The 280,671-nt window shown below is 38.7% G+C and overlaps 4 protein-coding genes across 7 annotated transcripts; 1 reads left to right on the top strand and 3 right to left on the bottom strand.

Annotated features, from left to right (window-relative positions):
• The first annotated feature begins 70,296 nt into the window (after positions 1-70,296).
• Positions 70,297-120,984, top strand: mul1 (mitochondrial E3 ubiquitin protein ligase 1). 4 transcript variants are annotated; one of them, XM_057828767.1, is made up of 6 exons: positions 70,297-70,366; positions 106,566-106,609; positions 111,669-111,786; positions 111,866-111,953; positions 118,673-118,793; positions 118,862-120,984. In XM_057828767.1, exons 2-6 carry the CDS (start codon positions 106,566-106,568, stop codon positions 119,589-119,591), a joined length of 1,101 nt encoding a protein of 366 aa, XP_057684750.1. In that variant the 5' UTR covers positions 70,297-70,366; the 3' UTR covers positions 119,592-120,984. The 4 variants fall into 4 exon arrangements, with proteins under 4 accessions (XP_057684750.1, XP_057684764.1, XP_057684741.1 ...); XM_057828781.1 differs by lacking the exons at positions 70,297-70,366; positions 106,566-106,609 and adding an exon at positions 107,865-108,003 and having other exon boundaries at positions 118,862-120,983; XM_057828758.1 differs by lacking the exons at positions 70,297-70,366; positions 106,566-106,609 and adding an exon at positions 107,904-108,071 and having other exon boundaries at positions 118,862-120,971.
• Positions 82,585-84,704, bottom strand: fam43b (family with sequence similarity 43 member B). The gene has a single exon (XM_057828788.1). It carries the CDS (start codon positions 84,512-84,514, stop codon positions 83,537-83,539), a length of 978 nt encoding a protein of 325 aa, XP_057684771.1. The 5' UTR covers positions 84,515-84,704; the 3' UTR covers positions 82,585-83,536.
• Positions 120,985-121,507: 523 nt separating the features above from the next.
• LOC130911089 (uncharacterized) lies at positions 121,508-130,293 on the bottom strand. The gene is made up of 5 exons (XM_057828803.1): positions 129,945-130,293; positions 126,139-126,333; positions 125,892-126,039; positions 125,708-125,824; positions 121,508-125,597 (listed from the first exon to the last, which is right to left on the bottom strand). The coding sequence occupies exons 1-5, from the start codon at positions 129,979-129,981 to the stop codon at positions 125,402-125,404; spliced, it is 693 nt and encodes a 230-aa protein (XP_057684786.1). The 5' UTR covers positions 129,982-130,293; the 3' UTR covers positions 121,508-125,401.
• An 8,826-nt stretch (positions 130,294-139,119) lies between these two features.
• Positions 139,120-279,235, bottom strand: fgd (faciogenital dysplasia). Its single transcript, XM_057828697.1, has 19 exons — positions 278,891-279,235; positions 198,851-199,009; positions 189,677-189,872; positions 188,954-189,569; positions 178,214-178,303; positions 172,123-172,259; positions 169,758-169,914; positions 167,652-167,790; positions 165,701-165,759; positions 164,964-165,110; positions 164,791-164,883; positions 164,629-164,708; positions 160,782-160,812; positions 156,092-156,196; positions 155,651-155,704; positions 155,454-155,555; positions 155,246-155,371; positions 148,488-148,628; positions 139,120-146,411 (listed from the first exon to the last, which is right to left on the bottom strand). The coding sequence occupies exons 1-19, from the start codon at positions 278,910-278,912 to the stop codon at positions 146,178-146,180; spliced, it is 2,688 nt and encodes an 895-aa protein (XP_057684680.1). The 5' UTR covers positions 278,913-279,235; the 3' UTR covers positions 139,120-146,177.
• Positions 279,236-280,671: the final 1,436 nt, after the last annotated feature.

Below are 280,671 nucleotides of genomic sequence, written 5' to 3'. Positions count from 1 at the left end.
TAATAATAAGAAGAATAATTAATAATTATTCCTGTAAATAATGTAACGAATCGGATTCTAATATGGCGGACACTTTTTACTGTCCCTGAACGCACCGCGAAGCTGACGTCTCAGTGAGATAGGTCGGTGCGGTAGAGATAATACTTTCGTTTTCTTGAGAGCAGTCAACTGCTTAAGACAATGGGCGTTTTGTGTTGGATAAGTTCTTAAATAAATGATAAAAACGTGACGAAGCTGGCGATTTCCTTGGCAATGTTACCACAATAATAATTGTCACCTTAACTTATAAATAGTGGCGAACGGTGGTCGGAAGAGGACCATGGAGCTGTATTGTTGAGCCAGTTCAGGGACGCGCACACCAAGCTCATATTTTTCTATAACTTGCATCTTCATTTCAAAGGTAAGCATCACTTTTTTCCTTGTTTCTCCAACTGTATCAACTTTTTTTGAAAACTGTGTTGATTTCTCACACAAGAAAATCCACCGTGCGTTCGTTTGCAGTGCTGTCATGTCGTCGTATTTCGAGCAACTCGTCGGATGTAGAAACAAATGGCGGCTCAAATTTTACGTCGGATGTCGAAAAGTTCGTGTGTCGAAGTGATCGTATGTAGAGGTACCACTGTAAACACATATAAATGCTGTATTTTTGTTTGGATTTGTCATTCCTGAAGGGAAAATAAATAAATAAAATATATAAATAAACTCGCACAGCAAACATAAGGCACATAAGAACCCAGAGTCCAATGTATCGCCTAAAAGGGTCCGGGCGGAACTCACTCACAACACGCTCCTCTAAGTGAATTAAGTACATAGCAACACCACAATATTTTTAAAATTTATTTTAACGTAACATTATATTTATGTTCCAATTTGCTAATATGTTTTGGAAAATTTTAAAAAGTTTTTGTTTTTTTAACCCAGATATCTCAAAGTAACACATTTTAGAGCTGTAATTGCAATACCGTGATACCGTGAAACCATGATATTTTTTAGTTTTCATACCTTCAGAATATGATACCAACACATGCCTAACTGTGACAGTGACTTTATTCTTCACAACAAAGGGCCATAGAAATGTGCTTCATGTCTAACCACAAGGTCGCTTTTACTTGAATTTTCAGCTGTTTTACAAGCATTCTATTTGTTACTGCAGTCCCTGTAATCTGTAACAAGATGTGTTATTTTTTTATTTCTATTTGACTCAAACAGCATACACTTGCAAATGGATATTAGAATGTTATTTGCTCGCAGCAAGGATGAAAAAGCAAGGAAGAATGAAAGAGGTAAGCTAGGTAACCCACCCAGGAAACATAAACCACTTTTAGGTCACAGCCTACCAGTTGAGAAACACTGATTAATTGCATAAGAGTTACACTGATATATCACCATTTCTGTCAAGACAAAGTAGAGCAGCAGTTTAGGAAGAGGTGGCGAGAGAGAAGTTGATGAGCATGAGCATGAGCAGAGGTGAATTGACTATAAACAACGGATGTCCCGATTTTGATTTTGAATACTAATGGCAAAAAAAAAAAAAAAAACTCACTTTTTTACAAAAACTCGATTATTTATAGTTTAAAGCTCAATTTCTGACTTTTTTATCATACATAAGTGTGAAGAATTTTTTTGCCCGCTTGCCAGTGCCTTCGCTGTGCCCCAGTATTGTTTTAGGTCTAGTGACGCAGCTGCCATAATTCATGACACCAATGGTGGGTAATTACAGTAAAAATAAATAAATAAATAAATAAATAACGGATGACTTATTTGGCCACTAGGAGGCATTTGATCAACAGAGCACACATAATGAAAAAAGCAGCTGACGAAAAGCCTGCTGGCAACTCCTCCTGCTTGTTTTCACCAAAAGCCAAAAGTATCATTCATGGGCCAAAATGTCACATATCTCAACATTAAAATTGAATTAATCAGCCATAGTAATGATTAAATTAAAGAAAAATGAGAAGAAGAGACAAAGGGCAAAGTTGGGATATTTTATGTGGTGGCACTCTGAGGGATGAAGGATGCTGGGAGGAGAACGTGACTAGGTTATTATTGTATCCTCCTATACCAAAGAGCCATTTTACTTGCCAGACAAGCTTTTTTTTCTTTTCCATTTATGCTCCTCGCTTCCTTTCTTTCCCTGTCGGCCCTGAGGAGATGCATTCATTTAGTTAGTGACTCCTCATCTTAATTTGTCAACATAGCTTCAGCCAAGAGGCCTTTTCCCTTGTATCTAGGACAGCAGGTCCGCATGCTTGGGCAGGACAGATACGTCTTGCTCACCATGGCTATATTTTCTATTTTATAGGATAAAATGCATACCTGTCAACCCGAGGCCATTGCCAATCTAACAAATAGTGACGTATGCCCTTACAAATTGGTGACTAATCTTACAACGTTGTACAAAGCGTGCAATATGAAACAAAAATAAAACTATTTTTAAAATAATATGAATTTATTGGTAATATGGTAACACGTAACCTGGTGCAATCAAAGAACAATCAATATCTTCAGCTACATCATGATTACTAAAATTTAACAGTGACTTTTGTTATAATTGTATGTAACACTTTTGGCAATATCTATCGTCTTGATGGCTGCACTTTATGGCACTTCAAATTGCAATTCAGTTTGACTTGAAGGTAGTTCGTTAGTGTGTCCAGTTATAAATTAAAAAGGTCAATTGATAAAATTAACTTACCGATACAATCTTTGAGTCAGGGAACATTTCTTTTGCTAATTCTGAGAAGTGATCAGCAATAGTTGCAGGCAAATTGTGTTCGGCAACAAATTGGCCGAATAAAATCTCTGCTTTCGTCACTTTTCTTTCTGCAGACTTCCTCTTTATGACCAGTGTTGTTCATCTTACTTTTTAAAAATTAATTAATTACACTTACAAATTACTTCTCCCAAAAATTAATTTAGTTAGTAACTCAGTTACCTGAATGTAAGAGTAATTAGTTACTTGGCAAGGTAGCTTGTGTTACCTTTTTTTTTTTTTTGTCATTTAAAAAAAAAAAACCCAAAAACATGGTAACCTTAGCTATATTTGGAAGTCATTTAATGTTGTGAATCAACTGTTAAAGTTGTTAAAATTGCTCCCGTTTTTGCATTAGTTCCCTTCTGTCTACTTTCGACATGTAATAATAATAATAATACATTTGATTTATAACGCACTTTACATTTGAAAAACAAATCTCAAAGTGCACATTACCATGTAATAAAATAAAAAGACTAAGAATAAAAGAGTAAAAGCAAAAATAGACAGAAATATAGATCAAATCAGATGGAAATCAGATAAAATAAGATGGATAAAATTAGCCAGGGTAAACTTTTTTTAAAAGGTAGGTTTTCAGTCCTTTTTTAAAGGCATCCACTGTCTGCGGGGTTCTGAGGTGGCTTGGGAGGGCGCTCCATAGACGTGGAGCAGCAGCTGCAAAGGCCCCGTCGCCCATAGTCTTGAGCCGAGTCCTGGGCGGGAGTAGACGGTGCAGTTGGCTTGACCGGGTTCTGGCTGAAGTATTTGGTGTGAGGAGTTCGGTGAGGTAGGTGGGGGCTACACCGTGTAGACAGAGATGGGTGTGAAGGAGGATTTTGAATTCAATACGGTGGTGAACAGGGAGCCAGTGTAGTGTGTGAAGGATGGGGGTGATGTGCTCGTGTTTACGCACCCTCATCAGGACCCTGGCAGCGCTGTTTTGGATGTACTGGCGCCTTTGTAGGCTCTTGCCAGGGATCCCGATGAGGTGTGCATTACGGTAGTCGAACCTCGAGGAGATAAAGGCATGGACAAGTCTCTCTGCTGCAGGACGGGAGAGAGATGGCTGGAGTTTGGCAATATTGTGGAGGTGAAAGAAGGAGGTTTTGCAAATGTAATTTATATGATTGTTAAAGCTAAGATGGGGGTCAAACCTGACTTCCAAATTAGTAACAGAAGAGGAGAAGGAAAATTTGTGGCTGAAAAAGGAAACTGAGGAAATGGGGGCGGAACAGAGCTGGTGAGGAGTACCAATGTGAATAGCTTCTGTTTTGGAACTGTTCAGCTGCAGGAAGTTTTCACTCATCCAAGCCTTTATCTCCTCCAGGCAGGAGTCAAGTTGAGAAATAGAGGAGGTGGAGGACGGAGTGACCTTGAAATATAGTTGTGTGTCGTCAGCATAACAATGGAATTGTATTCCATGCCTGCTGACGACACGGCCGAGGGGTGAAGAGGGCTGGACCGAGCACAGAGGTGAAATTTTTAAAACTGTTGCATCATTTAAAGATAGATTCAAGTCAAGATTTTGCCGATTTAGGAGTATTTTAGATAAAAACTTACCTAGGTGCGCTAGGAAGGTTCACTACAACAGAGCCTTTCTGAGAAGTCTACTGCTTTAAAATGGCAGCTGTTTACTAACGCCGCCGAGTCTGTCATTTCGCATGTAGTTCTATACGCATGTGATATCTAGGCGTAGATTGTAGGCTGTCAGCTACAGTCAGAAAATATTGGAACCACCTAGCCTAGCATCGCGTTTGTTACAGCGTCACAACAAACACTCTTCTCTCTCCGTGTCTCTGACTTTTCTCGCGTCATTCAACCAACGTAGTAGCGCATAGTAACACACATTGTCTTGTTGCCGAAACGGTGACAAAATCCGAACGGAGGAAAAAAAAAAACATAATGCACGAAAAACGTACTGATTTTGAACGTACGGCGTACACATTTGATAATCAGCGCTCACTTGTACAAATTACGCCGAAACCATACAATTTGACAGGTATGAAAATGAGAGGAGTACATATATATACTGTATACCAAGGAATACCATGTTATCTGCTCACTTACTGACATCATGCTATTAGTTTCATTTAGGAAAATATCATTTGATGATTGCAATGTGAAAAGCAAACATTTTTACATAAGAAAGCTCAAAGTGAATACAGTGATCCTTCGTTTTTCGCGGTTAATGGGGACCAGAACCCGCCGCGATAAGTGAAGTAGCGAGAAGTAGCACCCCCTCCCTTAATTTTTGTGTGTTTGTGTGTTTCTGTTCAGTGTACTTATTCAGATTTAGCATTGGAAGACACATATAAGACATGTTTAATGAAAAAAAAATAAAGAAATAAAAGAAACCTTAAATATAGATATATATTTTAACTAGGGCTGTCAAACAATTAAAATTTTTAATCGAGTTAATTACAGCTTAAAAATTAATTAATCATAATTAATCGCAATTAATCGTAATTCAAACCATCTATAAAATATGCCATATTTTTCTGTAAATTATTGTTGGAATGGAAAGATAAGACACAAGATGGATATATACATTCAACATACGGTACATATGGACTGTTAATGCGATCCATGGATAGAAAGACTTGTAATTCTTAAAAGAAAAATGTTAGTACAAGTTATAGAAATTTTATATTAAAACCGCTGTTAATGTTTTCGTTTTAATAAAATTTGTAAAATTTTCAATCAAAAAATAAACTAGTAGCCGCCATTGTTGATGCCAATAATTACTTACACAATGCTCATGGGTGCTGAAGCCTATAAAATCAGTAGCACTCAAGCGCCAGCAGAGGGTGGTAAAACTCCATAAAACACAATTAACAAGTGAGCGTTTCACTGTACCGTCATTTCAATCTGTCTGAGAAGGGCATCTGCGTTAAATGCGTCAAATACTTTAACGTGATTAATTTTAAAAATTAATTAACGCCCGTTAATTAATTATAATTTTGACAGCTCTAATTTTAATAAATGTTTTTTAAGCACTTCGAATGTAATACTGTAATTATGATAAGTTTTAAACATGTTCCTGTTCCAACGACTTATTTTTAAACAAGAATAAGTTGGTAAAATAGAAAAAAATCCACTGAAGCTGCTTACTTACACACAATGAGTTGCCACAGCAAATGTTTAACAAGTTAAACGATGATTGACGCATGCAGCGCTATGAAGTTTGGGCTTTCCGGCATCTGTGGCAAGATCAAACCCTAACGTCTGTCAATCATCGTTAACTTTAACAAGCAACTCCAGTGCACTGCCTGACCAAGAAAAGGAGTAGGGGGGAGAGTGAGACTACGGGGCAGTTTACATAGTCAGTCTGCGACACGAAGATGCAATGACTGTGTTACAGAGTGGCCTCGCGTTCGTATGGTGTCGGTGAAGATGGAAGGCAAAGACGCAAACCTTGGAATCCTGCCTCCAAAGTGGAAGAATTCTATTGGGGGGGCTTGAGGGGAGCTTGCTCCGCATGCATATCAAAAGCTCCCGCGGCGCGGGACCGCGTCGATAACGTCAGCACTCGTACACATCACATTGGGCGTGCGCCGCGGTGCTACTAAATACTAAAAACAGCAAATATGGCGGTACGTCGGCTTTAATTTACTGTTTTCATAATATTTTTTATTTAAATATGTTGAATGTTTCAATTTTTGTGCCTTTTTGAACAAAAGAGAATGCCATTGCTTGGCGTGGGCGGGAATGTTGTCTTCCGGGCTGAGGAGGTCAAAGTGCTTCATTCGCTATTGCCTTGTAAATCTGCACTGCCCCCTAGGGCCTGGCATGAATACTACATCGTTTTCATGCGGAATTGCGACATTGTTCGAATGGAGATGGAACCATGTAAATGCAAACATTAAATTTTTCGTCGTCTTGGAGAGTCACCATGTAAACGGCCCCTATGTGATCGGATCGGGACAGCTCATCTTTATTTATGAATTTATTTTTTAATCGAAAAAAAATTCTGTGATGGACAGAGGGCGCGAAGTTTGAATCGCGGAGTAGCGAGGGATCACTGAGTTTCTATTAGGTATTTAAGAACTTTCAAAATTGTCTTGTTTATTCTCCTAATATTCTGGAATATAACACTCTATTTGAGTGTTATCATTAATGTTTTGGATATTTTTTGTCCAAGTACACCATGTATTTTTTTTTATTTTAATTATTCTTTGCTCTCCAGATATTAGCCTAATGGAGCGGAACCACCCTGATTTTTAATCCGACAAGTCCTTGCGGGCTCGTTTGACAACCTTTAAAGCCCTATGAATTTCAGATATTCCTTTGGAGGTTGGTGACATCAAACAATTTAATACTTCACCATCAGAACTGGCATTTTGAAATGGTAAAAGGACTGGCTGGAGAACATACTTGCTTGGCAGAACACAGCATAAACCCCACAGTCGTGCTTCTTTGTAGTGTTGACAGCCCTCTTGGATGAAAGTGGTAAACAATTGCAATGGAACAACTGGCACTAGTGTGATGAAACCTTAAAGAGGAAGGCAGTTAGAAATGGTTTCAGGCAGAAGAAGGCAAATGGTGAATAATGAGATTGTAGGAAAGCCGACAATAATTGCAAATAACAGCAGGTCACTTTCTATGACAGAGAACAGAGAAGGACAAAGAGATACTTACTCATTATTATTGAACATTATGTTCGTAAATTATCAAACGTTAGATGAAACCACCTTTAGTTCTCTGTTTTGACATGCAACAGAGAGGAATGTCAAAATATATTTAGAAAAAAATGCTTCATCCCGTTTTCGTCCTTTCTCTCACTCAGTAGATTTATCAAGTTTCCCCTGAGAGAATTGACAGAAAGTAGAACACTTTAATCATGTTTCCCTCCGTAGGGCCGCCATCAAAGGGAGCCATTGCTTTGTTCTGTGGACACGCTATTGCTGATATGCCCCTGGCAGCCCACTTTTGTAAGGCGGATGGATTTTGTCTCAACAAGTCAAAGAGTAAAAACGTTCACCTCTACATTATTTTACTCCCTGTATTACTGCTACTGTTCGTCTGGCATAGGAGGAGGCTAGTATCAACAAGATCAAATCTTCACAACATAGTTTTATACTTTAGCTAGAACTTGTAAACAATAGCAGGAATAACCACCTGATCTTAGCATTGAAGAGAATAGTATCTTTTCTCGTATTTACTGTTTGACTGTTTGTATTACTCTAACACACTTAATATAATCAGTCAGGCAAGGGCGTAGGTTTGCATAGGGACGGTAGGGACATAACACGAGCAACTTTTCAGGATGCTCCAATTGTCCCCACCAACTTTTAAACAACCTTATATGCATGATATAATGAGTTCAGTTGTATAGGTCATTTAGATTGTCTCCCCATATGTTGTAAGGATATAATTGACCCTACCATTATTAAAGCAGAAATGTGAAGTAATTTCTTCACATGCCAAATAGGGTCACAATTAAAGTAATTAAACATTGTCCAACATATAAAGCATGAAAAAATGATATACCGTATTGGCCCGAATATAAGACGACCCCGATTATAAGACGACCCCCTCTTTTTCAAGACTCAAGTTTGAAAAAAGACTTTTTGAACACCAAATTAATTTTTATACAGAAAATAATTACAATACATCTGAAACAAATGATTATAACAATATATTTGAGAGAAAAGGCATTTAATTTCGCATTCAAAACTTAATATCTGAACATTTAAACATTTAACATTTAAATATGTAAACTAAAGTGCAATCAAATTCATAAATGAATGGCTTCTGGTTTTTGAAATAGTCGCGTCGCGTTCAGCATTCGATTCATTGATGACTGGCGCCATCCAGCGTCGTGAATGGGTATATGTCTAGGCCGCAGTTTTTTATTTTATTTTATTTTTTTTTAGGCCGCAGTTATAAGACGTCCCCCAGGTTTTCATTCTTACTTTAATGCAAAAAACACCGTCTTATATTCGGGCCAATACGGTATATGTTGTATATTTGACAAAATAATCGCGTTTCCGAAGTTCGAGCCTGAAAGGGGACAAACCCGGAAGTGATACGTCACACCGGGAACAGCGATGGCAGCTCCATACATACGGCCGCCATACAAAGCCCTTCAAACAATGATTCAAACAGCAATATAAGCGATAAATCGAGCACAAGGGAGGAGATCCAAGTTTTTGAAGAGTTGGAGGAAGAAGAGGAAGTTGGAATTTTATGTTGGACCAAACATGTATTAGCCAGACGCTAATCAGGATGCAAACAATGTGACTAGACTACCTGACATAGAATGGATACAAGACCCATCGAGATTACAAGATTGGTAAGATATAGGCTGTTATTATTTTCATGATTTGAAGATGCAGGCATTTGCACATAATTTAATGTTTTTGTCTATCTGATGACATTGTTAAAAAAAATAATAATCAGACTTCATGTTCATTTTGGCAGATCCGGCAGCTCTCGTGCATATAAAATAATAATATAAAAACGTTGGGGGAAAAGAAGGAGATGAGTCGTTAATGGCTTTCTCCACTTTATTGTGGCAACAATAAGAAAACAAAATAATAGAGGACTGCCGCCACATTCGACCGCGAAGTTTTGCTTCTCGCCGATCTCCTCGCCTCCTACTACTCCAGCGTCTCTTAAACGGATCGTGCATAGTGTCTTGTTATGAGCTTTTTGTTTACAAATGTATCGAACACACGACGTGCTGACAACTTTGTTTCTTTATTAACACATGGAGCTAACAGTATAACACGGCTCGGGGCTCTCGGGAGGAAGTGGCATCTAATGGCGTGAGGAAATGTAGTTTTTTCACACAAGCGAACAGATTACAAAGCACCACTTCAGTGTTGTCCCGAGACTACATTTCCCATGCTTCACTGCGTGACCTGCGTGCTCGCTGATTCGCTGCCAGACACGCTTGTTGGGGTCATCTGTCAGCGGCTCTCATACAGTAAAACACAAACTAGAAGGCTATCAAGCGATCACCGTGAAAGAAACGCCGAACCGTACAAATGCAATGCAATGCTTAAAGCATGAAGGTGGAAATACATAATACAAATACAAATAAATGTGCACAAACTCACCGGCGGTGTGTGTCTCTTATGGCAACGTGACCGTGAATTACCGCGACACCGACCCGCTTATATGCACATCCACACCCCTTTCCCGATTGACAGCGGATTAACCCTTTTGGACAAGATCGTAGATGACGCACAATTTAAACACGCTTAACCTAGCGAACGCAACAATAACTATGATCGGGGATTGCCACGAGTTAACGTTCGGCTAACGTCGCTAGCGTATACTGTTCATTCCACAACAGTTGGCAGCTCTGCTTTGACAAAGTCATCAGTCATCTATCCAAAAATCACACTTACTTTTTGGCAAATCCTTGATCATAAGCACACCGGTTAAGAAAGCAGGCATCTTCGAAGTGTTTGCAGCAGAGAACACTACTCGATGATGGCGTGAAATTCATTCGCTTTGTGCGAACGAAAGATGTCCATTTACGTGCCCTGCTATCCTTAGGCCACTCATACAACTTTTCGTTTGAGTGAGAACAAAACATCGCCACACACCGCCGTGGCATCTTACCGAGAAGCAATGCAACAAACATTACTGTTCTATGGCGGACTTCCCTCGCACTACCCTGTGTGACGTAATTTCCGAAGATTTCCGAAGATTACCGAAGAAAAGCATTTTCGTTGTCAAGGGCATTGCTATTGGGTTAAACAAATAATCTGGAAGGGTTGCGTTTAAAAAAAATAACGAAAATATGCTTATAACTGTTTAGCCATTGATATTATTCAAAAACATTGTTGGCCAACCTTACTTCACATTTCCGCTTTAAGTGAATTATTGTCATCATGTTCAAATTTATATTTAAACTTGCTGAATGTGCCCCCCCCCAAACACAAGTTTGACTGGCTAATGACTTGACCCACCCCTGCACGCTCACACTCACACAGCCCCGACAGAAATGCATGTCAACAACATGACACCTCCTTCGAAGAGGAGGGATATCCGAAGTTTTTTTAGACCAGCAGCAGTCTCTGTAAGGAATTTAAAAAGACACCAATGTTGTGGAATAATTTTGCTACTGAAAGTCCGAGATGCATTAGAGTTAGCATAACATGAAACTGTGTGAACTTGCTAACCTGCGAGTAGGAAACTGCTTAGAAGTGTCCTTCTATTTATGTTTTCTACTTTTTACGTTAATTAAACTGTGAGAAATGTAGTGAACTCTGCTGGAAACTATAGAACTAGAAAACGTGAGCAAGAAACTGTTTAGAGAGAGAGGGGTGCTGCATCACCTCGTATGTTGCTCACACAACATACACAAAACAGTCATAGTTAACTGTGTACATTAAAAAAATGAATAAATAAATTAGGAATGGGGGGGGGGGGGGGGGTGCCGCGAGCTACCCACACTCACGTTGCGATCGCCTGGTCGATCGTGATAATGAGCAACTCTGATTTAGCATATCAATTAATTAGGTTCATATTCGTGAGAAATGTAGCCCTTCTGAACAAAAGGTAAACATGCAGGTTATGCTGTAAAATCGTCCCTACCAATGTTGAGACCAAACCTACGCCCTTGCAATCAGGGAATAGTATCTTTGAATAAATGTCTTTTTATCTTAACATTCCATAGAAAAGTATGTTTTTATTAAAACAGTCACACATCGTATTTTCCAACTATCAGTATTCTAGAAATAGTTCAATCAAAGGCCAAAATATTTGGAAGCAGAAAGAAAAAGACCAATCAGAGGCTGGTATGTTTAGTTAAATATTGGTTGATGCAAGAATTGTTGAAAATATTTAAAGCATCGGCTGGCTAATTTTAGCTCATAATGACACAGAATTAGGTACAAAAGCAAAAGAGAATATCCATATACTGGCATCTGTTAATTGGGGATTCTTCATGTGAATATTTATAAAATGTTAGAAAAATGAATGATTATTTTGCTACTATTTTAGATTATTTCCGACATCTTGGTGGATTACCGTAAAAAAAAAAAAAAAAGCAATGTCTTAACACTGCGGCTTTAATTCCAACAAACCTGTGCCCTGTGCTCAACTCCAGTTAGTTTCAAACACATTCTGACCGGTTGTAAGAGTAGCCTCACATACCTGGAAGCACAACCCTCAAGAGTCTGGCAGCTGTGCCTGAGAGCAAGAGGAATGCCATCAACTATTTGCCTACAAAAGCAGCCACTTCCATCACAGCACCAATTTTTGTCCGAGAAGGACAGAAAAAGCCCAATCACCGCCCCTGTCAAACCAGAAGCCAAACAGGCCCGGGATTGGAAGATGCTATTCGACATTGGCCAACAATTAATCTTTCAACCTGAGATTGCAGCAACCACCTTAAAGCCAGATTTAGGGCTTTGGTCCCCTTCACTGAAGACTGTCTACATCAGGGGTGGGCAAACCGGTCCTCGAGGGCCGCAGTGGGTCCTGGTCTTTGTTCCAACTGATCCAGCACAGAGCTTTTAAACAATGAGGTTTCAATGGAAACAAGAAGAACTTGACTGCAATCAACTGATTGCACTTATAACATACCAGATTGGTGAAAGATTTCCCCTTGATGGGTTGCAGCAAAAACCCACACCCACAGCGGTCCTATGTAGAATAGTTTGCCCACCCCTGGTCTACATCAAAGAGCTTACAGTCCCATGGGAGAATTCACTTGAGAAGGCCTTTGAGCCCAAGAAACTCTCCAGCAGGGCCGAGAACGAAAAGGGGTATTTGGTATGTGGCAAAATGTATTTTGCCATGTGGCATCTTTTAAGCTATGTGGCAAAATGTATTTTGGCTTTTTTTTTTTTTTTTTGCCATGTGGCATTTTTTGGTATGTGGAAAAATGCATTTCGGCATATGGTATTTTTTGCCATGTGGCATTTTTTGCCGTGTGGCATTTTTTTTTTTGGTATGTGGCAAAATGTATTTTGGCATTTGACATTTTTTTTGCCATGTGGCATTTTTTAGTATGTGGAAAAATGCATTTTGGCATGTGGTATTTATTTTTTTGCCATGTGGCAAAATGTATTTTGGCATGTGGCATTTTTTTTGCCATGTGGCATTTTTTTCGGCATGTGGAAAAATGCATTTTGACATTTGTTTTTTTTTTTTTTTTTTTTTTTTTTTTTTTGCCATGTGGCAAAATGCATTTTGGCATGTAACGTTTTTGTTTGTTTTGTTTTTTTTGCCACGTGGCATTTTTTGGTATGTGGAAAAATGCATTTTGAAATGTGGTATTTTTTATTTATTTATTTATTTTGCCATGTGGCATTTTTTTGGTATTTGGACATATTTTTTTGGTATGTGGCAAAATTGATTTTGCCATTTGGCGTTTTGGCAAAATGGATATTGCCACATGCAAAAAATAAAATGGATTTAATCAATGTTGCCACATGCCAAAAACAAAATGCCACATGCTAAAAAAAATGCCACATGCCAAAATCCATTTTTCCACATATCAAAAAACTTCCACAGGGTAAAATCAATTCTGCCACATACCAAAAAAAAAATGCCACATGCCCCAAAAAATGCCACATGCCAAAATCCATTTTGCCACATACCAAAAAAATGCCACATGGCAAAAGAAATGCCACATGCCAAAATTTATTTTGCCACATGGCAAAAAATGCCACATGGCAAAATCAATTTAGCCACATACCAAATACCACTTTTCGTTTTCGCTGTCTCTCCAAGAAACTGCATTACACAGAACTGGCAACAGATGCTCGGCAGCGAGGATGGAGTGCTAAGGTCTGCCCTGTCGAGGTGGGATGCAGAGGCTTGGTGGTCCTTGGTGTCCATGGACAGGCTCTGCAACAGACAGTTAGGTCACTCTCGAAGCAGCTGAAAAAAGCAGCCAGTGGATATGTTTGAAGCGGAAGGAGCCATACTGGGCTCACAGGTCATCAACATGACCTCTCCCCCCCATAATTGCAAACCCAGGTCAGAGCACTCCAAGAGGAGGGAGGACAAGCTATGTCGTCAGCACTCGGCTTGATTGAGGGTAGAGGACATCCCTGCCTTGCATAGTACCTTGGACTGAAGCATTTAAGCAACCTCTAATTGGGCATGGGACACAAGCGCAGGCGTGATCAACCTGTCACTAAGGCCAAAACATCCTATGACTCATTGGAACACTACTGATGATGTGTCCCAAATTTACATCTTCTCTATCACACCTTCCAAGCCACTCTCGACATCAAGGCTAACCTAATGTAAATGCCATCTATTGGCACAATGGACAGAATAACACCACGTCTTGTGTTAATGATTCTTCTCAAGACAAACTTTGAATCAATAAAGTGATTTTTTCTGAGGAAAAGGCCATATCAAAAACTTCCACCTAGTAAAACATTTTTGCTATTTACCTCGGAATTTCTGCACAACTCTGACTCATTTTGCTATGCCAGGTCATATACTTCAATTTACATGATGTGTTCATTCATTTGCATTCCATCAGCACTTTGCCAAGCTGCTCTTTCCAATGACTTTATTATGCACACTGTGTTTTATGTTATTGTTACCATGCTCAGTATATGCCATCAAAGTGGCCTATAAATCTTGGGACACTAAAATGCTCCATGTTGATGAAATGCAGCAATAAAATGTCGACATTCATGTTTCTTCACAATGTAATAGAAAAATGTACTATAGAGTATCACTACTCAAATTATTCAGTGCTGCCTGTATGCACTTAGTTGAGTGGCTTGGCATTGTAGTATTAAAAAAAACGCCTATTAATTAATTAATTAATTACCAAATGCTAATATTAAGATTGAATAAATTTACAGTTAAATTCACTCATTCAAAAGATCATGCATTGTTTATTCGAAGTCTAACATTGCCAAAGCGACTATTTATGTGTTTATTACTCTCACTCGCTCTTTCACCATCATAACATTAAGTGGTGAATGAAGTACTAACTTTTTTTTTCAAAGTATAGATAAAGGGGCAAAAAAAAATACTTATGTAAAAGTACAAGTGTGTATCTAAAAAGAAATTTTAGGACTATGAGTTGCACCGTTTACAAATGGTGACTACATGAAGGAGACATTTATCAACATATCAGAAGACTTTGCAGACTTCAAAAACAAAACCGAGATAATAAAGAAAATCAAAGACATGCCCAGTTAAGGGGCACGTTATGCACGTTCCATTTTGTTTTTTTTTTTTAAACATCAAAATCAAAATGACATCAAAAATCGGATTTCTTTTTCGCATTTCTTTAATTCCATAAAAGCAATGAAACAATTCATTAATATTGTAATGAAGTTAAACTTGAGGTGGCATCATACAAGAGAGTAGTCATGTGGTGCATTGGATGCACTGCAGGGAAAATAAACATTGAAACATGAAGGCTCATAATGTATTTTTAGCCAACTTAGTCATTTTGATAGTAGGCTAATATATTTAATATAGATACATACGACATTTGTTTCCTTATTATTATTATTTGGCTTATTTAGAGCTTTTGATTTTTTGAGGCTCCAGACATATTTGTTTTGGTCCAATATGGCTCTTTCAACATTTTGGGTTGCCGACCCCTGGACTATCGAGTACATACCCCCGCCTCCTGCACAAGAGTGTGCAGCACTTATCTGAAGGTGAGATTCTCTCACCGTTGGTTTTTATTGGTCAACATCTTGTTCACCTGTCTAATCTTTCTTGTACTTGTGTTGCTGCCTCTAGTGCTCAGTTACGGTATAGTTGCACAGGGCTTATCGATTGCTCCGGAGGCATGAAAACTTAACTATCAATTCACAGTGAAAAAGTAAAAACAAAACAAAAGTAGCGTGTAACGCCGGTGACAATTTGGAAAGTAGTAGAGTAAAAAGTACAGATATGTGCTGTACAATGTCATGAAGTAAAAAGTACTACTTCATATTTGTACTCGACTACAGATCAAGGGCGTAGGTTTGGTCCCACATTGGTAGGGACAATATTACCATAGTGCACATAATGCAAACAATGATCCAAATAAGGGACGACTAGCTTGACTTGATTGTTCCTTGTGGAGGCTGACCTGACCGCAGTATTTTTGACGGTTAGCAAGTTTAATGTTATGCTAACTCTGATGCAGGTCGAACTTTCAGTAGCAAAATTAGTGGTGTTTCCCCCGCCTCCACAACATTGATGTCTTATTACATGACGTACAGTGGCTGCTGCTGGCTGAAAAAGAAACTTCTAATATCCCTCCTCTCCGAAGGGGGCGGAGGAGGCGGCATTTAGTCGACATGAATCCGTCGGGGTTGTGTGAGTATGTCTGTGTGTATGTCTTTGTGGCGGGACGGGAGGCTTCAAGTCATCAGCAAACCAAATGTTCGCTTGAGGGGGAAAAATGGATTGGCAAATTCTGCAAGTGAAAAGGGATAACTAAGTCTTGACATAATGAAAATAATTCACTTTATAATGGTTGGGTCTATTCTACCCTTACAACATATGGTAAGACGATCTAAATTACCTACCATAATTTTTGGACTATAAGCTGCTACTTTCTTCCCCTCATTTTGAATCCTGCGGCTTATAGTCCAGTGCGGCTTATTTGTTGATTTATTTGGGTTAATAGGTAACACTGTATTTGACAGCGGCGTCACAAGACTGCCATGAGATCGTCATAATTATGACAAGACATTATCATGGGAATTAATAAATGCATATGACAGATGTCATTAAGTGTCATCCGGCAAATTATGTCACCAACTCCATTCATGTCTAGGTCAGATCTTTTACAACCATTCAAAAGGGAGATAATTTGCTAGATGGCACAAATGACATCTGACATAAGCATTATTTAACGCTCATGGCAGTGTCATGTTATAATTATGATGGTCTTATTACAGTCTGATTGTGCCACCTTCAAATAAAGTGTTAATAAATTCCATAACTAGCAATTAATGAAACAACTAGAACAGTAACTGAAGAATAATTAGCACAGAACATGAATTTTGATTTGTTATTTACATCTGTAGCGGTGCAGTGCATGCTAGGAGGCATGTTGTATGACAACAGTGGTGACAGCAGCCGTTAGCAGATGTTGAATGTCTCCCCCAAGAGAGCAATGAAGACCAAATGAACCACCATGAAGCTTTGAATCAATAAGCTCCAAAGCTTATTGCTTCAAACAGTCAACCTCTGCTACCAGCTGCTGTCACCACTGTTATCGTCCAACTAACTGATGCAAGTCGGACTTTCAGTAGCAAAATTAGCGGCGTGTTCCCCACCTCCACAACACTGATGTTTTTTTACATTAGTTACAATTGTGGCTGCTTATGCTGGCCTAAAAAACACAAATATCTTTCCTCTGCGGAGGAGACGGCATGTCGTGCACATGTAATTCTGCCGGGGCTGTGTGAGTGTGCGTGTGTGTGTGTTTGGGGGGGGGGGGGGGGGGGGCGCTGTTCATCAGCCAATCAAACGTGCGTTTGAGGGGGAAAAAATGGACCGGCACATACAGCAAGTGAAAAGGGGTAAATGTAAGTCTGAACATAATGAAAATAATTCACTTAATAATGGTAGGGTCAATTATATCCTTACAACATATGGGAATGAATGAATGAATGGAATTTATCGTCATCATCATCGGTATCATTGACAATCATTGACAATTACAAAATGTGATATGATTGGAGCGAAGGAACCGAAGAAGAAGACTAAGGCGCACGGGATGAAGCATATGCTTATCAGTTTCCCGTCCCCAATACAACTAAAGACGCACATTCAGGCATGGAACATACATCAAAACTGTACAATAACACAGTCAACAATCTGGGTTTAGTATCTCGATTAATTTCAGGGCGTGGAAGGTTATGGCTTTGTCATGTCCCTGACATTTTTGCATCTGTTTGCTGTGGAACATTTTGTTGTGGCTATGTGTGTGGCAAAAGTGATCATGTGTTATCACAGCTGGTGTGAGTAGCGCACACAAAGGTCACTGTAACAGTTTCATCAGACATGAATGTATGAGAAAATCAAACAACATGCTGTACATATTTTATCCCAAGATTAATGTCTCCACAACGAAAACATGCTTATTATTCGTTTTATACAGTATCTTTTCCATATACTCAGTAAACTAGACATTTGAATCAGGAGCTCGGTAGACACCGCAGATAATTATGTTTTTACAATTGGGGATTAGGAGCTCAATTGTAATACATTCCAGGAGATTGTCAATCATAATTGCAACACCCCCTCCCCCCTTAGATGCCCGATTCATTTGTGTCATGTTATATCCGTGCAAATTAAAGTCAGAGCCTTTGTTATCTTTAGTAGATAATCCTTAATGTGTTCAAGATTCTTGTAGAGACTCCTGCCGTTGATAAGTTTCCGCTTACCGTCCACGAGTAATTATACTGGTTGGCTGTGTAGTATTTACAGTTATCCAGCTATTGTAGTCAGCTGGTCAAGACTCGTAATAGCTTTAATCTTCATATTTGCGTCTTGACAAGGATCCTGCAATCCGAGACCCAGGTGTTGGCTATTTTCCCAGCTTTCTTGAGTTGACGTGCTTTTCTTGTAATTTCGGCATTTCGGCGAGTCAAGTTGTCATTCAAAAAAATCTTCAACCCTTTCAGGTGGCGGCGTTGGTTAAGCAGGGCAGTCTTGGTCTTGTGGTCTGCCAGCTTCATGAGCACCGTCGCCGGTCCTCTCCCCCCAGATGGGAGCAGAAGGCAGAGATGGATGTCCAGCGGTTCCATGTTTATTCCATACTCTTTCAGCTTAGCAATTGACAGTTGCGCCGCTGTGTCCCCTGGGCCAGGCGTCAGTTGTAATCCAAATATGATGAGCTCATTTGCGCATCGGCACTGGTCGAGATCGTCAGCCAAAATTTCCAGCCTCTTGATGCGAACATCTCTCTCCTCGACTGCTTGCTTGAGTTTCTCGTTTTCAGCGCGAATTAACTGGAGCTCTCTGACGATTTCTTGATTCTGGTTTTGAATAAAGCCAGTCAAGGAGACCTTCAACACAAGACAATCTAAATGATAATTGAACTCATTATTTAATGCAAATAATTTTCATAACAGTTGGTGGGGACAATTTCAGCATCCTGAACAGTTGGTAGTGTTATGTCCCTACCGTCCCTATGCAAACCTACGCCCTTGGTGCAGATACACAAAAATAGTACTTAAGTACATTCCACTTTTGATAATATTGTGTATAAAACAGACAAAGTACTGTATGTTACCCTGGGTTTACAGCCTCCAAGGGACATGCTATATCATACTTTGGAGAAGAACATGCCGACACACTGAATAATGCAGCACAGTTAAGTGTTCAGACAGGTCGTGAAATGTTTTATCATACGAAGACTGATTAAACAAGCAGTAACACTTAAAGGAGGAGGGCAAAAGGTTTTGTTGATAAAGTACAGATAATTGTTCTGACATCTGTAAAACAAGTTGAGTCAGAGAGGACAGCACTGAATAATAAGTCATAAAAAGCTATGAATAATAATCAAACTGGCACTCAGAGTATATACAGCACTTAATTCCAAACCCGGATACTTGACACGTGAGACAGCGGTCACACAAAAAAGACCTAGTTACATTAGCGTTTTCTCTTTGAAGCTTCACCAGTGAGACGGATTCACATTTGTGATCTTGTCTATGTTGAAGGGAGAAATACATTGCTCACCCGCAGAGTCGCATTTGAGCTGCGGATTACAAAAACACATGAAAAAAAGAGCCAAATTTTTCCTTGCCCAAAGGGAGTGAATCATACAAATTGAATGTAGGAATATGAAGGAGGTTTTGTGTTAAACTTGAGAGTCTCTATTGCTCATCAAATGGATGACCCTTTCTGCTACGTAGGTATAAAAGCAATATCTTTCAAGAAGGAAACATAATTGAACATAACAGACTCATTTCTACTGCCATGACCCGAGGGTATAAGATGCACTTTTGGCTGGAGAAGTTGGACACATTATAGCTTATCCTGAATGCAGAACTGCAGCCATCTGTTTTCTCTCCTCGCAGTGATTAGTTTTGAGAAGGGGTAGAGTTCGCAATCAATAAAGAACCAAAGCAAGTGATTGGATTAAAAAAAAAAAGTACACAGATCTCAGCTCAAGAGATTCACTTTAATGCTTTGCCAATTACAACCTGAGATACAAAGGTGTGATGTCAAGTCCCCAGGCCTTAACTTAATAGGGGTTCGAGAAGACTAAAGACCTCTCTGCTCAACAGCATCTTAATAAACTGTTTGTGACATCTTACTTGAGGAGAAAAAAAGCTCTTTCAAAAATGTAAAAAGCCTTTTCACTTTCAACTTTCACAGTGTGGAACCCTCCCTTTATTATTTGTGAGATCCATATTTTTATTGAACGGTGTGCTGAGATCCATTTTCACGTTTGATAACATATACATATTGATCTGTGTGGTTGCAACTTAGCATGTAAATCACGCCTCTGTCCTTTTCTCTCCGCTTGCTTCAACCTGAAATGTGACAGCTGTCGCCTAACATGAGCTGCATGAAAATTAAGTGCCTTTAGGCAATATCATCAGAAAACAGCATTCATTTTCAATGTTACGCTGACGACACACATTGTATTTATCAATTAAACCTGATCAGATCAGGGAAGTGGATAAACTAAGTACCTGCGTCCGAGATGTACAGTAAATACCTCGATGAGGACGACTTAACCCTGAAAAGAAAGAAGTCCTTATAATAGGCCCTAAAAGTGTGGGAGACTCTCTAACTGCCCAAATAGTCACTCTGGACAATGTGAGTGTAGCCTCCAGCACCACAGTTAAAAACCTAGTAGTTCTATTTGACCCAGACCTATCATTTAAAGCTCATATTAAACAAACCTGCAGAACAGCATTTTTTCACCTGCGCAACATAGCCAAAATTAGAAATTTTATGTTTAAAAACGATGCAGAAAAATTATTTCACACGTTCGTTACATCTAGATTGGATTACTGTAACTCCTTACTCGCAGCTTGTCCTAAAAGTTCCCTAAAATGTCTTCAGCTAGTCCAGAACGCAGCAGCAAGACTTTTAACAGGAACTAATAGAAGAGAGCACATCACCCCTGTGCTCCAAGCCCTTCACTGGCTTCCAGTCGAGTTTAGAATTAAATTTAAAATCCTCCTTCTTACATTTAAGACCATTAATGGTATGGGGCCATCTTATCTCACAGATGCTCTGGTTCCATACTGCCCCAACAAAACACTTCGTTCTCAGAATGCAGGTCTACTGGCAGTTCACAGGGTTTCTAAAAGTACAGTAGGAGCTAGCCTTTAGTTACCAAGCTCCTATCTTATGGACTTCCAGCTAATAATAAAGAGACCGACACAGTCTGTACATTTAAGATTAGACACAAATTTTTCCTATTTGACTAAGCTTATGGTCAGGCTAGTTGAAAACAGACTGGACTCACAGTTCAGTCTAAGCTGCCCTAGCAGCTATAATGCTGGGCTACTTTTTCAGCCGCAGGCGCCTGACTATCCTGACCCCTGGCTGGATGGACGTCCTCGTTGCCCCCCCGTCTCATCTGGCTAGATGGACCCCCTCATGTTCCCTCACCCGCATTGCATCTCTACAAACTGGAACTCCTTCTGCTGATACCCATCATCAGTACTGGTGCATCTATAGCCTGTCCGTCCTGGGAGTGGATCTCTCCTGACTGTGGTTCTCCCCAATGAACTCATCTCATTCATCTACTGTATCTGACTGTGTATCAAATTGACTCTTTAAAGCCCTCTAAGACAACCTTGTTGTGATATAGGGCAATACAAATAAAATTTAATTGAATTGAATTAAGTGAAAGTTTGCTGTACAGTGGTATGAAAAAGTATCTGAACCTTTCGGAATTTCTCACATTTCTGCATAAAATCACCATCAAATGTGATCTGATCTTTGTCAAAATCACACAAATGAAGAAACTGTCTGCTTTGACTAAAACCACACAAACATTCATAGGTTTTCATATTTTAATGAGGATTGTATGCAAATAATGACAGAAGCGGGAAAAATAAGTAAGTGAACCCTCTGCCAAAGGAGACTTAAAGAGCAATTGAAACCAATTTTTACCAAACATTTTAAGTCATGTGTGTGCCCAATCACTGATGAGTGGTTTAAAGCTGCACCGCTCACTATAAAACACACACTTGGTAAGAAATGTCTTGATGAAAATATGCATCATGACTTGGTCAAAAGAGTTGTCTGAAGACCTGCGATCAAGGATCATTTATTTGTATAAAGCTAGGAAGGGATACAAAACCATCTCTAAATGTCTGGATGTTCATCAATCGACAGTCAGAGAAGTTGTCTACAAATGGAGAGAGTTTGGCACTGTTGCTTCTCTCCCTAGGAGTGGTCATCCACCAAAGATGATACCAAGAGTTCAGCCCAGAATACTCAGAGAGGTAAAAAGCTAAAGACTTACAGAAATCACTGGCACAGTCCAATATCTATGCGCACACATGAACTATATGTAAAACTATGGCCAAGAATGGTGTTCATGGGAGGACTCCACGGAGGAAGCCACTGCTGTCTAAAAAAAACATTGTTGCCCATTTAATGTTTGCAAAAAGGCACTTGGAAAAAGGAAAAATGGAACAGCTCACCAACATCAACACTTCATCCCCACCGTGAAGCACGGTGGTGGGAGCATCATGATTTGGGGCTGTTTAGCTTTCTCAGGGCCTGGACAACTTGCAATCATTAATGGAAGAATGAATTCAAAAGTTCCTCAGGATGTTTTGCAGGAATACCTGAAGCCGTCTTTCAGGCAGCTGAAGCTAAAAAGAGGAAGTGATGTTGCAACAAGACAATGATCCAATACACAGAAGTAAATCAAATTCAGAAAGGTTTCGGAAGAACAAAGTACACATTCTGGAGTGGCCAAGCCAAAGTCCAGACTTGAACCCCAATGAGATGCTGTGGCATGACCTAAAGACAGCGATTCATGTCAGACATCCCAGAAATCTGACTGAACTACAACAGAATGGGCCAAGATTATTCCTGATTGATGTGCTAGACTGATCTGCAGCCACAGGAAGCATCTGGTTGAAGTTATTGCTGCCATTTATTTTGACCAAGCCATGGTGCACATCAGACAATGCTTTTCATCAAAATATTTCTTACCAAGTGTGTGATTTATATTGGGCAGGGCAGCTTAAAACCACTCATCAGTGATTTGGCACACACCTGACTTAAAGGTTTTGGTAAAAATTGGTTTGGAAGAGCGTTCACTTACTTCTTCCACCAATCCCCCCCCCCCCCCCCCCCCCCCCCGTCTGTCATTATTTGAATACTATCCTCATTAAAATATGAAAACGTAAAGAATGTTTGGGTGTTTTTTTGTTGTTGAAGCAGACACTGTTTTTTCATCTGTGTGATTTTGACAAAGATCAGATCACATTTGATGGTGATTTTTTGCAGAAATGTGAGAAATTCAAAAAGGTTCAGATACTTTTTGATACCACTCTATGTTGATGTTTTCGTACTCACAGTTTGGGGTTTTATGCTCCATTTATAGAATACTTCACATTAAAAAAAAAAACCAGTAATCAATCATTCGGTTGTGTGTGATATTCAAATGCTTTTTATGCAGGTCATCATATTTACATAGATCTTTTGAATTATTTACAGCACTGATAAGTTTGACTTCATGTTCACTATATAACATGTCCTTAATAATGTTTGATGATTCTATAATCATGTGACTTTCTGGCCCTATGCACATTCACTGCCAAGATTGTATTATATTATTTATTAGCATCTTGGCTTCTCTACAAAAGTACTCAGCCTTGAGGCTTCCCAAGACAAACACATGTCCTTGTTACTGCGGCTTCAAAAATTCTGCTTCAAATATGTCACTCATAAATTTGCAGTTTGTTTATGCATGTATGTGTTTGTGTGATATTTCAGTCATACAAGTTTGATGCAAGTGAATTTTAGCAAAAGTTAAAAATGAATACGGAGATGTAAAATCAACTCTTACAACTGAAATCATGTCCAAAAACTGCAAGTAAAAGGACACATACATACTCCTAGTAACCAATTAATGCAAAATGATGATGCGGAAGCATGTAGGTTAATTAAGCACTGTAGCAGCAGTCCAAACTGCTTCTGGCTTTACAACAGGGCTAATTACTTCATTAGTGGAGGCCACTGGTTAGGACAAACAAAAATACACAACATGTAAACATGTATGCACTTAATAACTGTTTTCATAATAATATATTCTATACATAAAGATAGGTGTGTGTGTATTATAAAATAAGCCATACTAAGGGCAATTCCAAACCAATTGATAATAGTTTTATGTTTTGCTCTTCCCGTAATGTCCAACAGTGGCCTCTATTTGACATTGAACAGTTGGTCTTAAGAGAATGAAAAGAGAGGCTGCTAATTAATTTCATTTTCTGCTATTGCATCATAAAACAGCTCTTAAATCTTCCCGAAGCTGCTTACAAATCACTTTGTCACAGACAATTTTGTCATCTCTACAATAGTGATGGCTAGACATTGCTATTACCTATTAAAGCTTTACTGTGAAAAAGTTACTAAAGTTACCCACTAAAGTTATACAACATAAAATATACAATATAAATGAATACTACATCACATTTGTAAAATATAAACACATAATGAAATAAATAATAGCCCATTTAAATAAAATAAATTGAAATGAGCTAAAACACCTGTAATTACCGTAAATAATAAGAATAATACACAGATCCTGCTTACACAATTAAATTTATTAATTTCTGTGTAGCGCTTTAACTTGAGAAAATCCACCAATAAAGCTTTTGAAAACCGTTCATAAGAAAAGAAAAAAAAAAAAATCATTGAGGCATTTCATTTGTAAAATACATGTTAAAATCTTTGTCTTCTCATCTTCAAATCTTTTCAGACAATTTATCTCTCAGGGTGCAGACAATTTTAAAAAATGTGTGGCATTTGCCAAGACCCACAGCCTGTCAAAAGGATGGACGCTGGAAAAGTGGTAAAAGGTGGATTTTTCAGATGAATCTTCCATTGAATTACACCCAGGGGTGAGAGTGGGCCAGAACGGTCAGGAACGCAGTTCCAGTATAAGATTCAGGGCCAGAACGCAGTTCCGGTATAAGATTCAGGGCCGGAATGCTGTTCCGGTACACAGTGCTTTGATTCCGAAAATATCACAGCAACTGTCAAAACGCTATGTAAAAAAAAATGCTAGGCTGCCACGCATGCATTTCAGCTCCAAGAAGAAAACAATCTACCGACATCAGATTTACATACACAAGTGTTAACAACAAGCATAAAAAAGTGCTTGTGTAGCGTAATCATTTCCACCAATATTTATCATTGATTTAATTCCACGGACGGCATGGAGGTTTCCCCAGCTGCTGCAGTTACCCGAGTCTGACGATGATAAGTCACGTCAATGTGCGAATGCGCGCAGCAAAGCAAAATGCCTGGACACATTTATTCGTTCAAATTGGCTGACATTCTGTCATGTGATCAGCAGAGATGGTTAGCTCTGATTGGTTCAAACGTGCATGTTTTCTGGTACAGCAATAACAACAACAACAAAAAAGCTTGTTGAATTGATGCGACAAAAAAAGGGCAATGCAACATAAAATGGATCAAATCTGTAAGAGCAACAAAATAGTTGAGGAGGCTTATTTATCATATTTAGTTTTATTTGCTCTGATGGGGAGGTTCAAAACATCTTAGCTGTCAATGTGCACTTTGGACTTATATTTGTTCATTTCTGTTAGACTACTTATTATTTCCTTATGATTTAAAAAAAAAAAAAAAAAGACAATCTTTGCGCGATCTTCAAAATATATTCCATTTCAGTCTGCTCAATAAGTCATTTGTAATTATTTTTCTGAATATATGTTACTTTTATCTTTATTATTTAAAAAAAAAAGTAAATGTTTACATTAATTTCAATTTGAATATATATCCTATGTTCTTAAGTAGTTAAAATTTAGATTTGGCATTTAATATGTGAGGAAATGAGGGAAAATAAAAATTAGGAAATGGAGGTTGGGGTTATTGCTGTTGTTAACCTTTATTTTGCAAATCATTGAAAAAATAAAATTTTGAATGAAAATCGGTTTTTGTATGTGTTATATAAATAATTGTGCTAAAACTGTTTTCTTTGCATTTCAGTAGCTTAAGAGGTTTGACCCCCCCCCCCCCCCCAAAAAAAAAATAAGAGAAAAAAAAAAACAGATTAATAAAATTTCTGGCTCTGTGGCCATTCACGTCGGGGAGTTCCAGCAAGAAATTCTAGCCACTTTCACCCCTGATTACACGACAGTCGCCGCAAATATTGCAGGAGACCTACTGGAGCCCGAAAGGATCCGAGATTCACTCAGAAAACAGTGAAGTTTGGTGGTTATATCATTACCAAAATCATGGTCTGGGGTTACATCCAGTATGGGGGTGTGCGAGAGATTTGCAGGGTGGAAGGCAACATAAATAGTCTGAAATATCAACAAATCTTAGCTGCCTCTTACATTCCTAACCATAAAAAGGGACAAATTCTGCAGCAGGATGGTGCTCCATTGCATACTTCAATCTCTACCTCAAAGTTCCTCAAGGCAAAGAAGATCAAGATCCTCCAGGACTGGCCAGCCCAGTCAACAGACATGAACAGGATAAAAGAGGAAGCATGGAAGACGAAACCCAAGAATGTTGATGAATTCTGGAAGACATGCAAGACTGCTTTCTTTGATGTTCCTGATGACTTCATCAATAAATTGTATGAATCCTTGCCGAACCGCATGGATGCAGTCCTTCAAGCCCATCGAAATCAGCACCACTACTTAATTCCCTTATGTTATGTAACATATTTTTCTATTTGAAGTCCATTTTTTGTTCAATTTTCACACTACTTTCTGTAGGCGACAAAATTTTTGTCTTGCCAAAATTTGACCTTCATGTCTTCATTAAATGATAAATCTTTTTTCAGTGAAACAAATATATTTTTGTACATTCAACATCATTTGGGAGGGTCTTAGCTTTCACATGAGCCATTTCTGAAACCAATTGAATAATTAAAAGTCAGGTTATTAGCAATTGTTTCTACAAAATGTAGTAGCGACAAGACTTTTGTCAGGGACTGTAGTTGCGACTGTCTCTGAAAGGGCTAATTACTTTCTTCCCTAACAATGAAGATGCTATCCATCCTTGACAAAAATGACCTTCCACTTCTTTCATAGCTACTCCAATAATTATTTTTTGCCAGTCATTAGGTTCTTTGGTAAGCTTAACTTACTTTAAAAAATGCGACATAGATGTAACTTGTACTGTATAATATGCTCATGGACAATATAATTGACACAAAGACTTTACTGCCAGCTGCCCTGATAACATCATTAAGTGGAAAAGCGTGGTTATCCACAGGGAGCGTCCATGAATTCAAAACATCCTTTCATCATATCAGTGGTAGCAGTGAGGTCGCCATGTTTATTTACTTGGCCATGTTTCTTCATACGTACGTCCTGTTTTCCTGAGAGTTACAGACAAGAAGCCTCAAATATCCAAGACCAAATCCCAGTGAGCGACCACTGACAATAAAACTCATCCAAGCCGCAAGCAGCCACTTCCTTCTGTGTCCCATCCTTTTAATTTGAAAGAACTGTCTGATGAGCCGAGGTTGCAGTAGCTCTTTTTAATTGCTTCTTGCACTGGTTTACAGAGGTAGTTGCAATATTGCTGCTTCAGCCTCTGAAGTCCCCGGTGGATGTTCACAAAAGCCTTCGTACTCTCTTAATCTGCTTTAGAGTAGAAATGTGCTGAAACAGACCGAGAATGTATTGAGTGTAAAAGAAATAAAAAGCTTATGTTCATGGAAAAGCCTGTCTTTAATAAAATAGACTGCGGTTCCCTTTGATAACTCATGACACCAATTTTCTTTTCTAGTTTGTGACTCCGTGTCTAAAGAGGAGACTTTTTTTTTTTTTTCTGTATCAAAACAGACCATCTCTGCAATCTTTTCCCTTCATGTGACAGCCGAACATATGCAACGTGACAGTTTGAAGAGACTTGAAAAATAACGAGTGTGGTGTTGTGGTATTTCTTTACAAGCTGTCTTATTTTTCCTCTTCTTGACGGTAAAGCCATGTTCCCATACTGGGCTTTAAACATCTGCTAAACTCAGAAAAATTTGACTATTTTTATAAAATTGCACTTGTTTTTGCACGGCAAATACACAAGTAGGATCATAAAAAGGTACTTCAAGCCCAAATAGGCCACTAGTCAGGCTGTTAATCGACCGCTTGTCCAGTTTCACTGGGTGGACGTCTTATTAAAACGCAGCAACTGGAAAATGAGGAATCATGAGCGAGGGAGCCCAAGTGAGACATTAGCGTGCAAGGTGTGGAAGAGAAATGGCTTGCAATTTTCTTCTTCCACCTACATCAACACATCCACAAGACTGAAGCTTACCGACTCACGTGGAATGGATTACTTCAGTCAGTGACTCAGACTAACTCTAATCCTTCAAATCAATGTTTTTGCCACCACTTAATGTATCATGTTCAATTTGCTTTTTCTTTGGCTTTTTCCCTTAATATTCAAAATGTACCTTAACTAATGTTGTTAACCAAAATTTTTTTTTTTTTTTAATTTAATTTTTTTTTCACCTAAGAACTTGAACCCTTTTTTGGGTTATTGGGCAAGTGACCATTTTTGGTGATTTAAAATAAATAAATACTAGCTAATTATACTACTAATTATTATTATACAAATTATTTTTCATAATTATTAATACATTTATAAATTCATTCAATGTTAAAGAAAATTCAAAAAAAAAATACTGAAAATAAAATGAATAAAAACAAATAATAATACATACTGGTTACCGCCTGTAGATGTAAAAAGTTGATTTTGTCTTTTTAAAGTTCCTTTATTCTCTGTGTTGTGCTGGAATTTGACCTTTTAGCCAGATTAGCGGAATAACGCCAGGCAAACCGCCGGAACCACGCTAGCGCAACTCCAACGACCCAGGCTGGCCCAAGACCAGCAACCCGGCAAAAAGGCCAAACTCCGCGTCTTCTCCGTAGTTTTAACCCCTTGTACTGACTCCAATTTAAAAGCTGAAAGAAGGCTTCGAAACACAAGTTTACAATTTATTCCAAGTTGACAGCAATCATACAGCAAGGCAAAAACAACAGACAGACTCAGACAAAGACGAGTGAGCAAGATGACCACGATTAGATAAACATTTAGTCTTTTAAAGGCTCTGGTGAGGCGTAATGTGGTCCAGAAGGGTGTGTTTGGGGAATGTTCAGTGTTATTGTCTGTTGTGGATTGGGCAGGAGAGTTTAGGCGTTGCTGTTGTCAGGGCAACGAGAGTTGAGGATTTTGCCAGCCTCAGCTGTGAGTGCTGATGGTCAACTTCTAAGTCGCAGGTTTCTCCGTTATCAAATGTTCCTTGTGGGAGGAGAAGATGTAATTTCATTGTTTTGGACTGTCCATTGTTGATTACCGGAAAAGCTGATGGTGGGATTTGGTTTACTCAGGTAATGAGTAACATTGTGAGTATCTGCTTACATTGTTTGATTGTTTTAAACAATAGTATTTATTCTCTCAGCACAAAGTTATATATATGCACTGTTATTTTTATATTGTACTATAACCTACAACATAACCACATTAAGCCACAAAAAAAAACCCAAAAAAAAGCGACGAGAGAAAAAAAAAAATCAAGACTACAGAAGCATCATTCGTCCAAATAGCATGAGTGCCCTCTAGTGGAGAAAATTGTTCCTATTTTGAACTTCATAGTTCCTGTTGTGGAATTAAAAGGATCATATCTCCGGTTTTCTTTGGTCAATCGGAGCCAAATAAAAACTGAGAGAGAGGTTAAAATCCGTGCTTTCGAGTCATGTTGAGGGAAGCACTCTATTTCAAACACTTTTTTTTAACCCTTTAATGCCAGCAATATGAAGCAATTATCAGAGAATCCCAAAATTTGAAAAATAAAGTCCCAATGAAACCTTTTTCTCAAATTTGTAAAAAGAAAAGTCAAAATTAATATGTGTAATAAGCGCTCAGATATCAATAACCCTTGCTAAATCCTGTTTGTTTTTCTTATGGAACCTGCAGATGCATGTGTTGACTTGCATCCATTTTTTTTCTCAAAAAGAAATGTCAAAATTCTGAATTAGTCTAAAAATCATGAAATTTTAGGTGTATCAAATGTGATACATTTGGCAATATAGTTAACGGCAAGCTTAAGTCTGATTGGTATTATAGAAAAAAAAAAGTAAAATCTTATACAGTGTATCAAAAAAAGTGAGTACACCCTCCCCTCGCATTTCTGCAGATATTTAAGTACATCTTTTCATGGGACAACACTGACAAAATGACACTTTGACACAATGAAAAGTAGTCTGTGTGCAGCTTATGTAATAGAGTTAATTTATTTTCCCCTAAAAATAACTCAAAATATAACCATTAATATCTAAACCCCTGACAACAAAAGTGAGTACACCCCTTAGAAACTACGTACATCCCTAAATGTCCAAATTGAGTACTGCTTGTCATTTTCCCTCCAAAGTGTCATGTGACTCATTACAGGAGTGCTGTCAGCATTGCTGCAGAGATTGAAGAGGTGGGGGGTCAGCCTGTTAGTGCTCAGACCATACGCCGTACACTAAATCAAATTGGTGGGCATGGCTGTCACCCCAGGAGGAAGCCTCTTCTCAAGACGATACACAAGAACGCTCGCAAACAGTTTGCTGAAGACATGTAAACAAAGCACATGGATTACTGGAACCATGTCCTATAGTCTGATGAGACGAAGATTAATTTGTTTGGTTCCGATGGTCTCAAGCATGTGTGGCGGCGACCAGGTGAGGAATACAAAGATAAGTATGTCATGCCTACAGTCAAGCATGGTGGTGCAAATGACCCCCCACCTCTTCAATCTCTGCAGCAATGCTGACAGCACTCCTGTAATGAGTCACATGACATTTTGGAGGGAAAATGACAAGCAGTACTCAATTTGGACATTTAGGGATGTAGTTTCTAAGGGGTGTACTCACTTTTGTTTTCAGGGGTTTAGATATTAATGGCTATATTTTTTAGTTATTTTGAGAGGAAAATAAATTAACTCTATTATATAAGCTGCACACAGACTACTTTTCATTATGTCAAAGTGTCATTTTGTCAGTGTTTTCCCATGAAAAGGCATACTTAAATATCTGCAGAAATGCGAGGGCAGGGTGTACTCACTTTTTTGATACACTGCATGTAGAATAAACAAGAAAAATGTAATTATTAGTGTAGCCCAAAGTACTGTAGCTATGCAAGAGTAGTGTTTCTTCTTCACAAATCTACAAGTAAAAGTAAAAAGTACATCTTAGTAAAACTACTCTTAGATGTACATTTTTGTCAAATAGTTACTCAAGTAAATGTAACGGAACAAATGTAACGCGTTACTACCCACCTCTGGTGCCCTGTAAGGGTTATATAAATAAATGAATAAATCATAATTCGTGCATCAAAGGGTTGAGCTAAGAAAAAACGATTGAGGAGGAATTCCAAAATCCAAATTATATAAATGAATATCAGTGTGAGTTTTAACAATGAAGCTCATGTGCAGAGAAGAGACATTTTGAGTGCATTGCCACATTAACAAATAGTCAAATCATAAACTGTAATTGGTCCTGTAGATACCTATTTTCAGCTCATGTGCACATAATGAAATTTTTGGTCTCTGATCCATACTTACTATGGCTCACACTTGTGTAAATGTAAACCTGGATGGGGACCTCAGTTGACTAATTATAGTAAACTACAGTATGTGCATTCAAATAATCGAGAAAAATGAATTCATTATTTTGTGGAATCTGATATTTCTATAGAGTTGCTCTGAGGATATAATCCCAAATGCAACTCTTTTCCTGGCCTACTTTCTTTTTATGTAACTTTGTGGCAATTTACTCACTCTTCTCCATCTGTCCGTGCCTCTTTTCTGTAATGTTGATGCATCTGTATGCTCATTCAGCCATGTGGGGAAACCGCACAGTATTCCTCAATGTTTTCTGATCTCATATGATTCATCATGATTGTGTCTTTTGAAGCAGTCATTTATTGTATGTATCCTGCTAAGAATTTGACGTGGAATATTAATGAAGAATAAAAATCATGTGGATGTACCTCAGGGGGCAGGATTAAATTAGCTCATGTCATTCTGTCTATTTATAATGAGGCGTTTGCGTGATCCACTTGGACACAATAGAAAATTTGTTTACTCTTGAAATAAAAGCTCAGTCTATGTTGGAATTTGAACATACGGTAAAATTGATTTATGTGTCTATTAAAAAGAAATTTCAGTGAAGCAATCTACTGGATTATCTCCTGGGAGTGATTTTTTTTAATTTGCTCTGAGAAAACTGAACCATATTGTTGGGTCTAAAACACCTTCTTCAATTTAGCTGTTGACCCAGAGCGAGGTGACAAAGGCAGGACACAAGGAGGCAGGAGTCAGAGAGTGGACTTTTACCAACTGCAGTTTGGGGAGAGGTCTGAGATCGGGCAACGTGACTAAGAGCGTCTCATCGAAGTCTCTCTCTCTCTTTATTGAGGGCTTGTTGCTGGGCAGAATATACTGTAGTTACAACATTGTTGTCCAACGTGGCAGTTTCAATCGGGCAAGTTCCTTATTCTAGTCATTGATTAAATTAACAGTCACACTCATTGATTAAATTAACAGTCACACTCTTGAGCGAGCAAGATAACTTTGTTTTGAACACACATTTGCACTCGAAGTAGCTTGGTGGAAAAGTACTGAGACGTTGTGTGATGATATATGTGTGTGTATCTATTTATCAGCAGAATGTGAGCAATTGCCGGTAATAAAAATGTAAGCACATGATTATGGGCTAAAACTGTATTCTTCATAATAGCTTGGGAGAGCGCGTATAATAGCTGTGGGAGAGCAAACTTGTATAACCCGCAGAGTATAATGGTCATACAATCAAGCATACTGTATCTTACACAAATTTAAGGACAATTCATAATTTTTTAGAAATACTTTGGCTGGGCCTGAGACTTTTAGGTGGAACTCAAAATACAATATTTATTATTTATGTTTTATACATATACAGTGATCCCTCGTTTTTCGGGGTAAATGGGGACCAGAACCCACCACTATAAGTAAAATATTGCAAAGTAGCACTAACCAGAAAAAAAATTGTTGTTGTTGTTGTTGTTTTTGTGTGTGTACAATGTATTTGTTCAGATTTAGCATTGGAAAGAGATACATATATGACATGTTTTTAACCCCCCCCCCCCCATACAATATAAATATAACAATTTGAATGAATGAATGAATGAATGAATAAAAAAAACAAAACTTTATGTATATCTATATTTTATTAAAGGGTGTTTAAGCAGTTTAAATGTAATAATTAGAAGTTTTAAGCATGTTACTGTCGCACCGAATTATTTTTAAACAAGAATAAAGTATAAAAATGCTTGTCTTTATTAAAAGCTTTATTGAGTGACTCCACTCAAATCCGCTGAAGCTGCTCTATTACACACAACGAGTTGCCACAGCAACTGTTTAACAATTTAAACAATGATTGACGCATGCGGTGCTTTGATGCTTAGGCATCCAGGGATCTGTGGAAGATCAAGATCAAGATCAAACAAAAGACTTCTATCAATCATCGTTAACTTTAATGAGCAACTCCAGTGCATTACCTGAACGACAAAGAGCAGGGAGAGGGACGGAGTGAAGGGAGGGAGAGTGAGACTATGTGATCGGCTCGGGACAGCTCTTCTGTATTTTTTGGGTTTTTTTTTAATTGAAAAAAAAATCCGCGATGGACTGAGGGCGCAGAGTTTGAAGTGCGAAGGAGCCAGGGCTCACTGTACATGTTATATACATTAATAGAAATAGTTTTTATTTTTTGTCAGAATTTCCTGACACAAAATAATTCATATGTATAGGATTCGACAGCTAAACTAAAAAATATAACCAGAATAAATGGGCTTCTGACTCAACAAGATATGGAAAAACTTTTAGCATTTAGTTGTTATGCTCCTCACCTCTGGAACAAGTTACCTGAACGTCTGAAGTATGCTAAAACTGTTAGCTCCTTTAAATCAGGGCTAAAAACGCTTTTGTTTAGCACTGCATATCCATAACTGTCTATATATCTCAATCTACTTGCTTTCTATTTCTCTTGTGCTTATCTCCATTGCTGATTTCAATTATTATTTAGTAGTTTTAATTTAATTTATTTATTTTTATTCTATTTGTTATTAAATGCGATTTTTATGTATAACTTTATTTCCTATTTTGATTGTCCTGGTTTTTACGTTGTATTGATTTAAGTGTGATTTTTATGATCTTCATGTGATGCAAAGCACTTTGAATTGCCTTGTGTTGAATTGTGCTATATAAATAATTTTGCCTTGCCTTGCCTTACCTTGCCTAAACATTTTAAGAACATGACTGTATACAGTATAACCATCAAGACACTTTGAAGTTTATTCATCTCATGCAAACACAAACATTACACTGCTGGCCAAAAGTATTGGAACCCCTGCAATTCTGTCAGATAATGCTCAATTTCTGCCAGAAAATGATTGCAATTACAAATGCTTTGGTAATAATATCTTCATTTATTTCGCTTGCAATGAAAAAACACAAAAGAGAATTTAAAAAAAAAAAAAAAAAAAAATCATTATCATTTTTCACAAAACTCCAAAAATGGGCCGGACCAAAGTATTGGCACCTTCAGCCTAATACTTGGTAGCACAACCTGTAGATGAAATTACTGCTAACAACACCTTCCTGTATCCATCAATGAGTTTCTTACAATGCTCTGCTGGAATTTTAGACCATTCTTTTTTGGCCAACTGCTCCAGGTCTCTGAGATTTGAAGGGTGCCGTCTCCATTTTGTCCGCCATTTTTAGATATCTCCACAGGTGTTCTATGGGATTCAGGTCTGGACTCATTGCAGGCCACTTTAGAAGTCTCCGGTGCTTTCTCTCAAACCATTTTCTAGTGCTTTTTAAAGTGTGTTTTGGGTCATTGTTCTGCTGGAAGACCCATGACCTCTGAGAGATACCCAGCTTTTGTCACACTGGGCCCTACATTATGCTGCAAGATTTGTTGGTAGTCTTCAGACTTCATTATGCCATGCACACGGTCAAGCAGTCCAGGCCGAGGCAGCAGAGCAACCCCAAAACATCAGGGAACCTCCGCCATATTTGACTGTGGGGACCGTGTTCCTTTCTTTGAGGGCCTCGTTTTTTCCCCCTGTAAACTCTATGTTGATGCCTTTTCCCAAAAAACTCTACTTTTGTCTCATCTGACCAGAAAACATCCTTCGAAACATTTCTGGCTTTCCAGCAACTCCAGTCTTGCTTTTTTATGTCTCTGGGTCAGAAGTGAGGTCTTCCTGGGCATCCTACCATTTCAATCAGACACTGATGGATAGTGCGGGTTGACACTGTTGTACCCTCGGACTTCAGGACAGTTTGAACTTGTTTGGATTTTAGTTGAGGTTCTTTATCCATCATCCGCACATCTGTTGAAATCACTCATCAATTTTTCTTTTCCGTCCACATCAAGGGTGTTTACCCACAGTGCCATGGCCTTTACACTTATTGATGACACTACGCACAGTAGACACAGGAACATTCTTTGGAAATGGACTTGTAGCCTTGAGATTGCCCATGTTTGCTCACAATTTTCCTTCTCATGTCCTCAGACAGTTCTTTGGTCTTCTTTCTTTTCTCCATGCTCAATGCGGTACACGCAAGGACACAGGACAGAGGTTGATTCAACTTTAATCCATTTTTAATGGCTGCAAGTTGGATTTAGTGATCGCCACCACCTGTTATGTGCTTTTAATTACACAAATTAGAAAAGCATCACATGATATTTAGAGTAATGCCAATACTTTTGTCCGGCCCATTTTGTGAATTTTTTGTAAAATTTAGGGTTGTTCCGATCATGTTGTTTTTTGCTCCCGATCCGATCCCGATCGTTTTAGTTTGAGTATCTGCCGCTCCCGATATTTCCCGATCCGATTGCTTTTTTTTGCTCCCGATTCAATTCCAATCATTCCCGATAATTTTTCCCTATCATTTACATTTTGGCAATGCATTAAGAAAAAAAATGAATAAAACTCGAATATATACATTCAACATACAGTACATAAGTACTGTATTTGTTTATTATGACAATAAATCCTCAAGATGGCATTTACATTATTAACATTCTTTCTGTGAGAGGGATCCACGGATAGAAAGACTTGTGACTTTGTATATTGTGACTAAATATTGCCATCTAGTGTATTTGTTGAGCTTTCAGTAAATGATACTGAAGGCCATGCCCAAATGCATGATGGGAAGTGGAACCATGACTGTGCGTAGTGCTACCAAATGATATATCTTCTCTGCATTGGGAAATAACATATGGTGTTAAAAAAAGATCAATTGCTACCTTGCTTCCCCACATTGCTTCCCATGATATTTCTAATCGTAGGGAGAGGGATTGTAAGGCTTTAGCCAATTTAAAAAAGGCTCCAAAGGGTGCCAAAATTCTCTCTACTCATTTTACGCTGCCTTTTATCTCTCTATATAGGTAAAACGGCGCCATTACAGATTGAGCGCGACAATGCGTGAGTGGGTCGTGCAGCGCATGCATTAATTGTGTTAAATATTTGAACATGATACATTTTTTAAAAAATTAATTACCGCCGTTATCGGGATAAATTTGATAACCGTATCTTAAGCCTAAACTTAAGACTCTGGATAAGTGTAACATATTATGTCTGTAACGTTGAATACAATTAGAAAAGGATTTAATTAAAAAAAATATATATTAAAAAAAGGCATGACCAATATTTTTTTGCCGATTCCGATACTTTGAAAATGACGTGATCGGACCCGATCGATTGGCATCTCTAGTAAAATTATAATGATTTATTGTTTTTCCAATTCTCTTTTGTGTTTTTTCATTGGAAACTAAATCAAAGATATTACTACTAGGGCTGTCAAAATTATCGCATTAACAGGCGGTAATTAATTTTTTAAATTAATCACGTTAAACTATTTGACGCAATTAACGCACATGGCCCGCTCAAACAGACTAAAATGACAGTACAGTGTAATGTCCGCTTGTTACTTGTTTTTTGGTGTTTGGCAACCTCTGCTGGCATTTGGGTCCAACTGATTTTATGGGTTAGTACCATGAGTGAGCATGGTGTAATTATTGACATCAACAATGGGGAACTACTAGTTTATTTTTTGATTGAAAATTTTACAAATTTTAATAAAACGAAAACATTAAGAGGGGTTTTAATATAAAATTTCTATAACTTGTACTAACATTTATCTTTTAAGAACTACAGGTCTTTCTATCCATGGATCGCTTTAAGAGAATGTTAATAATTTTAATGCCATCTTGTTGATTTATCGTTATAATAAACAAATACAGTACTTATGTACCGTATGTTGAATGTATATATCCGTCTTGTGTCTTATCTTTCCATTCCAACAATAATTTACAGAAAAATATGGCATACGGTATTTTATAGATGGTTTGAATTGCGATTAATTACGATTAATTAATTTTTAAGCTGCGACTGACTCGATTAAAAATTTTAATCATTTGACAGCCCTAATTACTACCAAAGCATTTGTAATTGTCCGCAACCCTCGTCAGGAAAAGCGGCATGGAAAATGGATGAATGAATGAAAAGCATTTGTAATTACAATCATTTTCTGGGAGAAATTGAGCATTATCTGACAGAATTGCAGGGGTGCCAATACTTTTGGCCAGCAGTGTATACTGTATGTATTTTAATTTAGAGTGAGTTTGTAGTTCACTTCAGTATTTCAGCAGTAATCTAAAGAAACTGCATTGAGACAGAACAAATCAAAGGGCTCGTCAGCATGTGCGTGGGCACAACCGATGCTGATTTTTGTTTTAGAGTTGTGTCATCCACTCATCTCATGCGGAACACACTGGTGGGTGGCTATTTCTGGACGTCAATGAGAGCTTCATGATGAACTGTGTCAAGTGTGGGAGGAAATGTTTTAACATTCGAGGTGGTTTGTACCATTTTTGCATTAGTCTCGTCTGATTTATCTAATAGCTTCAATAGAAATTTTCCAATGTTGTTTCAGAGGAGCCTGTACAGCATACAGTCTGTGTGGTGATGTTTTATTACAATACGGAAGAAGTAAGAAAATGCCTGAGATCCCCTTTTATTTTAAGATAAAATTTGACACCATCATGAAGAAGTAAAAAATCAAATGACCACATACAGTACATATCAAGAAAAAAAAATAGCATTAAATATGTTTTCACTATCTTCACAATTAAGAACTGGAAGTTAACTTTGTGCTTTCATCAAGCCAAAAAGATTTAAGCAAATTTGTAAAATCAGCTGCCAACAATCATTTCACTTTGGCATCCTCATGTTTCATTGCATTGCCAAAACCAACCCACAGAGAAGGCATCCTTGGATTTAATTACCAGGCGCTATGTGCATCTGAAAACACAATATTTTTATAGGTTCTAAAGAAATTTTAAAAAACCAAAAAGAAATTCTATCATTTGAGTCAACCGTGTAAATACAATGGCACCCCGACATATGACTGCATTTAGATATGATCCTTTCGACAGCCGACGTAAAATTTGACTCGTCATTTGTCTCGACATATGACAACATGCTCCAAATATGACGATTTATGACCGTGTCGCAATTTCATTGTTTTCCCGCAAGATGGCAGCACAGCGGATTTTCTTGTGAGAGAAATCAACATGGGTCCCAAGAAGGTTAGTGTAGGTGGTGAAAAAAGGAAAAAGGTGACAGTTACCATTGAAATTAAGAAGGAAATGATAAAAAAATCTAAGCGTGGTGTCCGCTTCAGTGAATTGGCTCGACAATACGGCCGGAATATTTCTACGGTCTCGACGGTCTTCCTCCTCAACCTCTGCCCGCAATCTCCTCCGATCTTCGTTCGCCAGTCTCTATGGATGTAACATATTTACAGTGTATCACAAAAGTGACTACGCCCCCTCGCATTTCTGCAGATATTTAAGTATATCTTCTCATGGGACAACACTGACAAAATGATACTTTGACACAATGAAAAGTAGTCTTTGTGCAGGTTATATAAAAGAGTTAATTTATTTTCCCCTCAAAATAACTCAAAATATAGCCATTAAATATCTAAAACCCCTGGCAACAAAAGTGAATACACCCCTATGAAAAACGTACATCCCTAAATGTACAAAATGAGTACCGCTTGTCATCTTCCCTCCAAAATGTCATGTGACTCGTTACAGGAGTGCTGTCAGCATTGCTGCAGAGAATGAAGAGGTGGGGGGTCAGCCTGTTAGTGCTCAGACCATACGCCGCACTCTACATCAAATTGGTGTGCATGGCTGTCACCCCAGGAGGAAGCCTCTTCTGAAGACAGTACACAAGAAAGCCTGCAAACAGTTTGCTGAAGACATGTCAACAAAGCACATGGATTACTGGAACCATGTCCTATGGACTGATGAGAGCGGAAAACATGTCAACAAAGCACATGGATTACTGGAACAATGTCCTATGGACTTATGAGACGGGTGGGCTTTCTTGTGTACCGTCTACAGAAGAGGCTTCCTCCTGGGGTGACAGCCATGCACACCAATTTGATGTAGAGTGCGGCGTATGGTCTGAGCACTAACAGGCTAACCCCCCATCTCTTCAACCTCTGGAGCAATGCTGATAGCACTCCTGTAATGAGTCACGTGACATTTTGGAGGGAAAATGACAAGCGGTACTCAATTTGGACATTCAGGGATGGACGTAGTTTCTACGGCAGTGGTATCTAAACTATTCCACATAGGGCCGCAGTCGGTGTAGGATTTCACTCCAACAAAACAAGATCACACCTTTTCAACAATCTGGTGTTTTATAAGTGTAATCAGTTGATTGCAGTCAGGTGCTACTTGTTTTAGTACAAACCACATTGGTTAAAAGGTCTGTGCTTGATCGGTATCAACAAAAATCAGGACCCACATCGGCCCTCGAGGACTGGTTTGGAGACCCCTATTTTAAGGGGTGTACTCACTTTTGTTGCCTTGGGTTTAGATATAATGGCTATTTTTTGAATTATTTTGAATGGAAAATAAATTAACTCTATTATATAACATGCTCACAGACTACTTTTCATTGTGTCAAAGTGTCATCTTATCATTGTTATCCCATGAAAAGATATACTTAAATATCTGCAGACATGCGAGCGGTGTACTCACTTTTGTGATACACTCTATGTCACATTGCTGTTGCATATTTGTGCGCTCCCTGTTGTTGTGGTTTCACGGTAAAAAGAAACCGAAGTGATGAGTTGTGTGCACATGTGATGAGAAGCACATTGTCAAATTTGCACTAAATAAAAAAAAAAAAAAAAGTTGCTATTTCGGGCAAAAATGTATATGATATGTTAAATATTGCTATTGATCCTGAAATATAGGTGATTATCTCTGCATGTGGTTATTTTTGTGCATCTAGTGTAAAATCTGAGACTTTTATAGCTGTTTTAAGTTTTGTTATATTAATATAAAAAATCATTAATCGGGATTTTATTAGTATAAAATTTAGAATTTTTTTAATGCCGCATCTCATGGAGACTTATATATGCCTAAGCCTGTTTTGGTTTTAGGTCGGTAGCAGCTTTGGTTTTGAAAATATTTTGAATTTTAAGTTTGTTTTTTTAAGAAATAGGCCCCCAATGTCCCGGCAATATATTATGAAGTCTACGGCTGAAAATAATTCTTCATACCGCTTTAATATGTTTGTATGTGAAAGTAAGAATCCAATAATGAGATATAGCTGTTTTATGGAATGTAGAGATGTTTATTTCACTCTCTACAGATTGAAACCTTCACTACTTTTCTTCCCTGCTGATTAATGATTACATGGTAATGATGATACACATTCTCTGTAGCAGTTTTCACATTAAGTATTCATTGGTATGCAGAATTAAGTTCAGCTGGTGAAGACTTGAAGAGAGAAAGTGCTTTTAAATGTTGTAAACCTCAAGAAGTGAGCAGGATGAGATATTCCTGCAGCCTCTCAGAATCATTAACACTTTTCGCTCATGCCAAAATGAGAGTAAAATTGTGTTTTTCTGTGCACAGGCACAGAATTCAGAGTTGGTTCTTTCAAGACACTGTCAGTTTAAAGATGCATTACTTTCAAATAGAGCCAGATCGCTCCCCTGTTCTGGGGGTTTGGGAAAACTTGTCCCTCCAAGGCTCAGTGTAGCCGGGGGTCCAACACATTGTTTAAAGCTTCATGAGATTAGTTTAGCGTCGACTGCTGCCACGCTCTGATACGACTGCCGCAGAAATCACGGCAGGCCTACTGAATGGATGTTGGCTGTGCCTCTCTGGGGGAACCTTTGGCCAGGAACGGCAGGCTCTACCAGCTGAGCACTGTAGAATACCTTGTCAACAACCACTGAAACAACCTGGAGCTGCAAAGGGGGTTACAGCCAGTAATAACCTCCCCCCCAGCATTCCCTCCACCCCCAGGCAATTTCATTACCACTCAGCTTGTGTGGTCAGGTAGACTGTAAATCATTCGGGTGTAATTTATTCTACAGCAGAGTCTCCAAGAGTATCATCACTTACACTCATAGGTGTGAGTGTAATGATTGACATTTTCTTTTTCAGTTTTAAGTATGCAATTACTATCATTTAAAATTTGAAATCTTCAAAAATAATAATGAACTTTTTGAGTCTTATTTAAAAATGAAAAAAAGTGAAAAAAAAATCATTGATAACAATAATTAGGCCATTTGCTGTCACTGACAAAGATGGAAGTCCAGTGCTCTCAATGGCAGAAAATCAATAATATTTTTAGGATTAAAAAAAAAAATTCAGATAAACAATGTCTACTTTAGGGATGTCCCGATCACATCCTCTTGCACACATGTCCGAGTCACCTGATTTTGAGAATTTGACGATACCCAATTCCATACATAGTTTGTGTTTTAAGAAGGTGGGGGTGGGGGTTTGTCACATCCAAATGTAAATTACTTCCATTTTGCAGAAATCAAAGCCCCTTTAAGACTTATATCCCGGTAAATTCCCATGTAAGATGACGCAGGATTTAATCGTCCTAGCTGTCTTTAACCCTTTAACACCGAACGTGTCGGCAGCGACGCGTTAACGCATATCGTCTTTGAAGCTTCGTCACGCTGTAATTACGTCACCCACGTGCCGCTGGTTGGTCTCATTTGAAAGTGCGGAAGTTGATGTCCACACCAGTATTTATTTGAAGTCAATCGGCCAAGTAAAACGGGAGATAATGTCATTTGAGTTTTATAGTTTTATTGCACTCATAAAAATACATTAAAACGCTGCATGGACCATGTATCTATCTCCATATTTCCATCATTTCTTGTCCTTTTTCAAAACCGAAAGCAGCACAAAAGACTACATATCCCAAGAGCCATTGTGACGTCAAGAAGGACGAACCAAATGTGAACATTTTTAATACATTTCTGAGCGAGGCGCCAACTAAGGAAAGGGAGGCATGCGACGCAAGCAACGGCCGGTTGGATTGAGCGAGCGCATTTGAAACGTGCAGAATGAATCTAAAACTAAATTTAGCACAAGCTAATGCATTATTTCATTAACTCAAGGAACAAGATGAGCCGTATTTGTCGTTGTTTTCTTCGGATGAGTCGGCGTCTCGGCGAGTAGAAGTGACAGCAGCAGGCAAAAGGCGGAAGAGTAGGCTGTGTGACGTTATGTGTGACGCAGCTCCGTGACCTGTTCAAGAAGAAGCTTTATTGAGTGTGCAAAAAAAAAAAAAAACTTCATTGGCCTGCCTGAAAATTTTCAATTGAACTGAACTACTCAATATTTTTGAAAATACTTTTTTTCAATGTTATATATTTTTTTTCTTCACTAAAATCTTTTCAATTTTTATATAGATGTGTGTTCCAGAAGCTTGATTGCATGTGTATATATTTTTGATAATTTGATGGGTACAATACCTAACTTCACAAAGAGATATCCTCCAAACCCTTTTTGTGTTAGATGATTTTTTTTTTTTCTCACCATTTCGCACTGTATATAACCTGTTTTGACCATAGTATGTGTAAAGGCCAAAAACACCTATGACCATACCTGCTGTTTGTGTTGAATTGTCAAACATAAAACTATTCAATCTTATTTTTTTTCTATTGAATATTTATCCTAACAAGTTGAATAAATATTATCAAGCTTCAAAACGGTTGGTCGAGCATGTTTTGTTGTCAATGGGGCATCAACATTACAAATTTTGAAAAAAGATTTTGGGATTTTTTTTGTCTTTTTGGGTCCAAAATGTGGATTATAAACGGTCAGTGAAGAAAACAACAGTTTGGACATGAAGTTCAAGGTGTCAAGAAAAAAGGGACCCAACTTGGCAATTGTGAACATTTTTTTTCCTTTGAAATATAAAGGCAACATCAAATGCATGCAAATTCGGCCAAAATAGGCTTAGGTGTTAAAGGGTTAAAAAGGCTGTAGTCAGACCCCTTCTAAAAAACTGCATCTCGACCCCTCTGTGCTGTCCAATTTTAGACCTGTCTCCCACTTGACTTTCATTTCCAAAGTTTTAGAAAAAGTTGTTTTCATTCAATTGAAAAAAATCTTAGAGACAAGTTCCACCCTTGCCAAATTTCAATCAGACTTCAGGTCCAGACAGCACTGAGTCAGCACTGTTAAAAGTGCACAATGACATTGCCCTTTCTGTGGATAATGGAAACCCAGCTATCATTGTTTTACTAGACCTCACAGCAGCATTCGATACAGTCGACCATACAGTCCTTGTATCTCGTTTAGAACACTTATAAGTATCCGTGGTAACGCTCTACAATGGTTTAAATTGTACTTGGAACATAGGACCTTCTCGGTAATGACTGGGGAATTTTCCTTCTCACAAGCTTCTCTGTCTTGCTGGGTACCGCAGGGGTCTATTTTAGGACTTGTTCTGTCTGAACTTCATCTCCTACCTTTAGGATCAATTATGAAGAAAAAAAACATACTATCTCTTTTTATTTTTTTGCTGATGACTTACAGCCAGGGCCGTTCCTGACCAATTTGGTACCCTAGGCAGCATATTTGTTGCCCCCCCCCCCCCCCCCCCACACACACACACACTTATTTTCATACATATATTTAAACACTCACACTGAAAAAACACATTATCTCTTTGGTATTGGCCCGAATATAAGACGGTGTTTTTTGCATTGAAATAAGACTGAAAAAGGGGGTCGTCTTATATTTGCGGTCAAGACATTATACCCATTCACAACGCTAGATGGCGCCAGATATCATTGAAGCGATGTTCTGTCATGACCAATCTCAGCTACTCTTTTTAGTTTAACCAGTTTGCATTATTTTATTGCAATGTTTTTCCTTATTCAGATTTGTTTCAAGACTACAGTTACAGTTAGACTTCACTTTGATGGTTAATGCAGTTATTACAATTTTGTTGTTTTATCACAATAGATTGGTTTATTTCCATTTCAAAAACCAGAAGCCATTCATTTACGAATGTGATTGCACTTTAGTTTACATATTAAGATATTAAGATTTGAATGAGGCAAAATAACATGTTTTTTCTCTCAAATATATTGTTATAATCATTTGTTTCAGATGTACTGTAATTATTTTATGTATAAAAATTAATTTGGTGTTCAAAAAAGTCTTTTTTCAAACTTGAGTCTTGACAAACAGGGGGTTGTCTTATAATAGGGCCGTCTTATATTCGGGCCAATACAATATTTGCTGTTTTGACTTTTATCGCGATGCGCTGTTTTTGTTTACTTTTGTTTCTCAATGTCATTGTATAGCACTTTCCTGCCTGCCTTTTATTTATCATGAACCATGTTTGTCTTTGTTGTAAAGCACTTTGAGGACCTTTCGGGTTTTTGTAAAGGGCTATAGAAATAAATTTGCTTGCTTGATTGCTTGCTTGCTTGATTGATTGATTGATTAATTGATCGATCAATCGTGTCATGGCTTTCAAACATGGGGAGATATCCCGGGAATAATGCGGGTTCCTGTTCCTGGTTGCCAACTCGGAACGCTTTGTGCGGGGAGGGCAGCTGGAACTGTCTTATAACCTGGACATTACGTCATTTTTTGTTCGGCATCAGCAACAAAATAAACCACACATTTCCAAAGATGGACGGTTGACTCTCTTCCTCGGCTTCATGATCCAGTAGCACTTCAATTTCGTTAAGTTTTCAGTTTAATTTTGCTATTTCCAGCTTGCCATGTTGATAATTGCGATGTTTGTTTACTGCTTTTCATCTTACTGCGAAGAAAGAGGAAATGACAATCACCCCGCCATGAAATTTAGTTCATCAGTCATTGTGCTGTGACCCAGGGATTTAACACCTGCTTTCACACATTCTGCTTCCCGGGAAAGTCCTGGACATTATATTAAGACGCGACTCGGTAAATGTCAGCATCATCTCCGTGTCGGTCGACCCAGGAAATTGCTTTCACACATAAAGGCTACACTTTTAAATCCCAGGATTTAAACGGTGTTCAGGTGTGGGCTGAAAGGGGCATAACCCTCTTGCATGATCTTACCATTAGCTTCCGGCAATGCTAACAAAACACACTCCTAGCTATTTCTGCTTCAGCTGTTCCCACTGTGTTGCAATATTATAATTCTTGTTTTCTTTTGGCAATATTCTTGCATATCTAGATTGTTTTGCTGCTTTGTAGCCCATAAAGACTAAAAACAAAACAACTTATTTCAAAGTATTCTCATCCTCTGAAAATGATTGAGCTCGATTTTGGATCTTGGACATCCCTGGTCATGGTCGTACAGGCATGATGGTTGATATCCCAGTATTATTTGGGTCATGGTCGTACAAGCATGATGGTTGATATCCCAGTATTATCTGGCTGAGCAATGCGGCATTGCAGCATACATTGGTGGAACTGTAATGTGATCATTTTGTAGTTTTATTCTGTTGCTGGGATATTTTTCCCATATTCCACACTTTTTCCATGAGAGCCAAAGAGTTATGTTATCACAGTTTTAAAACTCCTTCACTAAAATAAAAGTTATTCTGAGTCCCTAGATTCCCTCTTGCCATGAATTATTAGTGGAGTGTCAGGGATTTGGTCTCCTGATGATTTCATGGACAGATGCTTTAGTTGGATGAGGTTCATATGCAGCCTCATTTCCTTGGACTGCATGCTCACATGCTAATATCTATTGCAGTTTTACCTTATCCACAGTGGACTAATTTGTGAGTTTATAAAGCATTCCTATCAGGTCATTTGCAGAGGATGCATCCCGCTGAGATAGTCCCTGTATTTTACTAAAAAGCAGAACACAGATCTTAGTTTGCTGTGTGCACTGCAGCGTTCATATTTGGACTCTAAATGTCTTGTTAGCGGCAAATGTGCCTGTTCCTTCCCAGTGAGAATGACAATCATTGGAATTGAGCAATATTTCAGCAACTGAATCTGACTTATTCAAGGATTTTCACACATTTGATGTTTGCGCATTTAAAGTGGCTGTGACACAAAAAAAGCATGTTTATTTCATATTACACGTGGTACTTTATGCTCCTGAATGAAATGGACCGCTTGGATGTTTGTGGAAGCGATCGATATGTTAATTCTATTTTTTAATCCTGCGCTACAAAAATTAGAGACCTGCGGCCATGGTCTTGGATTGAAGAATAAGGCGAATGTGACGTCAGCGGACTCATCATTTTCACAATACAGCCATTACTATCGTTTACAGAAGGACTGCAGATTCAGCTGATTTTGCGGATTAATTTGTTGATTTTTTGCGTCACCCCAGCCCAATGTCCTGCAGGCTTTTGTTGCTACAGCAGGGAGAGTGGTGTGAGGCTTTTTCCAAAGGCTCTTGTTCACCGCGAATAATAGGTAAACAAGTCCTAAAATCAAGAGACCATTGAACGGATGACGATGTGAGTAAGCTACCTGTTTTATGCTATGTCAAATTCTGGGATAATGGAAAGCATTTTAATAAGGAGGTGGCTGCATTTTGTGGGGACAATGTTCCCTGTCCACCAAGAAGGCCATTCGGCCGACGACCGGCGGCTTGTCGCCGGCCGAAAAAGGCGTGCCCGTCTATAGAGCACTATTCTCGGCTTGGGCCCGGGGAGCCCCCCGTTCTCTTCTCCGGTTCTCGATTGTGTTGAGACTTCCACCCCCCTCGGTCCTCTTCGCGTGCCCGCCTATAGAGCCCTATCCTCTGCTTGGGCCCGGGGAGCCCCCGGGAGTCCCCGGGAGTCCACTGAGAACGCGTTATTTTAATTCCCCTCTGCGTCCCCTGCGACGAGCACTGCCTGCCTGCCGGGGCCGCAGCAGAAAGACGAGCCGAAACTTGCTCGCCACCGTGAGCTGGCCGATCGGTGAAGACACTCACCCCCCCCTCCATGTGTGACATGAGTCTTCTTTCTAAGCAGCTTCCTACTCTAGTTTTACAGGTTAGAAAATTCAGTTTCATGTTATGCTGACTTGAATCAGGTCAGACTTTCTGTAGCAAAATCTGTGATGTGTTCCCCACCCACACAACATTGACGTATTCTTACATTACTTACAGTGGCTACTGCTGCTGCTGCTGGCCGAAAAAAAGACTTAATATCGCTCCTCTACGAAGGGGACAGAAGAGGCGCCATGTTATCAACATTTTGTGTAAGTCATCAGCCAATCAAACATGAGGGGAAAAATGGACTGGCATATTAAGCAAGTGCAAGGAGGTAAATGTCTGTGAAAGTTTGAACATAATGAAAATAATTCACTTAATAATGGTAGAGTCTGTCAATTCTATCTTTATAACATATGAGAAGACAATCTAAATTACCTACTGTAATTTTAGGACTATAAGGCGCTCCTGAGTATATGCCTCCGCCCACCAAATTTCACACAAAAAAGGCATTTGTTCATAGATAAGCCGCAGCTATTCTCACTGTATTATAGGACATTTTCACCAACAGATATTAAGCAGTAACACTTTGTTTGACAGCGACATCATAAGACTGTCATGATACTAAATGAACCACCATAAAGCTAATTGGTTTAAAGTTTCATTGCTTCAAGAAGCTTCATTTGGCCATCACAGCTCCCTTGAGGGAGGCAGTCAACCTCTGCTGCCATCTGCTGTCAACAGTTGTCATCAAATATGCCTCCTAGCATGCATTGCAGTGCTACAAATGTAAATAACAATCCAAATTCATGTTTTGTGCTAATTATTTCTTCAATTACTGTTCCAGTTGTTTCATTAATTGCTAGTTATGGTATTTGGTAACATTTATTTGACAGTGGCGCCATAAGACTATCATAATTATGACATGACACTGCCATGAGCATTAATGAATGCTTATGATAAATGTCATTTCGTGTCATCCGGCAAATTATCTACATTTTGAATAGATGTAAAAGATCCGAGTTGGATATAAATGGAGTTAGTGACATGATTTGCCGGATGACACTCATATGCATTCATTAATGCTCATCATATTGTCATAGTTGTGATGGTCTTATGGCAGTCTTATGACGCCTCTGTCTAATAAAGTGTTACATATTCACCCAATAAATAAACAAATAAGCCGCAGGATTAGAAATGAGGGAAATAAGTAGCGGATTATAGTCCGAAAATTACGGTATATAACTGAAGTCATTATATAATGGCAATAAGGTTGCTTAAAAGTTGGTGCAGACAATTTGAGCATCCTAAAAAGTCTGTCCTTATGCAAACATACAGTATGCCCTTGATGTACATAGACCCCTATCTTATCTTGCCCCATTGCAAAAGGGTGCATTTTAGAACATTTCAACTTTACAGGTGAGAATATAGAGTTGTTAGGAGATTTTTGGGCTGCAGTTGGCTCTTTGCCAAAAGCTGACAACTCCAAAAAGCAGCGAGCTTCATTTAAGCAAGTTCCTTAAAAATGCAATATATTACATCACATAGAGGTGATGCCAGGCAGAGGGCTTGATACAACTACTTGTACCTTCATGTATATTAACTATGTTTCTCTTCTCTGCTATCTCTGCTCATCACTAATTTACAAACAACCTCAGATGAACAGGACACGCCAGTATGTGTTTTGTCAGTTACGACTCTGCCTCACAGCGCCAAAAACTGTTGACAAGAGCTGGAGGGGAAAAGAAAAACACACTTTAATGAAAATTGCCATACTGAAGAAGGATCTCTACAGAGTGTATGAGAAAGAAGAATAAAAAACAAACAGCCCGGTGCACATGCTGTGCTTGATTTCCTCCAAGAGTCTTTATCATGTGCCTCTAGGAGAGAAAAATATGTGTCACTGGCTCCAGCTGTTGCCGTGATTAACGGTGTGTCAAACTGTTTTTAACTCAAGTTGTTTTGTAAAATAAACTGATTTAAGAGCAATATGAAGCATTGCATAGAGTGCAACTAAAGGGAAAGTGGCAGATCTCCAGGGAAGGGCGGAGCTTAATTTGAGATAGAACAGTGCCTAATTCCTATAACAGTGTTTTTTGTTGTGTATCAAAGTTTTAATCGACAGTGATGTTTTTTCAGTAAACGGAACGAATGCTTTAGGAACAGATGAGCACGAGCGCCTGAAAACAAAATCTCCTGGTACTTAATCTCAGTATGTGATCATTTAAAAACGACACTCAACAGCCAACACTGTAATGTGGCAATATGTGTATATAATGAAATTTGATGTGGGAGCATTATGTCTACATCCAGACTTGAAACCTTTTTTTGAGATGATGCCAAATGGTTCAGCGTCATTTAATGCACACATTAATGTACCATTAAGCCAGTATTTACAGTGACTGTACATTATGTACTTTAAACACTCCTGTTGAAAATGCCAACTTGCAGTGAAATAGAAGTATAAGATAGATCAATTACGAAAATCAAAATGTCTCCATTTTGACATATCTGTACAATTTACAAAAAAAAAAAAAACTTAAGTGAAAAGAAAGATAATGTGGTTGCACAAGTGTGCATACACTTGTTTTACATGGAGTGTGACCTTTTTATTTTTATTTAAATATATAATAATTCTCTTTGCCTGCTATTTCTCTTAAGGCAGAGAACATCACTTAAAGACTCAAATAAGCCACAAATGTTCTCTTTTACTAAAATATGTTGTTAGAAACACATAAAATATTGCCATTGATTTAAAAATTTTATTATATTTAGTACGTTTTGACCAACAGAGGGCGCCATGTTTTATGGAGGCTCGAAATGATGACATAGATTGTCACTGTCACTCGACAAATACTACCGTGTTACTGCAATTCCTTCTACGCGGCAAGACACCCAACACATACAGTGGGGCAAATAAGTATTTGGTCAACCACCAATTGTGCAAGTTCTATTTGAAAAGATTAGTGACGCATATAATTGTCAACATGGGTAAACCTCAACCATGAGAGACAGAATGTGGGAAAAAAAAAAAAAACAGAAAATCACATTGTTTGATTTTTAAAGAATTGATTTCCAAATTAGAGTGGAAAATAAGTATTTGGTCACCACAAACAAGCAAGATTCCTGGCTGTCAAAGAGGTCTAACTTCTAACGAGGTCTAACGAGGCTCCACTCGTTACCTGTATTAATGGCACCTGTTTTAACTCATTATCGTTACAAAAGACACCTGTCCACAACTTCAGTCAGTCACACTCCAAACTCCACTATGGCCAAGACCAAAGAGCTGTCGAAGGACAGCAGAGACAAAATTGTAGACCTGCACCAGGCTGGGAAGACTGACTCTGCAATAGGTAAAACGCTTGGTGTAAAGAAATCAACTGTGGGAGCAATTATTAGAAAATGGAAGACATACAAGACCACTGATAATCTCCCTCGATCTGGGGCTCAATGCAAGATCTCACCCCGTTGGCGTCAAAATGATAACAAGAACGGTGAGCAAAGATCCCAGAACCACATGGGGGGACCTAGTGAATGACCTGCAGAGAGCTGGGACCACAGTAACAAAGGCTACTATCAGTAACACAATGCGCCGCGAGGGACTCAAATCCTGCACTGCCAGACGTGTCCCCCTGCTGAAAAAAGTACACGTCCAGGTCCGTCTGTGGTTCGCTAGAGAGCATTTGGATGATCCAGAAGACGACTATGAGAATGCGTTATGGTCAGATGAAACCAAAATAGAACTTTTTGGTAGAAACACAGGTTCTCGTGTTTGGACAAGAAAGAATACTGAATTGCATCCGAAGAACACCATACCCACTGTGAAGCATGGGGGTGGAAACATCATGCTTTGGGGCTGTTTTTCTGCAAAGGGACCAGGACGACTGATCTGTGTAAAGGAAAGACTGAATGGGGCCATGTATCGAGAGATTTTGAGTGACGTGGCTGGGTCTTTCAGCATGACAATGATCCCAAACACACAGCCAGGGCAACAAAGGAATGGCTTCGTAAGAAGCATTTCAAGGTCCTGGAGTGGCCTAGCCAGTCTCCAGATCTCAAACCAATAGAAAATCTGTCGAGTTGAAAATTCCTGTTCCCCAACGACAGCCCCAAAACATCACTGCTCTAGAGGAGATCTACATGGAGGAGTGGGACAAAATACCAGCAACAGTGTGTGAAAAGCTTGTGAAGAGTTACAGAAAATGTTTGGCCTCCGTTATTGCCAACAAAGGGTACAAAACAAAATATTGAGATGAACTTTTGGTGTTGACCAAATACTTATTTTTCACCATGATTTGCAAATAAATTCTTTAAAAATCAAAAAATGTGATTTTCAGTTGTTTTTTTTCCACATTCTGTCTCTCATGGTTGAGGTTGACCCATGTTGACAGTTACAGGCCTCTCTATTATTTTCAAGTGGGAGAACTTCCACAATTAGTGGTTGACTAAATACTTATTTGCCCCACTGTACGCTCATCTGTTAAAAGTGGCGAGTACTTACTATTTGTGTTTTTATTGAGTCTTTTATTATCTTTTCATTGCCTCAAAATACTTTTTGCATGTGTTTGCCTCTCATACTTTTGAGCATAGTGTTTTCTTGTGGTAGCTTTAAAGCTGATTGTTGATCTGTGGTAGCTTTAAAGCTGATTGTTGATCTGTTGACCACATTGGTCACGTAGCATATTTAAACCACCCTTATTTGATATGACTACGTTTAAGTATTTTCTTAAGGCATCTTTAGTATGTTGTGTCTGTACACATCTAAACAAAACAAGTTGAAAGGGCATGGTAGTACTTTGGGTGTCAAATTTGCCTACGTTTCACCAGTGTAGCACATTTTGGTAGAACGCCGTTTTTTTCCCTACTTTCGTCTCGTCTCATCCAGTCTTTCCTGTTCACTTTGCCTTTGCTGCTTGTTTTGTGAAATATTGACAGTCATGTTCATTAACTCATTTGCTCCCAAAAACGTATAAATACGTTCTATTTTTAATTTTTTTAATGTCCCAAAGACGTATTATTATGTATTTTACGTTTTTTTTTTTTGGTTTTTTTTGTTCTCTGGGTCGTGATTCAATTCAGCTCCAAAGCGCAAAGCTGAAAATCCATTTTAAAGCAATAAAACTGATCACTGGAGGGCAGTAGCGCATTTGGTAAGACCCTCAACCCGATTCAACGGCAACGAACGGCCAAGCCGCACGGCAGGGCGCCGGCGGAAGACGACTGAATGGATGCCAGGGGGCGGACGACCAAGCAGAACGACCGGGACCACTAGTGCAGCGGACGATGTCTTTGAGTCCATGCTGCTCGTGAGCAGATCCCGCAGAGACAAAGTTTAACCGGCTGTTGCGGCCAGAACAGCGTCATCTTTCAATTAGTTATGTGTATATAAATTGTTACTTTGCTATCAAAAGCTCTATTTGTCTTGTTGTTTATCTTATTTTGTAAAAGGAAAACATTATTCAGATGTTTGGGATGTAACTAAAACAAAAAATAGCTGTGTATAAGTCAAAGATATGTTTGAAATGTATGGTTTCACAAAAAGCTCAATTTCTGTTTTTTCATCAGAAATTGGAAAATTGCTCAAACTATTTTCTAATGCTGATTTCTGAAGAATGGAAAAAGATATGAACTAAAAAAAATTCTGCTGAAAGAAGAGAGTCTAATCTTTCTTTTGGTGGGTTCCATGTTTATATAGCAATAGAACAGAATTTTCTGTGGGCCTTGCAAAATCCAGTCAAAATCCAGTAAAACGGTCGGGAGCGAAGGGCCTTGCTCCAGTGAAAATGGCTGGGAGTGAATGAGTTAATGTTCCTCTCGGGTTCAAATTGAAAGGGTTAAACTGATGACATGTTTACGTCTCTAGTCGTACTCTGGAATCATGGCAGCGTAACCATGTGACGTCACCACCCTGCGACGTTAACAACAATGGCGACCTACTCGTTAAACTAATTTTACAAATTGTATAAAAACGAAAACATCAATAGAGGTTTTCGTATCAAATTATTTTAACTCATAACATTTATCTTTTAAAAACCTCAAGTCTTTCTCTCTGTGGATCCCTTTAAGTCTTCATACCAGTAGGCATTAAAATGCGTAAGCCCAGCATGCAACTTGCTGCCGCCATCTGCTTCCTCACTCCAACATGCCTAACAAGGGGCGCCACAAACTGCCAGCATATCTTGAGGGGAAGTAAATCAGACACATGCATTCAATACATAGAGAGGATGAAAAATAAATAAATGACAGCAAGCGCGAACTGGCGTGACAAACACGGACAAAGAAATGACACAATTCCTCTGTTGTACACATTCATTCATTATTCTACGAGGTCACCTGTACTCATTTGAACAATATTGAATTCAATCTAGCTCAAAATTTGATACGTACTTTGCAAATGTCACATTCACAAAATACATCCAAATATTGACTGTTTGAAGGAATAACTAATTGAAGCTGTCCATTGTATTGACATGACCCACTTCAGTGCACCACTTGCAGTGCATTCAATGAAATATGGAAGCATTTTCTTGCACGTGACCTCGTCGATTAAAGTAATTTTCAGACTATAAGCCACTACTTTTTTCCTTCATTTTGAATCCTGCCGCTTATAGCCCAGTGCGGCTTATTTGTTGTTTTATTTGGGTTAATAGGTAACACTTTATTTGACAGCAGCGTCATAAGACCGTCATAATTGTAACATGACACTATCACGTGCATTACCGAATGCTTATGACAGATGTCATTAAGTGTTATCCGGCAAATTATGTCACTAATTCTATTTATGTCCAGGTCGGATCTTTTACATCCATTCAAAAATGAGATAATTTGCCGGATGACACAAAATGACATTTGTCATAAGCATTCATTCATGCTCATGGCAGTGTCATGTCATAATTATGATAGCCTTATGGCGCCACTGTCAAATAAAGTGTTACCCAAAACCATAACTACCAATTAATGAAACAACTGGAAGAAGTGTGGAAGAAATAATTAGCACAAAACATGAATTTTGAATGTTATTTACATCTGTAGCGCTCCAATGCATGCTAGGAGGCATGTTGGACAACAACAGTGTTGACAGCAGGTGACGGCAGAGGTTGACTGCGTCCCCCAAGGGAGCAGTGATGGGCAAATGAAGCTTCTTGAAGCAATGAAGCTTTGCAGCCATCTGGATTCAATGCTTCATGGTGGTCGATTTGGTGTTATGACAGTCCTATGATTCTGCTGTCAAATAAAGTGTTACCGGTTAATATCTTTTGGTGTAAATATCCCATAATACATTGAGGACAGCTGCGGTTTATAGTCCAGTGCAGCTTATCTATGAACAAATGTGGTTTTTGTGTCAAATTTGGTGGGTGCCGGCTTATAGTCAGGTGCGCCTTAAAGCTGTAATGTGAACTAATTTCTTCACATGCCAAATAGGGTCACAAGTAAAGTAATTAAACATTGTCCACCAAATAAAGCATGTAAAAATAATTTATATGTTGTATATTTGACAAAATAATCACGTTTCCGAAGTTCGAGCCTGAAAGGGGACGAACCCGGAAGTGATACGTCACACCGGGAACAGTGTTGGCAGCTCCATACATACGGCCGCCATACAAAGCCCTTCAAACAATGATTCAAACAGCGATATAAGCGATAGACCGAGCGCAAGGGAGGAGATCCAAGTTTTTGAAGAGTTGGAGGAAGAAGAGGAGCTTGGAATTTTATGTTGGATCTAACATGTATTAGCCAGACGCTAATCAGAATGCAAACAATGTGCCTAGACTACCTGACATGGAATGGATACAAGACCCATCGAGATTACAACATTGGTAAGATATAGGCTGTTATTATTTTCATGATTTGAAGATGCAGGCATTTGCACATAATTTGATGTTTTTGTCTATCTGATGACATTGTTAAAAAAAAATAATAATCAGACTTCATGTTCATTTTGGCAGATCCGGCAGCTCTCGTGCATATAGAATAATAATATAAAAACGTTGGGGGGAAGAAGGAGATGAGTTTTCGATGGCTTTCTCCACTTTATTGTGGCAACAATAAGAAAACAAAATAATAGCGGACTGCCGCCACATTCGACCGCGAAGTTTTGCTTCTCGCCGATCTCCTCCTCGCCTCCCACTCCAGCATCTCTTAAACGGATTGTGCATAGTGTCTTGTTATGAGCTTTTTGTTTACAAATGTATCGAACACACGACGTGCTGACAACCTTGTCTCTTTATTAACACATGGAACAGTTCTTATGGAAAAGTTAGAACACAGCTCGGCACAGCTCTCGGCAGGAATTGGCGTCTAATGGCGTGAGGAAATGTAGTTTTTTCACACAAGCGAACAGATTACAAAGCACCACTTCAGTGTTGTCCCGAGACTACATTTCCCATGATTCAGTGCGTGACCTGCGCACTCGCTGATTCACTGCGAGATTCAGTGTTTCCCACAGGATTTTAGGAGACTGTGGTGGGAGGGTCTCTGACCATAGGATTTTTTGAAACTGTGGTGGTGGGCTGCATCGGAGTCGGACAGCCACACCATGTCATGCCACGGCGATTTTTTTTTTTTTTCATTATTTTTTCCCCCCAAGAAGAACCATAACAACGATATATTTGAAATATTTCATTAGCTAGGCTAATGTTATAGCTCTCAGCTACGGTACATGTATGTAAAATGCGTTGCTGAGTACAGCTACGTTACCCTATGTAATAATGCGACTTTTTTTCTCGTAGCAATAGTACGACTTACATCTCGTAGTGACTCAGGGTTGGCAAACTGTTGAAAAGAGCCATATTTGACCCCCCCCCCCCCAAAAAAAAAAACAAAGAAAAACTGATACAGTATGTCTGGAGCAGCAAAAAATTAAAAGCCTTGTACAAGCCTTATAATTATCAATACTAGCAATATTAGCCTACTATAAAAATGACTAAGTTGGCTAGAAATACATAATTAGCCTTCATGATTAAATGTTTATTTTCCCTGCAGTGGATCCTATAGCGCACCATGTGACTACTCTGTTGTACGATGACACCACAAGTTTAACTTCATTACAATATTAATGAATTGAAAGAATGTTTGTATCATGTTTGTCCTCCTAGAAATCCTATTAAAACAAAAAATATATTTCCCTCCCCCATCTTTTTCCATTTAAAAAAAAAAAAAAAAAAAAAGCTCCGAAGCAGCACTAAAGAGCCGCATGCGGCCCAAGAGCCGCGGGTTTCAGACCGCCGTCGTAGCCCTCCTTTTTTATTTTTATTTGACCCTCATAAGTACTACATTACCACAACAATAACAGTCCTTCTGTCAACTGACCCATTTACAGGACAGGGGGAATTCTAATGGCCGTGTAAAGAGTTTTTCTTGATTCGGTGAGAAGGTGAATAGTTTTTTCCACGTTGTTCGTTAACTAAATTTCCACACAAACGCACATCGAGGTACCATTAACTTAGCAAGGAGAGGTAAGAGAGTCATTTTTCGAGTGTCCCAGAGCTCGCGAAATTGTGTGTGTGTGGGGGGGCGCATTTATCCAACTTTCGTCAGCCATAATTGTCTGAAGTTGGCGCGTCGGTGTTGTGCCGAAAAATAGCCACTCCACGCGAAATGTCCCCCCGACGGGAGCGCCCACACGTCACTCGTACAAACAGCCTTTTCTTACCAATCGATGGACACGGAAACGACGTTCTTGCACCGTGAATATGTATCATTTTACTCTGCTTGAACTAATAAATACTTTACTGTGACCAACGCTCTGAAAATAGAGCAAGGCTTTATTTTGGGCCCCGCCTCTCCGCGCAAGTTCAATCAAAGTTTTCTTTCCGTCCACCGCTCACTTTCGCCGAAAAGTCCGATCGAAACTATTGTAATGCCCCGGATATGGGGAAGAAGGAGAGAAGTCTGTATTTGCTTAACCACTCGATTGTGGTAACAATAATAAAGAGAAACAATAATAAAATAACAGCGGGCTGCTACGACATGCGACCGCTATCTCTCGCTATCTCGCTCGTTCTCCCATTCTTCCTACTCGTTCCCCTTGCGTCTCTTAAATAAATAAATAAATAAATAAATAAATAAATAAATAAATAAAATACTGCTCTAAAATGCTGCTCTCGCTCGCGCGGGTAGTAGAGTGGAGTGGGCTACAGCTGTGTAATCGGCTGACTGACGCATCTGATTAGTATCTTTTTTTTTTTCGGGGGGGGGGGGGGGCGCAAACGAGACTGTGGCGGGCCCAAACGAGACTGTGGCGGGCCGCCACAGTCTCGTCCATTAGTGGGAAACACTGAGATTGACTCAATGGCTACGCTAAACCAACACGCTATTTGTCAGCTGTCACCTGTCAGCGGCTCTCATAAAACACAAACTAGAAGCCTATCATGCGATCACCATGAACGCTGAACCGTCCAAAAGCAATGCAATGCTTGAAGCATGAAGGTGGAAATACATAATACAAATACAAATAAATGTGCACAAACTCACCGGCGGTGTGTGTCTCTTTCAGCAACGTGACCGTGAATTACCGCGACGCCGACCCGTTTATATGCACATCCACACCCGTTTCCCGATTGACAGTGGATTAACCCTTTCGGACACGATCGTAGATGACGCACAATTTTAACACGCTTAACCTAGCGAACGCAACAACAACTATGATCGGGGATTGCCACGAGTTAACGTTCGGCTAACGTCGCTAGCTTATACTGTTCAATTCCACAACAGTAGGCAGCTATGCTTTGACAAAGTCATCAGTCATCTATCCAAAAATCACACTTACTTTTTGGCAAATCCTTGATCATAAGCAGACCGGTTAAGGAAGCAGGCATCTTCGAAGTGTTTGCAGCAGAGAACACTACTCGATGATGGTGTGAAATTCATTCGCTTCTTGCGAACGAAAGATGTCCATTTACGTGCCCTGCTATCCTTTGGCCACTCATACAACTTTTCGTTTGAGCGAGAACAAAACATCGCCACACACCGCTGTGGCATCTTACCGAGAAGCAATGCAACAAACAATACTGCTCTATGGTGGACTTCCCTCGCACGTCTAGGTGTGACGTAATTTCCGAAGATTTCCGAAGATTGCCGAAGAAAAGCATTTTCATTGTCAAGGGCGTTGCTATGGATTAAACAAAGAATCTGGAAGGGTTGCGTTAAAAAAAATAATGAAAATATGCTTATAATTGTTTAGCCATTGATATTATTCAAAAACATGGTTGGCCAACCTTAGTTCAAAGTTCCCATTTAAAGTGCGAAAATTTGGCTGCCAGGTAAGCCTGAACGATATATCGTTTAGACATCACCATCGCGATGTGCGCATGCGCGATAATCGCATCGCAAGGACGTGCAATAGTTTGTTTTGTTTTTTTAATCCACACACGCCTTGCTTTCTGCTCTGCACAGCCTCCCTCCATCCCTCTCCCAGCTCTTTGTTCCTCACAATCACTGCGACACTTGCTTATTAAAGTTAACGATGTCTTTGATCTTGCAAAACAAGTGGACTCTACATGGGCAGCAATGTGTCAATCATCGTTTAACTTGTTAAACAGTTTCTGCAAGGAAGCCGTGCTGGAATGAATGTGTGTGTGCGGAGATGTTCAAAACATATAAAATAAACGCCAGAAGTGATCATGGGGAGTTTGTAATTTTTACATGTCACTTCAAGAGTCACAGCCAAAGTAGGTAAAAGGAAGCATTTAATAAAGCCAAGCATTTTTCTACTACAGTACTTTGTTCTTGTTTAAAAATGATTCGGTTGGACAGCTATGTTTAAAACTGATCATAATTATTACATTTGAAGTGCTTAAAAACCATTTATAGATAGATAGATGGATAGATGGATGGATGGACGGACAGATAGATAGAGTGTGCTACTTCGCAGTTTTTCACTTATTGCTGGTGGGTTCTGGTCCCCATTAACCGTGAAAAACGAGAGATCACTGTACACTCTGGTCATGGTGAGTCATCCCAAGTCTTTCCAAGCAGCTATTCAAGTAATCTAGTGAAAATTATAAAAAAAAAAAAAATATATATATATAAATATATATATATATATATATATATATATATATATATATATATATATTAGGGCTGTCAAACGATTAAAATTTTTAATCGAGTTAATTACAGCTTAAAAATTAATTAATCGTAAATAATCGCAATTAATTGCAATTCAAACCATCTATAAAATATGCCATATTTTTCTGTAAATTATATATATACTCTGTAAAATAAATTGTTGGAATGGAAAGATAAGACACAAGATGGATTCATTCAACATTCAACATACGGTACATAAGGACTGTATTAGTTTATTATAACAATAAATCAACACGATGGCATTTACATTATTAACATTCTGTTAAAGCGATCCATGGATAGAAAGACTTGTAGTTCTTAAAAGATAAATGTTAGTACAAGTTATAGAAATTTTAAATTAAAACCCCTCTTACTGTTTTCGTTTTAATAAAATTTGTAAAATTTTCAATCAAAAAATAAACTAGTAGCCCGCCATTGTTGATGTCAATAATTACTTACACAATGCTCATGGGTCCTGAAGCCTATAAAATCAGTAGCATCCAAGCGCCAACAGAGGTCGGCAAAACTCCATAAAACACAGTTAACAAGTGGGCATTTCACTCTACTGTCATTTAAATCTGTCTGAGCGGGACATGTGCGTTAATTGCATCAAATATTTTAACGTGATTAATTTAAAAAAATAATTGCCGCCCGTTAACGCGATAATTTTGACAGCCCTAAACTATATATTTTTTAATATCGCAATATAATATCGCAATACATCGCAAACTTGCCTGGTATACCAGACTCACCGCTGTTCCAGCGATTGAGTCTGGCGACCGTCCGGCGGACCAAATTCCGAGGGCGGAGCAAGCCACAGCAAACAGAGAGCGGAGTGGACCAATCAGTGACGGGCAGACGTGACTTTGTTAAAGCGACAAGTAATTAGCGTGAGTGGAGAATGGAGAAGTTTATTCAACATGGCTAGCGCAAGCCATGTTGACTGTTGTCCACGACTTGTTTCGATGTGTTTTTGGTCATTTAAAACTGGTTTTACCGCGGATTGGAACATATTCTCGGCTCTCTCGTTCGCCATCTGTGTTGTTGTAGAGACGACTTTCGGCGCGCAAGAGTGACGTTACTCGTTAAGAACACGTCACGCAAATAAAAGAATCTGATTGGACGGTTGATTTTGTACCTTACTCGAGAGGTCCTAAATGGGCTGGGTCCCAGACTATTTCTCCCAGTGTTTGAAAAATACAGGGATAATAGTCTGGCTGTGCCAGGCAAATCGCAAACCCCCAAAAAATCGCAACAATAGTTTTTTCCAATATCGTTTAGGCCTACTGCCAGGCCTCCCAGTCAAAATAGAATGGATGTCTTTCGCTGCCAATGTGCTTCCCTGCTAATGACTGGCCAAGCATAAACACTGCAATATCCCCATTTTGCAAATCCTCTGTGTGAGGATCATCTTCCGAGTGTAGTTATGTAAGGGAAAATTTGAAGGAAATACTCCAGTTGTAGCTTTTGTCTGTTGTCATGGAAACACAGGCCTTGATATTTAAGTGTTCCCGTATGACATCGGAGGACAATTATGTGAAGGGTTGATGCTGTTAAATGAACCGGGGTGAGTTTTATGAAATGGAGTGGGTATTTTCTCTCCAGAACATGAAGAATCGTCTTTCCTGTTGCTAGAAGCAGATACCAGTTCTAAGTGGAATACAACTAAAAACGTGAGGGTTTTTTGTTGCTGATTTTTATTGAGATCAGCAGAAATGAAATACTGTATTTGACTTGTTAAAAGAAACTTGATAGTTCCTAAGAAATACTGCTATTATTGAGAATTGATTTCATCAAACATATTTTAATTCTCACCTTAGAAATTACTCCAGATTTTTGTCTGCTCTTTGGATAAAACCTTGAATGTCTGATAACTTTAATAAAGGATTCTGAGTCATGACTTAGGAAGTCTGTTTTTTAGCTGTTCAAGGACACTGAAGTAAACATTTTAGCTTATCTAACAACTTGAACAACTTGACTTGCTTTTTTAATCTATTGCAACTAAATAGAAAACAAAACACATGAATATGAATATTAATGGCACAGGGCGCTTTGTTCTGTTTGTGCCAAAAGATATCATCATGTATCTCGACAAGATTTTGACAGTGTTGCTGAGCAGCAAAATGCAGCACATCTCATTTGCAAGTTATCAGGTTAGCAGCTCTTCTCTCAGGGGCTTCTATAAAACTCTCTTAGAAGCCTGAATATTGTTTTACTTATGACTCATGTTGTTTACTAACTATAATAGCGTGGGATGACATTACAAAAAACGTCTCAGCATACTTTGCATGAAGATTCAAATTTCAAATGAAAAACATAGTTTTTCTGAACATTCTCAAAGTGCAGATTCAAATCATTTCTAGTTAGATTAAAGCCTTATGGTAAATATTAATTTCTCGGGAAGAAAAAAAAAGTATGTTTCAGTATGAATTTACTGACTCAAAACAATATGCACTTTCACTTATTGATTAGGGGGTTAAACCAGCAATTTCGGTACAACAATCTAATCAGTGTTGTTTTTGGCAGCCCTTTTAATTTCCGTTTTAGTCTTAGTCTTTTGGACGATAATGCTTATTAGTCTTAGTCAGGGCTGTCAACAGACTTGCAGGGGCCCAGGACAAGAGACCATTATAGGGCCCCTACCCCTGCCACCGACTTGTCAGGACAACATACGCAGTACTTTAACGCTTTGCAAGCAATGACAGTGTAAATTTTCAAATTATTTAATTTGAGATGGACAGTTAAATTTACCAGACTGTAATTGTGAGATAATTTTATTCATGCTTAAAACACAACCATTATTTCCACATATTTTGTATGCTTTTGTTTTGCTTGCATGAGAACATTGTAGCATAGAGTATCAATGTTATATTAATCTGTTGAGTGTGCCTCTCATGGCCTTGATTAATGTAGACTGTATCACCATATGCCCAAATATTGACTATTATGTTCCTATGTTTTTCAATATGCCCTAAATGAATACAAGGGAGGACTGTGGTTTCTTATCATCGTTCTAGCCTGGACCGATATGACCAGGACATGTCCGCGAAATGTCCCCAAATTGACAGGTCAGTGACTTGAAATGACCTGCACATGTGTCTGAAATGTCCCCAAGTCAACAAAAAGTTACCTAATATGACCAGGACATATCCGCGAAATGTCCCCAAATCAACAGGTAAGTGACCTGAAATGACCTGGATGTGTCTGAAATGTCCCCAAATAAACAGGTAGTGACCTAATATGACCAGGACATGTCCCCGAAATGTTCCCAAATCAACAGGAAGTTACCTGATATGACCAGGACATGTCACAGAAATGTCCCCAAATGAACAGATAGTGACCTAATATGACCAGGACATGTCACTAAAATGTCCCCAAGTCAACAGGAAGTGACCTGATATGACCAGGACATGTCTCTAAAATGTCCCTAAGTCAACAGGTAGTAACCTAATATGACCACGACATGTCACTAAAATGTCCCCAAGTCAACAGGAAGTCACCTGATATGACCAGGACATGTCCGCGAAATGTCCCCAAATCAACAGGTAAGTGACCTGAAATGATCTGGACATATGTCTGAAATGTCCCCAAGTCAACAAGAAGTTACCTGATATGACCAGGACATGTCCTCAAAATGTCCTCATATCAACAGGTAGTGACCTAATATGACCATGACATGTCCGCGAAATGTCCCCAAATCAACAGGTAAGTGACCTGAAATGACCTGGATATGAGTCTGAAATGTCCCCAAATAAACAGGTAGTGACCTAATATGACCAGGACATGTCCCCGAAATGTCCCCAAATCAACAGGAAGTTACCTGATATGACCAGGACATGTCTCTAAAATGTCCCCAAGTCAACAGGAAGCGACCTGATATGACCAGGACATGTCCCCGAATTGTCCCCAAATCAACAGGAAGTCACCTGATATGACCAGGACATGTCCCCGAAATGTCCCCAAATCAACAGGAAGTGACCTGATATGACCAGGACATGTCCCTAAAATGTCCCAAAATTAACAGGAAGTGACCTGATATGACCAGGACATGTCCCCAAAACGTCCCCAAATAAACAGGAAGTGACCTGATAAGACAAGGACATGTCCCCAAATCTACAGGATGTGATCTGATATTAACAGGACGTGTTCCCCAAATGTCCCCAAATCGACTTGGGCGGGTCTAAGATCTGGATCTCCCCACAGCAAAGCCCCATCGTAATTTCTCCAGAAATTGCAGTTTCTAGTTTTTAAGTACATTCATAACAATGTACGAAAAATAATTCCCTTATAATACCCCCATCCTGAGCATGTGTTCTTCAATATGAGGCACTGCAAGAGTTTATAAATAAATCGAAGCAAAAAAAGCACCTGTCTAATTTACTCCAAATGTAAACATTAGTCTCGTATGACATAGGGACAAAGTTTGTCACAGTCAGTGACAGTCAGTTAAATCTTCGGCTATCAGTGTCCACATGATGGCGCCACAAAAGCAGAATTTGCACATCTTCTCTTTGGACAGCGTTTTTAAGAACCCTACTTTAGATGTGCATGTGCGCGTGGATGATAGGCCAAACCGGAATTTTTTTTTGTTTTTTCCAAACACCCTGCTACATGTAGACATAGCCTTTGTTAAATAAAATCCCTTCACTCCACATGTGTTTCCTGGTCGCACTTTGGTCCACATCATCTTTGCCTACGTTGCCACAACAATTGTACGCTCTGTCATGATTGTATTTTCTAAATGCGTGTTCCTAGTCTGATGCTGACAAATAAGTACCGTATTGGCCCGAATATAAGACAGCCCTGATTATAAGACCACCCCCTCTTTTTCAAGACTCAAGTTTGAAAAAAGACTTTTTGAACACCAAATTAATTTTTATACTGAAAATAATTACAGTACATCCAAAACAAATGATTATAACAATATATTTGAGAGAAAAAGCATGTTATTTTGCCTCATTCAAATCTTAAAATCTGAACATTTAAATATGTAAACTAAAATGCAATCACATTCGTAAATGAATGGCTTCTGGTTTTTGAAATGTAAATAAACCAATCTATTGTGATAAAACAACAAAATTGCAATAACTACATTAACCATCAAAGTGAAGTCTAACTGTAACTGTCGTCTTGAAACAAATCTGAATAAGGAAAAACATTGCAATAAAACAATGCAAACTGGTTAAACTTCAGAGTAGAGGAGATCTGTCATGACAGAACATCGCTTCAATGATATCTGGCGCCATCTAGCGTTGTGAATGGGTATAACGTCTAGAACGCGAATAAAAGACGACCCCTTCTTTTTCAAGTCTTATTTCAGTGCAAAAAACACCGTCTCATATTAGGGCCAATACAGTAAATATCAATTGTAAGAAGAACTATAATGTGATCGATGTTAAAGGAGGGAAGAAATATCTTATTTTTTACTTTATTTTATTAATATGAAAAATAATACATGTTTTTGGATAGTTATTTTGAGATTAAGGGTACTTTAAGGGTTTTATTCCGACTTGCGTGGAAATTCGGGTTACGTCACCAGCATAGGAACGGAACTTGTTCGGAAGCCGGAGACTACCTGTATATTATTTCCTGTTCTGTGTAACGGTTCGAAACAAAAGTTGAAGTAGTATGAGGCCATTCAAAATTTTGGATGCTGGGAAGTCTCTAATTTATTTTCCACCTATGAGATTTATCAACAGTGTTGTTAATAACGGCGTTACAATATAACGGCGTTACTAACGGCGTTATTTTTTTCAGTAGTGGGTAATCTAATTAATTACTTTTCTCATCTTGGCAACGCCGTTACCGTTACTGAGGACGGAAAGGCATGCGTTACTATGCGTTACTATATTGGTCGAAAAGTCTGAGGGAGACTGACTCACCGAGACGACAGAGCAGAGCAGGAGTGTAGAGGAGGCAAGAAAGTTGTGACGCCGAAGAAACGCGATGCTAGGTAGCTCCAATAATACATGTTGTTGCCGATAGCCTTCAAACTACGCCTGCATGTTATGGTAGATACAGTGCTGCTCGAAAGTTTGTGAACCCCACAGCGATGGTCAGATTTTTTGTAAAAAAAAACTAAAATAACCTTATTAAATGTTAAATTATACCCAAATCCACAATACTGACATTCCAAATAATGGACTGAAACAAAAGAAATAGTTATATTGTCATTCTTTATTTAACAAAAGTGGTTGATTTAAGAAAAACTCAGATATCATGTGTGCAAAAGTATGTGAACCCCTTCAGTTAATAGGATATTGCGCCTCCTTTTGCAGAGATTACCTCAACCAAACGGTTTCTGTAGTGACTAATCAGCCTCTCACATCTACTTTGGGGGATTTTTGCCCATTCTTCCTTGCAGAACGCAGTCAGTTGAGAGAGGTTTGATGGGCGTCTGGCATGAACTGCTCGCTTCAGGTCCCGCCACAGCATTTCAATGGGATTTAGGTCAGGACTTTGACTGGGCCAGTCCAAAACACGAATCTTCTTCTTTTTCAGCCATTCCTTGGTTGTATTGCTGGAATGCTTTGGATCATTATCATGTTGCATGATCCACCTTCTGCCAAGCTTTAACTTCAAAACAGATGGCGTCAGGTTATGTTCTAGGATTTGACAATATTCCTCAGAATTCATGATTCCCTGGACTATGTGGAGTTGTCCAGGTCCTGAGGATAAAAAGCAAGCCCAGATCTTGACATTCCCACCTCCATGCTTCACTGTTGGGAGAAGGTTCTTTTGGTGGTATGCAGTGTTGACTTTTCGCCAGACATGGCGGTTTTGGTTGTGACCAAACAGTTCAATTTTGCACCTACATCAGTTGATGAAAACTCTTTTTAATTTAGTCTCGACAACACAACTGTTAAAAAAACAAAAAAAAACTACTGAATTGATTGATTAGGAAATCAGGTTGAAATAATAGAAAATTCCAAAATGTTGAGGGGGTTCACAAACTTTTGAGCAGCACTGTATGGTAGACATGGTAGATACCACATGTACTGTATATAGATATAACTTGATGCAAAATGACAGGCACTAAATGCGTTAGTAGACAGCCGCCATCTTGAAGCAGTAGACTTTTTAGGATGGCTCTGTTGTAGAGAACCTTCCTAGCAAACCTAACTTTTTATATAAAATACTTCTAAATCGGCAAAATCTTGACCTGAATCTATCTTTAAATGATGAAACAGTTTTAAAACTTTCATATGTCGAAAGTAGAGCGAAGGGAACTAATGCAATAATGGGAGCAATTCTAACAACTTTTAACAGTTGATTAAGGGTAAAGAGTAAATTAGGGTAAAGAATTGGGCTCAGGCCAATTGTACCAAAAACCTTCACAAAAAACTTCACATAGTGTGGCCAATGGTTTTTTTTTTTTTTTTTATTGAGGAAAAAAAAAAAAAAAAGTAATTATCACCAATTACTTTGCCAAGTAACTAATTACTCTTACATTCAGGTAATTGATTTACTAACGCAATTACTTTTTGGGAGAAGTAATTTGTAACTATAATTAATTACTTTTTTTCAGTAAGATTAACAACACTGTTTATCAATTTAAATGCAAACTTAAAAAGCGTCCATGTTTTGAATCTTAATATATGAACTCTCGAAAAATTAAAATATATTTGCATTTAAAGTAGTACCACTCATTGGTCTTATTATTTATCCCTGATTGAACACCACTCCTGTGGAGTAAATGAGATGCCACTTGCCATGATGCTGTCACTCATCTTTTTATATTTGAAAACACTGTGCGTTGCTAGGGGGGAAAAAAAAAAAGTCAAATGCCTGACGAGCTGTATTTTTGTGGGACTGATTCAATTTCTAACCTTGTGTACCTCGTTGCTCCCAATAAAGTTATAGATGGTGGGCTTGGAGCGCTTGTTATTCTGGAGGGTATTGGTGATAAAGCCCAGTGTGCACCTTGCTGAAACCATCTGCTCTCTCGTCTTTGCCGGAGAGTTATGTTGACATAAAAAGCAGTGTTGCTGTTCTGCCAAGCGCTCCATGTAAACACACTTCTGGCATTGCACCACGGAGTGACTCCAGCACAAGACTCAAAGAGATGATGGAAATGCATGGGCAATAAACACAGCTGAACAATGTATTCTTCTACTTTGTAGTTCAAAACGAAGTAGGAAAAAAGGGCATGACGTCCTATTTCTGAACCATAAAGACAAAAAACAATGAGGCAGACAGTGCCAAATGATAGTGTTGAGAGAACTGAAGAGACGCAAGTTGAGAGCATCACAGACCCTCACACGCATACACACCCCAGCTTGAGAGTGCAGAGGCTGAAAGTGAAATACAAGCAGAGCGTGAGACACAAACAGAATACACAGAGATGTGCTTCCTCAAGCACTTGACTATGTTGGAGAAAGTGGGGTTTTTTTTTGTTGTTTTTTTTTGTTTTGTGGTGTGTGTGCTTGTGAGAGGCCTAGAAGTGTCACTTTTTATTTCAGTGACATAAAATTAAATCTTATTTAACAGCACAGAGAAAATGGAATGCAATACTGTATGTCCAGCTTCAGTTTATATCTAAATTCAGCTCATGATGAGGAATGAAAGGAATAGAATCTTTTCTCGGATTTACTGTTTGACTGTATTTCTCTAACACACCCAATATAAAATCAATAGCATTTATATTATAGTTTCAGACAAACAAGCATAATATATTTGATATTATGAACAGTTGGACTTGAAATTATTAGAACTTGCAGCGCCAAGACAACGGGCAGATAAGGACAGAAAGATACAGGACGCGTTCTGACCACGGAAGCCCAACACACGCGTCAAGCAGCTGACTGAGCAAGCTTGACGCTGACAACCAGGTGATAGGCAAGACATCTACAAGCCCACGTCTGCACCACCAAAACCCGCAATCACCTCTTACGGACAGTCCAGAAAAAAATGCGGAACATCTTGCCTTGCCACAAGGAACATCTGATACGGAGGAACCCGCAACCAAGAAGTGAACACTCCGCACTCAAGTGGCGCTGAGGATAGTAAAATCCTTAACTCTCGTTGCCCTGACAACAGTAACACCTGAATCCTCCTGTCCAATCCACAAACTGACATTAACCCTAAACAAAAGACTGTAAAACACTGAATGTTTATCTAATCCAGGGGTTCCCAAACTATTCCACATCGGGCCGCTGTGGGTGCTGGATTTCTTTCCAACAAAACAGGATGACACATGTGTACCAATCTTGTGTTTTACAAATGTAATCAGTTTATTGTAGTCAGGTACTGCTTGTTTTAGCAGAAACCTCATTGGTTAAACAGTCTGTGCTTGATCGGTAGGAATAAAAACCAGGACCCACAGGGGTCCTTGAGGACCGGTTTGGGGACCATTGATCTGATCTAATCGTTGTCATTTTTCTCAGGAATCTTTTGTTGACTTGTGATATGGTGACCCAGGATCCAGTTTGCCTGGGTCCCTCTGTGCTGTGTGATCGCTGTCGACCTGAATACAGAGACGGCGTACCGCAAGCAACACGTCACTTCCGCTCATTAATATTTATGACATTAGCTACTGTTGCTAAGAGGGGACGCGCCACTGATTGTCCCAAACAGCAAATGAATGGAAATCGTGTATGAAGGAGATGTTTCCAGAGCTAAACCTACCAATTCGCTCCGAAAATGATGTCCCCGGTGCCAAATTCACTGGCAAAGATGTGGAAGAACATAAAAATATTCAGTTATAGAGATGGCTTGAGTGTCGAAGGCTGAAAAAGATGGGAAAAAACTAAGGCTGCAGCTATCGAATATTTTAGTAATCGAGTAATCGACTGAAAATTCTATCGATTAATCGAGTAATCGGATAAAACATATTTTTAGGTGAAGAGCAATTATAAATATACATGAGAAAACAAGACATTTCATCTAATCTTGAACCATTTTCAGCCAATCAATGTCTTTATTTTCGATGTATATTGTTGAAAACAGCCAACAATTGCATCGCAGATGTAACTAGAATTTTTAAAAAAACACTAATTCATTGCTTTCACTCAAAAAACTTTTATATCTTATTTGAAAAAAAAAAAAAATATATATATATATATATATATATATATCTTACCTAAAAATGCCGTTACGCTTGATAACACACATCACTTAAAAGTTAGGATTTTTTTCCCACGTGTTTCAATTGAATTTCTCTTTGTGTCAAGCCATTTTTAAGTTCTAGTTAAGTTTTAAGTTAGTCTAAACTGTAAGTCCTGATAGGATTTTGAGTTTTTGCAGTGTTCAAAATAAATGTATGATACAGGCTGTATTGGAGCACATTAGGGACCAGTGCCACTTGGTGTTTTATCCAGCAATGACTACTGAGCTAAAATTGATAGTTAGCATGATTAAGTTTTTATTTTACACCCTCATCTAGGCACGTGCCGGTATGATATTTTGACGGTACGATAACCGTGAGCAAAAATACCGCGGTTTCACAGTATCACGGTATTGCAATTATAGCTCCAAAAAATTTTGAGATCTATGGGTTAAAAAAAACAAACTTTTTTCAGTTGAACAGGATTTTTTTTTTTCAGACCATAGTTGCAAATTGGAACATGAATATATTGTTAAAATAAATAATCAATAAAAAAATATTTTAAATAAAATTAAACTAAATATAACTATAGACTATACTCACAGCCACAGCTCAAGTTGCTCAAGATTAGAGCAAGAACAAAATAATTTATATAAAAAAGTAAAAACACTTCTGAATAATTTTTTTTAGAAATTTATACTGCATGACTTTTTTTTTGAGGGTGGAAAAGCTTAAGTGAAGTTTCGCCATTTTCAGCCACTGTGTCAACTCTAGTCTACATGATGTCATGCCTTTGTGTTAAAAAGAACATAAAGAATTCATAAGTTACTTAAAAATGTATAAGTGAGTTAAAATGTCAATATTGTTGTGGAAAGGTTTTATCTAAAAAATAAAATAAAATTTAAAAAACACTGGGAGTGAGACCTCTCCTTGATCCAGCGAACGTGGATTTGTGCTTAGGGCAAGATCATCTTTCGCAATTAGCGATCTTTGACGCTATATCACTGTTTTTCCCCTTCATTCAAGCGACTCAAGCTTGTTTTTTCACTCTGCGGCTGTCACACTCAACGAAGTTGCTCTCCCAGGTAAGCCTAGGCTAACAATCATCTTTGTAAGCTTTTAGTTAGTTTTTATAATGAATTTGAAAGGAAAATGTGTGTTTTGTTTTTGGCGAACCTTTTCCATGGTGCTAATCTGTTGAAGCTACTCACATGGAAAAATCTAATTGTACAACATTTTAAATGTATTCATTTTGTATATTACACTTACCACGATTTGAGAGCTCAATAAATTGAAGAACAGTACGCCTTATATTTGGAGTATTTATTTTTGGGTTAGCTGGCTGGCTAGCCGATAGCGTCACTTTCACACACAGCAACAAACGGGAGGGGGTGAGCGCTGCTGCGCCAAGCCGCTTCTGGCTGCATTTTTGACACAAGAAAAATAGCGAATACCGTACTACAGTCTGACGGAAAATTTTAGTGGTTTTGAAACCGCGACGTTTTCACACCACGGTAAAGTGTGAAACCGGTAACCGGCACATGCCTACCCTCATCACTCCACAATGCTATGTTATGTTAAAGTCTGTATGTAAGACACGTTAGCCACGCATCGACTGTGGTCATAATTGAAACCTAGCCTTCCGCAGGGCTAACGTTACGTGAGCTAGTAGGGACAGTAAGTTAATCTTATTTATTAGCGCTTAGCGCTCTTTATTAGCGCTTAGCGCTCTACTGCTTTAAGATGGCGGCTGTTTACTAACGCTGCCCAGACGCGGCCGAGTCTTTCATTTCGCATCTAGTTCAACATGTGATCTCTATGAGACGCATCAGACGCTACCTGTACCAACGTAGCATCGTGCGGGCTAGTATTTAGCAACGTCGGCGTCGTTTGTGGCGGCTGTCGGCTGCAGTAAGTTTTTTTTTCTTCTCCTTCTTCCTCTCTGCACGTGACAGCGCGTTGTCCCGCATTAAAAGTAGTCCGAGCAAAGCGTGATGCTTAGAGCTGTCAAAATAAACGATTACTCGAGGTAAATAAAATTACTCGGATCAGTTTTTAAACTCGAGTTACTCGAGTTGCTCTAGTACTCGTTTCAGCTCTAGAAAAAACAAGCTGACCTAAGCATACCCCTTCCTTTTTTATCGACGCGACTGACAATGACATTCTCATGTTTCAACAAGCTATCCTTTACCACCAGCCCTGTCTTTCTTATATATTATATTCCCTGGTTGTCCTACGTCTCTGACCGTTCTTGGTGGTAATTTAGCTAGTTTTGTGTAGCGATCGCAAATGCTACTCATTGACAGCCAATGAAACTTTTAATTTTTTCATTGATAACAAATCCTAATTCTATAATTTATTTACACTTCCCCTTACTAAAGTTGTTTTTACAACAGTAAAGGTAACTGGCAGTCAAATACCCATTTAATTCTTTTTAGGTCATTCTTTGTCAGACAGAAGCAGCACGGGACAACGTCATGCTAAAAAATAAGTTAAAAATATCAAAATGGCTTACCTCTTTGTCCTCTGAAGGAGCATGCAAACCCAACAAATGTTCACTGCATACGATATGCTTCACCCTGGCTTCCCCTAGCTGGCGTTAAAACATCCGTGCAAGTTGATTCATTCGTCACATTTCTTCCTCCGAGTTTTTGGTTTCGGGAAACGTATGAAGAAAATATCCTTAATGTCTAGAGTCGTTTCTACAAGTTCCAAAAAAGCAATACGTGATCAGCATGTTCGGTTTTGAAAGATTACCGGAGAAAAGAAGCAGATTTAACATTGCTTCTATGCGAGGGCGTTTCTATAATGTCCCACATCTACTTTCCTTCCGCTTTACGATGCGACGTCACGTTCTAAAAATAGCATGCATGCGGTACGCCATTGTCAACTTGTGTTTCTAAGCCTTTTTCCAGCTTTCAAAATGGAGTCAGTACAAGTGGTTAAGACTAAGGTGAACACGGATTTTGGCCTTTTGACCAGGTTGTCGGGGTTCCCGCCGGCCGTTAGAATTGCGCTAGCACGGTTCCGGCTGTTCGGCTGGCATGATTCCGGCACTCTGGCTGAAAGGTCAGATTCTTTCAGGAATTACTGTGAAACATTTCTGGAAAATGTGCGTTTTTTTTTTTTTTTACTTAATCCCATCCATGTGCTCCATGCTCAATCAATCTTCATTTCAAATAAAAAATAAAATTCGCAAAAACAGAAGCTGTTAGCATTTTTCGTTTCATTTTGAGATAATCTCCCAAAATTGTTAAGATTTTCAGTGTCAATCTGCAAGTAATTGAAAAGTTTATTATTATTATTTTGTCATCATTTTGAGTTATTAATTTCACTGACATGAAGCTGTCCACGCTTGTTATTGTCCGGGTTGCAGTCGTTAACTATTTAAAGCATTTTGCCGCATTTGGTAAAGATTCCTTACCCACTCGCAAAAGAAAACAAATAATGCAGGATATCAAGATATGCTTTTCATAATCAGAATAGATCCTCGTTTCATTTGCAGTAAAATGTTTTGAATTTTGAAACACCTCTTATTGGCAAAAGCAGTTTAGCATTGATTAAATGGAGATCTGTTCTGATCAGGAGTAACACAACGATTGTCCTCTCATCCATGAAGTGTCTGATGCTCAGAGCATGGTGAGCAGGCTGGTTGTCATGGTGAATCAGCTACAACTTGTTCTGCCACAACTTTCACCTCTTCTCGTCTGGCCAACTGTGAAGAGGAAAACTCGTGTGAAATCTTTTGCAGCACCGGATTTCCATTTTCGTCTGACTCACAACGTTGCATTACATTGACACAAGGGCGTAAGTTTGCAAAGGGACGGTTGGGACATAAAACCACCAAATTTTCAAGGTTGGTCAAATTGTCCCCACCAACTTTTAAGCAACCTTATTTGCATTATATAATGAGTTCAGTTATATAATAATATATTTGTATAATAATTAGTACTGTCAAAATTATCGTGTTAACGGGCGGTAATTTTTTATTTTTTTTTAATCACGTTAAAATATGTGACGCATTTAACGCATGCGCGGAAATACCCACTCATGCATTGCCTCGAACAGATTAGAGTGGACACAGGCGTTCATTGGACCGCGCCGTTTATTGGCATAAGCTTCGGCAACTCCTTCACAACAAACATAAGTATCATTTAGTGAAAGCACAACAAAAAAAATATTACTATCGCTCAAAAAAAAAAAAAAATAATGTTCACAAAAAGAAAAGCGCTTCAATGAGGCCCTATTCTTACACAGTTAAACAACAATGCAAAGTGAACTGGCATTCCCAATCAAAACAGCTATGCATAATACACATAAAACTTACTCAGACTTTGGTCAAACTCTATTCAAACATTTCGTTTAGCTCAAAAATACACTGGATGGCAATATTTAGTCAGAATATACAAACTATCAGGTCTCGTACGTTGTGAAGCCAACACTCAAATGAACTACGGCGTCAGTCAAGTCTCCAATTAATTTAAAACTTGCCATTGACACCTTGTGGTGTATTTCAATCACCACCTTACGTAGTTAAAGACACTGTGGAAGAACAGCAGGGAGCCCTTGTGACGTCACCGCTCTACGACGTCAACAATGGCGAGCTATTAGTTTATTTTTTGATTGCAAATTTTGCAAATTTTATTAAAACGAAAACATTAAGAGGGGTTTTAAATTATAAAATTTGTATAACTTATACTAACATTTATCTTTTAAGAACTACAAGTCTTTCCATCCGTGGATCCCTTTAACAGAAAGTATGTTCATGCCATCTTGTGGATTTATTGTTAAAAATAAACCAATAAAGTACTTATATACAGTATGTTAAATGTATATATCCCTGTTGTGTTTTATTTTACCATTCCAAAAATAATTTACAGAAAACTATGGCATATTTTGGAGATAGTTTGAATTGCAAATAATTACGATTAATTAATTTTTAAGCTGTGATTAACTCGATTGAAAATTTGAATCGTTTGACAGCCCTATTTAATAATATTATAAAAATTTTGATTGTCTTCCCATATGTTGTAAGAATTGAAGTGACACGACAATTGTTAAGTGAATTATTTTTATCATGTTCAGACTTAGATTTATCCCTTTTCACTTACCAAATGTTCCGGTCCATTTTTTCCCCTCAAACGCACGTTTCGTTGGCTGCTGACTTAACTCACCCCCACACAGACAAACACGCACACTCACACAGCCCCAACAGATTCCTCTTAACAATATGCCGCCTCCTCCGCCCCCTTCGAATAGGAGGGATATTGGAAGTTTTTTTCAGCCAGCAGCAGCGACTGTCAGTAATGTAAAAATACGTCAATGCTGTGGAGGTGAGGGAAACACTACTAATTTTGCGACTGAAAGTCCAACCCGCATCAGAGTCAGCATAACATTAAACTGTGTGAACTTGCTAACCTGCAAAACAACTGCGTTCAGGCCAGCCTCAACAAGGAATAACGAAGTCAAGCTTAACCAGCCCTCATTTGGATCATTATTTGAATTACGTGTTTATGGTAATCAGTGTTGTCACAGATTACTTGAAAAAGTAATTTAATTACTGATTACTGATTACTCCTCAAAAAAATAATCTAGTTACTTTACTGATTACTTTATTATCAAAGTAACTAAGTTACTTTAAAAGTAATTTGTCAGTTACGTTTCCCAATTCTTCTCCCTTTGCAGCCTCAACAGAAAAATTTCATTGCATGTAATTGAATTTTTCAGATAAGGCTTTATCTTCGAGTTAGCAGGGGTTTAGTTAGTCGAGGGAGTTGATTTCAACCACCATCGACTTGCGCTAGCTCAGCCACTCCGGAGCCCTGAAACTAACAAACAACTGACAAACTGCACGGAATTTGGTCAAAACAACTCCAACGACTAACTAAACCCCTGCTAACTTGAAGATTAAGCCTAATGTCAAAAATTCTGAACTCCCCCTTTAAAATAAAGACCTAGTGGATACTTGAAGAATGCAGAATATAAAACCTGTTTTCAAGTACATAAATACTCATGTTCATTCATAGTTTTGATATTTTCAGTGAGAATTTATAATAGTAGTGAAAATATATAAAAAGCACAAATGATGAGGCGTGTCCAAACTTTTGACTCGCTCTTTTGCCCCCCCCAACACCCCCCCCCCCCCACACACACACACACAAAGTCACACTCCGCCTATGGTTACCAACTATAACTATAAAATGTACGTAAAAGCCGGTTACAAACTGTGAAAGTGCTGACTGTCTCGTTACCTGATGGCTTTGTTTCGATTTGTGTCGCGTTGTGCTGTAATTCCAAGTGGTTCCTTGAATTAGATGTAGTTATTAGCGGTCGACTGCCCTTTTGAGCCAGCGCAAAGTTTGCGACGCACGGAGAACCAATTGTGTTTCAAACTTGTTAAAGGCTGTTTTATAACTTGTAGAACCAGACCTTTTAGTTGTGTTGGGGACCTGTTAGTGTGAGTGCTCAACTACATCCACGTGAACTGGTGAGTCTGAATTTTTTCCATCTGTTGTTAGCGAATTAGCCACATGCTAATTTCGGCTAATTTATGTGTTCATGTGATTTTCTCTGCCCTTAGGTGCTTTATTTGTGTATTTCTGTATGTTAGCATGCTAATGCTAACATGCTAATGCTAACAAGCTAGCATGTGAATACTTTTGCATTTTCATTTCTGTTGGTGCTTTGTGATTGTATTTTGTAAGTTAGCATTCTGGTGCTAATGTGCTATTGCTAACATAGTATTGCATTTTTAGTCATTTCAATTGTTTAATTGGGTTGGTTGGTCCATACAGGCCAGGTGGTCCTGCCCTGCCTTGGGACCACTCCAACAAACGGATGGCGAGCTAGAACTTGAGCCAGGAGCCTGACGGTCCTCTCTTTTCCCTTGTCTTCAAAACAAGTCTGGTAGGAGGCTTAGCAGCCTGTTTTTCTCTCCCCACTACTCGGGTCAAGCATTTCAAATACCCATTCAACTTGTGACCAATAAAGCAGCGCTAATGGACACTCACCTTGTATTGCCATAAACTGAAGCCATGCATTTGTACTCTTGACTGTTTGTTACTTACAGACGTTGGGGTGGGGAAAGTGAACTGGATTTTGGTCTTCCTGTTGAACAACTGTATATTGTGTACACACTGGTATTTTGTAAAATTTTTTTTTTTTGGTCACATTTTGTAAAATACATATTTCACTCAAACCAACTCAGTCTGTCTTTATTCATTGCTGCTGCCCTCTAGTAGCCGAACTAGATCTTCCTGATTTGCCCACTAATTTGTCACCTCAGTGGTGCCCTTAACACAGCTCATACTTGTTACATATGTCCAATAAGCAAATGCAGCCATTTGTGGTTCTTCTCCTACGTCTTCCACTGTTAGCATCCTGAGAGGTAGCCAGTTGTTTGTTTGTTGACATCTGATGTCACTGCCAAACTCAAGAGCAATATTTTCTATTCAGATTCTCTTCGTACATGACTATAGTATTCTTTATTCTACATACATCATGAGGAAAAAACAAAATAGTAACGCACACACTAAGGAAACCAACTTTAATCAGATTACTGGCTTCGAAAAATGAACGCGTTAGATTACTCGTTACTGAACGAAAGTAATCAGATTACAGTAACGCGTTACTTAGTAATGCGTTACTGACAACACCGATGGTATTGCAACGCAGTAGCTTCAGAGTGCAAGTCCCTTTCTTCCAAAAAAAAAAAACAAAAAAAAAACGGAGCTATCTAAGAACTGATCCACTTCAGGAGGACACATACATAAACATGAACATGAACTGACATGAAAAAACAATCTGTGAAATATCACATCAGAATTTTGTGAGTACTTTGTTTGAGTCTTGGGGTAATCTACTATGCCTCAGATGTAGCTCGGTCCTTGGACAGCTCAGATTTTTTTATTTCATTTTATTTTTTATTTTTTTTCCCAAATCACTTTTACCGTATTGGCCCGAATATAAGACGACCCCCTCTTTTTCAAGACTCAAGTTGGGGGGGAAAAAAGACTTTTTGAACACCAAATTATTTTTTTATACAGAAAATAATTAGTCTATCTGAAACAAATGATTGTAACAATAGATATGAGAGAAAAAGCATGTTATTTTGCCTCATTCAAATCTTAATATCTGAACATTTAAATATGTAAACTAAAGTGGAATCACATTCGTAAATGAATGGCTACTGTTTTTTGAAATGTAGATAAACCAAATCTATTGTGATAAAACAACAAAATTGCAATAACTGCATTAACCATCAAAGTGAAGTCTAACTGTAACTGTAGTATTGAAACAAATCTGAATAAGGAAAAACATTGCAATAAAATAATGCAAACTGGTTAAACTTGAGAGTAGCTGAGATCTATGATGACAGAACATCGCTTCAATGATATCTGGCGCCATCTAGCGTCGTTAATGGGTATAACGTCTAGACTGTGAATATAAGACAACCCCCACTTTTTCAGTCTTATTTCAATGCAAAAAAAACCCACTGTCTTATATTCGGGCCAATACAGTATATTACATTACTTTAGTTTGAATCTAGCGGTGCTCCAGTGTCCCCCAGAAGTGGACCCATTCTTGAATAGCTCCTTGTTTTTAAATAAAGGAACTTGCACTTCAAAACGTGTCTTTTGAAAACAAAGGTTTCAATTGAACGTTGTATCACTTGAACCAAATGTAGCCCTAACCCCCGTTCAATAATCTTTTTGGTCTTATTAATGTCCCATCCCCAGCAAAAAGTGTGCATGCAGGTTATGCTGTTATATCAACCCTACTAATGTTTAGACCAAACCTACGCCCTTGCATTGACATGTTTCCTGCACCTGTTGGAAGGAATGGGCAAACCTGACCTGTTTGCTGTGGACGTCGCTCCACATTTTTAATTGTTCCAGAAATTTGCCATGGCAGTCGGATGACAAATACAGTATAGTAAAACGGGGTGAGTGTAACAAAACAAACAAGACCTGAAACCATAAGCGGAGTTTGACTTTTGGGGCAGGGGGGGCACAACATGTTGATGGCGCAGTGTCAGCAATAAAATTAAGCTACAAGAATATTTATAATATGTTAACATTGAGCGTTTTTTGTTTCCCATCGTTCCTGAGGGGAATTCTGCATTACTTTCACAATACTTTTTGCCAACATCGTCAACCATTGAATATGGTACGCCCGCCGGTGTCGTGCCAATGTAGTTACTCCAGTCAAAAATTGTATCCCCTGGGCGTAGCCATATGGAGGTAGATTTGTGTCTTTATTATTCAATCAAAAAAAAGTTGCTTTAATTAAAAAAAAAAAAAAAAAAAAAGTCGCTTCAATCAAAATATATATTTTCAATCAAAACAAACTCTCTTCATTCAAAAAAAAAAAAAAAAATTAATGCAAAAATAAATTTGAAACAAAAAAATGCATGTGAAAGTTTTTTTTTTTTTTTTTTAATTGATTTTTTTTTTTTTTTGATTGAAGCAACTTTTTTGATTGAAATAATGTTGATTTGTTTTTGGGCCACATTTTGGCTAGGACGTTTTTGTCTTTATTATTCAATCAAAAAATAAGTTGCTTCAAAAAAATATTTTCAGAAAGAAAAATCACTTTAATCAAAAAAAAAAAAAAAAGAATTTCAATCACAGAAAACGTTTTTTGAATTCGAAAAAATATTTGAGATTGAAAAATCTGCATTTGAACACTTAATTTTTCATTGAAAAAGTGTTCTTTGATTGAAGCAATCCTTTTTGTGTTTGGGCCATTATTGGTTAGGACATTTGTATCTAAATCATTCAATCCCAAAAAAGTTGATTCAGTCAAAAATAAAAACTATATATTTTCAATCAAAGAAAAAAATCATTTGAAAAATGAAATTGCCCTTCCCTAATTTATTTGTTTTTTTAATTATATGCAAAGCAAATGATCGTCTAAGGTGCTAGTCACATGATCTGTTCGAAAAATAATTTTGACCAATTATAAGATTATATTTTTTTGCTCATTTCATCCATTTTTGTCGCAGTTTAATTGCTTTACAACTTTTATATCTATTGGAAAGTCAATTTCATTGACACTTTTTGGCCACCAGGGGGGGCCTGCCCCCTGGCCCCGCCTTAAAATCCGCTTATGCCTGAAACCAGCATGTAATGGCACGAAAAGCAATTATATGCACCGGCATCTCAAAAGTCCTTAAAAGGTTGATCAATCTCTGCCACATTCATTAAACGTTTGACCTGTTTTCTTCCCCATTTTGTCAGGGTTGCCACCTCCGCGAGGCTGTAAGGTAGCCGTTTCGTCACGTTCAATCACTGCACATCCCGGAGTGTGCCGGTTCGCTGGCCAGGAGTGATACGGCGCATTACATTCTACTGCGGTCTGACACAGCAGCCCCGTTTGCTCATTGCTAGACCTCCGTGGAACAATGAAAAACCTTACATAGTCAAATACAGAGGTGCAATGTGTACCTGCAGATTGTGCAATATTCTGGAACGACAGCTTAAAGTCTTTGTCATCAATAAAAAGGCTGATGTCAGTGGTAAAAAAAAAACTGATGATCGCTGTCCTGGTTTTGGAGCCGTTTGTGGTGTCACACCCTGACAACCTAACTCTGCTGTGGCAGGTTCTTTATGTTCTCTTGCTGCACAATTCAATCGGCTGATGAATTGCCCCCCTCAGCATGAGCGGCCCAGAAGCCAGCGGCAAACCATCAAACTGCATTCAATAAGGCTGCCTAAATTTAAAAAGTGAGAATCTCTGTTTGCATGACTTCATTTTACTGTTTAATAGCTCCAAAAAGTTTGTTTTGTGTCCCTAATGTGTTGGACTGGTAAATATTCACATCTAAAACCAAGGGCGTAGGTTTGGTCTCAACATTGATCGGGACGATACAAGAGCAAACCCTGCATATACACCTTTTGCTGGAAACTGGACATTTATAAGACCAAACATATTGGGTGAGCTGGGGTCAGGGCTACATTTCTCACGAATATGAACCTCGTTAATTGAGAGGCTAAATAATCAATGCAAAATAAATCTGCTTTCATGTCTATTGGTTCAGGTGATACAGCGTTTGATTCAAACCTTTGTTTTCAAAAACTACTAAAGAAAGGGTTTGAAAACCAAAATGTCTGGATTTTATTAGCAAATTTAACTTGCAATGTTTGAACATCACTTAAAATATACAGTCCCTGACAAAAGTCTTGTCGCTTATCCATTTTGTAGAAAAAATTGCTAAAACCCTGACTTTTAATTATTCAATTGGTTTCAGAAACGGCTCATATGAAAGCTAAGACCCTCCCAAATGATGTTGAATGTACAAAAATATTTGTTTCACTGAAAAAAGGTTTATCATTTAATGAAGGCATAAAGGTCAAATATTGGCAAGACAAAAGTTATGTCGTCTACAGAAAGTTGTGTGAAAATTTAACAGAAAATGTACTTCAAATACAAAAATATGTTACATAACATAAGCGAATTAAGTAGTGCTGTGAGATCCAAATTTGATATTTTGTATGACTTCCATGGGCTTGAAGGACTGCATCCATGCAGTTCGGCAAGGATTCATATAATTTATTGATGAAGTCATCAGTACCATCAAAGAAAGCAGTCTTGGATGCCTCCCGGAGTTCATCAACATTCTTGGGTTTCGTCTTCCATGCTCCCTCTTTCATCCTACCCCAGACATGCTCAATGATGTTCATGTCTGGTGACTGGGCTGGCCAGTTCTGGAGGATCTTGATCTTCTTTGCCTTGAGATACTTGAAGGTAGAGATTGAAGTATGTGATGGAGCACCATCCTGCTGCAGAATTTGTCCCTTTTTATGGGTAGGAATGTAAAAGGCAGCTAAGATTTGTTGATATTTCAGACTATTTATGTTGCGTTCCACCCTGCACATCTCTTGCATACTCCCATGCTGGATTTAACCCCAGACCATGATTTTGCCACCACCAAACTTCACTGTTTTCTGAGTGAATCTCGGATCCATGCGGGCTCCAGTTAGTCTCCTGCAATATTCGCGGTGACTATGGTGTAATTCAATGAAAGATTCATCTGAAAAATCCACCTTTTGCCACAAAACAGTGAAGTTTGCTGATGGCAAAATCATGGTCTGGGGTTACATCAGTATGGGGGTGTGCGAGAGATATGCAGGGTGGAAGGCAACATAAATAGTCTGATATATCTACAAATCTTAGCTGCCTCTTACATTCCTAACCATAAAAAGGGACACATTCTGCAGCAGGATGGTGCTCCATCGCATACTTCAATCGTTACCTCAAAGTTCCTCAAGGCGAAGAAGATCAAGATCCTCCAGGACTGGCCTGCCCAGTCGCCAGACATGGGTAGGATGAAAGAGGAAGCATGGAAGAGGAAACCCAAGAAGGTTGATGAACTCTGGGAGGCATGCAAGACTGCTTTCTTTGATGTTCCTGATGACTTCATCAATAAATTGTATGAATCCTTGCCGAAACGCATGGATGCAGTCCTTCAAGCCCATGGAAGTCATACAAAATATTAAATTTGGATCTCACAGCACCACTACTTAATTTGCTTATGTTATGTAACATTTTTTTGTATTTGAAGTACATTTTTTGTTCAATTTTCACACTACTTTCTGTAGGCGACAAAACTTTTGTCTTGCCAAAATTTGACCTTTATGTCTTCATTAAATGATAAATCTTTTTTCAGTGAAACAAATATATTTTTGTACATTCAACATCATTTGGGAGGGTCTTAGCTTTTATACGAGCCATTTCTGAAACCAACTTAATAATTAAAAGTCAGGTTATTAGCAATTGTTTCTACAAAATGGATAAGCGACAAGACTTTTGTCAAGGACTGAACACAATAAATACAAACTTGCTAATACTTCTCTTAACTATCCAGGAATGCAAAAAATAAACATTTGTCTTAAGACCACTCAACATTCTGTGTCTAAATAAATTAATATTAACTGAAAAAACTTCTTAGTCAGGGATTAACAAAAATAAATAAAAATGGAGCCGTCCTTCAGGTAAAACACTACTGCTTTTGTCCAAACTGAACAAAAAAAATGAAAGCTCATTTGGGCTGCTTTAAAAGCACATTAATAAAATAAAAATGAAAATTGGGGAGAATGGGGTGCACCTCGTTTCACTACATTTCTCACAGTTTAATTAACGTCAACAGTAGAAAACATATACAAAAGGACATTTCTCTCTAAGCAAATTCCTACGCAAGTTTTGCAGGTCAGCAAAGTCGCACAGTTTAATGTTATACTAACTTTGATGCTGGTCGGACTAATCTAATTACTTATATAACTGAACTCATTTTATCGTGCAAATAAAGTTGCTTAAAAGTTGGCGGGGACTGTTTGAGCATCCTGAAAAGTTGGTAGTGTCATGTCCCTGCCGTCCCTATGCAAACCTACGCCCATGTTTGAAACATGCAAATGCACAGTTTCATTTCAATAAACTACTTGATCGCTCGAAGATCACCAAGGAATCATACAGAAGTCTTTATTTATCGTCTTTCTTAAATTTTCAAAATCTTTATTCAACACAGGAATGAATTAAAAGGAAATTAGCTTTCAGGTTTAATCCAAACAATTTTTCAAGCCATGAGGGTGTATAAGATCCAATGTGGAAAGAATCTCGATGGAGCACAATAAAGACAGATGGATTTCAAAATGCACAACAAATATTGAACTTTTCTCTATGTCTCTATCCCTGCTTGCACATATATCACAGTGTTCCCTTTGAAGGTGTGTGATTAAACAAAAGCCAAGCGTGAAAGGTTACAGTTGACACATCATGCATAAATGATGAGGACGATTGCAAATGGCAGTAATTAAACATCCAGTCAATGGCTTACATCCTAATTCATCACCTCTTTCATTATTAAATCAGTAACAAATTTATGTCATCTGAACATCGTGATTGTCACATTAAAATATTACACAAACATACAAACACCCTGACAAGGGACTGCTTGGTAATAAAAACATGACCGTACGTCATCTCATGCTGTCCGAAAGTGATGTTCGTCACTGTGCTCGTAAGTGTGTGCATCAGGAACTCTCCTTGTAAACATTCCCCACTCGCAACAGTCAATCTGGCACACCAGCGTCAGACCCATCTGGCCAGAACACAAAGTGCCCTTGCGCAAGACCAGCCAGCCAGCCAGCCAGCAGATGCTGGTGAATTTCAAGCGGAGGGGAAAAGAGGGAGCCCAAATGGCGTATTAAGTGAAACGCCGAGACGAATAAGTCCCATTTGTTGTCTGATCAGCGTTATCACACCAGCGAGGTTATAAATGTGAAGGTGTTGTTATTGTGTTCACTGATAAAGTTGATTTGGCACTGCTCCAGTCCAGCGATATCCCCGAGGTCCAACTGGGAAAGTAATTGAGTTGGGTCTGTATTTGTCGTTAAAACCTTCTTCTTCCTTTTGGGCTCCGTTTCTGAGGGTGGTTTCTCATTATTGCCGTTTTCGTCATCCTCCTCTTCTTCTGTGATGGAGCAGAGACGAGTCGCGCTCCCAGGGGTGTCGGCGGTTGACCTGTAGTGGCACTGGCCGTTTAGCAGTCTCCTGAGGGGCATGAGGGGTACCGCCTCCTCCCCCAGGAGCTGCTGCTGGCAGTGCCGGAAGTCACTCTGCCGCTTAAGTCGTTTAAACTCACTGAAGGCAGAGGTGGCGTGCTGGTAGAGGCTTTGCGCGATAGCTTGGGCCTTTTCCGGCTTGCTCACCAAGACAGCATGACAACGAAGGACGATGGCCATGTTTTTAATCTGGTGCCTGTAGATCCAGGCCAAGATCTTGGGCCGACACGGGTCCGCCGAACAGTAGGTGATCCTGCTTAGAGAGTACAGATGAATTGGACTTTTTTCCCCTGATTTGTACGCACTCATGCGGATGCCTTGCGGTCCCACGGTCAACCTCATTTTGACGCTCTGCTCCCCGTAGCTGCTTTTTGCCCAAATCTTGGCAACCGCTTCCTGGGTGCATCCTTCCCCCTTAGCTGTGATGGTGACCACGCTTCCCAGATAGCGCACATTGTAAACCGGCTCCTCTCTGTTTAATTCCACTTTCTGTCGTTTGCTATGGAAGATGTTTCCCACCCAGTCGAAGGGGCATTCGGGCAGCAGGTCAGGACAGGATCGTAGCAAAGAGGAGAGGATGGAGTGATAGGTCAGTCCATTTCCAAGACTTTTGGCTTTCATTTTATTCTCATCCTCCACCAAAACAAACTTATTCCTCTTCCAGGGCAGCATGGTGTGACAGCAGGAGGAGCTCCTCTGCCCCTTGCTTGCTTCTTTTGCGCGCCAACTAGAAAGCTGGAGGTTAAGAGTGAGAGAGAAAGACGGAGAAGCTGCTTTGCCAAGCACAGAAGAACGAATGAGCGCAATGAAGCTCTGTCAGTCTGCTCCCTGCTCGCTCCTCCTTCCCTCGCCTCCTCTTTCTTCTTTCTCCTCTGCCGTTTGCATCATGATGCACTGAGCCCGGCGTTGAGAGCATGCACACCCCTCCCTGCCGCTTTGTTTGGCTTCCAAATAGATCCCCTCTGAAGCATTACTGAGCTGTCCAGCTCTGCAATGAGGTATCGCTGTATTTATGATTCCTATAAAGCTGAGGCAGAGGATCTTTCGCCCACGGGATGTCTCATGGGAGCTTAAATGACTGCTCTGTGACTACTTCTGGAATCTGCTTGATAGAGCATGAAAAAACATTGCTTGTTTGGGCGAGGAACACTTGTGAGGAATTGTATCTCATAAGTCACAATATCTTTTAAAAACACTTCAGCGTTTTTGTCCGTTGTTTGAAATGTTCATCATTCAGCATTTTTTCCCCTCTACTTCTTACTTGTACTGATAACAAATAAGTGTGTTACACTGACCAGATGATTGGAGAATAGCACACAGGAATTTGTAATTTGCACTAAAGTAGTGGCACAGACAAAATACAGTGTATGACAAAAGTGAGTACAACCCTCGCATTTCTGCAGATATTTAAGTATATCTTTTCATGGGACAACACTGACAAAATGATACTTTGACACAATGAAAAGTACTCTGTGTGCAGCTTATATAATAGAGTTAATTTATTTTCCCCTCAAAATAAGTCAAAATACAGCCATTAATATCTAAACTCCCGGCAATAAAAGTGAGTACACTGCATGGGAACTACGTACATCCCTAAATGTCCAAATTGAGTACTGCTTGTCATTTTCCCTCCAAAATGTCATGTGACTCATTAAAGGAGTGCTTTCAGCATTGCTGCAGAGATTAAAGAGGTGGGGAGTCAGCCTGTTAGTGCTGAGACCATACGCCATACTCTACATCAAATTGGTGTGCATGGCTGTCACCCCAGGAGGAAGCCTCTTCTGAAGACGGTACACAAGAAAGCCCGCAAACAATTTGCTGAAGACATGTCAACAAAGCACTTGGATTACTGGAACCATGTCCTATAGTCTGATGAGATGAAGATTAATTTGTTTGGTTCCGATGGTCTTAAGCATGTGTGGCGGCGACCAGGTGAGGAGTACAAAGATAAGTGTGTCATGCCTACAGTCAAGCATGGTGGTGGGAATGACCCACTTCACAGTGGGTATGAGGTGCTTTTCAGCATGCGCATCTTTTGTGGCACGCCAGACCCACTTAGAGTGTTTGGTTCCAAAAAGCTCAATCTTGGTCTCATCTGACCAAAGCACACGGTCCCAGTTGAAGCCTGGGACCCACTGTGAAGTATGGGGGTGGGTCAGTGATGCTGTGAGGCTGTTTCGCTTCCAAAGGCCCTGGGAACCTTGTTAGGGTGCATGGCATCATGAATGCTTTGAAATACCAGGACATTTTAAATCAAAATCTGTTGCCCTCTGCCCGAAAGCTGAAGATGGGTCGTCACTGGGTCTTTCAGCAAGACAGTGACCCTAAACATTTGGCCAAATCTACACAGAAATGGTTCACCAGACACAAAATCAAGCTCCTCCCATGGCCATCTCAGTCCCCAGACCTTGTTTTGTTGGCAAAAAGGGGTTGTGCAAAGTATTAACACCAGGGGTGCTAATAATTGTGACACACATTATTTGATGTCAAATAATTATTTCTGTATGTGGGATTTTTTCCCCACTGAATAAATGCACTTGTATTGAAGGTTGGATTTTTATCTTTTTTTTCCATTAAGGTCCCATATTATTAGAATTTTAAAAAACGATTAGAAGGTAAAAACACATCTTTACCAGGGGTTCCAATAATTATGGAGGGCACTGTACGTAGTTCAGTGCGATGTACTCACTTTTGTTGGCAGGGGTTTAGATATTAATGGCTATATTTTGAGTTATTTTTAGTGAAAAAATAATTATCTCTATTATATAAGCTGCACACAGACTTATTTTCATTGTGTCAAAGTATCATTTTGTCAGTGTTGTCCCATGCAAAGATATACTTAAATATCTGCAAATATGCGAGGGGTGTACTCACTTTTGTGATACACTGTAGTACTAAACGTGTATTAGTGTTTGCCTTTGATTTGAGCTATCTTTTCTTCTTTCTTTACTCATTGACTGCAAGCTTAAATATATGTACAGTATTCTCACATTATGTGCTGTGGTCTTTAGTAGGGGTGTAAATCTTAGGACAACGATATGATATTGGGTGATATGACAACGTCTGCCTCAATTTAATTATGATATGATTCAAGAGCCTTTGATTGATTTTTTTAATGATGTGTACATAATATAGGAATGTGCCGGTATGAGATTCTGATGGTATGATAGCCTTAAACCAAAATATCACGGTTTCACAGTATCATGGTATTGCAATGACAGCTCTAAAATGTGTTACTTTGAGATATCTGGGTTAAAAAAAAAACAAAAAAACTTTAAACAGGAATTTTTATTTTCAAAACACATTAGCAAATTGGAACATAAGTATAATGTTAAGTTAAAATATATATACAGTGGGGAGAACAAGTATTTGATACACTGCCAATTTTGCTGGTTTTCCCACTTGCAAAGCATGTAGAGGTCTGTAATTTGTATCATAAGTTCTCAACTGTGAGGGACGGAATCTAATACAAAAAAAAAAACAACAGAATATCATGTTGTATGATTTTTGAATAATAAATTTGCATTTAATTGCATGAAATAAGTATTTGATACATCACAAAAATCGAACTTAATATTCGATACGGAAACCTTTGTTTGCTATTACAGATACCAAACGTTTCCTGTAGTCCTTGACAAGGTTTGCACACACTGCAGCAGGGATTTTGGCCCACTCCTCCATGCAGATCTTCTCCAGAGCCTTCAGGTTTCGGGGCAGCTCCCGGGCAACACGGACTTTCAGCTCCCTCTATAGATTTTCTATCGGGTTCAGATCTGGTGACTGGCTAGGCCATTCCAGGACCTTAAGATGCTTCTTACGGAGCCACTCTTTAGTTGCCTTGGCTGTGTGCTTTGGGTCGTTGTCATGCTGGAAGACCCAGCCACGACCCATCTTCAGGGCTCTCACTGAAGGAAGGAGGTTGTCAGCCAAGATCTGGCGATACATAGCCCCATCCATCCTCCCCTCACTTCGGTGCAGTCGTCCTGTACCCTTGGCAGAGAAGCAGCCCCAAAAAATGATGTTTCCTCCTCCATGTTTCACGGTTGGGATGGTGTTCTTGGGGTTGTACTCATCCTTCTTTTTCCTCCAAACACGACGAGCCGAGTTTAGACCAAAAAGTTCCATTTTGGTCTCATCCGACCACATGATCTCCCATTGCTCCTCTGGATCATCCAGATGGTCAGTGGCAAACTTCAGACTTGTCTGGACATGCACTGGCTTCAGCAGCGGGACCTTGCGTGCGCTGTAGGATTTTAATCCATGACGGCGTAATGCGTTTCCGATTATTTTCTTTGAGACTGTCCTGACCAGGTCCTGCCGTGTAGTTCTGGGCTGATCCCTCAACTTCCTCATGATCAGTGATGCCCCATGAGGTGAGATCTTGCATGGAGTCCCAGAACGTGGCAGATTGACCGTCAACTTGAACTTCTTCCATTTTCTAATAATCGCTCCAACAGTTGTTACCTTCTCACCAAGCTGCTTGCTTATTTTCCTGTAGCCCATCCCAGTCTTGTGCAGGTCTATTATTTTATCCCTGATGTCCTTACACAGCTCTTTGGTCTTGGCCTTTGTGGAGAGGTTGGAGGTTGTTTGTTTGAGCATGTGAACAGGTGTCTTTTATACAGGTAACAAGTTCAAACAGGTGCAGTTACTTCCGGTAATGAATGGAGAACAGGAGGGGTTCTTAAAAAAGAACTAGGAGCCGAAATATTTACTAGTTGGTAATGTATCAAATACTTATTTCATGCAGTTAAATACAAATTTATTATTTAAAAATTATACAATGTGATTTTCTGGATTGTTGTAATAGATTCCGTCCCTCACAGTTGAAGAGAACTTATGATACAAATTACAGACCTCTACATGGCTTGCAAGTGGGAGAACCAGCAAAATCGGCAGTGGATCAAATACTTGTTCTCCCCACTGTATATATTTTTTTTAATTACAAAATATAACAGACATATTCTAAATACAATTAAAATAAATGCAGTCCTTTTAGTGAACCGAAACCCACAGCCACAGCTCAACATTATTACCATCCAGACAAAAATAATTAAATTATTTTCCGTAAAAAGCATGTGTGTATGACTCGTATCATGTTTACATTATACACACACTCTTTCTCAACACGGACAGTTGCCAGAAACAAAAAAAAAACAAAACACGTTTTACTACTGCTAGACACACTAAACACGCTGGAGTTAACTCTCGTAGCTGTTGGGAAACGTTCTTGACAGTGTTTACTAACCTTTAATTTTGTATAAATGCGAAATCATATTGGAGGTATTGCCTCCTCGGCAGCCACCCTCCACAAACATGTTTTACATGTCAGTTGGCCCTCGGTTAGCGGTGGCCGTCTGTAACCTTGCAGAAGTATTCCCATACCAGCGATTTTGTTTTCTTCGATGGGGGAAAAACTACAGGAGTTTTACGTCTTCCAGCCATCCTAAAACAAAACAAAACAAATCACTGTAAATTGGTAATTTCCAGAAGGGAAAAAATATACAGTACTGTGCAAAAATTTTAGGCAGGACACCTGCCTAAAACTTTTGCACAGTACTGTATATTTTTATTATATTATGTATATACAGGATATACTGTATGTATATATTTTCCCCAAGTGGAAGCTTCCATGATCCTGATAAATTCAATAATTAAAAAAATATATATACAGTACTTAGGCAGGTGTCCTGCCTAAAACTTTTGCACAGTACTGTATATTATTAGTACTGTAAATGAAATTGGGCTCATTACCTTCTGAATACCACCCATCGCACAGTTAGGATATGTTATCCTTATTGATTATTCTTGCACAAGACCCCCTCTTCCAAGCTGCTTTTTCCCCATTAAATGTTTAAGGGAATTTTGGAACGGTGCTTGTTACTTTTGCTTTATAGCAAGTCTGGCATTGTTGAGCTAGACTCTTCATCACACAACAGAGCAATGTAATCAATGAAAGGGGCCTTGTGAGAGTGCCCCACCTTTGGAAAGGCTGATTTATGTTCGGCAGGATGGTTGATAGTGAAACAGCAAGGCGCTCAGCAACGCTCCCGAAAGAAGATAAGAAAACAAATACATTACAAAATTAAAGATGATAGCTTTCGCAGAAAAATGCTGGGGCATTTGACAAGATGTTTGATATAAGGAAGGATTAATCATGAGCAAGAGTAAGAGGAAGCCATTATATGTGAAGTGCTACTTCATTCCGCTCATTATGTCATTAGAAGACAGACATGACAACTCGCTCTCAAACGCTAGGTTTCTCTAGCTGTATCACATTTGAGGGTTTTAAAGATGATCAAAAAAGATTCAACAGTAATCAAGCGTGAGGGCCCAAGAGAACTAAAAAGATGACAAAATAAAACTAAATTCAGCATTTTAGTAAACATGCTACTCTCATTGATAGTTAGTGATGATTTGGGTTCATTACAGAACATTACGGAACCGTTCAGGTTTGGCTTTAGAAGGAGTATAATCACTGAAAGCTACTTATCTAGCAATCATTTTAAACAATTATGCATCTCTATAGTGATAGTTTTGTATTCATTTGCTTTATGAAGTACACAAAGAAAGGGAAAAAAACTTTTGTGTAAAGTAGGGCTGCAGCTATCGAATATTTTAGTAATCGAGTAATCGACTGAAAATTCTATCGATTAATCGAGTAATCGGATAAAACAAATATATTTTTAGTAGGGCTGTCAAAATTATCGCGTTAACGCGTGGTAATTAATTTTTTAAATTAATCACGTTAAAATATTTGACGCAATTAACGCACATGTCCCGCTCAGAAAGTATTCTGACTTTTGGTTTTACAGCAAGGCTTTTTGCGCTGTCCAACAGCGAACTCTTGTGGTCGCTTTGCGACATGTTTTATTATTTTCTTCTTTTCTTTCTTCATTATGGCTGCACAACGTCTCGGGCTGATAATGTTGTGCTTATATGATCCTTGGACAAGATTTGTCTGTAAGTATGGTTTTTGTAAAGAATGTACATATTATGTTAGTAAGCGAAATGTTATATTTTTTGTATGAGACGCTTTTTGTTTATGTTTAGTGAACCTGTATAGCGTGCTAAGCTAACGTTGTTGCTAATGCAATGCTTGTGTACTTTTATTTTGTAGTTTTACGACGGTCTAAAGAGGATAATGGTTTGAGGCCATTTTATTAATAAATCAGATGAAAAAGGAAGAAGTCTAATTATTAAGGCGTCGTTCACTAGCTGTCTAGATTTGGAAAAAGTAGACGCTTCGGAGTGAGGACAGCATAGACAGATTTAAATGACAGTAGAGTGAAATGCCCACTACAGTCCTTATGTACCGTATGTTGAATGTATATATCCATCTTGTGTCTTATCTTTCCATTCCAACAATTTATTTTACAGAATATATATATAATTTACAGAAAAATATGGCATATTTTATAGATGGTTTGAATTGCGATTAATTGCGATTAATTACGATTAATTAATTTTTAAGCTGTAATTAACTCGATTAAAAATTTTAATCGTTTGACAGCCCTAATTTTTAGGTGAAGAGCAATTATAAATATACATGAGAAAACAAGACATTTCATCTAATCTTTAACCATTTTCAGTCAATGTCTTTATTTTCGATGTATATTGTTGAAAACAGCCAACAATTGCATCTCAGATGTAACTAGAATTTTAAAAAAAGACTAATTAACTGCTTTCACTCAAAAAACTTTTAGATCTTATTTAAAAAAAAAAAAAATCTATATGTATATATATATATATATATTTATATATATATATCTTACCTAAAAATGCCGTTACGCTTGATAACACACATCACTTAAAAGTTAGGATTTTTTCCCACGTGTTTCAATTGAATTTCTCTTTGTGTCAAGCCATTTTTAAGTTCTAGTTAAGTTTTAAGTTAGTCTAAACTGTAAGTCCTGATAGGATTTTGAGTTTTTGCAGTGTTCAAAATAAATGTACGATACAGGCTGTATTGGAGCACATTAGGGACCAGTGCTACTTGGTGTTTTATCCAGCAATGACTACTGAGCTAAAATTGATAGATAGCATGATTAAGTTTTTATTTTACACCCTCATCACTCCACAATGCTATGTTATGTTAAAGCCTGTATGTAAGACACGTTAGCCACGCATCGACAGTGGTCATAATTAATTGAAACCTAGCCCTCCGCAGGGCTAACGTTACGTGAGCTAGTAGCGACAGTAACGTTAATCTTATTAATTAGCACTTTAGGCTCAAACACACTAGAAACGTCAACGTCGCGTCAACGATCCCGCCGCGATAACACACCAGTGACGCTCGGCGTCAATTTCCATAGGACGCGTATCACGAGCAGCGCGTCTGTGGAGCGGCTCGATCGGTTGACGCGAGGATTGCAAGATCGCGCGAGAATAGCACTTTGCCTTTCAGACCCCGCGTATTGGCCAGCTTTCTTTTTGAAAGAAAGAAGAAAAAAGAAGTCATGTGCTAAAGCAAAAAGCAATCCCAATGACAAAGATTTTAACATTTTTTTTCTTATGAACATTTTTCTAAGCTTTATTGATGTTTTTTCTCAAGTTAAAGCACCACGCAGGAATTAATTTAATTGTGTAGCAGGATTTGTGTATTATTCGTATTAATGGCAGGTGTTTTAGCTCATTTCAGTTTATTTTATTTATATAGTAAGTTACGATTTCATATTATTTTGAAAATCGACCGGATCCACCGTATTTTTACTCGAATGACTTCCGGCCTGCCCGATCCTACCTAGTAGTATTGACGCAGGGGGGCTGCGTCTCGCGTCAAAAAACAAACTCTGCTGTTCTTTTCGCGTGCGTCGCGTTTAGCGCTTCTGGGACGCGTCTAACACGCGGACGCACTACGACTGGTCTGCATTGGCTGATTGACTTTAACGGCCGCATTTCGAAGCGTAATCGCGGCGAGATCGTTGACGCGGCGTTCACGTTGCTGGTATGTTTGAGCCTTTAGCGCCCTTTATTAGCGCTTAGCGCTCTACTGCTTTAAGATGGCGGCTGTTTACTAATGCTGCCCAGACGCGGCCGAGTCTGTCATTTCGCATCTAGTTCAACAAAAATGTGATCTCTGAGACGCATCAGACGCTACCTGTACCAACGTAGCATCGTGCGGGCTAGTATTGAGCAACGTCGGCGTCGTTTGTGGCGGCTGTCGGCTGCAGTAAGTTTTTTTTTTCTCTCCTTCTTCCTCTCCGCTCATGACAGCGCGTTGTCCCGTATTAAAAGTAGTCTTGGCGCTCCTTGGCGAAAAAATGATTTTTGACCGTTTTTGAAATTTTGAAAAATGCGTAAGTACCCCCCCTTACAAAAAAATCAAAATTTGATTTTTCTCAAAAGTCAACTTTTTGGGCATATTTGGGCTCTGCCGAGAGTCCTGACATGTTTTTAGAACGTTTCCCGGCGCTCCTTGGCCCAAAAGTGTTTTTTGACCGTTTTTGAAATTTTGAAAAATGCGTAAGTACCCCCCCTTACAAAAACTTCAAAAATTGACTTTTCTCAAAAGTCAACTCTTTGGGCAAATTTGGGCTCTGCCGAGAGTCCTGACATGTTTTTAGAACGTTTCTCTGCGCGCCTTGGCGAAAAAGTGTTTTTTGACCGTTTTTGAAATTTTGAAAAATGCGTAAGTACCCCCCCTTACAAAAAAGTCAAAAATTGACTTTTCTCAAAAGTCAAATTTTTGGGCATATTTGGGCTCTGCCGAGAGTCCTGACATGTTTTTAGAATGTTTCCCGGCGCTCCTTGGCAAAAAAAATTATTTTTGACCGTTTTTGAAATTTTGAAAAATTCGTAAGTACCCCCCCTTACAAAAAAGTCAAAAATTGACTTTTCTCAAAAGTCAACTTTTTGGGCATATTTTGGCTCTGCCGAGAGTCCTGACATGTTTTTAGAACGTTTCCCGGCGCTCCTTGGCCCAAAAGTGTTTTTTGACCGTTTTTGAAATTTTGAAAAATGTGTAAATACCCCCCCCCCCCCCCTTACAAAAAAGTCAAAAATTGACTTTTCTCAAAAGTCAAATTTTTGGGAATATTTGGGCTCTGTCGAGAGTCCTGACATGTTTTTAGAACGTTTCTCGGCGCTCCTTATTGAGAAAATAATTTTTAACCGTTTTTGAAATTTTGAAAAATGCGTAAGTACGCCCCCTTACAAAAAAGTCAAAATTTGACTTTTCTCAAAAGTCAACTTCTTGGGCATATTTGGGCTCTGCCGAGAGTCCTGACATGTTTTTAGAACGTTTCCCGGCGTTACTTGGCCCAAAAGTGTTTTTTGACCGTTTTTGAAATTTTGAAAAATGCGTAAGTACCCCCCCTTTTGCCCAAAAGTGTTTTTTGACCGTTTTTGAAATTTTGAAAAATGCGTAAGTACCCCTCCTTACAAAAAAGTCAAAAATTGACATTTCTCAAAAGTCAACTTTTTGGGCATATTTGGGCTCTGCCGAGAGTCCTGACATGTTTTTAGAACGTTTCCCGGCGCTCCTTGGCCCAAAAGTGTTTTTTGACCGTATTTGAAATTTTGAAAAATGCATAAGTACCCCCCCTTACAAAAAAAGTCAAAAATTTACTTTTCTCAAAAGTCAACTTTTTGGGCATATTTGGGCTCTGCCGAGAGTCCTGACATGTTTTTAGAACGTTTCCCGGCACTCCTTGGCAAAAAAATGATTTTTGACCGTTTTTGAAATTTTGAAAAATGCGTAAGTACCCCCCTTGACAAAAAAGTCAAAAATTGACTTTTCTCAAAAGTAAACTTTTTCGGCATATTTGGGCTCTGCCGAGAGTCCTGACATGTTTTTAGAACGTTTCCCGGCGCTCCTTGGCCCAAAAGTGTTTTTTGACTGTATTTGAAATTTTGAAAAATGCATAAGTACCCCCCCTTACAAAAAAGTCAAAAATTTACTTTTCTCAAAAGTAAACTTTTTGGGCATATTTGGGCTCTGCCGAGAGTCCTCACATGTTTTTAGAACGTTTCCCGGCGCTCCTTGGCGAAAAAATGATTTTTGACCGTTTTTGAAATTTTGAAAAATGCGTAAGTACCCCCCCTTACATAAAAATCAAAATTTGACCTTTCTCAAAAGTCAACTTTTTGGGCATATTTGGGCTATGCCGAGAGTCCTGACATGTTTTTAGAACGTTTCCCGGCGCTCATTGGCCCAAAAGTGTTTTATGACCGTTTTTGAAATTTTGAAAAATGCGTAAGTACCACCCCTTACATAAAAGTCAAAAATTGACTTTTCTCAAAAGTCTACTTTTTCGGCATATTTGGGTTCTGCGGAGAGTCCTGACATGTTTTTAGAATGTTTCCCGGCGCTCCTTGGCAAAAAAAATTATTTTTGACCGTTTTTGAAATTTTGAAAAATGCGTAAGTACCCGCCCTTACAAAAAATCAAAATTTGACCTTTCTCAAAAGTCAACTTTTTGGGCATATTTGGGCTCTGCCGAGAGTCCTGACATGTTTTTAGAACGTTTCCTGGCGCTCATTGGCCCAAAAGTGTTTTTTGACCGTTTTTGAAATTTTGAAAAATGCGTAAGTACCCCCCCTAACAAAAAAGTCAAAGTTGACCTTTCTCAAAAGTCAACTTTTTGGGCATATTTGGGCTCTGCCGAGAGTCCTGACATGTTTTTAGAACGTTTCCCGGCACTCCTTGGCAAAAAAATGATTTTTGACCGTTTTTGAAATTTTGAAAAATGCGTAAGTACCCCCCTTGACAAAAAAGTCAAAAATTGACTTTTCTCAAAAGTAAACTTTTTCGGCATATTTGGGCTCTGCCGAGAGTCCTGACATGTTTTTAGAACGTTTCCCGGCGCTCCTTGGCCCAAAAGTGTTTTTTGACTGTATTTGAAATTTTGAAAAATGCATAAGTACCCCCCCTTACAAAAAAGTCAAAAATTTACTTTTCTCAAAAGTAAACTTTTTGGGCATATTTGGGCTCTGCCGAGAGTCCTCACATGTTTTTAGAACGTTTCCCGGCGCTCCTTGGCGAAAAAATGATTTTTGACCGTTTTTGAAATTTTGAAAAATGCGTAAGTACCCCCCCTTACATAAAAATCAAAATTTGACCTTTCTCAAAAGTCAACTTTTTGGGCATATTTGGGCTATGCCGAGAGTCCTGACATGTTTTTAGAACGTTTCCCGGCGCTCATTGGCCCAAAAGTGTTTTATGACCGTTTTTGAAATTTTGAAAAATGCGTAAGTACCACCCCTTACATAAAAGTCAAAAATTGACTTTTCTCAAAAGTCTACTTTTTCGGCATATTTGGGTTCTGCGGAGAGTCCTGACATGTTTTTAGAATGTTTCCCGGCGCTCCTTGGCAAAAAAAATTATTTTTGACCGTTTTTGAAATTTTGAAAAATGCGTAAGTACCCGCCCTTACAAAAAATCAAAATTTGACCTTTCTCAAAAGTCAACTTTTTGGGCATATTTGGGCTCTGCCGAGAGTCCTGACATGTTTTTAGAACGTTTCCTGGCGCTCATTGGCCCAAAAGTGTTTTTTGACCGTTTTTGAAATTTTGAAAAATGCGTAAGTACCCCCCCTAACAAAAAAGTCAAAGTTGACCTTTCTCAAAAGTCAACTTTTTGGGCATATTTGGGCTCTGCCGAGAGTCCTGACATGTTTTTAGAACGTTTCCCGGCGCTCATTGGCCCAAAAGTGTTTTTTGACCGTTTTTGAAATTTTGAAAAATGCATAAGTACCCCCCCTTACAAAAAAGTCAAAAATTGACTTTTCTCAAAAGTCTACTTCTTGGGCATATTTGGGCTCTGCCGAGAGTCTTGACATGTTTTTAGAACGTTTCCCGGCACTCCTTGGCGAAAAAATGATTTTTGACCGTTTTTGAAATTTTGAAAAATGCGTAAGTACCCCCCCTTACAAAAAAGTCAAAAATTGACTTTTCTCAAAAGTCAACTTTTTGGGCATATTTGGGCTCTGCCGAGAGTCCTGACATGTTTTTAGAACGTTTCCCTGCGCTCCTTGGCCCAAAATAGTTTTTTGACCGTTTTTGAAATTTTGAAAAATGCATAAGTACCCCCCCTAACAAAAAATCAAAATTTGACTTTTCTCAAAAGTAAACTTTTTTGGCATATTTGGGCTCTGCCGAGAGTCCTGACATGTTTTTAGAATGTTTCCCGGCGCTCCTTGGCAAAAAAAAAGATTTTTGACGGTTTTTGAAATTTTGAAAAATGCGTAAGTACCCCCCCTTACAAAAAAGTCAAAAGTTAACCTTTCTCAAAAGTCAACTTTTTGGGCATATTTGGGCTTTGCCGAGAGTCCTGACATGTTTTTAGAACGTTTCCCGGCGCTCATTGGCCCAAAAGTGTTTTTTGACCGTTTTTGAAATTTTGAAAAATGCGTAAGTACCCCCCCTTACAAAAAAGTCAAAAATGGACTTTTCTTAAAAGTCAACTTTTTGGGCATATTTGGGCTCTGCCGAGAGTCCTGACATGTTTTTAGAACGTTTCCCGGCGCTCCTTGGCCCAAAAGTGTTTTTTGACCGTTTTTGAAATTTTGAAAAATGCGTAAGTACCCCCCCTTACAAAAAAGTCAAAATTGGACTTTTCTCAAAAGTCTACTTCTTGGGAATATTTGGGCTCTGCCGAGAGTCCTGACATGTTTTTAGAACGTTTCCCGGCGCTCCTTGGTGAAAAAATGATTTTTGACGGTTTTTGAAATTTTGAAAAATGCGTAAGTACCCCACCTTACAAAAAAGTAAAAAATTGACTTTTCTCAAAAGTCAACTTTTTGGGCATATTTGGGCTCTGCCGAGAGTCCTGGCATGTTTTTAGAACGTTTCCCGGCACTCCTTGGCCCAAAAGTGTTTTTTGACCGTATTTGAAGTTTTGAAAAATGCGTAAGTACCCCCCCTTACAAAAAAGTAAAAAATTGACCTTTCTCAAAAGTCAACTTTTTGGGCATATTTGGGCTCTGCCGAGAGTCCTGACATGTTTTTAGAACGTTTCTCGGCGCTCCTTATTGAGAAAATAATTTTTGACCGTTTTTGAAATTTTGAAAAATGCGTAAGTACCCCCCCCCTTACAAAAAAGTCAAAAATTGACTTTTCTCAAAAGTCAACTTTTTGGGCATATTTGGGCTCTGCCGAGAGTCCTGACATGTTTTTAGAACGTTTCCCGGCACTCCTTGGCCCAAAAGTGTTTTTTGACCGTTTTTGAAATTTTGAAAAATGTGTAAGTACCCCCCGCCCCTTACAAATAAGTCAAAAATTGACTTTTCTCAAAAGTCAAATTTTTGGGAATATTTGGGCTCTGCCGAGAGTCCTGACATGTTTTTAGAACGTTTCTCGGCGCTCCTTATTGAGAAAATAATTTTTAACCGTTTTTGAAATTTTGAAAAATGCATAAGTACGCCCCCTTACAAAAAAGTCAAAAATGGACTTTTCTCAAAAGTCTACTTCTTGGGAATATTTGGGCTCTGCCGAGAGTCCTGACATGTTTTTAGAACGTTTCCCGGCGCTCCTTGGTGAAAAAATGATTTTTGACGGTTTTTGAAATTTTGAAAAATGCGTAAGTAACCCCCCCCCCCTTACAAAAAAGTAAAATATTGACTTTTCTCAAAAGTCAACTTTTTGGGCATATTTGGGCTCTGCCGAGAGTCCTGACATGTTTTTAGAACGTTTCCCGGCACTCCTTGGCCCAAAAGTGTTTTTTGACCGTTTTTGAAAAATGCGTAAGTACCCCCCCTTACAAAAAAGTCAAAAATTGACCTTTCTCAAAAGTCAACTTTTTGGGCATATTTGGGCTCTGCCGAGAGTCCTGACATGTTTTTAGAACGTTTCCCGGCGCTCCTTGGCCCAAAAGTGTTTTTTGACCGTATTTGAAATTTTGAAAAATGCGTAATTACCCCCCCTTACAAAAAACTCAAAAATTTACTTTTCTCAAAAGTCAACTTTTTGGGCATATTTGGGCTCTGCCGAGAGTACTGACATGTTTTTAGAACGTTTCCCGGCGCTCCTTGGCCCAAAAGTGTTTTTTGACCGTTTTTGAAATTTTGAAAAATGCGTAAGTACCCCCCCTTACAAAAAAGTCAAAAATTGACTTTTCTCAAAAGTCAACTTTTTGGGCATATTTGGGCTCTACCGAGAGTACTGACATGTTTTTAGAACTTTTCCCGGCACTCCTTGGCCCAAAAGTGTTTTTTGACCGTTTTTGAAATTTTGAAAAATGCGTAACTACCCCTCCTGAAGCGTTCAGCAGCAACCCATTCATAGACGGGACTTCTTGGCGAAAGTGAGTGGTGGCGGTCGTTTTGGATGGACCGGAAAGTGTTGACTCTTGAGTGAATTTTCGCTGAGGAGCGGGGCCCAAATTGAGATTTGTTCTATTTTTACAGCGCCGCCGTGATAACGTCAACAACGCATCCAATAGCAGAGGGGCATGCGTCTATCTGTGCTTTCATGTTTTTTCAGCGGACGGATACGCACAAATCATGGCCGACGAAACCTTGATAAATCCGCTTTTTTAAACTTTCGCAAACTCTGACACACTCAAAAAATGACATTTATACCTCTCTTTGCTAAGCTAAATGTTACCACGATCAGAGGTGGGTAATAACGCTTCACATGTACTCCGTTACATTTACTTGAGTAACTTTTGGAGAAAAATGTACTTCTAAGAGTAGTTTTACTAAGATATACTTTCAACTTGAGTAGATCTGTGAAGAAAAAAACGCTACTCTTACTCTGCTACTTTGGGCTACACGAGAGTCGTTATTAGTCGCCTCTTTATTTTACATATAAGATTTATTATTTTCTATGTCAGTGATGCTTAGAGTAAAGACATGCCTAGTGTATTACCGGGGTAGCTCTACCGATTTCACCAATGAGACGTCGCAACAATAATCACATGACTCCATTATACCAATCAGACACAAGCTTGCCGTTCTATCTTCATGCCAGCCTGTTCAATCATGTGGTGTCTTTAAAGCGCCATAAAAAATTAAGTATTTAATAAAAAGTGCTGGATTTTAACTTCTCTCCCAGTTTTTTGGGCACCCATTGACCACGGAAAACCGGAGATATGATCCTTTTAATTTCAAAATAGTAATTATGAAGGAGAACTTCACTATTCAAACTCGGAACTATTTTCTCCACCAGAGGGCAGTCATGCTCTTTGGATGAAAAATGGTTCATTTATTTAATTTTTTCTCTCTCATCGGAATTCAGTGTTTTTTGGGGGGGGGTATTTCTTTGGCTTAATGTGGTTATGTAATGGACTATTGTACAGTATCATTATAACAACAGTCCATATAGATTACTTTGTGCTCAGAAAATAAGACCATTGTTTAAAAAAAAAAAAAAAATCCATTAAAATATAAGCAGTTTCTCACATTGTTACTCATTACTTTTTTACTTGTACTTAAGTACATTTTTTGGACGACTACTTTTACTTCTTTTACTTTTACTTGAGTAATATTATTTTTGAGTAACGCTACTCTTACTTGAGTAAAATTAGGCGGAGTTTGACTTTTGTGGCGGGGGGGCAAAACATGTTGATGACCCCGAAACACAGTGTCAGCAATTAAATTAACTAACAAGATATATGCTCGGATAGTAACTTAGCCCACGCTCGTACATACAGGTATCCCAACTGTGTGTGCGTGCATGTGTGAGCACACGCGTTTTTCTGTCTTACCTAGTGGAGAAGTAGACGGGCATCCTTTTTGACTAAATATTCCAGCCATGAATATTTATAAAAATACGTTGAAAATTAGCGTTTCTTGTTTCCCATAATTTTTGAGGGGAATTCTAAATCAGGCTGCTTAGGAAAGCTATGTTTGGCCAATATAGTCATCCATTGAGTATAGTACACCCGGTGGTGGCTCTGTTGTACAATTAAAGTATTTAGTGGGGCAAACTGAAACGCCGCTCACCATTTTGGCGGTGCTCTCCGGTGTTTTATGGTCCACATCTTCAATCCTTGGTTCTCGCTCAGTAGTTGTTATCGCTTTTGAAAGTTGTGGTTTGAAAAAATTACCAATATCCCTCTTGCATCTTCTGTCCTCAGGTGGTTTTGGCTAAGCAAAGTAAATGACATCTCTAAGGTGCTAGTCAGTGATCTGTTCAAAAAATAATTTTGACCCATTATAAAAATATTTTTTGTTCATTTCCTTCATTTTTGTTGTTTGTTTTACTGCTTTTAAATTTTTATAGACAACATTTTACCGGCAAAGTCTTCATTTTAAATTTATACATAGGACAGTCAATTACGTGCAATGACATTTGCGGCCATCAGGGGATGGGGCCTCCCCTTCATCTCCGCAAATGCGTGGACCGCTCTTCACACTGGGCTGATGCTAGTGTGAAAAGGCCTTAACTCTTTTATTGAAAACAGTTCTTTACATATTGTACTTGTTTAGTATATCAGGAAAATGTTAAATATACAGTGGGGCAAATAAGTATTTAGTCAACCACTAATTGTGCAAGTTCTCCCACTTGAAAATATTAGAGAGGCATGTAACTGTCAACATGGGTAAACCTCAACCATGAGAGACAGAATGTGGAAAAAAAACCCCAGAAAATCACATTGTTTGAATTTTAAAGAAATGATTTGCAAATCATGGTGGAAAAGAAGTATTTGGTCAATACCAAAAGTTCATCTCAGTACTTTGTTATGTACACTTTGTTGGCAATAACGGAGGCCAAACGTTTTCTGGAACTCTTCACAAGCTTTTTACACACTGTTGCTGGTATTTTGGCCCATTCCTCCATGCAGATCTCCTTTAGAGCAGTGATGTTTTAGGGCTGTCATTGGACAACACGGACTTTCAACTCCCTCCACAGATTTTCTATGAGGTTGAGATCTGGAGACTGGCTATAGGCCACTCCAGTGGCCTATACTACGAACCGAGTTCAACCTCCCCAGAAGTAATCCAGTTTACCATCGGGTAACCGGAGTTGACAAAACCTGGTTGTCTAGTTTGTGGTCAATCGGTGCTACGACGCTGATTATGAGGTAGATTAGTCGAACCTGTGTCAACCCAGTCAGAGTTACTGTGCGTTCACATAAAAGGGGGCGGTGACCAGAGTCAAACACTACTTGTGACGATGGCACGGGCACCTTACTTCACGGAGGAGGAATGCGCGATGATCATGCGGAATTATGAGGAATTAAAATCCACCCTCACCGCGAAATCCAACACCGCTTCGGCGAGTAGAGCGCAACGGGTCTGTTGACAGCGAATTTACAGATCGTGTGATTTGTGAATGCGTCAATATGCCAGTTTACTTATGTCCATGAAAAGAAATAAAGCCTGCTGTCAGGACAATAAAATAAGATTTGGTACATTAACAGTAAGAAATAATTGTCACGCATCACCACACGAAACAGGATGATTGTATGTTTAGTCCCCTTGACTGTACGAATACGTATGTTTTTTTTTTTTAGTTTGGGCCTAAAAAATCCAGCCCGACCCGAGTCCGATCAATAAACTTGATTTGCAGGCCCGAGCCCGACAAAAAAAAAAAAGTTGTATTTGTGAGGACTCAGGAGAAGAAGGAAATGCGGGGATGCCATGCGTTGTTGCGTAAATAAAAGCCCGTCTTTTGTAACGATTTTTCACAGTTAAACAAGACTGTAAGATGCATATTCAATAAACATTTATATCTTTTATATTTGTGCGTCTGTCCTATCAGTGGATTTGACATTTAATTTAATCTCCTCGAGTTGGCAGAAAAAGTACGTCCAAGTACGCTGTCATTGTCAGGAGGACACGTCCGCGGAGGAGTGCTGTTTAAATAGAGCGTGGTTAATTGGAATCCTGATGTTAAGCAAGATCTAACTCTGACACGACCAGGTTTGGCGTGTGGCGTGTGTTGCAATGGCAACACTTCTCGGTTCCAACATATCCACCTTTCGTAGTCTCGCATAGCCGCGAACTTACGTCGCACGTGATAAAGTTACTCTCGAAGTTACCCTGCTAAGCCAGAAAACCGGCTTCGTAGTATAGGCCACAGGACCTTGAAATGCTTCTTACGAAGCCACTACTTTGTTGCCCTGGCTGTGTGTTTGGGATCATTGTTATGCTGAAAGACCCAGCCACGTCTCATGTTCAATGCCCTTGCTGATGGAAGGAGATTTTGAGTGAAAATCTCCTTCCATCAGCAAGGGCATACATGGCCCGATTCATTCTTTCCTTTACACAGATCAGTCGTCCTGGTCCCTTTGCAGAAAAACAGCCCCAAAGCATGATGTTTCCACCCCTATGCTTCGCAGTGAGTATGGTGTTCTTCGGATGCAAGTGAGTATTCTTTCTCCTCCAAACATGAGAACCTGTGTTTCTACCAAAAAATGCTATTTTGGTTTCATCTGACCATAACACATTCTCCCAGTCCTCTTCTGGATCTTCCAAATGCTCTCTAGCAAACAGTAGACGGGCCTGGACGTGTACTGGCTTCAGCACGGGGACATGTCTGGCAGTGCAGGATTTGAGTCTCTGGCGGCGCATTGTGTTACTGATTGTAGCCTTTGTTACTGTGGTCCCAGCTCTCCGTAGGTCATTCACTAGGTCCCCCTGTGTGGTTCTGGGATTTTTGCTCACTGTTCTTATCATTTTGACGCCACCGGGTGAGATCTTGCATGGAGCCCCAGATCGAAGGAGATTATCAGTGGTCTTGTATGTCTTCTATTTTCTAATAATCGCTCCCACAGTTGATTTGTTTACACCAAGCGTTTTACCTATTGCAGATTCCGTCTTCCCAGCCCGGTGCAGGTCTACAATTTTGTCTCTGGTGTCCTTCGACAGCTCTTTGGTCTTGGCCACATTGAAGTTTGGAGTGTGACTGACTGATGTTGTGGACAGGTGTCTTTTATACCGATAATGAGTTAAAACAGGTGCCATTAATACAGGTAACGAGTGGAGCCTCGTTAGACCTCGTTAGAAGAAGTTAGACCTCTTTGAGAGCCAGAAATCTTGCTTGTTTGTAGGTGACCAAATACTTATTTTCCACTCTAATTTGGAAATAAATTCTTTAAAAACCAAACAATGTGATTTTCTGTTTTTTTTTTTTCCCCACATTGTCTCTCATGGTTGAGGTTTACCCATGTTGACAATTACAGGCCTCTCTAATCTTTTCAAGTAGGAGAACTTGCACAATTGGTGGTTGACTCAATACATATTTGCCCCATTGCAAATAAATAAAAGACTGAATCAGATGGTACTTAGTTTCAATTCATACTCTGCTCAATTTATACATTATTGTATGCAAAAAGATCACATGTATACAAGCATGCTTGATGCCAGTTCTGGGGCAAGCAAAAAGCTGTGCACCACTGAGAGGGGTTTCCAGGGGGGGTCGATACAAACTAGTATCTCTCCAACATGTAGTTGTAATCTTCTTTCACTCAAAAATGTGGGCACACAATTTGGAATTGTAAAACAGAAATCCGAGGTGACCCCACCACAAAAAATGCGATTCACTTTGAGTCTGCAGATAGGCCTGCAGATGTTTTTGTGGCCTCCAAGAAGTTCACACCTCCCCTGCAGATGTTTTTGTGGCCTCCAAGAAGTTCACACCTCCCCTTGTCAGATGGATTTTACAGGTCTAATCATTCACATGCCAGGTTGATCATGTCACGATCATTCAGCCAAAGGGGATGCAAAAGCTTTGGATAAAAATAAAGCATATCGTCATGATATTGTCGTAGCAATATTACTTACAAAAATGACTTATTTATGTACGTAAAAATATGTTGATGAGACTAAATGCCAAAGACAAATGTTCTATTTTATCACAGTACAAACACATCACGACTTGTCATCATCATGGATTCAGTATCTCAGTGTATAAAAATACACACAAAAATCAGTGTATAATCAACTTATTTTTGATGAGGAGAAGCAAGAAGAATTGCTGGCTATTGCTGACTACAAGAATTGATAGTGAAGTTGTTTTCCAGGCTTTCACTTCTGGTGTTCTATTTTGGGGAGACAGCAATTCCAGGCAAAACGAATTAGAAGTCTATTGCCGTTGATGGGAGTGAATGAATAAAGCATTTCGCTGTCGATGGCAGCAAGTGAGTTGATAAAAGAGAGGAAGTATTTATTATTTACTTATGTGCTGTTATTAAAATAAATATTGCACCTGAGTATTTTTCACGGTCTGTTCTCATTTTCTTTTTGTCATCCTTTTAATCCTTTAATCAACCCTTTTAGGGAGAGTGGTCACGACAGCGCACAGCTCTTCAAAGGTTACTTAAAGTGGAAGTTCAGATTTTTTTTTACATTAGGATTAATCTTCGAGTTAGCGGGGGTTTATTTAGTCGGTGCAGTTGATTTCAACAAATTCTGTGCAGTTTGTTAGTTATTTGGTAGTTTCAGGGCTTTGGAGTGGCTAAGCTAGCGCGAGTCAATGGTCCTATCACAGACCAGACGCGTTACATGTACTCGGTTACATTTACTTGAGTAACTTTTTGAGAAAAATGTACTTCTAAGAGTAGTTTTACTAAGCTATTTTTTTTACTTTTATTTGTGAAGAAAAAAAAACCGCTATTCTTACTGTTACTTTGGGCTACATAAAAGTCGTTACATTTTTCCTCTTTATTCTACATATTAGATTTATATATTTATTTTATTTATTTTTGCCAGCGAGGCCGAGACAAGAGACGTGCCTGGTGTATTAACGGGGTAGCTCTCACCCGATTTCACCAATGAAAGGTCGCAACAATAATGACATGACTCCATTATAACAATCAGACGCAAGCTTGCCGTTTTATCTTCACGCCAGCCTGTTCAATCATGTGTTGCTTTAAAACACCGTAAAAAATGAAGTGTTTGATATAGAGCGCTGCCCTCAACATGACTCGATAGTACAGATTTTTACCTCTCTCCCAGTTTTTATTTGGAGATATGATCCTTTTAATTTCAAAATAGTAATTATGAAGGAACTCTTCGCTATTCAAACTAGGAACTATTTTCTCTACCAGAGAGGAGTCATGCTCTTTGGACGAATAATGCTTCATTAATTAAATTTTTTTCTCGAAATTCTTTTTTTTTTTGTATTTCTTTGGCTTAATGCTGTTATGTAATGGGTTATTGTAAAGTATCATTAAAACAACAGTCCATATGGATAACTTTGTGCTCAGAAAAAAAATACCATTGTTTAAAAAAACAAAAATACAAGCAGTTACTCACAATGTTACTCTTTACTTGAGTATTCTTTTCACCAAACACTTTTTTACTTTGACTTGAGTTCATTTTTCTGACGACTACTTTTACTTTTAATTGAGTAGTATTTTTTTTGAGGCAACTCTACTCTTACTTTTTAGTACAGTTTTTGGCTACTCTACCCACCTCTACAGGGCACCCATTGAACTCATCGGCTGCCCTCCCAGGCGACGTCATTGGATGGCTATTGCCATCGATGCCATGCAATGAGTTAATTACAATGAAATTAAATAATTTCTTACTTGAGTAAAATTTTTCTCTACTCTATCCACCTTTACCGATGACCCATGCAAACAATAGTGTTATATGTAAACATATACATATATATGTATATATATATATATATATACATATATATATATACTGAAAAAGCAGTTTCTGCTCTTGCAACCCTATATAAAACAAACTGCTGTATTGTAAGCCAAAAGAACTGTTGTGTTTGATAGAACAATATGTCTATATGCTGCCATAGTAGATTCATGGTGGATTAAGCCCCCGAACTATTTTTAATTTTTCCCTTTTGCCCTGGAAACCCACGTTTACAGATGTCGCGGAACCGCTTTTGTTTCAACCCAGCCATTAAAAGAAGGTAAGTAATTTTATTTATTATTCAAAATGTCTGTCATTTTTAGCTTAGAATCATTAATCGATGTCCAATATTTTGTTTAAAAAAAAAAAAAAACGACTTAAAAAAATTATTTACTCGCATATTTTAAACTTTTAGACAAATTAAGTCTTAATGACAAAAATGGTGTCTGTAAAAAAGTCACGGATATCTACCGCTATCTATCCCTTAATCGTTTTTTTTTTTTTTTGTTACTGTCGCATTTTCCGCGATTTGTTAGATGATAAATAATCGATCTAAACAAAGGGAAAAAAAAAAACGTTTAAACGGGTAAATATATAAAAAAGGAAATATTGACCACACCATGTTTCACCCATGAAATCCACCAAAAATGTGGCTCTGGCCATTCAGAACTGTGTCTTGACACTCGGTGATATATGCTACATGGAGTTTTTGGATTGAAAAGAGGTAAGTACGCGATGATATTTCGCTAAAATCTTGGTGTGTTTAATTCTGCTCTCGCATGCTCTCACCTCCAGTTAGGGTTTTGCTGTTAAAAAAAAAAAAAAAAATTCTAAATGCCCTCCTGTTCAAATTTTTTTTGCCCCCAGAAAATTGAGCTTTTAAGCTTTCCAGTGATGCATCACACATGCATATAGGACAATTTTAAAATTTGGTCAAATTGGGGGTCTCATAGCAGAACTTCAAGTCACCTGAGTATTTTCCGCCATATATTTTAACCGACGGAGGGCGCCATGTTTTTAGGTGTGCAATGGACCCTAGGAGTGATGACATAGATTGTCACTGTCACTCTTCGAATATTACCGGGTTACTCCAATTCCTTCTGAGTGTTTTCCGCCATATATATATATATATATATATATATATATATATTTTTTTTTTTTTTTTTTTTTCTATACATTACATTATACATATACAATTTTTTAAACTATACTTTGGGGGGGTAAAGTGAAGAAACATGTCTTATGTGCATCTCTTTCCAATGCTAAAACTGAATTGCAAAAATCAACTTCGCGGTTTTTCACTTATCACGGCGGGTTCTGGGCCCCATTAACCGCGAAAAACGACGGATCACTGTAAGAAGAAATAAATGTTTTCAACACTCAATGAAAATATCAATGCCGTTCAGTACTTCCAGTTACAAATAATGTAACTGCACTGACATCCGCTGGCGAAAACCATGAAGTGCACGTGCAAGGTTGCCTAGTATGCTATGCATTTATTTTTCTTTTTATGGATATAAATGCGTATGAACAGCCATAAATCTTACCATCATAAATTATTTTATCATACATTTTGGAAGAGTTCTCATTCCAAATCGTTTACTTTTTTTTCGCTGTGTGAGATCGATGAAAAACGTCACGACTATTTGGAAACAAAGACGTCAGTCGTTGAAGGTTTGTAGGAAAGCTTCGGTGACTCAGGCAGAAGTGACCTCATTTCGACGCACATATGCTTATTGCTGGTAATATATCGACACTTAAGACATGTCTCAGCAAAATTACTTAATAGAAGGGTTCGAAACGTAATTATTTTGCTTAGTGAAAGTAGTAAGTGAACTTAATTTCGACAGCTAGCATGCATGCTAGCAGGCTCGTTGAAATGAGACTGCGTCATTTATAAAGACTGTTTCTACACATAATTACTGGCAAACACAATTCACATTCATCATTGTTTGTGGTGGCAATAAAAGGTAAGATAGCCTCTTCGTCGCCACCATTACATTGGGTTGATTTAGCGAGGTTGAAAGCAAATTATATTCCCCTTCAAAACAACATCCTGGATTCGCTGTTTTAAATAACTACAGAAATAGCCTGAAATAAACTCCAGTGACACCAAGATTAACTCATTCATTACCAAAATGTTGTTCAAGTACTCATAGCTAAAGAACAAAAAAGTAGAAACAAACTTTATTTTATGATGAAAGACGGCAAGCTAATCTTTTATATAAGGTTGGTATTCATACAGTCATAGAAGACAATATGTAACGCTTGAAAGTTATGTGACATGATGTTTAATAGTGAATCAGTTAATTGGGGGGGGGGGGGGACAATTTTTTTTTTTTTTTTTTTTAAATGAGGTGCAATAGCGTCATTTGTTTCCCACTGGAAAAATAGCTTTCTCTGAAATCTTAGTTTTATACATTCCTTTGAATCCTTAGTGCAGCCATGTTTGCCTATTTCAATATCCAATTCCATTATAAATCATCAGTTTGGCATTTATGAACTTTGTCAAAAATGTAATCTGAACCTTTGTGTTTATGTTGAAACCTTCAACCATCAGATTAGAAAAATCCAAGTAATTCCGATAAAATAACAAAACAAAAAAAATCCAAAATACACATATTCCTCAGATATTAATTATTCCCATCAACGGGCTGTACATGATATGTGATAACTAGTGTTGCACCGATACCATTTTTCGGCCCCGGTACCGATACCTGGCTGTGCATTATCGGCTGATACTATATCGATACAACTTCGTTTGAAATATATATGGCAGAAAACACAGACAAGACTGAAAAAGCAGTTTCTGCTCTTGCACTCCTCTTTAAAAGAAACTGCAGTATTTCAAGCCAAAACAACTTGTGTTTGATAGAACAATATGTCTATATGCTGCCATAGCAGATTCATGGCGCATTAAGGCCCCAAACTATTTTTAATTTGTCCGTTTTACCCTGAAAACCCCCGTTTACAGACGTCGCGCAACCGCTTTTGTTTCAACCCAGCCATAAAACGAAGGTAATTAATTATATTTATTATTCAAAATGTCTGTCGTTTTTAGCTTAGAATCATTAATTGATGTCTCATATTTCGTTTTTTTAAAAATGACTTTAAAAAACTATTCACTCACATATTTTAAACTTTTAAACAAATTATGTCACAATGAGAAAAATGGCGTCTGTAAAAAAGTCAGGAATAACGACCTCATAACTATTGCTTAATTGTATTTTTTTCATTACTGTCGCATTTTCCCTAATATTTTAGATGATAAATAATTGATCCAAACAAAAAAAATTTAAAAAAAATGTTTAAAAGGGTAAATATATGAAAAAGAACATCTCGACCTTTCCTTGATTTCTGCATCGCGACCCTTGTTATATTACCATGTTTTACACATAAAATAAAATAAAAAATCCAGCTGTGTCCATTCACAGCTGTGACATGACACTCAGTGATACATGGTACATGGAGTTTTAGGATCGAAACAAGGTAAGTACACGATAATATCTTGTTAAAGTCATGGCGTCTGTAATTCTGCTCTCGCGTGCTCTCACCTCCAGATAGGGTTTTGCTGTTTAAAAAACTTTTTTTTTTTAAATGCCCTCCTGTTCAAAATTTTTCTTCCCCCAGAAAATTGAGATTTTAAGCTTTCAAATGATGTATCACACATGCATATCGGACAATTTTGAAAGTTGGCTAAATTGGGGGTCTCAGAGCGGAACTTCAAGTCACCTGAGTGTTTTCCGCCATATATATATATATATATATATATATATATATATATATATATATATATATGAAGAGCTACATACTTGGATTTGAAGTCATCGCTATCGTGGCTTTGTCAGGCTGCTGCTTACCATTGTGAAACAGGAAAAATACAAAGTAAATCCGTGAGATCTTTTTATTGCATCCCTGGTATGGGTGACAATAGTTAAATAAACCTTCAGTTCCCAAAGGCTAAAATAGTGCTAAATTCATGGAAATAAAACCCCAACAGTAAGAAAGTAAAAATACAATGAATAAACTTTTATAAACCCTGAGTTTTAGCTCGCAACGGCCAAACAGTGGATCTTTCATGAAATTACAAGTAATAATAATTGACCACAGCATCCTGTCTCTCTATTAGCCTCCCTCTTTTTGCACCAGCAGCAACATCAGCTGCTCAGCAACTCAACTCCATCTATAGCTACGCACAATTGCAAACAGCGAACGAGTGAGAGAGACTGACACACACAAACTTAGCCACTTAACTTAGCTTACTTTGCTTCTACAGCACTTTTATAGGCTTGCCACCTGTCCTTTGAAATAAGGAATTGGGAATTAAAAAATTGCGTTCTGTATTGATCCAATACGGAATATGCATAGATAGATACATTTCTATGCATTTTAGGAGTTTTGGGGATGTCCCTTTTTTTCGTCACCTGTACAGCTTTTTATTTCTATTTCCGAAAGGTGGCAACCCTACTGTTGAAACAGGTCCCAAATTACTTTCCTTCAGTAAAAGACAATAAAAGTAAAGTAGACGTAGTGAACTGACCAGGGATTGTTGCTCTGGTCCAGCCCTTCCTCTGTATAGCAGTCCTGCTGTTGCAGCCTCAAACTCTTTGTGTTCGTTCACATGTTTTGTCTTCAAATGTTTTATCCTGTTCGAGGTATTGAAATTGGCCAATTTAACTCCACCTCTTGAAACTTCCAGGCCGCAAATCTTGCATGCACCAATTGTACTCGACTGAGATCTTTCTATGCTGAAATATTTCCAGACCGCCGACATTTTCCTCTCCTAGTTTGTTTGTTTTTCCTTAATATGAAAAAGCTGCCCCGGCATTGGTTAAGAACGGCTATAGGCCCGCTCTCATTGGTCTAGAGCAGGTCAATAGCGATAGCTTCTTGGCATGCAAAGTGATCACGTGTGATCTCACAACAAAGAAGTGTAGTGAGCGTCAGGAGAAAGAAGGCTGCGGTCAAGTGTTATAATATTGGACCGGCAAATGGTATCGGCACCCTATTTGTTGGTACTTGCCAATACCGATACCACCATTTTAGTGCTGGATCAGCCCCCTGCCAATATTGGTACCGGTATCGATGTATCTTTAGTGATAACCTTATCACTGTGAAATAGGCAATGATATGTGATAAACAATTAGATGGAGAAATGTTACGGTATGTTCAGACCAAATTAGATTATTTTTGTACCTCACTACAACTAACACAAAAGAGCTGACAGATTCTCACCTAGAACAAAATAAGTTTTTAGGTAAAAAAACCTCAAAGCCAGGGTATAATAATCTGTAAAGCACAACAGTTGAACTCAAATGTTTGGTCTTTTGTGATGACAGGATCATGGACTGGAATCCCTCAGCTATACAGGTTGGCCTCTTGGCTACCAGCTCGGCCCTGACTGCTGTCTTCTACAATGTCTACAGGAACAAAGCAGCAACAGTGACCAAATTAAAGGTCTGCTACGTTCATGAACAGTCTCACTATATTATCAAAATTACAGGTGTCACACAAAATTGATCTGTCCTGTGCACAGGAAGCCAATAAAGTTTCAATTGACCAGGATTTGAAAATGATCCTTTCTGAAACACCTGGAAGATGTTTCCCTTACGCTGTCATCGAAGGTGAGTGTTGACCAGTGGCCTCTAATCCTGCTAATTCTTATAAATAGACAAGACCCTGCTGCAGCCACATAATATTTATAAGAAGAAGAATGTTGTCTTCTGGGTCATGGCTAGGCATGTGCCAGTTACCGGTTTCAAGGTTTACCGTGGTATGAAAACGTCACAGTTTCAAAACCACTAAAATTTTCCGTCATACCGTACGTAGTACGGTATTCGCTATTTTACAAGTCTCAAAAATGCAGCCAGAAGTATCTTGGAGCGACAGCGTTCAACCCTCCCCCTCCGGTTGTTGATGTGTGCGTGTCAGTGACGCTATTCTGCTAAACACTAAAAAAGAAACACTCCAAACAAAAGGCGTACTTTTCTTGAATTTATGGAGGTCTCAAATCATGGTGACTGAAATATACAATTTTAAAACATTGTACAATAGTATTTTACACGTGTGAGTCGCTTCATTAGCACAAACTCAACAGAATGTGAGGAAGTCATCCATTAAAAAGTTCACCAAAAACAAAACACACATTTTCCTTTCAAATTCAAAATACAAATGAACTAAACACTTACAAAGACGAATGTTAGCCTAGTCTTAGCTGGGAGAGCAACTTCGTCGAGGTTATAAATCTCACGGCCACTGAGAAACAAGCTTGAATGAAGGAAAAGGGATAATATCAAAGATCGTTAATTGCGACAGATGATCTTGCCCTAAGCACAAATGTACGCTCGCTGGACAAGGAGAGGTCTCACTCCCAGTGTTTTTAGATGAAACCTTTACACAACAACATTCACATTTTAACAACTTATCCATTTTTAACTTATTAATTTATGAATTCTGCGTCTTTTTAACACAAAGGCCTGACATGTAGACTAGAGTTGACACAGTGGCTGAAAATGGCGAAACTTCACTTGAGCTTTTGCCCCCTCAAAAAAAAAAAGTACAGTCAATATTTTTCAATTTTATTTAGAAGTGTTTTTACTTTTTTATAGCAATTAATTTAGTTCTTGCTCCAATTTGCTCCAATCTTGAGCAACCTGAGCTGTGGCTGTGGGTAGTCTATAAGTTTTAATTTTATTTAAAATTTTTGTTTGTTTATTTATTTATTTTAACATAATATTCATGTTCCAATTTGCAAATATTTTCAGAAAAATTAAAAAATCCCTGAAAAAACTTTTTTTTTTTAACCCATACCTCTCAAAATAACACATTTTGGAGCTATAATTGCAATACCGTGATACTGTAAAACCGCGATATTTTTGCTCACGGTTATCGTACCATCAAAATCTCATACCGGCACATGCCTAGTCATGGCTCATTGCAAAAGTAAACTTGGTGGAAAACAAATATTAGGCGTATTTTATTTTTCCACTTCAGTTCAATCAACTAACATTAGAAAAACGGATCAAGGCTCATTTTCCGTTATTGAATTTCCAGTGTTTAATCAGGAAACGGGAGACAATTCATCTCTCGTTTTTTGTTTACCACATAAAAACAAAAAACGGAATTGGGCTCGTTTTCCTTTTTTTTGTTTCCCAAAATTAGAAGAAAAAACGAATGGCCGAAAGGTACACGGACCGACGTTCCCCCCCAATTTCCACAGGATGCGTTTTAGGGCTCGATCGGTTCACGCGAGGATTGCAAGGTGGCGCGAGAGTAGCGGGTATTTTAAGATAACAATACAACAACCATTTGTATGGAGGACCAGTCCAGTGCCCTATACTACGAAGCCGTTTTTTTCTGGCTGAGCAGGGTAACTTCGAGAGTAACTTCATCACGTGCGACCTATCTTCTCAGGTAAGCGAGACTTCGAAAGGTTGATATGTTGGAACTGGAGAGTGTTGCCTTGGCAACACATGCCACACGTCAAACCTGGTCGTCTCAGAGTTAGATCTTGCTTAACCCCAGGATTCCGATTAACCACACTCTATTCAAACAGTACTTCTCCGCGGACGTGTCCTCTTGACAATGAAAGCGTACCTGGACGACCCGTACGACATTGGCAAGCGGATTGTGAGGGGCTCTCTTCAGAGGGCACTGGTTTTAGGAGACCGCCAGAATCCGCTGGCGTACCCGGACGGGCACGGGCCTGCAAATCAAGTTAATTGATCGGTCCGGGTCGGGCTGGATTTTTTTAGGCCCAATCTAAAAAAAAAAAAAAAAGGGCATAAGTATTCATACAGTCAATGGGACTAAACATACAATCATCCTGCTTCATGTGGTGACGCATGATAAATTATTTCTTACAGTTAACGTACCAAATCTTATTTTATTGTCCTGACAGCACGCTTTATTTCTTTCATGGACATAAGTAAACTGGCATATTGACGCATTCACAAATCACACGATCTGTAAATTTGCTGCCCACAGACCAGTCGCGCTCTACTCGCTGAAGCAGTGTTGGATTTCACGGTGATGATGGATTTTAATTCCTCATAACTCCGCATGATTATCGCGCATTCCTCCTCCGTGAAGTAAGGTGCCCGTGCCATTGTCACAACTCTGGTCTCCGCCCCCTTTATGTGAACGCGCAGTTAACTCTGACTGGGTTGACACAGGTTCGACTAATTAACCTCATTATCAGAGTCATAGCACCAATTGACCACAAACTGGATAACCAGGTTTTGTCAACTCCGGTTACCCGCTGGTAAACTGGATTACTTCTGGGGAGGTTGAACTCCGTTCGTAGTACAGGCCACTGGAGTACAAAAATGTAAAATAAATAAATTCACAAATAAATTGATAAATTTCATCAAAATGCTTCAATTTCAATATTTCATTTCAATATTTTTTCATTTATTTCAATTTTTATTTATTTTAATTTATATTCATTTCCGTTTTTATTTATTTTATTTTCACTCTAAATTGTCCATATGTATGAGTGTGTGCGCAAATGGTTGTATGTCTCATTGTGCCATGCGATTGGCTGGGTACCAAATCAGGGAGTCCCCGCCTACTGCCCAGAGTTAGCTCAGATAGGCTCCAGCACCCCCGCAACCCTCGTGAGGAAAAAAGTTATGGAAAATGAATTAATTTATATTTGTTTATTTCAACATTTATTTGAATTTTTATTTATTCCAACATTTATTCATTTATTTCATTATTTATTTATTTATTTATTCATTCTTGCACTCTTGTTCCCTTTGGACCGCATGAAATTATTTTATCTGTCAGTGGCTCATCAAACTGGGTGGGTGGGCATGAACTACGCGAGGTGTGCTCTGGAGTTAAGCTCGTGATCATTCCGTCCCAATATGGCAGCGATTGCTGAGGCTATGCATGAGCTTTTTCGAGATTTAATAACGGACATTTTAGACAGAACACGTCGATGCAGGAAATTCGGACCCAGAGCACGTGGCACAGCATTTATCATGAGATATGTATTTTACAAATACCTCAATGAATAGTAATAGGTTTTAAAAAGCTTCATTGATGAGTTTTCTCAAGTTAAAGTGCCATGCAGAAATTGCTAAAATTGCATATTTTTTGTAAATTGACCAGATCCACTGTATTTTTACACGAGTGACTTCTGGTCTGCCCGATCCTACCTAGTACAATTGTCGCAGGAGGGTTGCGTCTTGCGGCAAATAATAAAGTGTGCCGTTCGTTTCGGGTGCGACACGTTGAACCGCTTCTGGGACACATCTGAAACGCAGCCGCTCTGCAACTGGTGTGCACTTGCTGCTTGACTCTAACGGCAGCGTTTCACTGCATTGACGCCGCGTATCACACTTGTATGAAGATGTATTTACAAAAACAAAAAAAGAACTGAAATTACATCATTAAGATTCATTGATCACAGAGGACCAAATATTTGTCATTCATTTAGTTGTGTTTAGTTTGTCAATAAGCCTAAACTGGAGTGTCAATAAAGGTTTATAACTAGCAACATTGGACCATTCAGGATCTGCTATCAAACTGCTTTTAGGGTGCTTTTACAACCCTGAAACTTGATTACGCCCCAAAACATGCAGCACATTGTTGTTTGATTATTTTATACTGTTAGAGGCAAAAATTAAAACCACAATGTCAATTATTAAACCAGGCCCTAGCTCTTTTAACGCCACACCATCAGAGGTGTCCAAACTTTTTTCTCCAAGGGTTGCTTTCAGAAAAGTCAAAGGATGCAAGGGCCTTCCACTTTCATTTGTTAAGGTGAACCTCGGACTTAAGACTTGTAGGCTATAATCAGCCACAATTGTTCTCTTTTACTAAATCATGTTATTAGAAATAAAATGTATCATTACCATTGATGTAAAAATCTATAATATTTAGTACATGTCTTGACCTACAGAGGGCGCCATGTTTTACGCAGGCAATGCACGCTGGGGGTGATGACGCTCACGTTGGGTTGGACTGGGAGATTAGCTGTGCTAGCTAACAAGTGAAGCTAATATGACGACTGGCATGATTTTGTCACATTCTGCTGCTGGTCAGATTGTTTTGTTACAGAGATGTGGGATGAGTTCCCAATGTCATAGCTGCATCCAATTCCAGCTAATCAGCAGTGTCTATAATACGAGTGGGAACCTCTTGGTACCGCACGATACAACGATTATCGATACATTGGTCAGGAAATCATTCTAGGATATTCTACAAAAATATAAGAAACAGAAAACACAAGCTTCTGCTGTGAATTGGAATGAGTTTATCACTAGTAGATGTCCAATCCATTTGAACTGGGAGGGTGGCAGCGAATGAACATTCGCTACCATCCCTCCCACTTCAAACCGATTGAACGTCTATGGCTGTCAGTGCCAGGCAATGAGGTAATTTTGGGCCATTTGAGGTCATTCACCTGTTGATTTTCAGTTACTTCCTGTTGATTTTGGGGTATTTTATGGGTCGCTTCCTGTTGATTTTGAGTTACAGTCGAGGAAGTGACCTGGGAATCACCCAGATCAATAGGCCGAGACTTAAACTCAACAGGAAATGACCTGTAAATGAACAGCAAGTGACCTGTAAACGCCCCGAAAATCGGACAGAATGGACTGAGACAGGAAGAATTTGGTAGCAACTTGGTGGTTCCTTTTTTTTCTTTTTTTTTTTTTTTTAAACAATGACACCTTTTTAAAACGATATCTCGATTCTTGGCAGGAGCATATCGATAACCTTTTGGGATACAAAGTATCACGATATATCACCATTTCGATATTTTGTCACACCCCTAGTCTATAAACCGATCCCAGGCGGCTTGCAGAGATATTGACTTGCTGCCATTGGGCAGTTTGTATATCCCTTTGTTGCCAGTTGCATCATTACCTTGTCTTTTTTTCGTTGGTCTGCCTCTCACCGTGGTTTTCCCTCAATTTATTTTTTTGATCCCGACCTACTTCTTGTCTACGTCTTTTTGTGTCTCCCTTGTCGCAATTGTGTGTTTTTTTGTGTGTTCAATGAACCCCCATACGCAATCCCTATGTTACTGTTGTTTGCTCGCTGTTTGAGGTGAGCCGCATTTTCTAATTCCGTGGTCAAGCCAGCCACACTTTCTTTTCAGTTGCGCTTCCTTGTCAGGTTTTCCCGCATAGACAGAAAACACATGTGGGTTGCGATTGCCTTATAAGGAAAATCATGACTCCAATGTCACTTGGAAGTATAGTCCTGTGTTCTACGCGCTCGTCTGTTGCACAGGATTTGAATCCCACTGGAGACTTTGATTTGATTGCTTTTGCTGCTCGTTTTGTGAAATATCAACAGTGCTGTCATGCTCATCATTTTTCTGCTCTGGTTGAAACTGGAAGGGCAGAACCGACGAAATGTTTATGTAGTACGGCAGGGCTGTCCAGTGACGTCACAGCTCAGAGTGCATTGCTCCGTCAACAACAATGGCGACATACTAGTAAAACTAATTTTTCAATTTTTTGTATAAAAACGAAAACATTAAGAGGAGTTTGAATATAAAATTATTATAACCCACACTAACATTTATCTGTTAGTCATTCTGTCCATGGTTCCCTTTAAAGAGAGTATCAGAATCGGGTAAAAAAGTAATAATAAATCCAGTTTTTAAAATGTATTTATTTTGAAATGAACTCATTGGCTGCCATTGACAGTAATAGCTCAGAACTAAGAACTCAAGGTTATTGTGTAAGCCATATTGAATAGCGGACCACCGTTTTGACTCCCCTATCCAATAGGGCTGCAGCTATCGAATATTTTAGTCGATTAATCGATGGACTAGTTAGTTCGAATAATCGAGTAATCGGATAAGGAACATGAAAAATTAAAATACCTGAGCTGAGCCTCAAACGGTATATATATATTTTTAATATATATGAGGATCTATGTACAATAAAAGAACAATTGGCTAACTTACATAGAAAAAGTCCGCTAGCAAACAACAGCTAACAAATGGTTCAGACACATATCCCCACAAAAAATGGCTAAATATACCTATAAACTAAATTATGAATGCATTAAAAAACAATAGCTCAAACAAAAACTTAGCTTACCTTGGTCTTAACAGGGAGCAGTTGGATTCAGCCATGTGTCAAGAGGCAGACCAGAGGGCAGTGTACCCATCCTAATCAACAAAACTAAATGCAAACACTTTCAAGCTAAACCATTACAACACAACTTTAATGAAACGAATACTCGAAGCAACAAAATTTAATTTGAATATTTTTTTCTAATCGAATACTCGAGTTAATCGATTAATCGTTGCAGCACTACTATCCAATAATACTATCCAATAAGCTGATGTATTACTGCAATGTCGTCTTTACAGGTGTGGTGAGGTCTGTGAAGGAAACTCTGAACAGCCAATTTCTTGACAACTGCAAAGGTGTCATTGAGCGACTGACTTTAAAGGAGGAGAAAATGGTGTGGAATCGCACAACTCATCTTTGGTAAGCAAGCAAACAAGCATCTAATGTGTTGTTAGCATGATTTAATATCATTTGCGTATCGTGTACAGGAACAACACTCAAAAAGTCATCCACCAGCGCACCAACACAGTTCCATTTGTACTCGGCCCCCACGATGAGGACATTGCCGCCACCGTACGCATCATGCGCCCGCTAGACGCTGCGGAGTTGAACTTGGAAACCACATATGAGAACTTTCACCCTGCAGTGCAATCACTGTCCAGTGCTATTGGCAATTTCATCAGCGGCGAGCGACCCAAAGGCATTCACGAAACGGAGGAGATGCTACGAGTAGGGGACAGCGTCACGGGGGTAGGGGAGCTAGTTCTGGACAATAACGTCATAAAGCTGCAACCCCCGAAGCAAGGCTTCTGTTATTTTCTCACTCGGCTGGACTACGACGCTCTCCTGAGAAAGCAGGAGAGAGATGTCAAGCTGTGGAGGATTCTGACTGTACTCTTCGGCATCGCTGCCTGTTCTACCGTCTTCTACATTCTGTGGAAGCAGTATGCGTGCCACAGACAGAGGAAGCGTGTCAGGCGCATGATTCAAGAGTTTGAGGAACAAGAGAGGAAAAGTAAAGGTGATCAAAATTTGGAGGACAGCAGTGTGCAAGCTAGCAGATGCACAGTGTGTTTGTACAAAGAGCGCTCTTGTGTCTTTCTGGAGTGTGGTCATGTGTGCACGTGCACGAGATGCTACGAGGCTCTGCCAGAGCCAAAGAAATGTCCCATTTGCAGGGCAACTATAGACAGAATGGTGCTCATATACAATATTTAATGATAATGAGGGCAAATTTTATCACACTGACCCTCTTGCTCAATCGTCATGTTAAACTTTACTTGTTTTTATGGCTGTACACACCTGATAAAATTTTCTTGAGCAAATACTTTGTATTCATTTGGGGGGGATTATGACAAAGTGTGAAGGTTGTGAACTCATCATCCAATCCATTTAGACAGGAAGGGGTAAATGAATGCCCATTTTAGGTCACCTTTGATTAACATTGTATAAGTTAATAAATATATATTTTTTTAAATGTAATTATTAATTTAAAAATATTCATTCATTCAATCTTCCGAGCCGCTTATCCTTACGACAGCCATGGCTAATTTAAAGATAATAATAGCTATTTTTTTTATTTTTGGATGACCAAAAGGTTTTAAAGCGATACATAGCTAGAAAGACTTGTAGTTCTTAAAAGATAAACGTTATTATGAGTTAAAATAATTTGATATTGAAACCCCTCTTGATGTTTTCGTTTTTATACAATTTGTAAAATTTATCTAGTAAGTCGCCATTGTTGTTGACGTCGCAGGGCGGTGATTTCACATGGTTACGCTGCAGGGCTTACAGAGTACGACTCTAGTGCCATAAACATATCATCTGTTCAACCCTTTCAATTTGAACTCGAGAGGAACATTAATGAGCATGACAACAATGTCGATCGCAAAACTCTAAAATTCTCTCTCGCACACACCCATACTGGATGTAAACCCAGACCATGATTTTGCCACCACCAAACTTCTGTTTTCTGAGTGAATCTCTGATCCATGCGGGCTCCAGTAGGTCTCCTGCAATATTTGCGGCCACTGTGGTGTAATTCAATGTAAGATTCATCTGAAAAATCCACCTTTTGCCACTTTTCCAGCGTCCATCCTTTTGATTGGCTGTGGGCCTTGACAAATGCCACACATTTTTGCCTGCAGGGTGGAAGGCAACATAAATAGTATGAAATATCAACAAATCTTAAGTGCCTCTTACATTACTAACCATAAAAATGGAAAAATTCTGCAACAGGATGGTGCTCCATTGCATACTTCAATCTCTACCTCAAAGTTCCTCAAGGCAAAGAAGATCAAGATCCTCCAGGACTGGCCAGCCAGTCACCAGACATGAGCATCATTGAGCACGTCTGTGGTAGGATGAAAGAGGAAGCATGGAAGACGAAACCCAAGAATGTTGATGAACTCTGGGAGGCATGCAAGAGTGCTTTCTTTGATGTTCCTGATGATTTCATCAATAAATTGTATGAATCCTTGCCCAACTGCATGGATGCAGTCCTTCAAGCCCATGGAAGTCTTACAAAATAATAAATTTGGATCTCACAGCACCACGACTTCGCTTATGTACGATAACATATTTTTGTATTTGAATTACATTTTTTGTTCTGTTTTCACACAACTTTCTGTAGGCGACAAAACTTGTCTTGCCAAAATTTGACCTTTCATTAAATGATAAATCTTTTTTCAGTGAAACAAATATATTTTTGTACATTCAACATCATTTGGGAGGGTCTTAGCTTTCATATGAGCCATTTCGGAAACCAATTGAATAATTAAAAGTCAGGTTATTAGCAATTGTTTCTACAAAATGGATAAGCGACAAGACTTTTGTCAGGGACTGTTGTAAAAGAACAATTATGACCCATGCAATCAAAAGATAGACCTTAGAAGTCCTTTAAATCCCTGAGTGTCAACTTTTGAACAGCTCTCCGCTGTAGAGACCACTGCCCCTAAATGGGGTTCCCAGAAATTCAATTTTAATTCAAAATGTTGCTAGCTGCCGTTGCTTTAATCACCATTTGTTTGCTCAAATGCTTCCTTCAGTAACACAATTTGAATCAAACAAGCTTTTTTTGATTAAAGGAATCACAATAAATACAAGCAGACGTTTTATTCACACTTTATGCCTTTTAAAGCAAAAACAAAAAAAAATGCATTGACGCCATTGCTTCGAGTGGGCGGCTATGCAGTCTTCCGGGCTGAGTAGGTTGTTGTCAAGGAAGTGTATCGTTGGCTGTCTCCTTGTAAAACTGCACTGCCCCTTACTGCTTTGCATGAATACTACATCATTTTCATGCAAAGCGTCACTGTGTAAACTGCCCCTGAAATACATTTCAGACTAAAATTGTTTATCTCAATCTTTCAAAGGCCATTTCTACACGTAGCAGGGTATTTGGCAAAAAGGATAACTTTTAAAAGGATAACTTTTTCTACGGTTTGGCCTATCATCCACACGCGCACGCACATTTAAACGAGGGTTCTTAAAAACTGCGTCCAAAGTGAAGATTCTGCGTTTGTGGCGCCATCATGTGGACACTGATAACCGAAGATTTAATTGTGGAAACGTCACTGACTGCGACAAACTTTGTCCCTATGTCACACATGAGAGCAATGTTTACATTTGGAGTAAATTAGGTGCTTTTTTTTTTTTGCTTTATTTACAAACTCTTGCAGTGCTTTCTATTGAAGAACACATGCGAAAGATGGGGGTATTATTTTCCGCGCACTGTTATGAAGGTACTTAAAAATAAATGAATGCAGTTGGCCGTGGGAGCCCTTTTTTTTACATGAGAGCTGGTGTGGATGGACGTAATTATTTTTTTCCTGACATTAGAGCAGGATCCTGGGTTTAAAAAAAAAAATTTAAAAACCCTGCTAGGTATAGGTATGGCCTAAATCTCCTGCCTCTCTCGATCATATTTTTGTCTTCTTCTTACAACATCCCTGAATCAGGAAAGTTATCAGGCTTGTGAGCTTACAGATGAGTTGATTCTGGTGTGTTAGAGGAGGAAGACGTACTGTAGAAAACAAACTGGATAGATGCTTTCAAGGACCGGAGTTGGTGACCCCTGCTCTACGTCCTAAGGCTGCGATCAGACTGCAGGTATATCTGATTCAGATTGGAATTCTCCTGAAATTTGATTTTTGGTACTGACAATTCACACTATTTTTAGCAAGTGTCCAAAATGCCTGTTCAGACTGGGCCACATTATTGACACACCTAACAGGTTGCTGTGGCAGCAAAGGCGTCATCCAGCCATAGACTTCATAATGTATTGACGGGGCGCGGGGCCGATCCATAGAGGGGCTATCTCCATCAAAGCTGGCCGAGTGGAAACAGAGCTTTTTCCGTAAAAAATTCTTGTGAATAAATGCTTAAATCCCTGAATTCTTTATAGTTATGGACGAAAAACAGTCTCGATTCTTGGTTGAAAGTAGGGCTGTCAAACGATTAAAATTTTTAATCGAGTTAATCACAGCTTAAAAATTAATTAATTGTAATTAATCACAATTCAAACCATTTAAAAAATATGCCCTATTTTTCTGTCGATTATTGTTGGAATGGAAAGACAAGACGGATATATATATTCAACACACTGTACATAAGCACTGTATTTGTTTATTAAAACAATAAATCAACAAGCTGGCATTAACATTTAACATTCTGTTAAAGCGATCCATGGCTTGAAAGACTTGGTAGTTCTTAAAAGATAAATGTTAGTACAAGTTATAGAAATTTTATATGAAAGCCCATCTTAATGTTTTCGTTTTAATAAAATTTGTAAAATTTTCAATCAAAAAATAAACTAGTAGCTCGCCATTGCTGATGTCAATAATTACAAAATCAGTCGCACCCAAGCGCCAGCAGAGCGCGACAAAACAAAAAAACACGTAACAAGTGGACATGTCACTGTGCTGTCATTTTAATCTGTTTGAGCGGGGCATGTGCGTTAATTGCGTCAATATTTTGACAAGATTAATTTAAAAAATGAATTACCGCCCGTTAACGCGATAATTTTGACAGCCCTAGTTAAAAGCAAAAAGAACATGCAGGTAGCATTTATTTTCCGTAAATATCGCGAACTATGAGGCTAGTCAGTAAGGAAATTAGCGGCCGCCATAGGTAAACGAAGCTTTTTCCGTTGAAAATTCTCGTGAATAAATGCTTAAATCCCTGAATTCTTTATAAATATGGACGTAAAACCAACTATGAGGCTAGTCAGTAAGGAAATTAGTGGCCGCCATATGTAAACAAAGCTTTTTCCGTTGACAATTCTTGTGAATAAATACTTAAATCCCTGAATTCTCTATAGATATTGACGTAAAACAGTCTCGGTTCTTGGTCAAAAGCAAAAAAATAACTGCAGGTAGAATTTATTTTACGTAAAAATTGCGAACTATGAGTCTAGTCAGTAAGGAAATTAGCGGCTACCATATGTATACAAATAGCTTTTTCCGTTGAAAGTTTTTGTGAATAAATGCTTAAATCCCTGAATTTTCTATAGATGTGGACGTAAAACAGTCTTGGTTCTTGGTTAAAAGCAAAAAAAAAAAATGTGCAGGTAGCATTTATTTTACGTAAATATTGCAAAGTATAATGCCAATGATGTAGCGACTAATTTCTCCCATAGTTTTTTTTTTCACGTTTTAAAATGCATGCATTGTACGAAAAATATAATAATTACCTTGAATCCTCGAACAAATCACTCCTGAGACAATCCTTCCTGTTTGTATGCAGTACAGCTTTCGTACTTTTTCAACCTAAATCTGACGTTAGATCGCTGCATGTGACTGACTGCTAATAAATTAAGCGGAGTGTTTGTTGAGTTAATTATCGAGGGTTGATTGAATATTTGCTTGATTGATTGAATATTTGCTTGTGCTCATATATACCTAATATATACATAATATGTATTGCCATATTTTTTCTTATTTGATACAACCAGTAAATTATTATTGCTTGCTATACTAGGCTGTTTAAGTTAATGTTTAAGTGTTACAAAGTGTTAAAGAGGGTCGGGGTGACAACTGCCTTGCTTCATGGCCGCAACATTGCGTAACTAGACCTTCTAGGACATCTTCAGCATCTTACGTCTGGACTTTCGTCTAGACTTTCGAGGACAATCTTCCATTCGAGGACATTTTCCATGGCCGCAGCGTTGCATAACTGAAGTGTCTGGGTCATTCTGACCACTTTACCTAAGTGCCCTTGTGCCCTTGCTTACACACGTGTATTTAGTTAGTTCCACCTACATGCTCACACATAGCCAACCAAAATCACATGGGTGTCTCCAGCATGCTTTCCCCTCCCTTTAGGGCGGCACCCTTCTGTGTTAGGACAAACCCCTAATAAAAAGAGCAAGGAGGGTTTTTTCCTTAGATCAATTTTGGTGACTATACAGCGTAATCTAGCATTTCTCTGTCTAGTCCCTCTTTGCTCTCCTTGGTCAAGAAAACTGAGTGTCTTCTCTCCTTATTTTTGGGTAATTTTACAAATGTCTACCTAAGGGTCTCTATTTTTGAACTTGACGGCCTCTTTCGGGAAGGCGTGACGAGGTAATTTGTCATGTCAATACATTATGAAGTCTCTGATCCAGCATAGAGTGATGTCATGGACAGTCAAAACCCATCTGAGCTGTTCAGACTGAGAAGCATCTTGTCTATATCTGATATGAAACTACCCCTAATACAGTATGTGGTTTCAATCTGCCTCGCAAAAATCTGATTTCTGTGCTTTGTGACTGTTCAGACGACAAAAGAGCCATCTAGTTTCAATCTGGTTGGGCTAAAAATCAGAAATTTGGCTGCCAGTCCTAACAAGGTACTAACAAGGCGTAAGACTCTTTCTAAATGCCATATTAAAAGAGGAGGATCTCTCCAAAATGCATGCAAAGCTCCTTGTGGGCTTGACGCCAGAGAAGATAGGGTATAAAGTCTTGGTGTTACAGATTTATATGGAATTCTAAGTTTCCTTTGCGACAAACTTCGGTGCTGGTTGTAAGGCTGCCAAACCAAATTAGTTTCTTAAGTGGGGATCTGAATCAGACCCTGGCTTGAACGCTTGCAATGTGATGAAAAAGAAATGTTCTGAGGTGGACCAAAGGCCTTTACACAATCAGATTTTTGTGGGAGTGGATGTTGATCAGCAAAGAATCCAGCAGGACGTGGAGGCGTGGTGGAGCTTGTTTGGCTGAGACTGTAGGCGAACCATTGAGGAGGGCTGTGGGGAAATTTTGATTTTTAAATTATTGCAGATCCTTGAAGGCAGTTGGATTTCTTTGGCTTCAAAATTTTCAATAATTTACTGAACTCAAGAAGCCCAGCTCTCACCTGTTGTCACAGAGGTTATCTGGTATCTGTAGAGGGAAAAGATAATCTCCCAAATTGGCATCACGTCGGCCTTCAAAGCAGGTCACACCATCCTCCAAGTGCCTTTTCAACAAATCCCTGGGCAGGAAAGTTTTGCACTTTTTAAGAACACAATACTAAAAGATGAATCTTTTAACAAATTTACCTTTTTTGCTTTTCTCTTGTGCTTTTTTGAACGCAGTTCAAAATACATCTGGTGATGAACACCAATGACATGATGAGTATTATGCCAACGCTGACAATGGAAGCAAGCACAGCCACACGGAATCCATCATCTCTGTATGGCGACAATGCTGGGGAGTTAAAGTACAACATTATCGTTCATGTTTAGTGCTGATTGGTTAGAACTTGCAAAATAATGTCATTTTTACAGAAGATCTTTGCAAACTTACATTTGCAGAAGGGTTCCCCCACCCAGCGAGGCCTGTTGGCATCAATGACACACTTCAGCTCAGCTCCTACCAGCATGTGTTTGGTTGGGCATTGCAGGGAAATGGTTGTACCCACGCTTCGGCCGTTGCCTGTGTTGATGACGTGGTTACCCAAGGGAGGTGCAGGAAGAGGTGGGCACTGAGGCTGGTAATACACTGGAAGACAGTTTTTATTCATGAAAATTAATAAGCGCCAAACTACAGTCCCTGACAAAAGTCTTGTCGCTTATACATTTTGTAGAATCAATTGCTAATAACCTGACTTTTAATTATTCAACTGGTTTGGGAAATGGCTCATATGAAAGCTAAGATTCTCCCAAATGATGTTGAATGTACAAAAACATATTTCTTTCACTGAAAAAAGATTTATTGTTTACATAAAGGTTAAATTTTGGAAAGACAAAAGTTTTGTCGCTGACAGAAAGTAGTGTGAAAATTGAACAAAAAATGTACATCAAATACAAATATATGTAACATAACATAAGCAAATTAAGTAGTGGTGCTGTGAGATCCAAATTTAATATTCTGTATGACTTCAATGGGCTTGAAGAACTGCATCCATGCGGTTCGGCAAAGATTCATACAATTTATTGATGAAGTCATCAGGACCATCAAAGAAAGCAGTCTTGCATGCCTCCCAGAGTTCATCAACATTCTTGGATTTCCTCTTCCATGCTTCGTCTTTCATCCTGTTCATGTCTGGTGACTGGGCTGGCCAGTCCTGGAGGATCTTGATCTTCTTTGCCTTGAGGAACTTTGAAGGTAGAGATTGAAGTATTCGATGGAGCACCATCCTGCTGCAGAATATGTCCCTTTTTATGGTTAGGAACGTAAGAGGCAGCTAAGATTTGTTGATATTTCAGACTATTTAGGTTGCCTTCCACTCCGCAGAACCCTCGCACACCCCCATAATGGATGTGACCCCAGACCATGATTTTGCCACCTCCAGACTTCACTGTTTTGTGGCAAAAGGTGGATTTTTCAGATGAATATTCCACTGAATTACACCACAGTCACTACAAATATTGCAGAAGACCTGCTGGAGCCTGCATGGATCCGAGATTCACTCAGAAAACAGTGAAGTTCACGAGTCTTGTTCATGAGTGAGGGTAGGAGGTGAGCGGGAGATCGACAGGCGGCTCGATGCAGCGTCTGCAGTGATGTGGACTCTGCACCGGTCCGTAGTGGTGAATAAGGAGCTGAGCCACAAGGCGAAGCTCTCGATTTACCAGTCGATCTACGTTCTTACCCTCGCCTATGGTCAAGAGCTGTGGGTCGTGATCGAAAGAACAAGATCGCGGATACAAGCGGCTGAAATGAGTTTCCTCCACACGGTGTCAGGCTCTCATAAATACACTTACATATACATTTACTTCAGTAACTTTTTAAGAAAAATGTACATACATTTACATATACATTTACCTGAGTAACATTTTAAGAAAAATGTACTTCTAAGAGTAGTTTTACTAAGACATACTTTTTACTCTTACTTGAGTAGATTTGTAAAGAAACGCTACTCTTACTCCGCTACTTTGGGCAACACTATAAATGACATTTTTCCTCTTTGTTCTACATATTAGAGTTTTTTTTTTTTTGCTAGAGACGCTAAAAGTGGCTCAAACAGTTTCACCAATAAGACGTCATAACAATAATCAAAGGACTCCATTAAACCAATCTGACGCAATCTTGCCGTTCTATGATCACGCCACCCTGTTCAATCATGCGGTATCTTTAAAGCACCCCCCCCCCCCAAAAAAAAGTATTTGAATTAGTCCTCAACAATGCGCAACTTTTAATCTTTTCAGTTTTTATTTGGCACCGATTGACCACGAAAAACCGGAAATATGACCCTTTTAGTCTCGTAATTGGAAATATGGTTTCTCCACTAGATGGCACGCATGCTCTTTGGACGAATGATGTTTAATTACTGTAGATTTTCTTCCCTCGCCAGAAATCTATGTTTTGTTCTTTTCTATTTTTTTGTATTTCTTTCGCTTAATGTTGTTATGTAATATGTTATAGTACAGCATCATAATAATAACAGTTCATATAGATAACTTTGTGCAAAAAACCCAACATTTCTTAAAGAAAAAAATCAAACATCTTAAGCTGTTACTCACAATGTTACTCATTGCTTGAGTATTCTTTTCACCAAATACTTTTTTACCTGTACTTGACTACATTATTTGGAAGACTACTTTTCATACGCGGAGTTTAAAGGGCGGGGGGGGGGGGGGGGGGGGGGGAGATGGCCCCCTGGTGGCCGAAGAGTGTCATTGCATATAATTGACTTTTTTAAAATGAAGAGTTTTCTGGTTAAATATTGTCGATAAAAGTTGTTAAGTAATAAAACAACAAAAATCAATGAAATGAAGAAAAAAAGATATTTTTTAGGGCTGCCAAACGCTTAAAATTTTTAATGTAGTTAATTACAGCTTAAAAATTAATTAATCGGAATTAATCGCAATTCAAACCATCACTAAAATATGCCATATTTTTCTGTAAATTATTGTTGGAATGGAAAGATAAGACACAAGATGGATATATACATTCAACATACGGTACATAAGTACTGTATTTGTTTATTATAACAATAAATCAACAAGATGGCATTAACATTCTGTTAAAGTGATCCATGGACAGAAAGACTTGTAGTTCTTAAAAGATAAATGTTAGTACAAGTTATAGAAATTTTATATTAAAACCCCTCTTAATGTTTTCGTTTTAATAAAATTTGTAAAATTTTCAATCAAAAAATAAACTAGTAGCCGGCTATTGTTGATGTCAATAATTACACAATGCTCATGGGTGCTGAAGCCCATTTAATCAGTCACACACACATCAGTTATGAGTTATGCTGACTTAATTATTTGACACCAGAAAAGAACCACAGTTATATATTTTGGAGATCGACGTTTATTACACTGGACAAACTCCATACAGGACTTGAATTACAGTAATAACAGTTATAGGTAATCCTACAAGTAAAACAGTAAAACATTGCCTTTTTTATGCTCAGTACGTATGTCACGTTAAACGATAGAGAAAAAAAAAGTTTTTTTTTTTTGATGGAACGGCCATGTTTTAAAACCTCGTAGATAACTACATCACCAAAACACGGAAATCAAGCAAATCAGTGCAGCGCAGTGGCTCCCCCCAGGGGATACAATTTTTGACGGGGGTAACTACATTGGCACGACACCGGTGGGCGTACCACAGTCAGTGGATGACGATCTTGGCGAAAAGTAGCTGTCCTAAGCAGTTTGATTAAGAAATACCCTAAAAAATGATGGGGGAAAAAAACTCTGATTTTCAATTTATTATTATAGCCTAAATATTCTTGTAGGTTAATTTTATCGCTAACACTTTGTTTCAGGGTCATCAACATGTTGTGCGCCCACTGCCCCAAAAGTCAGACTCCACCAATGCTACTTTTACGTTTACTCGAGTGGTATTATTTTGAAGTCACGCTACTCTTGAGTAAAATATTTCGCGACTCTACCCATCTTTGCAACTTTCTTCTACTTTAGAGTATGCATAATGTTTGCCACTTCTGCTTTATACTTTAGCTGTAGTTTAGTCAAGTTTGATCGCTGAAAAAAAGACAAAATAATTAAATAAACTTAATGAGTCATTACATTATAACTCACAAGTGCGTCAGTCCATAAGGAACATCCAGAGAAAACTCGCAATTTAAGTTATTGGTGATCCAGAAAGCCAACGAATACGGGTTACAAGTTCAAGACAGACTTTCGCAAGCAACTTACCATCGTTGTTCTGTTCAGTTCCGTTCTTAAAATCCATTTTGGACTCACGTGCTTTAGATGCGAAAACTATGATGACAACTGTCCATACAAACACGTCCCTCCGTGAGCACAACCTGCACAGAGCGCACACCGTCACTAAATGCACGTCACGAAGAGGAGAATGACAGAGTCACGTGACACCAGCATGACATCGGGGATATGATTTGGTCAGCTCTTGTAGAGCGATGTCCACTTTTTTGCTCCTTTTCTCACCTTTTTTAAGACATTTAACCCTTTATAGAATAAGTGATGGTTTGTATGGATCTGTACAAACCGCGAAGGAGCGGCCCCCAATTTTTTTATTTTTATTTTTTTGTGTTTAATGTATTTATTCAGATTTAGCAGTGGAAATAGAAACACATAAGACATGTTTTTTCACCCCCCCCCCCCCACCCCCCCAAGTATAATAAAAAAACGGATGTGTGTATATTATATATATATATATATATATATATATATATATATATATATATATATATATATATACTGTATATATATTATACACTCACCGGCCACTTTATTAGGTACACCATGCTAGTAACAGGTTGGACCCCCTTTTGCCTTCAGAACTGCCTCAATTCTTCGTGGCATAGATTCAACAAGGTGCTGGAAGCATTCCTCAGTGTTTGAGCCATATTGACATGATTGATTGACATGATGGTGCAGATTTGTCGGCTGCACATCCATGATGCGAATCTCCCGTTCCACCACATCCCAAAGATGCTCTATTGGATTGAGATCTGGTGACTGTGGAGGCCATTTGAGTACAGTGAACTCATTGTTATGTTCAAGAAACCAGTCTGAGATGATTCCAGCTTTATGACATGGCGCATTATCCTGCTGAGAGTAGCCATCAGAAGTTGGGTACATTGTGGTCATAAAGGGATGGACATGGTCAGCAACAATACTCAGGTAGTCTGTGGCGATCCAATGATGCTCAATTGGTACCAAAGGGCCCAAAGAGTGCCAAGAAAATATTCCCCACACCATTACACCACCACCACCAGCCTGAACCGTTGATACAAGGCAGGATAGATCCATGGTTTCATGTTGTTGATGCCAAATTCTGACCCTACCATCCGAATGTCGCAGCAGAAATCGAGACTAATCAGACCAGGCAACGTTTTTTCAATCTTCTATTGTCCAATTTCGATGAGCTTGTGCAAATTGTAGCCTCACTTTCCTGTCCTTAGCTGAAAGGAGTGGCACCCGGCGTGGTCTTCTGCTGCTGGAGCCCATCTGCCTCAAAGTTCGACGTAATATATATATATGTATATATATATTAATTAGGGCTGTCAAATTATCGCGTTAATGCGCGGTAATTAATTTTTTTAATAAATCGCGTTAAAATATTTGACGCAATTAACGCACATGTCCCGCTCCGACAGTATTCTGCCTTTTGGTAAGTTTTACAGCAAGGCTTTTTGTGCTGTCTAACAGCGAACTCTTGTGGTCGCTTTGCGACATGGTTTATTTTTTTCTTGCCGGTGCAATATGGCTGCACGACGTCTCGGGCTGACGCCTACGTTGTAATGTTGTGCTTATATGATCCTTGGACAAGATTTGTCCGTAAGTATGGTTGTTGTAAAGAATGTACATATTATGTTAGTAAGCGAAATGTTCTATTTTTTGTATGAGACGCTTTTTGTTTATGTTTAGTGAACCTGTATAGCGTGCTAAGCTAACGTTGTTGCTAATGCAATGCTTGTGTACTTTTTTTTTGTAGTTTCATGACGTTCTAAAGAGGACAATGGTTTGAGGCTATTTTATTAATAAATCAGATGAAAAAGGAAGAAGTCTGATTATTAAGGCGTCGTTCACTAGCTGTTTAGCTTTGGAAAAAGTAGACGCTTCGGAGTGAGGACAGCATAGACGGATTTAAATGACAGTAGAGTGAAATGCCCACTACAGTCCTTATTACATTATTATATATTATATATTATATATTATATATTATTATTACAGTCCTTATATACAGTCCATTGGGAAAACCCATTGGCAGTGTATCAAATACTTGTTCTCCCCACTGTATATATCCATCTTGTGTCTCATCTTTCCATTCCAACAATTTATTTTACAGTATATATAATTTACAGAAAAATATGGCATATTTTATAGATGGTTTGAATTGCGATTAATTGCGATTAATTAATTTTTAAGCTGTAATAAACTCGATTAAATATTTTAATCGTTTGATAGCCCTAATATTAATATATATATACAGTGCCTTGCAAAAGTATTCGGCCCCCTTGAATCTTGCAACCTTTCGCCACATTTCAGGCTTCAAACATAAAGATATGAAATTTAATTTTTTTGTCAAGAATCAACAACAAGTGGGACACAATCGTGAAGTGGAACAACATTTATTGGATAATTTAAACTTTTTTAACAAATAAAAAACTGAAAAGTGGGGCGTGCAATATTATTCGGCCCCTTTACTTTCAGTGCAGCAAACTCACTCCAGAAGTTCAGTGAGGATCTCTGAGTGATCCAATGTTGTCCTAAATGACCAATGATGATAAATAGAATCCACCTGTGTGTAATCAAGTCTCCGTATAAATGCACCTGCTCTGTGATAGTCTCAGGGTTCTGTTTAAAGTGCAGAGAGCATTATGAAAACCAAGGAACACACCAGGCAGGTCCGAGATACTGTTGTGGAGAAGTTTAAAGCCGGATTTGGATACAAAAAGATTTCCCAAGCTTTAAACATCTCAAGGAGCACTGTGCAAGCCATCATATTGAAATGGAAGGAGCATCAGACCACTGCAAATCTACCAAGACCCGGCCGTCCTTCCAAACTTTCTTCTCAAACAAGGAGAAAACTGATCAGAGATGCAGCCAAGAGGCCCATGATCACTCTGGATGAACTGCAGAGATCTACAGCTGAGGTGGGAGAGTCTGTCCATAGGACAACAATCAGTCGTACACTGCACAAATCTGGCCTTTATGGAAGAGTGGCAAGAAGAAAGCCATTTCTCAAAGATATCCATAAAAAGTCTCGTTTAAAGTTTGCCACAAGCCACCTGGGAGACACACCAAACATGTGGAAGAAGGTGCTCTGGTCAGATGAAACCAAAATTGAAATTTTTGGCCACAATGCAAAACGATATGTTTGGCGTAAAAGCAACACAGCTCATCACCCTGAACACACCATCCCCACTGTCAAACATGGTGGTGGCAGCATCATGGTTTGGGCCTGCTTTCTTCAGCAGGGACAGGGAAGATGGTTAAAATTGACGGGAAGATGGATGCAGCCAAATACAGGAACATTCTGGAAGAAAACCTGTTGGTATCTGCACAAGACCTGAGACTGGGACGGAGATTTATCTTCCAACAGGACAATGATCCAAAACATAAAGCCAAATCTACAATGGAATGGTTCAAAAATAAACGTATCCAGGTGTTAGAATGGCTAAGTCAAAGTCCAGACCTGAATCCAATCGAGAATCTGTAGAAAGAGCTGAAGACTGCTGTTCACAAACACTCTCCATCCAACCTCACTGAGCTCGAGCTGTTTTGCAAGGAAGAATGGGCAAGAATGTCAGTCTCTCGATGTGCAAAACTGATAGAAACATACCCCAAGCGACTTGCAGCTGTAATTGGAGCAAAAGGTGGCGCTACAAAGTATTAACGCAAGGGGGCCGAATAATATTGCACGCCCCACTTTTCAGTTTTTTATTTGTTAAAAAAGTTTAAATTAGCCAATACATTTTGTTCCACTTCACGATTGTGTCCCACTTGTTGTTGATTCTTGACAAAAAAATTAAAATTTTATATCTTTATGTTTGAAGCCTGAAATGTGGCGAAAGGTTCAAGGGGGCCGAATACTTTTGCAAGGCACTGTATATATATATATACATATATATTAATAGATGGTGTTCAAGCACTTTTAATGTATTAATTATGATAAATTTTAAACATGTTACCGTCCCACTGAATTACTTTCAAACAAGAATAAAGTAGAAAAATGCTTTTCTTTATTAAATGCTTCATTGAGTGACTCCACTCAAATCCGCCCAAGCTGCTCACTTACACACAATGAGTTGCCACAGCATCTGTTTAAAAAATTAAACAGTGACGCATGCGGCGCTTTGAGCTTCGGCTTCCAAGCATCTGTGGCAAGATCAAACATTAAAACTGTCAATCATCGTTAATTTTAATAAGCAGCTCCAGTGCACAGCCTGACCAACAAAGAGCAGCAGGAGGGAGAGTGAGACTCATATGCGGAGTTTAAGGGTGGGCGAGGGGGCATGCCCCCCACCCCCCGGTGGCCAAAAAGTGTCATTGCATGTAATTGACTTTGTCTATACAAGTTGTTAAGCAATGAAACAAACAACAAAAATGAATTTTTATAATGGGTCAAAATGATTTTTCGACCAGATCATGTGACTAGCACCTTAGACGGTCATTTGCTTTGCTTAGCTAAAACCACCTGAGGACCGAAGAGGCAAGAGTGATATGAGTAATTTTTTTCAAACCTAAACTTTCAAAAGCGACAATAACTGCTAAGCAAGAACCAAGGATTGAAAATGTGGACCATGAAACGCCCGAGAGCACCGCCAAATTGGTGAGCGGAGTTTTAATTTTCCCCACTAAGGACACTAATTGTACAACAGAGCCACAATCAGCGGGCATACCATATTCAATGGATGACGATCTTGGCAAAAATTATAGCTGTCCTAAGCAGCCTGATTTAGAATTCCCCCTAAAAAATGATGAGAAACAAAAAAATGCTTATTATTATGAATATTCTCGTAAGTTAATTTTATTGCTGACACTGTGTTTCGGGGTCATCAAAACGTTGTGAAGTAGGTACCAAATCAACCTGTGTATCCAAATTTTGCAAAGTCATAGTTGCCAAACAGAGCCAGACATCCAGACCTATTCTGACTTGTAATGGTGCCTTTTGACCACATTGGGGTCCAATGCGCAAAGCTTTACACACTTATGCGGTGCGGCGCCCTGTGGATCAACATCATAACTTGAAGAACAATGTGAGACCATGCATGGGGAATATCTTGCTTCACCAAACCACTGTTAGTTGTTTCATGTTCCTGTCTTGCGACTGTTGTTCCTACCAAGTCCCTAGGTAATCTCATCCATGGTTCCCTTAACCCTCTAATTATACAATTTTTTTTCTACATAGCTATCGTTCTAATACCCAGAAGTTAAAAAATGTAACATCACACATACTTAGCATAATACCAGACTCATCTCATTTAGTGTAATTCTTACGAAACAGGAAACTTGTGCAACCACATTAAAGAACTCACCAGCCAGTGTAAAGTACCTCTGTCTATCTTATGTCTCATATTAGGCTGTGACAGTTGAAGCAATGTGATGCATCATTTCCTTCATATGAATGCAACCTACAGTGTATACTGCTGCAAATCGGAACTGTGTCTTTCGGACATTTTTGCATGCTAAAAGGGGATTTGTGTTAAAAATGCCCTATTTCTTTGTGCAGACGTCTTTATTGAAAATTAATTTAGGAACTTTCAGAGTTGTTTTCAGTGTTTCAGTTGTTGTTCGAGGAATAAGGGCTAGTTTACAAGTTGTAATGTCCTCCAAAAATCCCCCAAATCCCACTTTATCGAAAGACATCGGTCATCTGGGGTGTTGTTTGGAAATGCTAATGTTTCTAGGCCCCACAGATGTGTACACGCACACACACCCACATGTTAAAGCCAACATCTGGTCAGAGGCTTACACTCCAAGGACAAGTGGCAGCTTTCCCATAACGCCCATTCTCTTCAGCTGTGATAGTAGAGGATCAACACTCTCAGACTTTTATGCAGGGCAGGATGTTAACATTTTTTGCTCGGTAGGCACTGTGGGCAACCAGGTTCCGCAGGAAAAACTGTTGATAGTTCACAATACTCACATCACTTCCTGTCAAAAGTAACATACACGCATTAAGAGGTATTCATGTAAGTCAGATACAGAGGTGGGTAAAGTAGCCAAAAACTTTACTCGAGTAGCATTGCTTTAAAATAATATTAGTTGTAAAGTAAAAGTAGTAATCCAAAAAATGTACTCAAGTAAAAAAGTATTTGGTGAAAAAATACTCAAGTAACGAGTAACATTGTAACCGTTCTCTATATGAACTGTTATTATTATCCTTACAATAACAATAACCCATTACATAACCACATTAAGCAAAAATTATTGAATTTTGGCCCGAGAAACAAAACAGAGTATGAGTGCTGTCTAGTGGAGAAAATAGTTCCTAAATGAATAGGGAATAGATCCTTCATAGCTCCTATTATGAAATCAAAAGGATCATATCTCCTGTTTTTTAGTGGTCAGTCGGTGCCAATTAAAAACAGAGAGGTTTAAAGAGGTTAAAAGCCATTCTTTCGGGTAATGTTGATGGTAGAGCTCTATGTCAAATACTTAAATTTTTATGGCACTTTACAGACACCACGTGATTGAACAGGCCGGCGTGATCACAGAACGGCAAGCTTGAGTCTGATTGGTATAATGGAGTAATGGGATTATTGTTGCGACCATATGCGGTTATTAGCATTAGCATAGCCCCCACCGTGGTGGCCAAAAATGTCATTGCATGTAATTGAATTGCCTATATATGAATTTAAAATGAATACTTTGCCGGTAAAATTATGTCTATAAAAGTTGTAAAACAACAAAACAAACAACAAAAATGAATGAAGTGAACAAAACGAAACAAAAATTTATAATGGGTCAAAATTATTTTTCGAACAGATCGTGTGACTAGCACCTTAGAGACAAGTCATTTGCTTTGCTTAACCAAAACCACCTGAGGACAGAAGAGGCAAGATGGATATACCGTATTGGCCCGAATATAAGACGGCCCTGATTACAAGACGACCCCCTCTTTTTCAAGACTCAAGTTTCAAAAAGGACTTTTTGAACACCAAATTAATTTTTATACAGAAAATAATTACAGTAGATCTGAAACAAATGATTATAACAATATATTTGAGAGAAAAAGCATGTTACTTTGCATCATTCAAATCTTAATATCTGAACATTTAAATATGTAAACTAAAGTGCAATCACATTTGTAAATGAATGGCTTCTGGTTTTTGAAATGTAAATAAACCAATCTGTTGTGATAGAACAACAAAATTGCAATAACTGCATTAACCGTTAAAGTGAAGTCTAACTGTAACTGTAGTCTTGAAATAAATCTGAATAAGGAAAGACATTGCAATAAAATAATGCAAACTGCTTAAACTTGAGAGTAGCTGAGATCTGTCATGACAGAACATCGCTTCAATGATATCTGGCGCCATCTAGCGTCATGAATGGGTATAAGGTCTAGACGGTGAATATAAGAAGACCCCCACTTTTTCAGTCTTATTTCAATGCAAAAAACACCGTCTTATATTCGTGCCAATACGGTACATATTTTTTTCAAACCTAAGCTTTCAAAACTAGAGATACAACCAAGGACTGCTGATGTGGACCATCAAACGCCAGACAGCACCGCCAAAACAGTGAGCGGAGTTCCAGTTTGCCCCACTGAAGACGTTAACTGTACAATAGAGCCACCACCAGGCGTACTATATTCAATGGACAATGATCTTGGCCAAAAGCATAGCTGTCCTAAGCAGCCTTATTTTTATATTTCCCCTCAAAGATGATGGGAAACAAAACAGAAAAAAAAAACACTCATTTTCAACGTATTATTCGAAATAATCCTGGCTGGAATATTCAGTCAAAAAAGGTTTCACTTGGGATGCCTGGATGTATGAGAATGGGCTAAGCTAGTATCTGAGCATATATCTTGTAAATTAATTTTGTTGCTGACACTGCGTTTAGGGGTCATCAACATGTTTTGCCCCCCAGCCACAAAAGTCAAACTCCGCCTATGGTTGCGACGCCTCATTGGTGAAACTGGTAGAGCTACTGTTGGCATCACTGGCAAAAAAAGCAAAATCTAATCTAATAAAGAGGGGAAAATTTAACAACTAGTGTAGCAGATTAAAAGCAGCGTTTTTTTCTTCACAAATCTACTAAAGTAAAAAGTATGGCTTCGTAAAACTACTCTTAGAAGTAAATTTTTCTCAAAATGTCACTCAAGTAAATGTAACGGAGTCAATGTAATGTGTTACTACCCACATCTGGTCAAATATCATAAAAAGCTATTATACAGTCCCTGACAGAAGTCTTGTCGCTTATCCATTTTGTAGAAACAATTGCTAATAAGCTGACTTTTAATTATTCAATTGGTTTCAGAAATGGCTCATATGAAAGCTAAAGACCCTCCCAAATGATGTTGAATGTACAAAAAATATTTGTTTCACTGAAATAAGATTTATCATTTAATGAAGACATAAAGGTCAAATTTTGGCAAGACAAAAGTTTTGTCGCCTACAGAAAGTAGTGTGAAAATTAAACAAAAAATATACTTCCAATACAAATATGTTACATAACAAAGGCGAATTAAGTAGTAGTGCTGTGAGATCCAAATTTAATATTTTGTATGACTTCCATGGGCTTGAAGGACTACATCCATGCGGTTCGGCAAGGATTCATACAATTTATTGATGAAATCATCAGGAACATCAAAGAAAGCAGTCTTGCATGCCTCCCAGAGTTCATCAACATTCTTGGGTTTCGTCTTCCATGTTTCCTCTTTCATCCTACCCCAGACATGCTCAATGATGTTCATGTCTGGTGACTGGGCTGGCCAGTCCTGGAGGATCTTGGTCTTCTTTGTCTTGAGGAAATTTGAGGTAGCGATTGAAGTATGCAATGGAGCACCATCCTGCTGCAGAATTTGTCCCTTTTTATGGTTAGAAATGTAGGAGGCAGCGAAGATTTGTTGATATTTCAGACTATTACTGTTGCCTTCCACCCTGCAGATCTCTCGCACACCCCTATACTGGTTGTAACCCCAGACCATGATTTTGCCACCACCAAACTTCAGTTTTCTAAGTGTATCTCGGATCCATGCGGGCTCCAGTAGGTCTCCTGCAATATTTGCAGTGACCGTGGTGAAATTCAATGGAAGATTCATCTGAAAAATCCACATTTATCCACAAAACAGTCAAGTTTGGTGGTGGCTACGTACCAAATTAGAAGACAGTAAGGACTCTTGCTGACAAAAGAAAAGCACATGAGACAAATGAAAAACAAACTGTAAAATTGTATGGGAGTGTATTTTAGAAAACATGACACAGCACGTACTGAGACACATGCATATTTATAACATGTCCATTCCATCTCATCAAGTCTTGCAAGTTTTGTTTAGTGGACACAGATATTTGTTACATTTGCACAGCTTGTTGGACAGCGCAGTTTCCTCTCCTCTTTATTGTCTGTTACTGATGATATGCGTTCCTGCTTTATGTTTGACTTAACATGCAAGTTGAAATCCAAGTTTCTTTTAAAGGCTGGTGTTTATAGGAGCAGGGTACAGAGGGAAAGGCATAAGAAAGTGACGGTACAGTACTTCATTTCCATCACATCACCAAAGAGTGAGGAGAAGGCCAGGTGCTGCTATATTGAGAGAAAACACAAAAATAAACAAAAATAAAATATTGAACTCACTGGCTGCCATTGACAGTGATAGACTAGATCAGCTCGAAAAATGAACTTTTTTTTTCTTCTTTACATTGACCACACAGTAACTTTGGCATATTACCACTTACAAGACTGAAACTAAGGAAACAGATCAAGAGCCTTCCTATTGTTGTAACTGCTTCATTGCTTAGGGATGGGAATTGATAGTATTTTTACGATTCCGATTCCATTATCGATATTGCTTATTGATTCGATTCTTTATCGATTCTCTTATCGATTCTAATTTGGGGGAAAAGAACAACAAACGTTTTGATTGGCATCGAGTTTGTTTAATCAGAAGTCACAACCTTACAAACTCACAACGAGGTCAAAAGAGGCCCAAAGCCTCAATGTTAACTGTGGCAATATGTGGCAAATACACAAGAATGTGTAACATTTTACTGAAACATTTTTTCTAAAAGAAATAAAAAATATTGGTACATTTTGGCATATTGGTCGTATTCCCTTTCCGACGCAGTTGTCTCCACCTTGCAATGACCAGGCATGAAAATGGTTCAGGGGTTAAAAAGGTGACAAGGGTGTGGAGGAAATATGTTCTGGTAGGGCTGTCCCAAACGACTAATTTTCTCCCGATTAGTCAGCCGACTATCTTTACAATTAGTCGACTAATAATTAAAAATAATATACGTATATTTTTTTTGTTACTAATTTAGCAATGAAATTTTTGTTGACGCTTATTAATTCACAAAAACATTTTGGAACACTTAAATTCTTTATTGAAGTACAAATAATCATGAAAATAACAATAATTATTCACACATAAACAATGAGGTCAAATGGTCATAGCATTAGTGCAAAAGAATGGAATGTAAAAATTCAGAACACTAACTTAGCCTTTCCAACATTATTCAAAATAATTCTAAAAAAAAAATCTAGCATTATTATGATAGTATACTACAATATATAATAGTATTATAATAATTATAATATTCATTGCCAATCATATTTTTCAAAAAGGATGTCATTTTCAAGCTATTCTTAGTGTAGAATCTGAATTCTGTTGTATTATAGTATTTACATATTATAGTATTAATTCTGAAGTATGTGGGATTAACTCCAGAAATCGTTATTTATATGAACGTGGTGTGCTTTTATTTCTTAAATGTACACCGGAAGTGCGTTCGCTAAACCGCTAACAGCTTCTCTCATGTTCTCATGTTTGAAGTGTCACCTTTTAACCGCAAGTTTGCGTTTTGGATAAGACTGCCAATGTTTTATAGCAGGCTAAAGTAGGTTGTTGTTTTTTTCCCAAATACTCTCAATGTAGCAATGCTAACGCTTACAGTGTTTAATATACACGTGTTTCCTTATTTTTTTTATGTCTGAACTGTAATTCTACGGCGTTTTGATTACTAATAAACATCTGTGAAATGAACTGAAGTCTAATACCGCAATTTTCCGAACATAAGGCGCACCCGTGTATAATGCGCACCCCAAATTTTACTTGTAAAATCTAGGGGAAATTATTGTACCCGTTTATAACGCGCACTCTAATTTTAGCACCAATAAATAGAAGAACACAAGAAAACAGAGCTCATGTACAGATACAGAAATGTCATTTTACTGACTGGTGAAACACAGCACAAGCATAGCACATTGGTAGTTCAAAACATTACCATAAACTGACAATATTTACGGTAATAATATGATTTGACAACTTCTCCAACTTACCAGAATCTAGGAGAAAACAAAACAGATGTGACTTTTCTTTTAAAGGCTGCTGTATAACTTGCTCGTTTCATCATGATGAATAAATGTTTCTTCCATGGATTGATACGGTAAAATGAAAGTGAGAACGTCAGTCGGAAATCCGTTAGAGCTCATCGCTGTCAACACGACAGTAACAATAGGAACTATTGTTATTTGGGTTTGAGTTTCCCGAGGGACCGATATAGTTGACGGACACAGGAAGTGTGTGTGCTTACGTTTGTTATGGTCCGAGTTGCGGAGCTGCAATAAACGTCGATTCAAATGAGTTCAAGAAACTAAATTCTGTGCTTTATGAAGAGTGAAAAAAAACACAATTTAACACAGACGAAATAATTCGGCCGATTAGAGTGAGGTATCACAGAAACAAAATGATGACGTCACGTACCGTAATGGTCGGCAACGGGTCGCCGCATACGTTTCTTCAACACAACGTGGCCGTGTCAATAAAAAAAAAATTGGTTTATATTAGAGCTGAAACGAGTACTCGAGCAACTCGAGTAACTCGAGTTTAAAAACTGATCCGAGTAATTTTATTCACCTCGAGTAATCGTTTATTTTGACAGCTCTAAGCGTCACGTTTTGCTCGGACTACTTTTAATGTGGGACAACGCGCTGATGTCACGTGCGTAGAGGAAGAAGCAAAAAAAAAAAAAAACTTACTGCAGCCGACAACCGCTACAAACGACGCCGACGTTGCTAAATACTAGCCCGCCCATGCTACGTTAGTTACAGGTAGCGTCAGATGCGCCTCATAGAGATCACATGTATGTTGAACTCGATGCGAAATGACAGACTCGGCCGCGTCTGGGCAGCGTTAGTAAACAGCCGCCATCTTAAAGCAGTAGAGCGCTAATAAAGAGCGCTAAGCGCTAATAAATAAGATTAATGTTACTGTCGCTACTAGCTCACGTAACGTTAGCCCTGCGGAGGGCTAGGTTTCAATTAATTATGACCACTGTCGATGCGTGGCTAACGTGTCTTACATACAGGCTTTAACATAACATAGCATTGTGGAGTGATGAGGGTGTAAAATAAAAACTTAATCATGCTAACTATCAATTTTAGCTCAGTAGTCATTGCTGGATAAAACACCAAGTAGCAGTAGCACTGGTCCCTAATGTGCTCCAATACAGCCTGTATCATACATTTATTTTGAACACTGCAAAAACTCAAAATCCTATCAGGACTTACAGTTTAGACTAACTTAAAACTTAACTAGAACTTAAAAATGGCTTGATATAAAGAGAAATTCAGTTGAAACACGTGGGGAAAAAATCCTAACTTTTAAGTGATGTGTGTTATCAAGCGTAACGGCATTTTTAGGTAAGATACATATATATATATATATATATATATATATATATATATATATATATAATTATATATATATATATATATATATATATATAATTTTATTATTTTTTTTAATAATATCTAAAAGTTTTTTGAGTGAAAGCAGTGAATTAGTCTTTTTTAAAAATTCTAGTTACATCTGAGATGCAATTGTTGGCTGTTTTCAACAATATACATCGAAAATAAAGACATTGACTGACTGAAAATGGTTCAAGATTAGATGAAATGTCTTGTTTTCTCATGTATATTTATAATTGCTCTTCACCTAAAAATATATTTGTTTTATCCGATTACTCGATTAATCGATAGAATTTTCAGTCGATTACTCGATTACTACCAGACTTTTATGATCCAAAACAATCTTTTTGACTCATTTCAGTCTGGATTTCGGCCACAACACAGCACCGAGACCGTGCTTATCAAAGTCCTAAATGATATTCGTCGGAATACCGATGCAGGCAAATCATCTGTTCTGCTACTATTGGATCTCAGCGCCGCATTTGACACGGTTGATCACAACATACTACTCAGCAGATTGGAACAGTGGGTAGGGCTTACTGACACTATTCTTCAGTGGTTCACATCCTATTTACATGATAGGGATTTCTTTGTGTCAATCGGAAATTATCAGTCAGAACGAACCAAATTCACGTGTGGAGTCCCTCAAGGGTCAATTCTTGGACCACTCTTATTTAACATCTATATGCTTCCGTTAGCTCAGATAATGGAACAGTATGACATCTCCTATCACGCCTATGCAGATGACACACAACTGTACATTTCTGTGTCCCCACATGATTATAGTCCCTTAGTCTCCCTGAGTAAATGCATTCATCAAATCAATGAATGGATGTGCCAGAATTTTCTCCAGTTAAATGTGGAGAAAACAGAGGTGATCATTTTTGGGCCAAAAAAGGAAAGGTCAAAGATAAGCAGCCAACTTAGCACAATGTCACTTACAGCTACAAATCAAGTCAGAAACCTTGGCGTAATTATTGACTCAGACCTAAAATTTGATAGCCATCTAAAGTCCGTCACTAAATCCGCTTATTACCACCTAAAAAATATAACCAGAATTAAGGGGCTTCTGACTCAACAAGACATGGAAAAACTTATGCATGCATTCGTTTTCAGCAGATTGGACTACTGCAACGGTATATTTACAGGTCTTGATAAAAAATCAGTCAGGAAGCTGCAGCTAGTACAGAATGCTGCAGCCAGAGTCCTCACAAATACAAGGAAGCTGGACCACATTACACCGGTTTTGAAATCGCTACACTGGCTTCCAGTGAGTCAAAGGATAGACTATAAAATACTACTGCTCGTCTACAAAACACTTAATGGCCTTGGACCAAAATACATGCTTGACTTGTTAGATTCCTATGAGACATCTAGACCCTTAAGGTCGTCTGGAACGGGTCTTCTACATGTTCCAAGAACAAGAACCAAGCAGGGTGAGGCAGCATTTAGTTATTATGCTCCTCACCTCTGGAACAAGTTACCCGAAGGTCTGAAGTATGCTCAAACCGTTAGCTCATTTAAATCAGGGCTAAAAACGCTTTTGTTTAGCACTGCATATCCATAACTGTCTATATATTTCAATCTACCTGCCTTCTATTCCTCTTGTGCTTATATTTCAATGATTATTATTAGTAGTAGTTTTTGCTTTATTTCTATTTTTGTTTTATTTTTATTTATTTATTTTTATTCTGTGATTAAATGCAATCTTTTGTCTTGGTTTTTACGTTGTGTTGATTTAAATGTGATTTTTATGGTTTTCATGTGATGTAAAGCACTTTGAATTGCCTTGTGTTGAATTGTGCTATATAAATAAATTTGCCTTGCCTTGCCTTGCCTTACTAAAATATTCGATAGCTGCAGCCCTAGTTTATATACAGTATATGTAATATACATATATATATATTTCTCTCTCCATCCATGTACCCGTTTATAATGCGCACCATGATTTTACAAGTTGATTTTGGGGGGAAAAAGTGTGCGTTATATTCGTGAAATTACGGTAGTCATCTACACGCACACACAAATGTATGCATGCACGCACAGGTTGATAAAACGCAGCCGTGAAAGTTATCGTCCTCATTTTTATTTATCTTGCGACAAATGGACTCATTTCATATTGCGACAGGTTTAGCAACTTTAATAAAACATGTCGTTAGTTAGATGGAATTACGACCCCACCTTCTTAAAGATGTTCTCCTCGCATCTACACAATTCAAGTATGTCAACCTTTTTGATTACAAAATGCCGAATTTAGCCAAAAGGTGAGTGATTTTCATGGCTGAATGACTGCAAGTCGCATTGTTGTTATTTTTCCTCGTGAAGTGAAGACACACTTTCGAGCGTTTGAACCTACGTGTTGTCATTGTTATGTTTAAGGCTGCAATGCTCGTGCTAAACCATCGTAATCTTTCATTTTCACCCTTTCCTGGTGAAGTGCAGCCAAACTTTGGAGCGAGTGGTTCTTGGCGCCATGCTAGTTTGAGGATGCGTCTGGACAACAAGACTCGTCACGTCACGTGATGACGCAGTACGCGTCTTTAGGAATCGTTAAAGGGATCATTAAGGCTTTTTCATTGTGATGTCGAGGCCTCGAAATACTAGGAACCGGTTCGGAATTGGAATCGGATTTCGATTCCCATCCCTATTAATGCTATTTCATAAATCACCCCAATGGCACTGAAACTCGGTCATCATCCCCAGCCAAGCTCATTTAAATAGATTTGACGTATATCGCAGTCAATGGCAGTGAATGAGCTAACGTGCACAACCGGAGATACTGACGGGTTAGACTCATTTCTGGCTCTCTTTTGTGTGAGTCTAAATAATAGAAATAGAAGAATATGCATGAGAGAATTTTACTTTTAAGACAAATAACAGGTATTAAATACTGTATTAAAGACAAAAGTAGGGTGATGGAGTTTGTTCAATGGGAGCTGCCAGTGGGAGCGTCAGGTGGCCAGCCACAATTGTACACACCTCAGTGTCTTTTAACTTAAAATGCACTTTGATTCACACTATTGTATACATACTGTACAACAATACCCACTGAACTGCCACTGTGCCCCAGCAACGACAGGAAAGTGGCACAGGTTTATGACACGAACATTCAAATGCTTCATATACACAGGAAGGAGCAGAGGCTCTCACACACACGCACGCTTTCACATTAAACACACACAAAAAAAAAGACTTGATGTTTCTGAATTGCAACACAGTCATAATAATGTAATAATGTACATTTACCCTCTTGATTAAACCCACGCGGGAATCTCTTGCTATTATACAAATAAAACATGAGTTCATCAGAAGATTCTCTTAGATTTTGGAGAGGAATACAACATGGTGGCATTGTGGCAAGGAAGAGGTGTGAGTGAGGATGAGGCTGAAGTGGCGTATAGGAAGGACTGCATAGTCTCTTCCAAGAAACCAAAAAAGTGCCAAGGTAAGCATATTCAAGTAATGTGTGCTCTATGCACAGGGGACAGGGTGAGGGAAGGAATTATGCAATTGGTGGAAGGGAGGGTGTCCTGACCACTATTGGCTCTTCTGGTGTTCAGTCAGATTTGTTGAAGCATCTGCGGCGGCTTCCCCACGGGCTGCTTTTGAGAGGAGCTCCACCCACTTGGCTTGAAGTTCCGCATCTTGGGTATTTAGCAGCACAGTTTGCTGACTGTGACTCAGCCGAATTGCATGCTTGACCTCTGCGGTTGGCGACGGCGTGGTCACCTCAAACCCAGGCAGTGGAATGGCTCTTGCTCCTTTCACGTCCTACAAAAAGAAGTTTGACAATTTAATCATGGCTAATCCTTTTAACTCTACAGTCCCTGACAAAAGTCTTGTTGCTTATAACCTGACTTTTAATTATTCAATTGGATTCAGAAAGGGCTCAAATGAAAGCTAAGACCCTCCAAAATTATGTTGAATGTACAAAAATATATTTGCTTCACTTAAAAAAGATATATCATTTAATGAAGACGTAAAGGTAATTAATGGCACCTGTTTTAACTCATTATCGGTAAAAAAGACACGTGTCCACAACCTCAGTCAATCACACTCCATACTCCACAATGGCCAAGACCAAAGAGCTGTCGAAGGACATTAGAGACAAAATTGTAGACTTGCACCAGGCTGGGAAGACTGAATCTGCAATAGGTAAAACGCTTGGTGTAAAGAAATCAACTGTGGGAGCAATTATGAGAAAATGGAAGACATACAAGACCCTTGATAATCTCCCTCGATCTGGGGCTCAATGCAAGATCTCACCCCGTGGCTTCAAAATGATAACAAGAACGGTGAGCAAAAATCCCAGAACCACACTGGGGGACCTAGTGAATGACCTACAGAGAGCTGAGATCACAGAAACAAAGGCTACTATCAGTAACACAATGCACCGCCAGGCTCAAATCCTGCACTGCCAGATGTGTCCCCCTGCTGAAGAAAGTACACGTCCAGGCCCATCTGCGGTTCACTAGAGAGCATTTGGATCATCCAGAAGAGGACTGGGAGAATGTGTTATGGTCTGATGAAACCAAAATAGAACTTTTTGGTAGAAACACAGGTTCTCGTGTTTGGAGGAGACAGAATACTGAATTGCATCTGAAGAACACCATACCCACTGTGAAGCATGGGGGTGGAAGCATCATGCTTTGGGGCTGTTTTTCTGCAAAGGGACCAGGACGACTGATCTGTGTAAAGGAAAGAATGAATGGGGCCATGTATCAAGCGATTTTGAGTGAAAATCTCTTTCCATCAGCAAGGGCATTGAAGATGAGATGCCCTGGGTCTTTCAGCATGACAATAATCTCAAACACACAGCCAGGGCAACAAAGGAGTGGCTTCGTAAGAAGCATTTCAAGGTGCTGGAGTGGCCTAGCCAGTCTCCAGATCTCAACCCCATAGAAAATCTGTGGAGGGAGTTGAAAGTCCGTGTTGCCCAACGGCAGGCCCAAAACATCACTGCTCTAGAGGAGATCTGCATGGAGGAATGGGCCAAAATACCAGCGACAGTGTGTGAAAAGCTTGTGAAGAGTTACAAAACGTTTGGCTTCCGTTATTGCCAACAAAGGGTACATAAGAAAGTATTGAGATAAACTTTTGGTATTGACCAAATACTTATTTTCCACCACTATTTGCAAATAAATTCTTTAAAAATCAAACAATGTGATTTTCTGTTTTTTTTTTTTCCACATTCTGTCTCTTATGGTTGAGGTTTACCCATGTTGACAATTACAGGCCTCTCTAATATTTTCAAGTGGGAGAACTAGCACAATTAGTGTTTGACTAAAAACTTATTTGCCCCACTGTATATGAATTTATTCCCAGCTCTTTCACAGTTTCATACAAATGAGCACGAAGTAGTACTAGAAGTAGTTCTAGAAAATTAGTAAAATAACTTCAATAGATTTTTAAGACCTTTCAAAATTGTATTTAAGACCTTCTATGAAATTTTAGGAGAATTTTAGACATTTTAAGGCTTGAAATTCAAATTATTGGAATTAATACTTTTTAAGACCCGCAAATACCCTGTATAAAGCAAGCAATGTTATTGGTTGAAAGTAAACCAGTCCTGTAACCACTAATATTTAACTCCGTAATCTACTGTACTGTGCTGTGTTTGATTGTAACCCCTTGTGTTTTCTTCTGTCTTGTGTCGTTCTGTTCTGTTACCTACCTAGGGACTGCAGATGTAAATTACCGTTTTTGCTATAATCCATCATATTTATACGTCTTTTAAATGTGTCCAAATGGATGCTCATTAATGTGCACTGTCCTTATCAAATGAATAAATGAAAAGAATAAATTGGCATCAGTCAGTGTGCATGTGTGTATTGCAATTGGCCATACCTGCCCGTTACTCTGCAGATATAACACCAGTGGCTCAGCCTTTGTGACAGCCACCCACATCTTGGTCCAGCTCTTTCCTTTGTCCTGCACTTGCAGGTGGCCACACAAGAGGCAGTTCTCCCCTGTTAGTGATGTTTTTATCTAAACAGATAACACAACATGAATTCAGTACAAAAGCTCCAGTAGTTTAATATAATGCCAGAGGATCTGAGAGGAACAGGCTTGAATTTTACATGTGATTTCTCCAATACTTATTATTAAGTTCAATGCCGGTTCAAGGACTTCTTGAAGGCGGTAATTCTACCACATGATTTCCCCGTTCTTTGCAGATTACCAAACACTTCCTTTATAGACATCGAAGAGGCTCAAGACTGAATAAAAATAACATCACTAAAGAGGAATTAGTTGTGTTTAGTGAGTGTATTTACAGTGGGGCAAATAAGCATTTAGTCAACCACTAATTGTGCAAGTTCTCCCACTTGAAAATATTAGAGAGGCCTGTAATTGTCAACATGGGTAAACCTCAACCATGAGAGACAAAATAAGTATTTAAAAAAAAAAAAAAAAAAAAAAAAAAAAAAAACAGTTTGATTTTTAAATAATTTATTTGCAAATCATGGTGAAAAATAAGTATTTGGTCAATACCGAAAAGTTCATCTCAATACTTTGTTATGTACCCTTTGTTGGCAATAATGGAGGCCAAACGTTTTCTGTAACTCTTCACAAGCTTTTCACACACTGTTGCTGGTATTTTGGCCCATTCCTCCATGCAGATCTCCTCCTGATCAGTGATGTTTTGGGGCTGTTGTTGGGCAACACGAACTTTCAACTCCCTCCACAGATTTTCTATCGGGTTGAGATCTGGAGACTGGTTAGGCCACTCCAGGACCTTGAAATGCTTCTTACGAAGCCCCTCCTTTGGTGCCCTGGCTGTGTGTTTGGGATCATTGTCATGCTGAAAGACCCAGCCACGTCTCATCTTTAATGCCCTTGCTGATGGAAGGAGATTTTCACTCAAAATCTCTCGATACGTGGCCCCATTCATTCTTTCCTTTACGCAGATCAGTCGTCCTGGTGCCTTTGCATAAAAACAGCCCCAAAGCATGATGTTTCCACCCCCATGCTTCACACTAGGTATGGTGTTCTTCGGATGCAATTCAGTATTCTTTCTCCTCCAAACACGAGAACCTGTGTTTCTACCAAAAAGTTCTATTTTGGTTTCATCTGACGATAACCCATTCTCCCAGTCCTCTTCCGGATCATCCAAATGCTCTCTAGCGAACCGCAGACGGGCCTGGACGTGTACTGGCTACAGCAGGGGGACACGTCTGGCAGTGCAGGATTTGAGTCCCTGGCTGCGCATTGTGTTACTGATAGTAGCGTTTGTTACAGTGGTCCCAGCTCTCTGTAGGTCATTCACTAGGTCCCCCCGTGTGGTTCTGGGATTTTTGCTCAATGTTCTTGTTATCATTTTGACGCCACGGGGTGAGATCTTGGATGGAGCATGGAGCCCCAGATCGAGGGAGATTATCAGTGGTCTTGTATGTCTTCCATTTTCTAATAATTGCTCCCCACAGTTGATTTCTTTACACCAAGCGTTTTACCTATTCAGATTCAGTCTTCCCAGCCTGGTGCAGGTCTACAATTTTGTCTCTGGTGTCCTTCGACAGCTCTTTGGTTTTGGCCATAGTGGAGTTTGAAATGTGACTGACAGGTGTCTTTTAAACCGATAATGAGTTAAAACAGGTGCCATTAATACATGTGGAGCCTCGTTAGACCTCGTTAGAAGAAGTTAGACCTCTTTGACAGCCAGAAATCTTGCTTGTTTGTCGGTGACCAAATACTTATTTTCCACTCTAATTTGGAAATAAATTCTTTAAAACTCAAACAATGTGATTTTCCCCCCCACACATTCCGTCTCTCATGGGTGAGGTTTACCCATGTTGACATTTACAAGTAGAAGAATTTGCACAACTGGTTGTTGACTAAATACTTATTTGCTCCACTGTATATCCAAACATTGGCAGGTGCATGTAATGTGGGTCAAAATCCCCTTTTACACTTTGTAGACAGGTGTTTTTATTGATATACTTTCACTTCTCCAGTTTAGCATTTTTTTTTTTTTTTTTTTTTTTTTTTAACTAGAATACAATCTCTTCGGCAGTAATAGCAGCTGTTTTTAAGAACTTCCCCTTCAAGACCCACTTCCGGATTTACACTACCAGTTCAGGTGCCTGTTTTCCGATTTAAACCTTTAAGTCATTTTTACATAAGATTCCTCGGTTTCTGACATACAGAACAAACCAAAAGTTTGGTCACACCTCATTCAATGCAACACAAATGAAGGTCCCAACGCCACTGATAAAGCAATAAATTCCAGTAATGTACCCTGAAAATACATACCTGTGAAGTCGAAAACCATTTTAGGTGACTCCCTCTTGAAGCTCATCAAGAGAATGGTAAGAATGTGCAAAAAAGTAATCAGAGCAAATGTTGGCTACTGTAAAGTTACTGTACTAGCATCAGAGGTGGGTCAAAAATTATACACAAGTAAGAGTAGCGTTACTTCTAGATAACATTACTCAAGTAGTCACCCAAAAATTTACTCAAGTGCAAGTAAAAAAGTATTCGTTGAAAAGAATACTCAAGTAATAAGTAAAATTGTAATTGTGTAGAATATGATTTTTAAAAAATTAAATATTGGTATATTGTTTTTCTCAGAACAATGTCATCTATATGAACTGTTATTATTATACTTTACTATAACCTATTACAAGACCATATTAGGCCAAAATATTACACAAAAAGAGTCAAATTCAGACCATAAAACACTTGAAACTTCAATTAGTAACCGTTTTATCATAATTTTGCCTTATTGAGGTGACAATGTCAACTATTATTTTTTTGGGACCACATTTTGAACCACTTTTGGAATTCTTTTGACCCCCCCCCCTGCCATGCACTGTCGAGTGATAAAAATTGGACTGAAATTAAATATAATTTTCTTTTGAGGAAAAAAAAAAAATTATATCACCTGTCCAAGGGGCATGAGCGCCCTCTAGTGGAGAAAAAACATCACCTTTGATTGTTATAGTGGAGCATGTGGTTATTGGTGCGATGCCTCATTGGTGAAAATCAGAGAGCCTCTGTCAGCATCTCTGGCAAAAATAACGTCAATAGGTAGAATAAAGACGAAAACCGTAACGACGCTATTGTGTAGCCCAAGGTAGCACCTCTGACTAGAATATTATACGTCATCATACGTATTATATGATCCGTTAGTTCACCTTTTTTTTAGGGCTGTCAAACGATTAAAATTTTTAATCGAGTTAATTACAGCTTAAAAATTAATTAATCGTAATTAATCGCAATTCAAACCATCTATAAAATATGCCATATTTTTCTGTAAATGATATATATATTCTGTAAAATAAATTGTTGGAATGGAAAGATAAGACACAAGATGGATATATACATTCAACATACGGTACATAAGGACTGTAGTGGGCATTTCACTCTTCTGCCATTTAAATCTGTCTATGCTGTCCTCACTCCGAACCGTCTACTTTTTCCAAAGCTAGACAGCTAGTGAACGACGCCTTAATAATTAGACTTCTTCCTTTTTCATCTGATTTATTAATAAAATGGCCTCAAACCATTGTCTTCTTTAGACCGTCGTAAAACTACAAAATAAAAGTACACAAGCATTGCATTAGCAACAACTTTAGCTTAGCACGCTATACAGGTTCACTAAACATAAACAAAAAGCGTCTCATACAAAAAATATAACATTTCGCTTACTAACATAATATGTACATTCTTTACAACAACCATACTTACGGACAAATGTTGTCCAAGGATCATATAAGCACAACATTATCAGCCCGAGACGTCGTGCAGCCATAATGAAGAAAGAAAAGAAGAAAATAATAAACCATGTCGCAAAGCGACCACAAGAGTTCGCTGTTGGACAGCGCAAAAAGCCTTGCCTTAAAACTTACCAAAAGGCAGAATACTTTCTGAGCGGGACATGTGCGTTAATTTCGTCAAATATTTTAACGTGATTAATTAAAAAAATTAATTACCGCGCGTTAACGCGATAATTTTGACAGCCCTACTTTTTTTGTTAAGTACATAACTCCACACGTATTCATTCATAGTTCTATTACCTTCATTTAAAAAGTACATAGTCATGAAAATATAGAAAATGCACGAATGAGAGTGTTCCAAATAGGGGTGTGACAACATATCGAAATGGTAATATATCGTGATACTTTGTATACCAAAAGGTTATCGATATGTTCCTGCCAAGAATCGAGATATCGTTTTAAAAAGGTGTCAGTGTTGGGGAAAAAAAAAGAAAGGGACCAACAAGTTGCTACCAAAATCTTCCACCATAATAGTGTCTCAGGTAACTAACTCTTAGGCTGTCATTGATCGTGCTCGACGCCCAATCCATTTAGACTGGGAACGTTCGTTCATTCGAAATAGGGCTGCAGCTATCGATTATTTTAGTAGCCGATTAATCGATTAACAATTGATTTCGAATAATCGAGAAATCGAATAAGGGACATAAAAAATTAAAATACCTGAGCTGAGCCTCACACGGTATATATAAAAAAAGAGGATCTATGTACAACAAAAGAACAATTGGCTAACTTACAGAGCAAAAGGCCGCTAGCTTAAATGCTATAAAATGCTAACGCTTTTTACAATGCTCTTAACAAATGGCTCATACACATATTCCCGCAAAAAATGGCTAAATATACCTTTAAACTAAATTACGAATGCATTAAAAAAAACAATAGCTCAAACAAAAACTTAGCTTATGTTGGTCTTCACAGGGAGCAGACGGATTCAGCCATGTGAAATGAGGTAGACTAGAAGGCCGTTTATCCACCCAAATCAATGAAAATAAATGCAAACACTTTCAAAAAAAAAACATTACAACGCCATTTTAATTAAACGACTACTCGAAGCAGCAAAATTTAATTTGAATCTTTTTTTCTAATCAAATACTAGAGTTAATTGATTAATCGTGCAGCACTAATTCGACACCAGAGCATTCGCAGTCATTCCGTCCGATTTTTTGGGGCATTTACAGGCCACTTTGCTGTTCATTTACAAATCATTTCCTGTTGAGTTTGAGTCACTAACTAATCATTTGGGTTATTCCCAGGTCACTTCCTGTTCTGTAACTCAAACAGACAGTGACCCATAAAATACCCACAAATCAACAGGAAGTAACTGAAAATCAACAGGTAAACGACCTTAAATGGCCCAAAATGACCTCATTGCCTGGCATTGGCTACCAATGACGACCATAGACGTTCAATCCGTTTGAACTGGGAGGGTGGCAGCGAATGCCGCTGCCATCCCTCCCAGTTCAAACGGATTGGACGCCTACTAGTGATAAACTCATTCCAATTCACAGCAGAAGCTTGTTTTTTTCTGTTTATTAGTTGTTTGTAGAATATCCTAGAATTAGGGCTGTCAAACGATTACAATTTTTAACCGAGTTAATTACAGCTTAAAAATTAATTAATCGTAATTAATCGCAATTCAAACCATCTATAAAATATGCCATTTTTTTCTGTAAATTATTGTTGGAATGGAAAGATAAGACACAAGACGGATATTTGCATTTAAGATACGATACATAAGTATTGTATTTGTTTATTACAACAATAAATCAACAAGATGGCATTAACATTATTAACATCCTGTTAAAGCGATCCATGGATAGAAAGACTTGTAGTTCTTAAAAGATAAATGTTAGTACCAGTTATAGAAATTTTATATCAAAACCCCTCTTAATGTTTTCGTTTTTATAAAATTTGTAAAATTTTCAATCAAAAATAAACTAGTAGCTCACCATTGTTGATGTCAATAATTACACAATGCGCATGGTGCTGAAACCCATAAAATCAGTCGTACCCAAGCGCCAGCAGAGGGCGACAAAACACCAAAAAACACAAGTAACAAGTGGACATGACACTGTGCTGTCATTTTAATCTTTTTGAGCGGGGCATGTGCGTTAAATGCGTCAAATATTTTAACGTGATGAATTTTAAAAATTAATTACTGCCCGTTAACGCGTTAGATTTGACAGCCCTATTTTAAATATTCTTGTAAGTTAATTTTATTGCTAACGCTGTGTTTTGGGGTCATCAACATATTGTGCCTCCCCTGCCACAAAAGTCAAACTCCGCCTATGGTCATGAAAATAAAGAAAACGCACGAATTAGACGGTTCCAAACTTTTGGCATGTACTGTACATTTCAAGGTATGCTCAGTTAACACTGTACTTATTGTTTTTCATTTGATTAGTTTATAAAGATGATAAAGTAGCGATAATACTCATAACAATACATTGGATTTATATAGTGTTTTAGTGTTTAGTTTAGTTATAGTGTGGCCCTTCTGACTACAATCAACCACTCATTCTCACACTATTTTCACACAGTATAATGAAGTATCTTGTCCATGCATACAACAACAATGGGCACAAGCTGGATTCGAGCCCATGAGCCTTCAATCAATGGACGATCTGCTCAACTATCTGAGCCAACGTCACCCCGTAAATTAAAGTTTAACTTCCCTAATTTGTTCAGACCTGAATTGGTTCATACATTGTTTAGGCATCAATAATCCCTTTTTCCCCCCTTTCTTTTTAAAGTCTCAAATTGTGACTCAGAGTACCCGGCAAAGGTGGGAGAAAAACTATGTATGTGTGCGTTATGGCTGGTGTCTCTGACCTCTGCTGCTACTTTCTTTTTCTGTTCACCACCAAGATTCTCCAAACTCAGGCTGGCCTCAAAACACTCTGGGCACACTCGACTTGTTTTATTGTCCAAGGTTTTTGAACACTTTGCACATATGGCCTGCAGAGTGACAGAAAAAGAGACACCATGAATATAGTCACTCCTGCTCACTGCAAACTGGTTTATGGTAATGCTCACTCACCCCTCCACAGGATTTGCAGTGGTGTTTGCGCTTGGTGAAATTAAAACTCTCATTACATCCTTTACACGTCTGTTTCTCTTTGTCTTTTTTTCTTGAACTCTTCTGTATTTAACAAAAATGCAATGCCAAAATATCACTTCTGCTCAGCACAACAATCTCTTACAAAACAACAAAATCTGAATATTGTAATATCTCACCCTTTCATGCAGCCTCTCGCCATCTGAGTCTATGGATGTGTTTGACCAGGGACCCTGAAAATAAAACAACTGAGTTTTAACAAGTTTCTTCCTGTAGTTATGCATCTCTTCCACAAGGTGTCAGGCTGAATTCACAGAAGCCCCAAGTTGTTATTGGCTGTGTGCCAGTCACACCAACATAAAAGTGGGCCAAAACAGATCCATAGGAATAAACTTTGACTTAGGGTTTCCCTATAAGGTCATGAAAGAGTTGTGGGAGACCAGACCGCTTGAGAGTGGCTGTCAAGGGAAAGAGGGTCTTAAATTGTGATGCATGTTTGAGTCACATCCATACATGGAGAATCATTCAAGCAGACAAAGACCAGACGGCAACTAATGGCGCCTGTTGTATCCCATGATTCTTCATTGAGCGCATCAGTTAAATTATCAATACACTCTTACCGGTGATTCGGGTGCGTGGTCATCCTCCCGTGAGAAGGAGCTGTTGAAGGCTTTATTGAAAGTCTCGCTGTTTTGCTTGTGTCGATCAATAGTGGCTTGGATGACCTTTAGTGTGAACAAAGATTTCAAGTACGTGATAATGGACTGTTAAGGAGATTCATGTAAATTGACTGATTCTAATAATATACATAGACATACTGTATACAATGCATCCAATGAGACAAGGGCGTAGGTTTGCATAGGGACGGTAGGGACAAAACACTATCAACTTTTCAGGATGCTCAAATTGTCCCCACCAACTTTTAAGTAACCTTATTTGCATTACCGTATTTTTCGGACTATAAGTCGCAGCTAAGTATAAGTCGCACCAGCCAAAAAATGCGCAATGAAAAAGAAAAAAACATACAGTGGGGCAAATAAGTATTTAGTCAACCACTAATTGTGCAAGTTCTCCCACTTGAAAATATTAGAGAGGCTTGTAGTTGTCAACATGGTTAAACCTGAACCGCGAGAGACAGAATGTGGAAAAAAAAAAAAAAGAAAATCACATTGTTTCATTTTTAAATAATTTATTTGCAAATCATGGTGGAAAATACGTATTTGGTCAATACCAAAAGTTCATCTCAATACTTGTTATGTACCCTTTGTTGGCAATAACAGAGGCCAAACGTTTTATGTAACTCTTCACCAGCTTTTCACACACTGTTGCTGGTATTTTGGCCCATTCCTCCATGCAGATCTCCTCTAGAGCAGTGATGTTTTGGGGCTGTCGTTGGGCAACACGGACTTTCAACCTCCTAAGCAGATTTTCAATGGGGTTGAGACCTGGAGACTGGCTAGGCCACTCCAGGACCTTGAAATGCTTCTTACGAAGCCACTCCTTTGTTGCCCTGGCTGTGTGTTTGGGATCATTGTCATGCTGAAAGACCCAGCCACGTGTCATCTTCAATGCCCTTCCTGATGGAAGGAGATTTTCACTTTAAATCTCTCGATACATGGCCCCATTCATTCTTTCCTTTACACAGATCAGTCGTCCTGGTCCCTTTGCATAAAAACAGCCCCAAAGCATGATGTTTCAGCCCCCCATGCTTCACAGTGGGTATGGTGCAATTCAGTATTCTTTTTCCTCCAAACAAGAGAACCTGTGTTTCTACCAAAAAGTTCTATTTTGGTTTCATATGACCATAACACATTCTCCCAGTCCTCTTCTGGATCATCCAAATGCTCTCTAGCGAACCGCAGATGGGCCTAGACGTGTACTTTCTTCAGCAGGGGGACACGTCTGGCAGTGCAGGATTTGAGTCCCTGGCGGCGCATTGTGTTACTGATAGTAGCCTTTGTTACTGTGGTCCCAGCTCTCGGTAGGTCATTCACTAGGTCCCCCCGTGTGTTTCTGGGTTTTTTTCTCATCGTTCTTGTTACCATTTTGACGCCACGGGGTGAGGAGAGTGTTGAAAGTCTGTGTTGCCCAACGACAGCCCCAAAACATCACTGCTCTAGAGGAGATCTGCATGGAGGAATGGGCCAAAATACCAGCAACAGTGTGTGAAAAGCTTGTGAAGAGTTACAGAAAACGTTTGGCCTCCGTCATTGCCAACAAAGAGTACATAACAAAGTATTGAGATGAACTTTTGGAATAGACCAAATACTTATTTTCCATTATGATTTGCAAATAAATTCCTTAAAAATCAAACAATGTGATTTTCTGTTTTTTTTTTTCCACATTCTGTCTCTCATGGTTGAGGTTTACCCATGTTGACAATTAAAGGCCTCTCTAATATTTGCAAGTGAGAGAACTTGCACAATTAGTGGTTGACTAAATACTTATTTGCCCCACTGTATAAGTCGCACCGGAGTATAAGTCGCATTTTTAGGGGGGAAATTTATTTGATAGAATCCAGCACCAAGAACGGACTTGTCATCTTGAAAGGCAATTTAAAATACAGTAAAGAACAACAGGCTGAATAGGTGTACGGTATGCTAACATTACATGACGCTAGAAGCTAGATCGGGCCTAAAAAAATCCAGCCCTGTTTCTTTAGTAGTTTTTGAAAACAATGGTTTGAATCGAACGGTGTACCACCTAAACCAATACATATGCACTGCAACCCCCCCCCCCCCCCCAAAAAAACCCCCCCTTGTTTTCAGTGTAAATCTACTAGAAATAAGTGAAATTATCTGCCAGTTCTTCAAGAAATTTTACTCAAGATTTGTTGAAATAGCTAGCTGAAAATATGCTTAACACCCTTATTTTAAGCAAAATGTTTGTATATTTAATATTTTAAAAAACTTGTTTGTCAGAAACATTCTCAATTCAAGAATAGATATTGTTGAAAACATTATTTGAAAGCATTCTTTTCTTCTTGAGTTAGGTGAAAAATTACCAACTTTTAAATGTATGGGTTTAATAACAAAAACTGTAGTAATATTTACTCAAAGTAAGTGGAAAAATCTGACGCATTAATCTGTTAGCTAGCCTTTCACACTCAAAGCAAGATGGAGAAAATTATCCCACTAAAGAAAAATGATCAGATTAAGATGTTATACTTTAAATTTGCCGTGTGAAAGTTAGTATCAGTCAATACAGATTTATTTTGCATTAATCATTTAGCCTATCAATTAATTAGGTTCATATTGGCGAGAAAAGTAGCCCTGATCCCTGTTCCTCCAACCTGTTTGATCTTATTAATGTCCCATCCCCAGCAAAAAGTGTATATGCAGGTTATGCTGTTATATCGTCCCTACCAATACTGAAACCAAACCTACGCCCTTGCAATGAGATCAACCACAAGCTACCCGTATCAAAACAAGAACTATTTTAGAGTATGTTCAACTGTCTCTAGGCTAAAAGAACACCTCCTCTTCAAGCCTGCAAAACTCATAATCGGCTTTTCGCTGCTGTAATGAGCTAAATGAGCCATAATAGAGGGGCTTTAGTGAATAATATAATTCCCCAACACAATGTTGGTGGGCAGGAAATCTTTTCTAATTGCATGCGCTAATTCATCTGGACTACCAAAAGGGACAGACCGCCAATTTCCCGACATAATCCTTCACCCCCTCCTCCCGCATAGAGATTGTGCAACTTCATTCATCATATTGTTACTTTGCTTGGTTACACCAAAAACTCTTTAGTCAGTGTCCCGTAAAGGGTTTCTACCGAAACAACACCATTCAAGCACTACAGTCCCAGACAAAAGTCTTGTCGCTTATTTTGTAGAAACAATTGCTAATAACCTGACTTTTAATTATTTGATTGGTTTCAGAAATGGCTCATATGAAAGCTAAAACCCTCCCAAATGATGCTGAATGTACAAAAAATATATTTGTTTCACTGAAAAAAAAAGATTATTTAATGAAGACATAAAGGTCAAATTTTGGCAAGACAAAAGTTTTGTCGCCTACAGAAAGTAGTGTGAAAATTGAACAAAAATGTACTTCAAATACAAAAATATGTTACATAACATAAGCCAATTAAGTAGTGGTGCTGTGAGATCCAAATTTAATATTTTGTATGACTTCCAAGGGCTTGAAGGACTGCATTCATGGGGTTTGGCAAGGATTTATACAATTTATTGATGAAGTCATCAGCAACATCAAAGAAAGCAGTCTTGCATGCCTCCCAGAGTTCATCAACATTCTTGGGTTTCGTCTTCCATGCTTCCTCTTTCATCCTGTTCATGTCTGGTGACTGGGCTGGCCACTGTTTTGTGGTAAAAGGTGGATTTTTCAGATGAATCTTCCACTGAATTACACCACAGTCGCCACAAATATTGCAAGAGACCTATTGGAGCCCGCATGAATCCGAGATTCACTCAGAAAACAGCGAAGTTTGGTGGTGGCAAAATCATGGTCTGGGGTTACATCTAGTATGGGGGTGTGCGAGAGATCTGCAGGGTGGAAGGCAACATAAATAGTCTGAAGTATCAACAAATCTTAGGTGCCTCTTACATTCCTAACCATAAAAAGGGACAAATTCTGCAGCAGGATGGTGCTCCATCGCATACTTCAATCTGTACCTCAAAGTTACTCAAGGCAAAGAAGATCAAGATCCTCCAGGACTGGCCAGCCCAGTCACCAGACATGAACAGGATGAAAGAGGAAGCATGGAAGACAAAACCCAAGAATGTTGATGAACTCTGGGAGGCATGCAAGACTGTTTTCTTTGATGTTCCTGATGACTTCATCAATAAATTGTATGAATCTTTGCCGAACCCCAAGGATGCAGTCCTTCAAGCCCATGGAAGTCATACAAAATATTCAATTTGGATCTCACAGCACCACCATTTAATTCGCTTATGTTGTGTATGTCACCTATGTAACATATTTTTGTATTTGAAGTACATTTTTGTTCAATTTTCACACTACTTTCTGTAGGCGACAAAACTTTTGTCTTGCCAAAATTTGACCTTTATGTCTTCATTAAATGATAAATCTTTTTTCAGTGAAAAAAAAATATTTTTGTACATTCAAAATCATTTGGGAGGGTCTTAGCTTTCATATGAGCCATTTCTGAAACCAATTGAATAATTAAAAGTCAGGTTATTAGCAATTGTTTCTACAAAATGGATAAGCGACAAGACTTTTGTCAGTTACTGTATTATGTAAACTCGTTTTTGCGGGGGTATCTTCATAGGTATGTATGATATAAAATGTGCGTTGCTCGACCATAAAAGCATGTTATCCTTACCTGAATCCAATCTTCCTTCTCCTCTGATGTCCTATGAGAAAAAAACAAACATACAATTAAAGTGTTGTACAATATACTGATTATTTTGCTTTCTGTATGTAACGTACTCATTGGACTAGATGGCGCTACACCCCCACCACCCTGCAGTTTACACACTAGCATGTGCCGGTATGATATTCTGACAGTATGATACCTTAAGCCAAAATATCACGGTATTGCAATTACGGCTCTAAAATGTGTTACTTTGAGATATCTCGTTTAAAAAAACACATTTTTTTCTCATTGAACAGGATTTATATTTTTCAAAACATATTAGCAAATTGGATCATTAGTATAATGTTAAGTTAAAATAAAAAACAAAACAAAACATTTCTTCTCAATTTCTTCTCATTTTAGACAGCATGGTTTTAAACAGGCCAAAATGTATGTTTTTATCTTTATTTTTTTTACCTTCCATCACATCCTCGCCTCGCATACTATTTTCATGGCATAAAGTGTGACGAAAATGTTGGTTTTATGTAACCGCAGTGCACGTTACACGTAGGTCTGTTGTAATTCCCTATACCACTTAAGAGTCAACCTTCCACTGCGCAAACCAGTTTCTCCTCCCATCAGATAGAGGACTAGCAGTTGAAAGAATTAGAATTAAACCTGTAAATTGGAGACTAACCAATCCAAAACCTGGTCGAAAACACCACTTTGCCCCAATTGGCATGGTCCAAAAATAGGGCCCTGCATGTCTCAACCTTCACCGAACCCCTTCAATGTGTCAATGTTTACACTTGGTACTGATGGGTATTTATTTTATGGGGTTGCACTTTGCACTTTACCAACTTAGCTGTATGAGCTGGATGGATGCTCCAAACAAAGTTTCGTTGTGCTTTTTTGTTGCAATGACAATAAATATTCTGAATCTGAATCTTAGATTGACTCACCGAACCCCTGGGGTTCGATCGAACCCAGGTTAAGAACCACTGTGCTAGATGATCAAGAGCCGCTTCAAAAATGAACTAGTTTTACATTGAGCAAGTAGTAACCTTGGCATATTATCACCTACAACACTGAAACTAAGGGAACACATCAACATCTTTCCTACTGTTTTAACCTCTTAAATGTTATTGATTATATTAACACATTGGCTGCCATTGACGGCAATTCACGTCCAATCCATTTTAACTGGTAGCGGCTGGCAACGATTGTACTAGGCCTGCAACTAACGATTATTTTCCAAATTGATTAATCGGACGATTACCGTATTGGCCCGAATATAAGACGGTGTTTTTTGCATCGAAATAAGACTGAAAAAGTGGGGGTCGTCTTATATTCGCGGTCTAGACGTTATACCCATTCACGACGCTAGAAGGCGCCAGATATCATTGAAGCGATGTTCTCTCATGACAGATCTGAGTTACTCTTAAGTTTAACCAGTTTGCATTATTTTATTGCAATGTTTTTCCTTATTCAGATTTGTTTCAAGACTACAGTTACAGTTATATGGAGTCACAGGAGTGCCAAAATTAAAAATTAATAAATAAATGAATAAATAAATAAATGAATGAACAAATAAATATAAAGAGAAATAAATATATAAATAAATAAACGAATAGGTAAATAAATTAAATAAATAAAAATATAACGGTATACTTTGTCATTGACATTTACTTTTGGTCATTAACAACCACAAACGGAAAGAACAATGAGAATATTTTTCATTGACTTTTACTTTCTGTCATTGAACACCACAAACGGAAAAAACAATGACAATTGTAGTTTTTGCCTTTGCCTTTTCTGTTTGGCTTTTACATTGTCATTGTCATTTGTCGATCGCCTTTCCTCTTCGGGAATGTAAATGGCAAATGCGCAGAGAAACGCTCTGTCAATCAAATGACGTTGGGCGGGGCTTTCCAACCAGGAATAGTAGTCAATAACTGATTATTCCTCGTTTACCTGAAGGAAAATGACGTCGGTTATCGAGTTGCACGTGCGGTTTTTATGGATATGGAAGGAAAGTCAATTTCACAATTGTTAAGAGAAGCAGCTGACATGCTGGATGGGTCGCCTCAGCCAACTACCCCGTCACCAAGACAGTCACATTTAATGCAGCCGCCACCAAGACGATCAAATTTAATGCCACTGCCAACAGAAACGCAGCAGCCAACAGACCCCGTTGAGGTTCCAAAGCGATACTTTTTACGTGATAGATTCAACGATAGAAATACATTTTTCTAGACCGGTAAAAAAATATTTTATAAAATATATTATTCAACACACATGCCAGACCATTCAAAGAACAATTATTTTCTATGTCCGAATCTTCGCGTTTATAATCATGACGACATTGGAGGAAGTGGCGTAGTGCAGTCACACAAAACAGCCGCGGTCGCGCTTGGGTAGGCATACGGCGCATGTGCGGAAAGTTAAACCAGGAATAATCAGTTATCGACTACTATTCCTGGTTGGAAAGCCCCTCCCAACATCATTTGATTGACAGACTGTTTCTCTGCGCATTTACCATTTATATTCCCAAAGAAGAAAGGCGATCGACAAAACAATGACAATGTGAAAGCCAAACAGAAAAGGCAAAGGCAAAAAATACAGTTGTCATTGTTTTTTCCGTTTGTGGTGTTCAATGACAGAAAGTAAAAGTCAATGAAAAATATTGTCATTGTTTTTTCCGTTTGTGGTTGTTAATGACCAAAAGTAAATGTCAATGACAAAGTATACCATTATATTTTTATTTATTTATATATTTATTTCTCTTTATATTTATTTATTCGTTCATTTATTTACCTATTTATTTATTTATTTATTTATTTCTCTTTATTTATTCATTCATTTTTTATTTTGGCACTCGTGTGTCTCCATACAGTTAGATTTCACTTTGATGGTTAATGCAGTTATTGCAATTTTGTGGTTTATTTACATTTCAAACACCTGAATCCATTCATTTACGAATGTGGCTGCTCTTTAGTTTACATATTTAAATGTTCAGATATTAAGATTTGAATGAGGCAAAATGACATGCTTTTTCTCCCAAATATATTGTTACAATCATTTGTTTCAGATGTACTGTAATTATTTTCTGTATAAAAATTAATTTGGTGTTCAAAAAGTCTTTTTCCAAACTTGAGTCTTGAAAAAGAGAGGGTCGTCTTATAATCAGGGCCGTCTTATATTCGGGCCAATACGGTAATTAAACAATCGATTAATCGGATAAATGTCACTTTTTTCAATTACCTTCACAATTTATTTTGAAGTCGTTATAGCCATGTTGTAAGTACCAATGAAGACAAAATGGATGACTATTTTAATCAAAAATAATATTTTATTCCATCTGTCTGACTTAACTGTAGTCTAAAACTATCGATTATCAAATTTTTTGGCAACTAATTTATTAATCGGTTTTAACCGATTTAGTCGTTTAGTTGTTGCTGCCTTATTAAAAAGCTAGTTTAGACAGTTAGATGTCCAAAAATTGCCAAAAATGTGAATTGTTGTTTTCCAAAGTAATAGCAGATTTTTGTTCATGTCCTATTTGACTGAACAAAAATAGAATGAAAAAATCTGATAATATTTACAACTGAGAAATTATATGTACTGTATGTTATAATTCCAAGACTTTAGAGAAGTTTAAGGTAAAGCAGGTCCTAAATGATTAATTGGTTACCAAAATAGTTGTGGATTAATTTGCTAATCGAATATGTCGATTAATCGATTAATTGTTGCACCTCTAAATTGTATGATCGCTGACAGCTGCTACCAGCAAAATGTATTGGACGTCTAGAGCCCCCAATTCCAGTGAATGAGACATGAAAACCTTCTATGGTGCCAATTGAGGTGTTCTTACCTGGCTTGAAGTTCAAGTGACCGCTGTTTGCCAATAATGGCAAATGTGTGGGGAAGGTTCTGCTTCACGTTCTCCTGCACCTAGTGAAACAAAGAAGCAAAATCGTTTGTATTCTCCAAAAGGAATTCCGAGGGAAAACAAATAAAAACTACAAAAATGTACCTCCATGCCAGCAATGTCAATTCTCTCTCTGACACTGAACTTCTGCCCCATTAGTCTGAGTTTAGGTACACAGTAGAGCACCATGTTGTTAAACTGAATGACAGAAGAGAAATATTCATATTGGACCTCTCAATTTTTGAACAACCAATGTGTCTGATGGAACTTCCTCTCACCAAATAGAGGTATCGGTCTTGTGCTGTTCCATTTTTGGCTGACATCTTCTTGATATGTCCTTCCTTGATCAACTCATTAGCTGGGTTCACAATGTCCTCTTCCCCTCCAAGCCTCTCATAAACCTCAAGCAGTTTGTGCATCTTCTCCTGGAAAATAATCATGAAGAGAAACATGAATAAGAAACACACCACTAGAGGGCACCGTTTTATTAGAACAGTCATGTATGCCCAACTGGCCAGGAAAACTGCTGGTATAATATGACTTTATTGATCATTTGGCCACATTTAGAGGTTTCAGGGAAGTAAGAAATACAAGTCAGACTGAGGTAAGTGATGCAAAGTATGAGTGTTAGAGAAAGCTGATCAGACATCCGCAAACTGTGAAACCTGAGGCAGGAAACAGCAACTTCCTGTCTGAATATATGCAATGCGTTCACTCCCTCAGACTGACACTTGTGCAACATTTCAGCATCAGATTAGTGTTCTCGACATAGAGGTTAACTCATCGGCTGCCATTTCTGGCTCTAAAAGTCCAATTCATTTCGACTAGGAGGTCGGCAGCAATCGTTTATTCACCACAGCCCTCCCAGTTAAAATGGATTGGATGTCTGGCGCCTCTGACATGAGCATTCCCAGCCAGTCGTCGAGTTTAAATGGATTGTGTCTGTCGTCGTGAATGGGAGACAATGAGTTAATGAGCTGCTGACAAGTATTAGACAGATTTGATCAAATCTCACCATTTTCTTGATCGCTGCATTGGAGTGATTAGCTGCTGTCGATATTAACTCCAATGCCTCTGTAAGGAAAGCAAATATGCAAGCATGAAATCTACAACTACAATGTTATTACAAGGAGATACCGTATGTACAGTGGGGCAAATAAGTATTTAGGCAAACACTAATTGTGCTAGTTTTCCCACTTGAAAATATTAAAGAGGCCTGTAATTGTCAACATGGGTAAACCTCAACCACGAGAGACAGAATGTGGGAAAAAAAAAAAAAAAAACACAATGTTTGATTTTTAAAGAATTTATTTGCAAATCATGGTGGAAAATAAGTATTTGGTCAATACCAAACGTTCATCTCAATATTTTGTTATGTACCTTTTGTTGTCAATAACGGAGGCCAAAGGTTTTCTGTAACTCTTCACAAGCTTTTCACACACTGTTGCTGGTATTTTGGCCCATTCCTCCACGCAGATCTCCTCAAGAGCAGTGAGGTTTTGGGGCGATCGTTGGGCAACACTGACTTTCAACTCCCTCCACAGATTTTCTATGGGGTTGAGATCTGGAGACTGGCTAGGCCACTCCAGCACCTTGAAATGCTTCTTACGAAGCCACTCCTTTGTTGCTCTGGCTGTGTGTTTGGGATCATTGTCATGCTGAAAGACCCAGCCACGTTTCATCTTCAATGCACTTGCTGATGGAAGGAGATTTTCACTCAGAATCTCTTGATAAATGGCCCCATTCATTCTTTCCTTTACACAGATCAGTCGTCCTGGTCCCTTTGCAGAAAAACAGCCCCAAAGCATGATGTTTCCACCCCCATGCTTCACAGTGGGTATGGTGTTCTTCGGATGCAATTCAGTATTCTTTCTCCTCCAAACACGAGAACCTAAGTTTCTACCAAAAAGTTCTGTTTTGGTTTCATCTGACCATAACACATTCTCCCAGTCCTCTTCTGGATCATCCAAATGCTCTCTAGCGAACCGCAGACAGGTCTGGACGTGTACTTTCTTCAGCAGGGGGACACGTCTGGCAGTGCAGGATTTGAGTCCCTGGCGCCGCATTGTGTTACTGATAATAGCCTGTGTTACTGTGGTCCCAGCTCTCTGTAGGTCATTCACTAGGTCCCCCCGTGTGGTTCTGGGATTTTTTCTCACAGTTCTTGTAATCATTTTGAAGCCACGGGGTGAGATCTTGCATGGAGCCCAAGATCGAGGGAGATTATCAGTGGTCTTGTATGTCTTCCATTTCCTAATACTTGCTCCCAGAGTTGATTTCTTTACACCAAGCGTTTTACCTATTGCAGATTCAGTCTTCCCAGCCTGGTGTAGGTCTACAATTTTGTCTCTGGTGTCCTTTGACAGCTCTTTGGTCTTGGCCATAGTGGAGTTTGGAGTGTGACTGTCAGGTGTCTTTTATACCGATAATGAGTTGAAACAGGTGCCATCAATACAGGTAACGAGTGGGGCCTCGTTAGACCTCATTAGAAGCCAGACAGCCAGAAATCTTGCTTGTTTGTAGGTGACCAAATACTTATTTTCCACTCTAATTTGGAAATAAATTCTTTAAAAATCAAACAATGATTTGCTGTTTTTTTTCCCACATTCCGTCTCTCATGGTTGAGTTTTACCCATGTTGACAATTACAGGCCTCTCTAATCTTTTCAAGTAGGAGAACTTGCACAATTGGTGGTTGACTAAATACTTATTTGCCCCACTGTACATGATATGAAAACAAGTTGCAATTACAAGCAGCACCGATGTGATAATCTACTGCAGAATGTGAAGAGCGTGAGTGAAACTCTGTAAACTAAACAAAAGGTTGAACTCAAGGCTTTGTAAACATAAAGTATGATATGACCTTTACAGACCCAGACAGCAACGCCCATACTCATAGGTCCACACATAACATTGTGAAAGTGACTCACGACAGACAAAAGGTATTGCGTGAAAGGTCGGTCTCACTTTCTGTATCCTTTCGGTCAAGCGCATCATCGGGAAGCTTCCTCAGGTAGTCTTTAAGCAGGAGCTCGTAGCGAGGAATTCTCTGGACCGGTTCTAGCATGTGGTGCTGCAACGTCAAGTTGCCGCACACATCCTGTTTCTGTTTAAGCATTAGGAAAAAAAAATATTTAGAACTTAACACAAACTAAACACAGTAACTACTATATGTTCAGATCCAAAAGTGTACAACTGTACACATGTAACAACAACATGTAAGAGTCCCACATGAGCAGTGTTGTTTTCGTCAATAATGACGATAACAAAAATATTTCGTCGACGAACAATTTTTTCATGACAATGACAAGCTAAAAATATGTATTCGGAGCAGGGGTGAAAATGAGCCTGAACGAGGCGGAACGGCGTACCGGGATGAACTTTTCAGGCGGAACGCCGTAACGGCATTCGGTGCTTTGATCCCAAAAATATAACGGCAACTGTCAAAACCCTATGTTTGAAAAAAAAAAAATCTGCCACGCTGCCACACACGCATCTCCAATAAGAACAATCTACTAACGTCAGATTTACATACACAAGTGTTAACAACAAGCATAATAAAGACCTTGTGTAGCGTCATCAGTTTCCACCGATATTTATTATTCATTTATTTACTCTCCTTGGTTCTTCCCAGCATCTCTCTGTATCTGACAAGTAGGAGTTAGTTCAGGCCTAAAAAATCCAGCCCAACCCGGCACGGCCTGGCCCGGCCCGCGGGTTCAACCCGGTCTGATCAATTAACGTGCTTTGCAGGCCCGAACCCGAAAAAATAACCCGAAATTTTATGTTTTATTTGCTAGGACTCAGGAGAAGGAGGAGATGCGGGGATGCGAAGCGTGGTTGCGTTTTGTGTGATGACATATGTGACGATGCCTGTCCATAAAGATAACAAATTAAAGCCTGTTTTTTGTAACGAATTCTCCATTTAAACAATAAACATTTACATCTTTTATATTTGTGTGTCTATTCTATCGTGCTAATAGTGGATTTGAAATTTATTTGAATCTCTTCAAGTTGACAGAAAAAAAACGCAAGTTTTCTCAATGTTTAAATAGTCTATTTTTATGATCATTATAAATGCATTTACACAACGAAATAATGCTGGAAAAGTTTGTTAAATACACTTCTTGTATGAGAGCAAAGCGTCATATTTGTTTACATTCAGCAAAGCCGACACAGGTTTCTGTATAGCATCTTCAACAATCAATTTGAAGCCTTTCCATGCCCCACTCTCCTTTTTTATATTCCTTAGTTTAACATCCATATATCGTTTTAGTATACATATATAAATATATATTTATTTTAAAAAAATAATTCGGGGTCGGATCAGGTTGGGTTCGGGCTCAAGATCTATCCTCTACAAAAAAAAAGCTTTTTGAATTAAAGGTGCAATGCTACGGAAAAAATTGATACGGTAAAATAAAAGTGAGGACCGAAATCGGAACGAGCGCATCGCTACTGTAACAAGAGGAACTATTGTTATTTGGGTTTGAGTTTCCCGAGGGACAGATATAGTTGACGGACACAGGAAGTCTGTGTTGTGTTACATTTGTTATGGTCCGAGTTGCCGAGTTGCAATAAACGTTGACTCAAATGAGTTCAAGAAACTAAATTCTGTGCTTAATGAAGAGTGAAAAGGCAGAATTTAACACAGATGAAATCATTCGACCAATCAGAGTGAAGTATTTCCGAAACAAAATGGTGACGTTATGTACCGTAATGGTCGGCAACAGATCGCTGCATACGTTTTCTTCAACACAACATGGCCTTGTCAATTAAGAAAAACGGTCTTTATATATATATATTTCTGTCTCCATCCTTGTACCCGTGTATAATGCGCACCATGATTTTACAAGTTGATTTTGGGGGGAAAAAGTGTGCGTTATATTCGGGAAATTACGGTAATAAGTATTTTCGTCCACAAGACTAAAACTAAGACAAAAATGAAAAGGGCTGCAAAAAAAAAAAAAAACACTGCTCATGACGTGTCCAGGAGCTTTAACTAATAACTGTGGGCATTAACTCAACTCATGACTGCGTTTCTTTGATGGAGCGATGTAATAATACACCTACCTGTACATTTTGAACGACGCTCTTGAACTGTGAAGACCGTTGCGTCCATGTGTTGACCAAGTCCATTGCTCGGTCAAAGTTTTTCACATACTCTCCATACATCTTCATGAAAGGTGCCAGTTTCTGAAGGATGTCCCCAATACGTGGGTTGGAGTTCCTGCAGCATAAATAATTTAAAAATCTTTTTCCTTTTCTATACCACTTGAGCACCACATTTTCTATATTCCTTACTCACCATTAGGGGTGTGACAAAATATCTAAATAGTGATATATCGTGATACTTTGTATCCCGAAAGGTTATGGATATGCTCCTACCAAGAATCGAGATATCGTTTTAAAAACGTGTCAATGTTTAGAAAAAAATAAAATAAAGGGGAACTAACAAGTTGATACCGAAATCTTCCACCATAATAGTGTCTCAGTTAACTCTAAGGCTGCCATTGACGGTGCTCGACGCCCAATCCCTTTAGACTGGGAACGTTCATTCATTCAAAACCAGAGCATTCACAGTCATTCGGTCCGATTTTCGGGGCATTTACACTTGCGATTCATTTTAGGGCATTCACAGGTCATTTCCTGTTGAATTTGAGTCACTGCCTATAGACCCCAATCACGTGACGTCACAATTCCGCCCCCCTGACTGGTGCCGCCATATTGTCCGTCAGCTCATCGTGTTTACATATTACCGCTACGTACATTCCTCCTATTACTGCGTGTTTTTTCTGCTTGTCTAAGGAATCACCGCCTAGTAAACGAACCCAAAAACCTTCCTGACAATCGTTAACATTGATTAATCAAAATGGTGAAGGCATGTGTGGCGGTTGGTTGCAGTAACAGAGAAGATAAACGGTCATTTTAGTAGTTGCTGTGTGCCCATTGTTAAAAGGGCAAATCTCGAAAGCAGCACGGTTTGTTTATCTCGGTCCATGATGCGTTTGTGTCGGCAGCTGTTAGACAGCGGCGAAAACATCAAAATGATGCCAACACGATCGCAGACATCATCAGACGGAGACTATGAAGCTCGTCACCACGGTCGCGCAGCAAGGAGGTGAGCGCAACAATAGGTGTTGTGCCGAAAAATAGCCGCCCTGTGTGAAATGTCCCCCCTGACGGGAGCGCCCACACGGAAACGACTTTCTTGTACCGTGAATATGTATTATTTTACTCTGCTTGAACAAATAAATGTCATACCTGTGTGATTGTCTTTGGGATATGGTCGTGAAAACCTGTAGACTAATACATTTCTGTTCAAAGATGGTTACGTGGCCCAGTCCACGATTTGTTACTAAAATACAGTACTAATATTTTGTGTAATTTAATTATTTAAAACTGATCTTACAGTCGTAAATCCATTACTGTAATGAGCCCATGAAAACATTTGATGTTTTCACGTCAATAAAGCGTTATAAATAAGCGCTCCCGTCAGGGGGGACATTTCACGCGGGGCAGCTATTTTTCGGCACACACCGGCCCATTGTCGATCAAGTTTCATCTTACAATCGTGACAACGGTGACGCTCAGCCGACCAAATGTCGGTTTATATTCGGGCCGGTGCTAATTTTGGGTCCCCGACTCCTCATCGTGACATAAACTGGAGTATGATTGGAAATTTTGTGGTCTCAGGACGAGCTCTGACGCACGGGACGGGACCGGACGGGAGAAAACATCGGTTTGGGCATCAAATATGGATCTGGCAACTGGATTGACCGAAGCTTTTCCAAATAACGGCTTTCATGCAACTCATCCAATGAGTTTACAGCATCTGAAAGCACCGGGGCTTCCATAATTTGCAAGTGAATCCACCTTTAGAAACTACGATCAATGACAATACGGACACACAATGACGGACAATATGGCGGCACAATACAGCGATCACGTGATTGTGTGACTTTGGGGTCTATTCATTTAGGTGATTACCAGGTGACTTCCTGTTCTGAAACTCAAAATAAACAGGAAGTGACTCATAAAATACCCCAAAATCTACAGGAAGTAACTGAAAATAGCAGGTAAATGATCTTAAATGGCCCAAAATTACCTCATTGCCTGGCATTGGCTGCCACTGACAGCCATAGATGTTCAATCAGTTTGAACTGGGAGGGATGGCAGCGAATGAACGAATGTTCATTCGCTGCCACCCTCCCAGTTCAAATGGATTGGACGTCTACTAGTGGTAAACTCATTCCAATTCACAACAGAAGCTTGTTTTTCTGTTTATTAGTTGTTTGTAAAATATCCTAGAATTATTTCCATAGCAATGTATCGATAATCGTTTTATCGCCATATCGTCAGATCATCGTTATCGTTAGCTTTGTATCGCAAATCGTATCGTTTCGTGAGGTACCAAGACGTTCCCACTCCTACTCACCATTCTTCGGTGATTCGTGTCTTGAGCTCTGGAAGCAGGAACTTGTCATGGAAGCAGTAGATGGAGGAAATGTTGGAAAAGATTCCTGTAATGACATCCTGAGGGATTCCAGCTTCTGTGAGCTTAGTGCAAAACACCTACAGTGAAAACATACAACAAATTTAAATGTTAAAACTGTCATACTTCAAGAGGAAAGGGGTTAACAACAACTTTTGCTAAGCTCTGTGTATAAAATGTCTGCTGACCTTTTACTTACAAAACATTACAATGCACTTTTCTGAAAGAAGGAAGGAATAGAGGCAAAAGGTTATTGCATAAAGATGTTTGGCTGCATAAATCTGATTCATGGTTTGATAGTATTTACCAGCAAGCTAACATGACAACTCACAATAGTGAAAATTAACCATACTGGCAATTTCCCATGAATTTTGTCAACAAAACAGATTTTTTTACAGTATTAAAAAAATTGGTAGGCTGACTTAAAAGACATTTACTTCTTATCATTTACATGTATTAACATGTCATACTAAAGCAAATGACTCATAGTTTCTATGTGAATAATATGTGAACAAGCCAGTGTCATACAAAACAATGATTCTGCTTCTATTTACTTTGGCAATCTAAAATCCGAAATATTAACAAGCCATGATTAAAAATATATATATCATCAGACATTTGTCATGTCAGTGTTTTGAAATTGTAGCTGGACGAGCCAAAGTTAACATAAAGCTCGGTTTTGGAATTTGTCAGTGGTAATTAATTTGATGCAGAACCGTTGATAACTGTAGCCAGAGGCAAAGTCATGGATAGGCTCAAACATTTCCATGGAAACCAATCAATGTCACATGATCGTGGCGTGACAAAAACAAGAGCCGGGACATTCTCACGTGAAGTGAGAACAAGCACTCAAAAAATGAAACACTGTATTTATGCAAGAAACATATTTCAAGTTAAGTTATGTAGTTAAATGAAAAATGCCTAAATGATTTAAGTAAGACTTAATAAACTACATGGACAAGCTAAGCAATTCATGTTAAAACCTTTTACATGTAAAATGTGTAACCACCATTTGTTTTCTTACAATAGGAGTGATAATTTTAAATATTCATTGTGATGTTGTTAATATTCTGGATGTGTGGGCACCCTAGTGCAGAAAATGGGCCTAACTGGCAATTGTACCCTATTGTTGCGCTCATGAGAAGTAACAGAGGGGCTTTGCCTCCTTTAAGTAAGCACAAAAGTCAGGCTCACTATTATGCGTTTTTTTCAACCGAACACACTCCAGCTATTTACAGACAACACTACTTACCGTCTTGGTGTCACTTCACCCACAAGCCTTCGCCCTGTTTTGTTTTCTGACACGTGTGGCTCATTAACTCTGCTAGTACATTTAAACTCTGCTAGGGGTGTCTGTGTTCATCTAACTTAATTGACAAAGTGCCAAGAGTGATCTTAACACTGCTAGTGTTAAAACAATGCCCAAATCCACACCAATCAACTCAAAAATAATTTACACCACAAAATCAACTCCACAGATTTTGCCGTGTACGGCAACCTCAGAAAGACAAAAGTCTTACAATTTGTGCAATTACGTTACATATATATTAGGGCTGTCAAAATTATTGCGTTAACGAGCAGTAATTATTTTTTTTTAATTAATCCCCTTAAAATATTTGACGCAATTAACGCACAAATGCCCCGCTCAAACATATTAAAAGGACAGCAAAGTGAAAGGTGTACTTGTTGTGTTTTTCGGAGTTTTGCCGCCCTCTGCTGGCGCTCAGGTGCGACTGATTTTATAGGCTTTAGCACCCATGAGCATTGTGTAAGTAATTATTGACATCAACAATGGCGGGCTACTAGTTTATTTTTTGATTGAAAATTTTACAAATTTTATTAAAACGAAAACATCAAGAGGGGTTTTAATATAAAATTTCTATAACTTGTACAAGTTATTATCTTTTATTTATTTTCTATACATTTTTATAAATATTTATGTATTTTATTTATTTATATATTTATATATTTTATTTATTATTTTTATTTATCTTTTAAGAACTACAAGTCTTTCTATCCATGGATCGCTTTAACAGAATGTTAATAATGGTAATGCCATCTTGTTGATTTATTGTTATAATAAAGAAATACAGTACTTATGTACCGTATGTTGAATGTATATATCCATCTCGGTCTTATCTTTCCATTCCAACAATAATTTACAGAAAAATATGGCATATTTTATAGATGGTTTGAATTGCGATTAATTACGATTAATTAATTTTTGAGCTGTAATTAACTCGATTAAAAATTTTAAACGTTTGACACCCCTACTATATATTACGCAATGCTTTTCGTAAGTGTTTTAATTGACTCACTCACACGATAAATACAACAGTGGGTTCAGTAATTTGCAAAAACAATAAGCTAATATGTATGTACAATGAAAAACACCTATTTAAAATTTTATTTTACTTTATTTAAACACATTACATATATTTTAAGCAATGCTTTTTCATAACTGTTTTAATTGACTCTCTTAGATAATTATTACAACAATGGATTCAGTAATGTGTAAAACATAGACTTGAATGATATTGACGGGACTCAGGGCGCGGGGCCGATTAATAAGGGGCCTGCATTGTTGACGTAGCCGTCAAAGCTGACCGAGTGGAATCACAGACAAAAAGCTTTTTTCATGTAACTTCTTGTGAATAAATGCTTAAATCCCTGAATTCTTTATAGATATGGACGTAAAACAGTCTCGATTCTTTGTTAAAAGCAAAAAAAAAAACAAAAAAAAAAAACGTGCAGTTAGCATTTATTTTACATAAATATGTCAAAGATGTTAGTCTGTGAGTTAACGTGGCGGGAGCCTTACAACAAAGAGCTTTTTACATTGAAAATTATTGAGAACAAATGCTTCCCCAAATTCTTTATAGATATGAACGTAAAACAGTCTCGATTCTTTGCTAAAAGAGTAACAAACCGGGCAGTTAGCATTTATTTTACGTAAATATGTCGAAGAATGATGTAAATCGGTTACACAATGCGGCAGTAGCCTTACAACAAAGCTTTTTACATAGAAAATTCTTGTGAAAAAACTAAAAATATAATAATTACCTTAAATCCTCTAAAAAAAAATCATTTTTAAGACAATCCTTTCTGTTTGTATGCGGTATAGCTTTCGTGCTTTTTCAACCTAAATCCGGCGTTGGATCGCTGCATGTGTTGCTGCATAAATGAGGCGGATTGTGGGATGGCTCCCTACTTGAAGGCGTAGCGCAGTGAAGGTGGAATCTGACCACTCAATATCATTAGAAAGTCAATGTGTAAAAACACAAAGCTAATGTGTATATAGACCCTACTCACCTACGTCACAAAATGACGTGTCGCTGTATCCGGCCGCCATATTGTACCTATTTTTTAGACCTATTCTCATTGTTTTCAATTAGTCGTGCAAGTTATAGAGCAATTCATGGAAGCCCCGGTGTTATCTGATGCTGTAAACTCATTGGATGCGTTGCATAAAAGGCGTTACGTGGAAAAGCTTTAGTTTATCCATTCGCCAGATCCGTATTTGATGCCTAAATCGATGTTTTTCGACCCGCTGTCTTCGCCATCTTTGCCTGACCCTGATATTTACAACTATCTTGTCCACACAAAATCAGCCTATTCTCACGAAAGTTTGAAAAACTTTAAGAGCTTGGAGGCTTATAAATGCTATGTTGCTGGTTGGGTGAAACAGGTCCTCGTACACGAAAATTCGGCAGGAATCTTGTGCTCGGAAGGTGAGTTACGAAATTTTCAATTCAAAATCTTTTGTTCTTGCTAACATCCACTGTCAAGTCAAATGTATTTCATGTCATTTGTCAATGGAGCTAGGGCTTTTAATGTTTATATGGTTTAGCGATAGCACTCTCACTACATACATATATAATATGTAATAAATATGAAGTGCGATAGCACTACTCCAGATTGTCCCTAGTTGAATTTATTTTTTGGCTTTTGACCTCAATAGTGAAATTGTAAATTAATTGTATGACAACTGTCTGATTATCCCCTTATAATTATATATTTTCAGGTAGTTCATTCACAACGTCTGAGTGTATGTTGTCAGCGATTAGCCTAGCAATGATCTTAATTGTGGTTGTCAGCCCCAAACCCTCTAAATATATATTAAATGCATCTTACCAGATATAAAATGACTACTACATAATCTGTGGTAGTCGTTTGGAGCCCAGTTTTCTCGTCGAATTGCAGCAGTCAATCTCGGTCTCCTCTCCGGGTCTCTCGGAATACGGTAAAACTTCAAGTCTCTCCGTCTATCTTCTCTGTTTTTGCAACCAACCGCCACACACGACTTCACCATTTTGATTATTAATGTTAACGAGCAGAAAAACACGCCATAATAGGAGGAATTTACGAAGCGCTAATGCATTAACATGACGAGTATACGGACAACATGGCGCGGAGGCGTGGCTGTGACGTCACGTGAGTAGGGTCTATACATTGAAAAACACCTATTTAAACGTTAAAATCACGTTACGTACAGTATATATTAAGAAATGCTTATTCATAAGTTTTAATTGACTTTCTTACGTGATAAATACAACAATGGATTCAGCAATGTGTAAAAATACTAATGTGTATATACAATGAAAAACACATGTTTAAAAGTTAATGTAGTGCATGTGCAATTTTTTTAGTACAGTTGGAAAAAAAAAAAATAAAAGAAGAAAACACATTTTACTGCAAATGTTTGTTCCTAGATGACCATGATGTAATCCATACGACAACTCTTATGCATTCTGTTATGTGTGGGAATAAATCTGGTCAGGAGTTAATGAACTTTTTGGAACCCTTTTAACTAGTGGCGTCAAAGGATTAAAATTTTTAATGGAGTTAATCACAGCTTAAAAATTAATCAATCGTAAGTAACTGCAATTCAAACCATCTACAAAATATGCCATATTTTCTCTAAATTATTGTTGGAATGAAAAGATAAGACACAAGACGGATATATAAATTTAACATACTGTACTTAATTACTGTATTTGTTTATTATAACAATAAATCAACAAGATGGCATTAACTTTGTTAACATTCTGTTAAAGCGATCCATGGATAAAAAGACTTGTAGTTCTTAAAAGATAAATGTTAGTACAAGTTATAGAAATTTTATATTAAAACCCCTCTTAATGTTTTCGTTTTAATAAAATGTGTAATATTTTCAATCAAAAAACAAACTAATAGCTCGTCATTGTTGATGTCAATAATTACACAATGCGTATTGTGCTGAAACCCTTACAATCAGTCGCACCCAAGCGCCAGCAGAGGGCGACAAAACACCAAAAAACACAAGTATCAAGTGGACATGACACTGTGCTGTCATTTTAATCTGTTTGAGCGGGGCATGTCCATTAAATGCGTCAAATATTTTAACGTGATCAATTCGAAAAATTAATTACCGCCAGTTCACGCGATAATTTTGACAGCCCTACTATAAAAGCATCATGTTTTTCAAAACTAGTCTCCTACAAGAAAACAAAACATAAAATATTACCAACAAATAAAAACAGTAAACTGTGTTCTGCACACAAAGAGAGTCATACCCTCTCATCTGTCTGTACTGCCAGTAGGCACCGTCTTAGACTGATTTAATGACCTTCCTAATTATAAAACCCTACTTAGACTTAAGAGACACACACCTTTAATCCGTCATTAATCCTAGGATTTGCAAACATATATACTTGGATTGCACATCTGCAGTACGAGCACATGTCCCAGTTTGTGAATCCCCAGAGGTGTCACTCTGCTTGGATTTGAGGTATCTATGCGGTAGGTCACGTGGATGTAACACAAACTGAATCAATGTCTCGCACAACCATGTCTACACAAATTACTTCAGTCCACAGAGGAACGCTGTTGTCCCTTGGATCACAGCGCACTTTTTTAATCCGGCTCAGTCCTGATCTCAATCGTGAAAATCGCTGGCACACTCAGGATATTGAATTTTTAATCAGAGGCGCACAAAACAGACCACCACGCTAGTGAAATCCCAAACCGGGATAATTTTTCTTCCATAGGTTACCTGGTCGAGGAGGTTGAGCCTCTTGACGTAGGCCTCTTCAGTGTGGAGAAGTTCTTTGGCAATGTTGAACAACCTCTGCGCCTCTGAGCACTGATGGGGACCACACATACAGCACAAACAAAAGGGTGTCAATAGAGGCAACAAAAGGGATGAAATGAAAGGAAGCCTTCAACTACACAATTTACTCAAAATATCTATGAAAAACAAAAGCAATGATCACACTAGGCTACACAATTTTTACTGTTTTAGATCTGACAGTCATTTTTAGAGATGGACCGATATATCGGCCGGCCGATATACCGGGCAGATATTTGGAAATTTAACGTATATCGGTATGTCCCTTTTATAAAATACGACTTGCCGATATGAAAAAATCTACTTAAAACTAGAGATAGGGACTCGGGATCGCGTCATTTTTCAGAGGATGGGAATCGGGTGAAAAAGATCGGGTTTTAATGAGAAAAAAAAAAAAAAAATATATATATATATATATATGTATATATGTTTTTCTGCTTAATACTTTTACAACCTCACTCTCCCTCCTGCTGCTTTTCTTTGTCAGCAGTGCATTGTGAGTTTTGCTTATTAAAGTTAACGATGATTGACATACGTTGAAGCTTTGATTTTGCCAGAGAAGCTTGGCAGCGCTACCTTCAAAGACACCGAATGTGTCAATCATCGTTTAGCCTGTAAAACACTAGTTTGCTGTGGCAACTCATTGTGTGTGTGTAGGACGCTGTTCTCAGCAGTGAGCGGATTTGAGTGAACTCACTCAATTTAACAATTAATAAAGACAATCATTTTTCTACATTATTCTTGTTTGAAAATAATTCACATTATGGCACGGTGAGACAGTAACATTTTTCTCAGTTCTCAATCGTGAAGATTTTGCTCTACAGGATCCTTGCTTTCTTTAAAACATAAAAAACACTATACTTGACATACTGTAGGTGCTTGTTCAACAGGATCTTGTTTTTATAAAGGCTATGGCTAGTTGTGTAAGCACGAAGTAACAACATAGTAGGTAAAATGTGGAGAAAAAAAACCTGACCTGACAGAGATCAGATCTCCAAATCAGTTTTGGATAACGCACACAAAAATTACCATAATTTTCAGACTATAAGGCGGACCTGACTATAAGCCGCCACCCACCAAATTTGACACGAAAACGGCATTTGTTCATAGATGAGCCACACCGGACTATAAGCCGCAGCTGTCCACACTGTATTATGAGATATTTACATCAAGATACATGAACTGGTAACACTTTATTTGACAGCGGCATCATGAGACTAATTATGACATGACACTGTCATAAGTAGGCATGTGCCGATAACCGGTTTCAAGGTATGACGTGGTATGACTTCACGGTTTAAAACCGTGAAAATTTTCCTTCATACCTTCCCTAAGGTATTAGCTATTTTATATGTACCATAAATGCAGGGAGAAATCCCTCGCTTGCAGCTGAAAGGCTCAACCCTCCTCCACTGGTTGTTGCTCAGTGTCAGTGAGTCAGTTGTGCTACACGATGGCTGGAGGAGGTGAAACTCCTGAACTTTTTCGCTGGTATTGGAATACTTCGGCTACAGAAAAGTTAAAGATGGCCGCACCTTAGACAAGGAGGGCCAACCGACATGTAAAACATGTTTGCGCAGGGTGGCTGCTGAGGAGGCAATACCTCCAATATGATTTTCCATTTGTAGAAAATTAAAGGTTAGTTAACACTGTCATGAACGTGTCCCACCATATACGACAGTTAACTCCAAAATGTTTAGTGTGTCTAGCAGTGGTTAAATATGTGTTATTTTCTCTCTGGCAACTGTCTGTGTTGAGAAAGAGAGTGTGCGGATAATGTAAACATGATACGAGTCATACACATGTGCTTTTAATGGAAAATAATTCAATTAGTTTTGTTCTGATGCTAATAATGTTAAGCTGTGACTGTGGGTTTAGGCTACCCTAAAGGACTGGATTTATTTTAATTTTATTTAGAATATTTTGTTATTTTTAACCTAACATTATACTTATGTTCCAATTTGCTAATGTATTTTGAAAAATGATGGAAACAAGTTTTTTTTGTTTTGTTTTTTAACTCTATTTCAGATCTCAAAGTAACACATTTTTGAGCTGTAAGTGCAATACTGTGATACCGTGAAACCATGATTTTTTTGCATAAGGTTAACATTCCATCAAAATCTCATACAGGCACATGCCTAGTCATGAATATTAATGAATGCTTATGACAGATGTCATTTCGTGTCATCAGGCAAATTATTTCACTTTTGGATGGATGTAAAAGATCCGACCTGGACATAATAATGGAGTTAGTGACAAAATTTGCCAAATGACACTTAATGACATCTGTTAAGCATCCATTAATGCCCATGACAGTGTCATGTAATACTTATAATGGTCTTATGACAATCTTATGACACCGCTGTCAAATAAAGTTACCTATTAAGCCAAATATATCAACAAATAGGCCACAGCATTCAAAATAAGGGGAAAAAGTAGCAGCTTATAGTAAGAAAACGACGATAGTTAGAAACAGCTGTCATACCTAAACAGAGTTTTTGTTTTTGTAGCACCAATTCATGATGCGTTGAAATATTTCAGCGCTACTGATGTTGATAAAATGCCTGCAATCGCTTTATACCCTTCTGCAGTCAATCTAAATTAGTTTATGACTGGATAGACGTTCAATACATTTTAACTGGGAAGACTGACAGCCCCACACTGCAAAAACCTACCTCCTTAAAACTAGTTAAAATTAGGCCTGAACGATATTGGAAAAAACTGTCATTGCGATTTTTGGGTGGCTTGCGATATATTGCGATATTACATTGCGATTTTAAAACTAGAAGAATTTTCACCACATAACTTGAATAGCAATGTTTGGGATAGGCCTGACCAATATTGGAACGATTGGAGAATTAACACTTAACAGGTGGTCCCCCGGGTCACGACGTACATGGTTTGGCCCACATAAGGCTGTTAGTTGTTTCTGCTGATACATGTTTGTGTATGCATTTGTTACTAAGTTTACAGCTACAGTTTGGGGAGTTACGTGTGAGCGATTTGCTATGAGAATTGTAAATACGTTAGCTTTCGTACCATTTAAGCTAGATGACTTTTGTTAGGCAAATTAGGCTAGTTTAATCTAGTAAATTTACATATTGAGCAGACTAGATGGATGTTTTGTTTAGTGTCAGGTGTTTTATTGTTAAAATGTGTGTTGTTTTCAACATAAGTGTACATATGTGTTACACCTTTACAAATTGTCAAAAGTAGAGAAAGTAAAAAGCTTTAAAAAGCAGAGTTGCCTTTTCTGATATCTGTAAAGCTGAACAACTTCATGTTTATGATGTTCATGAGAACGGAACATGTCATATTAATAATTTTAAAAAAATAAAAAAAAGATACTGTGTATGTAACTAAAAAAAACAAAAACGACTGGAGACAAAATGACAGCTGAGACTCCAGAGTGGTGAAGTCGAAATCGCTTAAGTCGAGTACGTCGTAGCCCAGGGACTACCTGTATATCTTTTTATTTATATACTCGATCCTTTTCACCTGGTTCCGATCCTCTGGAAAATGGCGTAATCGGCCTTATCTCCAATCACGAGATCGGGGACATCCCTAATTTATATAATGCTGTTTAATCCAGGCTTGCTGTAAGTAAAAGGGATCCAAATCTGCACAATTGCAGCTTTTACGAAGTGTAACAAAAGTTAACATGTTAAAAAAACAATCGCACATTCTGCGATGTGACTATTGTGCATGCGCACATTGCGATGGCGATGTTTAAACGATATATTGTGCAGGCCTAGTTAAAATCCCTTGTTTTCAATGTAAATTTACTAGAAATAAGTTAAACTATCTGCCAGTGCTTCAATAAATTTTACTCTAAATTATTTAGATTTCTTAAAATTAGAAAACTAGCTAGCTAAAAAATAAGCTTAAAAGACTTATTTTAAGCAATAAATTAGTCAATTTAATCTTTAAAATGTTTGTCAGAAATATTCTTAATTCAAGAATAGATATTGTTCCAAACATTATTTGAAAGCAATTTTTTCTTGATTTAGATGAAAAAATTTCCAACTTTTAGATGTATGGGCTTAATACAAACAAATGTTAATTTTAATTTAAAGTAAGTGGATTAATCTGACACATTATGTTAACTAGTCTTTAACAATAAAAACAAGACGGCGAAAACTATTCGACTAAATTAAAGAAAAATATTCTGGTTAAGACGTTATAAATTTGCAGTGCACTTAGTTCAAATGGAACAGACGTTTATCACTGCCAATGGCCATGAATGAGTTAAATGCTGGAGACCACGTTGCTGAAAAACAACCAATTGGCCTTCTGTGATATCTTAAAACTATTTGAGTGCTCCTTTCTCATAAACCTCAAACTGGATGTAAATGCAGGTATAATCTTCAAACCTTGAGTTTCGCCTCTTTTGGAGAATTTTCAGGCAAAACAGCTTCTCTTTTTAAAATTTTTAATTCTTAATTCTAGGGTTGTTCCGATCATGTTTTTTTGCTCCCGATCCCATCCCGATCGTTTTAGTTTGAGTATCTGCCGAACCCGACATTCCCCGATCCAATTGCTTTTTTTTGCTCCCGATTCAATTCCAATCATTCCCGATAATTTTTCTCGATCATATACATTTTGGCAATGCATTAAGAAAAAAATGAATAAAGCTCGGACGAATATATACATTCAACATACAGTACATAAGTACTGTATTTGTTTTTTATGACAATAAATCCTCAAGATGGCATTTACATTATTACCTTCTTTCTGTGAGAGGGATCCACGGATAGAAAGACTTGTGACTTTGTAAATTGTGACTCAATATTGCCATCTAGTGTATTTGTTGAGCTTTCAGTAAATGATACTGCAGCTATGCCCCAATGCACAATGGGAAGTGGAACCATGATGGGAAGTAAAACCATGACTGTGCGTCATGCTACCAATGGATTTATCTTCTCTGCTTTGGGGAATAACTGAAGGTGTTAAGACAAAGATCAATTGCCACCTTGCTTCCCCACATTGCTTCCCATGATATTGCTAATCATAAAGAGAGGGATTGCAATGTTTTAGCTAATTGAAGAAAGGCTCCAAAGGCTGCCAAAATGCACTCTACTCATTTTGGGCTGCTTTTTATCTCTCTATATAGGTAAATTGGCATCATTACAGATTGAGCACGACAATGAGTGAGAGAGTCGTGCAGCACTTATATTAATAGCGTTAAATATTTTAACGTGACACATTTTTAAATAAATTAATTGCCGCCGTTATCGGGAATTGTTGATAACCCTACCTTAAGCCTAAACTAAAGACTCTGGATGAGTGTAACATATTATGTCTGTAACGTTACGTACAATTAGAAAATGATTTAATTAAAATATATACTGTATATATTAAAAAAAGGCATGGCCGATATTTTTTTGCCGATTCCGATACTTTGAAAATGACGTGATCGGACCCGATCGATCGGCATCCCGATCGATCGCAACATCTCTACTTAATACATTATGCAGCTTGAAATTGGCCAATACTTTCCCCTTGTGATCAACTTGGAGACTGCATCACTCACCAAATCTTCTGAAAGCAAAGATGTCCTGACAAAAACAGTCTTGCTTTAAGAAGTAATAATGAGAGCTGAAACTGAATATTTTGAACATTAGTCTCTAATCGACACTCCAAATCCAAACGCAGTGAAAGTCAGGCCAATTCTTTTAATTTAGAGATTAAAATGTTGAGTCTGACACTTAAAAGATGAATATGAGACAAGTGATGATCAATCAATAGTAGAGCTGAAGGACAAGAACAAAGTAAAACTATCTTGAATGTGGGGAGTCTTTCATCGAGCCACCAACACCAGCTCGTGTTACTGCTTTCGGGCAGGTATTCATCTCTTTATGTAACTGCAGAGCCACTTTTATAGTCCAGTCAATCACTTGTGGCTGCCAAATAGAGGTTGTCACAGCATATAGCGTTTCAAGTAAAGTGTTCTTTGAAGAGGCTCAACCAGGCTGAGATAATAATAGAGACTGCCTGTTTTTTTCCCTGTCTAGGAGGAAAAGTTTATACAGGGCCGAATGATTCAAATGTTCCACGAAAATTCTTGTAAATGGACATTCAGGCCATAGACTTCAAAAATCTATTGACCTGACACTTCGTCATTGTTTGAGTCACGCCTTATCAGAGGGGACCAATCTTTATTTAGTAATAGCCGAAGAGGGCACACGCTCATGTCGGGTTTAAGCTTGGGTTTACTTACCACTAGGGTTGTTCCAATCATGTTTTTTTTTTGCTCCCGATCCGATCTTTTTAGTTTGAGTATCTGCCGATCCCGATATTTCCCGATCCGATCGCTTTTTTTTTTGCTCCCGATTCAATCCCAATCATTCCCGATAATTTTTCCCGATCATATACATTTTGGCAATGCATTAAGAAAAAAATGAATAAAACTCGGAGGAATTTCTACATTCAACATACAGTACATAAGTACAGTGGTACCTCTACATACGAAGTTAATCCGTTCCAGGAGCTTGTTTGTAAGTCGAAATGGTCGTATGTCGAGCAGGATTTTCCCATAGGAATACATTATAATTCCATTAATTCGTTCCACAGCCCAAAAACCTGCACTAAATCCTTAAAAAATACTGCTGGTACTATTACAAATGGCAATTACACATAGCAAAACAAATAAATAATAAATAAAAATCGGATTAATAATATAATAATAATAATAATTCCTGTAATAGTGTAACGAAACGGGTTCTAATAAGGCGGACGTTTTTTTCTGTACCTGAAGGCACCGCGGCGCTGACGTGACCAAGAGGGAGGGGAGCGGGTGAAAGTTTACTTTCGCTTTCAATGCTTTCTTGAGAACATCGTCAATTGCGGCAGACAGCAGGCGTTTTGTGTTGAATAAGTTGTGAAAGAAATGATGAAAATGTGGCGAAGCTGGCGATTTCTCTGGAGATGTTACCACAATAAGAATTGTCAGCTTAACTTATAAAGACTGGCGAACGATGGTCGGAGGAGGACCGTGGAGATGTATTGTTGAGCCATTTCACGGATGCCCACCCTACGCTCATATTTTTCTGTCATTTGCATCTTCATTTAGAAGGTAAGCGTCAACTTTTTCCTTGTTTCACCACCTGTACCAACCTTTTCTGAAACCTGTGTTGATTTGTCACACAAGAAAATCCGCCGTGCATTCGTCTGCGGTGCTGCCATTGTCGTCGTATTTCGAGCATGTCGTCGGATGTAGAAACAAATGGCGAGTCAAATTTTACGTCGGATGTCGAAAAGTTCGTGTGTCGAAGCGATCGTATGTAGAGGTACCACTGTACTGTATTTGTTTATTATGACAATAAATCCTCAAGATGGCATTTACATTATTAACATTCTTTCTGTGAAAGGGATCCACGGATAGAAAGACTTGTGACTTTGTATATTGTGAGTAAATATTGCCATCTAGTGTATTTGTTGTAAATGATACTGGAGCCATGCTCAAATGCATGATTGGAAGTGGAACCATGACTGTGCGTAGTGCTACCAATTGATATGCTTCCCATGATATTTCTAATTGTAGGGAGAAGGATTGTAAGGCTTTAGCCAATTAAAAAAGGCTCCAAAGGCTGCCAAAATTCACTCTACTCATTTTACGCTGCCTTATATCTCTCTATATAGGTGAAACGGCGCCATTACAGATTGAGCGCGACAATTCGTGGGTGGGTCGTGCAACGCATGCATTAATTGCGGTAAATATTTTAACGTGATACATTTTTTAAAAAATTAATTACCGCCGTTATCGGGATAAATTTGATAACCCTACCTTAAGCCTAAACTAAAGACTCTGGATGAGTGTAACATATTATGTCTGTAACGTTAAATACAATTAGAAAACGATTTAATTAAAAAAAAAAAATATATATATATATATATATATATATATATATATATATATATTTAAAAAAGGCATGGCCGATATTTTTTTGCCAATTCCGATATTTTGAAAATGACGTGATCGGACATGATCGACATCTCTACTTACGACTGGATTTAACTACAAAAGCTGTACCGCAGACAAGCAGGAAAGATTGTCTCAGGAGTGATTTGTTCGAGGATTCAAGGCAAATATTATATTTTTCGTACCATGCATGCGTGATTGAAGCATTTATTCGCAGGAATTTTCTTCTTTATTTAGACATGGAGGCGGCTAATTTTCGGAACTGACTAGCCTTGTAGTTGGCAATATTTACGCAATATTTACGCAAAATAAATGCTACCTGCACGGTAGCAAGAATCGAGACTGTTTTACATCCATATCTATGAGGAATTCGGGGATTTAAGCATTTATCCACGAGAATTTTGGCCAGAAAAGCTCCTTTTACGCCAGGCGGCCGCTAGCCTCGGTCGTTCACATAGTAGCATGGTACTTTGTCAATATACGTAAAATAAACGCTAACTGTACGGTTTCTTTGCTTTTAACCATAATCGAGACTGATTTACGTCCATATCTAGGAAGAATTCGGGATTTAAGCATGTATTCACAAGAATTTTGGCCAGAAAAGCTCATTTTATGCCAGGTGGCCGCTAGCCTCATTCGCTAACATAGTATCATGGTACTTCGTCTATATACGTAAAATAAACGCTAACTGTACAGTTTCTTTGCTTTTAGCCAAGAACCGAGACTGTTTTACGTCCAAATCTATGAAGAATTTGGGGATTTAAGCATTTGTTCACAAGTATTTTGGCCAGAAAAGCTCCTTTTACGCCAGGCGGCCGCTAGCCTCTTTCGCTAACATAGTAGCATGGTACTTCGTCAATATACGTAAAATAAACGCTAACTGTATGGTTTCTTTCCTTTTAACCAAGAATCGAGACCGTTTTACGTCCATATCTATGAAGAATTCGGGGATTTAAGCATTTATTCACAAGAATTTTCGTCAGAAAAGCTCTGTTTAGGCCAGGCGGCCACTAGCCTCACTAGCCAACAGTATATAGTGTATAATGATAATAAAGGAATATATATTCTATATTAAGTTGTGATTGTATATATAATTTACTAACTGTCTATTTACATATTAGTTATGATTGATTCTGCATGTTTTCCTCAAGCATTACATTTCTGATGTTAAATTGAGTGATTTATTAACTGTTGAAAACTTGCAGTAAATTAGAAAAAAATTAAGTTGGTATTTTGGTCAAAAACATATGTTAAATATTGCTATTTATCAGGAAAATATAGGTGATTATCTCTGCATTTGGTGATTTTTGTGCATCTAGTGTAAAATCTGAGACGTTTATAGCCATTTTAAGTGTTATATAGAAAATAATTAATCGAGATTTCATAAGGGAACGACTTTGGATATATATATATATATATATATATATATATATATATATATATATATATATATATATATATATATATAAATATATATATATATATACACATATATATATGTGTGCGTGTGTGTATGATTGCTAAGGTAGGTGCCTGTTTTGGTATTAGGTTGGTAGCAGCTTTGGTTTTGTAAATATTTGAGTTTCAAGTTTTTAAAAATAGGCCCCCTACGGAATCGGCCCCGTTTCCCGTGTCATGTCAATAGGTTATGAAGTCTATGATCAGGCCTCCTCATCTTCAAAGCACTCCTAGCATTTTTTTACAATGTTGCCTTATTCACATAAAGATGACACTGTATTTGGTGTACAGTTCATTTGCAATAGAATGACAGCATCAGCTGTACTGTATTAATCATTACAATTACCATTTTTATTGACTAGTTGAGAGAAATACCGTAATTTTTAGACTATAAGGCGCACCTGACTATAAGCCGCCACCCACCAAATTTGACAGGAAAACAGCATTTGTTCATATATAAGCCGCAATGGACTATAAGCCACGGCCATTCTCACTGTATTATGGGATATATACACCAAAAGATATTAACTGGTAACACTTTATTTGACAGTGGCATCATAAGACTGTTATAAGACCAAATGAACCAGAATGAAGCTTTGAACCAATTGGCTGCAAAGCTTCATTTGGACATCACTGCTCCCTTAAGGGAGACTGTCAACCTCTGCTGCCACCTGTTGTCAACACTGTTGTTGTCCAACAGGCCTCCTAGCATAGCATGCAACGCTACAGATGTTAATAACAATCATAATACATGTTTCTGTGCTAATTATTTCTTCAGTTACTGTTCTGGTTGTTTCATTAATTGCTAGTTATGGTATTTGGTAACACTTTATTTGACAGTGGTGCCGTAAGACTGTCATAAATCCATCATAATGATGACACGAAACTGCCATGAGCATTTATGAATGCTTGTGACAGTTATAATTTTGTGTCATCCGGCAAATTCTCTCACTTTTGAACGGATGTAAAAGATCCAAGCTGGACATAAATGGGCCGGATGACACTTATTTACATTCATTAATGTCCATGATAGTGTCATGTCATAATAATGACCGTCTTATGGCAGTCTTAAGACACAGCTGTCACAGGATTCAAAATGACAGGAAAAAAGTAGAGGCTTATAGTCCGAAAATTATGGTAATTCGAATTTTGATTTCCATTTTCACTTACAGTACCGGTAACTCTTTAGTTGCCATTGACAGCAATAGACATCCAATCCATTTTGAGATGGCAGCGATCATGCGGTCCTGTTTGGGTTACATGCCAATGAGATTCATGGTACTCACTTTTTGTGCCTCCGTGTGTGCATCGGTCAGATCGCCGTTCTGTGTGTCTGTTAGAGAGTTGATTTCGCCACCGCTCCCCTCGTCCAAGTCACTGTCCTCGTCCTGAGTTGAATCCCGTTTGTTGTTGAGGGTAACACAACAAGACAGACTCTCCGTTTCCGTGACACTGTCATAATGATCCTCCTCATCAATTGCGTCCTCATTAGGGAACACTTCCCCTTCAGCTGCGCACGATGGACTGTCGATACCGCTGTCCCTGTTAGGAATCTTTATCTGCTCTGAGGAGTCCTGATGTTCTAGATTCTCTAGGAACTCATGGGAGGAGCCGTCATCCCGTTCCCTGTCATCAAGGCAACCATCACCGTGTGCTATGTCCACCTCCACGTCCAACGGGGTGTCATCAGAACCGTCCATGTGCATGGATGCCAGACAGGACAGTTCGACCACATCGTCAACTCCTTCTGTGGAGGAGGGTGCAAGTTTGCTCAAGGGGGAGGAGTCTCCGGCAATCTTTGCCGTGGTGTCCTGGTCACAGGAGGAATTGATACTACACGCAGTGTCCATTCTAAGACACAGGTGCAGCTGGGAGAGGGGGAGTGCCCCCAAAATGGGGACCCTGCGAAAAAAGCGTTGATAATTAAAGAACATCAATGATGAAAACAAACATTAAGATGTGTTTATTTGAATCACAAGACTACGAGAGGCAGGTCTAGATGTCCTTACCTTGAATTTTCAAACCTCTCGATGAGCAGCCCCACTTTCTGGATTTCCTTTTGCGGCTGCGCTCCAACTGCGGGAGACACAAAACTGGGTTTGGGTTTCGGTGGGGGTGCCGGGAGAGGCCTGCAGGGTGCCGGTGGGATCCTCTTGGGTTTCTTGTCTTGTCCCAGAGCGAGCAGGTGCGCAGGTTTAGGGGGCACTAAAGGACAACATGTCCAGGTAAGGAAAGAAAAATTGCAGTCATCAATGGTGTATCATGTAATAATCCAAGGGATAAAATCTCCATGGCTCTTCTCTATACAATCTGGTTAAACATCCTGCAAAAAAAGCACCAGTTTCAAATAGCAACAATGGCAGTGCTGAATTGCTACTTCAGTTTTCGGACGACTTCCTTATTTCAAACAGGATACTGACATGCGTGTGCACGTGAACCACAACAGTTCCTGTTAGCTTAGAAAAGATGCGCAGAGACATTGGATTATCTTAAGTATGCACACAATGCTCACACTTCCCTGCTTATTGTCATCTGACAAGGATGGTTATTTTCATGCATATCTGACATGTTATTGTTGATAGTGAGCTTCCTACATCTGTGTCCGTCTTATTTGTCTGCATGCATTTCTACATAGATAAATGCAATCTGTCAAAACAACCAAAGTGAAGTTGCAAGAACCTAAAAATATATTGTATGCCAAACATAGTATGATAGTATTGGAGAAATGAAACTCTGTAAATGCGTATAATATTGGAGAAATGAAACTCTGTAAATGCATATTCAAAATTAAAATTTTCAGAACTTGCAATTTGTGACATTATTCAACTGCTCAAATGCAATTTGAATGAACATTTCGAATAGTTGCCACAGTTTCTCTATTTGTTTAGTAATGCTTTTTATAAACTATCCAGATGAAATGATTCTGGTGTGTTGCAGTACTGATACGTTAGCAAAATAAACCAGCACACAGATCTATCTTTTGAAGCTTCAGTAGTATTTTGGATGAATATAAGTCACTTGAAATTTGAGGCCAAGTGTACCATTCTATTCTGATTTCCCCAAATTCCCCAAAAACAACACACAGTGGGGAGAACAAGTATTTGATACACTGCCAATTTTGCTGGTTTTCCCACTTGCAAAGCATGTAGAGGTCTGTAATTTGTATCATAAGTTCTCTTCAACTGTGAGGGACGGAATCTAATACAAAAAAACAGAAAATCACGTTGGATGATTTTTAAATAATAAATTTGCATTTAATTGCATGAAATAAGTATTTGATACATCACAAAAATCGAACTTAATATTCGGTACAGAAACCTTTGTTTGCTATTACAGATACCAAACGTTTCCTGTAGTCCTTGACAAGGTTTGCACACACTGCAGCAGGGATTTTGGCCCACTCCTCCATGCAGATCTTCTCCAGAGCCTTCAGGTTTCGGGGTTGCTGCCGGGCAACATGGACTTTCAGCTCCCTCCATAGATTTTCTATCGGGTTCAGATCTGGTGACTGGCTAGGCCATTCCAGGACCTTAAGATGCTTCTTACGGAGCCACTCTTTAGTTGCCTTGGCTTTGTGTCGTTGTCATGCTGGAAGACCCAGCCACGACCCGTCTTCAGGGCTCTCACTGAAGGAAGGAGGTTGTCAGCCAAGATCTGGCGATACATAGCCCCATCCATCCTCCCCTTAATACGGTGCAGTCGTCCTGTACCCTTGGCAGAGAAGCAGCCCCAAAAAATGATGTTTCCTCCTCAATGTTTCACGGTTGGGATGGTGTTCTTGGGGTTGTACTCATCCTTCCTTTTTCTCCAAACACGACGAGCCAAGTTTAGACCAAAAAGTTCCATTTTTGTCTCATCCGACCACATGACCTTCTCCCATTGCTCCTCTGGATCATCCAGATGGTCAGTGGCAAACTTCAGACGTGTCTGGACATGCACTGGCTTCAGCAGCGGGACCTTGCGTACGCTGTAGGATTTTAATCCATGACGTCGTAATGTGTTTCCGATGGTTTTCTTCGAGACTGTGGTTCCAGCTCTCTTCAGGTCATCGACCAGGTCCTACCGTGTAGTTCTGGGCTGATCCCTCACCTTCCTCATGATCAGTGATGCCCCACGAGGTGAGATCTTGCATGGAACCCCAGAACGAGGCAGATTGACCGTCAACTTGAACTTCCTCCATTTTCTAATAATCGCTCCAACAGTTGTTACCTTTTCACCAAGCTGCTTGCTTATTTTCCTGTAGCCCATCCCAGCCTTATGCAGGTCTATTGTTTTATCCCTGATATCCTTACACAGCTCTTTGGTCTTGGCCATTGTGGAGAGGTTGGAGTTTGTTTGTTTGAGCATCTGAACAGGTGTCTTTTATACAGGTAAAATGTTCAAACAGGTGCAGTTACTTCCGGTAATGAGTGGAGAACAGGAGGGGTTCTTAAAAAAGAACTAAGAGCCGAAATATTTACTAGTTGGTAATGTATCAAATGCTTATTTCATGCAGTTAAATACAAAATTATACAATGTGATTTTCTGGATTTTTGTATTAGATTCCGTCCCTTACAGTTGAAGAGAACTTATGATACAAATTACAGACCTCTACATGGCTTGCAAGTGGGAAATCCAGCAAAATCGGCAGTGTATCAAATACTTGTTCTCCCCACTGTATATATTATATAATATAAAGACAGATTTTTTTTTTTATTGACACAGCCAAGAAAATGTATGCGGCGATCTGTTGCCGACCATTACGGTACATGACGTCACCATTTTGTTTCGGTAATACTTCACCCTGATTGGTCGAATGATTTAATCTGTGTTAAATTCTGCTTTTTTCCACTCTTCATAAAGCACAAAATTTAGTTTCTTGAACTCATTTGAGTCAACGTTTATTGCAACTCGGCAACTCGGACCATAACAAACGTGACACAACACAGACTTCTTGTGTCCGTCAACTATATCTGTCCCTCGGGAACCTCAAACCCAAATCACAATAGTTCCTCTTGTTACAGTCTACAGCGATGCGCTCTTTCCAATTTCAGTCCTCACTTTTATTTTACCGATCAATCCATGGAAGAAACATTTATTCATCATAATAAAACGAGCAAGTTATACAGCAACCTTTAAAAGAAAAGTCACATCTGTTTTGTTTTCTCCTGGGTTCTGGTAAGTTGAAGAAGTTGTCAAATCATATTATTACCGTACATATTGTCAGTTTACGGTAATGTTTTGAGCTACCAATGTGCTATGCTTGTGCTGTGTTTCACCAGTCAGTACAATGACATTTCTGTATCTGTACACGAGCTCTGTTTTTTTTGTATTCTTCTATTTACTGGTGCTAAAATTAGGGTGCGCGTTATACACGGGTGCGCCTTAGATTCGGGAAATTACTATCTGGATGAAATGATTCTGGTGTGTTGCAGCACTGATACGTCAGCAAGTTAAACCATCACACAAATCTATCTTTTGAAGCTTCAGTAGTATTCTGGATGAATATAGGTCACTTAAAATTTGAGGCCAAGTGTTCCATTCTATTCTGGTTTCCCCAAATTCCCCAAAAACAACATACGTGCATAATTAGAATTCATCAAAGATGTCACAACATGTTCTCATGGGAGCCTCTGGCCTGCTTTAATGCAGCAATTTGAGCAAGGGTAACCTAGTGAGCTGAGTGAGTGACGGCATGAGGCCAGCAAGCAGACACTTACACATGGCGGAAAACACAGACCAGGCTGAAAAAGCAGTTTCTGCTCTTGCACCCCTCTTTCAAATAAACTGCTGTATTTTGAGCCAAAAATTTTGTTGTGTTTGATAGAATAATATGTCTACATGCTGTCAGAGCAGACTAATGGCGCAATAAGCCCCTGAACTATTTTTAATTTGTCCGTTTTACCCCGGAAACCCCTGTTTACAGACGTCGCACAACCGTTTTTGTTTCAACTCAGCCATAAAACGAAGGTAATTAATTATATTTCTTATTCAAAATGTCTGTCATTTTTAGTTTAGAATCATTAATTAATGTTTAATATTTCGTTAAAAAAAAAAAACTTTAAAAAATTATTCACTTGCATATTTTAAACTTTAAAACAAATGACGTCACAATGAAAAAAATGGTGTCTGTAAAAAAGGTCACGGATATCTACCTCATAACTATCGCTTAATTGTATTTTTTTTGTTACTGTCGCATTTTCCCGATACGTTAGTTGATAAATAATCGATCCAAACAAAGAAAACTTGGGGGAAAAAAAAAAAAAAAAAAAAAAACGTTTAAAAGGGTAAATATATGAAAAGAAAATCTCGACCACTAATTGATGTCTGCGATTTCTGCATCGGGACCCTTGTTATATTACCTTGTTTCACCCATAAAATCCCCCAAAAATCCAGCTGTGACCATTCACAGCTGTGTCTTGACACTCAGTGACACATCCTACATGGAGTTTTTGGATCGAAACAAGGTAAGTATTCGATAATATCTCGTTAAAGTCATGGCGTCTGTAATTCTGCTCTTGCGTGCTCTCACCTCCAGATAGGGTTTTGCTGTTTAAATTTTTTTGGCAACACTTTATAATAACTATCCGTTTCACCATTAGTAAACTGTTGATAAATGATTTATTGCTGATTTGTGAAGTATTTGTTAACAGTTTGTTAAGCATTTACAGGGTGTTCTTAACCTGAAACACAGTTTGTGTAGAAACGTTTCAAGTTTTTGTGTGTAACGTTTGGCATTTCTATCTTTTCAGGTTAAGAAATGCCGTTCACTTCAAAAGAAAAGGCATTCTGATAAGGCATTTTGCAGGCAGCGCTCAAGGTGCACATTTATGAAAATTTGCCATAGAACCAACAAATATTTGTACTTTTCTTTGTATATTTAACCAATAAAACTTATGACCTTCAACATAAAGTGTATATAGTTTTATTAAGATCCATTAACCAGCATGGGCATTTCGAATGGGGTCAACCATCTTGGAACACCCTGTAAATGCTTAACAAACTGTTAACAAATACTTCAAAAAAATCAACAATAAATCATTTATCAACAGATTACTAATGATCTATTAACTAGTAAAACGGATAGTTATTATAAAGTGTTACCATTTTTTTTTTTTTTTTTTTAATCAAATGCCCTCCTGTTCAAAATTTTTCTTCCCCCAGAAAATTGAGATTTTAAGCTTTCCAATGATGATCCAATGTATCATATCGGACAATTTTGAAATTTGGCCAAATTGGGGGTCTCAGAGCAGAACTTCAAGTCACCTGAGTGTTTTCCGCCACATACTCTTTCGCCTTGACTCCCTAAGTGTGTCTGCATCCAACTAGATGGCATACTAGTATCTCGCATTAACAAAATTCCCCACCTGCTGCTCATCCTGATTGTCGCCGGTGATTGAATTTTGGCAGAGTGCATTTGAATCATTTGTGCTTACAAGTGAACATTAGCCATGTCACTCAAGCCCCTTTCAGATTTATACTCCGGTAAATTCCCGTGTAAAGTGACGTGGGATTTACCAGTGTCATGGCTTTCAGACATGGGGAAATGTCCCGGGAAATACTCGGTTGGACACTTTCAGACTTGTCATGTGTTGGGCGTCAACGCTCTCTGTGCGGGGAGGGCGGGTATTTTATAACCCGGACACAGGGGTCGCGTTAACCGAATATTTTCCGTCGTTGACCGTTTTTTTTAAAACGGTGAAGGAAAAAACTGAAGTCCATCTGCCATTTTGACAGGTTGCAATTCACACCCCAGACCACAGGGTGGCGAGTGAGCATATTAATTAGCTATTGTCTCTCTTGATGCATGACGTCGTTGGCCTTACTCGGAAAAATGTCAAGGCAACTGAGTGTTTGCCTGGCACGGCCAGACTGTTCTCCCTGTATTTTTCAAACACTGAGAGAAAAGTGTGGGACACAGCCTCTAGAGTAGGTACAAAATCAATCGACAAATCAGATTTGTTTATTTGCGTGACGTGTTCTTCACGAGTAACGTCACTCTTGCGCGCCGAAAGTCGTCTCTACAACAACACGGATGGCGAACGGGAGAGCCGAGAATATGTTCCAATCCGCGGTAAATTCAGTTTTAAATGAGCTAAAACACATCGACACGAGTCATTGACAACAGTCTGTCTCGCGCTAGCCATGCTGAATAAACTCCGTTCTCCTCGTATGTTTACTTCCGCGCGCAAGTCCCTCGTCCTGCCCTCGTCGCTTTGCTAACGGCACGTCTGCCCGTCGCTGATTGGTGCACCCTGCTGTCTGTTTGCCTCTTATTAAGCTTGTTCGGACAGAATATTAATTAAAAATGAATGAAAACTAAATACTATTGAATATGTCATTATTATCATTTTAAAAATGTAAGTGACGGGTAAAAATAGATTATGACCATATTTTTATGACACTGTCAGTCAAAATGACAGAAAACGAAAAAGTCTAGCGCAACCTCTGCCCGGACATTACGTCATTTATGGTCAAAACAAAATAAACCACAAATTTCCAAAGATGGATGATGGACTCTCTCTTCCTCTGCGCTAAGATCCAGTAGCAATTTAATTTCGTTATGATTCCAGTTTAATTTAGCAATTTCCAGTTTGTCATGTTGATGAATGCGATGTTTGTTCACCGCTTTTCGTCTTACTGCGAAGAAAGAGAAAATGACGATCGGCTCGCAATAATATTTACGACCCCAGCCTCCGCGGTGTGACCCGGGAATTTAACGGCTGCTTTCACACATGCCACATCCCTGGTAAGTCCCGGACATTATATTAAGACGCGACCCCGTTAATGTCCATGTCATCTCCGTGTCAGTCGATCCGGGAAATTGCTTTCAGACATACAGTGTATCACAAAAGTGTATACACCCCCTCGCATTTCTGCAGATATTTAAGTATATCTTTTCATGGGACAACACTGACAAAATGACACTTTGACACAATGAAAAGTGGTCTGTGTGCAGCTTATATAAAAGAGTTAATTTATTTTCCCCTCAAAATATAGCCATTAATATCTAAACCCCTGGCAACAAAAGTGAGTACACCGCATGGGAACTACGTACATCCCTAAATGTCCAAATTGAGTACTGCTTGTCATTTTCCCTCCAAACTGTCATATGACTCGTTACAGTAGTGCTGTCAGCATTGCTGCAGAGATTGAAGAGGTGGGGGGTCAGCCTGTTAGTGCTCAGACCATACGGCGTACTCACAAACATCTGTGAAATGAACTGGAGTCTCATATGTCATCTACACGCACGCACAAATGTATGCATGCACGCACGCGGGGATAAAACGCAACTGTGAAAATTATCACCCTCATTTTTATTTACCTTGCGACAAATGGACTCATTGCATATCGCGACAGGCTTAGCAACTTCAATAAAACATGCCGTTAGTTAGTTAGATGGAATTACCCCACCCCCCTTAAAAATTTTCTCCTCAGATCTACACAATTCACGTAGGTCACCCTTTTTGACTTTAAAACAGCGAATTTCGCTGAAAGGTGAGTGATTTCCTTGCCTGCATGAAGGTCACTGTACAGTGCCTTGCAAAAGTATTCGGCCCCCTTGAATCTTGCAACCTTTCGCCACATTTCAGGCTTTAATTTAATTTTTTTGTCAAGAATCAACAACAAGTGGGACACAATCGTGAAGTGGAACAACATTTATTGGATAATTTAAAATTTTTTAACAAATAAAAAACTGAAAAGTGGGGCGTGCAATATTATTCGGCCCCTTTACTTTCAGTGCAGCAAACTCACTCCAGAAGTTCAGTGAGGATCTCTGAATGATCCAATGTTGTCCTAAATGACCGATGATGATAAATAGAATCCACCTGTGTGTAATCAAGTCTCCGTATAAATGCACCTGCTCTGTGATAGTCTCAGGGTTCTGTTTAAAGTGCAGAGAGCATTATGAAAACCAAGGAACACACCAGGCAGGTCCGAGATACTGTTGTGGAGAAGTTTAAAGCCGGATTTGGATACAAAAAGATTTCCCAAGCTTTAAACATCTCAAGGAGCACTGTGCAAGCCATCATACTGAAATGGAAGGAGCATCAGACCACTGCAAATCTACCAAGACCCGGCTGTCCTTCCAAACTTTCTTCTCAAACAAGGAGAAAACTGATCAGAGATGCAGCCAAGAGGCCCATGATCACTCTGGATGACCTGCAGAGATCTACAGCTGAGGTGGGAGAGTCTGTCCATAGGACAACAATCAGTCGTACACTGCACAAATCTGGTCTTATGGAAGAGTGGCAAGAAGAAAGCCATTTCTCAAAGATATCCATAAAAAGTCTCGTTTAAAGTTTGCCACAAGCCACCTGGGAGACACACCAAATATGTGGAAGAAGGTGCTCTGGTCAGATGAAACCAAAATTGAACTTTTTGGCCACAATGCAAAACGATATGTTTGGCGTAAAAGCAACACAGCTCGTCACCCTGAACACACCCTCCCCACTGTCAAACATGGTGGTGGCAGCATCATGGTTTGGGCCTGCTTTTCTTCCGCAGGGACAGGGAAGATGGTTAAAATTGACGGGAAGATGGATGCAGCCAAATACAGGAACATTCTAGAAGAAAACCTGCTGGTATCTGCACAAGACCTGAGACTGGGACGGAGATTTACCTTCCAACAGGACAATGATCCAAAACATAAAGCCAAATCTACAATGGAATGGTTCAAAAATAAACGTATCCAGGTGTTAGAATGGCCAAGTCAAAGTCCAGACCTGAATCCAATCGAGAATCTGTGGAAAGAGCTGAAGACTGCTGTTCACAAACACTCTCCCATCCAACCTCACTGAGCTCGAGCTGTTTTGCAAGGAAGAATGGGCAAGAATGTCAGTCTCTCGATGTGCAAAACTGATAGAAACATACCCCAAGCGACTCGCAGCTGTAATTGGAGCAAAAGGTGGCGCTACAAAGTATTAACGCAAGGGGGCCGAATAATATTGCACGCCCCACTTTTCAGTTTTTTATTTGTTAAAAAAGTTTAAATTATCCAATAAATTTTGTTCCACTTCACGATTGTGTCCCACTTATTGTTGATTCTTGACAAAAAATTTAAATTTTATATCTTTATGTTTGAAGCCTGAAATGTGGCAAAAGGTTGCAAGGTTCAAGGGGGCCGAATACTTTTGCAAGGCACTGCATATGACATTGGGATGGTGATAGAAGTGGTTGCCGCACTTGTGAGAGTACTTTACCTTGAGGTTTCTGTGCAACTGGCGGTCTGGGAGTCGTGGACGGCTGCGGCCGTGGCTTGATGGCGGGCTTCTCGTGACATGATGCTTTTTTTAGCAGCCGTGGTGAGCACAAGTAATCCGTTGACCCATACTGATACTGAAGAGAGGTGGCAGGGAGATCTACAAAGAAATTAAATGAAGAAAGACCATTATGATTGGAATGAAGAAAGACCATTATGATTGGATTCTTAGCAGGTGTACACAGCATCTCGGAATAAACATTGGAGCATTCTGGGGGCAGTAGTAGCGCACGTGACCTTGAGCTCAATGTGTGTTTTCGGGATTATGTTGAGTGGGGAGGCAGAGTCACTACATTGATCGGCCCAACCGGCCTGAGGCATCGGACTGAGCTGCAGATTGTTATCTGATTGACTATATTTAATCTTTTCGGGAGCGCACGAATGAGTTTGCGTGATTGTTTGACTGGCAGATACACTGCATAAACTGGATGCTAAGATTCACCTCCAAAGAAAATTGACATGAACACAGTCCATTAGCTGTGTTCAGGTTTATAAGTTAATGTCAGAGATAAATGACTGATAATGTAAAAATTGACATTTTTTAAAAGAGGCAGCATCCAAAAGTTATTTTCTCCTTCAACCCAACAAGCACTGGCATTGTCGTTAAATGAAGTGAAAGCGGTCAGAAAACCCAACTACTACAAATGTTTTTAGTCCTACATTATGTAATACGTGTGTTTGCCAAAATGAATTTAACGGAGGTGGAAAAAAAATCTAGGTCAAATTATAGTTGGGATCACATGCTGAAAGACAAAAATAAAACAAGAGGCTCTGCATTATATGCATGTAATATGTTAGTAAAAGAGTGAAAGATGGAATATTGATAGTTTTTAGCACTAATAAGAATTGTATGAACTCGGATTTCTTCTTATCGTATACGTTTTAGACTTCAGAATTAAAAATAGTGCGCTATTGCTTGCGTGTCACCAAAGAGCTATGATTAATCCAAGTTTAAAGCACTTTCCTGAGGCTAGTTGCATGAGTTGACTATTAACATTAATTTAATGGTGTTTATTCAGGCAGCACATGGGTCATGTGGCTCTTTATGAAGTTTGCAATTGAATGTCAACTAGACATGTGCCGATTACCGGGTTCAAGGCATAACGGAGTACAGTGGTGTTACCAGGATGCCAGGTGTGGGTGGGCATTAGTTTTACCTGGGGGCGGGGGCAAAATTATTTTCTTAAAAAAATGCTCAAGTAGGTCGAAATCCAGCGTAGGGTTTAGGCACACATAAGGACTGGATTTATTTTATATTTAGTTTTTAGTTTTATTTTTTGTTAATTTTAACTTAACATTTAGTTATTTACGTTCCAATTTAGTAAAACGTATTGAAAAATAATAATGCTGTTCAGTGGGAAAAGTTTTTTTTTTTTTGTTCTTAAACCCAGATGTCTCAAAGTAACAAATTTTAGAGCTAGAATTGCAATACCATGAAACCTTGATATTTTGGTTTATGGTTACCATACTGTCAGAATCTCATACCGGCACATGCCAAATGTCAACTCGGGTTTTGCATGTTATCCACAAGCTTGCGTGGGTTTTCTTTATGTATTCCTCTCATATTCTAAAACCCTTGCATGTTATGTTAAAGGAAGACTTTGAATTCTTATACAGTACATGTGAATTGATTGCTGGATACTGAGTCACCAGAAACTCTGAAGCGCTAGAAAATGCCCATAATACAATAAGGAGATGCAAAAGATTTGTTAGCAAAAAAAAAAAAAAATAGCCTGAAATCATCATAGAATTAGTAGGACTATGGTTGTGGGATACATATCTGTAAAAGGTAGCACTGAATACAGAATAATGAATATTATAGTAACTACAAGCTTTCTCAACTAGAAAAATATCTAAAATGGCACAAAGCTCTCAGATCTTATTTTGTCTTTTCCAAGATGCTCAAGGCTGAGACACTTCTTTCGGTAATTAGTCCCGTTACGCCTTCAGCCCCATGTGGCACGCTGCAGGCTTTTCTACCCTTTTTACTCTGTGGTGTAATAAGATATTTTCCAGGACAGAAAGAACTCTCACACATTATTATTGCATATGACCCGAAATACTTGTATATGGCAGAAAACACAGTCAAGACTGAAAAAGGCTCTTGCACTCCTCTTTAAAATAAACTGCTGTATTTTAAACCAAAAGAATTCTTGTGTTTGATAGAACAATATGTCTATATGCTGCCATAGCAAATTCATGGCGCATTAAGCCCCCAAACTATTTTTAATTTGTCCATTTAACCCTGGATACCCCCGTCTACAGACGTCGCGCAAAAAAAAAAAAAAAAAAAAAACGACTTAAAAAAATTATTCACTTGCATATTTTAAACTTTTAAACAAATGATGTCACAATGAAGAAAATGGCGTCTGTAAAAACGTCACGGATAACTACCTCATAACTATTGCTTAATTGTATTTTTTTTTTGTTACTTTCGCATTTGCCCAGATATGTTAGATGATAAATAATCGGTCCAAACAAAGAAGGAAAAAAAAAAAAAAAAAACGTTTAAAAGGGTAAATAAATGAAAAAGAAAATCTCGACCACCCCTTGATGTCTGCGATTTCTGCATTGCGAGTCGCGACCCTTGTAATATTACCATGTTTCACCCATAAAATCCCCCAGAAATCCGGCTGTGGCCATTCACAGCTGTGTCTTGACACTCGGTGATACATGCTTCATCGAGTTTTGGATCGAAACAAGGTAAGTACACGATAATATCTCGTTAAAATCATGGCATCTTTAATTATGCTCTCGCGTGCTCTCACCGCCAGTTTGGGTTTTGGTGTTTAAATTAAAAAAAAAAAAAGCCCTCCAGTTCAAAATGTTTCTTCCCCTCGAATATTGAGATTTTAAGCTTTCAAATAATGTATTACACGTGCATATCGGCCAAATTGGGGTTCTTAGAGCGGAACTTCAAATCACCTGAGTATTTTCTGCCATATATATTATTAGCATACTTTCAATCAGATGCCATTAATAGATTGAGTCAGAATAGAAGATTTAACTAAATAAACATGTATTTTTCTCCAGTCAACACCTGAAGTGTATAGACTTTGTGACTTGGAATGTTCTGGGGTTGCAGCTGGGAAAAACAAACAAGCATGGATGATGGTAGCAGCATAGGGGCTGGTACCTATGGCAACTCTGCGTAGCTAAGGGAAGAGAAGAGAAAGAAAATTTGGCTCACATAGCAAAAAAACTAAACGGAAACTTCAGCACTTTGAGTAGTAAAGTAGCAGATTTTTTTTTTTCCAAAACTAGTGGGTTTGAGGCAGGACATACATGGCAAACAATTGACTGAAGTCATCATTAAAAAAATTATCTCTAATGATCCAATTCGAAAGAGCTACACAATTACTTTTCTTAAGTGGCTTCATTTTCGTGTGGATTCCACTAGGGCTACAGCTATCGATTATTTTAGTAGTCGATTAATCGATGAACTCGTTAGTTCAAATTATCGAGTAATGAGATAAGGTACATGGAATATTAAAATACCTGAGCTGAGCCTCAAATGGTATTAAAAAAATTTAAAAATGAGAATGTATGTACAACAAAAGAACAATTGGCTAACTTAATAGCAAACGTCCGCTAGCTTAAATGCTATAAAACGCTAACATTTAAAATATATATATATTTTTTTTTTTACAGTGCTCTTAACAAATAGTTCAGACACATATTTCCACAAAAAAACAACAACAAAAAAACGGCTAAATATACCTAGAAACTACTTCACGAACGCATTGAAAAAACATTAGCCCAAACAAAAACTTATGTTGGTCTTAACAGGGAGGAGCTGGATTCAGCCACGTGAAATGAGGCAGACTAGAGGGCAGTGTATTCACCCAAATCAATAAAACTAAATGCAAACATTTTCAAAACAAACCATTACATCGCCACTTTAATGAAACGAATACTCGAAGCAGCAGAATTTAATTCGAATCTTTTTTTTTTCTAATCGAATACTCGAGTTAATCGATTAATTGTTGCAGCACTAGATTCCACAGAGCAATCAATATTTATCTCAAACACATACAATAAACCTGTAATTAAGAACTAAACCATCTTAGATGCAGGTGCATCCTTCATAGGTGATGACATTTTAAACAAAAATGTACTAGCCCTTTCTCAGGCACGTGTATGTTGGATTGTGCGTTCTCTGGCCAAACCTGATCCATGTTTCCCCTCCCAGGGAAGACGTGACACGTGAGAGTGTACATACAAAACAAACACACCTTTTGGACCAGGCAAAGTCACAGTACTTGGGACAAGTAGTCTAATGTTGCATGCGTGTGAGTTTAAAAGAGATTTTCTAACAGCACACAATAGAAGAAACAGGGATAAGAGGTCATTAATTTATTCGGCTGAGCTCATTATTGAGAGAGGGATGAATGGGATAATTAGGCAGGAATTACACATCTCTGAGAACCATTATTGGCGTTGAACTGTAATGACTGCACATCACCATGACAACCATCCACTGCTCCAAATATCTTCACTGCATATTAATTCGGTGAAATAATAACAGGTAACAAAGAAACTGTCATGTCAATAGTTTCGTCTCACAGTTGTGTTGTAATTACATGTTTGTGCAACTATAACAGAGACCTGAAAGACCAGATTACATTGCATGACGTACAGTAAGTGACAACCGCTTACACAATAGAAATATTCCGATACCTTTAGCTATTTGATGACAATACGAAGTTAATTCATTCCAGGACCTTTTTTTGTAAGTCGAAATGGTCGTATGTCGAGCAGGATTTTCCCATAAGAATACATTATAATTTCACTAATTTACTCCACAGCTTGAAAACCTACATTACATCCTTAATAAATACTGCTGGTACTATTACAAATGGCAATTACGCATAGCAAAACAAATAAATTTAGGGCTGTCAAGCAATTAAAATTTTTCATCGAGTTAAAAATCAAGTAAAAAAACATTTCAAATTTAATTTTGCTGGTTTGAGTATTTGTTTAATTAAAGTGGCGTTGTAATGGTTAATTTTGATTTTGTTTGTATTTAGTTTTATTGATTTGGGTGGATACACTGCCCTCCAGTCTGCCTCATTTAACATGACTGAATCCAGTTGCTCCATGTTAAGACCAACATAAGCCAAGTTTTTGTTTGAGCTAATGTTTTTTATATGCATTCGTTATTTAGTTTATAAGTATATTAGGTAGGGCTGTCAAATGATTAAAATTTTTAATCGAGTTAATCACAGCTTAAAAATTAATTAATCGTAATTAATTGCATTTCAAACCATCTCCAAAATATGCCATATTTTTCTGTAAATTATTGTTGGAATGGAAAGATAAGACACAAGACGGATATATACAGTACATTCAACATACTGTACATAAGTACTGGATTTATTTATTATAACAATAAATCCACAAGATGGCATTAACATTATTAAAATTATTTCTGTTAGCGAGATCCACGGATAGAAAGACTTATAGTTCTTAAAAGTAAAATGTTAGTACAAGTTATAGTAATTTTTAGGGCTGTCAAAATTCTCGCGTTCACGAGCGGTAATTATTTTTTTTAATTAATCCCGTTAAAATATTTGACGCAATTAACGCACAAATGCCCCGCTCAAACAATTAAAATGACAGCATAGTGAAAGGTGTACTTCTTGTGTTTTTCTGAGTTTTGCCGCCCTCTGCTGGAGGTTGGGTGTGACTGATTTTATAGGCTTCAGCACCCATGAGCATTGTGTAAGTAATTATTGACAACAACAATGGCGGGCTACTAGTTTAATTTTTGATTGAAAGTTTTACAAATTTCATTAAAACGAAAACATGAAGAGGGGTTTTAATATAAAATTACTAAACTTGTACTAAAATGTATCTTTTAAGAACTACAAGTCTTTCTATCCATGGATCCCTTTAACAGAATGTTAATAATGGTAATGCCATCTTGTTGATTTATTGTTATAATAAAGAAATACAGTACTTATGTACCGTATGTTGAATGTATATATCCGTTTTGTGTCTTATCTTTCCATTCCAACAATAATTTACAGAAAAATATGGCATATTTTATAGATGGTTTGAATTGCGATTAATTGCGATTAATTACAATTTTTAAGCTGTAATTAACTCGATGAAAAATTTTAATCATTCGACACCCCTAGTAATTTCATATTAAAACCCCTCTTAATGTTTTAATAACATTTGTAAAATTTTCAATCAAAAAATAAACTAGTAGCTCCCCATTGTTGACGTGGCCAAGCAGTGACGTCACATGGGCTCCCTGCCGCTCTTCCACCCTGTCTTTAACTACTTGAGGTAGTGATTGAAATACACCGCAAGGTGTCAATGGCGAGTTTTAAATTACATAGAAATCAAGCCAATGAGTGTGTTTTGTCCCTCGACTGATGCCGTAGTTCCATGTTTACTGGTCCATCCACGTCATTTGAGTGCTGGCTTCACAACGTACGAAATCTCTGATAGTTTGTATATTGTGACTAAATATTGCCATCCAGTGTATTTGTTGAGCTAAACGAAATGTTTGAATAGAGTTTAACCGAAGTCTGAGTAAGTTTTATGTGTATTTTGCATAGCTATTTTGATTGGGAATGCCAGTTCTCTTTGCATGCAGCACTTTTCTTTTTGTGAACATTTTTTTTGGGAGAGATAGGAATATTATATTTGTTGTGCTTTCACTAAATGATACTTATGTTTGTTGCGAAGGAATTGCCAATGCCAATAAATGGTGTGGTCCAATGAACGCTTGCCTTTCTCTGCCTCTTAGCTCTCAATGTGCAAAAAACGGCATCATTGTAATCTTTTTGAGGCAATGCATGAGTGGGTCATTCCGCGCATGTGCTAAATGCGTCAAATATTTTAACGTGATTAATTTAAAAAATTAATTATCGCCTGTTAACGCGATAAATTTGACAGCACTAATAAATTATGAAGAAAAATCATAATAATAATACAGTATAATGTTAATAATAATAATAACTCCTGTAATAACATAACCAAACGGGTTCTAATGTGGCGAATGTGTTTTGTGTGCTGTTGGAATTGTTGTGCATACAGTTAACATTTATGCTTTCCTTATAGTTAGGTACCAGATAGGATAACCTCTGTCTCGTTAGCCTTTCCTTTGTTCTGGGCCATGTGGCCCTCATGTGATTTACTCAATGTCCCATGATGCCTTCCTAACCCCTCCCATCCTATTGTTTTCCCCTTAATAAATAAGGTTGCTTCACAGCAACTGGGGGGGAGCAGCAACCAACCTCCACAAAAATTTCATCGACTTCCTGCGTGTTCTTTTTAGCCAAGCTAGGTGTACATAACCCTAGCTTCAACTCTAACATTTTCTTGGTCCTTCGAGCCGGATTGCTGTACCTGAATGTACCGCGTCGCTGATGTGACAGAGTAAGACGTCACAGTATAAAAGAGGTTTGGTAGAGATTTTACTTTCTCTTTTAATGTTCTGTTGTTGTTGGCGTCAACTGCGGTTGACAGAAGTAGTGTTGTGTTGCACAAGTTCTGAAATAAATGATTAAAAACCTGACAAAGCTGTAGATCGCTTTGGTGATGTTACCACAATAATAATTGTCATCTTAACTTATAAAGACTGGCGAAGGCTTGGTCGGCTCGGTCGGAGGAGGACCGTCGAGATCATAGACATTCTACAGTCGTATTGGCGAGCCAGTTCACAGACGCGCACACCACGCTCACATTTAAATAAAGAAAACGGCGGCGCTATCATAAATCTCGTGTTCCGAGCATGTTGTCGGATGTAGAAACAAATGGCGAGTCAAATTTACATTGGATGTCGAAATGATCGTGTATTGAAGCGATTATATGTCGAGGTACCACTGTATGTTTTAGAGTAGAAAAAATGCTTTTGTACTTACATGAGAAACCCATGAGAATACAGAAAATTGGACAGGAATAAACTGAAATTGTGATTCTGCCTATAACAGAAAACAAGACTGTTGTTGAACAGACAACTTGCATCAGAAATAGGGTTGAAACCGCTGAACAGTGCATCACACAGTTCCTTGCACAGAGCACACAACTTCTTGCAAGGATTTTAAGGTCATATCCCCTGCATGCACTATGCATTCCTCCATTAAATGGCCTGATCATTTCTACAATTTTGAAGCCAATTATTCAACACATTCTACATTGTATATAAGAGGTAAACAACTGGCATGACATTATACAAAACATACAAAACAATCTCATCATACTTCACTATACAGGGGTACCTCTACATACGAAGTTAATTCGTTCCAGGACCTTGTTTGTAGGTCGAAATGATTGTATGTTGACAGAATACATTATAATTCCATTAATTCCTTCCACAGCCCGAAAACCTACACTAAATCCTTAATAAATACTGCTGGTACTGTAACTACAAATGGCAATTACACATTGCAAAACAAATAAATTATAAATAAAAATTGGAACGATAATATAATAATAATAATTCCTGTAATAACGTAACGAATCAGGTTCTAATGTGGCCGACGTGTTTTGTGTGCTGTACCTGAACACACCGCGCAGCTGATGTGACAGAGTGAGAAAGGTGCGGTACAGATTTTATTTTCTCTTTTAACCCCTGCAGATCTGCAGTTTTTCTGCTGGGCAAAAAAATGAGGTGCTGTCTACACGCCAACAAGCTGTTTGGGAGGCATGCACGGAGAAAACCTTTCCTCACTCACAATCATAAACGCTAACGTCTGGAGTTCGCCAAGCGGTATTGGGGCTTCAACTGGGACCGTGTGCTTTGGTCAGATGAGACCAAGATTGAGCTTTTTGGCAACAAACACTCCAAGTGGGTCTGGCGTGCCACGAAAGATGCGCATGCTGAAAAGCACCTCATACCCACTGTGAAGTATGGGGGTGGGTCAGTGATACTGTGGGGCTGTTTACCTTCCAAAGGCTGTGGGAACCTTGTTAGGGTGCATGGCATCATGAATGCTTTGAAATACCAGGACATTTTAAATCAAAATCTGTTGCCCTCTGCCCGAAAGCTGAAGATGGATCGTCACTAGGTCTTTCAGCAGGACAATGACCCTAAACATATGGCCAAATCTACACAGAAATGGTTCACCAGACACAAAATCAAGCTGCTCCCATGTCCATCTCAGTCCCCAGACCTCAACCCCATTGAAAACCTGTGGGGTGAGCTGAAGAGGAGAGTACAGAGTAGAGGACCCAGGTCTCTGATGATTTAGAGAGATTCTGCAAAGAGGAATGGCTGAGGATCCCTCTTTCTGTCTTTTCCCATCTTGTGAAACATTATAGGAGAAGATTAGGTGCTGTTTTGTTGGCAAAATGGGGTTGTACAAAGTATTAACACCAGGGGTGCTAATAATTGTGACACACATTATTTGATGTCAAATAATTATTTCTTTATGCGGGATTTTTTTCCCCACTGAATAAATGCACTTGTATTGAAGATTGGATTTTTCTCTTTTTTTCCATTAAGGTGCCATATTAATTAGAAAAAAAAGAAATATTAGAAGCTAAAAAACACATAATTATTATAAATCCAATAATTATGGAGGGCACTGTATATTTAGCCGTTTTTTGTGGGAATATATGTCTGAACCATTTCTTAAGAGCATTGTAAAATAGAAAAAAAAAAAGTTAGCCTTTTAAAGCAATTTAGCTAGTGGACTTTTGCTATGTAATTTAGCCGACTGTTCTTTTGTTGTACATAGATCCTTATCTATTTATTTTTTTATATTGTTTGAGGCTCAGTTTAGGTATTTTAATTTTTCGTGTTGCTTATCCGATTACTCGATTATTCAAACTAAGTAGTTCATCGATTAATTGACTATTAGAATAATCGATAGCTGCAGCCTTAATATATATATGTACAGTATATTAGGGCTGTCAAACGATTAAAATTTTTAATCCAGTTAATTACAGCTTAAAAATTAATTAATCGTAATTAATTGCAATTCAAACCATCTATAAAATATGCCATATTTCTGTAAATTATTGTTGGAATGAAAAGACACAAGACGGATATATACATTCAACATACGGTACATAAGTACTGTATTTTTTTATTATAACAATAAATCAACAAGATAGTATTAACATTATTAACATTCTCTTAAAGTGATCAATGGATAGAAAAACTTGTAGCTCTTAAAAGATAAATGTTCGTACAAGTTCTAGAAATTTTATATTAAAACCCCGCTTAATGTTTTCGTTTTATTAAAATTTGTAAAATTTTTAATCAAAAAATAAACTAGTAGCTCGCCATTGTTGATGTCATTACACCATGCTCACTCCCCAAACCCATAAAATCATTTAGACCCAAGCGCCAGCAGAGGGCGCCAAATAACATAAAACAAGTAACAAGCGGACATTACACTTCTGTTATTTTAATCTGAGCGGGGCATGTGCGTTAATTGCGTCAAATATTTTAACGTGATTAATTTAAAAAATTTAATTACCGCCCGTTAACGCGATAATTTTGACAGCCCTAATATACATATACATATACATACACACACACACACACACACATATATATATATATATATATACATATATAAATCGCAATATATTGCGAACCCCCCAAAAAATCGCAACAATAGTTTTCCAATTTCGTACAGCCCAAGCGCATAGCGATAGATCGGCTCTGGGTCCGCAGAGTGGTGTGCCGTGGTCCGGTCTTGGACCGCGGTCCGCGAATTGAGGACCCCGGTTGTATTACAACAAATCTTTGCAACATTTTAACAGGATTCCAAAAATCAACCAGTCACGTTTCATCTCACTGCTCATGAATTACTTTAATTGCATTAGAATACACAATACAGTACCTTGTATTCTGCTGCTGATTTCCTCCATTCACAATAAAAGTACCCATAATACATGCCAAAAACATATCTTTGCAAATACATGAAGCAACACAAATACTGACTTTTGCCTCATCATTCACTTTTATGGAAAATGCTTCATTTCTGAGCAATCCTGCGAGACTTGCAGCTCAACGTATTGCACAAACCTCACGGGTTGTCAGTCACTGTCAACCCTGAGGCGACCCCCTCAAAGTCAGTTATCATCTATCATCCCTTCAGTACAGCACTGCCTGGTAGACAGATCAGTGACATTTCAGCAGTGTTTTGGCAGAGTGAAAGACAGACAGACAGTCAATCAGCTTGACCCCAACCCCTGCGGAGCAACCAAACTATATGCCCATTGCTTTACCAGGCCCTGACTATCAACCATTACTTTTCTGCGTGACATTTCATTATTCCCATATGACTATCACATTTCCCAGTGGCGCTATGCATTACAACTGCTCTGCAGGTTCATTCTGCATGTGACATACTGTCTTTCCTGGCTCATATTGATTTTCTATCTACAGTCGGTTACTCAGAATGACTCTTTATAATAAGCCTGGGCCAGGCCAAGACAGATGAACCACATCAATGATGTTGAAGAAAGAAAAGAAGTGCAAGAAAAGAAAATAACAGGAACTGACATCAAAACCAATCTTGGATAAAAATAGCCAGTCAAATCAGGATATAGCATGGTATACTTTGCATCTGACCCAAAGTCATCCTGATAGGCTTGAGGCCAGTCAGCACAGCGGGTCCGTGGGCGGATTCAAGCATGCAACTTGAGCAGCGTATAATAGGCTAATAGTTTGAGGTTACAAGAGGATGTGGATGCATCAGATGGCTGAGAATGGAGCAGAACAAACACAGGATGGTACAGTAGATGTTGACCGGAGATGCTGTGAGAAATATCACACCTTATTGTAAAGTGGTGCTGAAGCAGCAAATGAACTTTGAGCAGAGGAAGCAATAGATCTGTCTGCTTTCACTTCCGATAAATGCGGTGTAAAATGCAAAGTCTTTCCATAGAATGTCCTAAGTAAGATCATAATGGACTACAGTTCTTCAAACTATTAGGTACTTAGTTGCACGTTTGAAATAAAATCTCTTGCAAATTGTTGTGTAACATGGACATTGGTTGCGGTTACTAATTTGTGTGCTCCTTTCACTGACTTTTCTCCAGGCATGCTTGAATAGTGTGATTTGATTTTCTGTGTGGTGTTCAAAACAAATACCGCAGAGTAGTGTATGTATTGAAATTAGTACATTAGTACTAATAAAGCTGTTGTTATTGTGCCCATCTTTTTTTTTTTTTTTACCAAATTCTAAATATCCAATATAACACCAATATCTCCACTGAAATTAAGCTTTTTTTTTTTCACTTCGACACAAAATCTGTTATTCTTTAAGAAAAAAAAAAGGTACATTCCATTCACATCAAAATTGTCAATCTAACCAGACTTAGCGTTTTTAGGGGCATCTTTTCACATTCACATACAGTCCCTGACAAACATCTTGTCGCTTATCCATTTTGTAGAAACAATTGCTAATAACCTGACTTTTAATTATTCAATTGGTTTCAGAAATGGCTCATATGAAAGCTAAGACCCTCCCAAATGATGTTGAATGTACAAAAATATATTTGTTTCACTGAAAAAAGATGTATCATTTAATGAAGACACAATTGTTGAATGGTTGAAATTGAATCTTCCATTGAATTATACCACAGTCACAGCAAATATTGCAGGAGACCTACTGGAGCCTGCATGGATCCGAGATTCACTCAGAAAACAGTGAAGTTTGGTGGTGGCAAAATCATGGTGTGGGGTTACATTCAGTATGGGGGTGTGCGTGAGATCTGCAGGGTGGAAGGCAACATAAATAGTCTGAAATATCAACCAATCTTAGCTACCTTTAACATTCCTAACCATAAAAAGGGACAAATTCTGCAGCAGGATGGTCCTCCATCGCATACTTCAATCTCTATCTCAAAGTTCCTCAAGGCAAAGAAGATCAAGATCCTCCAGGACTGGCCAGACCAGTCACCAGACATGAACAGGATGAAAGAGGAAGCATGGAAGACGAAACCCAAGAATGTTTATGAACTCTGGGAGGCATGCTAGACTGCTTTCTTTGATGTTCCTGATGATTTCATCAATAAATTGTATGAATCCTTGCCGAACCGCATGGATGCAGTCCTTCAAGCCCATGGAAGTCATACAAAATATTAAATTTGGATCCCACAGCACCACTACTTAATTCGCTTATGTTATGTAACCTATTTTTGTATTTGAAGTACATTTTTTGTTCAATTTCCACACTACTTTCTGTAGGCGACAAAACTTTTGTCTTGTCAAAATTTGACCTTTATGTCTTCATTAAATGACACATCTTTTTTCAGTGAAACAAATATATTTTTGTACATTCAACATCATTTGGGAGGGTCTTAGCTTTGAAATGAGCCATTTCTGAAACCAATTGAATAATTAAAAGTCAGGTTATTAGCAACTGTTTCTACAAAATGGATAAGCTACAATACTTTTGTCAGGGACTGTATATTGATATACTTGTTTAATGAAATATGATTTTTTTTTTTTAAATTTATGAAAGATGTGATTAGTTAGGCCATGTAGTAACTTAAACAGAATCATTGTGTATATTCATAAATGCTGTTCAGTTTGGAAATACAATTTTATTTGTTTATTTTATTTATTCTTTATCAACTGAATGATGAATGACCCAAACCAAGAATATAATATGCTTTTCTCATGTGAATTAATCTTTGTAGGTAGGTCACGGTGAAAGACAAGAAAACTTCTTAGTAAAAACATTAATCTCAGAACATCGGAGCAGAGTCGTGAGCGGTAACAGCCACTAAGAATCAGGTCAAGAAGTAGTCTTTATTTAACTCGTGTCCTTGGTGCCTGCACTGAACAGGGACGGGGATGGGTTGTGACACATTCACTGACCTGAGACCTTTTTCTAGCAGCATGACTCAAGGCCTCTACAACTCAGCAGCCACATGTAGCAGATGTCACGAGAACCAGTCCGACTTACAGTAACAATGACAATGGTGGACAACACTTATAATCGACAACTGCACAAGATTTTGAATCTTTTGTCTCTTCCTCCGTGACCACAACATCAAGAAACGGAGAGGCAATACTTAGTGAGCTACAGTAGCCCAGAGCACTACTGTAAAGGAGGCAGCCACACATTAGCAATTAGGGCAGACACACAAGAGAACAAGGGGGTTTACAGACCTGCCTTTGGTGGAGACTGCTCAACTGTCCCAGAAACTACTGAAGCCGAATGTAAGTGACTGTCAATGGAGGCTTTCATTTTACAATGTTCAAACCCAACTGGTCATTTAACACAGAATTGAGGCCTGAAGCTGTGCAGTCGGAGACAGAACTCCCTGTCAGACCATTTTGTCCGACAATACACCTACCTACATTCTACGAACAACCAGCCGGAAAAAAATACTCGTTATTTCCATCGCCATTAGGGGTGAGGTCTTAACAAACACAGGTCCGCTCCATGAGTCATCAGCACGCAAAGCCTAAAATAGCATGTTCAAAACAAATTACAATCATCCAGTGTCCCAAAAAGGCTGTATTATAATGCGGCTTATGCAGCCTAATCTACCCAAGGTCTCTGAAACCTGAATACATAATGTTGAGTGTTTTCCTGTATTTGACTGAAAGAATTAAACTATCACAGCATTGGTGAAAACCAGCCAAACGGCTTCACTTGCATTTGACTGCACAATCAATAAATTCCCCATTTACATGCTAGAGGACACCGAGGGCAGCAATATACACATACATGAATGTACATCACACACGCATACATGCATTCACACGTAAATTTGTATATGTTTGTGTAAGTCATGAAGCCTTGTGGCCAAAACGCAGCTGCAGAACAAAGCGTGTAATTACTTCGACACGACTCAATGTGATCTGCAAGCGCCACTGTGACCACAGCAGCTGACGTAAGCACTGCCAACCAAAACAAAGTTTTGTTTGGCAGAACTCTTCTCAGACAACCAAAACACCTCTCATTGCCACTGAATCACACCTCTGGCAAAGTTTGTTCACGGTGTCAACACTAAATCAGAAGGAAGTAAAAAGTACAGAGGAATTTAAGCTGTTACATAAAATTTTGTAGTAGAATCATAAGTACAACAGTTCATCTAAGCAAGGTACAGTTGGGCTTTCACCAGACTGACGGTACCTTTTAAGATATATAATTATAGTTTCACGAACTGGTAGGAGTATGACAGCATTTTAATGAATTGTTTGAACCACGCCATCACAATGTGCACATGCGCAATGGACGCACTGCAGGACGTGCAATTGTTTTGTTTTGTTTTTTTTAAACATCTATGTTTTACTGTGTGTGCAGATCCTGGATCCCTTTTTCCGTGTATCACAAAAGTGAGTACACCCCTCGCATTTCTGCAGATATTTAAGTACCGTAATTTCCCGAATATAACGCGCACTTTTTTTCCCCAAAATCAACTTGTAAAATCATGGTGCGCATTATAAACGGGTACATGGATGGAGACAGAAATCTATTAGGGCTGTCAAAATTATCGCGTTAACGGGCGGTAATTAATTTTTTAATTAGTCACGTTAAAATATTTGACGCAATTAACGCACATGCCCCGCTCAAACATTAAAATGACAGCACAGTGACATGTGTACTTGTTGTGTTTTTCGGAGTTTTGGCCTCCTCTGCTGGCGCTTGGGTGCGACTGATTTTAAAGGCTTCAGCACCCATGAGCATTGTGTAAGTAATTATAGGCATCAACAATGGCGGGCTACTAGTTCATTTTTTGATTGAAAATTTTACAAATTTTCTTAAAACGAAAACATTAAGCGGGGTTTTAATACAAAATTTCTATAACTTGTACTAACTTTTATCTTTTAAGAACAACAAGTCTTTCTATCCATGGATCGCTTTAACAGAATGTTAATAATGGTAATGCCATCTTGCTGATTTATTGTTATAATAAACAAATACAGTACTTATGTACCGTATGTTGAATGTATATATCCGTCTTGAGTCCTATCTTTCCATTCCAACAATAATTTACAGAAAAATATGGCATATTTTGTAGATGGTTTGAATTGCGATTAATTACGATTAATTAATTTTTAAGCTGTAATTAACTCGATTAAAAATTTCAATCGTTAGACACCCCTAATATATAACGTATGCGGCGATCCGTTGTCAACCATTACGGTACGTGACGTCATCATTTTGTTTCAGTAATACTTCACTCTGATCCGCCGAATGATTTCGTCTGTGTTAAATTCTGCTTTTTTCAATCTTCATAAAGCACAGAATTTAGTTTCTTGAACTCATTTGAGTCAACGTTTATTGCAGCTCTGCAACTTGGACCATAACAAACGTAACAACACAGACTTCCTGTGTGTGTCCGTCAACTATATCTGTCCCTCGGGAAACTCAAACCCAAATAACAATAGTTCCTATTGTTACTGTCGTGTCGACAGCGATGAGCTCACTCGGATTTCCGACTTACGTACTCACTTTTAGAGCTGTCCCGACTAGTCGACATAGTCGACGTCATCGATGACGTAAATCCATATGCGCGGAAAGTTCAGAATGTCGGATGCTCTGTATGCAATCGGGGAAAGCGGCACAAAGCCAAAAAAGCGCACCAGAGTGTCCAAAACATTGACTTATTTCAAAGAAACAAAGGAGGGTACACTCTTCTGTCCTGTCTCTTCAATGCCAAGCTTGGCTGCACGTCGGCCGTGAATAAACACCTCAAGCGCCGTCACCGTTTGTAATTTTTCTTTTTTTTTTTTCATTTTTTGTACACCAGAGGGTGCTGTCGCCTTACTAAATAATAATGTTTCATTGACATTGGGCCTATAAGTGAAGTGCTATTAGTATTGTTCATAATGCTAACTGAAAGGTTTATTTCATGTTATGGTATAGAAAATTATATAAGGTTAAAAGGTCATAAATATATACAGTATATACAGTGATTGCACTCAAGGGAGAGATTGTCAATGATAAGGTAATAAATTAAGGTAAAGGCAATTCATTGATATATAAATAAGGTTTAAAAGGAAAAAGGTGAAAAGTTTTCGTTAATTTCTAATTGTGTTGTTTTATTTGTGTGCACCGTAGCTCTTACAGTGTGATTACATCAAGGATGGAATAAAAGTTGTAAACCATCAGTTTAAGAGACCATCTTTTCAATCGGGATGCTACACTAGTTAATTCTATCAGCATTTGAACTCATTGTTTATTTGTGATTTATTATTGTTATTTACGTGTTTATTTGTACTTAAGTAAATAATTTAAGTGTTCCAGTATGTTTTTTTTGTGAATTGATAAGCGTCAACAAAAATTTCATTGCTAAATTAGTAAACAAAACAAACAAACAAACAAAAAAACAAAAAACAAAAAAAAAAAAAAAAATATATATATATATATATATATATATATTTTTTTTTTTTTTTTAAATTATTAGATTAGTCGACTAATCGTAAAAATAGTCGGCTGACTAATCGGGAGAAAATTAGTCATTTGGGACAGCCCTACTCACTTTCATTTTACTGTATCAATCCATGGAAGAAACATTTATTCATCATGATGAAACGAGCAAGTTATACAGCAGCCTTTAAAAGAAAAGTCACATCTGTTTTGTTTTCTCCTAGATTCTGGCAAGTTGGAGAAGTTGTCAAATCATATTATTACCGTAAATATTGTCGGTTTATGGTAATGTTTTGAACTACCAATATGCTATGCTTGTGCTGTGTTTAACCAGTCAGTAAAATGACATTTCTGTATTTGTACACGAGCTGTTTTCTTGTATTCTTCTATTTATTGGGGCTAAAATTAGGGTGTGCGTTATAAACAGGTATAATAATTTTCCCTAGATTTTACAAGTAAATCTGGGGTGCGCATTATATACGGGTGCGCCTTATATTCGGGAAATTACAGTATATCTTTTCATGGGACAACACTGACAAAATGACACTTTGACACAAGAAAAAGTAGTCTGTGTGCAGCTTATACAATAGAGTTAATTTATTTTTCCTTCAAAATAACTCAAAATATAGCCATTAAAATCTAAACCCCTGGCAATAAAAGTGAGTACACCCCTTCGTAAATAAGTACATCCCTAAATGTCCAAATTGAGTACTGCTTGTCATTTTCCCTCCAAAATGTCATTTGACTCGTTACAGGAGTGCTGTCAGCATTGCTGCAGAGATTGAAAAGGTGGGGGGTCAGCCTGTTAGTGCTCAGACCATACGCCACACTCTACATCAAATTGGTGTGCATGGCTGTCACCCTAGGTCACAGGTGTCAAACCAGTCCTCAAAGGGCCGCAGTGGGTACTGGATTTCATTCCAACCAAAAAAGATGAATACCTTTTCACCAATCTGGTGTTTTACAAGTGTAATCAGTTGACTGCAGTCAGGTGCTGCTTATTTTAGCAGAAACCTCATTGGTTGAACTGTCTCTGCTGGATCTGTTGGAACAAAGACCAGGACCCACTGCGGCCCTTTATGGAATTGGTTTGACACCCCTGCCCTAGGTGGAAGCCTCTTCTGAAGACGGTACACAAGAAAGCCCACCCGTTTCATCAGACCATAGGATATGGTTCCAGTAATCCATGTGCTTTGTTGACATGGCTTCAGCAAACTGTTTGCGGGCTTTCTTTCTAAATTAAACATGTAGACATCTCCTTTTCTCATTAAAAGCTGTATTGTAGAATACTTTAGAGTGACTTCTTGACCCATGTAGCAATCATCTTTGTATTGCCATATCGTGAGATTTTATCATAAGCCTTGTATTGGTAGCAGAGCACCCCCCCCAATGGGTGGTTTCATAAATCAGTTGGACGAAGAAAATGTTTGAACAAGGGCAGTAACTTTTAAAAAAAAAAAAAAAACTTAGCAGAGTTTTGTGACTTTTGGCCATTTGGTGACAATCTCATAAATAAACAGACAGCCAATTCTGGAGTCAGTCAGAGAAGAGTAAACCCTTTAGGCTATGCATTTATGTTGCCACTGTGAGTTAGAGCTGGGCGGTAAACCGAAAATTTACCGTCACCGAAATTCTTCACGATGACCGACGTAATTTTGACCATGTCGGTAAATTCGGTAAATTAATAAAACAAGAAAATAGTCTTTTCATCCCGCTTTGACTCTGTGTTGTTCGTCTATGCTCATTCCCCTTTAAGAAAGCAGTGAATGTACTTACGTAGGGAGTCACGTGATCATCAGGAAGCCAATCAAACAGAAGCCCGGTAAGCTAACGCTAGCAGCTAATGCTACAAGCAAAACGTGATGGAGTGTGGCTTAAGGGAGGTTCGCCAAACTTTCACCCGACATTTAATAGACTCTTGGTGGCATCCAGACGGGCTTTCACCAGCTGTCCTCCCTTATTCTCACAATTTCCGGAGATGGTGCTTTCAGTGCTTTCTACCGGTAGCCAGGCCACAGGCTAACGCTAGCCGCTAACGCTAGCGGCTAACGCTACAAATGAACGTGATGGAGTCGGATAGCGGCTCTAACCTTGTCGAAACGGCTGAATTTAATGAGTGGATTGGGCATGGACTGCATCTAGCAATTACTATGTCGCGTTATTTTGTATCTGACTGTGTGTGATTTCTCTGATAGCTTTTGTGATGGTAAAGCATTCAGCATAAAGCACAAATGGCCCCAGCTATTTTTCTGTATGTGTTTAATTCTGTGTCATTATTGCTATCATAAAATCTTAAGTGTTTAATTTGCAGAAGATCAATATAGCTTTAATGTGTGTCTGTCTGTCTGTCTGTTTGGGGGTTCATGTATGTGTGCATTTATTAAAAAATGCACTGGGGGGAGACCCTGAAACCATAAAGTAAACACTTGTATTGAATAATTATGTCACAGCAGCCATTAACAATAAATTGTCTTTTTGAAGTGTACTGTTCGAGCTGCAAGTCATTTGTGTTACAATGACATGTTTGCACAGGCATATCGATTTTGACAATGTACATTGTTCAAGCCATACACTCTGTTATAAATGCTCATACTTGAATTCTTATTGTTTACAATTCATTTGTATAAACCTAATGTCTAGACTGCATGTACATTTGTTAAATATATCAAATTGAATGCTGGTAACTAAATCAACAAGAAACTGTTAATCTGTATTTCATGCATTGATTCAGATTTTCAAATTATATAACAGTCCGCTTGGACGACTTTATCGTCATTTATCGTTATCGAGATAAATCTGCTCCATTTATCGTGATACATGTTTAAGGCCATATCGCCCACCCCTACTGTGAGTAGAAAATAGTGTTTTCTCCAAAACCAAAAACACATCATTTGAGACATGAAGATGGATTACCGCCTATCGTCAAGGCACATTTGCTAAACATTAGTCAGCCAAAATATTATGATAGACCCCTGTCCTCATGCTGTGTGTTGGCACTCTACCGAGGAAATGCCCACTGCAACACCTAGCATTTGTTCCAAGCAGGATGGAATTCAGCATGTGGAGGGGAGCGTCTGTGAGGCCGCTGACAGCCAAATTGCCCCAGTGTACACGAGCCCAGCCCAACCTAGGTCAATGTGTTGCGTCCCTTTGACCCAAAAGGGGCGTCATTGTGACCACGACAGGGCGGCTAAGGAAGAGGAGATAAGGGTGAGGTACCGGAGAGTGCTGAGTTCAGTCCCTTGTCACTGTTCATCTCTGCTGATAGGACAAAAGATCACTGTGTACTTGTTGGGTCTCTTGACATCACTGTCGTTTTCAAAATGACACTTGGCTGCTAGAAGGGCTGCATCAGCAGTTTCAACCTAGCTGGTCAACTTTGCTAATTTCTTAAATGAGTCATCCAAGCACAGAAAAAAAAAAATCATAATTTTGCAAGAATACCCTGAAATTGCCAAATCACACAAAATCAAGGGCACGCTGCAATTAGTGCACAAGGAGAAGCCTGTTATAGAATCCAGGTGTACACTAGACAGACTAATAAAGACTTCAATTTCCTCCCTAATGGCTTCAGTATTTTCCCCTTTCAGCATCACCACACTACAGCCTTCAGAGGCAAGCAAGTGTGCACACACAGTAGAAGCTTTTCTGGAAGAATTGTGTGCGAATATGCCAAGTTGAGCTTTACACACTTTATACAATGTTAAGAGGAGGGATTAATGTTTTCTTACTGGTGTCCCCGTTTGACACAGCTACAAATGAATTCAGTTGATTTTGTGGATTCATTTTAGGGCTGCAGCTATCGAATATTTTAGTAATCGAGTAATCGACTGAAAATTCTATCGATTAATCGAGTAATCGGATAAAACATTTTTTTTTTAGGTAAAGCGCAATTATAAATATACTTGAGAAAAAAAAGACATTTAATCAAATATTGAACCATTTTCAGTCAATCAATGTCTTTATTTTCGATGTACATTGTTGAAAACAGCCAACAATTGCATCTAAGATGTGACTAGAAAAAAAAATTCATTGCTTTCACTCAAAAAACTTCTAGATCTTATATAAAAACAACAACATATATCTTACCTAAAAATGTGCTTGATAACACACATCACTTGAAAGCTACGTGTTTTTCCCACGTGTTTCAATTTAATTTCCATTTGTGTCAAGCTATTTTTAAGTTCTAGTTAAGTTTTAAGTTAGTCTAAACTCTAAGTACTGATAGGATTTTTAGTTTTTGCAGTGTTCAAAATAAATGTATGATACCTGCTGTATTGGAGCACATTAGATACCAGTGCTACTTGGTGTTTTATTCAGCAATGACTACTGAGCTAAAACTGACAGTTAGTTTTATTATGTTTTTATTTTAAACCCTCATCCCTCTACAGCGCTGTGTTTTTACAGATTAAATAAAGCCTGTATGTAAGACACGTTAGCCACGCATCGAGACTGGTCATAATCAATAGAAACCTAGCCCTCCAAAGGGCTAACGTTACGTGACCGAGTGACAGTAACGATATATTTATTAGCGATGAGAAGTCTACTGCTTAAAGATGGCGGCTGTTTACTAACGCTGCCCAGACGCGGCTGAGTCTGTCATTTCGCATCTAGTCCTAAATGCATGCGATATCTATGAGATGCATCGGACACTACCCGCTACCACACTAGCATCCTGCGGGCATAGTTTTTAGCAACATCGGCGTATTTTGTAGCGGCTGTTTTTAGTTTTTTTTTTTTTTTCTTTTTTTTTTTATGTCTTCTTCCTCTACGCACGTGACGTCAGCGCATTGTCCCGCATTAAAAGTAGTCCGGGCAAAACGTGATGCTTAGAGCTGGCAAAATTAAACGATTCCTCGAGCTGAATAAAATTACTCGGATCATTTTTTAAACTCGAGTTACTCGAGTTGCTCGAGTATTCGTTTCAGCTCTAATTCATTTGTTTATTTTTCGCATCACGCCAGTCAAACGGCTGCAGAAAAATCTTGCTGTATGAGGGAGTGGTGTGTGAGCCTGTTAGGGGTTTCAAAATGTTCCCATTCACTGGTGGATATTGGCCAAAACAAGCCCTACTACTGTGGGACCATGGGACTTACGAGGAAGTAAGTAAACATCGTGTTTTGTATTATGTCAAATGCTGGGATCATTTTAATAAGTAGGTGGCTTGCATTTTGTGACTGACATGCTCCTTGTCCACTCCGCCGACGACCGGCGGCTTGTCGCATATCCCCCCGCCGGGCGAGCACTATACTTGGATTTTGCCCTCTTGGTGTGTGTGCCCGATGTTCTGTCAAATTTTCCACCCGATCAGAAATTGCAACTTTGTGTTAAAAATAGCCGCGAATACAGCGATTACAAAGTAAACACTACAAACTTCCTTTAAATAAAGGACTACTTACGTTTGATCATGAATGGGCATGTAAAAAGCTCTCCTCATACACATTTGCAACATTGTCCAGCTGCTTCCATGGCGAGCTCTCCTGTCCGTAGTAGGGGAACGAGCTGTAAATTGCTCTCCGCCGGGCGGTTTGCCGATCGGCGAACACATTCGACAACCCAGTCGTCATGTCAAATAATACGGGCTAGTTATGTGTGATTTTCCACTTCGAAGACTTTATAACATCACTCGGTTCGGGTTAGCATGTCGGCTAGCTGTCATGCCCCTTGGTTTGTTTACATTCTCCAAAGCCGGGGAAGGGAAATGACATAAGCCCGATTTAGGTGGCATAAAATATCGTTCGGGAGGTGCAACAGTAAAGGTGAAGTCGACAGGTTTGACTATAATGTAGTAATGTTGCCATGTCGTCTTGAATAAATGCATTTTTCTTATTTTATATTCCATTTAGCACATGACTGTTATTTGTCATGACCAAGCCATTTATTTAGCTATTGGGGAAAAATACTTGGATAAAAATAATATCCTGTAAAAATATTGGAGTAGAGAGACTGAAACAATTTGCGGCTCTCTTTATCACGTTTTCCTTGTTCTGAATAATTCCCCCTCAACGGGCTGACTGGTCCTTCTCAAGCCATTTATTTAGCTATTGGGGAATAATACTTGGATAAAAAGAATATCCTGTAAAAATTTTGGAGTACAGAGACTGAAACAATGACATTTTGCGGCTCTCTTCGTCGCGTTTTCCTCGTTGTGAATAATTCCCCCTCAATGGGCTGCATACTAAATCAGATGAAATCATGACTCCGCTGACGTCATCCACCTGTTGGGGACGCTAGAGCCCTATAATGGTAGGCGTGGCTAACCGGCAGATTAAAACACTAATTTCTCGTCATCTGCGCTTTGCTAATTTGTTGTATATAGTCGAATCCTCTCAAAATATGATTCAAATTTACATAATAATCTTATTTAAGACTTTTTTTCTCCTGTCGTACACACTTTAATGTTTTCTTACTGGTGTCCCCGTTTGACACAGCTACAAATGAAGTCAGACGTTTAACGAACAAGGGCAATATTTGTTAAAGGATATCTAACCCAACTTAAATTACATCATTAGGACTATGTTCAAGCATTAACCCTCAAATGACAGGACACAAGATAAGCCTAGTGGTCCCAAATTCAGAGTCCAAATCTTCAGTCGGGCACACTTTAAAGCACTCCAAAAGATAAGAATAAAAACAGCAATTAAAGTACTTTGACTAAAGTACAAAGAACAAAACAGAGATCACAGGGACCAGTTTTCGGTCTTGCAATTCACCATGTATGGTAGTGGTTCAGGCAGTTCAAGCAGCTCCATGTGTGCACAGGTAAGATTCCATTTTACAAGGATGTAATAAAGTTGCCCCCTGATGAGAACATAGCAGGAACGGACTCTCCGGTCAAACATCCCGAAAGCAAGATATATGTTTTGAAGCAATCCGGATCAAGAATGTTGCACACATACTGTAGTGGAATATAAAAACACATATTACAGAGGTGCACTCACACTTTGTCCTGCTGGAAAAACTCATTACCTATCTGGTTACTGCCCTTTGGAAGCCAGTCTCTGTCCTTCTTTATGAGCAGCATACCACTACAAAGACCGAAATGGGAACTGCAGCTTTAAAAATGGGACACAATTAGAGGCCTCTGTTTTTGAGGAAGCACAGTTTATTAGATGCTAAATATGATTTAGTTTGACAGGAGACGTGTCATGTTTGAGAACGTATGTTTGCGTGTGATTCCTCAGCTACTCCTGTCAGATGGCAAAGTCCCATTCAAAGACAACACACATGCTTCAATGGAGACAAGAGGGCTCCTAACACTTTCTGACTGACTGCCCATAACAAATGAGAAAGTAAAGCGCGCATGCATGCAGACACATGCACGCAAAGGACACAATGCTGGGAAACACAGCAGTTGTGTCTTCCTACTGTTCGATCGTAATATTAAAAAAGCTTAAATCATTGACTGCCATTTACGGTGATGGACAAACTAAGGCTGCTCTAAAAATGTTCAGTTTTTACATTTACCAAGCAGTAACTTTACAGTAACAGTAACTTGGTAACCCAGTAACAGTAACCCCTTTAATGTTATTTAATAAATTTACGGTGATAGGCATCCAATCCATTTCATCGTTATTTTACAGACTACTCCTATAAGTGTGAACTGCTATTTGTTGTAAATAGAAAAAAATACAAATTATTTGCTGAAAGACATCATCAGAATAAGTAAATCAAGTAATTTCCTTACAATTGTGAGCAGTGAGTTGCCAGAAACAACAGCAATGACACTCGTGCTGCTAACACATCTTGAGAAATACAGTTTAGTTTTGTATCGATACCAATGGTAGAATTGCACTAAATGCTGGTATGGTGTCGACGAAAACTAACAAATCGCGCGCCAAATCCATACACTTTGATGTATCATTTCCATCCGCAACAAACCACAGATGAAGAAGACTGACATCTTGCATTGAGTACCGAAATGCGGTACGAATTGGGTACAGTGGTATGAAAAAGTATCGGAACCTTTTGGAATTTCTCACATTTCTGCATAATATCACCATCAAATGTGATCTGATCTTTGTCAAAATCCGACAGATGAAAATACAGTGTCTGCTTTAACTAAAACCACCCAAACATTTATAGGTTTTCATATTTTAATGAGGATATCAGCAAACAATGACAGACAGGGGAAAAATAAATAAGTGAACCCTCTGCCGGAGTAGACTTAACGAGCAATTGAAACCAATTTTTACCACACAATTTAAGTCAGGCGTGTGCCCAATCACTGATGAGTGGTTCAAAGCTGCCCTGCCCACCATAAAACACACACCTGGTAAGAAGTGTCTTGATGAGAAGCATTGTCTGATGTGCATCATGGCTCGGTCAACAAAGCTGTGACCTGCGATCAAGGTTTGTTGATTTGTATAAAGCTGGGAAAGGATACAAAACCTTCTCTAAAAGTCTGGATGTTCATCAATCGACAGTCAGAGAAGTTGTCTACAAATGAAGAGAGTTTGGCACTGTTGCTTCTTGATGGGGGAAAATATTATGTGATGCCTTAACATTAGCACATTATGCTTTTGTGATGTATGATTGCCTCTGTGACCTAGATTGTAACAACTTCTCCTTGTTTACTCCGCCACTTCGACGCCTGTCATTGTTTTTCACCTTGGGTTCCATAGTTAGGAGGGAATCTCACGAGATAACTTGTTTTGCACCCATAATATTTACCGCGGGGACAGAACATCTGTTACCAGGACGGCACAACTTGTTGACCATGTGAGAAGCCCTTGTTCAAGGGGCTGAACCAAAAGTAGCTTTAATATTTGTCATTTGGGGGGCGCGTTCCTACAAGAACCGGACATTTCCGTGCGACCCGTGAAGTCCGCTGGAGGATTGCAAAGCTTTGTTCCTTCGCCGCTTTACCGGAGTGTTGGCTCCCCGCTCATTTGTCACGGTAAGCGATTTTCATTGCTAAGGAACATCTTGTTGTGCTGTATCGGTAGCGCGGGGATTCTGGGATTGACAAGCTAGATCTAGCGTCATCGTTACCGCTTGTTGTGCTTGTTTTGATGTTTGTTTGCTTGCTCTTGTGGAATTGTAATCAATAAATCTCATTTATTCTGCATTTTCTAACCAATAAACATCGTATATTTCGCAAAAGTGTGCCTGTTGCTGACTCACTGCGAACCCGGAAATTTCGGAAAACACTTCTCTCCCAAGGAGTGGTTGTCCACCAAAGATGACGCCAAGAGTTCAGTGCAGAATAGTCAGAGGGGTAAAAAAGAACCCTAGAGTGTCTGCTAAAGACTTACAGAAATCACTGGCACAGTCCAAGATCTCTGCACAGTACAACTACATGTAAAACTACGGCCAAGAATGGTGTTCATGGGAGGACTTCACAGAGGAAGCCACTGCTGTCTAAAAAAAATAATAATAATTGTTGCTTGTTTACTGTTCGCAAAAAGGCACTTGGACACTCCACAGAAATATTGGCAAAATAGCTTGTGGACTGACTAAACCAAAGTTGAATTGTTTGGGAGTAACACACAAGGGGGAGGAAAAATGGAACAGCCCACTAACATCAACATCTCATCCCCACCGTGAAGCATGGTGGAGGGACCATCATGGTTTGGGGCTGTTTTGCAACCTCAGGGCCTGGACAACTTGCAATCATTAATGGAAGAATGAATTCAAAAGTTTATCAGGATGTTTTGCAGGAAAAACTGAGGCTGTCTGTCAGATGGTAAGAAAAAAAGAGGATGGATGCTGCAACAAGATAATGATCCAAAACACAGAAGTAAATCAACTTCAGAATGGTTTCAGAAGAACAAAATACACGTTCTGAAGTGGCCGAGTCAAAGTCCAGACTTTTTGAGATGCTGTGGCATGACCTAAAGACAGTGATTCATGTCAGACATCCCAGGAATCTGACTGAACTACAGCAGTTTTGTAGAGCGGAATGGGCCAAGCCAAGATTAGTCCTGAAGGATGTGCCAGACTGATCTGAAGCTACAGGAAGTGTCTGGTTGAAGTTATTGCTTCCAAGGGGGGTCACAAAATATTAAATGTGATGGTTCACTTACTTATTTTTCCCCCCTTCTGTCATTATTTGCATACTATCCTCATTAAAATATGAACACGTACAGTGGGGAGAACAAGTATTTGATACACTGACAATGGGAAAACCCATTGGCAGTGTATCAAATACTTGTTCTCCCCACTGTATAAATGTTTGGGTGGTTTTAGTTAAAGCAGACAGTTTTTTCATCTGTGAGATTTTGACAAAGATCAGATCACATTTGATGTTGAGAAATTCCAAAAGGTTCAGATACTTTTTCAAACCACTTTAGAATTTCCGTCCTAACCAGTAGCGCCCAGATTATTTTCTACATTTTTTTTAACGCTATGAATTTTGGCCATCAGCATCTACCTCAAAAATAAAAGGTAGTGGAACAACTTCCAGGGCCATCTTGGCAAAATTTCAATTTCGGTGTTTACTGTTTACATGCCAATATGCCATCCCATTGATATATAAAAACAGTACAACTTACAACCCATTCAAGTATTGTTGCTCTAAAGCTTGCACATTAGTGCATTCTTTACTGTGTGCCCAGTTCAGTCCACATTACCACTAGTAACTCTGACCAAAATGGCTTTTTTTCCTGATTTAGCTAAGAAATGAAGAGGGCAAAAAAACCACTGGAATGATGTTCCTGAGCTTAAAATTACAGGGAGTGGATAAAATAATAAAAATAAAGACCTTCACAATAGTTAAAGTTTGCTTTTTTTAAGGACGTGACGCTAACTATTTCATATAGTGCTCCACTTCCATTGATGTTTTACTCAATGTACTGAAATAGTTCTGGGTTGTTCATATCCCTTTCTCTAAAAGTCAACCTGTCCAGTGTCCGAAAAGCGGCAGGTGATACATGACGCAATACTTTTTTGCACTTCCCAGCGGTTCTCAGACTTTGCTTTTCACACACTGCCACTGCATGAGTCTTTGTCCGTCGCCTTGACGACAAGCGTCATCCACAGGACAGCAAGCACATAAATACATGCTTAGTGTTTCCCGAGAGATTGACTTGATTAGCTGCAGATCAACTACAGACAGACTTCAATTCTTCAATTTGAGTGATGTTTAGGGCTGCAACTATCGATTATTTTAGTAGTCAATTAATCGATGAACTAGTTAGCTCGAATAATCGAGTAATCGGAAAAGGAACATGAAAAATTAAAATACCTGAGCTAAGCCTCAAATGGTATAAAAAAATGAATAAACAAGGATCTATGTACAACAAAAAAACAAGTGACTAACTTACATAGCAAAAGTCCGCTAGCTTAAATGCTATAAAACGCTCTTTTTTCTTTTTTTTTTTTACAATGCCCCTAGCAAATGGTTCAGACACATATTCCTACAAGAAACGCCTTAATATTAGGGCTGTCAAAATTATCGCGTTAACGGGCGGTAATTAATTTTTTTAATTAATCACGTTAAAATATGTGATGCAATTAACGCACATGCCCCACTCAAACAGATTAAAAGGACAGCACAGTGTCATGTGCACTTGTTACTTGTGTTTTTTGGAGTTTTGTCGCCCTCTGCTGGCGCTTGGGTGCAACTGATTTTATGGGTTTCAGCAACATGAGAATTGTGTGATTATTGACATTAACAATAGCGAGCTACTAGTTTATTTTTTGATTGAAAAGTTTTATTTTTATTAAAAATTTTATTAAAACGAAAACAAAGAGGGGTTTTAATATAAAATCTCTATAACTTGTACAACATTTATCTTTTAAGAACTACAAGTCTTTCTATCCATGGATCGCATTAACAGTGTTAGGTTTTGTGTTTGGTTTCTCCTTGTGTGACTTGTCCTGTGATTACCCATTACTCTCACCTGTGTGTGTTTTCCCAGTGTATTCTGCAATCTGCATCCACCTGTGTTACCCAGCTGTTCCTTGTCTCGTTATCCCTTGTCTGCTTGTGTGTATATATGCTCCCATTTTCTGTTCACTCCTTGCTGCGTCATTGTCTACGTCTATGTCTACGTCAATGCCAACGTCAATTTCAAGCCCTTTCCGCGCCCTCGTGTACCAGTACCTCTGTTTAAGTAAGTTTTGGTTTGAACCTTGCCTTTTGATCCCTAGTGTTTTTGTTTGTACTTTGTGCTTTTGTTAGTTGTAATTAAAACCATTTTTTGAGTTCTCTGCCACCTGCCTCGCTGCCTTTTTCGTTTTCCCTGCATTTGGGTCCACACAACCTGCCTGCCTGCCCGTTCATTCCTGACAGAATTGACGCAGCCACTTGTGGACCCAGCGGGAAAAATTCGCCACCGGCGTGCACGCCGACGACCATCTGCCCGTTCCCCTGATTATGTTTTTCCTAGACATATTTTTTTGGATTCAGATTTTTCGGATTTTGAGGAAGATCATAATTTATATGATCTTCTCTCTGATTCAGACTCTGATTTTGATTTCATGCCCTCTGTCTCCCCTGATTATTTTTCTTACCACCCTCCGCACTCGGTGTCACATTCTGAGCTCATAGCCAAGGACTCCTACCTGGGATCCCGTTGGGCCATCTATCGGGGACCCCCCCGGGGTGGTCTACGGGGTCGCCCAGGCTCAAGGCGGCCTAATGAGGCTGTTCTGCCGCCCCTGCCACCTGAAGGCGCTCACCAAAGGCCTCGGCGTGGTCATCAACGCCGACGGCGTGCGGCAGTTCCTCCCGCGCCGGCTCCCCGCAGTCAAGTGGCTCCCGCGCCGACTCCCCGCAGTCAAGTGGCTCCCGCGCCGACTCCCCGCAGTCAAGTGGCTCCCGCGCCGACTCCCCGCAGTCAAGTGGCTCCCGCGCCGACTCCCCGCAGTCAAGTGGCTCCCGCGCCGACTCCCCGCAGTCAAGTGGCTCCCGCGCCGACTCCCCGCAGTCAAGTGGCTCCCGCGCCGACTCCCCGCAGTCAAGTGGCTCCCGCGCCGACTCCCCGCAGTCAAGTGGCTCCCGCGCCGACTCCCCGCAGTCAAGTGGCTCCCGCGCCGACTCCCCGCAGTCAAGTGGCTCCCGCGCCGACTCCCCGCAGTCAAGTGGCTCCCGCGCCGACTCCCCGCAGTCAAGTGGCTCCCGCGCCGACTCCCCGCAGTCAAGTGGCTCCCGCGCCGACTCCCCGCAGTCAAGTGGCTCCCGCGCCGACTCCCCGCAGTCAAGTGGCTCCCGCGCCGACTCCCCGCAGTCAAGTGGCTCCCGCGCCGACTCCCCGCAGTCAAGTGGCTCCCGCGCCGACTCTCCGCAGTCTTGTTCTCCCGCCAGCAGTCTCCTGCGACTCCGCTGCTGTTCCGCCAGCAGCCTCCTGCGACGCCGCTGCTGTTCCGCCAGCAGCCTCCTGCGACGCCGCTGCTGTTCCGCCAGCAGCCTCCTGCGACGCCGCTGCTGTTCCGCCAGCAGCCTCCTGCGACGCCGCTGCTGTTCCGCCAGCAGCCTCCTGCGACGCCGCTGCTGTTCCGCCAGCAGCCTCCTGCGACGCCGCTGCTGTTCCGCCAGCAGCCTCCTGCGACGCCGCTGCTGCTCCGCCAGCAGCCTCCTGCGACGCCGCTGCTGCTCCGCCAGCAGCCTCCTGCGACTCCGCTGCTGCTCCGCCAGCAGCCTCCTGCGACTCCGCTGCTGCTCCGCCAGCAGTCTCCTGCGACTCCGCTGCTGCCCCGCCAGCAGTCTCCTGCGACTCCGCTGCTGTCCCGCCAGCAGACGACTCCGTTGCTGTCCCGCCAGCAGACGACTCCGTTGCTGTCCCGCCAGCAGACGACACCGCTGCTGTCCCGCCAGCAGACGACACCGCTGCTGTCCCGCCAGCAGACGACACCGCTGCTGTCCCGCCAGCAGACGACACCGCTGCTGTCCCGCCAGCAGACGACACCGCTGCTGTCCCGCCAGCAGACGACACCGCTGCTGTCCCGCCAGCAGACGACACCGCTGCTGTCCCGCCAGCAGACGACACCGCTGCTGTCCCGCCAGCAGACGACACCGCTGCTGTCCCGCCAGCAGACGACACCGCTGCTGTCCCGCCAGCAGACGACGACGACTCCGACTCCGACTCTGTTCCTGGTCCGCACGACGACTCCGACTCCGACTCTGTTCCTGGTCCGCACGACGACTCCGACTCCGACTCTGTTCCTGGTCCGCACGACGACTCCGACTCCGACTCTGTTCCTGGTCCGCACGACGACTCCGACTCCGACTCTGTTCCTGGTCCGCACGACGACTCCGACTCCGACTCCGTTCCTGGTCCGCACGACGACTCCGACTCCGTTCCTGGTCCGCACGACGACTCCGACTCCGTTCCTGGTCCGCACGACGACTCCGACTCCGTTCCTGGGCCGCACGACGACTCCGACTCCGTTCCTGGGCCGCACGACGACTCCGACTCTGTTCCTGACCCTCGCCCCGATGATGCTGCTCCCAGTTTCCTGCCAAAACGTGGCGGTATGGACAACCGAGCACTACCTCGTCGGGGACGCCCGCCTGATCTGCCTGTGCGGTCGCCCAATGTCTGGCGCCCCGGGCGCCCTCCCGATCGACCCGTGCGATCGGCCCACGTCTGGCGTCCTGGACGCCCGCCTGACTGGCCGTGACGGGCTGGTGTTGCTCCCTCCTCCGAGCAACCTTCTGACTTTTTGTTTCCTCGGGACGTCTGGGATCCGTCCCTTGAGGGGGGGGTACTGTTAGGTTTTGTGTTTGGTTTCTCCTTGTGTGACTTGTCCTGTGATTACCCATTGCTCTCACCTGTGTGTGTTTTCCCAGTGTATTCTGCAATCTGCATCCACCTGTGTTACCCAGCTGTTCCTTGTCTCGTTATCCCTTGTCTGCTTGTGTGTATATATGCTCCCATTTTCTGTTCACTCCTTGCTGCGTCATTGTCTACGTCTATGTCTACGTCAATGCCAACGTCAATTTCAAGCCCTTTCCGCGCCCTCGTGTACCAGTACCTCTGTTTAAGTAAGTTTTGGTTTGAACCTTGCCTTTTGATCCCTAGTGTTTTTGTTTGTACTTTGTGCTTTTGTTAGTTGTAATTAAAACCATTTTTTGAGTTCTCTGCCACCTGCCTCGCTGCCTTTTTCGTTTTCCCTGCATTTGGGTCCACACAACCTGCCTGCCTGCCCGTTCATTCCTGACAAACAGAATGTTAATGTTAATGCCATCTTGTTGATTTATTGTTATAATAAACAAATACAGTACTTATGTGCAGTATGTTGAATGTACATATCAGTCTTGTGTCTTGTCTTTCCATTCCAACAATAATTTACAGAAAAATACGGCGTATTTTATAGATGGTTTGAATTGCGATTAATTACGATTAATTAATTTTTAATCGTTTGGCAGCCCTACTTAATATACTTATAAGCTAAATAACGAATGCATATAAAAAAACCATTAGCTCAAATAAAAACTTGGCTTATGTTCGTCTTAACATGGAGCAGCTGCATTCAGCCATGTTAAATGAGGCAGACTGGAGGGCAGTGTATCCACCCAAATCAATAAAACTAAATGCAAACACTTTCAAAATTAACCATTACAACGCCACTTTAATTAAACGAATACTCGAAGCAGCAAAATTAAATTCGAATCTTTTTTTCTAATCGAACACTCGAGTTAATCGGTTAATCGTTGCAGCACTAGTGATGTTTAATATTTTTATGTTGATTAAAGAATGCACTCATGCTCGAATTAGTAGGTCAGATTCTGCAACTTCAGGTCTCCCAATTGGATGCACAATATCATTTGATGACACAATTTTCAAATTACATGTTAGTTATACTCTACTGTGAAGCTTTCGGATTTCCCCTGTTCATTGTGCGTGTAAAATCATCCCCCTTCAATCCAGTGCCGACAAGAACTTGGATATTCCGAGGTCAAATTTTAATTACACAAATAAATCCATCTAATGGAGAATGATTATGTTGAAATTAGGGGCCTGCTGTTCCATTGATGATAGCAGCAATCTAGAGAATCATCCCACTCTTGCAAGCGGAACCTGCGATCATGTAAGCGTCCACAGCTGCTGAACACCGGGGTCCTACTACAGAATATGTCAAGAGGGCCCCGTGGATGCTTGGCTCGGCAACAGCCCATTGATTTGGGTCAAAAGGTCAGCGATTAGACCGAGTCGCATCGTCTCTAGGCACACACTCTGCCTCAGAGTAGCTCGCCCAGCTGCTGCCGGTCGTCATGGAAACATTCACACACACACATCCCAGATTCAGTGAAATAATAAAGCACATTTTCAAGCCAGACATACAAACGAACTATGCCACAGTTACAGGTATGTTTCAGATGTTTAACATTAGTTGTCTAGCTAATTGTCAGAGGAAAATTGTTATATATATGGCACGATGTGGCACACAGAAAAAACCTTGGCACCAATCACGTTTCACGACAATTCTCAGTACATTTCACTTGGCCAAGGAGCTTGAGGGCTCAGCTCTGACTAACCAATTACTCAGTGTGCTACAGATAAAAGAAGATCCCGCAAACTAGAAATTTCCCAAAACAGCACAGAAGACTGAGAAAATATCCCCCAATGTACATCCTTAATAAAACATGCATACTGGCATGTATATTTCAGAAGGCAGCGGGAATTATTCTGCATTCAGCAGACCGTGTGGAGCCCGCACACCCAAACACAGATACTCGTTTGCATCAGAGACATTCATAGTGTAAAACCGCCAGCCAAATATACTCATGTGTAGGCAGAAAGAGAACTGAAGTGTCTGTGCTTAATCTAATTTGTACAACAGCTTAAGGCTCAGATGCAAATGAAAGACACAAAATCGAGAGTGAAGATAAAGCTCACCAGACAAACTCAATTAAGAATACGACTCCGATGATTGCTCTTGCACGCCGAGATCTGTGGATCCAGAAGTTATCCGGGTTGAAGGCAAAAACTCTGAACCGGTTCTGAGACTAACCTGGATGTTTGCTTAGCCTGCTCACTGAGGGAGCATGAGTGGACTACTGCCACTTCTCCTATGCCCTCATTGACTCACTCTAAGCACAACACTTCCTGTCTCTCTCTCCCTCTTCCCTCCTCCTACATCTCTTCCTCCGCCTCTTTCCCCTCCTCCTAGCAGCACCCAAACGGACTGAGCCAGCCCAGGGGAAAAAAAATCAGTCCTGTCCTCTCTACCCTTTCTGATCCCAACAGCATTCATAGCTAAGAACTGAACAATGCCTGTGCCGCCACCACCCTGAAAGAAGCCCAGGAGCAGTTCTCAGCCGGTAATAATGCCGCCCAACTGTCACCATGGAAACTAATGACGAACCCAGCCTGACAGGAGGAGGGATGAGGGGAGAGTGAAGGGAGAGAAGTGGCTGAATGAAAGATGGGGGAAGTGTGTGTCTGCATCAGTGAGTGTGCCCGTACATTTGTTGCACGAGGGTGACAGGATGGGAGAAAAGTCTTTAACGATTTATTATAAACACATTCCACTAACATTGCACAATTGTAGCAAAACGGTAGTGTGACCTATAAACAAAATACTGTGTACAAAAATGCCAGTAAACATTTCGAAGGAAATATTTGTAATATGAACAACATAACACTGGGCTGCAACAACAACAACAAAAATGAGTTGTTTTAGGTCTGAGAGCTGTTTTACTCATTCTTGGGTGCAGAATAAAAAACTAATCTCCTATTTCTCTATCAGGTTAGGTTTTTCATCTGCAGTTTTCCAATTGAGTTTGTTGCAATTTACTTGCAACTTTTTTTTTTCAGGAAACGCGAAAAACTGAGCCATTTAAAAAAAAATTATACTAGTTTTTTCTTAATTGTTAAAAAAAAAAGACTTTGGAAAAACAAAGTAGTCTTAAATACACCTTTTCATCATGCCTGATTCTTGCATATTACCATAATTTTTGGACTATAAGGCGCACCGGATTGTAAGCCGTCACCCACCAAATTTGACACAAAAACGACATTTGTTCATCAATAAGCCGCACTGGACTATAAGTCGCTGCTGTCTTCGCTGTATTTATGGATATTTACCGTATTGGCCCGAATATAAGACGGCCCTAATTATAAGACGTCCCTCTCTTTTTCAAGACTCAAGTTTGAAAAAAAGACTTTCTGAACACCAAATTAATTTTTATACAGAAAATAATTACAGTACATCTGAAAGAAATGATTATAAAAATATATTTGAGAGAAAAAGCATGTTATTTTGCCTCATTCAAACTTAATATCTGAACATTTAAATATCCAAACTAAAGTGCAATCACATTTGTAAATGAATGGCTTCTGGTTTTTTAAATGTAAATAAACCATTATATAGTGATAAAACAACAAAATTGCAACAAATGTATTAACCATCAAAGTGAAGTCTAACTGTCTAATAGTCTTGAAACAAATCTGAATAAGGAAAAACACTGCAATAAAATAATGCAAACTGGTTAAACTTGAGAGTAGCTGAGATCTGTCATGAAAGAACATCGCTTCAATGATATCTGGCGCCATCTAGCGTCGTGAATGGGTATAATGTCTAGACCGCGGATATAAGATGACCCCCACTTTTTCAGTCTTATTTCAATGCAAAAAACACCATCTTATATTCGGGCCAATACGGTATACCAAAAGATATTAACCGGTAACAATTTATCTGACCGTGGCAACATAAGACTGTCAGAAGACCAAATGAACCACCATGAAGCTTTGAACCAATTAGCTGCAAAGCTTCATTGCTTCAAGAAGCTTCATTTGGCCATCACTGCTCCCTTGGGGGAGACAGTCAACCTCTGGTGCCATCTGCTGTCAACGCTGTTGTCATCTAACATGCCTCCTAGCATGCATTGCAGTGCTACAGATGTAAATACTAATAAAAATTGTTGTTGATGTTCTATGCTAATTATTTCTTCAGTTACTGTTCCAGTTGTTTCATTATTTGGTAGTTAGGGTATTTGATGACACTTAATTTGACAGTTGCACCATAAGACTGTCATATGACAATCATAATTAGAGCTAAAACGAATACTCGAGCAACTCAAGTAACTCGAGTTGAAAAACTGATCCGAGTAATTTTATTCACCTTGAGGAATCGTTTAATTTTTACCCGGACTACTTTTAATGCTGGAAAACCCGACTGCAGCCGACAGCCGCTACAAACTATGCCAACGTTGCTAAAAACTACGCCCGCATGATGCTACGGTGGTAGCAGGTAGCGTCTGATTCGTCTGATAGATATCACATTTATCTAGAAATAGATGCAAAATGACAGACTCAGCGGCGTTTGTAAACAGCCGCTATCTTAAACCAGGAGACTTCTTAGCGCTAATAAATAAGATTAACGTTACTGTCCGTTGCTCACGTAACGTTAGCCCTGTGGAGGGCTAGGTTTCTATTAATTATGACTACTGTCGATGCGTGGCTAACGTGTCTTACATACAGGCTTTATTTAATCTGTAAAAACAGCGCTGTAAAGTGATGAGGGTGTAATATAAAAACATAATAAAGCTAACTGTCAATTTTAGCTCAATAGTCATTGCTGGATAAAACACCAAGTAGCACTGGTCCCTAATGTGCTCCAATAAAATAGGCATCATACATTTATTTTAAACACTGCAAAAAACTCTAAATCCGATCAGGACTAACAGTTTAGACTAATTTAAACTTAACTAGAACTTAAAAATAGCTTGACATAAATCGAAATTCAATTGAAACACGTGGGAAAAACACCTAACTTAAGTGATGTGTGTTATCAAGTGTAACGACATTTTTAGGTAAGAAATAACATTTTTTTTTAGAAGACCTAGAAGTTTTTGAGTGAAAGCAATAAATTAGTCTTTTTTTTCTAGTCACATCTGAGATGCAACTGCTGTTTTCAACAATGTACATCGAAAATAAAGACTTTGATTGACTGAAAATTATTCAGTATTAGATGAAATGTCTTGGTTTCTCATGTGTATTTATAATTCATCTTTACCTACAAGAAAAAAATGTTTTATCCGATTACTCGATAAATCAATAGAATTTGCAGTCGAATACTCGATTACTAAAATATTAGTTTGCTGCAGCCCTAATGGTAATTATGACACTGTCATGAGCATTACTGAATGCTTATGACAGATGTCGTATAGTGTCTTATGACGTCACTTTCAAATAAAACATTACCTATTAACCCAAATAAATTAAGAAATAAGCCGCACTGGACTATAAACTGCAGGATTCAAAGTGAGGGAAAAAAGTAGCGGCTTATAGCACAAAAATTACGGTACTTGTATGTCAGGTTTTTTTTTTTAATAAACCAACCAGTGGCAACTAAATATATTGATTACAGTGTTTATTAAAATACAGTCATGTGATAGTTTAAAAAATTGACACAATAGTGGAAAAACTGAAAACAGTTTTGGATTCTGCAGCCAAAAAAATTGGCTAAAAAACACGTGGCAGACCTAAAACAATAAAAACTGTGTTGCTCAGTGTAATTATGTTATATACAGCCTGATTGTAAATATGAATAACAAAAATAAAACATTTCAAAAAGTCCAAATATAGGTTTTTTACGTATACCATAGAATCCTTAAAATACATAAAGGTGCACTGTCATCAAAATTACTTAGATGAATAAGCACATACAGCTAGAAAAAAAACTAAGAGATGTGGCTGCATTAATGGGATGCTTAATAAATTACTCATGAATGTCATAATTTGTGTGTCTGCTTGTTTCTCATTTCCAAAGGGGGCTAAACAATAAAGGTTTCTGAATCCCAGGGGGTCCCACTGTTGCAGAAATCTCAGGGGAGAACATCCGTGTCTGTGCGGCTTCCCCCACAAACAGAGACGTCACCAAAGCTGCTCCGACCCGCTTCTTATGCATATATAATTACAAGTAGCGTGTTGCATCCCCTCAAACCCCCACCCTTTCTAACTCAATGGGGGTAATGTCAGGCGAAAAGAGTGGGAGACATTGCTTGAAACCCATATTGAACTACAGGCGAATGCCGCTTGATAACCATAGCAACCGTGCTGGACAATCCAAAATGAAAACATGTCTTTAGTAGGCTGTGAGGAAAGATGTGAGGTCAAGTTAGGGACGGTATACTAAGGTGGCCCCTTGCGTTACGCTCAACAAAAGCTGCCTAGGAGCTTGGCAAAGACCCTGATTGGTTCTCAAGTTTATGCATTGACGGATACTTACACACCTGACTAGTTTAACCTTATCGTGAACAAAGTGAATTATGCATCACTTTAGAAAGGGCAACAGGTGATCCTCACCATGGAGACAGCAGCTGTTTCCCAAGCCTGTGCACCTGCCGAAGTAAAGTAGTTTCACAAGAAAGTCCGTGTAAATCTGTGCCATAGCCTCCCTAGTTTGCTGCCCTCCTCAAATACGAGAACACTGGTCTGTGTGGTTATCTAATGAGGCATGCTGCTCATACCCCTTCTTGACACTGAAGAGAGGAATGCGAGCTGTGCTTTAGAGAGGAATGTCCATCCTCTCAACACCCTGTTACCTCTTATGTAAGGTCACTTTTGCCGTGCATTGAATTCTCCCGCACTGGACATTTTGAAAACTGGAATAAGAACCTGAATACCAATCTGGCATAAAGGTCAATCCCCTACACACAGCATTCGCAAGCGGAACTTTTGATTCCCAACTGCGTACAATTAGAAAACCGGTAAAAACTTTCACAACCAAAACAATTTTCACTGAAATTAAAGCATATTGTAAGCAGTGCTCACCTCTCATGTAGGAGATTCTGACAGTATGATAACCTTTAGCCTAAATATCACAGTATTGCAATTACAGTTTACAAACAGTTTGCTGAAGACATGTTTGTCAACAAAGCACATGAATTACTGGAACCCTGTCCTATGGTCTGATGAGACGGGCAGGCTTTCTTGTGTACTGTCTTCAGAAGAGGCTTTCTCCTGGGGTGACAGCAATGCACACCAATTTGATGTAGAGTGCGGCGTACGGTCTGAACACTAACAGGCTGACCCCCCCCACCTCTTCAATCTCTGCAGCAATGCTGACAGAACCCCTGTACTGGGTAACATGACATTTTGGAGGGAAAATGACAAGCAGTACTCAATTTGGACATTTAGGGATGTACGTAGTTTCTAAGGGGTGTACTCACTTTTGTTGCCTGGGGTTGCTATATTTTTGTTATTTTGAAGGGAAAATAAATTAACTCTATTATATAAGCTGCATACAGACTACTTTTCATTTTGTCAAAGTGTCATTTTGTCACTGTTGTCCTATGAAAAGATATACTTAACCCTTTAAGACCGAACGTGTCGGCAGCGACGCGTTTACGCATATCGTCTTTGAAGCTTCGTCACGCTGTAATTACGTCACCCACGTGCCGCTGGTTGGTCTCATTTGAAAGTGTGGAAGTTGATGTCTACACCAGTTTTTATATGAAGTCAATCGACCAAGAAAAACGGGAGATAATGTCATTTGAATTTTATATTTTTATTGCACTCATAAATATGCATTAAAATGCAGCATGGACCATGTACTGTATCTATCTCCATATTTCCATCATTTCTTGTCCTTTTTCAAAACCGAAAGCAGCACAAAAGACTACATATCCCAAGAGCCGTTGTGATGTCAAGAAGGACGAACCGAATGTGATCATTTTTAATAAATTTCCGAGCAAGGCGCCAACTAATGAAAGGGAGGCATGCCAAGCAAGCAACGGCCGGTTGGTTTGAGCGAGCGACTTTGAAACGTGCAGAATGAATCTAAAACTACATTTAGCGCAAGCTAATGCATTATTTCATTAACTCAAGGAAGAAGATGAGCCGTATTTGTCTTTTTTTCTCTGGATGAGTCGCCGTCTCGGTGAGTAGAAGTGACAGCTGCGCGCAAACGGCGAAAGAGTAGGCTGTGTGACGTTGTGTGTGACGCAGCTCCGTGACCTGTTCAAGAAGAAGCTTTATTGAGTGCGCAAAAAAAGAAAAAAAAAACTTTATTGGGTCGCATGCCTGAAAATTTTGAATTGAACTGAACTACTTGTCAATATTTTTTAAAATACTTTTTACAATGTTATATATATATTTTTTTTACTATAATCTTTTCAGTTTTATGTAGATGTGTGTTCGAGAAGCTTGATCGCATGAACGTATATACTTTTGATAAGGTGATGTGTACAACACCTAACTTCACAAAGAGATATCCTCCAAACCCTTTTTGTGTTAGATGATGTATATAATCTTTTTTCTCATTATTTTGCTCTGTATATAACCTGTTTTGACCATAGTATGTGTAAAGGCCAAAAACGCCTATGACCATACCTGCTGTTTGTGTTGAATTGTCAAACATAAAACTATTCAATCTTATTTTTTTCTATTGAATGTTTATCCTAACAAGTTGAATAAATATTATCAAGCTTCAAAATGGTTGGTCGAGCATATGTGGTTGTCAATGGGACATCAACATTACAAATTTTGAAAAAAGATTTTGGGATTTTTTTTGTCTTTTTGGGTCCAAAATGTGGATTATAATTGGTCAGTGAAGAAAACAACAGATTGGACATGAAGTTCAAGGTGTAAAATTTTTTTCTTTGAAAGATAAAGGCAACATTAAATGCATGCAAGTTCGGCCAAAATAGGCTTAGGTGTTAAAGGGTTAAATATCTGCAGAAATGCGAGGGGTGTACTCACTTTTGTAATACACTGTATAGGAAAATTTTGAAATTTGGCCTAAATGGGGGCCTCAGAGCAGAACTTAAAAGTCACCTGAGTGTATATAAATATATACAGTATATGGCGGACAACACAGACAAGACTGAAAAAGCAGTTTCTGCTCTTGCAACCCTCTTTAAAATAAACTGCTGTATTTTAAGACAAAAGAATTGTTGTGTTTGAAAGAACAATATGTGTATATGCTGCCATAGCAGATTCATGGCACATTAAGCACATTAAGACCCCGTTTTACCCTCAAAACCCTCGTTTACAGACATCGCACAACCGCTTTTGTTCCAACCCATTTATAAAATGTAGGTAATCAATTATACTTATTATTCAAAATGTCTGTCATTTTTAGCTTAGAATCATTAATAAATGTCTAATATTTCATTTAAATAAATAAAATTATTCACTCGCATATTTTAAACTTTTAAACAAATTACCGTATTGGCACGAATATAAGACGGCCCGGATTATAAAACGACCCCCTCTTTTTCAAGACTCAAGTTTGAAAAAAGACTTTTTGAAAACCAAATAAATTTTTATACAGAAAATAATTACAGTACATCGGAAACGAATGATTATAACAATATATTTGAGAGAAAAAGCATGCAATTTTGCCCCATTCAAATCTTAATATCTGAACATTTAAATATGTAAACTAAAGTGCAATCACATTCGTAAATGAATGGCTTCTGGTTTTTGAAATGTAAATAAACCAATCTATTGTGATAAAACAACAAAATTGCAATAACTGCATTAACCATCAAAGTGAAGTCTAACTGTAACTGTAGTCTTGAAACAAATCTGAATAAGGAAAAACATTGCAATAAAATAATGCAAACTGGTTAAACTTGAGGGTAGCTGAGATCTGTCATGACAGAAACATCGCTTCTATGATATCTGGTGCCATCTAGCGTCGTGAATGGGTATAATGTCTAGAATGCGAATACAGTGGTACCTCTACATACGATCACTTCGACACACGATCTTTTCGACATCCGACGTAAAATTTGAGCCGCCATTTGTTTCTACATCCGACGAGTTGCTCGAAATACGACGACATGACAGCACTGCAAACGAACGCACGGTGGATTATTTTCTTGTGTGAGAAATCAACACAGTTTTCAAAAAAAGTTGATACAGTTGGAGAAACAAGGAAAAAAGTGATGCTTACCTTTGAAATGAAGATGCAAGTTATAGAAAAATATGAGCTTGGTGTGCGCGTCCCTGAACTGGCTCAACAATACAGCTCCATGGTCCTCTTCCGACCACCGTTCGCCACTATTTATAAGTTAAGGTGACAATTATTATTGTGGTAACATTGCCAAGGAAATCGCCAGCTTCGTCACGTTTTTATCATTTATTTAAGAACTTATCCAACACAAAACGCCCATTGTCTTAAGCAGTTGACTGCTCTCAAGAAAACGAAAGTATTATCTCTACCGCACCGACCTATCTCACCGTGACGTCAGCTTCGCGGTGCGTTCAGGGACAGTAAAAAGTGTCCGCCATATTAGAATCCAATTCGTTACATTATTTACAGGAATAATTATTAATTATTCTTCTTATTATTATATTATTCTGACTTATTTATTTATAACTTATTTGTTTTTCTATGTTTAATTGCCATTTGTAACAGTGCCAGCAGTATTTATTAAGAATTTAGTGTATGTTTTTAGGCTTTGGAACGAATTAATGGAATTATAATGTATTCCTATGGGAAAATCCTGCTCGACATACGACCATTTCGACTTACAAACAAGGTCCTGGAACGAATTAAATTCGTATGTAGAGGTACCACTGTATAAGACGACCCCTCTTTTTCAGTCTTATTTTAATGCAAAAAACACCGTCTTATATTCGGGCCAATATGGTACGTCACAATGAAAAAAATGGTGTCTGTAAAAAACTCATAACTATAGCTTAATTATATACTTTTTTTTTTTGTTACTGTCGCATTTTCTCCGATATGTTAGATGATAAATAATCGATCCAAACAAAGAAAATTTTAAAACAACAGTTAAAAGGGTAAATATATGAAAAAGAATTCGACCACTCCTTGATGTCTGCGATTTCTGCATCGCGACCCTTGTTATATTACCATGTTTCACCCATAAAATCCCCCCAAAAAATCCAGATGTGGCCATTCATAGCTGTGTCTTGACACTCAGTGATACATGCTACATGGAGTTTTTGGATCGAAACAAGGTTAAGTATGCTATAATATCTCATTTAAGTCATGGCGTTTTTAATTCTGCTCTCGCGTGCTCACCTCCAGATAGGGTATTGCTGTTTAAAAAATTAAAAAAAAATTTTTTTTTTAGAAATGCCCTCCTGTTCAAAATTTTTCTTCCCCCGGAAAATTGAGATTTTAAGCTTTCCAATGATGTATGATGTATCACACATGCATATCGGACAATTTTGAAAGTTGGCCAAATTGGGGGTCTCAGTGGAACTTCAAGTCACCTCAGTGTTTTCCACCATATACTGTACATATATATATAAAACGCAATAACGCAACCAGTTAAAATTGGCTGAGTTGATATCCTTAATCCACAATGTTGTCACCACCAGTGCTGTCAGTAACGCGTTACTAAGTAACGCGTTACTGTAATCTGATTACTTTCTTTCACTAACGAGCAATCTAACGCATTCATTTTTCCAAGCCAGTAATCTGATTAAAGTTAGTTTCCTCGGTGCCTGTGCGTTGCTATTTTGTTGTTGGCTCATACTGTATGTAGAATGAAGAATATTGTAGTCATGTACGAAGAGCATTTGAAAAGAAAATACTGCGCTTGAGTTTGGGAGTGACATCACATCTCACGTTTTCTCATCGGGGAGAAAAAAACGGGTCACGTGTATTACCATCCTGCCTGTACGCGCGGCGTCTGCCACAGCGGTCAACTACATAGCCTGGCTAGTGGCTACCTATCAGGATGCTAACAGTAAAGGAGCCGGAGAGATACAACAAACGGCTGCATTTGCTCACTGGAGATACAGCCATTACTTCACATATCCGTCCAGTAAAGATGACAAAAATATCTCCGTGCATTGCAAACTCTGCGCAGGCTCAGAAAGACTGTCGACCGCTAAAAAGTCGACATCCAATTCAACAAGGAAGCACTTGGAATTACAGCACAACGCGAAAAAACTCTAATCAAAGCCGACAGGTAACGAGACAGCCAGCACTTCTACAGTTTGTAACCAGCCTTTATAATATGTGTAATTATGTACATTTTATACTTAAGAGTTTGTAATCATAGGTGAAGTTTTACATTTGTGGGACTGGGGGAAAAGCATGTTGAAGACTGAAACAAAAGTCAAAAGTTTGGACACACTTCATGATTTTTGCGTTTTATATATTTTCACTACTATTGTATATTCTCACTGAAGACATCAAAACTATGAACGAACATGTGGAATGGCAAAAAAAAAGTGAAATAACTGAAAACAGGTTTTGTGTTCTACATTCCTCAAAGTATCCACCTTTGAGGTGTCTCCAAACTTTTGGCCAATACTGTATATATATGTATATACACAACTTGACACTGTTCGAGTTCAATCAACTGTTCAAGTTGTTGTTGGCAGCGTTTGAAAGCTTAGGTTTAAAGAAATTCTAAATATCCATCTTGCCTCCTCTGGTGTAGTTTTGGCTTAGCAAAGCAAAGGATAGTCTCCGAGGTGCTAGTCTCATGATCTGTTCGAAAAATGATTTTGACCCATTATGAAAACTTTACGTTGAAGGATTTTTGTTCATTTCATTAATTTTTATTGTTTGTTTTATTGCTTTACAACTTTTGGAGACAACATTTTAACGGCTTGGTCTTTATTTCAAAGGGGAAGTTCAGAATTTTTTTACAATAGGCTTAATCTTGGAGTTAGCGGGGGCTTAATTAGTCGTTGGAGTTGATTTAAACAAATTTTGTGCAATTTGTCAGTTATTTGTTAGTTTTAGGGCTCCGGAATGGCTAAGCTAGGGCGAGTCAGTGGCTGGTCGACTAATTAAACCCCCGCTAACTCAATGATTAAGCCTTATGTGGAAAAACTCAATTACACGCGATGACATTTTTCAGTTATTTTTATGTTGAGGCAGCAAAAGGGAAAAAAAATGGTAAAAAGTAACTAATAAATTACTTCTAAAGTAACTTAGTTACTTTGATAATAAAGTAATCAGTAAAGTAACTAGATTACTTTTTTTTTGGTGTAATCAGTAATCAGTAATTAAATTACTTTTTAAAGTAATCCGTGACAACACTGGTCACCACCATGAAAGTGCTCATTATCTGTATTCAAATTGTGGCGTCTGTTACTTTTTTGAAGTCCAGCCAAAGTTCAATTTGCTAAGCTTGATGGACATTGAGGGTTCCGCCTACTTTCACTTGAGGATAAAATTACTACACAGACAAATATAAATCTTCAGATAGAAGCTGACATTGGCATCTTCCTCTGCATGTACGCCTACATGTGATAGTTGAATCCCGTAGTCATGGAGACACTTCATGTTCCAAAGAATGACTTTTCCTAAAGAAATACACCAAGTACACTAAGACAAAACAGAGGCTTATAGAGTAATGTGCACAGTAGTGCTTGAGCTAGTTTTCATTCTCGTCTTTCTGAAGGTCTTAACGGTAGCAAGACACAACATCGCATCTGTGCAGACTAGAGGTCAAGCAAACACCTGTGACTATGGTTACTCACACATTCTTTTTGACTGAGCCATTTGATAAGAAAATAAGGAGGTGATTATTATAGCACTAAAGATTTTAAAAATTCAATGCATGTGATTCCCCTGTAGATGTGATAGGGTTATTAGTAACTGTAAATGCCAATTTTAATTGCCCTTGAACTTGAAGCATTTTTAACCAAGGTGCCGAAAGCCAACTTGACATAAGCTCCTCAAACATTGAGAACCTAAAAATCACAGAGACGTCTTAGATTATACCAACAAGCACGCTATCTTTTCCTGCCTCCCATGGGAGTCAAAGCTCCACTTTAAAGAAGAAGCCATTAATATTTCACCCACAAGAGAATCCTTCAATTCATTATTAATAGGTGTTGCAGGAGCAGGGTCTTATCTGCATTACAAAAAGGTTGGAACCTTGCAAGATCAATCTGTAGTCTGCCACTGCATTTAAAAAGAAAAAAATGTAACGAGGCTGGGTTTGTAAATTAGTCTCTAATATTCCCAAACCAGCCCCAACAGTTAACTGAAGGTTGGAGCCAGAGGCAAGGTGGTGAATGTGGGTGCAGAACTGCAGATGACAGCAGTAAGAACAAAGATGACAAGCTAATTAATAGTCCATTATTGATTGTACTAGAGTTATCTAAAAAATATATATATTTAACGAGTTATGGGTGAGCAATGTTTATATAAGGGTAAGTCAATAAGTACCTACACTCCATTTTTATCATTTGATACAACGTCAATACAATAGTTACATTTTTTAAAAGTCATCCGGCCTGCTTTCAATGCTCTTGGTCCATCACTGCTTCCCAAAAAGCTTTCTGTACCTTCAGGAAAAAAAAGTTTTCAGTTAAGCAGAAAGCGACGTATGCACCTCCTCCTTCACCTGTTGATCTCTGGCAAAACGACAGCCCTTTAAAGCATCTTTAAATGGATTGAAAAGATGATCATCCGACAGCGCGAGATGGAGACTGAAGGGGGGATGCTTCAACACCTCGTAATGAAGATTTTCAAGAGTTGTCATGCAACAAAATAACGCCTTTTGACAATAGACTTGGCATTTGTTGTGAAGTGCCGGCTTCAACTTGTGGCAGCGCATCACTTTGAACTGTTCAATTCACAAGTAAACATTACACGTGGTAACACATTGCCTCCGTATTGCACTGAAAGTCTTCAAAGATTTCAGCTCCAGGTACACCTTCCGACAACAAAAAACGGATTACAGATCGCTGTTCTTCTTTGGTGCAAATGGAGACTGGTGCAGTCATCTTTACGTTTTACTTGCCAACAACGGAAAGTGCACTGAGGTGATAACGCAGAAATTTACCACGAGCAAAGATCTCTCAGGGTGCAGAAAATTAAAAAGCCGTGTGGCATTTGCCAAGGCTAACAGCCTGTCAAAAGGATGCATGCTGGAAAAGTGGCAAAAGGTGGGATTTTTCAGATGAATCTTCCATTGAATTACACCACAGTCGCCGCAAATATTGCAGGAGACCTACTGGAGCCCGCTTGGATCTAAGATTCACTCAGAAAACAGTGAAGTTTGGTGGTGCCAAAATCATGGTCTGGGGTTACATCCAGTATAGGGGTGTGCGAGAGATCTGCAGGGTGGAAGGCAACATAAATAGTCTAAAATATCAACAAATCTTAGCTGCCTCTTACCTTATATTCCTAACCATAAAAAGGGACAAATTCTGCAGCAGGATGGTGCTCCATCGCATACTTCAATCTCTACCTCAAAGTTCCTCAAGGCAAAGAAGATCAAGATTCTCCAGGACTGGCCAGCCCAGTCACCAGAAATGAACATCATTGAGCATGTCTGGGGTAGGATGAAAGAGGAAGCATGGAAGATGAAACCCAAGAATGTTGATGAACTCTGGGGGCATGCAAGACTGCTTTCTTTAATGTTCCTGATGACTTCATCAATAAATTGTATGAATCCTTGCCGAAGCCCATGGAAGTCATACAAAATATCAAATTTGGATCTCACAGTACCACTAGTTAATTGACTTATGTTATGTAACATATTTTTGTATTTGAAGTACATTTTTTGTTTAATTTTCACACTACTTTCTGTAGGCGACAAAACTTTTGTCTTGCAAAAATTTGACCTTTATGTCTGCATTGATAAATCTTTTTCAGTGAAACATATATATTTTTGTACATTCAACATGATTTGGGAGCGCCTTAGCTTTCATATGAGCCATTTCTGAAACCAATTGAATAATTAAAAGTCAGGTTATTAGCAATTCTTTCTACAAAATGGATATGCAACAAAACTTTTGTCAGGGACTGTAGGAAGGGCATTGAAGATGAGACGTGACTGGGTCTTTCAGCATGACAATGATCCCAAACACACAGCCAGGGCAACAAAGGAGTGGCTTCGTAAGAAGCATTTCAAGGTCCCGGAGTGGCCTAGCCAGTCTCCAGATCTCAACCCCATAGAAAATCTGTGGAGGGAGTTGAAAGTCCGTGTTGCCCAACGACAGCCCCAAAACATCACTGCTCTAGAGGAGATCTGCATGGAGGAATGGGCTAAAATACGAGCAACAGTGTGTGAAAAGCTTGTGAAGAGTTACAGAAAACGTTTGGCCTCCGTTATTGCCAACAAAGGGTACATAACAAAGTATTGAGATGAACTTTTGGTATTGACCAAATAGTTATTTTCCACAACGATTTGCAAATAAATTATTTAAAAATCAAACAATGCGATTTTCTGTTTTTTTTTTCCACATTCTGTCTTTCATGGTTGAGGTTTACCCATGTTGACAATTACAGGCCTTGCTAATATTTTCAAGTGGGAGAACTTGCACAATTAGTGGTTGACTAAATATTTATTTGCCCCTGTGTATGTAAAACAGAATATTCAAGCTTAATTTTTTTTTTTTTTTACTGCTTTTAAACTACTGTTGCACTAGATTTTGTAGTTTTGTCCAATTAAAAAAAAAGGTGGGAGGTATGTGATTGGGACTCAGAACCAGTAGATCCTCAAAATCAGGTGGCTTGTACTTGGGTGCAAAACGTGATCTGGACACCCCAAGTTTGCAGTATAAAGTAACACAAGACAATTTGAACAGCGGTTTAACCAAACAAATATAAATAAACAATTACGTTTTAGAGTTTTAAATTAACCCAACATACACCTCTTCTGGGAATCATCAGATTAACAAGAATTATTACTCTCACCATCAAGCCACCCAATACCAAAATCATCAAAGCTAAAAGCGCAACAAAAAGCTATGACAATGAAAGTGGTAATGAATATGAAGGCTCCCCTATAATAAAGGTGTGACCGTGTTTGTATGTGTGAGAGAGAGAGCACGTGCGTGCACATGAGCAAGCGTCCACTAACAGTGGGCTTGGTCATCTGATGAGCTGCAGGCTCATCTCCGCCTGCAGCGCCCAGATGGCCTGTGATTACGCACGGATCAGCGGAGATTAGTGTGCAGCAGAGTGAAATAGAAACGTGGCGAGTGGAAATAAATAGTTCCGATGAGGTGAAAGTTGGGACGACATTAAATGAGAACATGGTGGTGTTGAATTTTTTTCATCCCTCCAAAACCACAAACACAGACACGAACTTCTTACACCATCTTAACAAATCATTTTGTAGAGGTTACTCAGAATTTCGCCTCATTCTACAACACCTATACATCCAAATTAGCAGGCAAAAACTCAGAGTTGTAGGGCGTTGCTGGACGAACAGGATTGCAAAACGTGTATACACTGTACAGCTCATGGGTGTTTTTCTCAAGAAAAACACAAGGAAATTTGTCATCATTAGCAAACTTGTGTGATTACACATTTCAAGTAAAGTAATGGCAAAAAAGAGCCTTTCTGAAAAAACAAAGGGGTATGTGTACCATCCTAAAACCAAGCTCTACAATGATGTGTTATAATAGCTAAAATGTCTAGGATCCGTTTAAAAATATAACTGGTGGAACACATAACAAAATCTAAAACAACCTCTGCTACTTAAAAAATCTACCTATACTAAGCCATAGACTTCATTATCAGTTGACTGGACAGCTCCCACAGAAAATGCGCCACGGCTTCAGGAAGGAGGCCGACGCAGGCAGGCAGATCTGTGATAAACTTAAACACGCTGCGATCTAACGCCGGATTTAGGTTGAAACAGGACGAAAATTGTACTTAGGCATGTGCCGGTTACCGGTTTCACGGTTTACCGAGGTGTGAAAAAGTCGCGGTTTCAAAACCACTAAAATTTTTCGTCAGACCGTAGTACGGTATTCGCTATTTTTCATGTGTCAAAAATGCAGCTAGAAGTGGCATGGCGCGGCAGCGCTCACCCCCTCCCGTTTGTTGCTGTGTGTGAAAGTGACGCTATCAGCTAGACAGCCAGCGAACCCAAAAACAAATCCTCCAAACATAAGGCGTTCTTTTCTTCAATTTATTGAGCTCTCAAATCGTGGTAAGTGTAATATACAAAATGAAAACATTTAAAACGTTGTACAATTGTATTTTTTCATGTGTGAGTAGCTTCAACAGATTAGCATCATGGAAAAGTTCGCCAAAAACAAAACACACATTTTCCTTTCAAATTCGATATACACACTAACTAAAAACTTACAAAGATGAATGTTAGCCTAGACTTAGCTGGGAGAGCAACTTCGTCGAGTGTTACAGCTGCAGAGTGAGAAAACAAGCTTGATTCGCTTGAATGAAGGGGGAAAAAAAGGATAGCATCAAAGATCGTTAATTGCGAAAGATGATCTTGCCCTAAGCACAAATCCACGTTCGTTAGCTCAAGGGGAGGTCTCACTCCGAATGTTTTTTTTTTTTTTTTTTTTTTAAAGATGAAACCTTTCCACAGCAATATTTACATTTTAACCAACTTTTACATTTTTAACTAACTTGTATATTTTTAACTAACTTATTAACTTATGAACTCTTTGTTCTTTTTAACACAAAGGCATGACATCATGTAGACTAGATTTGACACAGTGGCTGAAATTGGCAAAACTTCACTTGAGCTTTTCCACCCTCAAAAAAAAAAAAAAGAGATGCAGTATAAATTTTTAAAAATTTTATTCAGAAGTGTTTTTACTTTTTTATAGAAATTATTTTGTTCTTGCTCTAATCTTGAGCAACTTGAGGTGTGGCTGTGGGTATAGTCTATAAGTTATATTTTAATTTTATTTAAAATATTTGTTTTTTTATTGATAATTTATATATTTTAACAATATAGTCATGTTCCAATTTGCAACTATGATAAATTTTTAAAAATTTTATTCAGAAGTGTTTTTACTTTTTTATAGAAATTATTTTGTTCTTGCTCTAATCTTGAGCAACTTGAGGTGTGGCTGTGGGTATAGTCTATAAGTTATATTTTAATTTTATTTAAAATATTTGTTTTTTTATTGATAATTTATATATTTTAACAATATAGTCATGTTCCAATTTGCAACTATGTTCTGAAAAAAATAAAAATAAAAATAAAATCCTGTTCAATGGAAAAAAGTACTTTTTTTTTACCTATACATCTCAAAATAACAAATTTTGTAGCTATAATTGCAATACCGTGATACCGTGAAACCGCGGTATTTTTGCTCACGGTTATCGTACCGTCAAAATCTCATACCGGCACATGCCTAATTGTACTGCATACAAGCAGGCAGGAAGAATAATTTGACCGAGAATTCAAGGTAATTATTATATAAAATAGCACCATGCATGCACTTTGAAATGTGAAAAAAATGAAATGAATGGAAAAATCCGCCTAACATTGGCTTCAGATATTTACGTAAAATGAATGATAACTCGTTTTGCCAGGAGGGGCACAGGCTGGCCAACACCATTTTGCCGCACAACAGCAGGTCCCTCTTCAACTGTTTTGGTGCAAACTTCTCCAAGGATGTGACTTCAGAAGCGAGTAAGAAGAAGGCCTTGGAGTGGCCGACTGTCACGAAGAGGAGCAGAGTCGAGGAGGGCAGGAAGGAGACGGCGAGGGACAGGGAGTTGTACAAGTCCAGGAAGCTGACCGGGGCCAACAAGTTATAGGCAAAGAGGCTATGTGATTGTTGAAAGACGGGGGCCAGATAGCTGACAAAACGTTCAAAAAGTTCAATAAGTTATCATTGTATATAGACAAATGCAAATTTTACTTTTGTTGAATAAAATTAAGAAGATTATGCATGCTTTCCTCATGTTGAAGTTTCTGATGTGAAAAGTGAGTGCTTTATTAGCTGTCAAAATTGCACTAAATTAAAAAAAAAAAAAAATTAATTAATTGCTATTTCGGGCAAAAACCTGATATGATATGTTAAATATTGCTATTGATCCTGAAAATATAGGTCAGGGGTCCCCAAACTTTTTCCTGTGAGGGCCACATAACTTTTCCCTTCTCTGATGAGGGGCCGGGGTCAGTTTGTAACAGAAAAAGTGTGACGATTGCAGGAGTGCATAAATGTGAAAATGTATTGTTTTTGAGAAAGCCACAATCAAATAACCCTTTTTGGATTCTTCACGGAACAAAAGTAAATAAGATAAAAATAAAATAATAATAATAAAACCACTATTAATTAAATAGATGATAACCAAATAACCCTCTCTGAGTTCTTCACAGAAAAGGCCAGGAAATAACACTATTGAGGAAAAAAAAAATTCAAAATGCTCTCTGGTATTGTTCAGGGGGCCAGACCAAATGTGGAGGCGGGCCGTAGTTTGGGGACCCCTAATATAGGTGATTATCTCTGCATTTGGTGAGTTGTGTGCATCTCGCATAAAATCTGAGAATTTTATAGCCATTTTAAGTAGAGCTGTCAAAATTATCGCGTTAACGGGCGGTAATTAATTTTTTTTAATTAATCACGTTAAAATATTTGACGCAATTAACACACATGCCCCGCTCAAACAGATTAAAATGACAGCACAGTGCAATGTCCACTTGTTACTTGTGTTTTTTGGAGTTTTGTCGCCCTCTGCTGGCGCAGAACATGAACATTGTGTAATTATTGTCATCAACAATGGCGGGCTACTAGTTTATTTTTTGATTGAAATTTTTACAAATTTTATAAAACGAAAACATTAAGAGGGGTTATAATATAAAATTTCTATAACTTGTACGAACATTTATCTTTTAAGAACTACAAGTCTTTCTATCAATTGATCGCTTTAACAGAATGTTAATAATGTTAATGCCATCTTGTTGATTTATTGTTATAATAAACAAATACAGTAGTTATGTACCATATGTTGAATGTATATATCTATCTTGTGTCTTATCTTTCCATTCCAACAATAATTTACAGAAAAATATGGCATATTTTAGAGCTGGTTTGAATTGCGATTAATTACGATTAATTAATTTTTAAGCTGTAATTAACTCGATTATAACTTTTAATTGTTTGACAGCCCTAATTTTAAGTTTTGTTATACTTTTATAAAAAACAATCAGGATTTTATTAGGGGACGACTCCGAATTTTTTGATGCCGTTGTTCATGGAGACTCACATATGCCTAATGGAGGTGCCTGTTTTGGATTTAGGAGGCGAGCGGCTTTGGTTTTGATAATATTTGAATTTTAAGTTTTTTAAAATAGGCCTTCTATGGATCGGCCCCGAGCCCCATGTCCTGTCAACTGATTGTGAAGTCTGACTAAACTAAACTAAATTTTAAATAACCCAACAGCGAAATTAACAAAGTAGGGAGTAGGGAGCTCCTAAATCAACTAACTCATACCTGAGACTTTAATGATAATGACTAAGAGATCCACAAAGTGATTCATTTGCTGAGCCAGCACGCTACTTATTACCAGTGGGATATAGCCTTTTCGGTGTTATGAGTTGTTTACCTGGACACGCTTCTAGCCATCATACAAACTAGGGCGCAATCACTGTTTTTATTTCACTCATAGTGATGGGACCCTGTGTATGTAGGTCTAAGTGCTTGTAAGTAGAGGTGTGCTTGTGTGTGTTCGAATTGATAATAAAAACAATTTCAGTGCAAGTACTTATATTTTAGAAGATGTTTGGGCAGATAATAAATGACAAATTTGATAATGGGGGGTAGCAGAAAATGCTGAGAAATGTGATGAGTTCACACGGACAGATTTTAAACACATTGAAAGTGCATGCATGGAAAGTACAATCAACCTGAGGTAGTTTGTTTAATCTACTATTTTAAAACCCCTTTTCAGTACCATATAATCACACAAAATGCTCTTCAGTAAATCAGGACTTCAGTAACAGAGGGGAGGAAAAAGCTAAAAACCTGAAATAACTGCAGAAGATAATCCACAGTGAGCCAGAGGAACAGGATCCATCTGTGTGGATGTAGCTCTCATCTCCTCATTAGGTTCAGGGTCTTATGACTGTACAGTGATGAGAGTTGTGGCGTGTGCAATATGGTGTGGAGAGGGTGGGGGGTGCTGCCAAAATTAATACACACAGGATGGAGCAACGATTTGATCAAGGAGATAACACTCGTCCGTCCATCCATCCGTCAATCCTTCAATGGCTTATCTGAAATCGTCCACTACAATATTTTCTATTCACACAGCAAATGCATCTGAAACACATTTATTTTGAACATTATACTTTATTAAATAGTTTTATGATCTTCATGCAGCCCATTTTTATCATCGATGCTTTCTTAATGTGACCAAGAGGCCCGTTTCCATACCTGTCAAGTTGTACGGTTTCGGCGTAATTTGTACATGTGAGCACTGATTTTTAAATCTGTACGCCGTACGATCAAAATCTGTACGTTTTTCGTGCATTACGTTTTTTTCTCCGTTCGGATTTTGTCACCGTTTCGGCAAAGAGACAATGCACCGAAAAGATGTGCGTTACTATGCGTTACCACGTTAGTTGAATGACGCGAGAAAAGTCAGAGACATGGAGAGAGAAGAGCAGGAGTGGGAAGGAGGGAAGAGTGTTGTGACACTGTTGCAAACGTGATGCTAGGCTAGGTGGCTCCAATATTTCCTGACTGTAGCCGACAGCCTACAATCTACGCCCACTTGATGCTGCGCTAGATATCACATGCATAGAGAACTAGATGCGAAATGACAGACTCGGCGGCGTGAGTAAGCAGCCGCCATCTTAAAGCAGTAGACTTCTCAGAAAGGCACTGTTGTAGTGAACCTTCCGAGCAAACCTAAGTAACTTTTTATCTAAAATACTCCTAAATCGGCAAAATCTTGATTTGAATATATCTTGATGATGAAACAGTTTTAAAACTTTTACATGTCGAAAATAGACAGACGGGAATTAATGCAAACACGGGAGCAATTTTAACAAATTTAACGGTTGATTCAAAACATTAAATGACTTCCAAACATAGCAAAGGTTACTATGATTTTTTTTCTTTGAATTAAAAAAAAACAAACATGAAAGGTAACACCAGTTACTTTGCCAAGTAACCAATTACTCTTACATTCAGGTAACTAAGTTACTAACTTAATTACTTTTTGAGAGAAGTAATTTATGTGGAACTAATTAATTACTTTTTTAAAGTAAGACTAACAACACTGGTCATAAAGATGCAGTTTGCAGAATGAAAAGCTATGCTGTGACAAAAGCGGAGGTTTTATTCTGTTAATTTGTTGACGAACATAATTTGCCTGCAACTATTGCTGATCACTTCTCACAATTAGCAAAAGAAATGTTCCCTGACTCAAAGATTGCATAGGTAAGTTAATTCTATCAAATGACCTTTTTAATTTATAATTGGACACGAACTACCTTCAAGTCAAACTGAATTGCGAGCTGAAGTGCCATGAATGCAGCTATTAAAAGACATGACAAGAAATTGCCAAAAGTGATACATACAATTATAACAAAAGTCAATGTTAAATTTTAGTAATCATGATGTAGCTTAAGATATTGTTCTTTGATTGTACCAGGTTACATGTGACAATATTACCAATAAATTCATATTATTTTAAAAATTGAGTTTTATTTTTGTTTCATATTGCAATATAATACAATATATAGCGGAAAACACAGACAAGACTGAAAAAGCAGTTTCTGCTCTTGTAACCCTCTTTAAAATAAACTGCAGAATTTTAAGCCAAAAAAACTTGTGTTTGAAAGAAAAATATGTCTATATGCTGCCATAGCAGATTCATGGCACATTAAGCCCCCGAACTAATTTTCCCGAACTATTTTTAATTTGTCCATTTTACCCTCAAACCCCCGTTTACAGACGTCGCGCAACCGCTTTTGTTTCAACCCAGCCATAAAACGTAGGTAATTAATATATTTATTATTCAAAATGTCTGTCATTTTTAGCTTAGAGTCATTAATTGGTGTCTAATATTTTGTTTAGAAAAAAAAAAAAACTTACAAAAATTATTCACTCCCATATTTTAAACTTTTAAACAAATTACATCACAATGAAAAAAATAGTGTCTGTAAAAAAAGTCACAGATACCTACCTCATAACTATCGCTTAATTGTATTTTTTTGTCACTATCGCATTTTCTCCAATATGCTAGATGATAAATAATCGATCCATACAAAGAAACATTCAAAAACAACATTTAAAAGGGTAAATATATGAAAAAGAACATCTTGACCACTCTTTGATATCTGTGATTTCTGCATCGCGACCCTTGTTATATTACTATTTTTCACCCATAAAAATCACCAAAAAATCCAGCTGTGGCCATTCACAGCTGTGTCTTGACACTCGGTGGTACATGCTACATGGAGTTTTCGGATCGAAACAAGGTAAGTACCCGATAATATTTCATTAAAGTCATGGCGTCTTTAATTCTGCTCTCGAGTGCTCTCACCTCCAGATAGGGTTATGCTGTTTAAAAATGTTTTTTTTTTAAATGCCCTCCTATTCAAAAATTTTCTTCCCCCAGAAAATTGAGATTTTAAGCTTTCCAATGATGTATCACACATGCATATCGGACAATTTTGAAAGTTGCCCAGATTGGGGGTCTTAGAGCGGAACTCCAAGTCACCCAAGTGTTTTTCGCCATATTATATATATATATATATATATATATATACACACAAACGCTATAACGCTATATAAAACGTTGCAAGATTAATCACCAATTTGTAAGGGCATACATCACTACTTGTAAGATTGCCAATGGCCTCGGGTTGACAAATATGCATTCCAAACTTTTTTTTAAACCTCTATTGTCATGTCTGACAACAGAGGTATTTAAAGCTGCTTATTGTTTTTACTCAAAATCTGAGATGAGTTGGTACTATACAGTGGAAAAGCACTATTTAACTCCAGTCTAAACACTACTCACAAAGTGTTAATTACCTTCAATTGGTTACAGTTAGTCCAGAGTAAAATGAGATAAGGGATGGAGTGGCAGCTTTCTATGCATTTGTCCAGATATCATGTCTATTAAATAGTGCAATCTTTCAGGGAGCCATTACAGGGACAAAGCAATACAAAATCATATATGCCTGAGGTCTGAGGGGGAGTGGAAACGTAACACGACCCTTTACTGTGACAAATCTTGACACTTTGAAAGCTTGGCTGAATAGAAACAGCAGAATGACAGCATCCCAATTCCAGAGTTCAGGAAAACTGTAACAATGAAACCTTTCTGCCCTCTACTGGTCTATCAGCGTTCTTGCAGAATGTGGATTTTATTTTTCCACCGCTCAAAAAGATAACCTGTAAAAATCACATTCAAAAAACCAATATTCGGCCCAGCTTGTAAAAAGAGCCCAGACAGGAAAATATATGTAGTAGATGATAACTATAGGGTTCTACAAGTAATACACTTTTACTGGCATGCAACAGAAATACTACTTTATGTATTGAGGACGCAGACGGTGGTGAAAGGTCGTAGGGCACTCGAGGGAGAAAGCATAGAGGACCTAATAAAAGCTGCCTTTGTTGGCCACAATCAGCCACACAGGGACCACTTACATCATGCTTTATGGTCACATCAGGTGAGTGAATGGAGGGCATGTGATGATTACGGGTAGGACCCATAAGTGGATTCTAAGGGGGGGCCAGGCCCCCCCTGGTGGCCGAAAAGTGTGATTGCATGTAATTGACTTTCCTATATACTGTATATAGAAGTTGTAAAGCAATAAAACTGCAACAAAAATGAATGAAATGAACAAAAAAAAATATTTTTATAATGGGTCAAAATTGTGTTATCGAACAGATCATGTGACTAGCAACTTAGACGGTCATTTGCTTTGCATATAATTTTCCAAAAAAAAATTGGGGAAGGGCAATTTTCAAATATTTTTTTTCTTTGAAAATATTTTTTTGGATTGAAGCAACTTTTTGGGGGATTAAATGATTTTGACACAAATGTCCTACTCATAATATGGCCCAAACACAAAAAGGATTGCTTCAATCAAAGAAAACGTTTTCAATGAAAAATTAAGTGTTCAAATGCAAATTTTTCAATTTCAAATATTTTTTTGCATTCAAAAGTGAAGTGATTTTTCTTTTTGAAAATATATATTTTTTGAAGCAACTTATTTTTTGATTGAATAATAAAGACAAATGTCCTTCAATCAAAAAAAAAAAAAAATCAAAGAAAAAAAGCTTTCACATGCATTTTTTTAATTTTAAATTTATTTTTGCATTCATTTTTCGTTCTTATTGAAGCGACTTTTTTTTGCTGAAAATATATATTTTGATTGAAGCAACTTTTTTTGATTGAATAATAAAGACACAAATCTACCTCCAAATGGCTCTGCCCATGGGATACAATTTTTGACTGGGGTAACTACATTGGCACGACACCAGCGGGCGTACCATATTCAATGGATGACGATCTTGGCGAAAAGTATTGCCCTCTAGCATGATGGGAAACAAAAAAATGCTCATTGTCAACTTATTATTATTAGTGCTGCAACGATTAATCGATTAACTCGAGTATTCGATGAGAAAAAAATATTCCAATTCAGTTTTGTTGCTTCGAGTATTTGTTTAATTAAAGTGGCGTTGTAATGATTTATTTTGAAAGTGTTTGCATTTAGTTTTATTGATTAGGGGGCCGTACTTGCACATAGTCAGAGAAGGCTCAGCTTCAGAGAATGTTTGCAGTCATAGCTGGTTCTAGGCTTTATTATTTTTAAGAAGTTTTGCCCTCTCGTCTGCCTCTTTTCACATGGCTGAATCCAACTGCTCCCTGTTAAGACCAACGTAAGCTAAGTTTTTGTTTGAGTTCATGTTTTTTAATGCATTCATAATTTAGTTTATAGGTATATTTAGCCGGTTTTTGTGGGAATATGTGTCTGAACATTTAAGAGAATTATTGGGAAAAAAAAAAGTGCATTTTATAGCATTTAAGCTAGCAGATTTTTGCTATGCAAGTTAGCCAATTGTTCTGTTGCTGTACATAGATCCTCGTTTATTTATCTTTTTATAGCGTTTGAGGCTCAGCTCAGGTATTTTAATTTTTCATGTTCCTTATCCGATTACTCGATTATTCGAACTAACTAGTCCATCGATTAATCGACTACTAAAATATTCGATAGCTGCAGCCCTAATTATTATTATTATAAATATTGTTGTAAGTAAATTTTATTGCTGACACTGCGTTTCGGGGTCACCAACGTGTTGTGCCCCCCCTGCCCCAAAAGTCAAACTCTGCCTATGGTAGGACACAACCAAGCGAAGTTTTGAGGAGGGGCAGAGAGGTAACAAAAGGTAAGCACAATATAGTAAGACCTGTCAGCCGGTCATTTCGTTTCCACTCTGAGTTCAATTGACTTTTAGATTGAGTTCCTACATTCCAAAAAGAAAAAGAAAACATCCTGACATATGAGACGTGCTCATTTTGGTTAGCAGGCAAGAACATCTCAATGTTGTGCAAAGTTCTCACGGCACGCCATCATTAGTTTACCTTAACGACCTTAGACCATCAGAAGAACCGTGAAAATAAGGTTAACTGAAACATTTTAGGGTGACTGTCACTACACTATCCCTTTTTTCATGAACTGATGATGTAGCAGCCCACATAGCTCCTTACATTCATATGGTTGGGGTTTGGGTCCAAGCCTGGATATAAAATGTCTGGATTACATCATTTAATATCAACCGTTCTTTAAACGTGGCAATGTCTAAAGACATTTCACAGTGATAGAAATGTTAATCGCAAATGTTAATCACAATAGACAAATACCAATTACCGTATTTTTCGGACTATAAGTCGTAGGTTTTTTTTTTCATAGTTTGGCTGGGGGTGCGACTTATACTCTTTCACGCCCAAGTGGGGGAGCACTCACACTTGTTTACGCTAAGAAGAGCGCTCACATGCCAGAAGAAGACGGACGGCTACACAGCGTCTCTGAGCAAGAGTGAGAGAGAGAGACACCGCTGCGAACCTACGCTCATTGTTTATGCTTGTTAAATATCTCTACAGAGGCAACGCCTGTGTGTATCATCTTTTTTGTTGTTGTTGTGTGTTTTCCACCTGCGATCGGACACTTAGAGCCAGTTGTGTGGTTGTTTGAACAATGTGCTAATGCTAGCGAACGCATGCTAACCGTTTGTGTCATTGCTGTAATAGCACCTAATTATCATTTATTTACGTTGATGCAAACCTGTTTGGTATCGAGGACGAAATTGATTCAGCAAATTATACAGACGTCCAGCATCGTCATTTGGGAGTTTAGCTCGCTCTACAGCCAGGACCGAGCCGTAGCGTCCTGTGAGGACAGTATATTCGCATTTCGTTGTTCACGCATCATGTAAAATCATACTGTACACTTATTCAGCATGTTGTTCTCTATTGTATTTTTATTAGGGCTGTCAAACGATTCAAATTTTTAATCGAGTTAATTACAGCTTAAAAATTAATTAATTCTAATTAATCGCGATTAATCGCAATTCAAACCATCTATAAAATATGCCATATTTTTCTGTAAATTATGTTGGAATGGAAAGATAAGACACAGCATGGATATATATACATTCAAAATACAGTACATAAGGACTATTTGTTTATTATAACAATAAATCAACAAGATGGCATTAACATTATTAACATTCTGTTAAAGCGATCCATGGATAGAAAGACTTGTAATTCTTAAAAGAAAAATGTTAGTACAAGTTATAGAAATTTTATATTAAAACCCCTCTTAATGTTTTCATTTTAATAAAATTTGTAAAACTTTCAATCAAAAAATAAACTAGTAGCCCGCCATTGCTGATGTCAATAATTACTTACACAATGCTCATGGGTGCTGAAGCCTACAAAATCAGTCACACCCAAGCGCCAGCAGAGGGCGGTAAAACTCCATAAAACACAATTAACAAGCAGTTGACTGTACTGTCATTTAAATCTGTCTGGGCGGGGGGAATGCGTTAATTGCGTCAAATATTTTAACGTGATTCATTTAAAAAATTAATTAACGCCCGTTAACGCGATAATTTTGACAGCCCTAATTTTTATATTAAATTGCCTTTCAAGATGACATATCTGTTCTATGTGTTGGATTTTATCAAGTAAATGTCCCCCAAAAATGCGACTTGTACTCCGGTGCGGCTTATATGTTTTTTTCCTCTTCTTGGGCATTTTATGGCTGGTGCGACTTATACTCAGGTGCGACTTATAGCCCGAAAAATACGGTAATTGAAAAACAAGTTAGAGTGACACTTTACTAGCAACTGCTTACCATCTGCTACCTACAAATGACCTCGACCTGGACACATCCAGCCCCCACGCTACCAATCCCTCATGCCCCTCCCTTCAGTGTACAGGAAGCCTGCTTCCACAGAGGCGGGTCTTCTGATCATCAGAGGAAAAACACAATGCCTTCAGTGTGCTTAAAGGAGCTGCACTCATAAAATGTGCACACACAAAAGTAGAGAAATACGAACGGAACATGCTTTTACTATTAGGGCTGTTTTTTTTCCATATGACTTTCCCAGGAAAATCCCCCTCATCTGGGGAAGGTTCAATCCAGACAGACAAAACAGACAGACGGCTCGGGACAGATACAAACTATGTGAAATGTGGATAAGTTCTTGTCAGCAGTTTCTTTTTAATTTTGTCACCCCAATTTCCACCCAAAGTATCAGACTATCTTTTCTCACTCAAATATTTGTCACAACACACCGATACCAAATGTTGCGACTGATTCAGACAATCAAAGACTGGCACGAGATTCCTTTATTGGGTGACACAGTCCATCCGTCTTCAACAGTTGGTACCATTTAGGAAAACTAGGTCACTTCCTCCTTCAGCGTGTGTATAAGAGCGCCTGTGCTTCTGCTAGACCCTACAATAAGCCAAAAGACCTCTAGTATAAACACATTGTGCTACTCTGAGCAGAAACATCCTCAAACCAAACATGTCTCTTCCCCTCAAGTGCTCAAACTATGCAGCCTTCTCATGAGTCAAGGTTCTGCGGGTGCTGAAGTGCCACCGAAGCTGGAATATCACATGTCGCACGTGACTGTTTTTAAATGCTGCAGTTTCAGCTCTATAAACTTTGGAATATTTTGTCAGCCGTGCGGAAAGAGCAAAAGCTGTTCAATTTTGATGGTTGCATCACGGCTATGTTCATCATCTGGTCACTTGAATGAAACAGAAGGAAAAATATACATGGTCTATCACGTTACTGTATATGGCCCTGTACAAATCATCATGTTAACAAATACAAGAATGATGAGAAACGGCTCTTAGCTGGACAAAAATTTGGTAAGATAAACAAGAACGTCTCGCAGAGGAGTAGAAACTTGGAGTTAGAGCCAGGCGGTATACCGAAAATTTACCGTTACCGAAATTCTTCATGATAACCGATGTAATTTTGACCATATCGGAAATTCGGATATTTAATAAAACAAAAAATTTAATCTTTTCATCCCGCTTTGACTCTGTTTTGTGCGGCTAAATTCATTCCCCTTTAAGAAAGCAGTCAGTGTGGTTAAGTATGAAGTCACATGGTTAACAAGAACTCAAACAAACAACAGCCACGCAGGCTAACGCTAACGGCTAATGCTTCACCAAACTTTCACCCGACATTAAGACTCTTGGTGGCCTCCAGACTGGCTTTCACCCGCTGTCCTCCCTGGTTCTAATGATTTCAGGAGAGGGTGCTTTCAGCCCTTTCTACTGGTAGCCAGGACACAGGCTAAAGCTAGCGGCTAACGCTACAAATGAACGTGATGAGTCAGATAGTGGCTTTAACCTTGTCGAAACGGCTGAACTTAATGAGTGGATTGGGCACAGACTGCACCTAGCAATCAGTATGTCGCGTTATTTTGTATCTCTGTGTGTGTGTGATTTCTCTGATACCATCATAAAAGCTATGAATGTAAAGCATTCTGCATAAAGTATAATCCAACAGTGAAGCCTATATTATGACCGTTTAATGGCCACAGATATTTTTCTGTATGTGTTTGCTTTATTCGGTGTCATTACTGCCATCATAAAATCTTAAAGGGTATTAAAACACTAAGGGGCTGTGAGATATCAATAGAACCGTTATGTGGCAAGATAACAAATATTAATAAAGTTAACAAAAAAATAAATCACATTCATGAGCAATTATCGAAAATAGATCGAAATTTACGAACATTTCCGAAAGAATTCCGGAAACAGCCGAATGAGGCGGAGACGTAACAACAAGTAAACAAAAGGTCGGGGCAGGTGCCATCGTTGTTTATCGACAAGAGAGTTGCGTTCGTGTTTTATCAAAAAATCGCTAAAATGGTTCAAACCTCTCATGCAATGTGGTGTGCAAATAGCCATTTGTCGCAATGTAGTAGCCATGAGTTCCCGAATGCTAGAAAAAGAGCTGGACTACGCAGACAATGAATAAAGTTCGTCCGTGCTAAGAGGGCTAATTTTGCAGACCCAGCCTCCAGCACTGTTTTGTGTGGTGCGCATTTTACACCTGAAAGCTATTTGAACTATGGACAAATTAAACAGGGTTTTGCTAAGAAATTGCTGCCCGAAAGCAGGTGCGGTGCCCACCATACACGCGCAGCCACCTAAATGTCCCGAGATTTCAAGAAAGAGGACGATGTCTAGCTCTGATGAGACCACCCCACCACCCCAGGCAAAGCAAAGGAGGGAAATGGCCAGAGTGGGTACGCTTTTATAATATATAACATATCACGCATTGGATATAGGACTGGACACATGTATAAATTATCGCTCGTAAAATATATAGAACAAATCCTCTAATCCCATTCATATTTGTGTCGGTTGGCAGAGCGAAAACCGATGACAGCACAATAAATGATAATTATTCTCTACATTACTTTATTTTGCGGTCACGGTGTATCAGCTTCACAAAAAGAAATGCAAAACAAACCATTCGGTGTTACCCACACGATCTGTTGTTGCCGGTGTTTCATCAGTGTGATTGCTCCCCTCAATGATCCTTTCATTAGGCTGCATTGGCTTTCGTTTGGGCTCAAATTGATAACCCAAAACACCAAAGAAAGGTTCATAACTCTCCTCGTCACCATTAGAAGAATGTCCGTTACGTCGGATTCGTCGCTGCAACTAGAAACAAAATTGTCTGTCCATCATCGCCGCCATTCAGTACTAAGCACTGAGCCGGTTGTTTCCTTGTAGTGACGTCACGCACACAATATGCTAAATTTCCGGGATCTCGGGGGTGGGTCGTTTTAGCTTGACAATCGATCCAAATTTCTATCATTTTCTTGGTGTTGCGATGTGTGTAATTACACGAAGTGGCATGATACAGTTCCTTGCAAAAGTATTCGGCCCCCTTGAATCTTGCAACCTTTCGCCACATTTCAGGCTTCAAACATAAAGATATGAAATTTAATTTTTTTGTCAAGAATCAACAACAAGTGGGACACAATCGTGAAGTGGAAAAACATTTATTGGATAATTTAAACTTTTTTAACAAATAAAAAACTGAAAAGTGGGGCGTGCAATATTATTCGGCCCCTTTACTTTCAGTGCAGCAAACTCACTCCAGAAGTTCAGTGAGGATCTCTGAATGATCCAATGTTGTCCTAAATGACCGATGATGATAAATAGAATCCACCTGTGTGTAATTAAGTCTCCGTATAAATGCACCTGCTCTGTGATAGTCTCAGGGTTCTGTTTAAAGTGCAGAGAGCATTATGAAAACCAAGGAACACACCAGGCAGGTCCGAGATACTGTTGTGGAGAAGTTTAAAGCCGGATTTGGATACAAAAAGATTTCCCAAGCTTTAAACATCTCAAGGAGCACTGTGCAAGCCATTATATTGAAATGGAAGGAGCATCAGACCACTGCAAATCTACCAAGACCCGGCCGTCCTTCCAAACTTTCTTCTCAGACAAGGAGAAAACTGATCAGAGATGCAGCCAAGAGGCCCATGATCACTCTGGATGAACTGCAGAGATCTACAGCTGAGGTGGGAGAGTCTGTCCATAGGACAACAATCAGTCGTACACTGCACAAATCTGGCCTTTATGGAAGAGTGGCAAGAAGAAAGCCATTTCTCAAAGATATCCATAAAAAGTCTCGTTTAAAGTTTGCCACAAGCCACCTGGGAGACACACCAAACATGTGGAAGAAGGTGCTCTGGTCAGATGAAACCAAAATTGAACTTTTTGGCTACAATGCAAAACAATATGTTTGGCGTAAAAGCAACACAGCTCATCACCCTGAACACACCATCCCCACTGTCAAACATGGTGGTGGCAGCATCATGGTTTGGGCCTGCTTTTCTTCAGCAGGGACAGGGAAGATGGTTAAAATTGACGGGAAGATGGATGCAGCCAAATACAGGAACATTCTGGAAGAAAACCTGTTGGTATCTGCACAAGACCTGAGACTGGGACGGAGATTTATCTTCCAACAGGACAATGATCCAAAACATAAAGCCAAATCTACAATGGAATGGTTAAAAAATAAACGTATCCAGGTGTTAGTATGGCCAAGTCAAAGTCCAGACCTGAATCCAATCGAGAATCTGTGGAAAGAGCTGAAGACTGCTGTTCACAAACACTCTCCATCCAACCTCACTGAGCTCGAGCTGTTTTGCAAGGAAGAATGGGCAAGAATGTCAGTCTCTCGATGTGCAAAACTGATAGAAACATACCCCAAGCGACTTGCAGCTGTAATTGGAGCAAAAGGTGGCGCTACAAAGTATTAACGCAAGGGGGCCGAATAATATTGCACGCCCCACTTTTCAGTTTTTTATTTGTTAAAAAAGTTTAAATTATCCAATAAATTTTGTTCCACTTCACGATTGTGTCCCACTTTTTGTTGATTCTTGACAAAAAATTAAAATTTTATATCTTTATGTTTGAAGCCTGAAATGTGGCAAAAGGTTGCAAGGTTCAAGGGGGCCGAATAGTTTTGCAAGGCACTGTATGAATCCAAAAGGCATGTGTTTATGGATAAATGATGGAATATTAGCATTTCCCCAGGTGTTGTCATACCCTTTAAATGTTTCATTGGCATAAGAGCAATACAACTATAAAGCGGAAGTTCAAGATTTTTGACATTAGGCTTAATCTTCGAGTTAGCAGGGTTTTAGTTAGTTGATGGAGTTGATTTCAACTAATTCAGTTAGTCCCTAATTTGTTAGTTTCAGGGCTCTGGAGTGGATATGCTAGCGTGAGTTTATGTTTAGACTGCATATACAATTGTTAAATTGAAAGCTGGTAAACAATTCAACGAGAAACTGTTAATTTCTCATATCATGCATTCAGATTTTCAAATTATATAACAGTCCGCTTGGGCTGATCGTCATTTATCGTTATCAAGGTAAATCTGCTCAATTTACCGTGAAACGTACTTAAGGCCATATCGCCCAGCCCTACTTGGAGTAAGTGCATGTTTCCTTCAATTTTAACATACTGTTAGTGTAGTCGCTTTTATCCATTTTCATTAATAAATTATATCATCTGATGCAATTTTGAATAAAAACTATCATGATAAACTTGACGTAGCAGTGTCATAAAGCACCTAGATTATTGTCAATGCAGACTGTCTGCTGTAGTTTGTGAGGATTAAACAAAAAATGAAATGCTTGTTTTTTTAAAGTCAAATTGTAAATTTTACACTCTATGTACTTTTCTGGTACAAGCCATCATTACCCCATGAACAGAGTGTGATGGTCACGGGAGGGCATCGCTCTTGATTAGAGTGATAAAAACAGCAAACTGCCAAAGTGTACACTACACCCCAGCATCATACTTTATTTGACTATACATATATATATATATATGACAAAATAATCAAGTAATTGGGCATGGTTGTTACTGTGCAAAAGCACTGATGACACACCTGTCACAACAGTAAGTCAAGAACCAGTCAAACAGGCGTGTCTACACTCTCTATCCAAACTTCATCAAGTACCACCTGTACACCAGTAGATTCGTTACATGACAGGCATCCAAAAAGTACCGGTAAAATTGAAGATGCAGCGGGCTTTGCATCATTGTTTTAAATGGCATTTGTGAAGTGAATTACAAAAATTGGATAATCTCTTCTTAGGCAAAAATATTACTACATACAGCCGTTGCTGCACAAATAAAATATTGGCTAGTTCCTCATCACGTGTATGTGTCCTGAAAACACCTATGAATTCAATACATATTTTAAAAAATAATAATGGGAGTAATAATGGGGTGCATCAATCACAATATTCTGTATGACCACCACTTACCGATTTTTTAAAATCCTATCCTGCCGATCTTGATTTTTACCAATCCCGATTTTTTTTTATGGCGGTCATAAACAGCTTGTACCTTTAATATTCCAATCAATCTTGCTTTATTGCAAAACATTAAAGTGCCTGTGACACGAAAAAGCATATTTATTTCATAATGTTTGTACGCGGTATTTTATGCTCCTGAATGAAATGGACCGCTTGGATGTGTGTGGAAGCGATCGCTATATTTATTTAGTTTTTTGAATCCCGCGCCATGAAAAGGAGTGACTTCCGGCAACAGTCTCGAGTTGAGAAAGAGGGCACTGTGACGTGTACGGCGGAAGGAGTCCTCTTCACTATACAGCCGTACTGTTGTATGAGAAGGACTAAGGATTCAGCTGATTTTGCGGATTAATACGTTTATTTATCGCATCACGCCAGCCAAACGGCTGCAGAAAAATCTTGCTGTATGCGGGAGAGGCGTCTGCGTCTTTTTCGGGTTTCAAAAGGTTCCCATTCACCGGTGGATATTGGCCAAAACAAACCCTACTACTGTGGGACCATGGGACTTATGAGGAAGTGTGTAAACATCGTGTTTTGTATTATGTCAAATACTGGGATCATTTTAATACGGAGCTGGCTTGCATTTTGTGGCTGACATGCTCCTTGTCCACTCCGCCCACGACCGGCGGCTTGTCGCACATCCCCCCGGGCGAGCACTATACTCAGCTTTTGCCCTCTTGGTGTGCCCGGTGTTATGTCAAATTTTCCACCCTTTCAGAAATTGCAACTTTGAGTTAAAAATAGCCGCGAACACAGCGATTACAAAGTAAACACTACAAATGTTCTTTAAATAAAGGACTACTTACGTTTGATCATAGATGGGCATGTAAAAAGCTCTCCTCAAACACATTAGCTGCACAACAACTGCAGCCGCCCTCCTCCACTGAGTCTCTCGCTGTTTATGACTTCGCCGTGTAGTAAAGCATTATTTTGCCATATTCGTGTTGACCATTTGGCAGCTTCACGCTCCTCCGACGGCGGCTGTTTTTTTCAGCGGTCATTGTCCAGATGCTTCCCCGGCTAGCTCTCCTGTCCGTAGTAGCAGGGGAACGAGCTGTATATTAGTCTCCGCCGGGCGATTTGCCGATCGGCGAAGACAATCGACAACCCAGTCGTCACGTGAAATGATCCGGGCTAAGTATGTGTGAGTTTCCGCTTCGAAGACTTTGAAACATCACTCGGTTCAGGTTAGCAGGCTGGCTAGCTGTCACGCCTCTTGGTTTGTTTACATTCTCCGAAGCCAGGGAAGAGGAATGACATAAACCCGATTTAGGTGGCATAAAATATCGTTCGGGAGGTGCAACAGTAAAGGTGAAGTCGACAGTTTTGACCATTAAGGAGTCATTTTGCCATGTCGTCTTGAATAAATGCATTTTTATTATTTCATATTCCATTTAGCACAAGACTGTTATTTGTCATGACCATGCCATTTATTTAGCTATTGGGGAAAAAAACTTGGATAAAAAGAATATCCTGTAAAAATATTGGAGTAGAGAGACTGAAACAATGACATTTTGCGGCTCTCTTTGTCGCGTTTTCATCGTTGTAAAATAATTCCTTTCCATGGGCTACATACTAAATCAGATGAAATCGTGACTCCGCTGATGTCATCCACCTGTTGGGGACGCTAGAGCCCTATAACCGGCAGATTAAAAGACTTATTTCTCGTCATCTGCGCTTTGCTAAATTGTTGTATATAGTCGAATCGTCTCAATATAGGATTCTAATTCACATAATAATCCTATTTAAGACTTTTTTTTCTCCTGTCGTAATCTTTGCACTTTTAACAAATATTTCCAAAGTTTTGTGTTTCTGTAAGTCAGAATGTGTGTTAAAGCTATTGCACAGGCATAAGTTTGAAATGGAAAGTCTATCGTTATACTTAACAGGAGAAGCAGAAACTGTGTCGAAACGAACCGATTTTGCAGCCAGTACTCTCTGTCAACTTTATATGTGCTCATAACACTAATAACCAGCCAATCAGATTCACACTTCTTGTACCTTAAGCAAAGGTAGACTAATTTATCACTTCAACAACTTTTATGGTTCTTAAAACTGGGTCAAGAGCCTCAGAACAATATTAAGGGAGATTTTTTTAAAAAGTCAGAAGAGCTCTATCACAATGTAGGGCACTTTTTCACATACACACTCGCATTAGTTATATTCGTGCCTTAACTGCAGCAGCAGTATACACACATGACCGCCGTTAGGAAAATCAATGTGACACTCGGACAAGCGTGGAAAGGGGCCTTGAGCTTCTGGATGGCCTGTGAAGTGACTCATGCTGTCTCACTGGTGTAACGTGAGTGACAGCAAGATAGCGTAGAGAAGTGTGTGTGTGTTTTTGGGGGGGGGCTCAAGTAATGTTGGAAATAGCTACTTGCAGGAAAAAACAATGTTCATGAGTGACTGCCATCAAATTCACCGTCCTGGGTAAAAAGTCAAAGTGAATGATTTGTGGCTCATGTAACATGAAGCGACATTTGAACAGATTCCTATAACTAACCAAATTAAATAAAATGATGCTAACAGAACAGTGCAGGCAATAGCTTGGTATCCCTGCCAGGCCATGACTACAACAGTAAGAATGGTCTTGACTAGGGCTACAGCTATGGATTATTATAGTAGTCGATTAATCGATAAACCATTAGTTCGAATAATTGAGTACCGTAATCGGATGAGGCACATGAAAAATTAAATTACCTGAGCCGAGTCTCCAACGGCAGAAAAAATAAATGAGGACCTATGTACAACAAAAGAATAACTGGCTAACTTACATCGCAAAAGCCCGCAAGTTTAAACTTTTTCACAATGCTCTTAACAAATGGTTCAGACACATATTCCCACAAAAATAGGCTAAATATACCTATAGACTAAATTACGAAGGCATTAAAAAAACAACATTAGCTCAAACAAAATTTAGCTTCTGTTGGTCTTAACAGGGAGCACCTGGACTCAGCCATGTGAATTGAGGCAGACTAGAAAGCATTGTAACCACCCAAATCAATAAAACTAAATCCAAACACTTTCAAAATAAACCATTACAACATCACTTTAATTAAAATAATACTCGAAGCAGCGAAATTTAATTCGATTTTTTTTTTCTAATCGAATACTCGAGTTAATGGATTAATTGTTGCAGCACTAGTCTTAACAGTCAATATATGGAAAGACCTGGTATTGGGGCAAAAAAAAAATAATATTTTAAATGGAAACATGGCTGTACAAAAAATTGAGTCCATTCTACTCTCTCTATGCTAGTTTTCCAAATTATCATTATTTTGGCAAGGCTGGTTTCATATTGGGCTCAAAGCCGTACATTAAATAGTGACCTTGTACTGCAAAGAAAAGAATTATGACATGTTCCAAGTTCCTGTTGTGTCTGAGTGTCATCGGTCAGTTTTTCATGCCATTGAATGCATTCTATATTTTGTTTTAGTTTGAATGGACTGGACTTTTGTTTTTGTAATAATAAAAGGCAATAATTTCCATTATATACAGTGAGGAGCAGAAGTATTTGCGCCCCTTGGTGGTGGGGGGTGTGGTTGCTCATGAGGAAAAAGTGGAGTTTTTTTAAGGTAGGCTGACAACTCTTTTAGTGTCATAATTATTGCTGATTTTCTCAAGGGTACAAATACCTATGAACCCCAGTAAATTACAAATCAATTATTTTTTAAAAAATCATACAATGTGATTCTGGATTTTATTTTAGATTATGTCTCTATGAGTGGAAATGCATCTATGATAGAAAATTTCAAACCTCTGCCTATTTTCTAACTGGGTGAACTTGCAAAATCGCAAGGGGGCAAATACTTCTGCTCCTCACTGTCCGTCCAGTTTATAAAATAAAAACATAATAAAGAAATACAAGCTGGTAGGTGTACATACTGTACTTACTCGATAGTGTGGTATGTTAACATAATACACTACTGTTTGTTAAAACAAACAGCAATACACAATACATAAATGTACGGTAGGCGATGTTAGCTTTTTGGTCATGTCAGTCTGTGTGAAATAACATTTAAGAACACATGAAATGAAATGCATGTCAAGTTGGGAATAAGGCAAAGCCCAGCAAGGAAAGTAGTTCAGCTTGTCATTATTTCCACACTCATTTCAGGCTCCATTAATCTGCCAGGCGTTTGTGAAATAATGTTTGAAACCAAACTGCAATGCTGCAGTTTGAGTTCAATGTTCCCTAGATATTGCATTACCTCAATAATTTAGATCAACTTTCAAGGGCAAAGTGGTTTGTCCATTACTTCCAATATGGGCCCATCATATCAACAGGTATAAGGGCAGTAGCTCATCTGTGAGGGCTTTGGCTTGTAGAGCTTTGTGTGTGTGTGGGGGGGGGGGGGGGGGGGCATTCTGTAAAAAAGGCAACTTGCTGCTGGGAGAGATGCCCTTTTAAAGTGGAAAAAATACAAAACAAAAAAAAAACAGTATAGACCAGAACAGGTGCTCACTAGCCTGTTCTAGTTTTGTCACGTTTTCATGCTGGTCTAGCAGTGCAACATGACGGTTTTGCTGGGACCAGCAGTGAAAACAAAACAAACTGGTCCACTCACATTTAACCAAAGTTCAAACTGTTTGCAAGTCAGAACTGATGAACGTGTGGGATGTGCCTGCATTCATATTCTCACAAGATTAGCATCCAGCATCCGCAGAGCTCCGTGTCATCTCTGTTCTCAGATGTTGCCTCTTTCACATTTGCTCTAAATAGTAAAATGGTCATATCTGTATGCAACTGTAGAGCCAGGATTTTTCCGCATGTGACTTTGAGGCAATACAGCCAGGACAGCTCTACAAATTCAGTTAATGAGATACATGTTTATGTTAGCATGACAGCGCAAACTGCTTTTGACACAAACGTTATCTGCCTTCATTTTTACTTTGGAAGACACAGGCACTGTTAACTCATTTGCTCCCCAAAACATATAAATACGTTCTATTTTTAATTGTTTCAGTGTCCCAAAGACGTATTTATATGTCTTTTACGTAAGCTGAAAATCCATTTTAAAGCAATAAAACTGGCCAATGGAGGGCAGTAGCGCAATTGGTAAGACCCGCAACCCGATTCAACGGCAACGAACGGCCAAGCCGCACGGCCGGGCGTCCGTGGAAGACGACCGAATGGATGCCAGGCGGCAGACAACCAGGCAGAATAACCGGTAGGACGCCTGGGATGCCAGGCGGCGGACGACCGAGCAGAACGACCGGGACCACTAGTGCACCGGATGATGCCTTTGAGTCCGTGCTGCTCACAAGCAGAGCCCGCAGAAACTCAAAAAAATTCATCTTTATGAGACAGATGGCGATGAGGGAAAAGTTTAACCGGCTGTCGCGACCAGAACAGCGTCACCTTTCAGTTAGTTATGTGTAAATAAATTGTCACTTTGCTATCAAAAGCTCTATTTGTCTTGTTGTTTATCTTATTTTGTAAAAGGAAAACATTATTCAGATGTTTGGGATGTAACTAAAGCGAAAGATAGCAGTGTATAAGTCAAAGTTATGTTTGAAATGTATGCTTTCACAAAAAGCTCAATTTCTCTGTTTTTTCATCAGAAATTGGAAAATTGCTCAAACTAAGCTATTTTCTAATGCTGATTTCTAAAGAATGGAAAAAGACATGTACTAACTTTTTTTTCTGCTGAAAGAAGAGAGTCTAATCTTTCTTTTGGTGGGTTACTTGTTTATATAGCAATAGAACAGAATTTTCTGTGGGCCTAGCAAAATCAGTAAAAATCCTGTAAAACGGCCGGGAGCGAAGGGCCTTGCTCCGGTGAAAATGGCTGGGAGTGAATGAGTTAAGGGGAGGAAAGGCATGAGGATTTTGAATGCTGAATAAATAATACTGGTGCACGATAATTATTGGTCCGATAATCATCGGACTGATAATAGGAATTATGACGTCATCCCGATGAATTCAATAACATTATTAATACGACCGATAATATGTATTGTGCTGGCATTACAGTTTACAGTGACTTTACACACTAGTATCGGAAAGCAGTTGACCATTTGCGGGGCATTGCTCCCACCTGCTGGTCAGAATAATTTGTTGCATCTATTTTTTGTCACAGTAGTTTTGTTCACATTACTTGCTCATTCAATACACAATGCCGTGTCTAGCGGTCGCATTGACAATCGTGAATGCTTTCTGTTACGTTTCCGCCTCGGAAATATGTCTGTAAGTATTTTATGTTTACTATAACATATGGGTGTGCACCATATGTTTACTTCTGTGGTGAAGGGTCATATGTACAGAACTTAATAAATTGTTGTGTTATAGAAGCCAGCCAGTGCTTTAGTAGCTCAAGCTAGTGTGCTATGCTATACATTTAATAGTTGTATATATAGGTGTATTGTGCAGTTTGTTGTATATTGAGTATTGAATATATGTATTTTTCTGTTGTACTTTCACATTATTAAGACGAGTGTCTTCCCATAAAAGCAAGAAAAGACCAAGCCTTGTGGTTTATGGAAGTGCATTCATTTTTAGCTGGCTGTCGGGCAGTGCAGAAGTGAAACGCACTATTTTGTTCATGTCATTATGAAAAATCTGGTGAGATCAAAGGCAAATCTATGATGAATCCACCACTAGTTTTTTTTTTTTTTTTTTACCTCCAGGTGTTCAAAAACTCAGGTTATACATTTTAAAAATATATATATTTATTATCGGTTATCGATATCGGTGTCGGCTTTGAGGAGCAGGAAGTTATCGGTATCGGTTTCAAAAAATGGATATCGTGCACCCCTAATAAAAAGTGGGACTTTTTTTTTTTTTCCAATGGATAGTGCACAAAGTGATACATTTCTTCTGAAGTCTGCATCGATGGCCAGTGTAAGCGGCAACATGAACTAAAAAAAAAAAGAAAAGAAAAGATAACAAGGGGCTTATGGCAGATAATATTCTCACCTTTCTGTTCACTTTCCTCTTGCTCTGTGTTTATCTCACAAAGAGAGGAGATGTTTACATTGGCTTGGTTAAACACAGACAGGCTTGTGTAGCTTTTGTTAATAATAAATAACTTAAACAGCGCCAGGACATCCAATGCTAGAGCATCTCGCTGCTGAACGAGAACCACAGTTGTGTTTTATTAGCAGCGAGAGGTGCTGATAAAGTCCTGCGTTTGATACAAATATAATTTAAAATCAATTATTTGTTATGTGTCAAAACTGATACACAGATGATAACCTATAAATCTTCAACTCAATTTTGAACCTTCAGATCCTAAAATGAAAAGTCACAGAGTGCACAACATAGGCCTATTTGGTTCCGATGAGGAAGGACTACACGAAGGAAACTGAGAAAAAAAGGACCAAAAAAAAAAGTGTATATGTATCTGTTAATGATACATCTATGAGAGTAGATCTATACACTAAACTTGTTTTGTTTGGATGCATACAGGCAGAACGTACTAAAAATGCCTTAAGAAAATACTTAAATGCAGTTATACCAAACAAGGACGGTTTAAATACGCTACGTGACTAAGGTGGTCGACTGCTTCAAAGCTAACACAAAAAACCACAATGGTTAAAAGTATGAGAGGGTAATACATGCAAAAAGTATTTTTGAGGCACTGAAAAGGTTCTAAAAAACTAAATAAAAACAAAAATAGTGAGTAATCGCCGCTTCTGACCGATGTGCGCATGCGTGCGGATGCTTGCGCAAGCGCGCTGAGCGTTGTGTAGACGTTTCGCCGCGAAGTAAGGAATGGCCGAACAACGGTACCGCTTGTAAAAAGCAGCAATTTGAAAAGGCACTATGAGACAAAGCACGCAGCTTTTTCGCAAAGTTTCCCTATGAACTCTGCCATCCGTTCTCAAAAAATAGCGGAATCAAGGGCTCAATATGATCGCTTTATTATTTAGTACTAATTAATTATTATTAAATATTATTTATTACTTACTATAAATTTATTTTTTATATTTTATTTACATTTTTGAATGTTGTAATTATCAGCATGGCCACGTAAAGATACGTTTGTATTTTTTTGGGGGAAAAAAAAAAAATTCCGGAACGGAGATAGTTGTAATTTTTTAATTTTGGACCCGGAGGATTTTTAATTCATAACCCCTGGTCTACACTGTTATGACAGCACAGTACTGTAGTGTTCCTGTATGTACTGCAGCCTACCTATTCCTTTGCCATTACCAGCTTTACTTAGTTCAATTCATCTCAGTTGGGGGCTGTTTATTTTCCATATCAAATTAGTATTACGGGATACTAGTTGTGCATTTTAACAGATCATTTTGATCAAGAAGAACTGCCATCACATTACTGACTTAGAACAAAAGTATTTACTCCTCAGCATGTTGCTTTTGACCACAGTAAGGACAGCTCTCTGTGGAGTAGAGATTGAGGGCAGGGGATGATCACGCTAACAACAGCCAAGTAGAGACTACAGAGTCCAGTGTACCCAGCTAACATCAACTTCTATGGCTTCCTATGGGTCGTAGGTACAGTGCCTACCCAGTTGACTTATAAACAAAATGCATAGTCCATCACGGATTGGTCGCCAGCGTATATTGTCAAACTTGTTTTTACCCTCAAATTCACACTTAAGACCAATTTCAAACATTTCATCTTGAGTGGGCAGCCCAAGAAAAATGATCAGATTAAGACGTTATACTGTAAATTTGCAGTGTGAAAGTTAAGTATAAGTCAATACAGATTTATTTTGCATTGACCATTTAGCCCAGGGGGTCCCCAAACTTTTTCCTGTGAGGTTCACATAACTTTTCCATTCTCTGATGCAGGGCCGGGGTCAGTTTGTAACAGAAAAAGTATGACGATTGCAGGAGTGCCTAAAGGTAAAAATTTATCAAATAACACTTTCTGGATTCTTCACGGAACAAAAGTAAATAAAATAAAAATAATAATATAATATAATATAATATAATATAATATAATATAATATAATATAATATAATATAATATAATATAATATAATTAGGGCTGTTCAACGATTAAAATTTTTAATCGAGTTAATTACAGCTTAAAAATTAATTAATCGTAATTAATCGCAATTAATCGCAATTCAAACCATCTATAAAATATGCCATATTTTTCTGTAAATTATATATATTCTGTATAATAAATTGTTGGAATGGAAAGATAAGACACAAGATGGATATATATATTCAACATACGGTACATAAGGACTGTAGTGGGCATTTCACTCTACTGTCATTTAAATCTGTCTATGCTGTCCTCACTCCGAAGCGTCTACTTTTTCCAAAGCTAGACAGCTAGTGAACGACGCCTTAAAGAGCATATGACACGAGAAAAAAAGTCTTAAATGGCATTACAGTATTATGTGAATTAGAATCATATTTTGAGACGATTCGACTATATACAACAATTTAGAAAAGCACAGATGACGAGAAATTAGTCTTTTAATCTGCCGGTTAGCCACGCCTACCATTATTGGGCTTTAGCGTCCCCAACAGGTGGATGACATCAGCGGTAGACTGGGCTCATCGGTTTTACTTTTCAGCCCATTAAGGGGGAATTATTCACAACGAGAAAAACGCGACGAAGAGAGCCGCAAAATGTCATTGTTTCAGTCTCTCTCTACTCCAATAATTTTACAGGATATTCTTTTTATCCAAGCATTTTTCCCCAATAGCTATATAAATGGCTTGAGAAGGACCAGTCAGCCCGTCAATGGGGAACTATTCACAACGAGGAAAACGCGACGAAGAGAGCGGCAAAATGTCATTGTTTCTGTCTCTTTACTTCAATATTTTTACAGGATATTCTTTTTATCCAAGTATTTTCCCCAATTGCTAAATAAATGGCATGGTCATGACAAATAACAGTCTTGTGCTGAATGGAATATGAAATAATAAAAATGCATTTATTCAGGACGACATGGCAAAATTACTCCATAATTGTCAAAACTGTCGACTTCACCTTTACTGTCGCACCTCCCGAACGATATTTTATGACACCTAAATCGGACATATGTCATTTCCTCTCCCAGGCTTCGGAAAATGTAAACAAACCAGAAGGCGTGACAGCTAGCCGACATGCTAACCCGAACCGAGTGATGTTTCAAAGTCTTCGAAGCGGAAAATCACACATAACTAGCCTGGATTATTTGACATGACGACCTGGTTGTCGATTGTCTTCGTGGATCGGCAAACCGCCCGGCGGAGAGCAATTTACAGTTCGTTCCCCGGAGGAGGGTGCCTGGAGTTGTTGTGCAGGTAACGTGCTGCTGCTAATGAGCATTAGGAGAGCTTTTTACATGCCTATCAATGATCAAATGTAAGTAGTCCTTTATTTAAAGGAAGTTTGTAGTGTTTACTTTGTAATCGCTGTATTCGTATTTGACATAATACAAAACAAGATGTTTACTCACTTCCTCGTAAGTCCAATGGTCCCACAGTAGTAGGGCTTGGCCAATATCCACAGTGAATGGGAACCTTTTGAAACTCCAAAAAGGCGCATACGCCTCTCCCTCATACAGAATGATTTTTCTGCAGCCGTTTGGCTGGCGTGATGCGAAAAATAAACGTATTAATCCGCAAAACCAGCTGAATCCTTCGTCCTCATACACAACAGTACACTGTAGCGTGAAGAGGACGTCTTCTACCGTACACGTCACAGCGCCCTCCTCCTCAATGCAAGACCGAAGCTAGAAGTCACTCATTTTCATGGCGCGGGATTCAAAAAACTAAATAAAAATAGCGATTGCTTCCACACACATCCAAGCGGTCCATATCATTCAGGGGCATAAAATACCGCGTGTATTATGAAATAAACATGCTTTTTCGTGTCACAGGCACTTTAATAATCAGACTTCTTCCTTTTTCATCTGATTTATTAATAAAATGGCCTCAAACCATTGTCCTCTTTAGACCGTCGTAAAACTACAAAAAAAAGTACACAATCATTGCATTAGCAACAACGTTAGCTTAGCACGCTATACAGGTTCACTAAACATAAACAAAAAGCGTCTCATACAAAAAATATAACATTTCGCTTACTAACATAATATGTACATTCTTTACAACAACCATACTTACGGACAAATCTTGTCCAAGGATCATATAAGCACAAAATTACAACGTAGGCGTCAGCCTGAGACGTCGTGCAGCCATATTGAACTGGCAAGAAGACAATAAACCATGTCGCAAAGCGACCACAACAGTTCGCTGTTAGACAGCACAAAAAGCCTTGCTGTAAAACTTACCAACTTACTGTCTGAGCGGGACATGTGCGTTAATTGCGTCAAATATTTTAACGTGATTAATTTAAAAAAAGGCGGCACGGTGGCTGAGTGGTTAGCACGTCTGCCTCACAGTTCTAAGATCAAGGGTTCAATCCCGGGCTTCGGCCTTCCTGTGTGGAGTTTGCATGTTCTCCCCGTGCCTGCGTGGGTTTCCTCCGGGAACTCCGGTTTCCTCCCACATCCCAAAAACATGCTTGGTAGGCTGATTGAACACTCTAAATTGTCCGTAGGTATGAGTGTGTGCGTGAATGGTTGTATGTCTCCTTGTGCCCTGCAATTGGCTGGCAACCAGTTCAGGGTGTCCCCTGCCTACTGCCCTGAGTTAGCTGGGATAGGCTCCAGCACCTCCGCGACCCTCGTGAGGAAAAGCGGCATGGAAAATGAATGAATGAATAATTTAAAAAATTAATTACCGCGCGTTAACGCGATAATTTTGACAGCCCTAAATATAATATAATACTAACCAAATAACCCTCTCTGGGTGCTTCACAGAAAAAAGCCAGGAAATAAATAACACGATTGAAAAAAAAAAAAAAAAAATCAAAATGCTCTCTGGTAATGTTCAGAGGGCCGGACCAAATCTGGAGGTGGGCCGGATGTTTGGGGACCCCTGATTTAGCCTATCAATTAATTAGGTTCTTGTTGGTGAAAACTGTAGACCTGGCCACCCTTCACCCAATCTGTTTGGTCTTATTGCTGTCCCGTCCCCAGCAAAAAGTTTACATCTAGGTTATGCTGTTATATCGTCCCTACCAATATTGAGACTAAACCTACACCCTTGTCTCAGATTGATTTCCTGACCGAGAGGTACCTAGAGCTTCCCATCCCTAGTATTTTATGTCAGGCACTTTGTTTGGCAGCTAAGGGGTCCTTGGAAAACTTGTGTTTTTGGCAGTTTCTTCTTTGTTGTCTTTGATCCAAGCCAGTGAGTGTTAATGACATTAAGTACATTGGATTTTGTGGGTCAGCATTAAAATACTCGAATTGGAGAATTGTTAGGACGACGAATTAACCACTGTCACGCAGAATACAACAACCATTCACATCCTAATAGTCATTCGCATTAATAGAAGATGCCAAGCCAGGCCATTTGGACCGGAAGTAGTGACCTTTGCTTTGTGACACACTCTCTTCCTCTTGGGCATCCTGATGGCTCACCATACTCACACTAAATGTAATGCATGAATGACTCCGGTCTTAATCACTGTTACCACAAATTAAATTCTAGAAGGACAATGGAGCTTTTAAACAGTGTAAACGGTTAATTCAGAACTCGGACCTCAAACGTTTGGCCCCTATATTTTGTCATGTCAGCTCGAAAGACGATTCGATTCGAGACGTGGAGCCGATAAAAGCTCGCAGCTGTCCCGCTGACAGCTGGCAACAACAACACAAACACCCCCTTCCCCCTCATAAACTGTTCCTGGACGCGAAAAGAAGCCGCGAGACGAGTCACAGTCTAAACTTTGAAAAAGCGACTTTTCACGGACTCACCGGTTGCTGAAAGTCCCTGCATCTTGCACGAAGTTGCTCGCCGGTTGGAACCTTTCAGATAAGAAAGTGGGATCCAGGAGCGTCCAACTCGGACAAGCCTCTCCTCTTCTTCGCGGACACCCTCGGATTACTGAACAGCACTTTAAAATAAATGTTTAATTTTAAAAAGGAAAAAGAAAATCCCACGCGCTATGAATACCTAATGGGTTTCTTGCTGATAAAACCAATTTTAACCGGGCCATTGTGCCTTTCTTTCTGTAAAAGTGCCGTGCAACTCCGTTGCTGCTTCCCCCTCCCTCTCCACATAAAGAACTCTGTCCTGTCCTCCCGGCTGCTGGAAAAATGAAAATGCGCGCAACCGGTGCCAAGCGCGCGCACGACAACCCCCATTCATTGAATTTGCCTTGAAGTGTCATGTCATTTACTAGTCTGCTTTAAACTATAGAACAAAACACGCACTTCACCTATAATGGTCTTTGAAAGTAAAATCTAACTTTAATCAAATGTCCCGTTCGTGTGGTTTATTGCATTTCTCAAACTATGCAAGACGTTAACTTTAGACACCCTGATAAACAATCAGGGGCGCCGTTTAGGGGTGAAAGTTGCTAGAATTTCTTGCCGGAACTCCCCAAAGTGAAGGTCACCACGGAGCCAGAAATTTTATTTATTTTTTTGTTTTTGTTTTTGTTTTGTTTTGTTTTTTTGGGGGGGGTCAAAACTACTGAAATGCGAAACGATTAAAATTTTCAATTGAGTTAATTACAGCTTAAAAATTAATTAATCGCAATTCAAACCATCTATAAAATATGCCATATTTTTCTGTAAATTATTGTTGGAATGGAAAGATAAGACACAAGATGGATATATACATTCAACATCCGGTACATAAGGACTGTATTTGTTTATTATAACAATAAATCAACAAGATGGCATTAACATTATTAACATTCTGTTAAAGCGATCATGGATAGAAAGACTTGTAGTTCTTAAAAGAAAAATGTAAGTACAAGTTATAGAAATTTTATATTAAAACCCCTCTTAATGTTTTCGTTTTAATAACATTTGTAAAATTTTCAATCAAAAAATAAACTAGCAGCCCGCCATTGTTGATGTCAATAATTACTTACACGATGCTCATGGGTGCTGAAGCCTATAAAATCAGTCGCACCCAAGCGCCAGCAGAGGGCGGCAAAACTCCATAACAACAAGTGAGCGTTTCACTGTACTGTAATTTAAATCTGTCTGAGCGGGACATCTGCTTTAATTGCGTCAAATATTTTGACGTGATTAATTAAAAAAATTAATTAACGCCCGTTAACGCGATAATTTTGACAGCCCTAGTTTTTAATAATAAAGATATAAGTAACATACATTCAAAAAAATAAGTACAAATGACTTATATTATGCAGAGTGAAATGGAATATATTTTGAAGATCGCACAAACATTTACTTTTTTAAATCATAAAGAAATGAATAGGTAGCCTAACACAAATTAACAAATATAAGTCCAAAGTGCACATTGACAGCTAAGATGTTCTGAACCTCCCCATCAGAGCAAACAAAACTAAATATGATAAATAAGCCCCCTTAGCTCTTTCCTTACTCTTAAAGATTTGATTCATTTTCTGTTGCATTGTCCAATTTTTTTTTTTTTTTTTTTTTTTTTTTGCTGTTTCAGAAAAATTGCACATCTGAACCAATCAGAGCTAACTATCTCTGGTGATCACATGTCAGTATGTCAGCCAATTGAACAGATAAATGAGTCCAGGTGTTTTGCTTTT

The sequence above is a fragment of the Corythoichthys intestinalis genome, chromosome 2 (assembly GCF_030265065.1).
Source record: "Corythoichthys intestinalis isolate RoL2023-P3 chromosome 2, ASM3026506v1, whole genome shotgun sequence".
Classification (NCBI taxonomy): Eukaryota; Metazoa; Chordata; class Actinopteri; order Syngnathiformes; family Syngnathidae; genus Corythoichthys; species Corythoichthys intestinalis.
Note: the sequence above shows the minus strand (reverse complement) of the source record. Positions and strands in the feature narration are given on the sequence as shown.

Bases quoted from the DNA above. Each gene is read 5' to 3' on its own strand.
- LOC130911089 (XM_057828803.1), bottom strand. From the start codon at position 129,981: ATGGATTTTAAGAACGGAACTGAACAGAACAACGATG. The intron at 126,334-129,944 runs GTAAGTTGCTTG...ACTGTCTTCCAG, and splicing joins AACTGAACAGAACAACGATG to TGTATTACCAGCCTCAGTGC. The intron at 125,598-125,707 runs GTGAGAGCTGGG...ATTTCCCCACAG, and splicing joins GATAACCTCTGTGACAACAG to CCCTCCTCAATGGTTCGCCT.
- mul1 (XM_057828758.1), top strand. From the start codon at position 107,956: ATGAAAAACGTCACGACTATTTGGAAACAAAGACGTCAGTCGTTGAAG. The intron at 111,787-111,865 runs GTCTGCTACGTT...TCCTGTGCACAG, and splicing joins CAACAGTGACCAAATTAAAG to GAAGCCAATAAAGTTTCAAT. The intron at 118,794-118,861 runs GTAAGCAAGCAA...TATCGTGTACAG, and splicing joins AATCGCACAACTCATCTTTG to GAACAACACTCAAAAAGTCA.
- fam43b (XM_057828788.1), bottom strand. From the start codon at position 84,514: ATGCTGCCCTGGAAGAGGAATAAGTTTGTTTTGGTGGAGGATGAGAAT.
- fgd (XM_057828697.1), bottom strand. From the start codon at position 278,912: ATGCAGGGACTTTCAGCAACCG. The intron at 165,760-167,651 runs GTGAGACCGACC...CTTTCCTTACAG, and splicing joins TGACCGAAAGGATACAGAAA to AGGCATTGGAGTTAATATCG. The intron at 155,705-156,091 runs GTAAGAGTGTAT...TTTTATTTTCAG, and splicing joins ACCACGCACCCGAATCACCG to GGTCCCTGGTCAAACACATC.